The following is a 288358-nucleotide window of genomic DNA, read 5'->3' as shown; positions in this document are numbered from 1 at the left end:
TTACCAGGTGCCAGGATGGCAGAGCGGTCTAAGGCGTTGGGTTCAGGTCGCAGTCTCCCCAGGAGGCGTGGGTTCGAATCCCACCTCAGACAGAGCCCATTGAAAGTACCAAGCAAGAACAAAGCAAATACAGTAAAGAGAGCATTACCAGGTGCCAGGTTGGCAGAGCGGTCTAAGGCGTTGCGTTCAGGTCGCAGTCTCCCCAGGATGCATGGGTTCGAATCCCACCTCAGACAGAGCCCATTGAAAAGAGAGCATTACCAGGTGCCAGGATGGCAGAGCGGTCTAAGGCGTTGGGTTCAGGTCGCAGTCTCCCCAGGAGGCGTGGGTTCGAATCCCAACTCAGACAGAGCCCATTGAAAGTACCAAGCAAGAACAAAGCAAACACAGTCAAGAGAGCATTACCAGGTGCCAGGATGGCAGAGCGGTCTAAGGCGTTGCGTTCAGGTCCCAGTCTCCCCAGGAGGCATGGGTTCGAATCCCACCTCAGACAGAGCCCATTGAAAGTACCATGCAAGAACAAAGCAAACACATTCAAGAGAGTATTACCAGGTGCCAGGATGGCAGAGCGGTCTAAGGTGTTGCGTTCAGGTCGCAGTCTCCCCAGGAGGCGTGGGTTCGAATCCCACCTCAGACAGAGCCCATTGAAAGTACCAAGCAAGAAAAAAGCAAACACAGTATAGAGAGCATTACCAGCTGCCAGGATGGCAGAGCGGTCTTAGGCGTTGCGTTCAGGTCGCAGTAACCCCAGGAGGCGTGGGTTCGAATCCACCTCAGACAGAGCCCATTAAAATTACCAAGCAAGAACAAAATAAACACAGTCATAAGAGCATTACCAGGTGCCAGGATGGCAGTGCGGTCTAAGGCGTTGCGTTCAGGTCGCAGTTTCCCCAGGAGGCGTGGGTTCGAATCCCGCCTCAGACAGAACCCATTGAAAGTACTAAAAAAGAACAAAGCAAACACAGTCAAGAGAGCATTACCAGGTGCCAGGATGGCAGAGCGGTCTAAGGTGTTGCGTTCAGGTCGCAGTCTCCCCAGGAGGCGTGGGTTCGAATCCCACCTCAGACAGAGCCCATTGAAAGTACCAAGCAAGAAAAAAGCAAACACAGTCAAGAGAGCATTACCAGGTGCCAGGATGGCAGAGCGGTCTAAGGCGTTGCGTTCAGGTCGCAGTCACCCCAGGAGGCGTGGGTTCGAATCCCACCTCAGACAGAGCCCATTGAAAGTACCAAGCAAGAACAAAGCAAACACAGTCAAGAGAGCATTACCAGTTGCCAGGATGGCAGAGCGGTCAAAGGCGTTGCGTTCAGGTCGCAGTCTCCCCAGGAGGCATGGGTTCGAATCCCACCTCAGACAGAACCCATTGAAAAGAGAGCATTACCAGGTGCCAGGATGGCAGAGCGGTCTAAGGCGTTGCGTTCAGGTCGCAGTCACCCCAGGAGGCGTGGGTTCGAATCCCACCTCAGACAGAGCCCATTGAAAGTACACAGCAAGAACAAAGCAAACACAGTCAAGAGAGCATTACCAGCTGCCAGGATGGCAGAGCGGTCTAAGGCTTTGCGTTCAGGTCGCAGTCTCCCCAGGAGACATGGGTTCGAATCCCACCTCAGACAGAGCCCATTGAAAAGAGAGCATTACCAGGTGCCAGGATAGCAGAGCGGTCTAAGGCGTTGCATTCAGGTCGCAGTAACCCCAGGAGGCGTGGGTTCGAATCCCACCTCAGACAGAGCCCATTGAAAGTACCAAGCAAGAACAAAGCAAACACATTCAAGAGAGCATTACCAGGTGCCAGGATGGCAGAGCGGTCTAAGGCGTTGCGTTCAGGTCGCAGTCTCCCCAGGAGGCATGGGTTCGAATCCCGCCTCAGACAGTGCCCATTGAAAGTACCAAGCAAGAACAAAGCAAACACAGTCAAGAGAGCATTACCAGGTGCCAGGATGGCAGTGTGTTCTAAGGCGTTGCGTTCAGGTCGCAGTCACCCCAGGAGGCGTGGGTTCGAATCCCACCTCAGACAGAGCCCATTGAAAGTACCAAGCAAGAACAAAGCAAACACAGTCAAGAGAGCATTACCAGTTGCCAGGATGGCAGAGCGGTCTAAGGCGTTGCTTTCAGGTCGCAGTCTCCCCAGGAGGTGTGGGTTCGAATCCCACCTCAGACAGAGCCCATTGAAAGTACCAAGCAAGAACAAAGCAAACACAGTCAAGAGAGCATTACCAGGTGCCAGGATGGCAGAGCGGTCTAAGGCGTTGCGTTCAGGTCCCAGTCTCCCCAGGAGGCATGGGTTCGAATCCCACCTCAGACAGAGCCCATTGAAAGTACCAAGCAAGAACAAAGCAAACACATTCAAGAGAGTATTACCAGGTGCCAGGATGGCAGAGCGGTCTAAGGTGTTGCGTTCAGGTCGCAGTCTCCCCAGGAGGCGTGGGTTCGAATCCCACCTCAGACAGAGCCCATTGAAAGTACCAAGCAAGAAAAAAGCAAACACAGTATAGAGAGCATTACCAGCTGCCAGGATGGCAGAGCGGTCTTAGGCGTTGCGTTCAGGTCGCAGTAACCCCAGGAGGCGTGGGTTCGAATCCCACCTCAGACAGAGCCCATTAAAATTACCAAGCAAGAACAAAATAAACACAGTCATAAGAGCATTACCAGGTGCCAGGATGGCAGTGCGGTCTAAGGCGTTGCGTTCAGGTCGCAGTTTCCCCAGGAGGCGTGGGTTCGAATCCCGCCTCAGACAGAACCCATTGAAAGTACTAAAAAAGAACAAAGCAAACACAGTCAAGAGAGCATTACCAGGTGCCAGGATGGCAGAGCGGTCTAAGGTGTTGCGTTCAGGTCGCAGTCTCCCCAGGAGGCGTGGGTTCGAATCCCACCTCAGACAGAGCCCATTGAAAGTACCAAGCAAGAAAAAAGCAAACACAGTCAAGAGAGCATTACCAGGTGCCAGGATGGCAGTGTGTTCTAAGGCGTTGCGTTCAGGTCGCAGTCACCCCAGGAGGCGTGGGTTCGAATCCCACCTCAGACAGAGCCCATTGAAAGTACCAAGCAAGAACAAATCAAACACAGTCAAGAGAGCATTACCAGTTGCCAGGATGGCAGAGCGGTCTCAGGCGTTGCGTTCAGGTCGCAGTCTCCCCAGGAGGCATGGGTTCCAATCCCACCTCAGACAGTACCCATTGAAAAGAGAGCATTACCAGGTGCCAGGATGGCAGAGCGGTCTAAGGCGTTGCGTTCAGGTCGCAGTCACCCCAGGAGGCGTGGGTTCGAATCCCACCTCAGACAGAGCCCATTGAAAGTACACAGCAAGAACAAAGCAAACACAGTCAAGAGAGCATTACCAGCTGCCAGGATGGCAGAGCGGTCTAAGGCTTTGCGTTCAGGTCGCAGTCTCCCCAGGAGGCATGGGTTCGAATCCCACCTCAGACAGAGCCCATTGAAAAGAGAGCATTACCAGGTGCCAGGATAGCAGAGCGGTCTAAGGCGTTGCATTAAGGTCGCAGTAACCCCAGGAGGCGTGGGTTCGAATCCCACCTCAGACAGAGCCCATTGAAAGTACCAAGCAAGAACAAAGCAAACACATTCAAGAGAGCATTACCAGGTGCCAGGATGGCAGAGCGGTCTAAGGCATTGCGTTCAGGTCGCAGTCTCCCCAGGAGGCATGGGTTCGAATCCCGCCTCAGACAGTGCCCATTGAAAGTACCAAGCAAGAACAAAGCAAACACAGTCAAGAGAGCATTACCAGGTGCCAGGATGGCAGTGTGTTCTAAGGCGTTGCGTTCAGGTCGCAGTCACCCCAGGAGGCGTGGGTTCGAATCCCACCTCAGACAGAGCCCATTGAAAGTACCAAGCAAAAACAAAGCAAACACAGTCAAGAGAGCATTACCAGTTGCCAGGATGGCAGAGCGGTCTAAGGCGTTGCGTTCAGGTTGCAGTCTCCCCAGGTGGCGTGGGTTCGAATCCCACCTAAGACAGTGCCCCTTGAAAGTACCAAGCAAGAACAAAGCAAACACATTCAAGAGAGTATTACCAGGTGCCAGGATGGCAGAGCGGTCTAAGGTGTTGCGTTCAGGTCGCAGTCTCCCCAGGAGGCGTGGGTTCGAATCCCACCTCAGACAGTGCCCATTGAAAGTACCAAGCAAGAACAAAGCAAACACAGTCAAGAGAGCATTACCAGGTGCCAGGATGGCAGTGTGTTCTAAGGCGTTGCGTTCAGGTCGCAGTCTCCCCAGGAGGCGTGGGTTCGAATCCCACCTCAGACAGAGCCCATTGAAAGTACCAAGCAAGAAAAAAGCAAACACAGTCAAGAGAGCATTACCAGGTGCCAGGATGGCAGAGCGGTCTAAGGCGTTGCGTTCAGGTCGCAGTCTCCCCAGGAGGCATGGGTTCGAATCCCAACTCAGACAGAGCCCATTGAAAGTACCAAGCAAGAACAAAGCAAACACAGTCAAGAGAGCATTACCAGGTGCCAGGATGGCAGAGCGGTCTAAGGCGTTGCGTTCAGGTCCCAGTCTCCCCAGGAGGCGAGGGTTCGAATCCCACCTCAGACAGAGCCCATTGAAAGTACCAAGCAAGAACAAAGCAAACACATTCAAGAGAGTATTACCAGGTGCCAGGATGGCAGAGCGGTCTAAGGTGTTGCGTTCAGGTCGCAGTCTCCCCAGGAGGCGTGGGTTCGAATCCCACCTCAGACAGAGCCCATTGAAAGCACCAAGCAAGAAAAAAGCAAACACAGTCAAGAGAGCATTACCAGGTGCCAGGATGGCTGAGCGGTCTAAGGCGTTGCGTTCAGGTCGCAGTCTCCCCAGGAGGCATGGGTTCGAATCCCACCTCAGACAGAGCCCATTGAAAAGAGAGCATTACCAGGTGCCAGGATGGCAGAGCGGTCTAAGGCGTTGGGTTCAGGTCGCAGTCTCCCCAGGAGGCGTGGGTTCGAATCCCAACTCAGACAAAGCCCATTGAAAGTACCAAGCAAGAACAAAGCAAACACAGTCAAGAGAGCATTACCAGGTGCCAGGATGGCAGAGCGGTCTAAGGCGTTGCGTTCAGGTCCCAGTCTCCCCAGGAGGCGTGGGTTCGAATCCCACCTCAGACAGAGCCCATATAAAGTACCAAGCAAGAACAAAGCAAACACATTCAAGAGAGTATTACCAGGTGCCAGGATGGCAGAGCGGTCTAAGGTGTTGCGTTCAGGTCGCAGTCTCCCCAGGAGGCGTGGGTTCGAATCCCACCTCAGACAGAGCCCATTGAAAGTACCAAGCAAGAAAAAAGCAAACACAGTCAAGAGAGCATTACCAGGTGCCAGGATGGCAGAGCGGTCTAAGGCGTTGCGTTCAGGTCGCAGTCTCCCCAGGAGGCATGGGTTCGAATCCCACCTCAGACAGAGCCCATTGAAAATAGAGCTTACCAGGTGCCAGGATGGCAGAGCGGTCTAAGGCGTTGGGTTCAGGTCGCAGTCTCCCCAGGAGGCGTGGGTTCGAATCCCACCTCAGACAGAGCCCATTGAAAGTACCAAGCAAGAACAAAGCAAATACAGTAAAGAGAGCATTACCAGGTGCCAGGATGGCAGAGCGGTCTAAGGCGTTGCGTTCAGGTCGCAGTCTCCCCAGGAGGCATGGGTTCGAATCCCACCTCAGACAGAGCCCATTGAAAAGAGAGCATTACCAGGTGCCAGGATGGCAGAGCGGTCTAAGGCGTTGTGTTCAGGTCGCAGTCTCCCCAGGAGGCGTGGGTTCGAATCCCAACTCAGACAGAGCCCATTGAAAGTACCAAGCAAGAACAAAGCAAACACAGTCAAGAGAGCATTAACAGGTGCCAGGATGGCAGAGCGGTCTAAGGCGTTGCGTTCAGGTCCCAGTCTCCCCAGGAGGCATGGGTTCGAATCCCACCTCAGACAGAGCCCATTGAAAGTACCAAGCAAGAACAAAGCAAACACATTCAAGAGAGTATTACCAGGTGCCAGGATGGCAGAGCGGTCTAAGGTGTTGCGTTCAGGTCGCAGTCTCCCCAGGAGGCGTGGGTTCGAATCCCACCTCAGACAGAGCCCATTGAAAGTACCAAGCAAGAAAAAAGCAAACACAGTATAGAGAGCATTACCAGCTGCCAGGATGGCAGAGCGGTCTTAGGCGTTGCGTTCAGGTCGCAGTAACCCCAGGAGGCGTGGGTTCGAATCCACCTCAGACAGAGACCATTAAAATTACCAAGCAAGAACAAAATAAACACAGTCATAAGAGCATTACCAGGTGCCAGGATGGCAGTGCGGTCTAAGGCGTTGCGTTCAGGTCGCAGTTTCCCCAGGAGGCGTGGGTTCGAATCCCGCCTCAGACAGAACCCATTGAAAGTACTAAAAAAGAACAAAGCAAACACAGTCAAGAGAGCATTACCAGGTGCCAGGATGGCAGAGCGGTCTAAGGTGTTGCGTTCAGGTCGCAGTCTCCCCAGGAGGCGTGGGTTCGAATCCCACCTCAGACAGAGCCCATTGAAAGTACCAAGCAAGAAAAAAGCAAACACAGTCAAGAGAGCATTACCAGGTGCCAGGATGGCAGTGTGTTCTAAGGCGTTGCGTTCAGGTCGCAGTCACCCCAGGAGGCGTGGGTTCGAATCCCACCTCAGACAGAGCCCATTGAAAGTACCAAGCAAGAACAAAGCAAACACAGTCAAGAGAGCATTACCAGTTGCCAGGATGGCAGAGCGGTCTAAGGCGTTGCGTTCAGGTCGCAGTCTCCCCAGGAGGCATGGGTTCGAATCCCACCTCAGACAACCCATTGAAAAGAGAGCATTACCAGGTGCCAGGATGGCAGAGCGGTCTAAGGCGTTGCGTTCAGGTCGCAGTCACCCCAGGAGGCGTGGGTTCGAATCCCACCTCAGACAGAGCCCATTGAAAGTACACAGCAAGAACAAAGCAAACACAGTCAAGAGAGCATTACCAGCTGCCAGGATGGCAGAGCGGTCTAAGGCTTTGCGTTCAGGTCGCAGTCTCCCCAGGAGGCATGGGTTCGAATCCCACCTCAGACAGAGCCCATTGAAAAGAGAGCATTACCAGGTGCCAGGATAGCAGAGCGGTCTAAGGCGTTGCATTCAGGTCGCAGTAACCCCAGGAGGCGTGGGTTCGAATCCCACCTCAGACAGAGCCCATTGAAAGTACCAAGCAAGAACAAAGCAAACACATTCAAGAGAGCATTACCAGGTGCCAGGATGGCAGAGCGGTCTAAGGTGTTGCGTTCAGGTCGCAGTCTCCCCAGGAGGCATGGGTTCGAATCCCGCCTCAGACAGTGCCCATTGAAAGTACCAAGCAAGAACAAAGCAAACACAGTCAAGAGAGCATTACCAGGTGCCAGGATGGCAGTGTGTTCTAAGGCGTTGCGTTCAGGTCGCAGTCACCCCAGGAGGCGTGGGTTCGAATCCCACCTCAGACAGAGCCCATTGAAAGTACCAAGCAAGAACAAAGCAAACACAGTCAAGAGAGCATTACCAGTTGCCAGGATGGCAGAGCGGTCTAAGGCGTTGCGTTCAGGTTGCAGTCTCCCCAGGTGGCGTGGGTTCGAATCCCACCTAAGACAGTGCCCCTTGAAAGTACCAAGCAAGAACAAAGCAAACACATTCAAGAGAGTATTACCAGGTGCCAGGATGGCAGAGCGGTCTAAGGTGTTGCGTTCAGGTCGCAGTCTCCCCAGGAGGCGTGGGTTCGAATCCCACCTCAGACAGTGCCCATTGAAAGTACCAAGCAAGAACAAAGCAAACACAGTCAAGAGAGCATTACCAGTTGCCAGGATGGCAGAGCGGTCTAAGGCGTTGCGTTCAGGTTGCAGTCTCCCCAGGTGGCGTGGGTTCGAATCCCACCTAAGACAGTGCCCCTTGAAAGTACCAAGCAAGAACAAAGCAAACACATTCAAGAGAGTATTACCAGGTGCCAGGATGGCAGAGCGGTCTAAGGTGTTGCGTTCAGGTCGCAGTCTCCCCAGGAGGCGTGGGTTCGAATCCCACCTCAGACAGTGCCCATTGAAAGTACCAAGCAAGAACAAAGCAAACACAGTCAAGAGAGCATTACCAGGTGCCAGGATGGCAGTGTGTTCTAAGGCGTTGCGTTCAGGTTGCAGTCTCCCCAGGAGGCGTGGGTTCGAATCCCACCTCAGACAGAGCCCATTGAAAGTACCAAGCAAGAAAAAAGCAAACACAGTCAAGAGAGCATTACCAGGTGCCAGGATGGCAGAGCGGTCTAAGGCGTTGCGTTCAGGTCGCAGTCTCCCCAGGAGGCATGGGTTCGAATCCCAACTCAGACAGAGCCCATTGAAAGTACCAAGCAAACACAGTCAAGAGAGCATTACCAGGTGCCAGGATGGCAGAGCGGTCTAAGGCGTTGCGTTCAGGTCCCAGTCTCCCCAGGAGGCGTGGGTTCGAATCCCACCTCAGACAGAGCCCATATAAAGTACCAAGCAAGAACAAAGCAAACACATTCAAGAGAGTATTACCAGGTGCCAGGATGGCAGAGCGGTCTAAGGTGTTGCGTTCAGGTCGCAGTCTCCCCAGGAGGCGTGGGTTCGAATCCCACCTCAGACAGAGCCCATTGAAAGTACCAAGCAAGAAAAAAGCAAACACAGTCAAGAGAGCATTACCAGGTGCCAGGATGGCAGAGCGGTCTAAGGCGTTGCGTTCAGGTCGCAGTCTCCCCAGGAGGCATGGGTTCGAATCCCACCTCAGACAGAGCCCATTGAAAATAGAGCTTACCAGGTGCCAGGATGGCAGAGCGGTCTAAGGCGTTGGGTTCAGGTCGCAGTCTCCCCAGGAGGCGTGGGTTCGAATCCCACCTCAGACAGAGCCCATTGAAAGTACCAAGCAAGAACAAAGCAAATACAGTAAAGAGAGCATTACCAGGTGCCAGGATGGCAGAGCGGTCTAAGGCGTTGCGTTCAGGGCGCAGTCTCCCCAGGAGGCATGGGTTCGAATCCCACCTCAGACAGAGCCCATTGAAAAGAGAGCATTACCAGGTGCCAGGATGGCAGAGCGGTCTAAGGCGTTGGGTTCAGGTCGCAGTCTCCCCAGGAGGCGTGGGTTCGAATCCCAACTCAGACAGAGCCCATTGAAAGTACCAAGCAAGAACAAAGCAAACACAGTCAAGAGAGCATTACCAGGTGCCAGGATGGCAGAGCGGTCTAAGGCGTTGCGTTCAGGTCCCAGTCTCCCCAGGAGGCATGGGTTCGAATCCCACCTCAGACAGAGCCCATTGAAAGTACCAAGCAAGAACAAAGCAAACACATTCAAGAGAGTATTACCAGGTGCCAGGATGGCAGAGCGGTCTAAGGTGTTGCGTTCAGGTCGCAGTCTCCCCAGGAGGCGTGGGTTCGAATCCCACCTCAGACAGAGCCCATTGAAAGTACCAAGCAAGAAAAAAACAAACACAGTATAGAGAGCATTACCAGCTGCCAGGATGGCAGAGCGGTCTTAGGCGTTGCGTTCAGGTCGCAGTAACCCCAGGAGGCGTGGGTTCGAATCCACCTCAGACAGAGCCCATTAAAATTACCAAGCAAGAACAAAATAAACACAGTCATAAGAGCATTACCAGGTGCCAGGATGGCAGTGCGGTCTAAGGCGTTGCGTTCAGGTCGCAATTTCCCCAGGAGGCGTGGGTTCGAATCCCGCCTCAGACAGAACCCATTGAAAGTACTAAAAAAGAACAAAGCAAACACAGTCAAGAGAGCATTACCAGGTGCCAGGATGGCAGAGCGGTCTAAGGTGTTGCGTTCAGGTCGCAGTCTCCCCAGGAGGCGTGGGTTCGAATCCCACCTCAGACAGAGCCCATTGAAAGTACCAAGCAAGAAAAAAGCAAACACAGTCAAGAGAGCATTACCAGGTGCCAGGATGGCAGTGTGTTCTAAGGCGTTGCGTTCAGGTCGCAGTCACCCCAGGAGGCGTGGGTTCGAATCCCACCTCAGACAGAGCCCATTGAAAGTACCAAGCAAGAACAAAGCAAACACAGTCAAGAGAGCATTACCAGTTGCCAGGATGGCAGAGCGGTCTAAGGCGTTGCGTTCAGGTCGCAGTCTCCCCAGGAGGCATGGGTTCGAATCCCACCTCAGACAGAACCCATTGAAAAGAGAGCATTACCAGGTGCCAGGATGGCAGAGCGGTCTAAGGCGTTGCGTTCAGGTCGCAGTCACCCCAGGAGGCGTGGGTTCGAATCCCACCTCAGACAGAGCCCATTGAAAGTACACAGCAAGAACAAAGCAAACACAGTCAAGAGAGCATTACCAGCTGCCAGGATGGCAGAGCGGTCTAAGGCTTTGCGTTCAGGTCGCAGTCTCCCCAGGAGGCATGGGTTCGAATCCCACCTCAGACAGAGCCCATTGAAAAGAGAGCATTACCAGGTGCCAGGATAGCAGAGCGGTCTAAGGCGTTGCATTCAGGTCGCAGTAACCCCAGGAGGCGTGGGTTCGAATCCCACCTCAGACAGAGCCCATTGAAAGTACCAAGCAAGAACAAAGCAAACACATTCAAGAGAGCATTACCAGGTGCCAGGATGGCAGAGCGGTCTAAGGCGTTGCGTTCAGGTTGCAGTCTCCCCAGGTGGCGTGGGTTCGAATCCCACCTAAGACAGTGCCCCTTGAAAGTACCAAGCAAGAACAAAGCAAACACATTCAAGAGAGTATTACCAGGTGCCAGGATGGCAGAGCGGTCTAAGGTGTTGCGTTCAGGTCGCAGTCTCCCCAGGAGGCATGGGTTCGAATCCCGCCTCAGACAGTGCCCATTGAAAGTACCAAGCAAGAACAAAGCAAACACAGTCAAGAGAGCATTACCAGGTGCCAGGATGGCAGTGTGTTCTAAGGCGTTGCGTTCAGGTCGCAGTCACCCCAGGAGGCGTGGGTTCGAATCCCACCTCAGACAGAGCCCATTGAAAGTACCAAGCAAGAACAAAGCAAACACAGTCAAGAGAGCATTACCAGTTGCCAGGATGGCAGAGCGGTCTAAGGCGTTGCGTTCAGGTTGCAGTCTCCCCAGGTGGCGTGGGTTCGAATCCCACCTAAGACAGTGCCCCTTGAAAGTACCAAGCAAGAACAAAGCAAACACATTCAAGAGAGTATTACCAGGTGCCAGGATGGCAGAGCGGTCTAAGGTGTTGCGTTCAGGTCGCAGTCTCCCCAGGAGGCGTGGGTTCGAATCCCACCTCAGACAGTGCCCATTGAAAGTACCAAGCAAGAACAAAGCAAACACAGTCAAGAGAGCATTACCAGGTGCCAGGATGGCAGTGTGTTCTAAGGCGTTGCGTTCAGGTTGCAGTCTCCCCAGGAGGCGTGGGTTCGAATCCCACCTCAGACAGAGCCCATTGAAAGTACCAAGCAAGAAAAAAGCAAACACAGTCAAGAGAGCATTACCAGGTGCCAGGATGGCAGAGCGGTCTAAGGCGTTGCGTTCAGGTCGCAGTCTCCCCAGGAGGCATGGGTTCGAATCCCAACTCAGACAGAGCCCATTGAAAGTACCAAGCAAGAACAAAGCAAACACAGTCAAGAGAGCATTACCAGGTGCCAGGATGGCAGAGCGGTCTAAGGCGTTGCGTTCAGGTCCCAGTCTCCCCAGGAGGCATGGGTTCGAATCCCACCTCAGACAGTGCCCATTGAAAGTACCAAGCAAGAACAAAGCAAACACATTCAAGAGAGTATTACCAGGTGCCAGGATGGCAGAGCGGTCTAAGGTGTTGCGTTCAGGTCGCAGTCTCCCCAGGAGGCGTGGGTTCGAATCCCACCTCAGACAGAGCCCATTGAAAGTACCAAGCAAGAAAAAAGCAAACACAGTCAAGAGAGCATTACCAGGTGCCAGGATGGCTGAGCGGTCTAAGGCGTTGCGTTCAGGTCGCAGTCTCCCCAGGAGGCATGGGTTCGAATCCCACCTCAGACAGAGCCCATTGAAAAGAGAGCATTACCAGGTGCCAGGATGGCAGAGCGGTCTAAGGCGTTGGGTTCAGGTCGCAGTCTCCCCAGGAGGCGTGGGTTCGAATCCCAACTCAGACAAAGCCCATTGAAAGTACCAAGCAAGAACAAAGCAAACACAGTCAAGAGAGCATTACCAGGTGCCAGGATGGCAGAGCGGTCTAAGGCGTTGCGTTCAGGTCCCAGTCTCCCCAGGAGGCGTGGGTTCGAATCCCACCTCAGACAGAGCCCATATAAAGTACCAAGCAAGAACAAAGCAAACACATTCAAGAGAGTATTACCAGGTGCCAGGATGGCAGAGCGGTCTAAGGTGTTGCGTTCAGGTCGCAGTCTCCCCAGGAGGCGTGGGTTCGAATCCCACCTCAGACAGAGCCCATTGAAAGTACCAAGCAAGAAAAAAGCAAACACAGTCAAGAGAGCATTACCAGGTGCCAGGATGGCAGAGCGGTCTAAGGCGTTGCGTTCAGGTCGCAGTCTCCCCAGGAGGCATGGGTTCGAATCCCACCTCAGACAGAGCCCATTGAAAATAGAGCTTACCAGGTGCCAGGATGGCAGAGCGGTCTAAGGCGTTGGGTTCAGGTCGCAGTCTCCCCAGGAGGCGTGGTTTCGAATCCCACCTCAGACAGAGCCCATTGAAAGTACCAAGCAAGAACAAAGCAAATACAGTAAAGAGAGCATTACCAGGTGCCAGGATGGCAGAGCGGTCTAAGGCGTTGCGTTCAGGTCGCAGTCTCCCCAGGAGGCATGGGTTCGAATCCCACCTCAGACAGAGCCCATTGAAAATAGAGCATTACCAGGTGCCAGGATGGCAGAGCGGTCTAAGGCGTTGGGTTCAGGTCGCAGTCTCCCCAGGAGGCGTGGGTTCGAATCCCACCTCAGACAGAGCCCATTGAAAGTACCAAGCAAGAAAAAAGCAAACACAGTCAAGAGAGCATTACCAGGTGCCAGGATGGCAGAGCGGTCTAAGGCGTTGCGTTCAGGTCGCAGTCTCCCCAGGAGGCATGGGTTCGAATCCCACCTCAGACAGAGCCCATTGAAAATAGAGCATTACCAGGTGCCAGGATGGCAGAGCGGTCTAAGGCGTTGGGTTCAGGTCGCAGTCTCCCCAGGAGGCGTGGGTTCGAATCCCACCTCAGACAGAGCCCATTGAAAGTACCAAGCAAGAACAAAGCAAACACAGTAAAGAGAGCATTACCAGGTGCCAGGATGGCAGAGCGGTCTAAGGCGTTGCGTTCAGGTCGCAGTCTCCCCAGGAGGCATGGGTTCGAATCCCACCTCAGACAGAGCCCATTGAAAAGAGAGCATTACCAGGTGCCAGGATGGCAGAGCGGTCTAAGGCGTTGGGTTCAGGTCGCAGTCTCCCCAGGAGGCGTGGGTTCGAATCCCACCTCAGACAGAGCCCATTGAAAGTACCAAGCAAGAACAAAGCAAACACAGTAAAGAGAGCATTACCAGGTGCCAGAATGGCAGAGCGGTCTAAGGCGTTGCGTTCAGGTTGCAGTCTCCCCAGGAGGCGTGGGTTCGAATCCCACCTCAGACAGAGCCCATTGAAAGTACCAAGCAAGAAAAAAGCAAACACAGTATAGAGAGCATTACCAGCTGCCAGGATGGCAGAGCGGTCTTAGGCGTTGCGTTCAGGTCGCAGTAACCCCAGGAGGCGTGGGTTCGAATCCCACCTCAGACAGAGCCCATTAAAATTACTAAGCAAGAACAAAATAAACACAGTCATAAGAGCATTACCAGGTGCCAGGATGGCAGTGCGGTCTAAGGCATTGCGTTCAGGTCGCAGTTTCCCCAGGAGGCGTGGGTTCGAATCCCGCCTCAGACAGAGCCCATTGAAAGTACCAAACAAGAACAAAGCAAACACAGTCAAGAGAGCATTACCAGCTGCCAGGATGGCAGAGCGGTCTAAGGCTTTGCGTTCAGGTCGCAGTCTCCCCAGGAGGCGGGGGTTTGAATCCCGCCTCAGACAGTGCCCATTGAAAGTACCAAGCAAGAACAAAGCAAACACAGTCAAGAGAGCATTACCAGGTGCCAGGATGGCAGTGTGTTCTAAGGCGTTGCGTTCAGGTCGCAGTCACCCCAGGAGGCGTGGGTTCGAATCCCACCTCAGACAGAGCCCATTGAAACTACCAAGCAAGAAAAAAGCAAACACAGTCAAGAGAGCATTACCAGTTGCCAGGATGACAGAGCGGTCTAAGGCGTTGCATTCAGGTCGCAGTCTCCCCAGGAGGCGTGGGTTCGAATCCCAACTCAGACAGAGCCCATTGAAAGTACCAAGCAAGAATAAAGCAAACACAGTCAAGAGAGCATTACCAGGTGCCAGGATGGCAGTGTGTTCTAAGGCGTTGCGTTCAGGTTGCAGTCTCCCCAGGAGGCGTGGGTTCGAATCCCACCTCAGACAGATCCCATTGAAAGTACCAAGCAAGAAAAAAGCAAACACAGTCAAGAGAGCATTACCAGGTGCCAGGATGGCAGAGCGGTCTAAGGCGTTGCGTTCAGTTCGCAGTCTCCCCAGGAGGCATGGGTTCGAATCCCAACTCAGACAGAGCCCATTGAAAGTACCAAGCAAGAACAAAGCAAACACAGTCAAGAGAGCATTACCAGGTGCCAGGATGGCAGAGCGGTCTAAGGCGTTGCGTTCAGGTCCCAGTCTCCCCAGGAGGCGTGGGTTCGAATCCCACCTCAGACAGAGCCCATATAAAGTACCAAGCAAGAACAAAGCAAACACATTCAAGAGAGTATTACCAGGTGCCAGGATGGCAGAGCGGTCTAAGGAGTTGCGTTCAGGTCGCAGTCTCCCCAGGAGGCGTGGGTTCGAATCCCACCTCAGACAGAGCCCATTGAAAGTACCAAGCAAGAAAAAAGCAAACACAGTCAAGAGAGCATTACCAGGTGCCAGGATGGCAGAGCGGTCTAAGGCGTTGCGTTCAGGTCGCAGTCTCCCCAGGAGGCATGGGTTCGAATCCCACCTCAGACAGAGCCCATTGAAAATAGAGCTTACCAGGTGCCAGGATGGCAGAGCGGTCTAAGGCGTTGGGTTCAGGTCGCAGTCTCCCCAGGAGGCGTGGGTTCGAATCCCACCTCAGACAGAGCCCATTGAAAGTACCAAGCAAGAACAAAGCAAATACAGTAAAGAGAGCATTACCAGGTGCCAGGATGGCAGAGCGGTCTAAGGCGTTGCGTTCAGGTCGCAGTCTCCCCAGGAGGCATGGGTTCGAATCCCACCTCAGACAGAGCCCATTGAAAAGAGAGCATTACCAGGTGCCAGGATGGCAGAGCGGTCTAAGGCGTTGGGTTCAGGTCGCAGTCTCCCCAGGAGGCGTGGGTTCGAATCCCAACTCAGACAGAGCCCATTGAAAGTACCAAGCAAGAACAAAGCAAACACAGTCAAGAGAGCATTACCAGGTGCCAGGATGGCAGAGCGGTCTAAGGCGTTGCGTTCAGGTCCCAGTCTCCCCAGGAGGCATGGGTTCGAATCCCACCTCAGACAGAGCCCATTGAAAGTACCAAGCAAGAACAAAGCAAACACATTCAAGAGAGTATTACCAGGTGCCAGGATGGCAGAGCGGTCTAAGGTGTTGCGTTCAGGTCGCAGTCTCCCCAGGAGGCGTGGGTTCGAATCCCACCTCAGACAGAGCCCATTGAAAGTACCAAGCAAGGAAAAAGCAAACACAGTATAGAGAGCATTACCAGCTGCCAGGATGGCAGAGCGGTCTTAGGCGTTGCGTTCAGGTCGCAGTAACCCCAGGAGGCGTGGGTTCGAATCCACCTCAGACAGAGCCCATTAAAATTACCAAGCAAGAACAAAATAAACACAGTCATAAGAGCATTACCAGGTGCCAGGATGGCAGTGCGGTCTAAGGCGTTGCGTTCAGGTCGCAGTTTCCCCAGGAGGCGTGGGTTCGAATCCCGCCTCAGACAGAACCCATTGAAAGTACTAAAAAAGAACAAAGCAAACACAGTCAAGAGAGCATTACCAGGTGCCAGGATGGCAGAGCGGTCTAAGGTGTTGCGTTCAGGTCGCAGTCTCCCCAGGAGGCGTGGGTTCGAATCCCACCTCAGACAGAGCCCATTGAAAGTACCAAGCAAGAAAAAAGCAAACACAGTCAAGAGAGCATTACCAGGTGCCAGGATGGCAGTGTGTTCTAAGGCGTTGCGTTCAGGTCGCAGTCACCCCAGGAGGCGTGGGTTCGAATCCCACCTCAGACAGAGCCCATTGAAAGTACCAAGCAAGAACAAAGCAAACACAGTCAAGAGAGCATTACCAGTTGCCAGGATGGCAGAGCGGTCTAAGGCGTTGCGTTCAGGTCGCAGTCTGCCCAGGAGGCATGGGTTCGAATCCCACCTCAGACAGAACCCATTGAAAAGAGAGCATTACCAGGTGCCAGGATGGCAGAGCGGTCTAAGGCGTTGCGTTCAGGTCGCAGTCACCCCAGGAGGCGTGGGTTCGAATCCCACCTCAGACAGAGCCCATTGAAAGTACACAGCAAGAACAAAGCAAACACAGTCAAGAGAGCATTACCAGCTGCCAGGATGGCAGAGCGGTCTAAGGCTTTGCGTTCAGGTCGCAGTCTCCCCAGGAGGCATGGGTTCGAATCCCACCTCAGACAGAGCCCATTGAAAAGAGAGCATTACCAGGTGCCAGGATAGCAGAGCGGTCTAAGGCGTTGCATTCAGGTCGCAGTAACCCCAGGAGGCGTGGGTTCGAATCCCACCTCAGACAGAGCCCATTGAAAGTACCAAGCAAGAACAAAGCAAACACATTCAAGAGAGCATTACCAGGTGCCAGGATGGCAGAGCGGTCTAAGGCGTTGCGTTCAGGTTGCAGTCTCCCCAGGTGGCGTGGGTTCGAATCCCACCTAAGACAGTGCCCCTTGAAAGTACCAAGCAAGAACAAAGCAAACACATTCAAGAGAGTATTACCAGGTGCCAGGATGGCAGAGCGGTCTAAGGTGTTGCGTTCAGGTCGCAGTCTCCCCAGGAGGCATGGGTTCGAATCCCGCCTCAGACAGTGCCCATTGAAAGTACCAAGCAAGAACAAAGCAAACACAGTCAAGAGAGCATTACCAGGTGCCAGGATGGCAGTGTGTTCTAAGGCGTTGCGTTCAGGTCGCAGTCACCCCAGGAGGCGTGGGTTCGAATCCCACCTCAGACAGAGCCCATTGAAAGTACCAAGCAAGAACAAAGCAAACACAGTCAAGAGAGCATTACCAGTTGCCAGGATGGCAGAGCGGTCTAAGGCGTTGCGTTCAGGTTGCAGTCTCCCCAGGTGGCGTGGGTTCGAATCCCACCTAAGACAGTGCCCCTTGAAAGTACCAAGCAAGAACAAAGCAAACACATTCAAGAGAGTATTACCAGGTGCCAGGATGGCAGAGCGGTCTAAGGTGTTGCGTTCAGGTCGCAGTCTCCCCAGGAGGCGTGGGTTCGAATCCCACCTCAGACAGTGCCCATTGAAAGTACCAAGCAAGAACAAAGCAAACACAGTCAAGAGAGCATTACCAGGTGCCAGGATGGCAGTGTGTTCTAAGGCGTTGCGTTCAGGTTGCAGTCTCCCCAGGAGGCGTGGGTTCGAATCCCACCTCAGACAGAGCCCATTGAAAGTACCAAGCAAGAAAAAAGCAAACACAGTCAAGAGAGCATTACCAGGTGCCAGGATGGCAGAGCGGTCTAAGGCGTTGCGTTCAGGTCGCAGTCTCCCCAGGAGGCATGGGTTCGAATCCCAACTCAGACAGAGCCCATTGAAAGTACCAAGCAAGAACAAAGCAAACACAGTCAAGAGAGCATTACCAGGTGCCAGGATGGCAGAGCGGTCTAAGGCGTTGCGTTCAGGTCCCAGTCTCCCCAGGAGGCATGGGTTCGAATCCCACCTCAGACAGTGCCCATTGAAAGTACCAAGCAAGAACAAAGCAAACACATTCAAGAGAGTATTACCAGGTGCCAGGATGGCAGAGCGGTCTAAGGTGTTGCGTTCAGGTCGCAGTCTCCCCAGGAGGCGTGGGTTCGAATCCCACCTCAGACAGAGCCCATTGAAAGTACCAAGCAAGAAAAAAGCAAACACAGTCAAGAGAGCATTACCAGGTGCCAGGATGGCAGAGCGGTCTAAGGCGTTGGGTTCAGGTCGCAGTCTCCCCAGGAGGCGTGGGTTCGAATCCCAACTCAGACAAAGCCCATTGAAAGTACCAAGCAAGAACAAAGCAAACACAGTCAAGAGAGCATTACCAGGTGCCAGGATGGCAGAGCGGTCTAAGGCGTTGCGTTCAGGTCCCAGTCTCCCCAGGAGGCGTGGGTTCGAATCCCACCTCAGACAGAGCCCATATAAAGTACCAAGCAAGAACAAAGCAAACACATTCAAGAGAGTATTACCAGGTGCCAGGATGGCAGAGCGGTCTAAGGCGTTGCGTTCAGGTTGCAGTCTCCCCAGGTGGCGTGGGTTCGAATCCCACCTAAGACAGTGCCCCTTGAAAGTACCAAGCAAGAACAAAGCAAACACATTCAAGAGAGTATTACCAGGTGCCAGGATGGCAGAGCGGTCTAAGGTGTTGCGTTCAGGTCGCAGTCTCCCCAGGAGGCGTGGGTTCGAATCCCACCTCAGACAGTGCCCATTGAAAAGAGAGCATTACCAGGTGCCAGGATAGCAGAGCGGTCTAAGGCGTTGCATTCAGGTCGCAGTAACCCCAGGAGGCGTGGGTTCGAATCCCACCTCAGACAGAGCCCATTGAAAGTACCAAGCAAGAACAAAGCAAACACATTCAAGAGAGCATTACCAGGTGCCAGGATGGCAGAGCGGTCTAAGGCGTTGCGTTCAGGTTGCAGTCTCCCCAGGTGGCGTGGGTTCGAATCCCACCTAAGACAGTGCCCCTTGAAAGTACCAAGCAAGAACAAAGCAAACACATTCAAGAGAGTATTACCAGGTGCCAGGATGGCAGAGCGGTCTAAGGTGTTGCGTTCAGGTCGCAGTCTCCCCAGGAGGCATGGGTTCGAATCCCGCCTCAGACAGTGCCCATTGAAAGTACCAAGCAAGAACAAAGCAAACACAGTCAAGAGAGCATTACCAGGTGCCAGGATGGCAGTGTGTTCTAAGGCGTTGCGTTCAGGTCGCAGTCACCCCAGGAGGCGTGGGTTCGAATCCCACCTCAGACAGAGCCCATTGAAAGTACCAAGCAAGAACAAAGCAAACACAGTCAAGAGAGCATTACCAGTTGCCAGGATGGCAGAGCGGTCTAAGGCGTTGCGTTCAGGTTGCAGTCTCCCCAGGTGGCGTGGGTTCGAATCCCACCTAAGACAGTGCCCCTTGAAAGTACCAAGCAAGAACAAAGCAAACACATTCAAGAGAGTATTACCAGGTGCCAGGATGGCAGAGCGGTCTAAGGTGTTGCGTTCAGGTCGCAGTCTCCCCAGGAGGCGTGGGTTCGAATCCCACCTCAGACAGTGCCCATTGAAAGTACCAAGCAAGAACAAAGCAAACACAGTCAAGAGAGCATTACCAGGTGCCAGGATGGCAGTGTGTTCTAAGGCGTTGCGTTCAGGTTGCAGTCTCCCCAGGAGGCGTGGGTTCGAATCCCACCTCAGACAGAGCCCATTGAAAGTACCAAGCAAGAAAAAAGCAAACACAGTCAAGAGAGCATTACCAGGTGCCAGGATGGCAGAGCGGTCTAAGGCGTTGCGTTCAGGTCGCAGTCTCCCCAGGAGGCATGGGTTCGAATCCCAACTCAGACAGAGCCCATTGAAAGTACCAAGCAAGAACAAAGCAAACACAGTCAAGAGAGCATTACCAGGTGCCAGGATGGCAGAGCGGTCTAAGGCGTTGCGTTCAGGTCCCAGTCTCCCCAGGAGGCATGGGTTCGAATCCCACCTCAGACAGTGCCCATTGAAAGTACCAAGCAAGAACAAAGCAAACACATTCAAGAGAGTATTACCAGGTGCCAGGATGGCAGAGCGGTCTAAGGTGTTGCGTTCAGGTCGCAGTCTCCCCAGGAGGCGTGGGTTCGAATCCCACCTCAGACAGAGCCCATTGAAAGTACCAAGCAAGAAAAAAGCAAACACAGTCAAGAGAGCATTACCAGGTGCCAGGATGGCTGAGCGGTCTAAGGCGTTGCGTTCAGGTCGCAGTCTCCCCAGGAGGCATGGGTTCGAATCCCACCTCAGACAGAGCCCATTGAAAAGAGAGCATTACCAGGTGCCAGGATGGCAGAGCGGTCTAAGGCGTTGGGTTCAGGTCGCAGTCTCCCCAGGAGGCGTGGGTTCGAATCCCAACTCAGACAAAGCCCATTGAAAGTACCAAGCAAGAACAAAGCAAACACAGTCAAGAGAGCATTACCAGGTGCCAGGATGGCAGAGCGGTCTAAGGCGTTGCGTTCAGGTCCCAGTCTCCCCAGGAGGCGTGGGTTCGAATCCCACCTCAGACAGAGCCCATATAAAGTACCAAGCAAGAACAAAGCAAACACATTCAAGAGAGTATTACCAGGTGCCAGGATGGCAGAGCGGTCTAAGGTGTTGCGTTCAGGTCGCAGTCTCCCCAGGAGGCGTGGGTTCGAATCCCACCTCAGACAGAGCCCATTGAAAGTACCAAGCAAGAAAAAAGCAAACACAGTCAAGAGAGCATTACCAGGTGCCAGGATGGCAGAGCGGTCTAAGGCGTTGCGTTCAGGTCGCAGTCTCCCCAGGAGGCATGGGTTCGAATCCCACCTCAGACAGAGCCCATTGAAAATAGAGCTTACCAGGTGCCAGGATGGCAGAGCGGTCTAAGGCGTTGGGTTCAGGTCGCAGTCTCCCCAGGAGGCGTGGTTTCGAATCCCACCTCAGACAGAGCCCATTGAAAGTACCAAGCAAGAACAAAGCAAATACAGTAAAGAGAGCATTACCAGGTGCCAGGATGGCAGAGCGGTCTAAGGCGTTGCGTTCAGGTCGCAGTCTCCCCAGGAGGCATGGGTTCGAATCCCACCTCAGACAGAGCCCATTGAAAATAGAGCATTACCAGGTGCCAGGATGGCAGAGCGGTCTAAGGCGTTGGGTTCAGGTCGCAGTCTCCCCAGGAGGCGTGGGTTCGAATCCCACCTCAGACAGAGCCCATTGAAAGTACCAAGCAAGAAAAAAGCAAACACAGTCAAGAGAGCATTACCAGGTGCCAGGATGGCAGAGCGGTCTAAGGCGTTGCGTTCAGGTTGCAGTCTCCCCAGGTGGCGTGGGTTCGAATCCCACCTAAGACAGTGCCCCTTGAAAGTACCAAGCAAGAACAAAGCAAACACATTCAAGAGAGTATTACCAGGTGCCAGGATGGCAGAGCGGTCTAAGGTGTTGCGTTCAGGTCGCAGTCTCCCCAGGAGGCATGGGTTCGAATCCCGCCTCAGACAGTGCCCATTGAAAGTACCAAGCAAGAACAAAGCAAACACAGTCAAGAGAGCATTACCAGGTGCCAGGATGGCAGTGTGTTCTAAGGCGTTGCGTTCAGGTCGCAGTCACCCCAGGAGGCGTGGGTTCGAATCCCACCTCAGACAGAGCCCATTGAAAGTACCAAGCAAGAACAAAGCAAGCACAGTCAAGAGAGCATTACCAGTTGCCAGGATGGCAGAGCGGTCTAAGGCGTTGCGTTCAGGTTGCAGTCTCCCCAGGTGGCGTGGGTTCGAATCCCACCTAAGACAGTGCCCCTTGAAAGTACCAAGCAAGAACAAAGCAAACACATTCAAGAGAGTATTACCAGGTGCCAGGATGGCAGAGCGGTCTAAGGTGTTGCGTTCAGGTCGCAGTCTCCCCAGGAGGCGTGGGTTCGAATCCCACCTCAGACAGTGCCCATTGAAAGTACCAAGCAAGAACAAAGCAAACACAGTCAAGAGAGCATTACCAGGTGCCAGGATGGCAGTGTGTTCTAAGGCGTTGCGTTCAGGTTGCAGTCTCCCCAGGAGGCGTGGGTTCGAATCCCACCTCAGACAGAGCCCATTGAAAGTACCAAGCAAGAAAAAAGCAAACACAGTCAAGAGAGCATTACCAGGTGCCAGGATGGCAGAGCGGTCTAAGGCGTTGCGTTCAGGTCGCAGTCTCCCCAGGAGGCATGGGTTCGAATCCCAACTCAGACAGAGCCCATTGAAAGTACCAAGCAAGAACAAAGCAAACACAGTCAAGAGAGCATTACCAGGTGCCAGGATGGCAGAGCGGTCTAAGGCGTTGCGTTCAGGTCCCAGTCTCCCCAGGAGGCATGGGTTCGAATCCCACCTCAGACAGTGCCCATTGAAAGTACCAAGCAAGAACAAAGCAAACACATTCAAGAGAGTATTACCAGGTGCCAGGATGGCAGAGCGGTCTAAGGTGTTGCGTTCAGGTCGCAGTCTCCCCAGGAGGCGTGGGTTCGAATCCCACCTCAGACAGAGCCCATTGAAAGTACCAAGCAAGAAAAAAGCAAACACAGTCAAGAGAGCATTACCAGGTGCCAGGATGGCAGAGCGGTCTAAGGCGTTGGGTTCAGGTCGCAGTCTCCCCAGGAGGCGTGGGTTCGAATCCCAACTCAGACAAAGCCCATTGAAAGTACCAAGCAAGAACAAAGCAAACACAGTCAAGAGAGCATTACCAGGTGCCAGGATGGCAGAGCGGTCTAAGGCGTTGCGTTCAGGTCCCAGTCTCCCCAGGAGGCGTGGGTTCGAATCCCACCTCAGACAGAGCCCATATAAAGTACCAAGCAAGAACAAAGCAAACACATTCAAGAGAGTATTACCAGGTGCCAGGATGGCAGAGCGGTCTAAGGTGTTGCGTTCAGGTCGCAGTCTCCCCAGGAGGCGTGGGTTCGAATCCCACCTCAGACAGAGCCCATTGAAAGTACCAAGCAAGAAAAAAGCAAACACAGTCAAGAGAGCATTACCAGGTGCCAGGATGGCAGAGCGGTCTAAGGCGTTGCGTTCAGGTCGCAGTCTCCCCAGGAGGCATGGGTTCGAATCCCACCTCAGACAGAGCCCATTGAAAATAGAGCTTACCAGGTGCCAGGATGGCAGAGCGGTCTAAGGCGTTGGGTTCAGGTCGCAGTCTCCCCAGGAGGCGTGGTTTCGAATCCCACCTCAGACAGAGCCCATTGAAAGTACCAAGCAAGAACAAAGCAAATACAGTAAAGAGAGCATTACCAGGTGCCAGGATGGCAGAGCGGTCTAAGGCGTTGCGTTCAGGTCGCAGTCTCCCCAGGAGGCATGGGTTCGAATCCCACCTCAGACAGAGCCCATTGAAAATAGAGCATTACCAGGTGCCAGGATGGCAGAGCGGTCTAAGGCGTTGGGTTCAGGTCGCAGTCTCCCCAGGAGGCGTGGGTTCGAATCCCACCTCAGACAGAGCCCATTGAAAGTACCAAGCAAGAAAAAAGCAAACACAGTCAAGAGAGCATTACCAGGTGCCAGGATGGCAGAGCGGTCTAAGGCGTTGCGTTCAGGTCGCAGTCTCCCCAGGAGGCATGGGTTCGAATCCCACCTCAGACAGAGCCCATTGAAAATAGAGCATTACCAGGTGCCAGGATGGCAGAGCGGTCTAAGGCGTTGGGTTCAGGTCGCAGTCTCCCCAGGAGGCGTGGGTTCGAATCCCACCTCAGACAGAGCCCATTGAAAGTACCAAGCAAGAACAAAGCAAACACAGTAAAGAGAGCATTACCAGGTGCCAGGATGGCAGAGCGGTCTAAGGCGTTGCGTTCAGGTCGCAGTCTCCCCAGGAGGCATGGGTTCGAATCCCACCTCAGACAGAGCCCATTGAAAAGAGAGCATTACCAGGTGCCAGGATGGCAGAGCGGTCTAAGGCGTTGGGTTCAGGTCGCAGTCTCCCCAGGAGGCGTGGGTTCGAATCCCACCTCAGACAGAGCCCATTGAAAGTACCAAGCAAGAACAAAGCAAACACAGTAAAGAGAGCATTACCAGGTGCCAGAATGGCAGAGCGGTCTAAGGCGTTGCGTTCAGGTTGCAGTCTCCCCAGGAGGCGTGGGTTCGAATCCCACCTCAGACAGAGCCCATTGAAAGTACCAAGCAAGAAAAAAGCAAACACAGTATAGAGAGCATTACCAGCTGCCAGGATGGCAGAGCGGTCTTAGGCGTTGCGTTCAGGTCGCAGTAACCCCAGGAGGCGTGGGTTCGAATCCCACCTCAGACAGAGCCCATTAAAATTACTAAGCAAGAACAAAATAAACACAGTCATAAGAGCATTACCAGGTGCCAGGATGGCAGTGCGGTCTAAGGCATTGCGTTCAGGTCGCAGTTTCCCCAGGAGGCGTGGGTTCGAATCCCGCCTCAGACAGAGCCCATTGAAAGTACCAAACAAGAACAAAGCAAACACAGTCAAGAGAGCATTACCAGCTGCCAGGATGGCAGAGCGGTCTAAGGCTTTGCGTTCAGGTCGCAGTCTCCCCAGGAGGCGGGGGTTTGAATCCCGCCTCAGACAGTGCCCATTGAAAGTACCAAGCAAGAACAAAGCAAACACAGTCAAGAGAGCATTACCAGGTGCCAGGATGGCAGTGTGTTCTAAGGCGTTGCGTTCAGGTCGCAGTCACCCCAGGAGGCGTGGGTTCGAATCCCACCTCAGACAGAGCCCATTGAAACTACCAAGCAAGAAAAAAGCAAACACAGTCAAGAGAGCATTACCAGTTGCCAGGATGACAGAGCGGTCTAAGGCGTTGCATTCAGGTCGCAGTCTCCCCAGGAGGCGTGGGTTCGAATCCCAACTCAGACAGAGCCCATTGAAAGTACCAAGCAAGAATAAAGCAAACACAGTCAAGAGAGCATTACCAGGTGCCAGGATGGCAGTGTGTTCTAAGGCGTTGCGTTCAGGTTGCAGTCTCCCCAGGAGGCGTGGGTTCGAATCCCACCTCAGACAGATCCCATTGAAAGTACCAAGCAAGAAAAAAGCAAACACAGTCAAGAGAGCATTACCAGGTGCCAGGATGGCAGAGCGGTCTAAGGCGTTGCGTTCAGTTCGCAGTCTCCCCAGGAGGCATGGGTTCGAATCCCAACTCAGACAGAGCCCATTGAAAGTACCAAGCAAGAACAAAGCAAACACAGTCAAGAGAGCATTACCAGGTGCCAGGATGGCAGAGCGGTCTAAGGCGTTGCGTTCAGGTCCCAGTCTCCCCAGGAGGCGTGGGTTCGAATCCCACCTCAGACAGAGCCCATATAAAGTACCAAGCAAGAACAAAGCAAACACATTCAAGAGAGTATTACCAGGTGCCAGGATGGCAGAGCGGTCTAAGGAGTTGCGTTCAGGTCGCAGTCTCCCCAGGAGGCGTGGGTTCGAATCCCACCTCAGACAGAGCCCATTGAAAGTACCAAGCAAGAAAAAAGCAAACACAGTCAAGAGAGCATTACCAGGTGCCAGGATGGCAGAGCGGTCTAAGGCGTTGCGTTCAGGTCGCAGTCTCCCCAGGAGGCATGGGTTCGAATCCCACCTCAGACAGAGCCCATTGAAAATAGAGCTTACCAGGTGCCAGGATGGCAGAGCGGTCTAAGGCGTTGGGTTCAGGTCGCAGTCTCCCCAGGAGGCGTGGGTTCGAATCCCACCTCAGACAGAGCCCATTGAAAGTACCAAGCAAGAACAAAGCAAATACAGTAAAGAGAGCATTACCAGGTGCCAGGATGGCAGAGCGGTCTAAGGCGTTGCGTTCAGGTCGCAGTCTCCCCAGGAGGCATGGGTTCGAATCCCACCTCAGACAGAGCCCATTGAAAAGAGAGCATTACCAGGTGCCAGGATGGCAGAGCGGTCTAAGGCGTTGGGTTCAGGTCGCAGTCTCCCCAGGAGGCGTGGGTTCGAATCCCAACTCAGACAGAGCCCATTGAAAGTACCAAGCAAGAACAAAGCAAACACAGTCAAGAGAGCATTACCAGGTGCCAGGATGGCAGAGCGGTCTAAGGCGTTGCGTTCAGGTCCCAGTCTCCCCAGGAGGCATGGGTTCGAATCCCACCTCAGACAGAGCCCATTGAAAGTACCAAGCAAGAACAAAGCAAACACATTCAAGAGAGTATTACCAGGTGCCAGGATGGCAGAGCGGTCTAAGGTGTTGCGTTCAGGTCGCAGTCTCCCCAGGAGGCGTGGGTTCGAATCCCACCTCAGACAGAGCCCATTGAAAGTACCAAGCAAGGAAAAAGCAAACACAGTATAGAGAGCATTACCAGCTGCCAGGATGGCAGAGCGGTCTTAGGCGTTGCGTTCAGGTCGCAGTAACCCCAGGAGGCGTGGGTTCGAATCCACCTCAGACAGAGCCCATTAAAATTACCAAGCAAGAACAAAATAAACACAGTCATAAGAGCATTACCAGGTGCCAGGATGGCAGTGCGGTCTAAGGCGTTGCGTTCAGGTCGCAGTTTCCCCAGGAGGCGTGGGTTCGAATCCCGCCTCAGACAGAACCCATTGAAAGTACTAAAAAAGAACAAAGCAAACACAGTCAAGAGAGCATTACCAGGTGCCAGGATGGCAGAGCGGTCTAAGGTGTTGCGTTCAGGTCGCAGTCTCCCCAGGAGGCGTGGGTTCGAATCCCACCTCAGACAGAGCCCATTGAAAGTACCAAGCAAGAAAAAAGCAAACACAGTCAAGAGAGCATTACCAGGTGCCAGGATGGCAGTGTGTTCTAAGGCGTTGCGTTCAGGTCGCAGTCACCCCAGGAGGCGTGGGTTCGAATCCCACCTCAGACAGAGCCCATTGAAAGTACCAAGCAAGAACAAAGCAAACACAGTCAAGAGAGCATTACCAGTTGCCAGGATGGCAGAGCGGTCTAAGGCGTTGCGTTCAGGTCGCAGTCTGCCCAGGAGGCATGGGTTCGAATCCCACCTCAGACAGAACCCATTGAAAAGAGAGCATTACCAGGTGCCAGGATGGCAGAGCGGTCTAAGGCGTTGCGTTCAGGTCGCAGTCACCCCAGGAGGCGTGGGTTCGAATCCCACCTCAGACAGAGCCCATTGAAAGTACACAGCAAGAACAAAGCAAACACAGTCAAGAGAGCATTACCAGCTGCCAGGATGGCAGAGCGGTCTAAGGCTTTGCGTTCAGGTCGCAGTCTCCCCAGGAGGCATGGGTTCGAATCCCACCTCAGACAGAGCCCATTGAAAAGAGAGCATTACCAGGTGCCAGGATAGCAGAGCGGTCTAAGGCGTTGCATTCAGGTCGCAGTAACCCCAGGAGGCGTGGGTTCGAATCCCACCTCAGACAGAGCCCATTGAAAGTACCAAGCAAGAACAAAGCAAACACATTCAAGAGAGCATTACCAGGTGCCAGGATGGCAGAGCGGTCTAAGGCGTTGCGTTCAGGTTGCAGTCTCCCCAGGTGGCGTGGGTTCGAATCCCACCTAAGACAGTGCCCCTTGAAAGTACCAAGCAAGAACAAAGCAAACACATTCAAGAGAGTATTACCAGGTGCCAGGATGGCAGAGCGGTCTAAGGTGTTGCGTTCAGGTCGCAGTCTCCCCAGGAGGCATGGGTTCGAATGCCGCCTCAGACAGTGCCCATTGAAAGTACCAAGCAAGAACAAAGCAAACACAGTCAAGAGAGCATTACCAGGTGCCAGGATGGCAGTGTGTTCTAAGGCGTTGCGTTCAGGTCGCAGTCACCCCAGGAGGCGTGGGTTCGAATCCCACCTCAGACAGAGCCCATTGAAAGTACCAAGCAAGAACAAAGCAAACACAGTCAAGAGAGCATTACCAGTTGCCAGGATGGCAGAGCGGTCTAAGGCGTTGCGTTCAGGTTGCAGTCTCCCCAGGTGGCGTGGGTTCGAATCCCACCTAAGACAGTGCCCCTTGAAAGTACCAAGCAAGAACAAAGCAAACACATTCAAGAGAGTATTACCAGGTGCCAGGATGGCAGAGCGGTCTAAGGTGTTGCGTTCAGGTCGCAGTCTCCCCAGGAGGCGTGGGTTCGAATCCCACCTCAGACAGTGCCCATTGAAAGTACCAAGCAAGAACAAAGCAAACACAGTCAAGAGAGCATTACCAGGTGCCAGGATGGCAGTGTGTTCTAAGGCGTTGCGTTCAGGTTGCAGTCTCCCCAGGAGGCGTGGGTTCGAATCCCACCTCAGACAGAGCCCATTGAAAGTACCAAGCAAGAAAAAAGCAAACACAGTCAAGAGAGCATTACCAGGTGCCAGGATGGCAGAGCGGTCTAAGGCGTTGCGTTCAGGTCGCAGTCTCCCCAGGAGGCATGGGTTCGAATCCCAACTCAGACAGAGCCCATTGAAAGTACCAAGCAAGAACAAAGCAAACACAGTCAAGAGAGCATTACCAGGTGCCAGGATGGCAGAGCGGTCTAAGGCGTTGCGTTCAGGTCCCAGTCTCCCCAGGAGGCATGGGTTCGAATCCCACCTCAGACAGTGCCCATTGAAAGTACCAAGCAAGAACAAAGCAAACACATTCAAGAGAGTATTACCAGGTGCCAGGATGGCAGAGCGGTCTAAGGTGTTGCGTTCAGGTCGCAGTCTCCCCAGGAGGCGTGGGTTCGAATCCCACCTCAGACAGAGCCCATTGAAAGTACCAAGCAAGAAAAAAGCAAACACAGTCAAGAGAGCATTACCAGGTGCCAGGATGGCAGAGCGGTCTAAGGCGTTGGGTTCAGGTCGCAGTCTCCCCAGGAGGCGTGGGTTCGAATCCCAACTCAGACAAAGCCCATTGAAAGTACCAAGCAAGAACAAAGCAAACACAGTCAAGAGAGCATTACCAGGTGCCAGGATGGCAGAGCGGTCTAAGGCGTTGCGTTCAGGTCCCAGTCTCCCCAGGAGGCGTGGGTTCGAATCCCACCTCAGACAGAGCCCATATAAAGTACCAAGCAAGAACAAAGCAAACACATTCAAGAGAGTATTACCAGGTGCCAGGATGGCAGAGCGGTCTAAGGCGTTGCGTTCAGGTTGCAGTCTCCCCAGGTGGCGTGGGTTCGAATCCCACCTAAGACAGTGCCCCTTGAAAGTACCAAGCAAGAACAAAGCAAACACATTCAAGAGAGTATTACCAGGTGCCAGGATGGCAGAGCGGTCTAAGGTGTTGCGTTCAGGTCGCAGTCTCCCCAGGAGGCGTGGGTTCGAATCCCACCTCAGACAGTGCCCATTGAAAAGAGAGCATTACCAGGTGCCAGGATAGCAGAGCGGTCTAAGGCGTTGCATTCAGGTCGCAGTAACCCCAGGAGGCGTGGGTTCGAATCCCACCTCAGACAGAGCCCATTGAAAGTACCAAGCAAGAACAAAGCAAACACATTCAAGAGAGCATTACCAGGTGCCAGGATGGCAGAGCGGTCTAAGGCGTTGCGTTCAGGTTGCAGTCTCCCCAGGTGGCGTGGGTTCGAATCCCACCTAAGACAGTGCCCCTTGAAAGTACCAAGCAAGAACAAAGCAAACACATTCAAGAGAGTATTACCAGGTGCCAGGATGGCAGAGCGGTCTAAGGTGTTGCGTTCAGGTCGCAGTCTCCCCAGGAGGCATGGGTTCGAATCCCGCCTCAGACAGTGCCCATTGAAAGTACCAAGCAAGAACAAAGCAAACACAGTCAAGAGAGCATTACCAGGTGCCAGGATGGCAGTGTGTTCTAAGGCGTTGCGTTCAGGTCGCAGTCACCCCAGGAGGCGTGGGTTCGAATCCCACCTCAGACAGAGCCCATTGAAAGTACCAAGCAAGAACAAAGCAAACACAGTCAAGAGAGCATTACCAGTTGCCAGGATGGCAGAGCGGTCTAAGGCGTTGCGTTCAGGTTGCAGTCTCCCCAGGTGGCGTGGGTTCGAATCCCACCTAAGACAGTGCCCCTTGAAAGTACCAAGCAAGAACAAAGCAAACACATTCAAGAGAGTATTACCAGGTGCCAGGATGGCAGAGCGGTCTAAGGTGTTGCGTTCAGGTCGCAGTCTCCCCAGGAGGCGTGGGTTCGAATCCCACCTCAGACAGTGCCCATTGAAAGTACCAAGCAAGAACAAAGCAAACACAGTCAAGAGAGCATTACCAGGTGCCAGGATGGCAGTGTGTTCTAAGGCGTTGCGTTCAGGTTGCAGTCTCCCCAGGAGGCGTGGGTTCGAATCCCACCTCAGACAGAGCCCATTGAAAGTACCAAGCAAGAAAAAAGCAAACACAGTCAAGAGAGCATTACCAGGTGCCAGGATGGCAGAGCGGTCTAAGGCGTTGCGTTCAGGTCGCAGTCTCCCCAGGAGGCATGGGTTCGAATCCCAACTCAGACAGAGCCCATTGAAAGTACCAAGCAAGAACAAAGCAAACACAGTCAAGAGAGCATTACCAGGTGCCAGGATGGCAGAGCGGTCTAAGGCGTTGCGTTCAGGTCCCAGTCTCCCCAGGAGGCATGGGTTCGAATCCCACCTCAGACAGTGCCCATTGAAAGTACCAAGCAAGAACAAAGCAAACACATTCAAGAGAGTATTACCAGGTGCCAGGATGGCAGAGCGGTCTAAGGTGTTGCGTTCAGGTCGCAGTCTCCCCAGGAGGCGTGGGTTCGAATCCCACCTCAGACAGAGCCCATTGAAAGTACCAAGCAAGAAAAAAGCAAACACAGTCAAGAGAGCATTACCAGGTGCCAGGATGGCTGAGCGGTCTAAGGCGTTGCGTTCAGGTCGCAGTCTCCCCAGGAGGCATGGGTTCGAATCCCACCTCAGACAGAGCCCATTGAAAAGAGAGCATTACCAGGTGCCAGGATGGCAGAGCGGTCTAAGGCGTTGGGTTCAGGTCGCAGTCTCCCCAGGAGGCGTGGGTTCGAATCCCAACTCAGACAAAGCCCATTGAAAGTACCAAGCAAGAACAAAGCAAACACAGTCAAGAGAGCATTACCAGGTGCCAGGATGGCAGAGCGGTCTAAGGCGTTGCGTTCAGGTCCCAGTCTCCCCAGGAGGCGTGGGTTCGAATCCCACCTCAGACAGAGCCCATATAAAGTACCAAGCAAGAACAAAGCAAACACATTCAAGAGAGTATTACCAGGTGCCAGGATGGCAGAGCGGTCTAAGGTGTTGCGTTCAGGTCGCAGTCTCCCCAGGAGGCGTGGGTTCGAATCCCACCTCAGACAGAGCCCATTGAAAGTACCAAGCAAGAAAAAAGCAAACACAGTCAAGAGAGCATTACCAGGTGCCAGGATGGCAGAGCGGTCTAAGGCGTTGCGTTCAGGTCGCAGTCTCCCCAGGAGGCATGGGTTCGAATCCCACCTCAGACAGAGCCCATTGAAAATAGAGCTTACCAGGTGCCAGGATGGCAGAGCGGTCTAAGGCGTTGGGTTCAGGTCGCAGTCTCCCCAGGAGGCGTGGTTTCGAATCCCACCTCAGACAGAGCCCATTGAAAGTACCAAGCAAGAACAAAGCAAATACAGTAAAGAGAGCATTACCAGGTGCCAGGATGGCAGAGCGGTCTAAGGCGTTGCGTTCAGGTCGCAGTCTCCCCAGGAGGCATGGGTTCGAATCCCACCTCAGACAGAGCCCATTGAAAATAGAGCATTACCAGGTGCCAGGATGGCAGAGCGGTCTAAGGCGTTGGGTTCAGGTCGCAGTCTCCCCAGGAGGCGTGGGTTCGAATCCCACCTCAGACAGAGCCCATTGAAAGTACCAAGCAAGAAAAAAGCAAACACAGTCAAGAGAGCATTACCAGGTGCCAGGATGGCAGAGCGGTCTAAGGTGTTGCGTTCAGGTCGCAGTCTCCCCAGGAGGCATGGGTTCGAATCCCGCCTCAGACAGTGCCCATTGAAAGTACCAAGCAAGAACAAAGCAAACACAGTCAAGAGAGCATTACCAGGTGCCAGGATGGCAGTGTGTTCTAAGGCGTTGCGTTCAGGTCGCAGTCACCCCAGGAGGCGTGGGTTCGAATCCCACCTCAGACAGAGCCCATTGAAAGTACCAAGCAAGAACAAAGCAAACACAGTCAAGAGAGCATTACCAGTTGCCAGGATGGCAGAGCGGTCTAAGGCGTTGCGTTCAGGTTGCAGTCTCCCCAGGTGGCGTGGGTTCGAATCCCACCTAAGACAGTGCCCCTTGAAAGTACCAAGCAAGAACAAAGCAAACACATTCAAGAGAGTATTACCAGGTGCCAGGATGGCAGAGCGGTCTAAGGTGTTGCGTTCAGGTCGCAGTCTCCCCAGGAGGCGTGGGTTCGAATCCCACCTCAGACAGTGCCCATTGAAAGTACCAAGCAAGAACAAAGCAAACACAGTCAAGAGAGCATTACCAGGTGCCAGGATGGCAGTGTGTTCTAAGGCGTTGCGTTCAGGTTGCAGTCTCCCCAGGAGGCGTGGGTTCGAATCCCACCTCAGACAGAGCCCATTGAAAGTACCAAGCAAGAAAAAAGCAAACACAGTCAAGAGAGCATTACCAGGTGCCAGGATGGCAGAGCGGTCTAAGGCGTTGCGTTCAGGTCGCAGTCTCCCCAGGAGGCATGGGTTCGAATCCCAACTCAGACAGAGCCCATTGAAAGTACCAAGCAAGAACAAAGCAAACACAGTCAAGAGAGCATTACCAGGTGCCAGGATGGCAGAGCGGTCTAAGGCGTTGCGTTCAGGTCCCAGTCTCCCCAGGAGGCATGGGTTCGAATCCCACCTCAGACAGTGCCCATTGAAAGTACCAAGCAAGAACAAAGCAAACACATTCAAGAGAGTATTACCAGGTGCCAGGATGGCAGAGCGGTCTAAGGTGTTGCGTTCAGGTCGCAGTCTCCCCAGGAGGCGTGGGTTCGAATCCCACCTCAGACAGAGCCCATTGAAAGTACCAAGCAAGAAAAAAGCAAACACAGTCAAGAGAGCATTACCAGGTGCCAGGATGGCAGAGCGGTCTAAGGCGTTGGGTTCAGGTCGCAGTCTCCCCAGGAGGCGTGGGTTCGAATCCCAACTCAGACAAAGCCCATTGAAAGTACCAAGCAAGAACAAAGCAAACACAGTCAAGAGAGCATTACCAGGTGCCAGGATGGCAGAGCGGTCTAAGGCGTTGCGTTCAGGTCCCAGTCTCCCCAGGAGGCGTGGGTTCGAATCCCACCTCAGACAGAGCCCATATAAAGTACCAAGCAAGAACAAAGCAAACACATTCAAGAGAGTATTACCAGGTGCCAGGATGGCAGAGCGGTCTAAGGTGTTGCGTTCAGGTCGCAGTCTCCCCAGGAGGCGTGGGTTCGAATCCCACCTCAGACAGAGCCCATTGAAAGTACCAAGCAAGAAAAAAGCAAACACAGTCAAGAGAGCATTACCAGGTGCCAGGATGGCAGAGCGGTCTAAGGCGTTGCGTTCAGGTCGCAGTCTCCCCAGGAGGCATGGGTTCGAATCCCACCTCAGACAGAGCCCATTGAAAATAGAGCTTACCAGGTGCCAGGATGGCAGAGCGGTCTAAGGCGTTGGGTTCAGGTCGCAGTCTCCCCAGGAGGCGTGGTTTCGAATCCCACCTCAGACAGAGCCCATTGAAAGTACCAAGCAAGAACAAAGCAAATACAGTAAAGAGAGCATTACCAGGTGCCAGGATGGCAGAGCGGTCTAAGGCGTTGCGTTCAGGTCGCAGTCTCCCCAGGAGGCATGGGTTCGAATCCCACCTCAGACAGAGCCCATTGAAAATAGAGCATTACCAGGTGCCAGGATGGCAGAGCGGTCTAAGGCGTTGGGTTCAGGTCGCAGTCTCCCCAGGAGGCGTGGGTTCGAATCCCACCTCAGACAGAGCCCATTGAAAGTACCAAGCAAGAAAAAAGCAAACACAGTCAAGAGAGCATTACCAGGTGCCAGGATGGCAGAGCGGTCTAAGGCGTTGCGTTCAGGTCGCAGTCTCCCCAGGAGGCATGGGTTCGAATCCCACCTCAGACAGAGCCCATTGAAAATAGAGCATTACCAGGTGCCAGGATGGCAGAGCGGTCTAAGGCGTTGGGTTCAGGTCGCAGTCTCCCCAGGAGGCGTGGGTTCGAATCCCACCTCAGACAGAGCCCATTGAAAGTACCAAGCAAGAACAAAGCAAACACAGTAAAGAGAGCATTACCAGGTGCCAGGATGGCAGAGCGGTCTAAGGCGTTGCGTTCAGGTCGCAGTCTCCCCAGGAGGCATGGGTTCGAATCCCACCTCAGACAGAGCCCATTGAAAAGAGAGCATTACCAGGTGCCAGGATGGCAGAGCGGTCTAAGGCGTTGGGTTCAGGTCGCAGTCTCCCCAGGAGGCGTGGGTTCGAATCCCACCTCAGACAGAGCCCATTGAAAGTACCAAGCAAGAACAAAGCAAACACAGTAAAGAGAGCATTACCAGGTGCCAGAATGGCAGAGCGGTCTAAGGCGTTGCGTTCAGGTTGCAGTCTCCCCAGGAGGCGTGGGTTCGAATCCCACCTCAGACAGAGCCCATTGAAAGTACCAAGCAAGAAAAAAGCAAACACAGTATAGAGAGCATTACCAGCTGCCAGGATGGCAGAGCGGTCTTAGGCGTTGCGTTCAGGTCGCAGTAACCCCAGGAGGCGTGGGTTCGAATCCCACCTCAGACAGAGCCCATTAAAATTACTAAGCAAGAACAAAATAAACACAGTCATAAGAGCATTACCAGGTGCCAGGATGGCAGTGCGGTCTAAGGCATTGCGTTCAGGTCGCAGTTTCCCCAGGAGGCGTGGGTTCGAATCCCGCCTCAGACAGAGCCCATTGAAAGTACCAAACAAGAACAAAGCAAACACAGTCAAGAGAGCATTACCAGCTGCCAGGATGGCAGAGCGGTCTAAGGCTTTGCGTTCAGGTCGCAGTCTCCCCAGGAGGCGGGGGTTTGAATCCCGCCTCAGACAGTGCCCATTGAAAGTACCAAGCAAGAACAAAGCAAACACAGTCAAGAGAGCATTACCAGGTGCCAGGATGGCAGTGTGTTCTAAGGCGTTGCGTTCAGGTCGCAGTCACCCCAGGAGGCGTGGGTTCGAATCCCACCTCAGACAGAGCCCATTGAAACTACCAAGCAAGAAAAAAGCAAACACAGTCAAGAGAGCATTACCAGTTGCCAGGATGACAGAGCGGTCTAAGGCGTTGCATTCAGGTCGCAGTCTCCCCAGGAGGCGTGGGTTCGAATCCCAACTCAGACAGAGCCCATTGAAAGTACCAAGCAAGAATAAAGCAAACACAGTCAAGAGAGCATTACCAGGTGCCAGGATGGCAGTGTGTTCTAAGGCGTTGCGTTCAGGTTGCAGTCTCCCCAGGAGGCGTGGGTTCGAATCCCACCTCAGACAGATCCCATTGAAAGTACCAAGCAAGAAAAAAGCAAACACAGTCAAGAGAGCATTACCAGGTGCCAGGATGGCAGAGCGGTCTAAGGCGTTGCGTTCAGTTCGCAGTCTCCCCAGGAGGCATGGGTTCGAATCCCAACTCAGACAGAGCCCATTGAAAGTACCAAGCAAGAACAAAGCAAACACAGTCAAGAGAGCATTACCAGGTGCCAGGATGGCAGAGCGGTCTAAGGCGTTGCGTTCAGGTCCCAGTCTCCCCAGGAGGCGTGGGTTCGAATCCCACCTCAGACAGAGCCCATATAAAGTACCAAGCAAGAACAAAGCAAACACATTCAAGAGAGTATTACCAGGTGCCAGGATGGCAGAGCGGTCTAAGGTGTTGCGTTCAGGTCGCAGTCTCCCCAGGAGGCGTGGGTTCGAATCCCACCTCAGACAGAGCCCATTGAAAGTACCAAGCAAGAAAAAAGCAAACACAGTCAAGAGAGCATTACCAGGTGCCAGGATGGCAGAGCGGTCTAAGGCGTTGCGTTCAGGTCGCAGTCTCCCCAGGAGGCATGGGTTCGAATCCCACCTCAGACAGAGCCCATTGAAAATAGAGCTTACCAGGTGCCAGGATGGCAGAGCGGTCTAAGGCGTTGGGTTCAGGTCGCAGTCTCCCCAGGAGGCGTGGGTTCGAATCCCACCTCAGACAGAGCCCATTGAAAGTACCAAGCAAGAACAAAGCAAATACAGTAAAGAGAGCATTACCAGGTGCCAGGATGGCAGAGCGGTCTAAGGCGTTGCGTTCAGGTCGCAGTCTCCCCAGGAGGCATGGGTTCGAATCCCACCTCAGACAGAGCCCATTGAAAAGAGAGCATTACCAGGTGCCAGGATGGCAGAGCGGTCTAAGGCGTTGGGTTCAGGTCGCAGTCTCCCCAGGAGGCGTGGGTTCGAATCCCAACTCAGACAGAGCCCATTGAAAGTACCAAGCAAGAACAAAGCAAACACAGTCAAGAGAGCATTACCAGGTGCCAGGATGGCAGAGCGGTCTAAGGCGTTGCGTTCAGGTCCCAGTCTCCCCAGGAGGCATGGGTTCGAATCCCACCTCAGACAGAGCCCATTGAAAGTACCAAGCAAGAACAAAGCAAACACATTCAAGAGAGTATTACCAGGTGCCAGGATGGCAGAGCGGTCTAAGGTGTTGCGTTCAGGTCGCAGTCTCCCCAGGAGGCGTGGGTTCGAATCCCACCTCAGACAGAGCCCATTGAAAGTACCAAGCAAGGAAAAAGCAAACACAGTATAGAGAGCATTACCAGCTGCCAGGATGGCAGAGCGGTCTTAGGCGTTGCGTTCAGGTCGCAGTAACCCCAGGAGGCGTGGGTTCGAATCCACCTCAGACAGAGCCCATTAAAATTACCAAGCAAGAACAAAATAAACACAGTCATAAGAGCATTACCAGGTGCCAGGATGGCAGTGCGGTCTAAGGCGTTGCGTTCAGGTCGCAGTTTCCCCAGGAGGCGTGGGTTCGAATCCCGCCTCAGACAGAACCCATTGAAAGTACTAAAAAAGAACAAAGCAAACACAGTCAAGAGAGCATTACCAGGTGCCAGGATGGCAGAGCGGTCTAAGGTGTTGCGTTCAGGTCGCAGTCTCCCCAGGAGGCGTGGGTTCGAATCCCACCTCAGACAGAGCCCATTGAAAGTACCAAGCAAGAAAAAAGCAAACACAGTCAAGAGAGCATTACCAGGTGCCAGGATGGCAGTGTGTTCTAAGGCGTTGCGTTCAGGTCGCAGTCACCCCAGGAGGCGTGGGTTCGAATCCCACCTCAGACAGAGCCCATTGAAAGTACCAAGCAAGAACAAAGCAAACACAGTCAAGAGAGCATTACCAGTTGCCAGGATGGCAGAGCGGTCTAAGGCGTTGCGTTCAGGTCGCAGTCTGCCCAGGAGGCATGGGTTCGAATCCCACCTCAGACAGAACCCATTGAAAAGAGAGCATTACCAGGTGCCAGGATGGCAGAGCGGTCTAAGGCGTTGCGTTCAGGTCGCAGTCACCCCAGGAGGCGTGGGTTCGAATCCCACCTCAGACAGAGCCCATTGAAAGTACACAGCAAGAACAAAGCAAACACAGTCAAGAGAGCATTACCAGCTGCCAGGATGGCAGAGCGGTCTAAGGCTTTGCGTTCAGGTCGCAGTCTCCCCAGGAGGCATGGGTTCGAATCCCACCTCAGACAGAGGCCATTGAAAAGAGAGCATTACCAGGTGCCAGGATAGCAGAGCGGTCTAAGGCGTTGCATTCAGGTCGCAGTAACCCCAGGAGGCGTGGGTTCGAATCCCACCTCAGACAGAGCCCATTGAAAGTACCAAGCAAGAACAAAGCAAACACATTCAAGAGAGCATTACCAGGTGCCAGGATGGCAGAGCGGTCTAAGGCGTTGCGTTCAGGTTGCAGTCTCCCCAGGTGGCGTGGGTTCGAATCCCACCTAAGACAGTGCCCCTTGAAAGTACCAAGCAAGAACAAAGCAAACACATTCAAGAGAGTATTACCAGGTGCCAGGATGGCAGAGCGGTCTAAGGTGTTGCGTTCAGGTCGCAGTCTCCCCAGGAGGCATGGGTTCGAATCCCGCCTCAGACAGTGCCCATTGAAAGTACCAAGCAAGAACAAAGCAAACACAGTCAAGAGAGCATTACCAGGTGCCAGGATGGCAGTGTGTTCTAAGGCGTTGCGTTCAGGTCGCAGCCACCCCAGGAGGCGTGGGTTCGAATCCCACCTCAGACAGAGCCCATTGAAAGTACCAAGCAAGAACAAAGCAAACACAGTCAAGAGAGCATTACCAGTTGCCAGGATGGCAGAGCGGTCTAAGGCGTTGCGTTCAGGTTGCAGTCTCCCCAGGTGGCGTGGGTTCGAATCCCACCTAAGACAGTGCCCCTTGAAAGTACCAAGCAAGAACAAAGCAAACACATTCAAGAGAGTATTACCAGGTGCCAGGATGGCAGAGCGGTCTAAGGTGTTGCGTTCAGGTCGCAGTCTCCCCAGGAGGCGTGGGTTCGAATCCCACCTCAGACAGTGCCCATTGAAAGTACCAAGCAAGAACAAAGCAAACACAGTCAAGAGAGCATTACCAGGTGCCAGGATGGCAGTGTGTTCTAAGGCGTTGCGTTCAGGTTGCAGTCTCCCCAGGAGGCGTGGGTTCGAATCCCACCTCAGACAGAGCCCATTGAAAGTACCAAGCAAGAAAAAAGCAAACACAGTCAAGAGAGCATTACCAGGTGCCAGGATGGCAGAGCGGTCTAAGGCGTTGCGTTCAGGTCGCAGTCTCCCCAGGAGGCATGGGTTCGAATCCCAACTCAGACAGAGCCCATTGAAAGTACCAAGCAAGAACAAAGCAAACACAGTCAAGAGAGCATTACCAGGTGCCAGGATGGCAGAGCGGTCTAAGGCGTTGCGTTCAGGTCCCAGTCTCCCCAGGAGGCATGGGTTCGAATCCCACCTCAGACAGTGCCCATTGAAAGTACCAAGCAAGAACAAAGCAAACACATTCAAGAGAGTATTACCAGGTGCCAGGATGGCAGAGCGGTCTAAGGTGTTGCGTTCAGGTCGCAGTCTCCCCAGGAGGCGTGGGTTCGAATCCCACCTCAGACAGAGCCCATTGAAAGTACCAAGCAAGAAAAAAGCAAACACAGTCAAGAGAGCATTACCAGGTGCCAGGATGGCTGAGCGGTCTAAGGCGTTGCGTTCAGGTCGCAGTCTCCCCAGGAGGCATGGGTTCGAATCCCACCTCAGACAGAGCCCATTGAAAAGAGAGCATTACCAGGTGCCAGGATGGCAGAGCGGTCTAAGGCGTTGGGTTCAGGTCGCAGTCTCCCCAGGAGGCGTGGGTTCGAATCCCAACTCAGACAAAGCCCATTGAAAGTACCAAGCAAGAACAAAGCAAACACAGTCAAGAGAGCATTACCAGGTGCCAGGATGGCAGAGCGGTCTAAGGCGTTGCGTTCAGGTCCCAGTCTCCCCAGGAGGCGTGGGTTCGAATCCCACCTCAGACAGAGCCCATATAAAGTACCAAGCAAGAACAAAGCAAACACATTCAAGAGAGTATTACCAGGTGCCAGGATGGCAGAGCGGTCTAAGGTGTTGCGTTCAGGTCGCAGTCTCCCCAGGAGGCGTGGGTTCGAATCCCACCTCAGACAGAGCCCATTGAAAGTACCAAGCAAGAAAAAAGCAAACACAGTCAAGAGAGCATTACCAGGTGCCAGGATGGCAGAGCGGTCTAAGGCGTTGCGTTCAGGTCGCAGTCTCCCCAGGAGGCATGGGTTCGAATCCCACCTCAGACAGAGCCCATTGAAAATAGAGCTTACCAGGTGCCAGGATGGCAGAGCGGTCTAAGGCGTTGGGTTCAGGTCGCAGTCTCCCCAGGAGGCGTGGTTTCGAATCCCACCTCAGACAGAGCCCATTGAAAGTACCAAGCAAGAACAAAGCAAATACAGTAAAGAGAGCATTACCAGGTGCCAGGATGGCAGAGCGGTCTAAGGCGTTGCGTTCAGGTCGCAGTCTCCCCAGGAGGCATGGGTTCGAATCCCACCTCAGACAGAGCCCATTGAAAATAGAGCATTACCAGGTGCCAGGATGGCAGAGCGGTCTAAGGCGTTGGGTTCAGGTCGCAGTCTCCCCAGGAGGCGTGGGTTCGAATCCCACCTCAGACAGAGCCCATTGAAAGTACCAAGCAAGAAAAAAGCAAACACAGTCAAGAGAGCATTACCAGGTGCCAGGATGGCAGAGCGGTCTAAGGCGTTGCGTTCAGGTCGCAGTCTCCCCAGGAGGCATGGGTTCGAATCCCACCTCAGACAGAGCCCATTGAAAATAGAGCATTACCAGGTGCCAGAATGGCAGAGCGGTCTAAGGCGTTGGGTTCAGGTCGCAGTCTCCCCAGGAGGCGTGGGTTCGAATCCCACCTCAGACAGAGCCCATTGAAAGTACCAAGCAAGAACAAAGCAAACACAGTAAAGAGAGCATTACCAGGTGCCAGGATGGCAGAGCGGTCTAAGGCGTTGCGTTCAGGTCGCAGTCTCCCCAGGAGGCATGGGTTCGAATCCCACCTCAGACAGAGCCCATTGAAAAGAGAGCATTACCAGGTGCCAGGATGGCAGAGCGGTCTAAGGCGTTGGGTTCAGGTCGCAGTCTCCCCAGGAGGCGTGGGTTCGAATCCCACCTCAGACAGAGCCCATTGAAAGTACCAAGCAAGAACAAAGCAAACACAGTAAAGAGAGCATTACCAGGTGCCAGAATGGCAGAGCGGTCTAAGGCGTTGCGTTCAGGTTGCAGTCTCCCCAGGAGGCGTGGGTTCGAATCCCACCTCAGACAGAGCCCATTGAAAGTACCAAGCAAGAAAAAAGCAAACACAGTATAGAGAGCATTACCAGCTGCCAGGATGGCAGAGCGGTCTTAGGCGTTGCGTTCAGGTCGCAGTAACCCCAGGAGGCGTGGGTTCGAATCCCACCTCAGACAGAGCCCATTAAAATTACTAAGCAAGAACAAAATAAACACAGTCATAAGAGCATTACCAGGTGCCAGGATGGCAGTGCGGTCTAAGGCATTGCGTTCAGGTCGCAGTTTCCCCAGGAGGCGTGGGTTCGAATCCCGCCTCAGACAGAGCCCATTGAAAGTACCAAACAAGAACAAAGCAAACACAGTCAAGAGAGCATTACCAGCTGCCAGGATGGCAGAGCGGTCTAAGGCTTTGCGTTCAGGTCGCAGTCTCCCCAGGAGGCGGGGGTTTGAATCCCGCCTCAGACAGTGCCCATTGAAAGTACCAAGCAAGAACAAAGCAAACACAGTCAAGAGAGCATTACCAGGTGCCAGGATGGCAGTGTGTTCTAAGGCGTTGCGTTCAGGTCGCAGTCACCCCAGGAGGCGTGGGTTCGAATCCCACCTCAGACAGAGCCCATTGAAACTACCAAGCAAGAAAAAAGCAAACACAGTCAAGAGAGCATTACCAGTTGCCAGGATGACAGAGCGGTCTAAGGCGTTGCATTCAGGTCGCAGTCTCCCCAGGAGGCGTGGGTTCGAATCCCAACTCAGACAGAGCCCATTGAAAGTACCAAGCAAGAATAAAGCAAACACAGTCAAGAGAGCATTACCAGTTGCCAGGATGGCAGAGCGGTCTGAGGCGTTGCGTTCAGGACGCAGTCTCCCCAGCAGGCGTGGGTTCGATTCCCACCTCAGACAGAGCCCATTGAAAGTACCAAGCAAGAACAAAGCAAACACAGTCAAGAGAGAATTACCAGTTGCCAGGATGGCAGAGCGGTCTGAGGCGTTGCGTTCAGGTCGCAGTCTCCCCAGGAGGTCTAAAGCGTTGCGTTCAGGTCGCAGTCTCCCCAGGAGGCGTGGGTTTGAATCCCACCCCAGACAGAGCCAATTAAAAGTACCAAGCAAGAACAAAGCAAACACAATCAAGAGAGCATTACCAGGTGCCAGGATGGCAGAGCGGTCTAAGGCGTTGCGTTCAGGTCGCAGTCTCGCCGGGAGGTGTGGGTTCGAATCCCACCTCCAACAGAGTCCATCGAAAGTACCAAGCAAGAAAAAAGCAAACACAGTCAAGAGAGCATTACCAGTTCCCAGGATGGCAGAGCGGTCTAAGGCCTTGCGTTCAGGTCGCAGTCTCCCCAGGAGGCGCGGGTTCGAAAGCCGCCTCAGACAAAGCCCATTGAAAGTACCAAGCAAGAACAAAATAAACACAGTCATAAGAGCATTACGAGGTGCCAGGATGGCAGAGCGGTCCAATAACAAAGCAAACACAGTCAAGAGAGCATTACCAGCTGCCAGGTTGGCAGAGCGGTCTAAGGCTTTGCATTCAGGTCGCAGTCACCCCAGGAGGCGTGGGTTCGAATCCCACCTCAGACAGAGCCCATTGAAAGTACCAAGCATTAACAAAGCAAACACAGTCAAGATAGCATTACGAGCTGCAAGGATGGCAGAGCGGTCTAAGGCGTTGCGTTCAGGTCGCAGTCACCCCAGGAGGCATGGGTTCGAATCCCACCTCAGACAGAGCCCATTTAAAGTACCAAGCAAAAACAAAGCAAACACAGTCAAGATAGCATTACAAGGTGCCAGGATGGCAGAGCGGTCTAAGGCGTTGCGTTCAGGTCGCAGTCTCCCCAGGAGGCGTGGGTTCAAAGCCCACCTCAGACAGAGCCCATTGAAAGTACCAAGCAAGAACAAAGCGAACACAGTAAAGAGAGCATTACCAGTTGCCAGGATGGCAGAGCGGTCTAAGGCGTTGCGTTCAGGTCGCAGTCTCCCCAGGAGGCGTGGGTTCGAATCCCACCTCAGACAGAGCCCATTGAAAGTACCAAGCAAGAACAAAGCAAACGCAGTCAAGAGAGCATTACCAGTTCCCAAGATGGCAGAGCGGTCTAAGGCGTTCCGTTCAGGTCGCAGTCTCCCCAGGAAGCGTGGGTTCGAATCCCACCTCAGACAGAGCCCATTGAAAGTACCAAGCAAGAACAAAGCAAACACAGTCAAGAGAGCATTACCAGTTGCCAGGATGGCAGAGCGGTCGAAGGCGTTGCGTTCAGGTCACAGTCTCCCCAGGCGGCGTGGGTTCAAATCCCACCTCAGACAGAGCCCATTGAAAGTACCAAGCAAGAAAAAAGCAAACACAGTCAAGAGAGCATTACCAGCTGCCAGGATGGCAGAGCGGTCTAAAGCGTTGCGTTCAGGTCGCAGTCTCCCCGGAGGCGTGGTTTCGAATCCCGCCTCAGACAGAGCCCATTGAAAGTACCAAGCAAGAACAAAGCAAACACAGTCAAGAGAGAATTACCAGTTGCCAGGATGGCAGAGCGGTCTAAGGCGTTGCGTTCAGGTCGCAGTCTCCCCGGGAGGTGTGGGTTCGAATCCCACCTCCAACAGAGCCCATCGAAAGTACCAAGCAAGAAAAAAGCAAACACAGTCAAGAGAGCATTACCAGCTGCCAGGATGGCAGAGCGGTCTAAAGCGTTGCGTTCAGGTCGCAGTCTCCCCGGAGGCGTGGTTTCGAATCCCGCCTCAGACAGAGCCCATTGAAAGTACCAAGGAAGAACAAAGCAAACACAGTCAAGAGAGCATTACCAGGTGCCAGGATGGCAGAGCGGTCTAAGGCGTTGCGTTCAGGTCCCAGTCTCCCCAGGAGGCATGGGTTCGAATCCCACCTCAGACAGTGCCCATTGAAAGTACCAAGCAAGAACAAAGCAAACACATTCAAGAGAGTATTACCAGGTGCCAGGATGGCAGAGCGGTCTAAGGTGTTGCGTTCAGGTCGCAGTCTCCCCAGGAGGCGTGGGTTCGAATCCCACCTCAGACAGAGCCCATTGAAAGTACCAAGCAAGAAAAAAGCAAACACAGTCAAGAGAGCATTACCAGGTGCCAGGATGGCTGAGCGGTCTAAGGCGTTGCGTTCAGGTCGCAGTCTCCCCAGGAGGCATGGGTTCGAATCCCACCTCAGACAGAGCCCATTGAAAAGAGAGCATTACCAGGTGCCAGGATGGCAGAGCGGTCTAAGGCGTTGGGTTCAGGTCGCAGTCTCCCCAGGAGGCGTGGGTTCGAATCCCAACTCAGACAAAGCCCATTGAAAGTACCAAGCAAGAACAAAGCAAACACAGTCAAGAGAGCATTACCAGGTGCCAGGATGGCAGAGCGGTCTAAGGCGTTGCGTTCAGGTCCCAGTCTCCCCAGGAGGCGTGGGTTCGAATCCCACCTCAGACAGAGCCCATATAAAGTACCAAGCAAGAACAAAGCAAACACATTCAAGAGAGTATTACCAGGTGCCAGGATGGCAGAGCGGTCTAAGGTGTTGCGTTCAGGTCGCAGTCTCCCCAGGAGGCGTGGGTTCGAATCCCACCTCAGACAGAGCCCATTGAAAGTACCAAGCAAGAAAAAAGCAAACACAGTCAAGAGAGCATTACCAGGTGCCAGGATGGCAGAGCGGTCTAAGGCGTTGCGTTCAGGTCGCAGTCTCCCCAGGAGGCATGGGTTCGAATCCCACCTCAGACAGAGCCCATTGAAAATAGAGCTTACCAGGTGCCAGGATGGCAGAGCGGTCTAAGGCGTTGGGTTCAGGTCGCAGTCTCCCCAGGAGGCGTGGTTTCGAATCCCACCTCAGACAGAGCCCATTGAAAGTACCAAGCAAGAACAAAGCAAATACAGTAAAGAGAGCATTACCAGGTGCCAGGATGGCAGAGCGGTCTAAGGCGTTGCGTTCAGGTCGCAGTCTCCCCAGGAGGCATGGGTTCGAATCCCACCTCAGACAGAGCCCATTGAAAATAGAGCATTACCAGGTGCCAGGATGGCAGAGCGGTCTAAGGCGTTGGGTTCAGGTCGCAGTCTCCCCAGGAGGCGTGGGTTCGAATCCCACCTCAGACAGAGCCCATTGAAAGTACCAAGCAAGAAAAAAGCAAACACAGTCAAGAGAGCATTACCAGGTGCCAGGATGGCAGAGCGGTCTAAGGCGTTGCGTTCAGGTCGCAGTCTCCCCAGGAGGCATGGGTTCGAATCCCACCTCAGACAGAGCCCATTGAAAATAGAGCATTACCAGGTGCCAGAATGGCAGAGCGGTCTAAGGCGTTGGGTTCAGGTCGCAGTCTCCCCAGGAGGCGTGGGTTCGAATCCCACCTCAGACAGAGCCCATTGAAAGTACCAAGCAAGAACAAAGCAAACACAGTAAAGAGAGCATTACCAGGTGCCAGGATGGCAGAGCGGTCTAAGGCGTTGCGTTCAGGTCGCAGTCTCCCCAGGAGGCATGGGTTCGAATCCCACCTCAGACAGAGCCCATTGAAAAGAGAGCATTACCAGGTGCCAGGATGGCAGAGCGGTCTAAGGCGTTGGGTTCAGGTCGCAGTCTCCCCAGGAGGCGTGGGTTCGAATCCCACCTCAGACAGAGCCCATTGAAAGTACCAAGCAAGAACAAAGCAAACACAGTAAAGAGAGCATTACCAGGTGCCAGAATGGCAGAGCGGTCTAAGGCGTTGCGTTCAGGTTGCAGTCTCCCCAGGAGGCGTGGGTTCGAATCCCACCTCAGACAGAGCCCATTGAAAGTACCAAGCAAGAAAAAAGCAAACACAGTATAGAGAGCATTACCAGCTGCCAGGATGGCAGAGCGGTCTTAGGCGTTGCGTTCAGGTCGCAGTAACCCCAGGAGGCGTGGGTTCGAATCCCACCTCAGACAGAGCCCATTAAAATTACTAAGCAAGAACAAAATAAACACAGTCATAAGAGCATTACCAGGTGCCAGGATGGCAGTGCGGTCTAAGGCATTGCGTTCAGGTCGCAGTTTCCCCAGGAGGCGTGGGTTCGAATCCCGCCTCAGACAGAGCCCATTGAAAGTACCAAACAAGAACAAAGCAAACACAGTCAAGAGAGCATTACCAGCTGCCAGGATGGCAGAGCGGTCTGAGGCGTTGCGTTCAGGTCGCAGTCTCCCCAGGAGGCGGGGGTTTGAATCCCGCCTCAGACAGTGCCCATTGAAAGTACCAAGCAAGAACAAAGCAAACACAGTCAAGAGAGCATTACCAGGTGCCAGGATGGCAGTGTGTTCTAAGGCGTTGCGTTCAGGTCGCAGTCACCCCAGGAGGCGTGGGTTCGAATCCCACCTCAGACAGAGCCCATTGAAACTACCAAGCAAGAAAAAAGCAAACACAGTCAAGAGAGCATTACCAGTTGCCAGGATGACAGAGCGGTCTAAGGCGTTGCATTCAGGTCGCAGTCTCCCCAGGAGGCGTGGGTTCGAATCCCAACTCAGACAGAGCCCATTGAAAGTACCAAGCAAGAATAAAGCAAACACAGTCAAGAGAGCATTACCAGTTGCCAGGATGGCAGAGCGGTCTGAGGCGTTGCGTTCAGGACGCAGTCTCCCCAGCAGGCGTGGGTTCGATTCCCACCTCAGACAGAGCCCATTGAAAGTACCAAGCAAGAACAAAGCAAACACAGTCAAGAGAGAATTACCAGTTGCCAGGATGGCAGAGCGGTCTGAGGCGTTGCGTTCAGGTCGCAGTCTCCCCAGGAGGTCTAAAGCGTTGCGTTCAGGTCGCAGTCTCGCCGGGAGGTGTGGGTTCGAATCCCACCTCCAACAGAGTCCATCGAAAGTACCAAGCAAGAAAAAAGCAAACACAGTCAAGAGAGCATTACCAGTTCCCAGGATGGCAGAGCGGTCTAAGGCCTTGCGTTCAGGTCGCAGTCTCCCCAGGAGGCGCGGGTTCGAAAGCCGCCTCAGACAAAGCCCATTGAAAGTACCAAGCAAGAACAAAATAAACACAGTCATAAGAGCATTACGAGGTGCCAGGATGGCAGAGCGGTCCAATAACAAAGCAAACACAGTCAAGAGAGCATTACCAGCTGCCAGGTTGGCAGAGCGGTCTAAGGCTTTGCATTCAGGTCGCAGTCACCCCAGGAGGCGTGGGTTCGAATCCCACCTCAGACAGAGCCCATTGAAAGTACCAAGCATTAACAAAGCAAACACAGTCAAGATAGCATTACGAGCTGCAAGGATGGCAGAGCGGTCTAAGGCGTTGCGTTCAGGTCGCAGTCACCCCAGGAGGCATGGGTTCGAATCCCACCTCAGACAGAGCCCATTTAAAGTACCAAGCAAAAACAAAGCAAACACAGTCAAGATAGCATTACAAGGTGCCAGGATGGCAGAGCGGTCTAAGGCGTTGCGTTCAGGTCGCAGTCTCCCCAGGAGGCGTGGGTTCAAAGCCCACCTCAGACAGAGCCCATTGAAAGTACCAAGCAAGAACAAAGCGAACACAGTAAAGAGAGCATTACCAGTTGCCAGGATGGCAGAGCGGTCTAAGGCGTTGCGTTCAGGTCGCAGTCTCCCCAGGAGGCGTGGGTTCGAATCCCACCTCAGACAGAGCCCATTGAAAGTACCAAGCAAGAACAAAGCAAACGCAGTCAAGAGAGCATTACCAGTTCCCAAGATGGCAGAGCGGTCTAAGGCGTTCCGTTCAGGTCGCAGTCTCCCCAGGAAGCGTGGGTTCGAATCCCACCTCAGACAGAGCCCATTGAAAGTACCAAGCAAGAACAAAGCAAACACAGTCAAGAGAGCATTACCAGTTGCCAGGATGGCAGAGCGGTCGAAGGCGTTGCGTTCAGGTCACAGTCTCCCCAGGCGGCGTGGGTTCAAATCCCACCTCAGACAGAGCCCATTGAAAGTACCAAGCAAGAAAAAAGCAAACACAGTCAAGAGAGCATTACCAGCTGCCAGGATGGCAGAGCGGTCTAAAGCGTTGCGTTCAGGTCGCAGTCTCCCCGGAGGCGTGGTTTCGAATCCCGCCTCAGACAGAGCCCATTGAAAGTACCAAGCAAGAACAAAGCAAACACAGTCAAGAGAGAATTACCAGTTGCCAGGATGGCAGAGCGGTCTAAGGCGTTGCGTTCAGGTCGCAGTCTCCCCGGGAGGTGTGGGTTCGAATCCCACCTCCAACAGAGCCCATCGAAAGCACCAAGCAAGAAAAAAGCAAACACAGTCAAGAGAGCATTACCAGCTGCCAGGATGGCAGAGCGGTCTAAAGCGTTGCGTTCAGGTCGCAGTCTCCCCGGAGGCGTGGTTTCGAATCCCGCCTCAGACAGAGCCCATTGAAAGTACCAAGGAAGAACAAAGCGAACACAGTCAAGAGAGAATTACCAGTTGCCAGGATGGCAGAGCGGTCTAAGGCGTTGCGTTCAGGTCGCAGTCTCCCCGGGAGGTGTGGGTTCGAATCCCACCTCCAACAGAGCCCATCGAAAGTACCAAGCAAGAAAAAAGCAAACACAGTCAAGAGAGCATTACCAGTTCCCAGGATGGAAGAGCGGTCTAAGGCCTTGCGTTCAGGTCGCAGTCTCCCCAGGAGGCGCGGGTTCGAAAGCCGCCTCAGACAAAGCCCATTGAAAGTACCAAGCAAGAACAAAATAAACACAGTCATAAGAGCTTTACGAGGTGCCAGGATGGCAGAGTGGTCCAATAACAAAGCAAACACAGTCAAGAGAGCATTACCAGCTGCCAGGATGGCAGAGCGGTCTAAGGCTTTGCGTTCAGGTCGCAGTCACCCCAGGAGGCGTGGGTTCGAATCCCACCTCAGACAGAGCCCATTGAAAGTACCAAGCAAGAAAAAAGCAAACACAGTCAAGAGAGCATTACCAGCTGCCAGGATGGCAGAGCGGTCTAAAGCGTTGCGTTCAGGTCGCAGTCTCCCCAGGAGGCGTGGGTTCGAATCCCACCTCAGACAGAGCCCATTGAAAGTACCAAGCAAGAAAAAAGCAAACACAGTCAAGAGAGCATTACCAGCTGCCAGGATGGCAGAGCGGTCTAAAGCGTTGCGTTCAGGTCGCAGTCTCCCCGGAGGCGTGGTTTCGAATCCCGCCTCAGACAGAGCCCATTGAAAGTACCAAGCAAGAACAAAGCAAACACAGTCAAGAGAGAATTACCAGTTGCCAGGATGGCAGAGCGGTCTGAGGCGTTGCGTTCAGGTCGCAGTCTCCCCAGCAGGCGTGGGTTTGAATCCCACCTCAGACAGAGCCCATTGAAAGTACCAAGCAAGAACAAAGCAAACACAGTCAAGAGAGCATTACCAGTTGCCAGGATGGCAGAGCGGTCGAAGGCGTTGCGTTCAGGTCACAGTCTCCCCAGGCGGCGTGGGTTCGAATCCCACCTCAGACAGAGCCCATTGAAAGTACCAAGCAAGAAAAAAGCAAACACAGTCAAGAGAGCATTACCAGCTGCCAGGATGGCAGAGCGGTCTAAAGCGTTGCGTTCAGGTCGCAGTCTCCCCGGAGGCGTGGTTTCGAATCCCGCCTCAGACAGAGCCCATTGAAAGTACCAAGCAAGAACAAAGCAAACACAGTCAAGAGAGAATTACCAGTTGCCAGGATGGCAGAGCGGTCTAAGGCGTTGCGTTCAGGTCGCAGTCTCCCCGGGAGGTGTGGGTTCGAATCCCACCTCCAACAGAGCCCATCGAAAGTACCAAGCAAGAAAAAAGCAAACACAGTCAAGAGAGCATTACCAGCTGCCAGGATGGCAGAGCGGTCTAAAGCGTTGCGTTCAGGTCGCAGTCTCCCCGGAGGCGTGGTTTCGAATCCCGCCTCAGACAGAGCCCATTGAAAGTACCAAGCAAGAACAAAGCAAACACAGTCAAGAGAGAATTACCAGTTGCCAGGATGGCAGAGCGGTCTAAGGCGTTGCGTTCAGGTCGCAGTCTCCCCGGGAGGTGTGGGTTCGAATCCCACCTCCAACAGAGCCCATCGAAAGTACCAAGCAAGAAAAAAGCAAACACAGTCAAGAGAGCATTACCAGTTCCCAGGATGGCAGAGCGGTCTAAGGCCTTGCGTTCAGGTCGCAGTCTCCCCAGGAGGCGCGGGTTCGAAAGTCGCCTCAGACAAAGCCCATTGAAAGTACCAAGCAAGAACAAAATAAACACAGTCATAAGAGCATTACGAGGTGCCAGGATGGCAGAGTGGTCCAATAACAAAGCAAACACAGTCAAGAGAGCATTACCAGCTGCCAGGATGGCAGAGCGGTCTAAGGCTTTGCGTTCAGGTCGCAGTCACCCCAGGAGGCGTGGGTTCGAATCCCACCTCAGACAGAGCCCATTGAAAGTACCAAGCAAGAACAAAGCAAACACATTCAAGAGAGCATTACCAGGTGCCAGGATGGCAGAGCGGTCTAAGTCGTTGCGTTCAGGTTGCAGTCTCCCCAGGAGGCGTGGGTTCGAATCCCACCTCAGACAGAGCCCATTGAAAGTACCAAGCAAGAAAAAAGCAAACACAGTCAAGAGAGCATTACCAGTTGCCAGGATGGCAGAGCGGTCGAAGGCGTTGCGTTCAGGTCACAGTCTCCCCAGGCGGCGTGGGTTCGAATCCCACCTCAGACAGAGCCCATTGAAAGTACCAAGCAAGAACAAAGCAAACACAGTCAAGAGAGCATTACCAGCTGCCAGGATGGCAGAGCGGTCTAAAGCGTTGCGTTCAGGTCGCAGTCTCCCCGGAGGCGTGGTTTCGAATCCCGCCTCAGACAGAGCCCATTGAAAGTACCAAGCAAGAACATAGCAAACACAGTCAAGAGAGAATTACCAGTTGCCAGGATGGCAGAGCGGTCTGAGGCGTTGCGTTCAGGTCGCAGTCTCCCCAGCAGGCGTGGGTTTGAATCCCACCTCAGACAGAGCCCATTGAAAGTACCAAGCAATATCCATTTGTTGTTAAATACAAGCCAAAAATCAATAGCCATAAGCTAAAAATCAGCAAACAATTAAAAATTTGTAAAAAATTATAAATCAATAAAAAAATTAATTCTAGTAGAAAATCAGTAGAAAATTTCATTCCCTCCTCATGGCCTCAGGTCCCTGAGGCCATCTTCACATACTCACATCCCGGACTCCCGGAGGGCCACAGCCGTCCCCGCCTCCTGGGGGTCCTTCTGAGGGATCATCATGTATTGGCCACCCGGAGGGAGTGGCCCCAACGTGCGTTCAATTGTCTTCACAGTTAATGATCTGATACATGGAATACAGCCACATCCGCATAACACCATAATAGCGGCAAACACAGCGATAGAAATCAGTACTGATGCAATCAAGCTTTTATATTTACCAAAGACACTTAACCAGTCAGACTACCAACTGGTGTCCACACCTGAGTGCTCCTTCATTTTGTAACTTAGCGTGCGCAGACCCTCCAATGCCTTGGTAAGGCGACCCTCAGGAGACGTATTGTTGGGAATCAGTGTACAACACTGATCCCCAAAAATACAAATTACAAAATGTCTTATCTTCAAACTTCTTTCAAGCATCCAGTCTCCTGGCTTCACTAGTTAAGTGCCACAAACACATCTACAGTAGACACCAGAAAAACAACAGAACAGCAACAGTCTCATGCTGAGTCACAGGCCCAAATATTCATCTTCAAACGAGGTTTAAAAGTGGACGGAGAGACGACTCGCATAACATTCAATGGAAAGTCACAGTGCTTGTCGTTTTTACAAACAGTTTTACTAATTTCCATACACTGTGTAAGGACTGGCTGCTTTTCCAGCCGAGGCCGGAAAAGCAGCGAGGATGGAACTCCTTAAACGCGGGCACGGGAGATGAGGTAATTAACAGAGGGTTTATTAACAAAGCGAAACTGAATGAACAAAGGGAGCAGAACGAGCAAAGGCTAACAAAAGGCGCTGGAGGGAAAATCCGCTCCAGGAGAAAGAAGGTAACGAGAACAAAAAACGCTTGCACAAACAAGGAAGACAGAGCGTAACATAAAGAGAACAAGCGAAGGGATCCGTAACACAATGGGCAAGAGGCGTAGTCGATTGGCGAGGCGAGGGTCATAACAAACGAGCAACAAGAATACTATGAGCGAACTACACAGACGTGGAAACGTGGTCGTGAGCAAAATGGAAGGAATAATCCGACGCCGACTCCTCAGCGTCGGAGGCATAAATAGACAGGGTAATCAGGGCTTGACGTGATACAGGTGCGTGGCCGGTGGGCGTGACTCTCCGGCCGTGACAGCATGGCATGACAAGAATGCCGGGAGGCACGCCCACGGACCAGCTGACAAAACAAAACAAACACACGTGGCATGACGGGAAACGGATCATGACACACTGTGTCCACTGCCACACATCCGACCGTCTTTCCTCTTGGGCCCACAGTGAAACAAGGTAAGCAGAACCTTTTCAAATTCTGCACATTGGCAACGCTACATTATAAGAGGAAGGAGGAGCGGAACGGCGTAAAAGTAAAAGTGTAACAGTGTGGACGTTAGTAGAGTATAATCTGGGATTTACCTGCTAGAATAGTTTGGAACTATTCGTGGTTACGATACGATTAAAATCTGGGATTTACCTATCAGGACACGGGTTAAAATCTGGGATTTACGTGTCAGTATGGAAGCGGTGTGAGTGTGAAGGCTAAATTTCTTCTGCATAAAAGTGGTTGGGACACGCACGGGTGGATTTCAGGATGGCAAAGGAGAGGACGTGTGATAGTGGTCTCGGGTTTCGGGTGTGGCACTTCAGACGAACGGACTGAAGTCTGGTCGGAGATTAAGAATAAATTAAAACAATGAAACATAAAAAAAGCGAAGAAAGACATGAAGTAGAAATGAAATAAGAAAAAATAAAGAAAGAAACGAGTATGTGTAGAAAAGAAAAGGAATATGAAAAGAAAGATGGAGAATGTGTAGAAAAGAGAAAGGAACAATTAATGTTCCATAGAAAGGCGGATGATGAAACAGGACCAGTATTGAGAATGACAGAGTTTGGTGATTGAAGAAGGTGTGACTTGAACAAATGAATAAGGATAAGAATTAGGTTCTGCTGTAAGGATGAATTGAAGAAAGACATATTTTATGTTTCATACTTCAGTTGATGATCTTTCTATTGTTGGAATTTAGTTTTAAATCAATGTTGGAATTTAATTTTAAATCAATGTATACTCAAATTAGCAATCTGACTCCAATTTGTGACCTTACCCAACTCTCACTCATCCAACAATATGCGCGCTCGTTCTGCAATAGAAAGGTATCAGGAAGCCGGCATTTTCACGCACGAGTGGATTTATTCCTAATACACAGATTATTATTGATTACATGTGCACCTGGGTCTCGGGTCCCTCTCAATACAACTCTGTACGCCTCTCTTGCCACCAGCAGACGTACTCTACATCCGAGTTGCCCAGTAACGATTCATACTATACAATATGCAAATGGCACAGCAACAAAGGCATCCTGGCATGATTCTATTGGCTATGTGTATCCTGCAGTTAACTTTAGCTTGCTCTTATTGGTCTTTCTTCCCCCGCCGAATCCCGTGGCTCCTCCTGCGTGTGATCTTTTGATGGCTGCTCCTTCATCCACTGCCCCCCTAGTCATCTCATCTCGCTCAGCACCGTCTGCTTCTAAAACATTCCATTCTTGCACATTCCTGCACACCACACACCGTTCCGCTCCACCAGTCACACACAGGATGCAGCAACATCTAATGATCTACACCAAGCTCAAATTCCTGTATTCCTTTAATAGTCAAATGTATGAAATCCTTTAAGTGTAACCGAAGTTTGGACCATGCTAATGACAAGACCCTCAGGAGATGACTGCAGGAAGATTGGATCAAGGCTGCAACAATAGGAGGTGTGAACGAGAACCCTCTGAAACAATGGACTTTCATGCCGGGACAACAAAAGTCATGCTGGCGGCTCCTATCAGTCTACCCTTTGCTCTGTGTTTAGATCATGACTGCCATGATTACATTATCCTTTACATACAAGACAGTCCTCTCACAGTGTGGTATTTTGTAAGATAAGCTGAAGATCATAATAACCTCAAGTAACCTTATATAATCAGTTTGTGGTATTTCTAATCATGTTTTTATACACCAATTGTATTAATGATTGCACACGCACACACACTTACATTTTTGCTCTAGAGTTAAGTTTCGTTTTGAGTTTGTCTAATCTAGCCTTCGTTGTGAGGTAAGTTTCTGTTTCCTTAAGTTTCGTTATGAGTCTGCTTCAAGCTCTAATAAAAGAGGAGGCAGCGGGCGGAAGGCCAGTTGGTGTGCGGAGCTGAACTGAGCAAGTCGCCTGTCTGCTCTCTGCCTCTCTCCCGCTCGCGACCGGTAAAAATGAACAACCTTGCCTGGTTCCTTCTGGCCTTGGCCATTTCAGTAAGCTCTCCCAAAAGGCGTCAGGGCATTTAAACCTGACATATTTGTACAGACGAGTGACAATGCGCTGAAGATGAGTTTTCCTCTCTCACACCTCGAGGGTAAAACACAGGAGTCTGTCTAAGTGTGGATGTCTGGCTTGCCCGACAAATATAAATGCAGACCTCAAGCGCTAGAATTTGAAGAAATGTGCATGGCTGATTTTGCAGCAACGTGCAGAATTGTCTACGGCAAACAAAGAACAGGTAAAAATGTTTTTCCGCTGCTGAACGACATGGGCTTTGTGCAGAAAAGAACAGGAAAACGCACTATCAAATACTGCAATTTCTCACAGAATAAAAAACATAAAGAATTTTACTGTGCCTTCCTCAAGCTGTACCTGCCTCACCGTGCTGACTGCCAGTTGAAATCTCCACGTTTTCCAATGTACCAAATGTCTTACGATCACACCTGTGTACAGTTGCCGTATGCTGAATATGCAGAGCCTGTGTTTGAAATTGTCAACAGAAGCAGAGACAGGTACGAGAAACACAAGAAAGACATTGACAATGCCATCCAGGAGGTGGAGGAAAGTGGACTTGTCATCAATGAGTGGTGTCACCTGGGTTCTGAAAGTGAGTTGCAACGACTCGAATGCATCGAGGAACTCCAAGCGAGAGATGATCCCAATGACGTGGAGGAAATTGTCCCAGACTACGACAGGTCAGACGCACCACAAATGTCAATTGCGACAGAAACCACTGCCATTGATCCAACATTGTTATGCAATATGTATCGGAGCCTGAACCAAAGCAAGCGTGCGTTTTCTTCATGGTAAGGGAATGGTGCATAAAACGCATGTGTGGATTGAAGCCGCATCAGTTTCTTTTCTACATCAATGGTTGTGCTGGCACTGGTAAGTCACATTTAATAAAATGTATCCACGTAGAGGCGATGAAAAATACTGCGCAGACTCCCGCGACTGGCTGAGGAAGCAGACATTTCCAAGCAAACTGTTATTCTCGCAGCTTTTACAGGCACAGCAGCTTTCAACATTTCCGGGACAACCTTGCACTGCCTGCTGAAACTGCAGAGAAGTCTGAAACCCCCGTATCACGGCCTGTGCAATAAACTGGACGAAGTCAGAGCGGAGCTGTCGATTGCCGAAATACTTATCATCGACGAGATTTCCATGGTGTCGAAAGACCTCTTTGCATATGCGAACGCTAGATTGAAACAAATCAAAGGGATCGATTTACCTTTTGGTGGCATGTCTGCGCTTGTTGTTGGAGATTTCTATCAGCTGCCTCTAGTGAGACAGTCGAAACCTTTGTGTATATATGATCCCTCTAGACTCAACCACTGGCGTGAAGACTTCCAAATGATCTCACTGACTGAAATCATAAGGCAGAAAGATGACGTCGCTTTTGCCGAGCTGCTGAATCGACTCTGTGTAAAGGAAAGTCCGATGAACTGTCAGGACTCGACACAGCTTAGCTCGCTACCACTTACACTCCTCCGAAAAAGTGTCCGATGGACGTACTGCACGTTTACGCCACCAATAAACAGGTAGATGCTCATAATTTCAAGATGCTGAGTCTGCTTCACGCGGACATTGTAAAAATTGATGTGGCATGGGGTACGTAGCTCTAGTAGAGTGTCTTCTCTCTGTGGTCTGCATATTCTGTGTATGGATAAGAGAAGGATTAATGCTAATCAAGAAATAACTGCTGCTCTTGCTGAGACGACATAGGCTTCTTTAGACGGTGTGATGCCCCTCCTTCAGGTGATGCCGACGGTAGATGGCGCAAACAACCTGGTCATCATCCATCACAACACAGAAGGACTGTCTTGTCATGCGCAGGATATCACGTCTCACCACGAACTGCATTTTACTGATATTTTGTGCTTGACAGGAACACATATCCAGGGATCGGCGGCTGCAGTAAATTCTTCCGTGTAAGGCTACACAATGTTTCACCGGAATCGAGGCGTTTCTTATTCAAACTGTCCACACTTGGCAACAAAACTTGGTGGTGGCGTAGGTATTTGTGTGGAAAATCACATCACGGCCCAGGAAAAGAAATACATTCAGGGTGTGACCGATCTTGAATTTGTTGTGATGAAACTTGAAGCTCTCATCAATATGTAGATTGCTGCTGTTTACAGACCTCCAGGACACAGTCTGCACACATTTCTGCGTTACCTGTAAAGTTGGTTGCAGTACCTTGCAGTGATGGACCATCATCAGATTCTGGTATGTGGATATTTCAATGAAGATGTGCTACTGTAACCAAGTTAAAGATACTCAAATATTTTCAACTAAATGTTATTCAATTTCTAATAAGTTGTTTGTTGTATTATAATTTTTGGGGGGAATGTGCTTGTTATAATAGCCCATGAAATAAATTAGGTACAGGTAATTAGGTAGTTTGTGTTATAATTTTGTGTATTTAGTTTTGTTATTAAAATGAGCGGATCACATCCGAGAGAGAGAGAGAGAGCGCGAGAGATAGAGAGAGAGAGTGAGTGAGGGAGGTACGACAACGACGGCGGCTGCGGCGGCGATAAGAGAACGAAGGCAGACGAGTGTACAAAAAGTAGACTGTTAGAGTTGGTTAACGAAAGTGTTCAAACCGGACTCTTTTAGAAACCATTAACAGTGATAGAGTTGGTCAGTTTGAGTGGACTACTCGACGTAAAACCTACGTGCTTGGAATTATTAGCCGTTAGCCCAGCGGCTAATGAGTGCGCATGGATTTAGCTCTGCAGTTGGCAACAAGCTAACGGATTAAGGAAGGCCTGCGTGGCTGAGGACGTGGACGACGACGACCAGGACCCCGGGCGGTCAACACTGAGTTGTGGACTGAGAGGACCGGGCCAACATCGCATCGTGGACGTGGAATATAATTTTTGCCTTTCCTTTTTTCTTGCCTGTGGGACCATAGGAGTGAACCTGCTTCATTGGGAGGTATCATTGTTTATTTTCTGCCTTTGGGGTGAAGGAGCCATTTTGTTTTAGGCTACTACGCACACAAGCATCGATCTGGCCAGCAACGTTACTTGACATTGGGGAACGTGACTTTGGTGATTGCCTGCTGTGAGGTAAAGTGACTGGGCCCTTAGATTAATGTTGTGTAGGTGGACTTTTTGTGTTTAACCTCGTACTGTATACTAGGCATTCATTTGTGTAACACACCAACTTGAGAGAACAATTTTCTTCCTTGCCTTATTTAATTTCTATAAGTAAATGTTTTTGTTTTCTATATAAGCACGTGTGTTTATTGCCTACTTGAAAGATTGGGTTATAAATTAGCGTGCTTTTTGAGGTCCAATAATTGTGTAAGGTTATTGTCCTCTGAAGAGAGATTGGAAGCGGGGCACCGATTATCAGCCATTTAAGAAAGCAAATTGCAAGTTACTACTTTTCAACAATTCAGTAAATAGATGCACATACGATAAACTATTGAGTGATAGTTATAAAACAAAAGAACCTAGGTTAGCCACCTCTCAGTATAGTCACCCCGGCTAGAGAGGCGCTACACTATCATCCTCATACAAGCCCATTCTTGAACCGTTTCTCTCCAGTTTGGTGAAGCCATGGAAAACAACTTTCAGACGGCTTCGAAGAAATTCTCGTCCACCATCCCGTGTCTCAGGAGGGGGAAGCAGTGCACCATCAACACTGTTTATAGTGGAGATGGGGTGCTGCTGACCTCGACTCAGGACGCTGTGAGTCGGTGGGGAGAATACTTCGAAGACCTCCTCAAATCCACTGACACGCCTTCCATTGCGGAAGCAGAGCTTGGGGACTCAGAGGTGGACTCACCCATCCCTGGGCCTGAAGTAACCGAGGTGGTTAAGGAGCTCCTCTGTGGCAAGGCCCCGGGGGTGGATGAGATCCGCCTGGAGTTCCTAAAGGCTCTGGATGTTGTGGGGCTGTCATGGTTGACACGCCTCTACAACATCCCGTGGACATTGGGGACAGTGCCTCTGGATTGGCCGACCGGGGTGGTGGTCCCCCTCTTTAAGAAGGGGGACTGGAGGGTGTGTTCCAACTACAGAGGAATTACACTCTTCAGCCTCCCTGGTAAGGTCTACTCAGGGGTACTGGTGAGAAGGGTCCGTCGGGAGGTCCAATCTGAGATCCAGGAGGAACAATGTGGTTTTCGTCCTGGCCGCGGAACAGTGGACCAGCTCTACACTCTCAACAGGTTCCGTGAGGGTGCATGGGAGGTCGCCCAACCAGTCTACATGTGTTTTGTGGACTTGGAGAAGGCATTCGACCATGTCCCTCTGGGAATTCTGTGGCGTGTGTTTTGGGAATACGGTAAAGGATAATGTAATCATGGCAGTCAATCTAAACAGAACAAAGGGTAGACTGCTAGGAGCCACTTTTGTGATCCCGGCATGGAAGTCCATTGTTTCAGAGGGGTCTCGTTCACACCTCCTTTGTTGCAGCCTTGATCCAATCTTCCTGCATTCCTCTCCTGAGGGTCTTGTCATTAGCATGGTCCAAACTTCGGTTACACTTAAAGGATTTCATACATTTGACTATTAAAGGAATATAAGAGTTTGATCTTAACATAGTTCATTAGATGTTGCTGCATCCAGTGTATGAAAATGTGATACTGTAAAATGCTGAGAGTGTGACTGGTGGAGCGAAACTGGTTGCGGGGGTTGGGCAAGAATGGAATGTTTTAGAAGCAGACGGTCTGGGATTCTGGGATTTACGTGTCTGTGTGGAAGCTGTGTGAATGTGAAGGCTAAAAGGTTCTGCGTAAAAATGGTTGGGACTCGCACGAGTGGATTTTAAGATGGCGAAGGAGAGGAAGTATGATAGTGGTCTCGGATCTCGGGTGTGGCACGGAGATTAAGAATAAATTAATAAAAATGAAACGTAAAAAAAAAAGAGAAGAAAGACATGAAGTAGAGATGAAATAAGAAAAAGAAAGAAAGAAACAGAGTATGTGTAGAAAAGAAAAGCAATGTGAAAAGGAAGATGGAGAATGTGTAGAAAAGAGAAAGGAACAATTAATGTTCCATAGAAAGGAAGATGATGAAACAGGCATTATTGAGAATGACAGAGTTTGGTGAGTGAAGAAGGTGTGACTTGAACAAATGAATAAGGATAAGAATTAGGTTCTGCTGTAAGGATGAATTGAAGAAATAAATATTTTATGTTTCATACTTGAGTTGATGGTCTTTCTATTAAGGTAACTGTAATTAGTAACTGGAATGAAATGCACAAATGGAAATGACACGGAAAACAAACAAAAAAAAAGTGAAAAAGCTTTGCATTGAGAAAAAGAGGAGGCAGTGGACACAGTGTATGGAAATTAGTAAAACTGTTTGTAAAAACGACAAGCACTGTGACTTTCCATTGAATGTTATGTGAGTCGCCTCTCTGTCCACTTTTAAACCTCGCTTGAGGATGAATATTCGGGCCTTTGATTCAGCATGAGACTGTTGCTGTTCTGTTGTTTTTCTGGTATCTACTGTGCATTTGTTTATGTGAGTTAATTTGAGTTATATACAGAGAGTTGCAGTGTATTTTATTTCATTGTATTTAGGACTGAGACGTTGTAAAACATTGTTTGGGAGGCCTTGCAGAATACCTCAAATTTGAGAACAAATGGGAAATAGATGATGAAGCAACTTTAGCTGACTACATGTGAAAAGTGTTAGAAAAACAAAAGACAGGCATGAATTTAGAGGGGGAAGGATCTTTTTGTCTCCCAGCAGGGCGCTAGACTAGTGGAGCCAGGGGACTGGATGCTTGAAAGAAGTTTGAAGATAAGACATTTGTAATTAACCAAGGGGGGAGCACCGGCGGGAGGCATGTAAACATTTCAGACACAGGAGGAGAGACAGACATCAATGGCAGTCATTTGCTGATTGAAGAGGCAGATATGCCTTTTGTTGCTGTGGCACTCAGTCCTTTTGTTTCGGAGGTGTGTCACAGCACACCTCCTTTGATGTTGCAGGAATGGAATCCAGTCTTCAGGCGTTCGCTCTCTGGGGGTCTTCTCATGTGGTCGAGCATGGGTCGCACTGTGGAGCAATTCTTTTGCAGTGCTAGTGGAGTAAGGTACGGGATAAAATATATACATATTCAACCTAACAATAAATACAAATTAGCAGGGAATTAGAACACAAGTTAGACACTGAAACGTGCAGGGGACGCCCGGGGAACTGCAGGGCAGCGACAATCTTATTAAAATTTAAATTTTTAAGCAAAGGGATTATGGTTTTGGGATAAGTTTTAAGTGAAGTATTTTATGAACATGTTGAAAGAAAATCTTTGGAACGGGGAATATATAGCAATTGGAGATTGGTTTACCAAATATAAAGTGGGACTAAATAGTTGTGTAGATGATTTATTAACTGATGTGTATTAAATGTGACAAAGGTGGAAGACAGATGTTTTATGACGGTACGACGCGAACCCTGACATGACAATTTTAAAGGACATGACAGCATTCCATAAATACCAGACTGCTAACATCCGCATCTATGAGCTGTTTGATGTCACAGGTGCAGTTTTGTCAGCTACGTCCAGGAGAAAAGACATCACGGGGAGTCAATGGGAAAATCAAGAGACCCACAGTTGTAAATTTTGGCATACGCTGGCTAAATTGAGGCAAAATTATGGATCTGCCAGCACAAACATCAGTGGAATCAAGGCGGACGCGCCAAGGGAGGGGTCTCTGTGTGGAATTGGAAAGTATCTTTTTGGTGAATAAAAGTGTGAAAGAAAATGTGTTTGGATGCATATGTGGTTTGAGTGAATGTTTAAGGGACGGGCCTCAGGAAAGAAACACAGAAAATTGATTGAGGACACCGGCGAGCCCTTACAGTACTTAGGATGCAGTGGGTGGACAGGCCTGATCAACCTGAATCCCTATTGCACTCCCAAGTATTGATTTTCAAATTGTTATTGGAGAAAGATTGGAGTAATTAAATTCAAACATCAAGTGAATGGTTGATTGACGTTATTACACAAAATTTATGCAAAACTGAAAGTCTGGAAGGAAGATAATTTGCCCCTTCTCACTGGCAAGTGCCACTCCTCCAGTTCTCTCCACAGGTTTGCAGTGACATGTGACCTGTGTGTCCAGAAGGCCGGAGAACGCTTCAAATAGCGCCTCACCACGCCCATCCCGGAGGTTCTCCTCAACAAGGAGGGAGATATTATTATTCACATTGGATGCGCGACTAGATAACATACACCCAGTCCAGGATAGGGCAAAATTTTGTTTATTGTTTAGACTTTTCCATAATATACAGCGGTGGCTCTGTTTTTATGGAAAGTTACTCACTTAACGCAAGGGTAGGTTCGTTGTAGAGGGGATAAAATTTACTTAACAGGAACTGTCCTCACTTGAGGCCAGACCTGCTGACCAGCATGATGGTCACCAGCTAAATGGGGACACCTCAGGTGAGATTGGCCGTGCCGTGCATCAGATATTTCTGGGCCCGTTGGGGCCGATGTTGCTGTGTCTTTCAGGTGGGGAAGGGGGAGACAGGCCTGGTCTATGTGGCCAGGGCGAGACGTGAATAGAGTGAGACTTCCGGCAGTGACCCATCCAATAATGTCGGCAATACACAGCTGTTCCAGTTGGCCGTCCACAAGGGCGTGCCCCTTCCAGTGGCAGACATCAGGCGAAATAGTCCATCAATGAAAAATGCTAATCGGCCTAAGTAGAACACATTTTGTACATAATTTTGCACGACATCAGAAAAGGAAAATATGGGATTGGATTAAGGAGCGTGACTAAAAATTGTTGTATTTGCAGGTTTAGGAGGCCAAGAGAGATAAAAATATTAAAAAGAGGAAGCAGCTAAGGCCACGGACGCATGCGGCTCCCATTGGACCTGCTCCTTCCACTTCTGCTGCTTCTGGGCAAGGTTCGGGTGACGCAGTGCCACAGCAGACTGGCTGACCATAGCAGGCCGGTCAACGAAGTCGGGACCGCGGTAACAGAAGTAGGGGTGGTTATAGATAGGGGTTGTGAGTGGGGTGTGCTCTTGCTGCGGGGTGTGGGGTCACTGGGTGATGAGCTGTCCATGCCGAGCCACTTTCTGGAATGTGCCATGCTCTGGTCCGGTGCCATATCTGTCACAAAGAGCTCCACCAGCGCAGGGGGCGCCACGTTACCCACTCCCAATGCACTCTTGACACAAACCCGCTGGTACCCCATTCCATGACAGGGGGCCACGGAGCTTCAGCGTGCGAGGACTAGCAGGTCCCAGCATTCCGGGGACGGTGGATGGGCAAGTTTTCGATGGTGCTGGAAATTGGGGCGAGCTATGGGCTCCTTCCGCAACTCCCAGTGAGCCATGTGGACTCTCGGGATTGCCTGAGTCACTGCCATTGACTGAACGAACACTGGAATTCGAGTGGCGTTTCCGGATGGGATTGTGCATATCCTTCGGAGGGAGCATATGTGGTGCTCTCCTCCATTCCAGTGGCTGAACTGAAATATCTGAGGGCAGCTCTGAAACCTGGTTCTCCATCCTCCCGCGGTGGGTATGCCCTGTTCCTGCTCTGGTCTGAGTGGTGTAGCAACCTCCACCCATTCAATTCACCAATTGACATTACATTGTACATGTGGTCACACATGGTTTGGTTTAGCAAAATGCAGTCATCTAAATTTAGTTAGGAGTAGATCTTCCATTAGGATTATATATTTGTTATGTCTACCGGCGTTGCCTCGCACGTGTGCCTTGTCCCTGAGCAGAGGAAATGGTATGAATTGGTCACTTTCACCGAGCCACAAATCACATTGAATATTGATGCGCGCCATCATACTAAAGGTTGAGGCCCCATAGTTGTTGAATACTTCACGTCACTATTCAGCACCCACTACAAATTGTTTGGTTTTGGGAACATCACTAAATTTCAAAATTTCCCGAGAAGGGTCGCTAGGAAGAGGTAATTCTGTGTGAGTCTCTGCTAGAGGAGTTGTGGACCCAGGGCCAGACTGATTTGGGGCTCGGCTCCGCAATTGTTTTTACTGTCTCTACCCCCTCCCCCAGTTGACAGAATCAGTGTGGGCTCGGCCTGGAGGTGGATTGAAGCATTTGGGAGACAATAGGAGGTGAAGACTGCAGCGGTCTTGGAGCTGTCTATGTCTTGGAGAGCACCTATTCTTCCCGTTTAAAAAAAAAAAAAAGGTTTAATTTGGTATTTGCGTTATTATAGTTTTGGGATTTTTTATTTTAAGTGCGAATGGTTACTATTTCATTTGGGTTGCTTTAAAAATTTGTCAAAAATAAAAAAAAATAAAAGACAGTCAAAATTGGAGCGTTAGCTCGAGGCTTAATTTGTAATCTCTAAACACAGTTAGATATTTGAACTCAGTGAACTCAGCATCACTGGAGTCGGACACCACTCCGTACGTCTCCCTCCGGGTGCTTTCCCGGAGGTGGACTCAATCTCGCTGGAAAGGACAGTTTAGAGTTCTGGCTAGAACCTCACACGCCATCCAAATGGAAACTAAAGGACAAAAGTGGTACCATAACTCATAGTTGCGCCCGGCCCCAGAATTTGTGCCTGCCAAGGTTGAGCTTAAAGGTTGACCGCCCGGACGGGCAGGTCAAGAGAGGGAATGTGTAGATGGCAAGAATTTGATCAAAGTCGGACTCGAAAGTGTCTGAACACAGACGACGACGATGCAAATGTTTAACTTTATTGACTATTTTGCTTACTGGCGTGTGCTTTGTGTGGACGATGTTGGCGTTTGAACATAGGATGCGGGATGACAGAAGTGATGGAGCGAAAGGAGCATGTAATGGAACGGTATGGTATGGAGCAGAGCGTAAGAAGCTGACACAGACACAACAACTACTGCTAAATCTGAAGAACAACCGACACAGGTGAACACTTGGGTGACAATTTTAATTGGACACACCCGTGGAATGATGGGGTAATGGAAAAGAAAAAGCCTATTTTTGACACCCAAGTTGCAAAACAAAATTTCACCTGCCTAAAGTTAAATGGGACTGGCCCTGGGATTGGAAATATCCAGGAGTCATGGTGTAATGAAAATGTGTCCTTGCCAGCAGGAATCCCTCTCGCTCGTGCTGATGTTTGGCTGTGGCGTGGAGAGAAAGTGCTGTACGATTGGCTTCCCACCAATGCCTCAGGTAATGCGCCCTGGTAACACTGATCATGCCAGTTAGTGTGACAGCCTAAGATCTGGCCAAAATGGTATGGGAAGGCGTTGGACAATGGAGAAGAATCCCCTTCCTTAACAGGAAGAGAAGGGACATGCAAAAATGGTTGAATGCAGGAGATTCCACATATATAGATGCAATTGGAGTTCCAAGAGGGATCCCTGACGAATATAAATTGGTGGATCAAATTGCGGCAGGATGGGAGAGTCTTTTCCTGTTCGTTACAGTAAACAAAAATGTGGACCGGATTGATTATGTCTACTATGATGTCCAACGATTGGCGAACTTCACCACCTCGGCACTCCAGGCAGTGCATGAGCAATTGGCTGCCACGTCTCTTCTGGCATTCCAAAATAGAATAAGCTTAGATATGGTGTTGGCTGAAAGAGGAGGAGTGTGTGGTATTTTGGGGGATCAGTGTTGTACTCTGATTCCCAACAATACGTCTCCTGAGGGTCGCCTTACCAAGGCATTGGAGGGTGTGCGCACGCGAAGTAACAAAATGAAGGAGCACTCAGGTGTGGACACCAGTTGGTATTCTGACTGGTTAAACATCTTTGGTAAATATAAAAGCTTGATTGCGTCAGTACTGATTTCTGTTGCTGTGTTTGCCGCTATTATGGTGTTATGCGGATGTTGCTGTATTCCATGTATCAGATCATTAACTGTTAAGACAATAGAACGCACATTGGGGCCACTCCCTACGGGTGGCAAGTACATGATGATCCCTCAAAAGGACCCCCAGGAGGCGGAGACAGCCGTGGCCCTCCGGGAGTCCAGGATGTGAGTATGGGAAGATGGCCTCAGGGACCTGAAGCCATGAGGAGGGAATGAAATTTTCTACAGATTCTTATTCTTTTACTAATTGTTTGAGGAGTTTTAGTTTTATGGCAAGTTGTCTAGCTCGTGTGCAACAATAAAATAAGGTGTTCAAGTGATGACCTCAGGTGTCTGAGGTCATGAGAGGGATTAAAGGATAATGTAATCATGGCAGTCAATCTAAACAGAACAAAGGGTAGACTGCTAGGAGCCACTTTTGTGATCCCGGCAAGGAAGTCCATTGTTTCAGAGGGTTCTCGTTCACACCTCCTTTGTTGCAGCCTTGATCCAATCTTCCTGCATTCCTCTCCTGACGGTCTTGTCATTAGCATGGTCCAAACTTCGGTTACACTTAAAGGATTTCATACATTTGACTATTAAAGGAATATAAGAGTTTGAGCTTAACATAGTTCATTAGATGTTGCTGCATCCAGTGTATGAAAATGTGATACTGTAAAATGCTGAGAGTGTGACTGGTGGAGCGAAACTGGTTGCGGGGGTTGGGCAAGAATGGAATGTTTTAGAAGCAGACGGTGCTGAGCGAGACGAGATGACTCCGGGAGCAGTGGATGAAGGAGCGGCCATCCGGGGATCGCACGCAGGAGGAGCCACGGGATTCGGCGGGAGAAGAAAGACCAATAAGAGCAAGCTAAAGTTAACTGCAGGATACGCATAGCCAATAGAATCATGCCAGGATGCTTTTGTCTGTGTGTCATTTACATATTGTATAGTCACTACTGGGGAACTCGGAAAAAGTAGAGTAGAGTTCTGTGGATGGCAGGAGCGGTGTAGAGTTGTATTGAGAGGGATCCGAGACCCAGGCGATTATGTAATAAATCTGTGTATTGGGAATAAATCCACTCGTGCGTGAAAATGCCGGCTTCCTGATACCTTTCTATTGCAGAAGGAGCGCGCATATTGTTGGATGAGTGAGAGTTGGGTAAGGTCGCAAATTGGAGTCAGATTACTAATTTGAGGTTACATTGGTTTAAAATTAAATTCTAACATTAATTTAGAGCTAAATTCCAACAATAGGTGGTGATTTACATTGGAAATGTTTGTTTTAGCTGTTATAAAAGTTTGTTTTTTTAGTGCTGCAAATGCATTCTCAGCTCGCGCTGTACACATTTGCTATGTGAGGCATTATCTCATAAGGGAAATACTGGACAATCAAATTAATGACTTTCAGGCTTCATGATGTCTTTTTACACTATATATAGGTTGAAATTTACATTGGAAACGTGTGGTTTAGCTGTTCATGAAGTCTGGTTATTTAAGTGCTGCAAATGCATTTTCTGCTGGCGCTGTACACTTTTCCGAAGTGTTGCTTTATCTCATTAAGGAAACACTGGACAATGAAATTAATGACTGTCCAGGCTTGAGGATGTCTTTTTACACTATATATTGGTGGAAATTTACATTGGAAACGTTTGGTTTAGCTGTTATAAAAGTTTGGTTTTTTAGTGCTGCAAATGCATTCTCAGCTCGCGCTGTACACATTTGCTACGTGAGGCATTATCTCATTAAGGAAACACTGGACAATGAAATTAATGACTGCCCAGGCTTCAGGATGTCTTTTTACACTCTATATAGGTTGAAATTTACATTGGAAACTTTTAGTTTAGCTGTTAATTAAGTTTGGTTGTTTAAGTGCGCAAATGCATTTTCTTCTGGCGCTGTACACTTTTCCGAAGTGTTGCTTTATCTCATTAAGGAAACACTGGACAATGAAATTAATGACTGTCCAGGCTTCAGGATGTCTTTTTACACTTTATATAGGTGGAAATTTACATTGGAAACGTGTGGTTTAGCTGTTAATGAAGTTTGGTTGTTTAGTGCTGCAAATGCATTCTCAGCTCGCACTGTACACATTTGCTATGTGAGGCATTATCTCATAAGGGAAATACTGAACAATCAAATTAATGACTGCCCAGGCTTCAGGATGTCTTTTTACACTATATATAGGTGGAAATTTACATTGGAAACGTTTAGTTTAGCTGTTAATGAAGTTTGGTTGTTTAGTGCTTAAAGTGAAATATGGTTTATTAATGTTGTTTTACCACATAAATGCTGCATAATAACCATTTTATACCTATATACACGCGTTAGTAGATGTCTGTGTTTATGTGTTATGAGAATTTGCGCAGGCTGTGTCTATGTGTTGTGAGAATTTGCACAGGCTGCATCTATGTGTTATGAGAATTTGCACAGGCTACATCTATGTGTTATGAGAATTTGCACAGGTTGTATCTATGTGTTATGAGAACGGGAATAATTGGAAAGAATTCGTACAGGGCCTAAGCACCAGGAATGTCTGACTCATGTGAAAAGATACAGTCGATAACGAAAAGGGAGTGAGGATTGGCAAAGGCCAAAGTTGTGCGAAGGGCCATGCGAACCATCAAAGCGCACTCGAACGGGAGGGGATGGGGTGCGATATTGGCTATAAGAATGTGACGAAGGCAAAACGAAAGTAGAGTCGGCTGAGGGTTTTACGCGCGGACGCCCAGCATCGTATTTTTTGCTCGCATTACTGAGGACGCCGGGGCTCTCCGTCCTTCCAGCACACGGTAATGAGATTTATGTCTTGCATGTAATCTATGAGCTGAAATACAATTGTTGCTTGCTTGCTTGCTTGTACACTTTATACTGTGGGTTAAATAAAATGTGCCGCTTGTTTCACGCAGTGAAGTGTTTGTTGTCCATGTAAGTCGCCGACGATCCGCGATCCTGAAGTTAATAATAAGTCATAGCAATTGATCATGAGTTGTGACTATTATATTATTTGATACTGTAATTGATTGTAAGCAGTGTCTACTCAAGGGCTCACGCTTGTCTGATTGGAAATAACAGACAGCTTAACCCATTGTAGCCTGGCGATTGGGTATCAGTCTCGCTACTAGTCACTCTTATTGATGCTGTAATTGATCATAAGCAGTATCAGAATTGTTTCAAAACATTTTTGGCGTTGTCGGCAGGATCTCGGGAAAACTGCGACTTGGACATGGCTTGTTGTTTGAGTAAGAGTAAAACTTTGGATGAACCCGAGGGGGTTTTTGCTGACTGCGTCTCGGGAGTGCCGGGGTGGGACAGTCGTGAGTTTAGAGGACCCGAAGGGGGGTTTGCTGACTGCGTCTCGGGAGTGCCGGGGTGGGACAGTCGTGAGTTTAGAGGACCCGAAGGGGGGTTTGCTGACTGCGTCTCGGGAGTGCCGGGGTGGGACAGTCGTGCTGACTGCGTCTCGGGAGTGCCGGGGTGGGACAGTCGTGCTGACTGCGTCTCGGGAGTGCCGGGGTGGGACAGTCGTGAGTTTAGAGGACCCGAAGGGGGGTTTGCTGACTGCGTCTCGGGAGTGCCGGGGTGGGACAGTCGTGAGTTTAGAGGACCCGAAGGGGGGTTTGCTGACTGCGTCTCGGGAGTGCCGGGGTGGGACAGTCGTGAGTTTAGAGGACCCGAAGGGGGGTTTGCTGACTGCGTCTCGGGAGTGCCGGGGTGGGACAGTCGTGCTGACTGCGTCTCGGGAGTGCCGGGGTGGGACAGTCGTGCTGACTGCGTCTCGGGAGTGCCGGGGTGGGACAGTCGTGAGTTTAGAGGACTCGAAGGGGGGTTTGTTGACTGCGTCTCGGGAGTGCCGGGGTGGGACAGTCATGAGTTTAGAGAAATTGGGAAATTGTTGACGCGGAATGGGGGACGCCCTGGTCCGTGGGTTAACATGCCAGTGGGGGCCAGCCCGACGTCAGTTAAGGATTTACTGACTCAGGTGGTGGTCTGTAAAAGAGCGCCTTTGGGGGGTGTGCGGAAGATGATGTGGATTTGTGCAGAAGCATGGCGGGAGAAGAATAAGGCGTTAGACGCTGCTCTCCTCGCTGGTGCGCGTAAAGATCAAGAAATTCTAATGCAGAACAATAAGATCGAAGAACTAGAGAAGGAAATATCTAGATTAAATTCTGTGTTGGAAAAAACAATTGTGCATATTTCCAAGAAAGCACGAGCTAACCAGCGGAAAACTGATCGCCGCGTTGAAACGCAACAAATACGGGCGTTTACGAGAGATCTTGCGGGCGAATGGGAGCCGGAGGGCTGGGAAGGAGATATATGGGGGGATGGTGACGTTGAAGTAACAGCCCCTGCCACCGGGCAGTCCCTCTATCCAAAATTATCACATTTGCAAATAAAACCGATAGCACGCAGGCGTGAAGAGCAAAATGTGGTATTGCCTATTGTGGATGTCGAGCGGGATGCTAATGGGGTTGTCGTAGTGGACGCTGAAGGAAACCCCATTGTGCGGAGACAGGAGTTTCCTCAACCCGCACCGCGAGTAACTGTAACTAAGGAAGATTATTCACAGGACGAAATCACACAAATTTCCACCAAATATAAACAGCGTGGTGGGGAGCCCACTGACTCATGGATCAGACGTCTGTACGAGGAAGGTGCAGATGCAATTGGGCTGGATCAGGGGGACAGACGCGCTATGTGGAGAGCGTTAATAGACGCGGGAGTCCCTCATTCGGAGATTGATGGACAATCAAACGAGTTTTTGATGGCCAGGTGCAGACAAAGAGGACTTAAAGTTAATTGTTTGCGCTTTGAAGAACGATCCGGTCGTTCTGAACTTGCAGAATTGGCAGGACTGCTTAAAGATATGATGAAACCAGCTGTGCCCTCTGCCCCTCCCGTGGAGGGGAACAGAGAGGAATGTTTGGAAAGCAGCAGTGAGGATGAAAGGTATGTTGCAGCCGTTCGAAGAGGAAAAAACAAAGGCAAGAGGTCTCAAGTCTTTGATCTCTTAGGATAGGATGAAGGTCAAGCCTTTGTTGCCAGCCAGTCAAAATTGTCAGAACGATGGAGTGTCGGTGATATTCGACCCCATGTAAAGCTAGCAATTTATTGGAATAATTCGGTTCAATGTGTTTTGGCACTGGTTGACAAAGGGGCGGAGGCCTCGTTGATTCAAGGAAATCCCAACAAAATGAAGGGCACCCTAGTCCCGGTACAAGGAATAGGGGGACAAATTATAAATGGAAAGGCAGTAACTTTGCCTTTGAAAATTGGACACATGCCAATTCGGAAATATGAAGTGGTGGTTACACCCATCGCAGAATGGATAATTGGAATGGACATACTGGCTGGAATGACCTTGCACCTGAAAGGGCAGTAAAATCGCCCAGTTGGTAATAAAACCGTGCAATATGACAACAGTTCAGGAAATTCCTAAACCAGTGATAAGATCTGGACGAGGCTCAGGGGGCTTTGGCTCAACCGACAGGGCCGGAGCTAAGGTTTAGGTAAAACAAAACTCAGGGCCCCCCCGGGCTGCTGAGATAATTGCACAAGGAGACGACGCTACAGTGAGCGTCTTATTTGAAGGAGAAGAAAAATGTGTTATTTACGTGAAAACTAATCTGTGCCTTTCAATTGTAGGAACTAACTGTGTTCATTACAGCCGGTGTGGATGACGTGGTGGGAGTTGTTTGTGGGACGGGCCGGCAACGGATCAAGACGCCGTGGCCGCTATCGAAGTCCGGTACGGTGGTGATGTCGGCTGCTTGGTCATCCTCTTCCTTGTCCTTGGTGCCATGGTCCAACTCTCCTGGGAGCAAACGACCGGACGCCTTCTGTACCCCCGAATGCAGGGCCCGCTGTCATGGAATCTGACCGGCAGTGAGAGGGTCAAGGGGGTCAACGTGACCCAGGATGGAGTGACGTGTCCGGGGGGCGGGCTGTGTGCGGTGGCCAACCTCACCGCTGATGCAGTATTCTGGAGTCCTGGAAAAGAATCAACCCAATGGCTGTTTCGTAATGGAACTAGAATCTGGATCAAGTCCAGGGTGGAGCTGTGCGCAGTGAAACCAGGTACGATGGAAGGAGATGTCAAGAGCTTTTGGTTCAGAGCAGAGTGTGATCCGACCCGTCAAGGAAAGAACTGGACCAAATGACTCATCCCAGAGAAGGGGAGAGGCGTTAGTAAAGCGACCCCCCCCCCACACACACATTACAAACACCCAGCTGGTACCTATAATTGATACATGTACACCCTTGGCACAATCAGCAATAACTACGAAAATGTATTGGAAAGTTGTATTCCCTGTTTTTCCCACGTGTGTTCGAAAGAAGAGAGAGTGTTAACACGACACCTTATTGGGGGGAACCGGAACGTTATTGGGGGTATCTAACACCATTGATAATGAAGTGACACGCTATAAATTAGCTGGGACCGGACAGGGAACTCATGATGCCCTACTAAAAGTAGGAATGTGGCTTCCTAATTCAATAGTGGGACAAAACGAAAATGCTAAACTGTGGCAAAATGTATTTAAATGGGAATTAAATATGTGGAACGCCACTAGTGAAGTGTTAACCAATGTAACTAAACAGCTAAACTGGACCACATGTAGCATACAAAACCTACATGCGCAGACGCAAAAAGAGCGTTTCGTACGAGTAATGACTACAGGAAATTACCAGGAGTGGCGTAGTGTCTGGAATATATCCTCTGAGTTGTGATGAACCCAAACACAAACCAGACCTTTAATACCGATCTTTGCGAAAACACTGATAAAGGACTAGCTTGTAAATTGCATCATGAATTTGTTAATCCTTGCTTAACCAACGTAAACTTCACCTTGTGCGATTGGTCGAGGGAACCTAGTAGGGACATTTTGTGGCAGGTGGGGCCGCATACCTCAGTGGGGAAACGGGACGTATTGGTTGACAAATTACACAGTTGCTAGCCGGTTTACGGCTGTACAATGGGAAGTGCTACGCACACCATGGCAAATCTCTTTGGAGCGTTTCAAATGCGCATTGGAACGATCCACTGAGGTAAAGAAATTGATAAAGTCACATGCGTCCAATGTTTCCCAACTGATGGTATCGACATTGCATGCTGCTAAAATCATTCAGCAACAGTCTGCTCATCATTGGTGGGACATATTTTCAGGCTTGTCACAAACTGCTAGGGCAACGTTGCTTCCACCAATGATTTTGGTTTTAATAGCTATCGCTTTGACTACGCTATGCAATATTGGAATTTGTGTTTATGTTCGACGAATTCGATTAGAAGTAGAAAAAGAAATATATCATTGCATGGAACCATGAGAATAAAAATTGAAACTGTCAATTCTTGGTATAACCGTTATGTGTGTGAACTAACTTTAAATTTAGAAGAAGAAGGGCATATCTTTGAATGTGTCCGCCGGATTGGAAATGAATATACCAGGCGAGAAATCCATTGTACCACGCGCATAAACATGTTGACTCATGTGGTGGTAAATGTTTTACAGGATCATTGGTTTTGCTTTGCTCACTCATAAAATGTACCATGGTTTCAGTGGATATTGGATAATTGGGAACAACACGTTAACGGGTTAATAAATTAGTGGAACCTGTTTGCATCAATTGGTGGTAAAACACCAGGAGTGGAATGAAGTGAAATGTGGTTTATTAATGTTGTTTTACCACATAAATGCTGCATAATAACCATTTTATACCTATATACACGCGTTAGTAGATGTCTGTGTTTATGTGTTGTGAGAATTTGCACAGGCTGCATCTATGTGTTATGAGAATTTGCACAGGCTACATCTATGTGTTATGAGAATTTGCACAGGTTGTATCTACGTGTTCTGAGAACGGGAATAATTGGAAAGAATTCGTACAGGGCCTAAGCACCAGGAATGTCTGACTCATGTGAAAAGGTACAGTCGATAACGAAAAGGGAGTGAGGATTGGCAGAGGCCAAAGTTGTGCGAAGGGCCATGCGAACCATCAAAGCGCACTCGAACGGGAGGGGTTGGGATGAAATATTGGCTATAAGAATGTGACGGAGGCAAAACGAAAGTAGAGTCGGCTGAGGGTTCTACGCGCGGACGCCCAGCATCGTATTTTTTGCTCGCATTACTGAGGACGCCGGGGCTCTCCGTCCTTCCAGCACACGGTAATGAGATTTATGTCTTGCATGTAATCTATGAGCTGAAATACAATTGTTGCTTGCTTGCTTGCTTGTACACTTTATACTGTGGGTTAAATAAAATGTGCCGCTTGTTTAACGCAGTGAAGTGTTTGTTGTCCATGTAAGTCGCCGACGATCCGCGATCCTGAAGTTAATAATAAGTCATAGCAATTGATCATGAGTTGTGACTATTATATTATTTGATACTGTAATTGATTGTAAGCAGTGTCTACTCAAGGGCTCACGCTTGTCTGATTGGACATAACAGACAGCTTAACCCATTGTAGCCTGGCGATTGGGCATCAGTCTCGCTACTAGTCACTCTTATTGATGCTGTAATTGATCATAAGCAGTATCAGAATTGTTTTCAAAACAGTGCTGCAAATGCATTTTCTGCTGGCGCTGTACACTTTTCCGAAGTGTTGGTTTATCTCATTAAGGAAACACTGGACAATGAAATTAATGACTGTCCAGGCTTCAGGATGTCTTTTTACACTATATATAGGTGGAAATCTACATTGGAAACGTTTGGTTTAGCTGTTATAAAAGTTTGTTTTTTTAGTGCTGCAAATGCATTCTCAGCTCGCGCTGTACACATTTGCTATGTGAGGCATTATCTCAGAAGGGAAATACTGGACAATCAAATTAATGACTGCTCAGGCTTCAGGATGTCTTTTTACACTATATATAGGTTGAAATTTACATTGGAAACGTTTAGTTTAGATTTTAATTAAGTTTTGGTTGTTTAAGTGCGCAAATGCATTTTCTGCTGGTGCTGTACAATTTTCCGAAGTGCAGCTTTATCTCATTAAGGAAACACTGGCCAATGAAATTAATGACTGCCCAGGCTTCAGGATGTCTTTTTACACTATATAGAGGTTGAAATTTACATTGGAAACGTTTGGTTTAGCTGTTATAAAAGTTTGGTTGTTTAGTGCTGCAAATGCATTTTCTGCTGGCGCTATACACTTTTTCTTAGTGTTGCAATATCTCTTGAAGGAAATACTGGACAATTAAATTAATGACTTTCCAGGCTTTAGGCTGTCTTTTTACACTATATATAGGTGGAAATTTACATTGGAAACGTTTGGTTTAGCTGTTATAAAAGTTTGTTTTTTTAGTGCTGCAAATGCATTCTCAGCTCGCGCTGTACACATTTGCTACGTGAGGCATTATCTCATAAGGGAAATACTGGACAATCAAATTAATGACTGCCCAGGCTTCAGGATGTCTTTTTACACTATATATAGGTGGAAATTTACATTGGAAACGTTTAGTTTCGCTGTGAATGAAGTTTGGTTGTTTAGTGCTGCAAATGCATTTTCTGCTGGCGCTGTACACTTTTCCTCAGTGTTGCTTTATCTCATTAAGGAAACACTGGACAATGAAATTAATGACTGTCCAGGCTTGAGGATGTCTTTTTACACTATATATTGGTGGAAATTTACATTGGAAACGTTTGGTTTTGCTGTTATAAAAGTTTGGTTTTTTAGTGCTGCAAATGCATTCTCAGCTCGCGCTGTACACATTTGCTACGTGAGGCATTATCTCATAAGGGAAATACTGGATTATCAAATTAATGACTGCCCAGGCTTCAGGATGTCTTTTTACACTATATAGAGGTTGAAATTTACATTGGAAACGTGTGGTTTAGCTGTTAATGAAGTTTGGTTGTTTAAGTGCTGCAAATGCATTTTCTGCTGGCGCTGTACACTTTTCCGAAGTGTTCCTTTATCTCATTAAGGAAACACTGGACAATGAAATTAATGACTGCCCAGGCTTCAGGATGTCTTTTTACACTATATATAGGTGGAAATTTACATTGGAAACGTGTGGTTTAGCTGTTAATGAAGTTTGGTTGTTTAGTGCTGCAAATGCATTCTCAGCTCGCGCTGTACACATTTGCTACGTGAGGCATTATCTCATAAGGGAAATACTGGACAATCAAATTAATGACTGCCCAGGCTTCAGGATGTCTTTTTACACTATATATAGGTGGAAATTTACATTGGAAACGTTTAGTTTCGCTGTGAATGAAGTTTGGTTGTTTAGTGCTGCAAATGCATTTTCTGCTGGCGCTGTACACTTTTCCTCAGTGTTGCTTTATCTCATTAAGGAAACACTGGACAATGAAATTAATGACTGTCCAGGCTTGAGGATGTCTTTTTACACTATATATTGGTGGAAATTTACATTGGAAACGTTTGGTTTTGCTGTTATAAAAGTTTGGTTTTTTAGTGCTGCAAATGCATTCTCAGCTCGCGCTGTACACATTTGCTACGTGAGGCATTATCTCATAAGGGAAATACTGGATTATCAAATTAATGACTGCCCAGGCTTCAGGATGTCTTTTTACACTATATAGAGGTTGAAATTTACATTGGAAACGTGTGGTTTAGCTGTTAATGAAGTTTGGTTGTTTAAGTGCTGCAAATGCATTTTCTGCTGGCGCTGTACACTTTTCCGAAGTGTTCCTTTATCTCATTAAGGAAACACTGGACAATGAAATTAATGACTGCCCAGGCTTCAGGATGTCTTTTTACACTATATATAGGTGGAAATTTACATTGGAAACGTGTGGTTTAGCTGTTAATGAAGTTTGGTTGTTTAGTGCTGCAAATGCATTCTCAGCTCGCGCTGTACACATTTGCTATGTGAGGCATTATCTCATAAGGAAAATACTGGACAATCAAATTAATGACTGCCCAGGCTTCAGGGTGTCTTTTTACACTATATAGAGGTTGAAATTAACATTGGAAACGTGTGGTTTAGCTGTTAATGAAGTTTGGTTGTTTAAGTGCTGCAAATGCATTTTCTGCTGGCACTGTACACTTTTCCAAAGTGTTGCTTTATCTCATTAAGGAAACACTGGACAATGAAATTAATGACTGTCCAGGCTTCAGGATGTCTTTTTACACTATATATAGGTGGAAATTTACATTGGAAACGTTTGGTTTAGCTGTTATAACAGGTTAGTTTTTTAGTGCTGCAAATGCATTCTCAGCTCGCGCTGTACACATTTGCTATGTGAGGCATTATCTCATAACGGAAATACTGGACAATCAAATTAATGACTGCCCAGGCTTCAGGATTTCTTTTTACACTATATATAGGTGGAAATTTACATTGGAAACGTTTCGTTTAGCTGTTAATGAAGTTTGGTTGTTTAGTGCTGCAAATGCATTTTCTGCTGGCGCTGTACACTTTTCCGAAGTGTTGCTTTATCTCATTAAGGAAACACTGGACAATGAAATTAATGACTGTCCAGGCTTCAGGATGTCTTTTTACAATATATATAGGTTGAAATTTACATTGTAAACGTTTAGTTGAGCTGTTAATTAAGTTTGGTTGTTTAAGTGCGCAAATGCATTTTCTGCTAGCGCCGTACACTTTTCGAAGTGTTGCTTTATCTCATTAAGGAAACACTGGATAATGAAATTAATGACTGTCCAGGATTCAGGATTTCTTTTTACACTATATATAGGTGAAAATCTACATTGGAAACGTTTGGTTTAGCTGTTAATGAAGTTTGGTTGTTTAGTGCTGCAAATGCATTTTCTGCTGGCGCTGTACACTTTTCCGAAGTGTTGCTTTATCTCATTAAGGAAACACTGGACAATGAAATTAATGACTGTCCAGGCTTCAGGATGTCTTTTTACAATATATATAGGTTGAAATTTACATTGTAAACGTTTAGTTGAGCTGTTAATTAAGTTTGGTTGTTTAAGTGCGCAAATGCATTTTCTGCTAGCGCCGTACACTTTTCGAAGTGTTGCTTTATCTCATTAAGGAAACACTGGATAATGAAATTAATGACTGTCCAGGATTCAGGATTTCTTTTTACACTATATATAGGTGAAAATCTACATTGGAAACGTTTGGTTTAGCTGTTAATGAAGTTTGGTTGTTTAGTGCTGCAAATGCATTTTCTGCTGGCGCTGTACACTTTTCCGAAGTGTTGCTTTATCTCATTAAGGAAACACTGGACAATGCAATTAATGACTGTCCAGGCTTCAGGATGTCTTTTTACACTATATATAGGTTGAAATTTACATTGGAAACGTTTAGTTTAGATTTTAATTAAGTTTTGGTTGTTTAAGTGCGCAAATGCATTTTCTGCTGGTGCTGTACAATTTTCCGAAGTGTTGCTTTATCTCATTAAGAAAACACTGGCCAATGAAATTAATGACTGTCCAGGCTTCAGAATGTCTTTTTACACTATATATAGGTGAAAATTTACATTGGAAACATTTGGTTTAGCTGTTATAAAAGTTTAGTTTTTTAGTTCTGCAATGCATTCTCAGCTCGCGCTGTACACATTTGCTATGTGAGGCATTATCTTATAAGGGAAATACTGGACAATCAAATTAATGACTTTCCAGGCTTCAGGATGTCTTATTACACAATATAAATATGGAAATTTACATTGGAAACGTTTGGTTTAGCTGTTAATGAAGTTTGGTTGTTTAGTGCTGCAAATGCATTTTCTGCTGGCGCTGTACACTTTTTCTTAGTGTTGCAATATCTCTTGAAGGAAATACTGGACAATTAAATTAATGACTTTCCAGGCTTTAGGCTGTCTTTTTACACTATATATAGGTGGAAATTTACATTGGAAACGTTTAGTTTCGCTGTGAATGAAGTTTGGTTGTTTAGTGCTGCAAATGCATTTTCTGCTGGCGCTGTACACTTTTCCTCAGTGTTGCTTTATCTCTTTAAGGAAACACTGGACAATGGAATTAATGACTGTCCAGGCTTCAGGATGTCTTTTTACACTATATATAGGTGGAAATTTACATTGGAAACGTTTGGTTTAGCTGTTATAAAAGTTTGGTTTTTTAGTGCTGCAAATGCATTCTCAGCTTGCGCTGTACACATTTGCTACGTGAGGCATTATCTCATAAAGGAAATACTGGACAATCAAATTAATGACTGCCCAGGCTTCAGGATGTCTTTTTACACTATATAGAGGTTGAAATTTACATTGGAAACGTGTGGTTTAGCTGTTAATGAAGTTTGGTTGTTTAAGTGCTGCAAATGCATTTTCTGCTGGCGCTGTACACTTTTCCGAAGTGTTCCTTTATCTCATTAAGGAAACACTGGACAATGAAATTAATGACTGCCCAGGCTTGAGGATGTCTTTTTACACTATATATTGGTGGAAATTTACATTGGAAACGTTTGGTTTAGCTGTTATAAAAGTTTGGTTTTTTAGTGCTGCAAATGCATTCTCAGCTCGCGCTGTACACATTTGCTACGTGAGGCATTATCTCATAAGGGAAATACTGGACAATCAAATTAATGACTGCTCAGGCTTCAGGATGTCTTTTTACACTATATAGAGGTTGAAATTTACATTGGAAACGTGTGGTTTAGCTGTTAATGAAGTTTGGTTGTTTAAGTGCTGCAAATGCATTTTCTGCTGGCGCTGTACACTTTTCCGAAGTGTTCCTTTATCTCATTAAGGAAACACTGGACAATGAAATTAATGACTGCCCAGGCTTCAGGATGTTTTTTTACACTATATATAGGTTGAAATTTACATTGGAAACGTTTAGTTTAGCTGTTAATTAAGTTTGGTTGTTTAAGTGCGCAAATGCATTTTCTTCTGGCGCTGTACACTTTTCCGAAGTGTTGCTTTATCTCATTAAGGAAACACTGGACAATGAAATTAATGACTGTCCAGGCTTCAGGATGTCTTTTTACACTATATATAGGTGGAAATTTACATTGGAAACGTGTGGTTTAGCTGTTAATGAAGTTTGGTTGTTTAGTGCTGCAAATGCATTCTCAGCTCGCACTGTACACATTTGCTATGGGAGGCATTATCTCATAAGGGAAATACTGAACAATCAAATTAATGACTGCCCAGGCTTCAGGATGTCTTTTTACACTATATATAGGTGGAAATTTACATTGGAAACGTTTAGTTTAGCTGTTAATGAAGTTTGGTTGTTTAGTGCTGCAAATGCATTTTCTGCTGGCGTTGTACACTTTTCCGAAGTGTTGCTTTATCTCATTAAGGAAACACTGGACAATGAAATTAATGACTGTCCAGGCTCAGGATGTCTTTTTACACTATATATAGGTAGAAATATACATTGGAAACGTTTAGTTTAGCTGTTAATGAAGTTTGGTTGTTTAGTGCTGCAAATGCATTTTCAGCTCGCGCTGTACACTTTTCCTAAGTGTTGCTTTATCACATAAGGGAAATATTGGACAATCAAATTAATGACTTCCCAGGCTTTAGGCTGTCTTTTTACACTATATATAGGTGGAAATCTACATTGGAAACGTTTGGTTTAGCTGTTATAAAAGTTTGGTTTTTTAGTGCTGCAAATGCATTCTCAGCTCGCGCTGTACACATTTGCTACGTCAGGCATTATCTCATAAGGGAAACACTGGACAATCAAATTAATGACTTTCCAGGCTTCAGGATGCCTTTTTACACGGTATAAAGGTTGAATTCTACATTGGAAACGTTTGGTTTAGCTGTTAATGAAGTTTCGTTTTTTTTTAGTGCTGCAAATTCATTGTCTGCTGGCGCTGTACACTTTTTCTTAGTGTTGCCGTATCTCATGAAGGAAATACTGGACAATGAAATTAATGACTGTCCAGGCTTCAGGATGTCTTGTTACACTATATATAGGTGGAAATTTACATTGGAAACGTTTGGTTTAGTTGTTATAAAAGTTCGTTTTTTTAGTGCTGCAAATGCATTCTCAGCTCGCGCTGTACACATTTGCTATGTGAGGCATTATCTCATAAGGGAAATATTGGACAATCAAATTAATGACTGCCCAGGCTTCAGGATGTCTTTTTACACTATATATAGGTTGAAATTTACATTGGAAACGTTTAGTTTAGCTGTTAATGAAGTTTCGTTTTTTTAGTGCTGCAAATTCATTGTCTGCTGGCGCTGTACACTTTTTCTAAGTGTTGCAATATCTCATTAAGGAAATACTGGACAATCAAATTAATGACTTTCCAGGCTTCAGGATGCCTTTTTACACTATATATAGGTGGAAATTTACATTGGAAACGTTTGGTTTAGCTGTTATAAAAGTTTGTTTTTTTAGTGCTGCAAATGCATTTACAGCTCTCGCTGAACACATTTGCTATGTGAGGCATTATCTCATAAGGGAAATACTGGACAATCAAATTAATAACTTTCTCGGCTTCAGGGTGTCTCTTTACACTCTATATACGTGGAAAATTACATTGGAAAGAGAGAGAGAAAAAACGTCGCCACCGCCGGGGGAATGGCACCGACCAACACACGGATCCGAGCTCCGCGACCCGCAGAAACCCCCCCCCCCCAAAAAAAAAGCCGTCGCAGGTTCAGACGTCCTCGTCACCACTTTTGTTGTATCCTCTACTATTATTTCGGGTAAGGATGAAGGAAGGCTCAGGTGTAGACGGATGACTTTTTAATCGCAACGGAGCAGAGCAGGATGACATGAAGAGCTCTCATTCACATTGTCAACACACGCACTGCGTGATGACGTCACGCATAACCACGGGATTCAACACAGACCAAAAATACATAACATCTTCAAACGCGGACACGGGAGATGGAGTGCTTAACAGGAAATTTATTATTACAAAAATACTTAAAGAACAATAGGGCGCGGAGCCGACAAAGTCCAACATAAATCGCTGGAGGAAAAATCCGCTCCAGGAAGAAAACAACAACGGGAACGAAAAACGCTTGCCAATGCAAGGGAAAAGAACATGAAACGAAATCGCTTGCCGCGAAAGGGCAAGGGGAAACAAATGAACCGAGCAAAGGAATCCGACAAGTACAAGGCGTGAGGCGTAGTCAATGGGCGAAGCAATGGTCATAACAAATGGGAATCGAGAAAACGAGGAATCAATACAAAACACAGACGTGGTACGTGGCGTGAGCAATGGGAAGGAATAATCCGACGCTGAGGAGTCAGCGTCGGTGGTTTAAATACACAAGGAATCAAGGCTTAACATGAAACAGCTGTGTGGTCGGTGGGTGTGTCTCTGCGGCCGTGAAAACATGACATGACGAGAGTGCCGGGAGGCACGCCCACGCGCCAGCAGAGAAAACATAAACAAAGGCACGTGGCATGACGGGAACGGATCATGACAGTACCCCCCCCCTAACGGACGCCTCCTGGCGGACTACCGGGCTTGCCCGGGTGACTGATGTGAAAAGTCTCAATAAGAGTGGGGTCCATGATCCAGGAGCGGGGATCCACTGGCGCTCCTCCGGTCCGTAGCCTTCCCAGTCGACCAGGTACTGCACACCCCTGCCCCTGCGCCTAGAGTCCAGAATCTCCCGCACCGTGTACACCGGGCCTCCCTCGATGATTCTCGGCGGTGGTGGTGGGGCGGATGGAGGAAGCAGTGGGCATGAGGAAACGGGTTTGATGAGGGACACGTGGAAGACGGGGTGGACCTTCATGGTTGCGGGGAGGAGCTTGAGCTTGACCGCCACCGGGTTGATGATGGCCTCGACCTCGAACGGCCCCAGGAAGCGTGGGCCCAGCTTGCATGAGGAGCCTGCGAGATTGAGATCGCGGGTTGAGAGCCATACCTTGTCGCCTGGGTGGTAGGTCGGGGCCGGTCGGCGACGGCGATCAGCAATCTGCCGGTTGCGTTCGGCGATGTGGGACAAGGCCGCTCGGGCCTCCCGCCAGACGTGGTGGGCGCGCTTGAGGTGCAGCTGGACGGAGGGTACCTCGACCATCCCCTCCTGGGATGGGAAGAGCGGCGGCTGGTAGCCGTAGGCCGCCATGAAGGGCGACTGTCCCGTGGCCGACGACAACCGCGTATTGTGGGCGTATTCCACCCAGGACAAGTGGTCAGACCAAGACGACGGGCGGTCGCCGCACACGCACCGTAGGGTGGCCTCTAGGTCCTGGTTGGCCCTCTCGGACTGGCCGTTCGACTGGGGGTGGTATCCGGACAGGCTTGACGTGGCCCCCAGCGCACGGCAGAAAAGCTTCCACACCCGCGAGACGAATTGCGGATCTCGGTCCGACACTAGGTCGGCAGGAATCCCGTGAAGCCTGAACACATGCAACATAAGCAGTTTAGCAGTCTCAAGAGCAGATGGGAGTTTCGGCAGGGCGACAAAATGAGCAGACTTGGAGAAACGATCGACGATGGTGAGAATGACAGAGTTGCCCCTTGAGGCGGGCAGACCGGTCACAAAGTCCAGGGCGATGTGTGACCACGGTCGGGTAGGAATGGGTAACGGGTGAAGTAACCCCGCCGGCGGCTGATGCGACGCCTTGCTCGTCGCGCAGGCGGGGCAGGCTTTGACATAGTCTTGGACATCTTTCTTTAAGTCGGGCCACCAGAAGCGTTGGGCGACGAGGCTGAGGGTGCGGCGAATTCCGGGGTGACAGGCCACCCGTGAGGAGTGTCCCCACTTCAGCACCTCCGCGCGGAACTGGGCCGGCACGAACAGCCGGCCCGCTGGGCACCCGGACGGTTCGCCCTCGTCCTCCTGTGCCCGCTGAATGCGCTGCTCGATCTCCCAGCGCAGGGATCCCAGCAGGCGGTGGTCAGGGACGACGCTGTCCGGCTCAGGCTACTCCTCTACGGAATCGTGGACTCTGGACAGGGCATCGGACTTGACGTTCTGGGAGCCGGGTCGGTAGGTCAAAACGTAGTCATAGCGGCTGAGAAGCAGGGCCACCGTGCCAGGCGTGGGCTGAGTCTATTGACGGATCGTATGTACGACAGGTTCTTGTGGTCGGTGTACACGGTGAACGGATAAGCTGCGCCCTCCAGCCAGTGCCGCCATTCCTGGAGGGCGAGAACGACGGCCAGGAGCTCCCGGTTCCCCACGTCGTAGTTGGCCTCTGCAGGGGTGAGGCGGCGAGAGAAGAAGGCGCAGGGATGGAGCTTCTGGTCGACCGGGGAACGCTGGGACAGCACCGCCCCCACTCCCGAATCAGAAGCGTCCACTTCTACGATGAAGGGGAGATCGGTATAAACATGGCGTAACACGGGGGGGTTAGTGAAAGCCCTTTTGAGGGCCGAAAACTCCTTCTCTGCCTCCCGATCCCATGCGAAGCGTATCTTGGTGGATGTGAGGCGAGTGAGGGGTAGCGCTCGGCGACTATAGTCCTGAATGAAACGTCGGTAAAAGTTCGCAAACCCGAGAAATCGCTATAACTGTTTGCGGTTTATGGGTGTCGGCCAATCCACCACGGCGCTTATCTTGGCTGGGTCGGCCTTAAGATGTCCCTCCTCTACTATGAAACCCAAAAATTGGACCGAGCGTGCGTGAAACTCGCACTTCTCCGCTTTAACATATAGGGGATTCTGGAGAAGGCGCTGCAGAATGGCCCGAACGTGCTGCTGGTGCTCCTCGATGGAGCGCGAGAAAATCAGTATATCGTCGAGGTATACAAAGCACGAGATGTTTAGCATATCGCGGAGCACGTCGTTAATCAGATTTTGGAACACCGCGGGAGCGTTAGTCAACCCAAAAGGCATGACCCGGTACTCGAAATGCCCTATGGGGGTCTTGAACGCGGTCTTCCACTCGTCCCCCTCCCGAATGCGCACTAGGTGATAGGCACTGCGCAGATCTAATTTGGTGAAAACGGTGGCGGACTGCAACGGGGCGAAAGCGGAGTCGAGCAGCGGAAGAGGGTAACGGTTCTTGACAGTGATGTCGTTTAACCCCTTGTAGTCTACCCATGGACGTAACGTCTTATCTTTCTTCGGCACAAAGAAGAACCCCGAACCTACCGGAGATTTGGACGGCCTAATCAGCCCCGCCGCGAGGGACTCGGAGATATACTCCTTCATGGCTGCTTGCTCCGGCTGAGACAGCTTGTATAGGCGCGCCGACGGGAGGGGCGCGCCGGGCACCAAATCTATGGCGCAATCGTACGGATGGTGGGGAGGCAAGGACTGAGCCCTGTCCTTACTGAAAACCCCCCTGAGGTCGTGGTAGACCCGGGGCACATTATTTAGACAGATCACCTCGGGGGTTGAGGAACGGGGACTCGGCCCCTCCTCCTCCGCGCGTAAACAATGGGCGTGACAGTGGGAACTCCAGTTGTCGATCGACAACCTGTCCCAATCTATTACGGGCTGGTGGCACCGTAACCAGGGAAGACCCAGAACGATAGGCGCAGCTCTGGAAAGCATAACAAAAAACGCCCGTCTCTCAACATGGTTGCCTAATAGTCTTAGCGTGAGAGGTGGGGTCACCTGCCTGATCTCTGCCAGGAGCCGTCCGTCGAGGTCACAAACCCTCTTGGGCTTCGCGAGAGTGTCGACCGCGCAGCCTAGCTTGGCGACCAACCCGGGGTCAATAAAACAGTCGTCGGCGCCGGAGTCCACTAAGGACTGGATGCTGATCCGGGCGATCGGACCGATTACCTCTCCACTCAGCTCAAGTCTCTTAGCCCCCTCGGCTCCCAGGTCCCCAAGATCAGCAGGCGGGTCGTCGACGACCTCCTCGCGAGAGGAGGGAGGCTCGGGTGGAACGGCGGGTGACTTACAGAGTTCGTTGGGAGTTGCTTGAGGGCACCCGCGTGGAGGACGTGCCGGGCAGGAGGACACGCGGTGGCCAGATGCGCCACAGTAGAAGCAGGCCCCTGAACGCAGGCGTCTCTTGCGTTCCGTCGAATCCAGCCGGCCCCCTCCCAGCTGCATCGGCTCGTCGGCAGGGCGGAAGGTGGCGACCGGCTGACGCGCTGACTCGGTGCGTGGCTGCTCCGCTCCCCTTTCCCGGCGCCTCTCTCGCAGGCGATTGTCCAGGCGGATTGCCAGGGTGATGAGCTCCTCCAGGGAAGAGGCGTCCTCGCGAACGGCGAGCTCGTCCTTCAGGACCGTACTGAGTCCGCGGCGGAGCAAAGTCCGTAGGCACAGTCATTAAATCCGCTCTCCGCCGCGCAAATGTGGAAAGCGATTGAGTAGTCGGCCACGGATCGGCTGCCCTGAGTGCAGTCGAGGAGTTCCCCCCCCCGCTGCCTTCCCCTGAACCGGGTGGTGGAACACCCGCTGGAATTCCTCCAGGAACGAGGGAAAGGAGGAACGAAGGTCGGAACGGGTGTTGCTCACGGCCACGGCCCAGGCGCTGGCTTGGCCGGTCAACAGGCTCATCATGAAGGCCACCTTGGCGCTGTCGTGAGCATAGGTAAGTGGTTGCTGATCGAAGATCAGACGGCACTGGTGAATGAATTGCGCGCAGGTGCCGGGCTCCCCTCCGTAGCGAGGGGGATGCGGTAAATTTGGCTCCCGTCCGTAAAAAGCGGTTAGGGAGGCTCCGGTCGCGGGAGCCGTCGGTTCGGGGGTCCCGACGGTCCGCGGCAGGAGACTGCCAAGGTGGGCGTCGAGAGTCTCCAGGCGGTGGGCCAGCAAGTTCCGCCGACAGCTGTCCCACCATCTGTCCTTGACTGGCCAAGGCTCTGTGAACTCTCGCCGCGTCTGCAGAGTCCATGTTGGTCGGATTATTCTGTAAGGGGCTGCTTTTCCAGCCGCGACTGGAAAAGCAGCGATGATGGAACTCTTCAAACGCGGACACGGGAGATGGAGTGCTTAACAGGAAATTTATTATTACAAAAATACTTAAAGAACAAAAGGGCGCGGAGCCGACAAACTCCAACATAAATCGCTGGAGGAAAAATCCTCTCCAGGAAGAAAACAACAACGGGAACGAAAAACGGTTGCCAATGCAAGGGAAAAGAACATGAAACGAAATCGCTTGCCGCGAAAGGGCAAGGGGAAACAAATGAACCGAGCAAAGGAATCCGACAAGTACAAGGCGTGAGGCGTAGTCAATGGGCGAAGCAATGGTCATAACAAATGGGAATCGAGAAAACGAGGAATCAATACAAAACACAGACGTGGTACGTGGCGTGAGCAATTGGAAGGAATAATCCGACGCTGAGGAGTCAGCGTCGGTGGTTTAAATACACAAGGAATCAAGGCTTAACATGAAACAGCTGTGTGGCCGGTGGGCGTGTCTCTGCGGCCGTGAAAACATGACATGACGAGAGTGCCGGGAGGCACGCCCACGCGCCATCTGAGAAAACATAAACAAAGGCACGTGGCATGACGGGAACGGATCATGACAGTACACAATTGTTATGTAAAGCATTATCTCATAAGGGAAATACTGGACAATCAAATTAATGACTGTCCAGGCATCAGAATGTATTTTTACACTATATATAGGTCGAAATATACTTTGGAAACGTTTGATTTAGCTGTTATCGAAGTTTGGTTGTTTAAGTGCTGAAAATGCATTTTCAGCTCGCGCAGTACACATTTGCTAAGTGAGGCATTATCTCACTAAGGAAATACTGGACAATGAAATTAATGACTGTCCTGGCTTCAGGATGTCTTTTTACACTATATAAGATGGAAAATTACATTGGAAACGTTATGTTTAGCTGTTAATGAAGTTTCGTTTTTTTTAGTGCTGCAAATGCATTCTCAGCTCGCGCTGTACATATTTGCTATGTGAGGCATTATCTCATAAGGGAAATACTGGACAATCAAATTAATGACTGTCCAGGCTTCAGGATGTCTTTTTACACTTTATAAAGATGGAAATTTACACTGGAAACGTTTGGTTTAGCAATTAATGAAGTTTCGTTTTTTTATTGTGAAAATGCATTTTCAGCTCGCGCTGTACACATTTCCTAAGTGAGGCATTATCTCATAAGGGAAATACTGGACAATCAAATTAATGACTGTCCAGGCTTCAGGATGTCTTTTTACACTTTATAAAGGTGGAAATTTACATTGGAAACGTTTGGTTTAGCTGTCATAAAAGTTTGGTTTTTAGTGCTGCAAATGCATTCTCAGGTCGCGCTGTACACATTTGCTATGCGAGGCATTATCTCATAAGGGAAATACTGGACAATCAAATTAATAACTTTCTCGGCTTCAGGATGTCTTTTTACACTCTATATAGGTGGAAATTTACATTGGAAACGTTTGGTTTAGCTGCTCATGAAGATTCGTTTTTTTAGTGCTGCAAATACATTTTCAGCTCGCGCTGTACACATTTCCCAAGTGAGGCAATATCTCATAAGGGAAATATTGGACAATCAAATTAATGACTTTCCAGGCTTCAGGATGTCTTTTTACACTATATAAAGGTGGAAATTTACATTGGAAACGTTTGGTTTAGCTGTTAATGAAGTTTCGTTTTTTTAGTGCTGCAAATGCATTTTCAGCTCGCGCTGTACACATTTGCTAAGTGAGGCATTATCTCATTAGGGAAATACTGGACAATCAAATTAATGACTGCCCAGTCTTCAGGATGTCTTTTTACACTATATAATGGTGGAAATTTACACTGGAAACGTTTGGTTTAGCTATTAATAAAGTTTCGTTTTTGTTATTGCTGCAAATGCATTTTCAGCTCGCGCTGTACACATTTCCTCAGTGAGGCATTATCTCATAAGGGAAATACTGGACAATCAAATGACTTACTGTCCAGGCTTCAGGATGTCTTTTTACACTATATAAAGGTGGAAATTTACATTGGAAACGTTTGGTTTAGCTGTTGTAAAATTTTGGTTTTTAGTGCTGCAAATGCATTCTCAGGTCGCCCTGTACACATTTGCTATGTGAGGTATTATCTCCTCAGGGAAATACTGGACAATCAAATTAATGACTGTACAGGCTTCAGGATGTCTTTTTACACTATATATAGGTGGAAATTTACATTGGAAACGTTTGGTTTAGCTGTTAATGAAGTTTGGTTGTTTAGTGCTGCAAATGCATTTTCAGCTCACGCTGTATACATTTGCTAAGTGAGGCATTATCTCCTCAGGGAAATACTGGACAATCAAATTAATGACTGTACAGGCTTCAGGATGTCTTTTTACACTATGTAAAGGTGGAAATTTACACTGGAAACGTTTGGTTTAGCTATTAATGAAGTTTCGTTTTTTTATTGTTGCAAATGCATTTTCAGTACGCGCTGTACACATTTGCTGTGAGGCATTATCTCATAAGGTAAATACTGGACAATCAAATTAATGACTGTCCAGGCTTCAGGATGTCTTTTTACACTATATAAAGGTGGAAATTTACATTGGAAACGTTTAGTTTAGCTGGTCTAAAAGTTTGGTTTTTTAGTGCTGCAAATGCATTCTCAGCTGGCGCTGTACACATTTGCTATGTGAGATAGTATCTCATAAGGGAAATACTGGACAATCAAATTAATGACTTTCCAGGCTTCAGGATGTCTTTTTACACTATATATAGGTGGAAATTTACATTGGAAACGTTTGGTTTAGCTGTTAATGAAGTTTGGCTGTTTAGTTCTGCAAATGCATTTTCAGCTTGCTCTGTACACATTTGCTAAGTAAGGCATTATCTCATAAGGGAAATACTAGACAATCAAATTAATGACTGTCCAGGCATCAGGTTGTCTTTTTACACTATATAAAGGTGGAAATTTATACTTGAAACGTTTGGTCTAGCTGTTCTCTAAGTTTTGGTTTTTTTAGTGCTGCAAATGCATTTTCAGCTCACGCTGTGCACTTTTTCTCCACGAAAAAATGTTTTGTTGGACTATACTAAATAAAAAAGAAATTGTTTTAGTACAGCTAAATTTATTAGTTTTTCCCAATTTAAGTTTATGATGTGGTTGAAAATATCATGGGGCCGCACGGTGGCCCGACTGGTTAGAACGATGGCCTCACAATAAAGAGGTCGTGGGTTTGATTCTGGCTCTGGCCTTCCTGGGTGGAGTTTGCATGTTCTCCCCGTACCTGCGTGGGTTTCCTCCGGGTACTCCGGTTTCTTCCCACATTCCCAAAACATGCATGGCAGGTTGATTGGACACTTTAAATTGCCCCTAGGTATGAGTGTGGGTGCGGATGGTTGTTCGTCTATGTGTGCCATGCGATTGGCTGGACATCAATTCAGGGTGTACCTCGCCTACTGCCCGAAGACAGCTGGGATAGGCTCTAGCGACCCTAGTGAGGAGAAGCGGTACAGATAATGGATGGATGAAAGTATCATTTTTAATTTAATGTAAATGTATATATGCATCCATCCATCCATTTTCTGTACCGCTTCTCCTCACTCGGGTCGCAGAGGGTGCTGGAGCCTATCCCAGCTATCTTCGGGCAGTAGACGGGGGACACCCTGTACTGGTTGCCAGCCAATAGCAGATATTTATATATATATTTATATATACAGTGAAACCCCGCGACTTCGCGGTTCACCTTTCGCGGGTTCAGTGCTTCGCGGGTCTAAAAAAAAAAATACTTTTTTGCCCGGGCACGATCGGGGTTCTCCATTCGCTCCGCTCCGCGGGGGCATTGTAGTTTCGCCGAGCGGCATGACGGGGCGCTGGAGCGGTTAGACGGCCGGCGTGCGCCGAACAAGAGCGTGGGCGAAGAGGAGACTGGGCGAAGAACAGCACGTTCCCCTGGGCACGATCGGGGGCAACGTTTCGCTCCGTTCGGGACCGTACGAGAGCTCCGGAGGAGACTGGCCGACGTGCGTGGCAGTTAAGCCGCAGAGGAGCACCTTCCGCCCGGGCACGAGCGGGACGACATTTTGCTCCGTTCGGGACCGTACGAGAGCTCTGGAGGAGGCCGGCCGGCGTGCATGACAGTTACGCCGAATAGGAGCACCTTCCCCGGGCACGGGCGGTGTCAAGCGGCCCCTAAGTTTAACCGAATGGAAGCTCCGGAGGAGGAGGGCATGATCGCGTCACAGTTAAGCTGAAGAGGAGCACCTTCCCCGGGCACGGGCGGTGTCAAGCGGCCCCTAAGTTTAACCGAATGGAAGCTCTGGAGGAGGAGGGTGGGCGTGTGTCACAGTTAAGCCGAAGAGGAGCACCTCTTCCGCCCGGGCACGAGCGGAGCGCGAGGCTGTCAGTTATGAATGAATAAATAAATAAATGAAGAATGTCACCTTTCATTTCACAGGGCACACCGGACGGCGTACCAGCAGGTAAAAGTCGAAGTAGTTAAATAAATACAAAAAGAAGTAATTGAATAAATACAAAAATAATGGCTGGGGAATACAAAAATAATAAGTTTTAATAATAATTTGTTTTTTTTTGTGATAACATGAATTTCACTCTCTCTCTCTCTACCCGTATTCTATATGGTGTACTGTATACAGGAGGGTATACTGTATACCTGGATAGGTTTTTTTTAAGCATTTTTGAAGGGGCGCCGCTACTTCGCGGATTTTCAGTTTTCGCGGGTGGTCTCGGTCCTGAACCTGGGGTCAAGGGCAGTGGCAATCTTCAGCCAGGCGAGGATGGTGCTGTTCTTCCTCTGAGTTAGGTCTGGGGTAAATAACTTCTTGAACCGCAAAACATGGATTGGATCATCATCTGAAGGCTCCATAACTTTGAACAAGTGACAGTTGGCAGGCAATACTACTGAACAGGAGACACACAGCTCCCCTCTCAGCAGTTCTGTCACATATCTGAAAAAGGAAACAGGTGATTATTTTCTTATTTATGTCTGTTTTAATTTATACAGAACACAGAAAAACAACACTCGTGTCACCACTTTACTGTTGAGCAAACACGCACATACACAAAACTCAGTTCAGTCGTCAAAGACATAAGAGAAAAAGAAAAAAATGTTATGACACGCACGCATGCGCACACATGCAAGCACACGGCAGAAAAGGACACAAAGAAGGAAAGAACTTACTTGCACGGTTCAAGTAGTTCTTCTAGGTTTTGCAATTTGGACAGCTCCTGTTCAGTCAGCATGGCATCCTTACGCTTATGTTGCGCCAGCGTAGTTGATAGAGGAGATTTGTTTCTCCGGATCGGCTTAACCATCTCGAGGGTGGAATTCCATCTTGTTGGAACGTCCTGCGCCAGCGATTCTTGCTTATGTCCATGTGCAACTTGCTGTTCGTTTAACTCCTGGGCGTTTGATGGACTGTGCTTGAAGTGGCCGACAATCTTTCGACACTTGGCCAAAACACTTTCAAATCCGCTGTCGTTAAGGCAAACTGTCACAGTTAGTTGCAGACTGTGGGCTGTGCAGGGCAGGTGTTGAAATGGGAGTAGTCTCGCGGCGGCAACCATATTACGGGCACGATCAGTGCAAAGAGTGGTTAACTTCTTCTTTATTTCCAATTTGTTTGCAATATCCACAAAATGGTCAGCGCATGCCTCAGCGTAGTTTCACTGCTCCGTTTTACTCACAGCGAGCGCAAATGAGTGCAGAGTCCATTCTTTGCCCAATAAAATGCGCTGTGACCCCCAAGTAATTATCATTGTTCACAATAGTCCAGTGATCACCCGTGACAGCAATATTCGCTGCTTTTTTAAGCATGTTCTTTCGCCGAGCCCTCTCATCCTCATACAAAGCGTGTATTCGTGAAACTACGGTTCCCCTTGAAGGTAAATTATACAGGTTATCTCCCGATGCTGCTCGAATGATCTCTCGTAGTCCGTCGTCTACAACTATGATAATTGGGCGGCAGTTTTTTGCTATCCACATAACCAAGGTATCGGTTACCTTCTCACATACAGCTTTAGTTATGCGTCCACGAGCACCACACTCAAGCAGCGTCGCTTGGCGAGGCCCCGTGTTGCTTCAGCAGGGTGTTTTGCTCGAAGATGAAACGACAAAGAGGAACAACTTCTGTGATATTTAAATTCAGCTTTACACAGTGAGCAAACTACTGTAGATTTATCCAACGAGCCGTCAAGCAACTTTTTAAAGTAAAACTTTCCACCTAAAAGCCCGTCTTTTTGCATCTTTGCGTCAGGGATTCTCCTTGAAGTTTGGCTGCACCACGTGAACAGAGGTAAAAGGTCAGCCGCCACCGGAAGTAAATAAGATGCATTAACGGCGGCATATTTTTTTAACGCGTTGTATTATTTTTTTTTTAATCTCGAACGTTAACGCGCTAATTTTGACAGCACTAATATATATATATATATATATATATATATATATATATATATATATATATATGCGTTTAGATTTCTCTCTCTCTCTCTCTCTTTCCCTCCCTCCCTCCCTCCCTCTACATACATACATACATACATACATATATACATATATACATATATATATATATATATACATATATACATATATATACATATATATATATATATATATACATATATATATATATATATATATATATATATATATATATATATATATTAGAATTAGAAATCCCTTTATTGTCATTGTACTCAAGAGTGCAACGAGATTAGAGAGCTCCCTTCTCCAGTGCAATACAACAATAATAAGGACAAATATATAAATTAGATAAATAAGAGAGTGCAATGGAAAATAATACTGAATAGGGTATATAAAAACACATCACGATGCTGTTCTGCAAGGTAAGGGTGGTCTCGTGTGTGTGTGAGAGTTCAGAATAGAGATGGCACTCGGAAAGAAACTGTTTCTCAGTCTATTGGTCCTCGATTTGATGCATCTATAGCGCCTGCCAGAGGGCATCAGGTCGAACAGGTGGGAGTTTGGGTGGGCATTGTCTTTGACGATGTTGAGAGCCCTGCTGAGGCACCGGGCGGTGTAGATGTCCGACAGTGAGGGGAGAGGGCAGCCAATAATCCTTTGCGCTGTTTTGACTGTCCTCTGGAGCCTCACTCTGTCCGCCTCAGTGCAGCCGCTGTACCAGGTGGAGACACAGTACGTCAACAGGCTCTCGATGGATGAGTGGTAGAAGGCCAGCAGCAGCTTCCTGTCCAGGTTGAATTTCCTGAGGACTCTCAGGAAGTGCAGACGCTGGTGGACCTTCTTTACCACTGCTGTGGTGTTGTGAGTCCAAGAAAGGTCATCGGAGATCTGTACTCCCCGGAACTTGAACGTGTGGACCCTCTCCACACACACGCCTTCGATGCAGAGGGGGGGCGGTACCGTCCTCCTGAAGTCGACGACGATCTCCTTTGTTTTTGCAATGTTGAGTTGCAGTCTGTTGTCCTCGCACCAAGCCGTCAGCCTCTTTACCTCCTCTCTGTAGGCTGTCTCGTCACCTTCCGAGATCAGACCGACCACTGTCGTGTCGTCAGCAAACTTGATGATGGTGTTGTTGCCGTGGGCTGGGCTGCAGTCGTAGGTGTAGAGGGCGTATAGGAGAGGGCTCAGCACGCATCCTTGAGGGGAACCGGTGCTCAGCGTGCGGGTGGAGGACGTGTAGGGGCCGAGCAAAACAGTCTGGGGTCTGTTGGTCAGAAAGTCCAACATGCAGAGCAGTGTCGATGGCGTCCTCAGTGGATCTGTTAGCCCGGTATGCAAACTGGTAGGGGTCCAGAGTGGGAGGAAGGCAGTCCCTGATGTGCATGAGAACCAGCCTCTCGAAGCACTTCATGATGACTGGTGTGAGAGCAACAGGACGGTAGTCATTCAGGTGGACGGCGGGTGACTTTTTGGGGACAGGAATAATGGTGGAAGTTTTCAAGCAGGAGGGGGTGACTGCTTGAGCCAGGGAGCGGTTGAAGATCCTGCAGAAAACATGTGACAGTTGGTGGGCACATGCTCTGAGGACCTTGCCTGGTATTCCGTCGGGTCCAGTAGCTTTCCTGGGGTTAACAGCCAGGAGCGCGCGCCTCACATCGTGTTCCTCGACGGTGAGTGGGGGGGAGTTGGAGCATGAAGTGCAGGGGTGTGACGGTTGGGGCGAGTCAAAGCGAGCGAAGAAGCAGTTAAGCTCCTCTGCCAGCGATGCACTCGGGTCTACAGAGGTCGTGCTGCTGCCACGGAAGTTGGTGATGCTCCGTACACCCTGCCACACCTCCCGTGGTCTGTTGCTGGCAAGGTGGGCCTCCAGCCTCCCCTTGTAGATTGCCTTGGCTAGCTTGATGCCTTTGCTCAGGTAGGCACGAGCCACCTTGTACTGGGCTTTGTCGCCCGACCTGAAGGCAGCGTCACGGGCCTTGAGGAGAGAGCGGACCCTGCTGGACATCCAGGGCTTCGCATTTGGGAAGGTCCGTATGGTCCTGTGTAGGGACACAGTTTCCATGCAGAACTTGATGTAGTCCATCAAGGTCCTGATGATCAAAGAGGTCCCAGTTGGTGTCTTGAAAGCAGTGCTGTAATTCATTCATGGCGTCATCACGCCAGGTTTTCACAGTCTTTGTGGTGGGCCTGAATCTGCGCCTGAGAGGGGTGTACGCAGGTGCGAGCTGCAAGGACAGGTGGTCTGACTGGCCGAGGGGGGCGAGTGGGAGGGCCCTGTATGCGTGCTTGATGTTCGAGTACACATGGTCGAGAGTGTTGTCTACCCTCGTTGGGCACTTGACATGCTGGTGAAACTCTGCGAGTACAGTCTTTAAATTGGCCTTATTAAAGTCTCCCGCTACTATGTGAACGCCATCAGGGTGGGCCCGCTGATGTTTATTGATGACGCACGCGAGCAGCGAGAGCGCCGTGCTAGTGCTAGCGTCGGGAGGGATGTAAACAGCTGTGACGATCACTACCGTTAGCTCCCTCGGGAGAAAATAAGGCCGGCATTTAACGGACATGAACTCGATGTCGGGGGAAGAATGCTTCTCGACGATCGTGCTATCGCCGCACCAGTTCTCATGCACGTAAGCACAGAGCCCCCGCCCCTTCTCTTACCGGTGGCCCTCGTCCAATCCGCGCGATGTAGCGAGCGCCCAGTCAGCTGGATGCTAGCGTCGGGGACGTCGGCGTGCAGCCAGGATTCCGTGACGACGATCACACTGCGGTCTCGCACATAGCGGTTTCCCAGGATTTGTAATCCCAGATCGTTGATTTTATGGACCACGGATCTGGTGTTGGTGAGGTAGAGACTCGGCAGTGGTTGCCTGTGGGGCCGCCGTCGCAGCCGTAGCAAGACACCGGACCTGCAGCCCCGCTTCTGCTTCCTCTCTCTGCGTCGCCTGCGCCGCCTCCCGGTCCCGATGACAAGCCACGGTGAGCCGGGCGGCCTCGCCAGTTCGTCCGGAATTTAGCGATCATAGCAAAATTCCTCTGTGATGGTTATTTCGCATCGATATCCAATGTCCACGATGTCATGGCGGGTATATCGATGCTGTGCCTCAGTTGGTGCCAATAAGAGCAAGCAAACACTAATAAAAAGCAATAAGGAGCACTGGGAGGGAGAGCTGTTAGCCGCTGCGTCCATGCGCGGCGCCATCTTGGATTATATGTATATATATTTATATATATATAACGATCCATCCATCCATTTTCTTTACTGCTTCTCCTCACTAGGGTCGCGGAGGGTGCTGGAGCCTATCCCAGCTATCTTCGGGCAGTAGGCAGGGGACACCCTGAACTGAACGCAGATATATATATATATATACAGTAATACCCCGGTTATTGCGGTTAATGGGGGCCGAGACCACCCGCGAAAACTGAAAATCCGCGAAGTAGCGGCGCACCTTAAAAAAAATAAATAAAATAAAATACTTATATATACTTCGCACTTATATATATATATATATATACATATATATATATATATATATATATATATATATATATATATATATATATATATATATATATATATATATATATATATATATAGGTGCGAAGTAGTGGCGCACCTTCAAAAATGCTTAAAAAAAAAATATATATATATATATATATATATATACATATATATATATATATATATATATATGGGTAGAGAGAGAGAGAGTGAAATTCATGTTATAACAAAAAAAAAAAAAATTATTATTAAAACTTATTTTTTATTCCCCAGCCATTATTTTCGTATTTATTCAATTACTTCTTTTTGTATTTATTTAATTACTTCGACTTTTACCTGCTGGTACGCCGTCCGGTGTGCCCTGTGAATGTTATGATGTTGAGCAGGACTCTCCAAACGCAGACACGGGAAAAAAGGTGGTGATACAAAGATATTTATGATAATCACAATATAGTCAGTGTAATCAGCGCATCTCGCAGCAGCTGACGGCATGGCGCGAGACGATCGCTGGAGGAACGCCCACACAGCTGAAAAAACAAAAACACACGCGGCATGACAGGCACGGATCATGACAGTGAAATGAAAGGTGGCATTCTTCATTTATTTATTTATTCATTCATAACTGACAGCCTCACGCTACGCTCGTGCCCGGGCAGAAGAGGTGCTCCTATTCGGCTTAACTGTGACACACGCCCGCCCTCCTCCTCCTGAGCTTCCATTCGGTTAAACTTAGGGGCCGCTTGGAACCGCCCATGCCCGGGGAAGGTGCTCCTCTACGGCTTAACTGCCACGCACGCCGGCCGGAGCTCTGGTACGGTCCGAACTGCGCGAAACGTCGCCACCAATCGTGTCCGGGGGAACGTGCTCTTCTTCGTCCACTCTCTTCTTCGTCCACTCTCCTCTTCGGCGCACGCCGGCCGTCTAACCGCTCCAGCGCCCCTTCGTGCCGCTCGGCGAAACTACAATGCCCCCGAATATTTTTTAGACCCGCGAAGCACTGAAGCCGCGAAAGGTGAACCGCGAAGTAGCGGGGTATTACTGTATATATATATATATATATATATATATAAATATATATATATATAAATATATATATATATATATATATATACATAAAACTTAACTTATTAATCACAAACAATTCCATGATTAATCACGATTAATCACATTTTTCAACTACAATTTTTTGCGAAGCTTGTAACAGATATTTACTTGAATAATATCTTGAAATTGATGCAAAATCACCCAATAGGAAGTATATTTAATTCAAAGACTGTTCTAATAGCTTTCTTTGATTCTTGAATACGATCGAAATGGAGACATCTTTACAGCCATTTTTCTTTGAAACATTTCTCACAACTGCCCACAAGCGCCACACTCCAGCAGTGTTGGTTTGCAAGGCCCAGTGGTCACTTGAACACGATGTTTTTTTCTGAGGCGTGCGAAGGATGTACAGCTAATATTTCGCAATATTTGCAAAGTATGCTAATTAGTTTTTAAGTCAATCAAACTGAGGTAATTGAGTTAAACAGCTAATTGAGTTAAAATATTTAACTGAGTTAAAACATTTTGGATTAATCACCTGTATACAGTGAACCCCCGGTTATCGCGGTTAATGGGGACCGAGACCACCCGCGAAAACTGAAAATCCGCGAAGTAGCGTCGCACCTTCAAAAAAAAAAAAAAAAAAAAAAAAAACACTGTGTGTATATATATATACTTCGCACCTATATATATATTTATATATATATATCTATATATATACACTGGTAGAGAGAGAGAGAGTGAAATTCATGTTATAACAAAAAACTAATATTATTAAAACTTATTTTTTTATTCCCCAGCCATTATTTTTGTATTTATTCAATTACTTCTTTTTGTATTTATTTAATTACTTTGACTTTTACCTGCTGGTACGCCGTCCGGTGTGCCCTGTGAATGTTATGATCCTCCAGCAGAACTGGAGGATTGAACAGGACTCTCCAAACGCAGACACGGGAAAAAAGGTGGTGATACGAAGATAGTGTAGCGACTTTGTAAATAATTCAAGGGTTCTGTGTTTTCCTCTTTTCTGTGGAGGCTGTGAAGGCAGCAGGGGAGTGAACGTTATGTTGTTGTCGTTGTGTTGCTCTGTCTCTGATCGGCGTGGTTGCGGCCAACAGCAGCCGTTTTTGGCTTAATAATAAAAGCGTTCGCTGATGGACAAATTGGCCTGATTTATTATACAACGTTACAATATTTATTATAATCACAATATAGTCAGTGTAATCAGCGCGTCTCGCAGCAGCTGATGGCATGGCGCGAGATGATCGCTGGAGGAACGCCCACACAGCTGAAAAAACAAAAACACACGCGGCATGACAGGCACGGATCATGACAGTGAAATGAAAGGTGGCATTCTTCATTTATTTATTTATTCATTCAAAACTGACAGCCTCGCTCTCCGCCGTTGCCCGGGCGGAAGGTGCTCCTATTCGGCTTAACTACCACACACGCCGGCCGGTCTCCTTCAGAGCTCACGCACGGTCCCGAACGAAGCCAAATGTCGCCGCGCGAGTGCCCGGGCGGAAGTTGTTTATCTTCGGCTTGACAGCCACACACGCCGGCCGGTCTCCTTCGGAGCTCACGCACGGTCCCGAACGAAGCCAAATGTCGCCGCGCGAGTGCCCGGGCGGAAGTTGTTTATCTTCGGCTTGACAGCCACACACGCCGGCCGGTCTCCTTCGGAGCTCACGCACGGTCCCGAACGAAGCCAAATGTCGCCGCGCGAGTGCCCGGGCGGAAGTTGTTTATCTTCGGCTTGACAGCCACACACGCCGGTCGGTCTCCTTCGGAGCTCACGCACGGTGTCCGATCGTGTCCGTCGCCACTAATCGTGTCCGGGGGAACCTGCTCTTCTTCGGCCACTCTCTTCTTCGGCCACTCTCCTCTTCGGCGCACGCCGGCCGTCTAACCGCTTCAGCGCCCCCTTGTGCCGCTCGGCGAAACTACAATGCTCCCGAATATTTTTTAGACCCGCGAAGCACTGAACCCGCGAAAGGTGAACCGCGAAGTAGCGGGGGTTCACTGTATATATTAGGGCTGGGCGATAAACCGAAAATTTACAGTTACCGAAATGTATTACAATGACCGACATCATTTTGCCCATGTCTGTAAATTCGGTGTCTAAAAAAAAGAAAAGAAAAAGAAGTCTTTTCTGTCTGCGGCGATGTTCATGCCCCTTTAAGACGGCTACAGCGCGTGTCGTCACGTGACTCCACCCTTCTGAACAAGAGTGTAAACAAGACGCGTTCGTAGCTGGCGATTCAAATTCAGAAGCGGCTGACACGGCTGAAGACGAAGTAACGTTAGTTGAAATTGTTCCTCTCGCGCTTGTCCCGAAAAGAAATTCGACATCTGTCGTTTGGAAATGTTTTGGGTTCCATAAAGACGATGTTTAAGCAAAAGAACATGAACTACAAAGTGCATCGTAAGCACCAAAACAGCGCGTCCAACCTTTACTTTTTCACCACCCACAACACAACCATGCTGTTGACTTGGAGCTTGTGCTAAAAGTTCAAAGTGAGGAGCAAGTTTGGACAAGTAACAACAGCCCATAACGGAGGCGACACCATACGAGAGAACGTCTCAGAGGTGGACGCGATAGCCGAGCACATAGCTCTAAAGATATAGCTCCTCTAGTTACAGTGGAGCGCAGAGGATTGAAACGCCTCATGAAAGTAGCCGACAAGAGGTACAAAAATATTTGTTGCAAACCATACTTCCCGATATGGACAACATCGGGACGGGAGCGGAGACATGTCAAGCATTTTTGCATCCACATCCGACTTGTGGTCGAGTCGCAACATGCATCCCTGTTTGAGCCTGAATGTGCAGTACATAGACGACAAGTGACAACCGCGCACCAGCGTACTCGAGACGGCATTTTCCTGATGAAGCACACTTGTTTATTTGGCACTGGCATTCCATTGACATTTTTTTCCTTCTATTTAGCATTTTGTTTACAGGTGACTAGCTCCTTTGCACATGGCAGTATTTATATTGTTTACAAATTGTTTACCTTTACACAAATCTAGGCCTTTGCAAATGGCATTACAGGATCTCGGCACAATCTATTTGCAGAAAAAGATTTTGTGAGAGGTACCCTTTTTCTCCTGTTCTTTGTGACATTGTTCAAATCATGCAAAGCAAGCTATTTGGAATGTTTATACGAATGTTTTTGTACTTTTATTTTTCACTGAAAGTAATGTGTACCAGCTGGTCAATAAAAAACAGTCAATATGCATTTCCTGCATTTATTTAGATTTTGGTCCTTAGGGGGAATTTATCGTGCATTTATCGTTATCGAGGTAAAATTGCCCAATTTACCGCTGTCAGGTTCGCCAATTTGACATATAGTGTTCGTGCGCTAAAAGGAGAGACAAACAGCTCTTGTGGAGACAGAAAGGTTAAACAAAGTTTATTTGACAACTTTATCTCCCCTCCCGTTCCTCGATGCTTTTCACACATTCCCTTTTATAACATCGGGGAATCAGATTACACTCAAGGGTGGTACAGTTCGTCTTCTCAAAAGCTGGTTCAGTCCGGTTTATCATTGGGGTGTCGCCATGGATCGCAGCTGACTTTGACGTCAACATCCTTTATCAGGACCCAGTTGCTTGCTTCAGACTTCGATGCCAACTTATCAGGGCTCTTCTGGATGTTGTTTACTTCTGAAGAAGTGCCACCGCCCCGCCAATTGCAGACACCTCCCTGCAGTAGAGGTGTCTCCCTGTATCACCCCGTCACACTGCAAACACTCAGCATAGTTCACTATATTAAACTGCAACATGTTATATGCACTACATATTAAAATAAGCTGCATCACGGCAAATGTATAATAACCTCTTAATATTATTCTAACATTCCCTCCTGTTTATTCTACATTTGCCCCAAAAAATTATCATCAATGGAACTTCCAAGGATTTAATTCCATCAAATCATTAGCTTGATAGCAAATGTAGACCCCTTTATCATTCTTTATTTATTTATTAATTTTTTTATTTTTTATTTTTATTTTTATTTTTTTTTATTTTTTATTTGAGCGTTTTGGATTAACGAATAGTATCTCCCAGGTAAATTCAGTCGTCGTCATCAACTTGGTCATCAGTGTCTCCTCCATCACCAGCACTTCTGTAATCAATCAAAGGATATATTTCCCGTAGTTTGGAATTTGTTGGAGCGAGAGCTGTTGAGATAAGTCGGACAATCAAAACGCGAATGCAGGGAATACAACAACATCCACACAGTACAAGGATTGAGGTGAACATTGTTATAGAAATCATTACCGAAAATACCAAATTTTTATATTTACCAAACGTTTTGTTCCACCACTCATCCCATGCAGAGGTACTCACACCTGAGTGTTCCTTCAGCTTTCGGTTCAGGGCGCGCAAGCCTGTAATGGCTCTTGTGAGGGACCCTTCCGGAGAAGTGTTGTTAGGAATGAAAGTGCAACACTGATCCCCAATCACGGCGCAAACCCCTCCTCTCTCTGCCAACAGCATGTCCACAGCGATGCGGTTTTGAAATGCCATGAGTGATGTTGCTGCCAATTGTTCTTTAATAGCTATAAATCCTTCTTCAGTGAAGTTCCCCAATCTTTGCACGTTATAGTGTATGTAGTTTATTCGATCCACATTCTTATTCGGTGTAATCCAAAGGAGAATGGACTCGAACCCCGCTGCGATTTGATTTACCAACTTATACTCATCTGGTACGCCCCTTGGTTGGCCAATTGCATCCAAATAGGTCATATCACCATCCCTCCAGGAAGCACTTCGTCTTTTCCTGGCGTAATAATAGGGGGATTCGTGGGCTTCAACTGCTCTTTGAATGTCCCCTGCTGTGGATGGAAAAATAGACACTGGTAAGAGAAGTGACACCAATGCACAAGTTCCAACTGCGTCCTTTAATGAATCAAATAATTTAGTACCCCCACACCACCACCACACATCGCTGCGTGGCAGTAGTGTACCTGATTGGAGCAGAGTTGTTTTGCACCACGCTGATGATAAGCCTCCCACTCTATTTTGTGTTCCTGTAAGATTAACACAAGTAAAGTTAGCCACTGCCACATCGGTCGAAAAGATAGGCTTATCTTTCGTTGCTTTCGTAGCCGGGTAGACATCATTCCAAGCAATGCAATCCGCATTAGGCGTCAATTTTGTCATTACTTCTAAAAGGCATGTCGATGGAAGAGCTGCTGGAATTACTCGTAGCAATGGTCTCGGGCCCATACATGAAACACAGCTAGAATTTGCAGTCTTAGCAGCTGATTCCATTAATAGTAGCCAATTATTTCCTAATTGGGTAACTCCTGTAACAGCCAAAAAGTGATCATCTACAGAGAGTTTTCCTTTAAATTTTAGCACCATTTTAGATCGTTTTTTCATCGAAGTTTTGGTCTCTATATTTTTTATAGGGGTAGCCTCAACGGGATTCTCTAAAATGGTAGATACACAAATTACAATAGTATGATAAGGATCTACCCCTTGAGAATATGGGCTTAAATCTAATTCTTCACACGGATTATTGTCGCATCCCCAATTTGTCGAGTTAATAGTTAACTGAATTCCTATCGCTACGTGTGTTAATGAAAGTTTCTTCCGCAAAGTTTTTGCACATTTTTCAGTCGTCCAGTCAGACCAGTCTTGTCCCGTTTCTGCTACCAGTCCATCCCATCTTCTAGTTCTCACAGTTAAGTACCATGTGTACCGGCGTCCATAACTTTGCGCACTATACGCATGTTGTCCTACTTTGAAAACGGATGCTTCACTCAATTTAACTTCAGACCATGGTATAATAGCAGTTGTCACCTTGTTAGTCGGCAAACAAATCATTGTTGCTGAGTCAGCAATGCTGTTGCTCCTAGCGCATGATGTAAAGTCCATCTTATCAGGTAACCTAAGATTTTTAGTTGAATGTCCATTATTATTATTTATCGGTGTATATGTTGGTGTATACAAAGCTTTCACTGCAACCAAGGCTGCACAACACAAAATCTCAAACTTTATCCACGCGAAAGTCATATCGGCCGAGAGACCCCTAATAGGGTAGGGTGGCTTATAGTTCTTCACTGGCCTAAAATGTTTTCAGATCCTATTGATCTGCCCCCACCTAGTCACCAGGCTTGCCTACCTTCCCCTTGTCGGGTGTCTCGGTTGAGATGACCTTCTTACAATGCGCAAGGTGGATCCAGGTGTTTCGTGCTGCAATTTTTACTGCAGTTGGTGTGGTCAGCAGAACTTGGTGAGGGCCTTCCCACTTCGGAGAGTTCCAGTGTTTCCTTTTTAGGCTCCTGATCAGAACCCAGTCTCCCGGAACGACCTGTTCGTCCTGTTGAAGAGAAGTACACTCGCTTGCTGGCAATATCAATTCATTTCTTTTCTCTAAAGTTTTCCTCATGTAATCGGCTAGGTTGGCCTCATTATCAATTTCCCACTGTGTGGAAAAATAAGGTACCCTATATGGTCTGCCAAAAAGAACTTCATAAGGTGTTAGTCCTGTGGAACTTGTAATATTGATATGCAATTTTACAAGATCTATACATTGAGTCCATGGACGTTTAGTTTCTTCCATACATTTTTTCAGTCTATTTTTTATCGTTCCATTCATTCTTTCCACCAGGCCTGCACTTTGAGGGTGGTATGAACAATGGTGTTTTAAATCTATGTGAAACATTTGCCCTATTTTATTGATGATTGTATTCACGAAGTGTGTTCCATTATCACTATAGATTATTTCTGGTATACCATACCTTGGTATTATATCTTTACATAATGATTTTGCAACTGTCAGTGCATCTTGTTGTTTTGCTGGAAAAATTTCTACCCATTTTGAGTATGCATCAATAATAACAAGACAATATTTCTTCCCCTCGCTTTTACTCAATTCAATAAAATCCATATGGATTCGTTGGAAAGGGTATGTTGCTTGAGGAAACTGTCCTCTTTTTGGGCGCATGTTTCCCTGAGAATTGTGTCGAGCACAGATCATACAGGTTCTACAAAATCTTTTTGAGAAAAAATTAAAGCCATATGTTGTATAGAATTGGTTTATCTGTCTTACCATCCCTCCCGTTGATACATGTGATACACCATGTGTCAAAATAGCAGCCCATCGAAAAAGATTTCTTGGAAGAATCGGCTTCTTTTCTGAACTGATATATATACCATTAGCTAAAGTAGCTCCTCTGTCTAACCATAATTTTTGCTCCTGTATAGGACTTTGTTGCTGCATGTCTATAAGGATGTGGTCTCGCAGGACGTTATCTGGCGGCGCACACTCGGCCACACCTATGAGTGGCTTGGTGGCTGCTTTTTTCGCTGCCTTATCTGCGAACGCGTTTCCTAAAGTAATTTCATTAGTGCCCACAGTGTGTGCGGAACACTTACATATTGCAATTTGGCTTGGTAATTGAACAGCATATAACAATTTGGATAGGAGTTCAGCATGTGTTACGGGTTTTCCAACGGATGTTATCATTCCTCTATTTTTCCAATATTGCGCAAATACATGACATGTTGAAAAAGCATATTGACTGTCAGTATAAATTGTTACTGCTTTACCAGTCATTAACTTACATGCCTCAGTTAGGGCTACCAACTCAGCAGCTTGGGCTGAATAATGAGAAGGAAGTGGTTCTGATTTTAACACCGTGTCTATTGTGACCACCGCATAACCAGTTTGTGTTTTCCCGAATTCATTTTTCCTAGATGACCCGTCAACGAAAAGAATAATTCCGTTCTGTAAGGGTTGATCTTTTAGATCAGCCCTGCACTTAGTCGTTTGCTCAGCCAGTTCCTGACAATCATGTTGTACACCATCATCAGGGAGTGGCATTAAAGTTGCTGGATTTAAACCTGTGCATCTTTCTAATGTGAGGTGCGGTTGTGATAACAAAACAGCCATACAGGATAAGTGTCGTGCTGGTGATAAGAATACCATGTTTGTCTGCAGTAGCAGTGCAGATACTGCATGTGGGACTTTTAAGGTCAATGGATGAAAAAGCACGACTGCTGAGCTGCTCTCTACAGCTAGTGACGCTGCCACAACAGCTCTTACGCAATGAGGAAGCGCACGTGTCACATTGTCTAACTTTGAAGAATAATACGCCACAGGTCTTAGTTTATCACCATGTTGTTGAGCCAATAATGATGTCATGTAGTCACCCTTGCAATCCACCATCTGGACGAAAGGCTTAGAATAATCTGGCAAGGCCAAGGCCGTACTAGACACTAAGGCCTGCTTGATATCACAGAATGCCCGCTCTGATTCTGTGGACCACCGCAAAGGTGAAGACACTTTTAAACTATCTTCATATATCAATTTGGAAAGTGGTGCAACTATTTCTGCATAATTTGGAATCCACGTTCTACAATAATTCGTTAGTCCCAAAAATGACATCATCTGTTTTTTAGTTAAAGGTTTAGGAGCGTGCAAGACAGCTATTTTCCTGTCTTCTAAAATTGTTCTTCCTTTTTTACTTAAATTATGACCCAAATATTTAACCTCTTCTTTCCACAACTGTAATTTGTTTTTATTTACCTTGTGTCCTTCCTTCGCTAAATGACACAATAAAGCAACAGTGTCTCTTTTACTATTTTGTATGTTTGTTGAAGCTAATAAAATGTCATCCACATATAACAAGACTTGGCTTCCGCATGGCGGTTCAAATGTAGACATACTAGCTGTCATAATTTGGGAATAAATTGTAGGGCTTTCACAGTACCCTTGTGGTAATCTGGTAAATGTATATTTTTTCCCTTTATGTGTAAACGCAAACCAGTACTGACTATCTTCATGAACAGGGACTGAGAAAAATGCGTTGCTCACGTCGATTACTGTAAAGACCGCTGCGTCTGGTCTTAATGAATTTAATAAAGTATGTGGATCAGGGACACAGGGTGCCCTATGTACTACGGCGGAATTTACTGCTTGTAGGTCTTGGACCATTCTCCAGCCTACAGAAGGCGGAGCCTTTTTTACTGGAAAAATAGGTGTATTACATGGAGAATCTGGACACTCAATTATTACTCCTGCACTAATCAATGATTCAATCACTGGTTGTATTCCCGCCAACGCATCTGGTTTTAATGGATATTGTTTAATACAAGGTCGATATTCTGTTTTTGGTTTAATTTGTACGGGTTGCGCGCTTCTAATAAGTCCTACGTCTGACGGTAATGTTGCCCATAGGAAATCTGGTACTTCCTTTAAACTGTCTTCCTCTTCCTTCGTCAAGAGATAAGAACCTCCTTTTTGTCATATTCGGTGAAGGAAACGACTCGCATCGGCCTGCACTTCCCAAAACAATGCTTTTCTTGTCATCCTTTCCATCTCACTATGCTCCACACCTTGCACTTTATTATCTGGTTTCCAATCATCTGCATGTCTACCTCTTTGAACAAACGATCCTAATTCTCTCCATCTTAATTCAAAGGGTTTAAATAAAGATATGTGTGGTGTTATTCCCTTGTATAAATGATTTAAAGTATGAGGCAGTCTAACTCCTGCACCTGCAGTCCCCAGTTTATCAGTATACAAATAATCAATTACTATTTTTTCGGGTGTGTTTTTGTATAATTCAGTCTCATAGTTAAGATCTGGGCCTGGAGTCTGTTTATACCACATTGTTACGTGGAGGGCGTTTTTATCCATTTCATCCTGCGGTTTTTTCATAAAATGTTTAGCTTCTCGAAGTAATTTTTCCCCAGTACGAAATGGCGGTTTGTTCGTCATGTGTAGCAAATAATAAAAATGCGGTTCTCCAAGGCCTTTTATCACATGCAAATCTGATTTTGTTATTTCATATTTTCTTTTTACCACCATATTTCCCCCAACTGTCGGTACTAACGCTAACCCCAATCTACACATCCCATCTCTTCCCAGCAAATTTACTGGACAATTTGCTTTATAGCTTTATTCCCGGTCGATTCGGGTGATATAGGAAGTGGCGGATATAAGGATGATTGGAGGGATTTTTTATTTTTTACAACCCCTACGGGACCTGTTTCGTTATCTTCTTTTCTTTGAAACATAATTTCATCCTCTTCCCATTTTCCTTTATCTGCGTTTTCTTTTTTGGTTTTGTTATTCTTATCTATTTTTCGTCTCAGTGCCATTGTCATCCAAAATTCTGTATCTTCATATCCATCTTTATCCATCTTTTTTACATTATTTTTTCGTTTTATTTTTATCTTATCTTGTAAATCGACTATTTTGTGTGTATTAAGCTGACCAGTGAATTCATATTTTGTTATCCATGAGTTTAAATGTTTTACTTTATCCGGACATATAAATTTCCAGTCCTTACACGTTAATTGTTGTTTCGGATCGTTTTTGTTAGCTTTTTTACTGTTTGATTTCCCCATGTTGCAAGACAGTGGTTCACCTAGGGTGACTAACCTGTCCTCCAGTCCCTGAACAGGCTGACAATTACTCTGTTTTAGGTAATTCCCAAGCTTCTGCTTCCCAGACAGTTGTCAGTTAAATTTCCTGTTCCAAAATGAGGTTGCAAGCCTCCATGCACCCTTTTACATTCACACTATTTTTCCCTTTTTATTTATTTTTTTTCCCCTCGTCTTTTTTCCCCTTATTTCTCTTTTTTCCCCTTTCAAACGCGCGTGGAGGATACACCCCTGTTATCCTCTATCAGTGTTATAGACTATCTCTGTCTCTTCACGTAACATTGACTAGTATTCTTACGGTTTTACACAGTTTTAAAGACTTACTCTGTCTAGTCCCCACAATATCCCCACGGAATTTAACTACTTACTTGCAGAGGAGTCCGCCCTCCTGTTAACGCAGAATTTAACTACGTACCCCTTCAAATGCCCACATTTATCACACTCGTTCATCACATTCGGACTTCACACACTCACCCAAGATGAGCTGAACGTCTCTCTCCGCAGCCGCCCTTCAACTTTCAGCATCCAGTAGCAAAGTCGAGGACCAGGTCCAAAAAAATAATAAAAAAAGATAAACAAAAAACAAAAAAAAAGAAAAGAAATCCTGGAAAAAAATAAAAAATAAATCCTTGTTGTGGCCACGATTGTCCTCGGTCGTCGGCTTCGCCCCTGGACGCCTCCAGTATGTTGGGTCCACGGCTCTGAAGGACCAATTGTATGTCAGGTTCGCCAATTTGACATATAGTGTTCGTGCGCTAAAAGGAGAGACAAACAGCTCTTGTGGAGACAGAAAGGTTAAACAAAGTTTATTTGACAACTTTATCTCCCCTCCCGTTCCTCGATGCTTTTCACACATTCCCTTTTATAACATCGGGGAATCAGATTACACTCAAGGGTGGTACAGTTCGTCTTCTCAAAAGCTGGTTCAGTCCGGTTTATCATTGGGGTGTCGCCATGGATCGCAGCTGACTTTGACGTCAACATCCTTTATCAGGACCCAGTTGCTTGCTTCAGACTTCGATGCCAACTTATCAGGGCTCTTCTGGATGTTGTTTACTTCTGAAGAAGTGCCACCGCCCCGCCAATTGCAGACACCTCCCTGCAGTAGAGGTGTCTCCCTGTATCACCCCGTCACACTGCAAACACTCAGCATAGTTCACTATATTAAACTGCAACATGTTATATGCACTACATATTAAAATAAGCTGCATCACGGCAAATGTATAATAACCTCTTAATATTATTCTAACAACCGCGATATTGATTTTAGGTCATATCGCCCAGCTCTAATATATATATGTATATATATATATATATATATGTAAAATAAATTTTATTTGGAAGCAACTTTCAGGACACTCAAGGACGTTGTACAGAGTAATATACGAAAGTAAAAACACAAATAGGGGTAGAAAGACCAACACGTAAAACAAGCATGATAAAATACAATAAAGTGGTTGAGGGACATATCTGGAATTGGAGAGAGTAATTAAGGCGGAACAGATTGGCTTTGAGTTTAGTTTTAAAAAGGGAGGGTGGTGCAATTACAGAGGTCAGGTGGAGAGAGTTCCAGAGCTGGGGAGCAGAATCGCTGAAGGCTCCCTCCCCCATGGTGGCAGGCAAGGGGTGGAGTGGGGAGGAAGAAGACCGGAGAGCGCAGGATGGAGTGGCAATATGGACGAGGTCTGAAAGGTAGGGAGGGGCGAGGTTGTGAAGGGATTTGAAAGTCATGTGTCATGTCATTATCCACACCGCTTATCCGGTACAGGGTCACGGGAGGGTGCTGGAGCCTATCCCAGCTGACTACGGGCGAAAGGCGCACTACACCCTGAACTGGTCGCCAGCCATAGATTTGAAAGTATATTTAAGAATTTTGAAAATGATTCGTTGATTGACTGGAAGCCAGTGGATCTGCTAAGGATGGGGGGGTGATGTGATAGGTGGAAGGTGATTGGAATCCATTGCACATCCTTGAGGCACCCTAAAGCTCCCGTATGTCTGTCATTGAGTCTTGAATTTTTACTTAGTGAACTGAATTTGAGCATATGCAGTATTGAATTTTTGGTGAGGAGCACTTTTTTTTTGAGGAATTAAAAACGCATTTTAAAGTCCTACATTCAAGTTTATTGGGATATAGTTCTTAACAAAAAAATTCAGATTGAAAAATTCAGATTCAAATTAAAACTATACAATTTATGTAATTCAAATTCAGTTTTTCAATTCAATAATTCAGTTTTCAATTCAAAACTTTCAGGTTTCAATTCAAATATTAAAGTTAAGCAATTCACATTCAAATAACCAATATTCAGATTCAGTTTCAAGTGGGACAAATATCAGCCCATAGTCCAGCAATTAATCCAAACTCTGTGTCAAATTAAGTGATGATTGTACTGCCTTTATTATTTTAGAGGAGGAGTAATACCTGCTGCTGTCAAGTTCCTGGGAGTACAGATCTCCGACGACCTGTCTTGGACTCACAACACCACAGCAGTGGTAAAGAAGGTCCACCAGCGTCTGCACTTCCTGAGAGTCCTCAGGAAATTCAACCTGGACAGGAAGCTGCTGCTAGCCTTCTACCACTCGTCCATCGAGAGCCTGTTGACGTACTGTGTCTCCACCTGGTACAGCGGCTGCACTGAGGCGGACAGAGTGAGGCTCCAGAGGACAGTCAAAACAGCGCAAAGGATTATTGGCTGCCCTCTCCCCTCACTGTCGGACATCTACACCGCCCGGTGCCTCAGAAGGGCTCTCAACATCGTCAAAGACAATACCCACCCAAACTCACACCTGTTCGACCTGTTGCCCTCTGGCAGGCGCTACAGATGCATCAAATCGAGGACCAATAGACTGAGAAACAGTTTCTTTCCGAGAGCCATCTCCATTCTGAACTCTCACACACACACGAGAACACCCTTACCTTGCAGAACAGCATTGTGATGTGTTTTTATATACCCTATTCAGTACTAAATTCCATTGCACTCTCTTATTTATTTATCTAATTTATATATTTGTCTGTATTATTGTTGTATTGCACTGGAGAGGGGAGCCCTCTAATCTCGTTGCACACTTGAGTACAATGACAATAAAGGGATTTCTAATTTCTAATTTCTAAATTAATCAAAATTTCAATTGTGATTTAGATTTATTAATTGTGAAAATGTTCTAATTGTGGGAAAAATATTTCAGATTAAGGAAGAGTTCAAACAAATTACATATGTTTAATTTGAAAGAACCTGGCAGACCAAGCTGGAACTTTACACCCCAGAATTGAAGAAGATACTTGGAAAAAATGGCGGAGTTACCGGCACTAAAATAAGACCTATGCTCAGTTCACACAGTCATGTAAGAGGGTTGTGTTTTATTACTGCAAATAGAATTTGCATCAAATTATTTTGGATAAATCCATCATAAGCATTAACAGAATAAAAAAATAAAAGATCTGTCAGAGCTTATCATGGATATCTTGCTATTTTTTAATTTAAAGTTGAGATGCACTTTTTGGGATGTAAGCAATGCATATGTGAGCTTTTATTTATATAACCCACTTAATCATCTTGTGTCTTTTTAAATAGCAAAATGTTGAAGCTGGAAGGGAGGGCATAATCCATTCCTTGATGAAATTCCTCGGACAGTCTGCAGAGGGACTCATCACGGACTACCAGGTAAATTACAACAGTATTCCGTTTTTAAAGCTACAATTAACTCATAGACTGTGCAGCAAACATTTTATTTGTCACAATATTCAAATAAATTAATTGCTGCCAAACCTGCTCTGGCCAAAGGGTTGGCATTTGGCAAAGGTTACTTTCGGGAAATTGACGAAATAAATCAGAAGGTCCAAAGTTTCGATTTTGAGATTTCTACAAAAATCATATCCTTGAGGTTTCTATTTTAATTTCCATTTTCATTGCCCTTTCTATTTATTTTTTTATTCTCATATATGCTGTTATAAACATGTAATGCAGATTGCAAATACTGTCACATATCACTGGTGTCCGGCTGAAACATGTTATGTCATAATTTGAGTAATTTCATGTTTTTCTAGATCTAATCTATTGGTAAATCCACACGAGTGGGTGTTACTTGTAAATATTACTGACCAATCTCAAATGTTGAAAATGGTTTGCTCTCTTTGGATGATGCAGTGTTAATGATTGCACAAACGTGCCATTGGAAGTCTCCTGGAAGGTGAAGATTTTGGAGCTTCTTGGCTACTGCCTGAAGAGAGCGATATTCAGAACTATAAAAAGCTAACATAAATTTGGGACATTATGCACCTAACCTGTCATGACCCGTGTCGGTCATGGCAGGGTTTTGTTATTATTTTGTCACCGTCCATGCCATGCCTTTGTTGTTGTTTTGATTTCGGTCAGCTGAGTAGGGGCGTGTCCCCTCAGCACTCCGTCCCTACCAGCCACGCACCTGTTCCCCGTTAGCCTCGCACACCTGACTCCCATCTGCTCCCATAATTCTGGACTATTTAACCACCCCGTGCCGACAACTCAGCGTCGGAACATTACTCCATACCAGGACTGTCACGGCCGCTGCCTGATCTCGTTTTCGCTCCCGCTGCTCCGTTACGGACTGTCACGACCGCTCTCTGATCTCGTTCATGCTCTTGTTCGCGCCCCCGCTCTCGCTCCCGCTCTCGTCCCCTAGCATTTGTCCCTGTCCTTGTTCCTCACTCTTTCCATCCGGTTTAGCCACATTAAGTTTGCCTTTGTTATTTTGCACCCTGCCACGTTGTTTGTCATTATTTTGGTTCCTTAATAAATTCCCTTAAGTTACACCTTTTCCTGCTTCCTCGCATTTTGGGTCCTCCCCCTCCTCGCCGACCGCCGATCCCGACATAACCATGGATGTATATGCTCTTACAGGAAGTCAGCAGAGAACAAGCAAAAGAGGACCAGGCCAAGCAAGTCCTGAAGCTTTATGTTTTCCAAGCAAGTGAGGGACAGGAAGACACATTCCATGCCTCTGTTTCCATTGTTGCTTAAGAAAATGAGGTTGTGGAAATGTTGCCAGTCTCCTGCTCATGGGAATTAACTATGCGCTGAACTTACTAAATTTGCGGTACCCGTTTGAGGTGCATCAGAAGCTCTTTCTTGAGATAGATGGCCTGAAACTTGCACTTGAAGTCCATTCCCTGACTCTCCATTGAATGTTAGGCAAGCCCCCTCTCTGTCCACTTTTAAAACGTTTTGAAGACACATTTTTATTCTTTAGCTTTCGACTCAAAATGTGACTGTCGTTGTTCTTCTTGTATCTAATGTATATGTGTTTTAATTTGTGTTCTAATTTCCTGCTAATTTATACTACACCATATGAAAAACTTCAGCTCCAGCTATTATAATTGCAAGTTATTTGTACATTCTTTGTACAATACTGTGCGCAAATGCAAATGCTTGGCCTTTTATCACAAAAAAATGTCCGAAGAGCAAGATCATAATTCCTCCTCTAATATAAAACCTTCCCGAAGAACGAACCTTATAATTCTAACTTGCTAGATTTAGTCCAGTGCACGATTCATACATTCTAACTCGACTCGCTACAGTCAGTAAAGCACGATTTATAGTATGCATAACGTTAAATTCTTACATTGTTTATGCGACGAGGATATTATCCCGTAAGGAGTTACACTGACGCTGTACTGCTTCTTTTTGCATTTCTCTGTTCACGTCGTCCCTCCCGCATTTTGCCCAAAGTCAGACGGGATAGGCGGCAGCGCCTCCCCGCAAGCCAGTACAAGATAGGCGGTGTGGAAGATAAAGATAACACGTCCCTCCGTTTGGATCGGGTAATTGTGTTTTCTTTGGAGCTTTTGGTTCGTGTGCACTGTGCAACACAGTCTGAGCGCAAATGCAAATGCTCGGCCTTTTATAAATAAATAAAAAAATCCGAAGAGCAAGACCATCCTCGTCTAATATAAAACCTTCCCGATGAACGAACCTTATAAAACTTGCCCGACGTCACAGCAAAACAATTTCTGCAACAATTTCATATTCCATTTGTAAAAAGACAGCGGTAAGATTTAGTCCAGTGTACGATCAGTTTAATCAAACTTGGTTTAGCCAGTCAGTAAAACACTCTTTATTGTGTAGCAATGTGTGAGAATATGTAAATAGTTTGTGTATTTTTAATCATGTTTTTATACACTATTTGTATCAGTAATAATTGCACACACACACACAGACACGCACATTATTGCTTCAGCACACACGCGCACAACTGGCACACCCACACGCTTGTTTAAGTTTCAATTTCCATAAGTTTCGTTTTCCTCTGAATAAAAGATCAAGCGGGTGGTCGGAGAGGTGAGAGAGAGTGCGGGAGATTGAACTGGCAAGACGCCTACTTCACCTCCTGACTTCTCCTCCCATCCGCGAATGGTAAAAGACAAAACTTTCCCTGGTTATTTCTCTGGTTCTCTGCATTTAATTCAGTCTAATGAAGGCGTCAGGACCTTTTAAACCTGACACAACGTTAGTAACGTTAAATTCTTACCTAGTTTATGAGACGAGTGCTGTACTTGACTATTTTTTGTGATTTATTATTATTATTATTGTTTTAATGCTTTATTGAGCAAATTGCACCTATGACAGTTGTTATTACCACAGAAGTCATCTCAAATGGTTGCAAACTCTGAGGGTGACTTTGAACCGGAAGTCCCGCCTCAAACGTCATCTGATTGACAGCGGAATCCTGGAGCCAGAGAAGAGAAAAGAATCAGACACGAAGTTGTAGAAGCGAAAAAAAATAAACATCAAATCTCCACGTTCTCGCAACGAGGCTGACTGTTGGGGTCAGGAGAAGTGACCGGGTGATGGGGAGCCCCGTATTTTGGTCTTGATTGGCCTCGGTAAGAGGGTAACTCACTTGATGTTGACGAGGGAACCTATGCCGCTATGCTATATATATGCCGCCCTGAGAAAACTACGGCCCGGGGGCCACATGCGGCCCGTTAAACGTTTTAATCCGGCCCGCCGAATTTGAAAAAAATTAAATAGACCTTGTTAATGTTTTATTTTCAAAATAGTGTGGTTTTTCAAAGACATATATATTGTTGTAATGCTTTTGTTCACTTTCATTTAAAATTAAATGGGGTTTTTTTCTCAGATGAGATGAGGTGAGCAAAACACTCCATCCATCTGCTCCTGGTCCAGCCCCTCTGTCAAATTTTAAAACCCATTGTGGCCGGCCAATAAAAAAGTTTGCCCACCCCTTCTATATACTATAAGCTATGTTAATGTCGTCAGGCCATTATAGAGTATTTCTTCGGACATTTTGAAGGAGAAATAATACTCAACGTTTTATTTTTTTTATGATGTTTGAGGTATTCTGACTGAAATACAGTTAAATTGAGGTCATTTCCATTACCTGTAAATGTAAATTAGAATGTAACTTACTATTGCAGCCAGATACATATAAAATGTCATTTAATTTGCACTGTTTTGATCGCCACTGTTTTGCTCATTGAATAACAAATGAAAAGATGAATCATACACAGTGTTTGTAAAGATAATTGTCAATGTTTTATTAAATGAAATTCCAATGTAAAATTGTGTAAAATTGTGTTATATAATGGTTCTACAACATACATTTCATACAGACAAGTAGAGCTTTATCTCATGAAATGTGTTGAAAAAAAACTGTAACATTTGAACATTGTTTTGCATTACAACATCCGTGTTTACTGGTCATAAATTATTAATTTATTAAGTTTAATATACACTACACGAGCTGGGTAGTCGCCACCCCTCAACCACCATAACAAGTTCGCTAACCCTTTAAGTCGAACGAGGTAGCTAACATATCGGGTTCAATTTGTGCCAAAAAAATGCTGTTGTGCCTTGTGTGTCTGTATATGTCGTCATGACGTGTCATTTGACACAGCCATGTGTCGAGATTAGATGTCAATGTAACTGTCTATGTTAGATGTCAATGTATGTGTCTGTTAGATCTCAACGTGTCGATGTTAGATGTCAATGTGAATGTTTGTTAGATGTCGATGTGTGTAAGGTGTCTATGTAAATGTTGGTTAGATGTCAATGTGTTTATGTTATAGATGTCTATGTAAATGTTTATGATGGATGTCGATGTGTCTGTTAGATGTCAGTGTTTGTTAGATGTGATTGTAATGGTTTATGTTAGACGTCAATGTAAGTGTCAGTGTTAGATGCCCATGCATGTTTGTTAGATGTCGATATATGTGTCATTGTTACATTTCAATATAAATGTTAGTGCAAGTTTCCAGTCCTCCAGCCACGTGACATCGTGCGCGTCAAAGTGATAACTCGTACATTTCACGGAGGAAAAAAAACAGACACCATTGGTAGCTTTGACCGGGAAAAAAAAAAATATTTTTTTTTTTCGAACACCTCATGTCTCTTTCAGCGCAAGAATAAACATGACACGACCAAAATAAAATATACCAACACAGGCAAATATTTAAGGAGCACTCAAGAGAGACACTTCAACTCATTTAATCCCACCTATTTTTACTATTTTTACAAACCCTTCAATTCTAGCGCCCACAGAATATTGTGCTATAATGCTATAAAAATATGGAGCCTTTACCTGACAGCGTTAGAATATAACTAAATTCTCATTGCTCACGAAAAACGGAGAAAAAGAGCTTCTTGTAAAAACACATTTCAAGCACAACCTTGACTTGACTTCAACAGTTCTATTTTTCCTTTTGTGACAGCTCAGACATCAAAATAATGCTTTCCTTCTATAAAATAATAACAGCATGACAAAAGGTGCTGAAATGAACTATATACAGAAGTGCGTGAGTGACAGTGTGCATGTGTTTTTGCAACGTGTGTGTACATTACCGCGCCTGACCCCTTGCCCACCCCCGCCATACAAATTACACAATTTGTTGGGTATGTGGTATACACTAAAACAATTGCCTTGGAGCAAGTGAACACTACACGTCTCACACTGTATACATGCTGTAGCATGGCTTTTTTTGCAGTGGGTGTCAAATATTTTACTTTGTTTTCAGAGTGCTTACAGACCTCTTGGTTTTGCCTCAAAATAATTGTCTGCAAAGTAGTCTGTGCCATCCGCATCAGTGATGTGCAGGAGCAGCTTGTTGGTAATAAACAGCTGCAGGAAGTCCGCTGTTTGCCGCAGCATCCAGTGGTTCAGCGCTCGCTGTGAATGTCTTGTCTGGCAGCCCGAACCATCCCCAAACATTTCGAGATGCACGCCCAGTAAATTCCAGAAATATAAACATGGACAAACTTGACATTCTTCCAGATTCTGTCTCTTTGCATTGTTTAGAAGTTACTCCTCCAACTTTTCCACTTCTTTGATCCTCCCCATTGTCTGAAAAAGAAGTGTATATTTTGATTTGAAATAATGACCTTAACATACCAATACATTTGATTAGCATCTGAACTGGATTATTTTGAAACAACATTTGGGTTGGACATCTGGGATTCGTTGTGTATATTCAGAGTAATCCTTTTCTTGTATATAGCTAAAGCAATAGTCGCTGGCCTTGAAAATGGGTACAAGACTTGACCGAATTAAGATGCCATAAGGTCTAATTAGCCCCTTCTCTACCACAGCTGATTGAGGCCATTAGTAACAGATTTGAGAAGACCACTTTTAAAGATATGAAGCCAGAGCTCGGCACCTGACCCATTTTTATTATTTATTACAATTTTAATGTATTATTGAGCAAATGACACAATATGTGAGTAGTGATTAACATAGAAGTCATGTCAAAATAGTGCAAATTCTGAGGTCGACTTCAAATCAGACAGGCGGAGACGAGCGCCAGAGAAGAGATGAGAATCAGAAGCGATGTTGAAGAAGCTAATAACAAAAAAAACAAAAAAACACATCAAATCTCCATGTAGTAGCAATGGGGATGGCTCATGGGTTCAGGAGAATGAGCGGGAGATGGGGTGTATGAGGTGCCGTTGGGGACAAAAGTCAGGAATCAATTCACACTTCTGAAATGCACTCTTACACACCAGTGAAAGGCGCTCAGGCACAATTGTGAAATTATTGTTATTCATAAATACAACTGAAACATGCTCATGCCCATACACAAGTGAAATGCTTTCATACAAACACCCACACTGTTGAAAATGCTGTCATGAACACAAGATCGCTTACAAATACTAAAATGTAAAAATTAATCATTTATTTAGCAGGGATGCATGGTGGGCGACTTGTTAGCACGATGGTCTCACAATGCAGAGGTCGCGGGATTGATTCCGGCTTTACTGTTTGGAGTTTGCATGTTTCCCACACGCCTGCGTGGGTTCTCCGGTTTCCTCCCACATTCCAAACACATGCATGGTAGGTTGTTTGGACACCCTAAATTGGTGTGAGTGTGAGCGCGGATGGTTGTTTGTCTTTGTGCGACCTGCGATTGGCTGGCAACCAGTTCAGGGTGTACCCCACCTACTGCCCCAAGATAGCTGGGATAGGCTCCAGCACCCCCCGCAACCCTTATGAGGAGAAGCCGTACAGATAATGGATGGTGGGATGGCATTTATAATGGACGGCCGCCACGGTGGGCGACTTGTGAGCACGATGGTCTCACAATGCAGAGGTTGTGGGATCGATTCCGGCTCCGGCCTTCCTGTGTAGAGTTTGCATGTTCTCCCAAGCCTGTGTAGTTTTCTATGAGTTCTCCAGTTTCCTCGCACATTGCAAAAACATGCATCCATTTACTCTGATGCCAATGTTCTCTGTACCTTATGGCAGATTTTTCTCTTTGCCGAAGACTTTTAGCACTTGTAGAGCGAGGTCTTGTGCCACAGTCGTCAACTGCACCCTAAAATCAGATCATTTTGTATTTTAGACATTACACACTACACAGTTAAAGATGGTCCAAAAAAGAAAAATGGATTAATGTATTTCAACTTACATAATACTCTTTAAAGAGCTGACCAGCTCATTCCCAGAGGTACGTATTGGGGCGTATTGGTCGTCTTTACAGAAGACTCCAGGAGGTAACTCAGGTTTGACCTTCAGCCACAACAGAGTGTTGGGTGTGAGTGCTTCCAAGTCGTTGAGGTCGGAAGATGTCCTTGTGATAGGCCTGCTGTTTATAACTGCTTCAGCCTCACCAAGCAAGGTATATTTAGACTTTCTTCATCCGAAATTTGTTCTTTAACAGTGACATTCAGGATTTTGCTCACAGAACAAATAAGTCCCTCCCAGCTTCCTCCGTGGTGGGAACCTGCTGGGGGATTGCTATGCCACTGAATACCTTTTTGCAGCAAGTGTTTCTCGATTTACTTAGTGTTCCATTCTTTGATTGATTTCTTCATTTCACTGTCAGGTGATCTAAAGTTGGTTCCGTTATCAGAATACATCTCTCTCACTTGTCCTCTTCTGGCAAGAAATCTTCGGATTGCGTTGAGACAAGCATCTGTGTCACGTGAAGATGCAATTTCCAGATGTACGGCTCATACAGCGAGACATGTAAAAATCACGCCGTATCTCTTTACTTCCTCTTCCCCTACTTACTTAGAATGGACCAAAATAATCAACGCCAATTCTCTTGAAAGGCGGATCGTCAGGTAGCACTCTTCTGATTACTCTAGCAGCTCCAGGTATCCAAAACTGTTGATGCAGATTAGCCAAAATGTGGTTCCTTCCAGCGTGAGCTGTAATCTCATGAATGTATCTCAGGACTTGCTTTGTGTTATGTGAATCCTTGGGCAAGATGGCTTGCTGTTTTGCTGTTTCAGGCATGGCTGCGTGGCTTAACTGTCCACCAACCCTCATGAGACCATCTTGAAGTACTATATTCAACTTGTAAAGTGGGCTACTTTTCTTCACCCTTTTTTGTTTTTCAAATATGGCTAAATCTTCTTTGAAACTTTGCCTTTGACAGTATTTCACAAGTTCTCTTTCTGCTTTATCCAAGTCGTCGCAGGTCAAATACTTTCCTTTGACAGTTCTCTTGAATAAATTCATCTTGCCTTCTTCACCTAATGTGATTAACTCCTTTCTTTTTTCCTTTAATTCTGTCAGTAAGTCTTTCAGCTTTAGAAACCAGGCTACGTCCTGCTTCAATGCTGTCCAAGACGAATAATGGTTCATCCACTGGTCCAGAGAATCTTTGTGCTCCAGTGACTGAATTACATGCACTTGAGTCACTCTTTTGACCTCCAGGTCATTAATATCCAGGAGTCCAGGATCCAGATTTTTCGGCCAGTGGTCTTGTGATCCGCGCAAGAAGCTAGTTCCCGAAAGCCAGTAGTCATTTTTCAAAAATGCCTTTACAGTTTGTCCTTTTGCTACGTAATGAGCTGGATTTAGAGCGGTGTTGATATATCGCCACTGTGATGACGGAGAATGCTCCAGGATCGCTGCCACCCTATTTGCGACAAACGTCTTGAATCTGGTGGTATCACTGTTCAAAGATAAAGATGAAGATAAAGATGTCCTTTATTAGTCCCACAATTGGGAAATTTGAGGTGTTACAGCAGCAAAGATATAGATCACACAGAGTCGGTGGCGTAATGTAGCCGTTAATGTATAACATTAGCAGCAGACATTCATGAAAAGCATGCAAATATACACAGTATAAACGTATATAAGTGTAAGGAAACACTCCTAATGCCGTCCATTATACAGAGGGGGAAACGCTGTAATGATAAAAACTACTGAATGATTGAAAATACTACGATGACAAAAATATTGCATTGATAAAAGTACTGTAATGGTAAGAGTACTGAAATGATAGAAAAGTACTGCAATGATAGAAAATACTGCAATGATAAAAGTACTGTAATGGTAAAAAGTAATGCAATGATAAAAGTACTGTAATACTAAAAGTACTGCAACGATAGAAAAATACTGCAATGATAAAAGTACTGTCATAGTAAAAGTACTGCAATGATAGGAAATATTGCAATGATAAAAGTACTGCAATGATAAAAGTCCTGTAATAGTGAACGTCCTGCAATGGTAGAAATACTGCAGTGATAGAAGTACTGTAATAAGAATACTGTAATGGTAAACAAAATACATCATTGGTCAATATTTAAGTACACCATTGGCTGAAAGTACAGTAGTCGTGTATATTGCATCCTAGGACTGGACAATTGCACTAATGCCTTCCCGTTTGTAGGCCTGACCCAATGTTCTTGTTAAAAAGTCTGACAGCAGTCGGCAGGAAGGAGCGGCGCAATCTCTCTTTGGTACAGCGAGGGTGTAACAGTCTATCACTGAAGGAGCTGTGGAGTGTTCTCAGAGTTTCATTGAGTGGGTGGGCTGGGTTGTCCAGCATTGATGACAGTTTTGCCGTCATCCTCCTGCCCCCCACTGAGTCCACAGAGTCCAGGGAGCAGCCCAGGACAGAGCTGGCCCTCCTCACTAGTTTGTCCAGTCTCTTTTTGTCCCGGCCCGAGATGCCTCCTGCCCAGGAGACCACTCCATAGAAGATGACTGATGAAACCACTGAGTCATAGAAGTTCCTGAGGAGTGTTCCCCAAACGCCAAAGGACCTCAGCCTCCTGTGTAGGAAGAGTCTGCTCTGACCCTTCCTATAGAGAGCGTCTGTGTTGTCGCTCCAGTCCAGTTTATTATTCAGATGAACACCCAGGTACTTGTAAGTTGAGGCCCTCGCAACGTCTGTTTCCTGGATATTCACTGGTGCAGGTGGAGAGTGCCGACGCTTGCGGAAATCCACCACCAGCTCTTTGGATTTCCCAGCGTTGATTTGGAGGCGGTTCTGCTGAAACCAGTCCACGAACCCCTGCGTAACCCCTCTGCACTCCCGATCGTCACCGTCAGTGATGAGGCCGACAATCGCAGAGTCATCAGAGAACTTCTGCAGGTGACAGGTTGTGGAATTGTATTTGTAGTCCGAGGTGTAGAGGGTGAACAGGAAGGGAGCCAGAACAGTTCCCTGCGGCGCTCCCGTGCTGCAGAGGAGCACGTCAGACACACAGTCCTGTATCCTCACGTACTGTGGCCGGTTTGTGAGGTAGTCGTGGATCCATGTGATGAGGTGGTGGGCCACTCCCGCCTGCTCCAGCTTGTCTCCCAATAAGGCGGGTTGGATGGTGTTGAAAGCACTCGAGAAATCAAGAACATGATCCTCACCGTGCCCCCCGCCTTCTCCAGGTGGGAGAGTGAAGTGTGGAGCAGGTAGATGATGGCATCATCCACACTGATGCCAGGCTGGTATGCGAACTGGAGTGGGTCCATTGAGGAGCTGACCAGGGGGCGCAGATGGACGAGGACCAGTCTCTCCAGGGTGTTCATCAGATGAGACGTCAGCGCCACTGGTCTGAAGTTGTTGAGCTCCTTCGGATGGGGTGTCTTTGGAACCTGAACCAGGCAGGATGTTTTCCACAGCTGGGGGACTCTGCCCAGCTTCAGGCTCAGGTTGAACATGTGCTGGACGATTCCACACAGCCTGGTCTGCGCAGGATTTGAGGAGCTGGGAGCTAATCCCATCTGGGCCTGCTGCCTTCCTCGCCTTCATCTTCCTCAGCTGGTTCTTCACCTGAGATGTTGTGAGGAACAAGGCTGAGCAGGAGGAAGTGGTGGTTGTCTGATGAGGCTGGGAATTGGAGCCTGTCGAGAGAGAGAGGGGAGAGAGAGAGGGGGAGAGAGGGTCTCGTTCGCAGTGGCAGGAGGGGTTCGTGGGGGCTGAGCAGGGGAGCCTGAGCGGGGTCAGGCATTTGATCAAACCTATTGAAAAATAGGTTCAACTCATTTGCCCACTGAAGCCCCCCCCCTTCTGGGTCTTACCTGGTTGTCCGTGGCCTGAGATGGTCTTCAGGCCCCTCCAGACATCCCTGGCATTGTTCTGCTGCAGTTGTTCCTCCATCCGCATCCTGTCGGACTTTTTCCCCTCTCGGATCCTCCTTCTTAGCTGACGCTGCACTCTCTTCAGCTCGTCCTTGTCGCCTGACACAAAAGCCCTCTTTTTCTCCTTCAGGAGAGCTTTAATGTCTGGTGTGATCCAGGGTTTGTTGTTGGAGAAACATCTTACAGTCCTGGTGGGAATGGTGTTCTCCATTCAGAAGTTAATATAGTCTGTAATTGTGTCTGTTAGACCATTAATGTCCTCACCGTAAGCTTCGCTGAATACCTCCCACACAGTTGTGTTGAAACAGTCCTTTAAGGCCTCCTCGGCTTCTCCGGACCATCGCTGAACTGTGCGTGTCACAGCTGGCTGCCTGCGGACCAGAGTTTTGTACACAGGCAGGAGAGCAACCAAGTTGTGGTCAGCTTTGCCCAGCGGGGGGAGGGGCAGTGATGTGTACGCCTCCTTGGTTTTGGCATAGAAAAGGTCCAATATTTATTGTCTCTGGTGTGGCAGGTTACATATTGTGCTGTGTTTGTAGCCTGCTCACAGCTGCAGTCAGTACGTCACAGGCTGTCTCACTGTTAGCAGAGGGTGGCACGTACACCGCCACCGCGATCACATGACTGAACTCTCGCGCTAAATAGAACGGACGCATGCTAACAGCTATCATCTCAATGTCCCGACTGCAAAGTTGATCCTTAACAGTTATATGCCCAGGGTTACACCATCTATCATTAACAAACACAGCCAGCCCTCCCCCTTTCCTCTTACCGCTCTCCAGTGTCCTGTCCGCGCGTAGTATTTGGAAGCCGTCCAATTCCACGACGGCGTCCGGCGTTAGCTCTGTTAGCCACGACTCCGTCAACACCAGCAAGCTAGCCTCCCGGACAATCCTCTCGTGGCGGGTTAGCGCTGTTGTATAATAATAATAAAAACACAGCAGACCTACCAATCTCTTCGTTCACTTGTCTCAAAGCCTGGTCACATTCTTTGGGGGGGGTATTTTTTTTTGTCTCTTTAGTGGTAGCTGGCTATGTTGTAAGGCTTGGGATGTCCACAGACGGCAACCATAATTTTCTTTCCATTTTTCCTGTCACATGTGGAGCGTGATTCGGACCCAGATGCAGACAGGAGACAAAAATGGCGACATAAAAGTCTTTATATACAAAAATTCTAAAGAAAAACAAGCAGGGCTGGATTCAGACCACATGGAAGAAAGCTGACATCCTCACTCGCGCAAAGCTTGACATAATGACAATGTGTCGCGAAAGTAACTCAATCTTAAATACCCTAAAGCATGAAGCCAATATGAGATAATAAAAGTTCATAGCATAAAAGCACCATGGCAAATCATAAAAGGACCATAGCAACTGCGTTACAACTGATAAATTGATAGATATGTCACAACAGTACCACACCCCGCCCCTCGCCCCCCGCTTCAAGGGGCACCACCTGGTCCCAGTAACTAAAGGAAAGAATAAAATAGCAAGAAAACATGTCAAAATACAAAACACTAAATAAACATAAGTAAACCATAATAATAAGTTAAAGTAACTCAACAAACACTAGGAAACCATCTTGACTTGAACTACATCAGCATTCAAACAACAGGTAGTCTTGACAAATACAATGAGCCAACAATGACTTTAAGGAAACAGGAAACTAAATACAAATGGACCAGACAAAGAGGAAAAACTGAACAAGACAAATTGTATAGGGGTATGATTAGGTAACAAGGGATTAGATTGACTAGGACTAAGACCGCAAACAACAGCAGTTAGATGTGACAAAGACAAGGAACCAACAAAAACAGAAAAAAGCTAAGAAAGAAAAACAAACAGATGAGACAACGTGGAACTGGGCAAGGCACAAAGAGTTAGAGGGAGTTAATTGGGTAACACAAAGGATCGGGCAATCTTGCACAGGTGGACACGATAATCTAATGAGACAGACACACACAACAGAACACAAGGAAACCATGAAACTAAATTATAAATCAAAAGCAAAACTATAGACCGATCACGGAAGGGCAGACTAGAGGGTCTTGGTCGGTCCAGTCCTGTGTGCGATTTGGGAGCCAGAAGAGAGGGTTTTGGCGGGTCCAGTCTGGTGGGCGACCCGGAGGCCAGAGGAGAATGTCTTGGCGGGTCCATTACGGTGGGTGACCTGGGGGCCAGACGAGAGGTTCTTGAGGCAGCCAGTCCAATGGCCATCCCATCCCGGAGGACGGACAAGAGGGTCTTGGCGAGGCCAATCCAGTGGCTGTCCTGGAGGCCAGACGAGAAGTGAGGGCGGCCGCAGTGACTGCGCCGACGGAGCTAAGTCAGAGGGCAGCCGCAGGGCTTGTGTCACCAGAGCAGAGTCAGAGGGTGGCAGCATGGATTGTGTTGCTAGAAGAGATCCGGAGGACGGCCGCAGGGTTTGCACCATAGGAGCAGAGTCAGAGGGTGGCTGCAGGGCTGGCACTGCTGGGGCAAAGTCGGAGGGCGGCCGCAGGACTGGTCCCGCCGGAGCACAGCCGGAGGATGGCCACAGGGTTTGCGCAGCCGGAGGAAGTTTGGAGGACGGCCGCGGAGCTTGCAGCACCGGAGTAAGGTCGGAGGGTGGCCACAGAGCTTGCGCCGCTGGAGGAAGGTTGGAGGGCGGCCCCAGAGCAGAGTCAGAGGGTGGCTGCAGGGATTGCGTCGCTGGAGCAGGGTTGCATTCTGGTGAAGCCGAGGAGCCAGCTGCGACCGAGATGCCGGTGCGGGGCTCTGCCTCATCAGCTTGCACCAGAGAGGTTGGGAAAGAGACACGAGGGGCCGCAAATAATGGATCTGAGGAAGATAAACTGGAACAAAAGGGGTAAACGGGACTATGTGAAGAAGGTGACGAGAAAGACAGTGAGTAAAGTGACTTGGGTATAGGTTCGGAATGACGCAACTTAGAAAACGTGGCATTCAGGGAGGAACAAGAATGGCGCCTCTGTTGGCCACCCCGCGGAGACCCTGTGTAAATGGCCAATGGGGGACCCAAGTAAGGGTCAGAAGGGAAGGGTTCAGGGGTGGACACTAAGGGTACAGGTTTGGAGTGACACAATTTTAAAAAAGCGAGATTACGAGAAAAACCTTTGCTTGGGCGCCTACGTTGGCTACCCCGCGGAGGTCCCAGGTAAATGGCCAAGCGGGCACCCACATAAGGTCTGAAGGGAAGGGATCATCAATCGAAAAATGTGACAAAAACTGACTAGGGCTTGAATAATGACTGAGAAAGGGAAAACCAAAATCAGTGTCAAAAATCTGAATCAGAATCAGAAAGATGGTTAACTAATTTGTTACCATCTTCACAATCTGAATGAAAATCAGTCTAAAAACAAATTATCGGGCACTTTATGATTATTGGAACATAAAAAAGAACTACAAGTAGATGCCACAGGTGAGAGAGTAGTGGAGGAGAAGACAGCATACACAAAAGGTGTGAGAGTGGTCGGCAGGCTGAGGGAGGTAGCCGGCAGGACTGGGGCTTGTGACGGCCTTTGAGACCCATTGAAGAGGAGCGACAAGTGATTCTCTGGGAAAAGGCGAAGCCGAAGCCAGTGAGACGATTGCTCCTTGATTGAAGATCGAAGCATGTCTTTGGCTTGAAGGATTCTGTCTCAGTCTGCTGGATCCAAGACTGATCAGTAGGTACTGTCACGTGTGGAGCAGGATTCGGAACCAGAAGCAGACTGGAGACAAAAGTGGCGACATAAAAGTCTTTATGTATAAAAATTCCAAGGAAAAACAAGCAGGGCTGGATTCAGAACACATGGAAGAAAGCTGACATCCTCACTCGAAGAAAGCTTGACGTACTGACGATGTGTCATTGAGTAACTCAATCTTCTTCTCATTAAATGTTTCCATTTTTTGTGACAGCATTAGAAAAAAGCAAAATTTGGTCAAAATTCCCATTCCTGCCAAAAAAACCTGAGAAAATTAGCTTTTTGTGAAAACAAACATTTCAAGCACAACCTTGACTTTAACCCTGCCTCTCTTTTGTGACAGCTCAAAACGTCTAAATAATGCTTTCCTTCTATAATATAACAAAAACAGTACGACAAAAATGTTTTTGATAAAACAACAGTTGATTTGCACGTAAAAAAAAAATATTGAACCACTGAAATAATGTACAAAAGTGCGCGACAGGATGTGCATGTGTTTTTGTGTATGTACGTGCGTGCGTTTGTGTGTGTGTACACCCCCGCCTGCCCTCCCAATACAAATTACTCTTAATTTTTGCATGTACTATACACTAAAAGTAAGCAAGTACTCAGCAAGGGAACACTACACGTCACACCACATCCGTGTTTCGCTGCGTTTGCAGACCTGGCATTTTTGCTGTGGCGTGGCTTTTTTGCCATGGGTGTCAAATATTTTACTTTATGTGAACAGAGTGGCAAAGACCGCTGGGTTTTGCCTCAAAATAATTGACTGCAAAGTGGTCTGTGCCATACGTGATGTGCTGGAGCAGCTCATTGGTAATAAATAGCTGAAGGAATTCCACTGTTCAGTGGTCCAGTGCTCGCAGAGAAAGTGATATCTTTTGGCTGGCATCCCCATCACTTCGAGATGCACGCCCTTTAAATTACAGAAATATAAACAAAATAAATGTGAGATTTTTTATTGCTGCAGTATGTATACTTTTATTCAACCTTTCTTTGCACCAACAATGTGAGGAGGTCTTCGGCTGCTGAATTCACAATAAGTAATTTATAGAAATATGTACAATTACCCCTCATTTACTTTTACAGTTGCTTTTATTTCCACATCTCTCTCTCTCTCTTTTTCACCGTCTCTCCTTTCTGCCTCTTTTACACACATGCGCGTACACAAACACATGCATGCATACTGCTTAGTAACATTTATCTCTTCAACTCACTGAGGAAAATAAAATGTGCACCAGCAGTTTTAGTGAGTTGGGTCCGGCTGCAGCCGGGGTGTTCCTGTTAGGACACAAGAACTCCCACTGGGCATTCCTGTCAGCGTTTATTTGTATTTCAAAAGAATCGACAATAATCTTGACCTGGTGTTTAATTTGACTGGTACCAAACATTATGAACTTTGGCTTTTTCAAGCTCAAGGACAATTTATTTGCATCAAACCACTTTTTTAACAAATGTAATTGATTTTTCACAGTAATCCGAAGCTGCTCGAGATTTTCTCCAGAGCAACATGCTGTTGTAAAATAAGCAAATGGGATTTTTTTACGTGCTTTAGAGCAACATCAGATATAATTAACATATAGTATAAATAATTTGGAACCAAGCACAGACACTTGGTGAACCCCGTGAGTTATTTTCAACAGGTTCGATTTTACATTGTTTAATTGCACATACTGATATCTATCATCTAGGTAACTTTTTATCCATTTATATGGTAAACATCTTATACCATATTTCTCTCATTTATCCATTAATATATTATGCTCTATGTTGTCAAAAGCTTTTTTAAGTCAATGAAAATCCCGAGAGTAAATTAATTTTTATCTATACTAGTAGCAATATCTTCGACAAGTTACATTACTGCCATAGAGGTAGATCTTTTTTCTATGAATCCGGCTTGATTCTCAATTAAAAGATTACCATGGAAATACAGCCATAGGGCGTAGCATCAGTTGTGGGTGCTATTTCTGTATTTAACACACACACTAGGCGCGCAGCACTATGAGGCACTTGCTAGCTCGTGCAGGCTAGCTCGCGCAGGCAAGCTCTCTTTCGAAGTAAGGCATCTTTGTCAATGGTAGAACCATTGACGCCAGAAGAGCTCTCAAGTCAACATAGTTAATGTCAGGGGAGGGATGTCACTAGCCACCACACTCCTTAGAGCAGGGGTGCTCATTACGTCGATCGCGATCTACCAGTCGATCGCAAAGGTAGTATGGGTAGATCGCATGACATTCAAAAATAGACATCAGCTTATCATTATCCATCATTTGATTGATACAGGGCACCCAGTCAGATGACACCTGATTTTTTTGTGACACACAGGTCACCACGCATGCGCAAACAACGGTGCTAAGTGCAACACAACTAAAAAGCTAGCGAGTTGGTTACCTCCAATTTTAAGACCTTGTTTTATTCTCTGGAACTCAAGGGGGGTATAAACATGAGTGGGGGTGCTGGACAAAGTATGACGACAAACACGTATCACTTTTATACGGAATGGGAGGAGTCGTTTTTCACGACTACATTTTCGAATTGCGTTTGCCTCATCTCATTTTGACACTGCAAGCCGACTTTGAGCTGAAGTCCAGAGCTCATGGACAGTTCTGGAACTTACTCACAGAGGTAAAGTATCCCAACATGAGGAAATGTGCTACCTGCTTTGCTGCATTATTCGGGTCCACTTATTTATGTGAGTCAGCCTTTTCTCACATGAACATCATTAAGTCCAAGTACCGCTCAACCATGATTGACGATCATTTGGAAGTGTGCTTGAGGCTGTCTGTCAGCAGCTACTGTCCGGACTATGCATCTCTGGCCGATTCAATTCAGTGCAAGTCATCAGAGTAAACTCAGGCAATGACAAAAAAAAGTGCATAGTTAATTGTGTTGTGCAAGATTGGCTCATGGGTTCTGCAAGGTACATCAACATACAATGTACAAAAAATCCTCAATATATTTATAAATACATTTGCATTTTTATAGTAGGTAGATCATTTTGCCTTGGTCATTTTACAAGTAGCTCACATGCTAAAAAAGTGTGAGGACCCCTGCCTTAGAGTCACGGTTTTAAGTCAAAACCAAAACTATCACTGAACAGCATACAGGCAAACAATGAAACAAAGAAATACAAATTAACACATCTCAGCCATTCATATCCCAAAAAGAAATACAAATAACACAGTAAGAATACTGAGGCATTCTGGGAGCCTATCAGCCTCAGCCAATCAGATGGCTGGATAGAGAGATGTCGTGAGTGCTGTGCTTTGGGCAGTGTTTTTTTTTTCAGTCTGTCTAAACCTGTGATGTTTCTTGCTTGCAATAACATGAATGATAAGACAGACTACGGCATCGTGGACAGCTGCCCTTTTTTCTAGCTTTCTATCGCACGTACATACTGGTCTGTTCTAATTGATTGTGTGAAACCATCACCAAATGAGGTATTCACAGAATTTAGTCGTTACAGTCTGCAGACAGTAGTCTCAGATTTCAACCAGCCGGGTGTGCTAATATGCACTCTGAAATGCTCAATGGGGCATCAGGCCCTTTGCTCGAGTGAATAGTGTGTGTACAGATCTATGGGTCTCAGTCTGTACACGAGGTGCGTCGCAGTAGAGGGCGCCTCGTCTGTTTTGGGGAAGATTTGGGAAGTGCGCCTTATGGTCGTGAACATATGCTTTTTGATAAAGTTGTCGAGTCTGTTTGAGAAAAGCTTTTCTTGAATTTTTGAGAACTGTGGCAACAATGATATTGGTCTGTACTTTGCGAGTTGATGTTTACCTCCACTTTTATATATCAGAATAACTTTTCCTGTTATCATTTTCATTGGGAAAATACCAGTTTTGAAGGACAGGTTACAAATGCATGTGAATGGTTTCTTCTATAATGTTTTTTATTAAATCAAGCCTATATGACAATAAAAGAACAGAGCATAAAATGACCATTGCAAAGCATAAAAGGACCAAAGCAACTGCGTAGCAACTGATACATCAAGATGTAGGATGTCCCTGAGCTGATTGGCCGCGATGCGGTGTGCAAATAATTTTTTTTAACCGTGTTGAAAGGTCGAATAGATGGATTTTCAGTGCACGCCGCCCCGCGCGCAACCGCGGCCGCTGACTTTAATTCAATCGCACCGGCAGAAACGCCCAATATGGATTTAGTATGAACCGAGCATGAGATGATGTTTTTTGCACTGCAACACGCTTCAACACACAGTTGGAACTAAAAGTTTAAATATATAACCTAAAACAAAATTAGGTTTGCAACAGAGATAGCTTTTCTTGGCACCAATGCAAATCACAATAGACAATGTAAAATAATACTGACCACTTTGGTCTGCTTTCAACCAATCGCAATCTTCTCCCAGGAAAAAAATCCTTACAGTCAAAAATGCTTCAAACTGCTTATATATACATACTTTGTACTGTATATTCCCTCGGCTTTCATATTCTTCAGTTTCCATTATAACCGTAGAATTGAATAACGACAGACAAAGATAGGAAGATTAACATAAGGGGGGGCCTCTCCAAACAGCTTCCAACCCAGCGCAGGCATGGCTGACTTGGTTCCGGGCATTGCAAATGTGTTTATTAATAGTTTTGAAGGATACATTTTTGTGTCGATACATTTTTGTGTTTGAGACAGCCGAGTTGCATTTTTTTTTGTATTTTTTCCCCCAGCGTTAGTTAAGATAATCAGAATCAAAATCTGACTGTGAAAAACTCGTGATCTGATTGGCTATCACAACGGTCTATCAATTGTAAAAGCCCCATTGAGGCACAGAACGGACGCCCGCTCGAATGTATCAGAAGGCCTCGGACGATTAGAGGATGCTACTGGTATTGCATAATCTGCCTGGCAACACGAGCTAGCTGAATTCTGACTGGATAAAAACTTTCACCTAAAAATAAAAAACAAGGATATACTATGACTGTGTGAAGAATATGATCATGATTTATTGATTATGTTAGGCCATCAGAGAAGGCCTTGAAGGCTTTGAGGGCCCACCACTGGGTGTGCAGTTTCATGAGTTTTCTTGGGATGTCAAAATGATTGGGGTAATGGGCGGTAATAAATTTTTGTAATCGATCGAGAAAGTATTGGATGCATTTAACGCATGTGCAGAATGATTCGCGCATGGATCTCATAATCCCACTGAGTGATCTCAGACATTGCGATTCAAGGTTGTCAAAGCTGCATTTTTTTCAAGGATCGCCCCACGCTGATGAATCAGTGGCATATTACAGTAAACAGGTCACACTAACCAGCTTCGAACTAGATTAAAAAAAAAAAAAGTGCGTCGCGTCTACGTCAAGCTGTCACTCCCTTAAGTATTTGCGGCCGCAGCAGCATTGACTTTATTTGTACTCTATGTAAATCCGTGCACAGCAGCAGCAACGCGCTGCATGGTGCTGATCTCATCTTCTGTGATGACAAATAAACGCCCCCACAAACAAGTTGTGTTTTCACGGAGGAGGAGTTAAATGCTGAAATGAAATGCAGTGTCCTTCAATGAACACTTGACTTTTGACCAAAGTTTGATTAGAACTGCAAGAGCGAGCAGCTATGAACAGAAATGTAGTATTGCAATCAATACGTATCTAGACATAAAATAAGATGATGGCTACATTAGCAATTTAGCAGGTGCTCAAATTATACATTTTAATAAATGTTAATACAATTATTTAATTGATATTTAGATGTAATCTGTTGTTTATGTACAAAGAACATGTAAATTACTACAACATTACTAAATACTAAATAAAATGCATTTTCATCGACAGAATTACACAAATTCTAATTTACAATTGATGGCAAGTAGTGCAGTAGGTCTTGCCCTACTAGATAGATAAACGACCGCCTCCTCACAAAACGTCTTTCCTGTCATTTCATTTTTACAAGAATAGCTTTTATTGTTTTTAATTGTATAAATTGCATTTTCTGTCATGTACATTGCAAAGAAAATCGCAAGTAAAATCAAAATCGCAATATAATTGTCTCCTAAAATCGTTCTTCCCTAGCGAACACATGCATGTGTAAATGTAAACATGAAAGAAAAGCAGGATACAGATGGACCAATAAATACCTTGTTAGTGATTTGCGCTCATGGAGAGAAGGAATTCCAGTTCCACCCCAGCTATTCAAATTTAAATTACCCTCTCAACGCCAAGCATGTGTTTGTTATGTACGTATAAAATATGGCGTATTTTGGAGAGAGTTCTAGTTGTGATTACTACGGTAAATTTTTTTAGCTGTGATCCATCCATCCATGCATTATCTGAGCATCTTCTCCTCACAAGGGTCGCGGGCGTTTTGGAGCCTGTAATTCGATTAAAATTTTGGTGTCGTTTGATATCCCATATTTAGACAATCCAATAATTCTTTGGGGCGTTTTGCATGTTTCAACATCCTGAAGCTCAAAACACAATTCCGAGTTTAACCCACTAGAAGGAAACGTAAACATTTTTTTTTTTTTTGCCAGTAAGGGGCGCTACTGCTGCAATTATTATACAATTAAAAAATACATTCTTAGATGTCTTCAGCCTGGACTCTTCTCATGAAATTTGTGAAATTTTGAGAATATATATGTCAAGTTATAGCAGCTTGTGTTGTCACTCCGATTCATGCGGATTTGAGTCATCATGGCTAGATTCACAATTTTAGGTATGAAGCATGATCCTCCTCCGGAGGATTGTCTGACAAAATTTTAGTAGGATCTGGTCAACACACTTGACGCAGTATATTAAAACGTAAAAGATGACATATCTTGTCATCACAAGATGGAGCTATACAGATACCAAAATCTATTCACATGACAATTAACATTAAAAATCTGAATTTCTCATTTTGGGGGGGGGCATATACGGAGGACTGAAGCATTTTTAGTGAAACCATAACCCCCTAACACTAATAATGGAGAAAAAAAAAAAGTAAATATGAGACGCAAAAGTTTATGCCCCACCACTTTTATTTATTTCCGTGCCGTCTACAAAAGGGCTTAAAACTTATGATTATTTGGTCCCACTGGATTAATTATCGACACTTTGGGTAACTCAAAGGCAGACATCAATTTGTAGACGTTTTGTCTGATTTTTGTGGTTTTATGATTATGATTGAATTCTGACATGAAATTTTCAATTCCATGTTTTCCATTTAGTAAAGCTGTTGATATTTTTTACTGTGCTGCTGCCAATCTTGGCCAGACAATGGTTCAACAATTGTTCCTGTTTAAATATTGCATGAATAAAAATAATAATTTTTAAAAATGGACAAGTTATAGGTCACATTAATGGTGATTTACCAATGTTTATTAGACTCGCTACACCCATTGTCAATTGATATTAGTAACCAAAGCAAAGCTGCATCTCTGGGCATAAATGGTGAATGGGTAAAATTCCATGTGTAGACTGCTTCGCATGTACATTTTTCTTTTGCAATTTTTTTAAACACATTAAAACCCTTTAAGGAGTCAGAATGAAAGGGCACACAAAAAGTGCTGCACCTCTACTGGCCGTTTTCTCCTTTTATCGCCAGCAGGATTTGAACTGTGTCCCTCTGGCTCCAAAGCACAAGTGCTACAAGATGAACTATTGCCACCCTACAGAAATAATCTAGACAACTTTTTCACATTACTATTCTGTGGCCTGTTGTTACATTTGACTCAATCCATCCATCTAATTTTATAACCTGTTCAGAGTTAATGGGGCTGTACCTTATCACATCTGAAGACACCCTGGATAGGTGCCCAATAAATCAGAGCTGGAAAGCTGCATTCACAAATAAAATAGTGAAAGTAGTAATACATGTTATGCTTTGGGTCTGAGGGGGGAAGCCAGAGTGCCCGGGTGAAAAGATATGCAAGCAGATGGTGGACTATGCATAGGCAGAACACATTCCAATGCTTTCTACACCCCTTGTGGTTGTTGGTGAGTATATTCTCTGAATTTCTGTTGAAGTGTCTGTGAGGCTCTTTGTGTGTCCGATTACAGATTTTCTGAAAAAAATAATAGCTAATAGAATGTAGTCCCTCTATTGGCCGGCTTTCTTGTCCTTCTGGAAACTGAAACTTGTCCGACGGCTGAGTTTCCTCTGCTTCTGGGCAAAATAATCAGCCCGTGTGGTGCTGGCCCGTGACTCAAGGATGTAGTTCACCTGTTGATAAATAGCATTTAATGAAAATGAAATTATTCACTCCACAAAAATTCATAAGGCGACACAATTGGGTGTGTTCACACACTGCAGAAAAAAAAAAACTTTTGTTCAATTGCTCTATTTCATCAAGTTTAAACGCCGTCTGCATGTATACCGCACACCAAACAAGCAGACCAAGAATTGGAAGAGGTGGCTTGCAAGCAAACAAGCAAAAATAAATGCTAGATGGACCAAAGACATGGACATAGTTAAAATAACCACAAAAGCATAGGCTAACCACAAACACTTTAATACAGTTAAATGGATCACCTGGCTGGTATGATACATTTTTCACTAACTAGCTAGTTTATGTATTTTTTTTTATCATGAAAATGCTAATAGCTTGCATTTTTCATTATATCAATTTGTTCAGGGGAAAAAAAATGCTCACTGGAAATGAGCAACATGGCCATCCTCACCTCCCAACCCTCCATGTCTTGTTGGGAATCACGGGAGGGACCAGACTATTTGTTCATTCAAAATCATTGAAAACATCGCTAAAAATGTAAAATAACAGCGTCATTCCGTCCCAAAATGTATGTGAACAACTTTACCGAGGGCCAACTTCAATCTCTGAAAATATGACAAAATTAGATTAGCCTTTTCATGGCTGACATAAGAGAGCAAGATGAGTAGTATGCATGCATTTTAGGTGCAGTTTCTGTCACATCTGTTTCTGTCATAAGTCATCAAGATACTCAAACACAATGCGTTCCGAGGCTTTTCGTAAGGTGAATTGTTCATAAGTCTTTATATATTTATTTTAAATCTATAAGGTTTGGCTTGACCTACTTTTCTCCCAAAGACCATGTCTATGAAGTACTCTTTCATCCGTAAAAGAGGGGCTTTCATTGGCCAAACTCCGCTAAGATGTCAGCCTCATTGCTGGAAGTCCAGTGCTCCAAATGTTCCCAAGTCCAACTTGGAAATTTCGACAAGCCGGGGGCTTGTCTTGGAGCTATTTATCCAGGGATGTTGTTAATATTTGTCAACTGTGGGCATGTCAAGCCCTTTGAGACATTTCTGCGATTTAGGGCTATATTAATAAATTTGACTTGACTTGACTATCCAAAACTGCCAAACATGAGCTGGCCGACTCGCAACGCAACGGAAGCATCGAAGCAGAACAAGAGAGTCCCTCAAGCACTGGCGGAGCTAGAAGGGGAAGCCGCAGGGGCACTAGAGCCCGGAAATATGCTTTTGGACCCCTCAGGTGCCATGCTGAATATTTATTATATATTAATATATTTACTTTTAGATAGTTTCAGATTTTTTTCTGGGAGTTTTTGTTTCCATATCTCCCCCCGTCCTCCCATCGGAAACATATAATGAATGTTTATCAGCGTTTTCTAAAGATTTCTGTGGGGGTTGGGAAAAAATAAATGAATAAATAATTGTTTTGCACCCTCTCCAAAGACTCCAGGAAGGGTGGGTACTCTGAACTGCTGTTAAGTACACAGGCACAAAAAGCCTGGACCAATCGCCCACCCGAGGGAAGGAGGCTACACTCTTGTCCACCAAGGTGAACCCCAATGTATCCACATCTGCTTGGTGCCTCTCCCCTTGTGCAAATTCAGAGTGGGAGAGTGTCTAGCCCCTCTGAAGAGGACTTGTACCAGAGCCCAGGCCATGTATCAAAGTGAGCCCGACTTTATCAAGTCAGAACTTCTCAACCTCGCACACTAGCTCAGTCTCCTTCCCGGCCAGAGAGGTGACTTTCCACGTCCATAGAGCCAGATTCTGTAGCCCAGCATCAGACCGCTAACATCGCGGCCACCCAGACATTTGTCAGTCAATACTCACCTTTAGAACGATTTCATTGACTGTAGCAGAATCTGACTCAAAGTAGAGAGGTTTGTAGTCATGGTTGCTCATATAAGTGATCTTGAATATGGCATGGTCTGTAATTGGCAAAGAAAGAAAGCTTAGTAGGTAAAAAAAACAAAAAAAAAACATCACTTGAGAAATTCAGTAAATGCTGAAACATTCCACTGGTGAGCTGTATGACATGAGATGTTTTGCTGTCCATAATCTGGTTTTCGGCTCGTAAAAATCATAACTAACCACTGGGACTTTCGAACCTACACTGCTAGTGTGGTGCTTGTGGGCAGAACTAAATAAACTATAAGTTTTGACTATTGTTTCTAAAGAAAATGCCTGTAAAGATTGTATTCAAGGATCAAAGAAAGCTATTAGAACAGTGTTTGAATTACTTTATATCAACTTCATGTGTGGGTGTGTCTGTGTGCGTGTGTGTGCGTGCGTGTGCATATACATGTGTATATGTAAATGTATACATGTATATGCAGCCCTGCAGCAGATGTCTACAAATTTATTTTTCATCATAGTGGAAGCTCCACCTACTGGATTAAAAGAAGAAAATATTTCATTCTTTGATGTTTTTCTCCAAACAGGTTGACAAAATTTACCTCATATTTGGTCGTAAGAGTCTTTAGGCCTTCATGGTGTCAAAATATGAAATTTGTGATTTTTCGCAAAAAGCTGTGGGCGAGGAAGTGCACAATTCGGCAAATAAAAGAAAACTGAGTTTGACGGACTAAACAAGCACAAAAACTCAGGAAACCTTGGCTGTGAGGGCCCAGTTGTTTGCAGCTCTAGTTTTTTAATATTGTGTCAATTTGAAAAGAAGAAAGAAAACAGGAAGCATGTCAACTCAGCCTACTTCTTTTCCAAAGAAAATATGTTAAATCCTCCTTAATCCTGCTTTTTACGATGACAGAAACTCATATCCGTCGGTTCATTTCATTATGTAGATATTTGGGCATGATTATTGATGGATACTGTAAAATGATAGGTGAAGTGTCAACCTTGTTGATGGGAAAAAAAACATTTGTCAACTGTAAACAAAGGGATCAGTAGTGTATCGTTACGCTACATTATATTTTTGCATTATCCATTGCTCTTGCTCTCTCTCACTGTTTAAATGTGTTTATATTATTTTAATTGTCTGATGAAAGACCTTAAAACACTCAAGTGAGATAAATGCTACAACAACATGCATAGGGAATATTTATATATCCATCCATCCATTATCGTTTATCCTCACAAGGGTTGCTGAAGCCTATCCCAGCTGTCTTTGGGCAGGAGGCGGGGAAAACCATGGTCTGGTTGCCAGCCAATCACAGGTATTTATAAAGGTTATTTGTATATTGCGCTTTTCACTTTTTGAGGGAATGGTCTGGAACACAACTCTGGCAATGGAGGTGGGATTACTGTACTACTACACAATGCACTTACTGGGACTTCTTTCTTCGACAAGGTCACAGGCACAAAGATGGTCTGAATCAATAGAAATTGGTTTCTGTCGAATCCAGAACTTGGTGCTGGCCTTCTGATTGGTGACAGGGTCAATCTCTACCTTTTCTCCTGAAATCCCTGTAAGCAAAGTCAACAATTGTCATTTAATTTTTTCAATTTTGTTTTTCTTCTCCTACAATCCAAGCTGTGAGTACTTACAATGAATGAAGCCTTTATTGCAATACACAGTTACATTTTACCTTATGGACTTACTATTGACATACCACTGTCAAATTCAGGCTCGATAAGATACGTATGGATACTGTAAAAATTGTATCAGATAGTCAATTTGGGTCTCAAAAGACTCAACAGATATCGTATAGATAAAATAAACCAAGGATAATCATGGAGTTAAACGGTACAGACTTTTTTTATCATGTATCCAGAAGCACTGAAACCTTTTGATAAAATAGAAAATCAGCACCCTGAAGTACTTTACACAAATCAGAACTAGGAAAAATAAGGAACAAAAATTATTTTCAAGCATGCAAAATCCCCAAAACATAAAATTATTAACTCATCCACTGCGAGCCATTTTCAAAATAGCCTGACAGATTTTTCAAGACCCACAGATTATTGTGCCACATGATTAAATTAAATTCCCAAAGGGAAGAATACGTTATTCTTCTTCAAGGAACAGAATGTTTGTAATCAACAGTAGAACATAAATTGCTTTCCCTAAGTATATTCCCCAAAACTGGAGAATACAAGTAAAACAGTGGCTTTGGCCCGAATAGTTTTTTTCTTTACAAATACAATCTATAAAAAGGCATAAACAATATTACAGAATGGGTTTTGATATTAAAAAAAAATGTATTTACCAATATACAAGCACAGTGATTAAATCCGACTCATTGGATGGCACGTCATTCATGAGCTTCCAATGTTAAGTGGCTTTTTAAAATAGGGACTATCATCCTCGTCATTTATCCAAGAGCTCTGAAGTACTTTGTCATGATCACGACACACACACTCTGCTTACTACTGTGAGACATACGCTAAGAATACTATACTAAGGGTGCAACTAACGATTCTCAGTTGTTTTGTTGATTTATCAATAAATCTGATTTCAATCTAATCCGATTTTAATTTCCATCCCCATATGTGAATTTCCTCCCAACATCATAGACATTTTGATACTGCCTCCTACATTCATAAAGATTTTGCCTAAGGCTGCATCAAAGGTTCTTAATTGGGATGATTTTTGGAGTAGATGGGGGGCCCACACACAAGTCTCTCTCCTTTTATACCCATAGCAGCCCCATGATGCATAAGAATTTCTTGCGGCAATCAATGCATGGTCCCAAAACACTTAAAAAAATTACGTCCAGTCAAAACTTCTTCATTTCCTTTTGGCTTTTCCCTTCAGGGTTCGCCACAGCAAATCAGTATATATATGTATATATATATATACATATATATATATATGTGTATATATATGTATATATATATATATATATACGTGTATATATACATATATGCAGTTCAGACTGAGCCCCCCCCAGCTGTGGAAAACATCCTGCCTGGTTCCGGTTACAAAGACCCCCCATCCGATGGAGCTCAACAACTGCGCTGACGTCTCATCTAATGAAGACCCTGGAGAGACTGGTCCTCGTCGATCTGCGCCTCCTGGTGAGCTCTTCAATGGACCCATTCCAGTTCGCATACCAACCTGGCATCAGTGTGGATGATGCCATCATCTACCTGCTCCACACTTCACCCTCCCACCTGGAGAAGGCGGGGAGCACTGGGAGGATCATGTTCTTTGATTTCTCCAGTGCATTCAATACCATCAAGCCCCCCCGATAGGCCAGAGGTATTCAATTAAAAGTCATAGAGGTCCACGACTAAAATTTCTTCCAATTAAAAGGTCCGTACCAAAGTCCAACATCCCAATAAAGGGATTTCTATTCTATTCTATTCTATTAAACTTCCCTATGTAAAGCCCTTTGAGACTGTCTGTGATTAAGGGCTATACAAATAAAATTGACTTGACTTGACTTAATGTCGAGCCTATGTTTACATTTTTAGTTTCAATATTTAGTCATTTTCAACGGAACGCACTTATATACTAAATATTTAGCAATGTTCCCATTAAACACCTTTGCCAGTCAAACAAATATAAGGTGTTTATTTCACATTTAAGAAAATGTGGCTCCAGGAGCTTAAGGGTGCCACTTCCAGAAAAAAAACAGTAAAATATCTCCTGCAGAAATATATCAAGTGCTAAGCATTGAGTTAAAATCTTTTACCTTTTTTTTCTTAAATCAAAGAGTTATCAGCCTAAAAAAAAACGGAAAGACTAATCATCCAAGTAAAACAGGTCAACATGTTCAGTACACAATCAATAAAAATGTCTGTCCTCATGAAAAACTAATTCAAAATGAGCTTTGACACCACCTTTTCTGTTGAATATTTTTTAACTTCTCTTAATGAGAAAAATGAGTTTGTGACTGCCCTGCCACTGACTTAAATCTGGGTTGGAACGGAGTCAGGGCCATTGGAATTTGGTAGATTATTTCACACATCTGGGCTTTGTGTTTACCTTTATAAATAATGTTTGTGCAACCGCATTTAAGCACTCCTTCACAACTTCCTTTTTTATGTTTCCCCAAAATCCATGATACTTTTAGTGAACATTCGCTTGCATGCCGCTGGGTTGTAAATGAAAATGTAAAAATCTGTTATACTGCACTCGAAGTTTGATGTTTTTACGTGCGCTCACCTCAAACATCAGCGTATAACTTTGCACAAAAGGGCGGTGCTTTGTTTTGTAGTGGCGCTTCGCCATGTTGCGACGGTTTCGGAGCATATGATGCACACTGGTTTTGAATCGGCTCCGTCCATCCATTTAAAACAACACGCATCGACCTTGCTAACTTTTTAGCAAGGCATACTGTCAGCAGCACTCTCTTCCGGTCAGCTGCGCAATTGGCAGTGGATCGTAAACAAAAGATTTGATTGGCTCAAATCAGTGACGCCTTTTCCGTATTAACTAAAATTGCAGCGCCAACGTTTGTGAATGCGCTCTGAAAAAAATTCGTCGTAGAGCGGTCATGGGTCCGGTCCGAACCACCGCGCGGTCCGGATCCGTTTGGTGATGGCTGCTATAGGCAGACAAGCTGGAGCACGCGGGAGTGGCCCACCACCTCATAACTTGGATCCACACCTACTTCACAAACCGGCCACTGTACCTAAGAACACAGGACTGTGTGTCTGACGTTCTCCTCTGCAGCACAGGGGCGCCGCAGGGAAGTGTTCTGGCTCCCTTCCTGTTCACCCTCTACACCTCGGACTACAAATACAATATCCCCCTACCTGTCACCTGCAGAAGTTCTCTGATGACTGCGATTGTTGGCCTCATCACTGATGGAGACGATCGGGAGTACAGAGAACTTACTAAGGGTTTTGTGGATTGGTGTCAACAGAACCGCCTCTAAATAAACGTTGGGAAATCCAAGGAGCTGGTGGTGGATTTCTGCCGATATAGGCATTCTCCACCTGTACCAGTGAATAGTCCGGGAACAGACGTTGAGAGGGTCTCAACTTACAAGTACCTGGGTGTTCATCTGAACAATAAACTGGACTGGAGCGACAATACAAATGCTTACTAGAGGAAGGGTCAGAGAAGACTTCCTACTCACGAGGCTGAGGTCCTTTGCCATTCAGGGGACACTCCTCAGGAACTTCTATGACTCGGTGGTTTAATCGGTAATTTTCTATGGAGTGGTCTCCAGGGTAGGCGGCATCTCGGGTCGGGAGAAAAAGAGGCTGGACAAACTGGTGAGGAGGGCCAGCTTTGTCCTGAGCTCCTCCCACGACTCTCTGGACTCAGTGGGGGGCAGGAGGATGATGGCGAAACTGTCATCAATGCTGGACAACCCAGCCCACCCCCTCAATGACACTGAGTGCACTTCACAGCTCCTTCAGTGATAGACTGCTACATCCTCGCTGTGCGAAGGAGAGATTTTGCCGCTCCTTCCTGGAGGCTGCTGTCACATTGTTTAACAAGAACATTGGGTCTCGTCTACAAAAGGGCAGGCATTAGTCCAATTGTGCTGTCCTAGGATGCAACACACACTACTACTGTACTTTTATCCAATGGTGTACTTATATTGACCAATGGTGTATTTTGTTTACCATTGCAGTATTCTTATCATTTCAGTACTTTTATCATTGCAGTATTTTTATTATTGCAGAATTTTTATCATTGCAGTATTTTTTTAATCATTGCAGTATTTTTTATTAATACAGCATTTTTATGTATTTCCCCTTTGTACCATGGACAGACATCAGGAGTGTTTCCTTACACTTGTATATGTGGTGAGATGTAAGTGTGTATATACATGGGGATTTGTGTCTACAGTAATCCCTTGTTTATCGCGGGGGATACGTTACAAAAATAACCCGCAATAGGTGAAATCTGCGAAGTAGTCAGTTTTAATTTTTTTAAAAATATTTTACAATGCATTTGATATGATACATTGTTGTGGATTGTTTGTGTGTGTAGATGGGAAGTTGTGGTCCTGCAGTGCCACCTTGTGGCATTGCTACGTTAGTTTTAAGCGTGTTATTTCTTATCTTTTTTTTGTTATTCTATTTCCGGGTTGCTTCACTTTGAGACGTGTGCTCATATGTTGACAGAGGAGTGGTAAAAAAGCCATCTATATTAACACTCACTAGGTATAGAGCATTAATTTGATTTGTTTTGGGAAAGAATTGTCATTATGATTTTTTGTTATTTTACATTGTCCGTAGCTCAGAATCTCGAGGCAAAATGGCTGACTGTTAACTCGTGCCCTTGGAGAGCGGAATGAGGTACGGTAGTGTATAAAATGTTAAATATACTAAAAAAAAAAATATTAATTGGATGGCTAATTGAAACGGTGTAATTTGATTCATTTGTATTTCTTCATTCCTTTGTATTAAGTTGATAGGACCTGCAAGAGCCAGTTCTTATTATGCTATGTTTCATTTTATGTTAGAATTAGAATTAGAAATCCCTTTATTGTCATTGTACTCAAGAGTGCAACGAGATTAGAGAGCTCCCCTCTCCAGTGCAATACAACAATAATACAGACAAATATATAAATTAGATAAATAAGAGAGTGCAATGGAAAATAATACTGAATAGGGTATATAAAAACACATCACGATGCTGTTCTGCAAGGTAAGGGTGGTCTCGTGTGTGTGTGTGAGAGTTCAGAATAGAGATGGCTCTCGGTAAGAAACTGTTTCTCAGTCTATTGGTCCTCGATTTGATGCATCTATAGTGCCTGCCAGAGGGCATCAGGTCGAACAGGTGGGAGTTTGGGTGGGCATTGTCTTTGACGATGTTGAGAGCCCTGCTGAGGCACCGGGCGGTGTAGATGTCCGACAGTGAGGGGAGAGGGCAGCCAATAATCCTTTGCGCTGTTTTGACTGTCCTCTGGAGCCTCACTCTGTCCGCCTCAGTGCAGCCGCTGTACCAGGTGGAGACACAGTACGTCAACAGGCTCTCGATGGACGAGTGGTAGAAGGCCCGCAGCAGCTTCCTGTCCAAGTTGAATTTCCTGAGGACTCTCAGGAAGTGCAGACGCTGGTGGACCTTTTTTACCACTGCTGTGGTGTTGTTGTTACAAAGATTAATGTTTAACGCTTATAGGTAAACTATGGTTTTTAGAATTTACTGTGTTGTAAATAATGGTGTAGTCAATTTGATTATTCTGATTTGTGATTGACTGCGCATGTGTGTGTGGCAAGATCCCCCCTGTGCATACAGAGGAAGAGTAGACTATGTCCTGGTAGTCGTGGAAGCAAAACAGCTTTTGACCGCTCAGTGTACTGGATTGTGAAACTTTTAATACAAGAAGACGAAAGAGTTCCTTTGGGTCCGCGTGATTACTTGAATTAAAGTGAAAGCTGAGGATAAAATGATGTGCCGCTCCGGACGAGTCAGAACTACCTTCGACTGCCCGCACTGATTAACGAAGCTTATGAGAAAAGTGAATTCCTGCCGTTACAGGAGCATTGTGTACAGATGATTGATATGTGAATTATTTCTGAAACTACTATTACAATTTGTGTTTTTCGGTGGTTTTGCATTTTTCAGGGTGCAGAATGCTGAACATGCTTGTTCCGAGATAAAATATTATCTACACCCGTTTGCGTCCTTATTCGAAATCCAATGGGCCGCTACACATAGCACAATGGCACTGTAAAAAAAATCCGCGAAGCAGCGAAGCCACGATAGGTGAAGCGCGATATTGCGAGGGATTATTGTATACATATATACTGTGCATTTTCGCATAGGTTTGCTTTTTCTTAATGTCTGCTGCTTATGTTATACATTAACGGCTACATTACGCTGCCTCTGTGTGATCTATATCTTTGCTGCTGTGACTGCAAATTTCCCCATTGTGGGACTAATAAAGGACATCTTTATCTTTTATCTTTATCTTGAAGGAGTTGCAGGTGTGCGCAGGTCCTCCGATCGGCAAGTGCTGGGAAGCTCTGTCAGGAGTTGTTGTTGACGCCGCGTCAGAGGACACGCGGGATGGTAGCGGAGCCGAAGCTTCCCTGGAGAGTGAAAATTGGTAGCAAGCAGGGCTCTCAAACGCGCCACCACGGAGTACAGCCATGTGTTCGCGATTGAGCAGAGGACGAAGCGTGTTTTAGCTCTCTTTTTATCTTTGTCAGCTGGCCACCGCGCCGCTTCCGCAATCATGATGGGAGCGCGTAGACACGGAAGACTCCGCCGGGATGTCACCGGGCAACGTCTCACCCCAAATATGCTCGCAGCTGAATCGCCAACGTCGCACTGTAGGTTCAGCAGAGACTGGCGATCATATACCATCCGCGAGTCCATGAGCAATGCAGAAATCACCAGAAATAAGAAAAAAATCGGATCTATAAAGAGGGTCGCTGAGAACACGAGCGCAATGTACGCCATCTTGATCAAAGGTAAAAGATTGTGAAAGAGTTCACATTTGAGCCAAAATATTGTGTACAAAAAATATGGAAAGATTTGAAATTAAATCAAAGGAAAATGCATATATAGTAACAACGTCCTGGAAAGAGCTTAACATGTCAAAGTTAGTATGGTTTGAATCATTCAAAAAAATGTATAAAGTAGAATGAAAAAAGTTCTGGCATTTGTTTTTATTTAAAAAAAATATAGAGGTCGGGATAAACTCAACAGTTTCAAATTGGAATGGTTTTAAGCAGTCAAAAAAAATTATAAAAATGTCTAAATTCTGAGCTTTGATTTTTGAAAAATTATTTTGACGGAAGGGTGATAAGCTCAAAAATTTGAAGTCAGAACAGTCTGGAAGAAATTTGTAAAGTAGGAGAGAAAAAAAATTATAAATTTTTGGCTTTTATTTGGAAAGAAATATTGCAGATTGGACAAGCCGAACATCTAAAATTTTGAGCAATTTAAATTGGTAATTAATGTAGGAATTAGAGGGGGGAAAAATTCATTTTATTTTTGAAATTTTGAAAACTCAAATCGCTCCATCTTAAAACTATTCAGTTTGCCTCTCCTGCAAAATAAAAGCCCAAAATGTTTATTTCTTTGCTTAGTTTTTTTCCCCTCTAAATTCTACATTTTCTTGACTGACTTGACTCCAACTTTAAACTGTTCTACTGTTTATCCACAGTTTTTTTTTTTTATTTTTCAAATTTTTCCTCAAATTTCAAAAGTTTTTTAATCATTCAGATCGTTCCAACTTTAAACAGCTTATCCAGACTAAATTTTTTTTTCCCACTGTAACTTCTATATTTGGTGACTGAGTCAAAACTTTCTAAATTTACACTGTTAAACGGATACTTGACATTTTTATTTTCAAAACAAATAAAAATGCCAAATTTCTTTTTCCTGTATTTTTTTATACATTCAAACTGTTCCAAATTTAAACGCTTCAGCTTATCCATATGACATTTCTTTCCCCAAAATTTCAAAGTAAAAGCCAAACAATTCATTGAAACCGTTCCAACTTTAAACTACTGTCTCTACTGCATTTTCTTTTTCAACTTTTCAAAAAAGCAAAACATTTTGTTTTCCTTCCTTTAATTTCTGCTTTTTGACCATTTCAAACATTCCATTTTTTTTTTCAAATTTTCAATTACATTCTGCTCATCTTATCATTACAGAAAATTATCTTAAAATGTTCTAAACAAGACCAATTTCTTTCTAATTTCTACACTTTGGTTAATCCAAATCGCTCCAACTTAAAATTGTTCATCATATCCTCACCACTATTTTTCTTTTTCTAAATTTTAATATAATAATATTTTAATATACTTTAAATTGTGCATCTTATTCCGATCACAGATTTTTTCTCAGAATTTTCAAATAAAAGCCCAAATTTGCAAAAGTTTTTTTTTTTTCATGCACTAATTGCTGCCTAGAGCAGTGCTGTTAATTTTTACTCCACCGCAGGGGTTACTCTTAGCTGTGTAAGGAACATTCCTGCCTGGCTGCTGGCAGCCTCCTGAGATTTAACAAAACTTTAACGTAGCTAGATATCAGAAAACTACAATCTGCATTCATGCTTTTGTCCGCTTCAGTCTGTGTAAGTGAAGACGCAACAGGCACGTTTTTTTTTTTTTTTTTGAGGGGGGTTATTTTGTGGAGGTGATTAAAGTTTTTGCCCATATATGAGCTCACGTTTGACCCAAAAGATTGTGTACAACGCGTTTGTATTTTCACAGTTAGAATCAGACAAGCGTAGTAATGTGGATTTGAATTTTGGTGGCGATTGGTCGCCGTTCTAGACAAAAATAAGTTAACCTCCAAAAGGGAGCGTGCCAATTTGTCGTAAATCTCATCCCAAAAAAGCACTTAAATCACAAGATTCTCTAAGGTTGGTGAATTTTAGTGGTAATGTCATTTTTACATGCATACGTATTATATAAGTGCCAATGTTCAGCCCGTCCAGCTGTCTTTACACTGTTGAGCTCATCACAAATTAAAAACTTGTAAATATTAACCTCATTCATATATACAGTCCAAGAGTATTAGAATGGCATTTCCTTGGTTTTTGTTGGCTCCTAAAGACATTTGATTTTAGGCATTTATATCAAGATGTGTTAAACAACTCAGGACAGAGTACCTTTTGATAGAGGCCACCCACATTTTAAATGAGCTGAAGTATTGGAAGATGTGACTGATGGGTGTTTTTTTTAGATTGATTACTTAAATATTAATTAGTGCTTGGTTTGGGCTTTAGGCTGCACCTGTGAAAACTGAATTTGCTGTATGTACAGACCAGAGAACTACCTATGAAAGAAATTGCAAACCATTTTGAATTAAATCAATCAGAGCTATTGTACAAACATCGGGCATAGCCAATACAACAATTTGGAACATCCAAAAGAGAAAGACAATACTAGTGTACTGAGCAACAGATATCAAACAGGTTGGCCAAGGGTATGTATGAACAGCAATTGATGAGTGCTGTGAAGAAACAGCCAAAAACAACAGGTAGTGACATCACTGCCACATCCACAGAGCAGGGGTAAAGGTGTCACAATCCATTGTTCGGATGTTAACCATTCACGACACAAGACTGCATTTTTCATTTGAAATGATTTTCCAGGCTTTTACTGCAGCACATTTAAGGTGTTTCTGGGAGTATCTCCCGTCAGTCTCTTCTTAAGAAGTGAAATGCATGCTCTATTGAGTTACAGTCCGGTGCCTGACTTTAACAGGCCAGGACCAAGACAATTTAAGAGTAGAAAGCAGATTAGATCTTTGTCCTCAATCTCACAGAAACAGCTTTCAGTGTCTTTCTGGCATTCATCAGTTCATCTGAGAATATGCAGGCTGCTGGTAGTTACTATTAGTGTAGCAAGCACTAAGCATTATATATTTCGCTGATCTTTATGTTTGCTTAACAAATACCGTTTTCACAGGTGAAAATCAAAGCACCTCATTTTTACTCTGAAAAGTATTTCGGCCTTCATGATTTTGAAAGACAAAATTTGTAATTTTTCGTAAAAATGCACAGCTAGCCAATAAAACAACACTGACTTTGACGGACTAAAACTCATGAAACTGTACACATATCAGGCCTGGCAGTCATCAATATTTTATTCATTGACTGTGCAAGTTTTCAAGTTTTTAAAGGCGGCTCGCTCGAACGCCTTAGTAATTTAAAAAAATAAAAAAAATAATCAAAAAAGGAAAAGCAGGCCCAGTTCTACGTTTCATCTAGAACAACAAATATTTGGTAGTGTATGTAACGGGCCAATTCATACAAGCCATATGGAGCCATATGACAAACTTAACAGGAAGTCTGCAATTTTGAATTTAATTCAAAGGGTATTGTCGCCTTGACTACTAAAGCCGCTGTATCATGACAGAAATGATGATTACTTCTAAAGATTTCACACATCGATATTAGTCAAAGCCTGAACACACCTACAAACTTATTTTTCAGCGTAGTGGTAGCGCCATCTACTGGCTAAGGAAATAAATATTTCATTCTTTGATGTTTTTCTCCTAACAGGTTAACAACATCTACCTCATTTCGCTCAGAAAAGTATTCATGATGTCAAAATATACAATTTGTGATTCTTTGCGAAAAGTTTGGGGCGTGGCAACGTATAGTTGGCCAATAAATTGATTTTGACGGAAACTGCGCACATATCAGGCGCGGCAAAGTCAATGTTTTATTAATTGACTGTGTTGGTTTTAAAATATGGCTCGTTAGCGACCCCAAGAAATAGAAGAAAGAAAAAAAATAAAAATAAAAATAGCAGACCCAGTTGCGCGTTTCATATAGAACTACAAAAATTTGATGGTGTATGTATTAGGCCAATTCATACAAAAAAAGTCTCTTGGAGACATATGATAAACTTAACAGGAAGTCTGCAATTTTGAATTTAATTCAAAGGGTGTTGACAGAAAGAGATTTTTGGCCTTCATCATATTGCAACACAGTTTGTGAAATTTTACGCAAAGCTGTTGCCTTGGCAACTCTACAACACTATTGCAACAATTTTAGACTTGACAGCAGCATTGATATTTTGATCTGTTACAGTGTGATTTAAAAAAAGGCTTGATAATACCATTACACCATTTTAGCAAAGCAGCCCTGGTTGTACATTTCAACAAGCTCGACCAAATGTTGGAGGGACATGTAACAGCCCAGGATCTCATAAAAATAAAAAAATCAATTCAAGAAATTCAAAAGGAAGTTGTCATTTGTAAATGTCCTTTCAAAAAGTTGGCTTTAGGGATTATATGTGATCAAAACAGGTTTTAATTCTCAAAATATGGCATTTCCAATGTGCCAGTATCCCAATGTGCCAGTACCTCAACATTGCCAGGGGTGCGAGGGCCCTTTAAAGCTGCTTGCAGCTCTAATTAATTTTGTGTTTTTAAAAAGAATTTCAAAATGGCATTCATAGCCTTTTTGTGAAGGTCAAAATTGAGCTCAGGTGCAGTTTCCACTGATGACCCTAGAGAGGTTTCCACACCTTAACTGACTTCCGCGTTGAGTTTCAGGTGGCATGTTAACTCCCAGTCAACACGTAAAAACATTTAAAATAAAAAAAAAACTCAAAGCTGTATTGGCTGGAGGAGCACTCTCCTCATCTCTAAAAGTATTTTTTTAATGTTACTAAGAACTCAAAAACTACTAGCACCAACTATAGAATATACAATTGCACAACCCCAGATTATTACATATTTATTGAATGAGGTAATTTTTCAGTCAGATGGCATCCAGGTAGCTCATCTATTGACATCAGAAACTGCCATCTCATCTCAGATCCCACCTGTGGTGAATGCAGATGATCAGACAAGATTTGGAAAGGCACACAAAGTCCCACAGTTGATATTGCATGTCAGGGCAGAAACCAATCATGGAGTCAAAAGAACTGCCTGGAGACATTTGAGAAAGGACTGTCTCTAGGCACAGATTTTGGAAAGTGAACAATAAGGAAATGGGCCTCCAATATATGTATTTGTTTGTCCAATAAGCCTGGCGCCACCAGGCCTGAATGGTTAAATGGCTAGATTGAACCCTGAAGTTCTCGCGAGAGACAAAGTTGTCTGTTCTGATGGCATAAACCGTCACCTCATTTGCTGGTAATGTCAGATGTCATGTTAAGAGCAAACCAGGAAACGGTTTTACTTGGCCAAAACCACCTCTACAGTGAAGCATGGTGGTGGAAGCAAGTGGCATTCTGTGGGGATATTTTCAGTAACAGGAACTGGCAGAGGAGTTAGAATTGAGGGAAATATGAATGCATCCATGGATTAAAAAAACAATAACTGCTCCAGGGTGTTCTCAGCTGGCGGTGACGAGTCATTGTTCAATAGCACATCAACGCTGATAACACAGCCAAGATATTAAAAGAGGGGTTTCAGTGTCAGTGTCGTTAAGTCGGCTTGCAAGAGTCCAGACCTGAATTTGGTTCAACATCTGTTGAGAGATCTAATAAAGACTCTGCACAGAAAGTCCCCATCAAACTAGCTGGAGCTTGAGAGGTGAATCAAAAAGTAATGGGCATAATGTAGCATCATATTAAAAAATACCCTATTTCACGACCATATGACAAACTAAGCCTGGGCGATAAACCGAAAATTTACCGTTTCCAAAATGTATTACAAAAACCAACATCATTTTGCCCATGTCGATAAATTCGGTGTTTATAAAAAAAATATATATATATATTTTCTGTCTGCGGCTATGTTCATTCCCCTTTAAAACGGCTACAGCGCGTGTAGTCACGTGACTCCACCCATCTGAATAAGAAGGAAAACTGACGACGCGGTAGTAGCTGGCGATTCAAATCAAGAAGCGACTGACACGGCTGAAGACGAAGTAAGGTGAGTTGAAGTTGTTCCTGGTGCACTTGTCCTGAAAAGAAATTCAACATCTGTCGTTTGGAAATGTTTTTGGTTCCATAAAGGCGATGTTTGAGCAAAAGAACACAAACTACAAAGTGTGTCATCAGCACCCATAACAGCGCGTCCAACCTTTTCTTTTTCACCACCTACAACAGAACCATATTGTTGACTTGGAACTTGTGCTAAAAGCTCAAAGTGAGAAGCAAGGTTCGATAAGTGACAACAACACATAACGGAGGCGACACCATACGAGAGAATAGAGCTGTGACCATAATTCGATATCGATATATATCGCGATAGTTGGGTGAGTGATATCAATAGAAAATGGTATCGATAAATTATCGATAAAAAAAAACAAAAACAAAACCCATCCCCGCCCAACTCGTCACAAACTCCCTCCCATTGAAGAAATACAACCTGAGGCTTACGCATGCGTCGCTGAGCTAGCGTGACTCAAAACAAACAAAAAAACTGTTGTGCACTAGTGGACACGGGTTCTTCGGAGACTCTGGTGAGGCCTGATGTTGTGTGGAAAGTAACAGCTGTCTCTCCCACCATTGTGAAATTGCAGACTGTTACTTGTGAGTGGGCACCGATGGTGGGGGAGGCAGTGGTGACTCTGGAACTAGGAAAGGAGAGGGTTCGCTGTCCAGTGTGGGTAGCAGACCTTAGATATCCTTCAAACGCTGGGCTGTATATTTGACAACGAAAGGGGAACGCTTACCGTTCCAGATGGTTAAGCGACCGTCAGTGCAGGGCTATTCCTCAACCCATTCCATTACGGTGCTACCCACAGTGACAACAGCACAACCTGATCTGTCTTGCCTGATGGACCATCTTCACCAAATTCCATGCCTATGACCGCGGCGTCCCCGTTAGCCATCACACAGATGGACAATGGGGAGAAGAATTTGGCGGTGAAGGATGTTTGGTTGAAAAACAGTGAAGAAGCGACTTCTGATGAACAGTTTATTTGAGTTTATATACGGTTTTTCATTGTCAGAGGAAGATGTGGGCCGCAGATCTCATAGAGCACCACATTGATACGGGAGCAGCATGGCCCATTAGGATGACACCCCGGCGCCTCCCCCTAGCCAAGCAGGCAGCAGCAGACAAGGCCCTTCTGGCGATGCGAAAGGCGGGTCTCATCGAGCCTTCCACTAGCTCTTGGGCTTCTCCCGTTGTAATGGTCCCAAAAAAGGCATAGCCTGACCTCCGGTTTCGTGTGGATTTCAGATCCCTCAACAAGATGACGAGAAAGGATCCCTACCCCCTTCCGCATATCGATGAGGCTGTGGACATTGTGTCGGGGTCGTCATGGTTCTCCTTGCTGGACCCCCGCAGTGGATACTGGCAGGTTCCTCTTGCCCCAGATGCCAAACCAAAGACAGCGTTCATCGCCAATGGGAGTTTTTAGCGGTTTGGTCTTTATTATGCCCCCGCTACGTTTGAGAGTCGAATGGACAACATGCTCACTGGCATTCCACACCAAGTGTGTGTGGTGTACTTGGACGACATCCTTGTGCATGGCGCATCATTTGGGGCAGCTTTCAGTTCCCTCAGGAAAGTTTTGGAGAGGGTGGCGACAGCAGTATTAAAATTGCACCTGCAGAAGTGCCATTTCATGAGATGGTAGGTCTCGTTCCTGGGTCATAGACTGGGGCAGGGCGGTGTTCAGCACAAAGGATGATAAAGTCCAAGCGGTCAAGGACTGGCCAAACCCTACCTCTGTGTGGGAACTGTAGAGAGTGGTGGCATATCACAGCAGGATATTCAACCGTGCTGAACGCCGCTATTGTGTCACCAGGGGAGACTTACTCGCTGTGATCAGTGCCGTCCGACACTTCAAATATTACCTTGGGGGCCTTCATTTCACAGTCAGAACTGATCCCTCTGCCTTTCAGTGGTTGATGACCTTCAAGGAGGCGCAGGGCCAGCTGGCGACATGGATTGAAGAACTGCTGGCCTATGACTTCACTGTGGTTCACAGACGCAGGACTTAACATGGGAATGCAGACGCATTTTCCTGCAGACCCTGCTCTACAGATGGGTGTCACTATTGTGATAAAAGGGAAATAAGAGAAGGCCAACAGCTGCAGTTGGCGGTGAAATGTGCAGCATGAAGACCGGCTCCTGATTGTGGATCGACCGCGTGGGAGAACAAACAGGAGGAAGAGAGTGACATCAGTCCAGTACGTGCTTCGGTGTCCGAGCAACGCAGACCTTCATGGCAGGAGATTGGCATGTGCTCACGTGCCACAAAGGCATTCTGGTCGATGATTGACACCTTGCGGCTGCAAAATGGAGTGCAACAAAGAGAATGGAAGAAACCAGCCACTGGGGAGACACGGTGGCAAGTGATGGTACCAAAACTCATTCGTGAGAGAGTCCGTAGAGCAGTGTATGGAGGTCCAGGATCAGGGTACTTCGGTGTCGGGAAGACAGTCCGCCAACTACAACAGGGATTTTCCTGGGGCCAACAACGGTGAGAGGTAGAGGACCACTGCCGCCGTTGTGATGGTTGCACCGCAAAGAAAGGTCCCCCGAACAGATCCATCGCTCAACTCCAGCAATGTCCAGTGGGGGCCCCAACGATAGGGTGGGGATTGATATGCTTGGGCCGTTTCCGTGCACAGAGAGAGGGAACCGCTACATACCCCACCGCCATGGACTATTTTATTAAGTGGCCTGACGCCTACTGCTTGCCGGACCAGGAAGCGGAAACCATAGCCGATACACTTGTGGGGAGAATATTCAGCAGGTTTGGGACAGCTGAAGTGATTCACTCAGACAAGGGCAGGAATTTTGAGTCGCGTTTGTTCGCAGCTATGTGTGATAAGCTGGGCTCACACAAGACCAGTACCACGCCACTTCATCCTGAGAGTGATGGACTAGTTGCTTGGTAGAGAGATCTGGACACCAGCTGAAATGATGGTGGGCAAAACACCGGACTCTCCGGCGGATCCTCTAGGAACTAAATATGCCAGGAAAATCTAGGACCGCCTAGAATCCGCCCATGACTTTGCCAGATCCCAGCTGAGGAGTGCTTGCATAAAGCATAAGAGGTACTACGATTGGTGGACCGAAGGGCGACACTTCATAGAAGTGGAATTGATCTGGGTGTACAGTCCACAGAGAAAGAAGGGCAGCTGTCCAAAGCTGGACAGCGACTGGGGTAGTTTAACGAATTGGGCTGTCTGTTCTTGTGTTGACATTTGTGTTTCTCTGAGTTGTGTCCGATTTCTGTTAATGCATTGCGTGACTCACTGGACGGGAGGTGTGTGTGTGAGAGTAAGAGTGTCGGAGAGAGATAGTGTGAGAGAGAGAGAGAGAGAGAGGGAGAGGGAGAGGGAAAGGAAAAGGGAGAGGGCGAGGGGTAGGGGTAGGGGGAGAGGGAGAGGGAGGGGGGCGGGGAGGTGTAAAGGGAGAGGGAGAGGGGGAGAGAGAGCTTGTGATCCATTGAAAATGATGGAGAAAGTTACCCGGTGTTGTGATCGGTTACGGCCAACAGAGCCGTTTTTGTAAGAATAAAAAGTTGAGAACTGAATGGAAGTCTGACGTGTGTCTTTTAAAGATGCTTCACATACAATGACAGCTTGAGGGACTTATATTTATCTGATAAACTCAAAATTAGTTGATCACTTCTAATTAACTCCGCTAAAGATTCTATGCTTTATAACGAAGTGGTGACAGGCAACAGACCTGTCGTGTACCTCTTTTCAAGGGAAAACTTTCTGACATTATGGCATTAACACATACTCTACAGGAAGGCATACATAACACATCAAACCGTTTAATAAAGCTTCTATCAAAACCCATCTCTGCCTGCTCAGCGTCAAGTTGGAGAAGCATTGATGGTTGCAGATTCTCAGGCTGTTGACCTTAAATTAGGGGTACGTCTAATATCGTTTACATCTAACCTCCCAGGTATGAATCCCGTCTGTTCAGGTTAACAAGTTTATTAATAACCTTCTGAAGTCTCCTTGCAAGAATAAAACTGAATATTATTTAATTACGATTATTATTATTTAATACTATTTGGGCTAAAGTAGTACATAGCGTAGGATCTTTTCCATCCTTATGTATGACCAAAATTATTGCCTTTGCCCATGTTTTTGGAACCATGTAAAAGTGGAATAAGCTCTTCGTAGAAGCATTTATAGAATTCACAGGGAAAGCCGTCTACGCCTTATTATTCTCAAGCTTTCCCAATGTAAATTTAATTTCCTCTATAGTAATAGACTCCACTAAAGTTTGAGCTTCACTCTCATTTAATTTGGTAAGATTAATATGATGTTGGCAGTGTTTAATATAATTTACTTTGTCAGGTATGGGTACAGAACAGTGTTGTCTTTGGCAGGCATTTTAGATTTAGTCTTAGTCATTTGGACAAAAATGCTTATTAGTTTTCGTCACATTTAGTCATTCCTATTCGTGATAGTTTTAGTCGACGAAAACTGGAAAAGGTTTCAGTCAAGTTTTAGTTGACGAAAACTCAAAAAGGTTTTAGTCTAGTTTTAGTCGACGGAAACACCAAAAAGGTTTTAGACTAGTTTTCGTACATTTATTTGACAAAAACTTAAATTCCCTTATCTGCTGTTCTAATCTTATTTGAAAGTGAAATAATTTTGACCCTTAAAATGGGCTTCGCTACATCCCATAAAAAAGAGGGGGAAATTACACCATCATCATTAGAGTCTTGGAAAAAAATGAATTTGTCCTCTATATATCACACAGCATCAGCGTTATTTAACAATGACACATTTAACCGCCACAATTTTAAGGCCTTATCAATGTCAGGACATAACAACTGGCCCATGGTCTGAGAGTTTGAGGTTCAATGTAGCAATCCTCCACCCTGTGAGCATCCTGTTTAGAAATGCAAAAAAAAAATCTATTCTGGAGTGGCTTTTATGAACCCTTGAAAAATTAGTGTCATCTCTAAGCCGTGAATTTTGCATGCACCATATATCCACTCAAGTATTGTATAATGTTAATAGTATTAGCTGTAGCATTTAATGTCAATCATTAATATTAGCAGGTTCATATTTGCAACAGGTGTTAAACATTTATTAAACAAAAAGCATTGATCAAATGAAACTAGAAGTACCGTGCACAGTAAAGACCCGTGATTGTGTTGACTGGTTATCATTTTTCTGACATATTATATTCAGATATTACAGAGATTACAGGTGTCTAATTCTATAGATTTTATGAGTTGCAGTCACACTGGCAACACACACATTATTTTCATGAACTTCAGTCACTCTAGACACAACAAATACGATATAGGACATTGGCCAAATAGACCGTAGCGATACAGACAACTAATTGGGCAATGGAGGGGTCACTAGGGCGGCATGGAAGAAACACATTGTGAAAGACAACATTTTGGGATCAGATCAGAGAGCACACACACACTTGCACACAGACCACATTGTTGGAGAAAGTCGACCCTGGGGATAAGCCATGGAACCAGACGGGGATCAACTTCCAAAAGATAACCAACCTCGGGATGACCTGCCCTTGGACGTGGCCCCGTGCGAGGGGAGGGGAGCGTGGAAGACTGATTTCAACCTACAAGACTTTTAGCAGAAAAAACAATCTCTCTCTCTTCCATGTGAGGATAAGAAAAAGCCGCCCAGACATCTGTCTTTACTATTTCCTGAACTCCAGAGAATTTAAGAAACTATTAGAACAGAACTTGGATCAGTTGTTGAGTCTTTTTTTGACATCTTGTTCCTTGAATATAAAAAACGAACATGCATTGAATACATTTAGTTAACTAAGGGTTTATTACCTAATAATTTGCAACTATTTGGCGGCTAATTCCAACACCACCAATCCCAATTCTTGTAGTCTATTAATCAATGCCCTTGATTTAGATGTCAGAGTCTTGCTATCAAATGGAAATGTGCCCATGTAATTATTCAGCACTCAGTTGAAGTCCCCTCCTAATATTATAGTTCCTCTTGAGTTTCCCGCTAAAATTTGGGCAATCTCTCCGAAAAAAACGTGGCACATCATCATTAGGGGCATACACAATCATAACCGTCAAAAAAAACAAAACAATTCTATCACAACTACCCAACCTTCTTTTTTTATTCTAAAGCACTTTTTCTGAAACAAAGTTCAAGGAATTGTGACAGAGTATAAGTACTCCTCTCTTCTTATAACTTTCAAATGATGCGCTAAATATCTGTCCCGCCCATTCTCTGTTCAATTTGGGATGTTCTTGCTTCATTTATATGCGTTTCCTGTAGTAGTCCAATTGAACAATTCAGTCGGCTCAACTGAATCACAATCTTCTTCCTTTTAATAACTTGGTTGAGACCATTATTATTGTAACTAATAATTTTCAGTCATCGCCTAAATTAAAGTGAAATTTATAACTGAACCCTTTCTCAAATGCTTCAACATAACGATTTCAAATTAAGGGAGAGGTCAACTAAACTAAACTTAAGGTCAACTTGCAGAGAAACAGAAAATTAAAACAACACCCCAAAAAAATTAGAACACAAATGAAATTCCTAAAACACAGCGCGTCGCCACCCCTTTGATACAGATCAAGAACATGCAGTTGGAAAATGGGCAGGGAGACGTGTATCCCTGGGAAAAACACTAATTGTGTGCGCAACAATACACATTGACACCAAAGCCCTGCAGCTTCAAATGCCTTCCTCAGAAAAATAAAGACACACACTTTCAATTCACACTGCAACCAATAATAATACTTTCAAAACATTAAGCCAGCAAACAATATCATCAATTGTCAATTTTACTCCACCATCTTCCCCAAATCCAATAAGGATGAAGAGGGACCTTGCTTCTCGATTAAATGTCCCTCAAATCGCTCCACAGAGTTTAGGATGCCGCCAATTCCCTTGGGGCGCAGCAACAATTCATTCCCCTCACGTCTGCCCTGTGTTTGCCATCTGTGTTGCAGCAACTCCCTCTCCAGAACATCGCGTTCCTCCACCACAAAGTTCACCCCCAGAGCTCTCAGTGTAGATTGAGCCTCCACAAGAGATGGGAAGACCTTCATCCCAGTGTCCAGGAATACTTTAAGTTGAGGTGGGTATGGTGATTGGGATCGGATATATTCCTTAAGCTTCTTGATGACATTGCGCACTTGCTTCCTTTTTCTTTGCACCTCCGGAGAATAATCTTGGTCAAAATAAACTTTCTTCCCCCCAAACTCTACATCCTGCTGCTTCCATGCCTGTTGAAGCACCACTTGCTTCACACTGAAGTCCCAAAAACGAACTATCACGGATGATGGTGGTGCGGTTACCTTCGGTTTTACTGCCAAAGCTCTGTGAGCCATTTCGATCAGAATATCTAAGTCGGGCAGCACAAGAGCTCTATTGAGAAAGTCAGTGATTAATGATATCTCTTTTTCTTCTGAACTCTCTACAATACCATACATTTTGATGTTCGTTCTGCGCACTCTATTTTCCAGCTCATCTTTTTTCACAGTTACGATTGCCTCTTCTCAGCAAGTAAGCTAGCGCTCTTTCATGACGTATTCCCCGGTGTTCTGTGCTACTCACTCGGTTTTCCGTCGTGGTCAGTCTCTTCTCCAGTATCTCAATTCTCTTAATTTCTCAGATCGAAGCCTCCATGTGCGCCTGGGAGTCTATAACGTCCCTTTGTGCACTTCTTATCGAAACTTACGCAGCTCCGCTAGCATTATCATTCCGCTCCCGTTGTCCGACTGAGCCAAGCTAGCTTCCAGTGTTAGCTGCTTCTGGGTCATCTATGTATCGTCACTTTTTCCCAGTTTAGGGTCTTTTCTTGTCGACTTTTGGCTTGACATTCTTGTGGTCTATTCCCAGCAATTCCTACCACGAACGAGTAGTTAAATGAATTAGCAGGCACTGAAAAGTTTCATTTGGTCGGAGCAATCAATCCAGCAGTATTTACCCGGGCATAACGGAAGCGGAAGTCGAGTGGCCGTTGATTTTAAGAGTTATTCTATAATATTTTTGTGGATATGAAATATGAGGCATTCACCCATAAATTTATTTGGGTTAAAAGTCAACGACCCTCTGAATGAAATTTTAACTACGATGTGGCCCGTGCCAAAAAAAGAGTTGGCCACCCCAGGGATAGAGCGACTCATGGGATCGATTTTTTTAAATTCAATAAATTAAATTTAAACTAATTTATTAAAAACATTTGATGTCGTCCTTATGGAGTGGTGTGTGTAGAATTCTTAGAAAAGAAATGAATTCATAAATTGTATTGCACCGTTAGGATTTACCGAATGCTGTTTGACTAAAGTCCAAATTCTTCAAGAACTAAATCAACATTTTCAGACATCACGTACATAGCAAATATTTCAATCTATCGTTGAACAACTTACTGAAACTTACTAATATTAAACAAATTGGTTCAATTAAATACAAAATTACACTTGATAAAATAAACATATTCCCTTTATACACCCTCGCTGTACCAAAGAGAGATTTCGCCGCTCCTTCCTGCCAACTGCTGTCAGACTTTTTAACAAGAACATTGGGTCAGGCCTACAAATGGGAGGGCATTAGTGCAATTGTGCAGTCCTAGGATGCAATATTAACTACTCCTGTACTTTCAGCCAAGGGTGTACTTAAATATTGACCAATGATGTATTTTGTTTACCATTACAGTATTCTTATTACAATACTTCTATCACTGTAGTATTTCTACCACTGCAGGATGTTCACTACTACAGTACTTTTATCATTGCAGTACTTTTATCATTGCAGTATTTTTCTATCATTGCGGTACTTTTACTATTACAGTACTTTTACCATTGCAGTACTTTTACCATTGCAGTACTTTCATCATTGCAGTATTTTTCTATCGTTGCAGTACTTTTACTATTACAGTACTTTTACCATTGCAGTATTTTCTATCATGCAGTACTTTTCTATCATTTCAGTACTCTTACCATTACAGTACTTTTATCATTGCAATATTTTTATGATTGCAGTATTTTCAATCATTCAGTAGTTTTTATCATTACAGCGTTTCCCCCTCCGTATAATGGACAAACATTAGGAGTGTTTCCTTACACTTAGATACGTTTATACTGTGTATATTTGCATGCTTTTTCTGAATGTCTGCTGCTAATGTTATACATTAACGGCTACATTACGCCGCCGACTCTGTGTGATCTATATCTTTGCTGCTGTAACACCTCAAATTTCCCCATTGTGGGACTAATAAAGGACATCTTATCTTATCTTATCTTATCTTTATACAGATCAGCCAGCAGGACAGAATTCATACCGAGTTGAACGTCTGTTGTGAAACGTAGTTTGTGTATAATATTAATCTTGAATGACTTATAGTGATGGCTGCTCAGCATATCTTGGACTGAAGTGATGTCAATTGGTGGGTCTTCCTCTGAGCTCTCCTCACCTCTGGAACCTGGAGATTAAAATGACAGATTAGATAGATAATAGATGCATAAAATAAAATTAGCTAAATAAAATAGATAAAATATAATAGATCAGCTAGATTTCCCATGGGCTCGCCAACTTTGGGGCCAAGTGAGCTGGGCAGCGGCAAGAAGCAGGGACACTTGGCGCTCCGATCCCCGGCTACAGAAATTAGCACTTGGAAATGGAACGTTACCTCTCAGGAGCCTGAGCTGGTGTGTGAGACAGAGAAGTTCCGGCTAGATATAGTCTGGTTCATCTCCACGCAGCTTGGATTCCTGTACCAGTCCTCTTGAGAGGGGTTGGACACTCTACCACGCTGGTGTTGCTCAAGGTGAGAGATGTCGAGCAGGTGTGGGCATAGTTATTGCCCCCGGGCTTGGCCCATGTACATTGGGGTTCACCCTGATGGACGAGAGGATAGCCTCCCTCTGCCTTAAGGAGGGGGGGCACGGGTCTTGACTGCTGTTTGTGCTTATGAACCAAATAGCAGTACAGAGTACCCACACTTTTTTGAGTCCTTGGAGGGTGTGCTGAAGAGCACTCCCCCTGAAAACTCCTTTGTTCTGCTGGGGGACTTCAATGCTCACGTGGTAATGACAGTGAGAACTGGAAGGGCGTGATTGAGAGGAACTGCCCCTGTTACTGGACTTCTGTGCTCGTCGTGGATGGTCCATAACAAACACTATGTTCAAACATAAAAGTGTCCACATGTGCACTTGGCACCAGGACACCTGAGGCCGCAGTTCAATGATCGACTGATCAACTGGTGGTGTGTTGGCAGCGATGGTGGGGGAATATGCCGGACCGACCCAGAAGACCCAAAAGTATTGTGAGGGTTTGCTGTCAACGTCTGGCAGAATCCCCTGTCAGAAAGTAAGAGTTTCAACTCCGACAGAACTTTGCCCACCTTCCGGGGGAGACGGGACTTTTAGTCCAAGTGGACCATGTTTTGTGCCTCCATTGTTGATGCAACCAATCAGAGCTGTGGCCGTAAGATGGTCGGTGCCTGTCGTGGCGGCAATCCCCGAACCCGCTGGTGGAGACCAGTGGCAAGGGATACTGTCAGGTTGAAGAAAGAGTCCTATCGGGCCATTTTAGCCTGTGGGATTCCAGAGTCAGCTGAACCGGCTGGCCAAGCGGAATGCAGCTTTAGCCGTTGGTGAACAAAAAACAAACTCAGATGTGGGAGGTGTTTGTGAGGCCATGGAAAACAACTTCCGGAGGAAATTCTTGTCCACCATCCAGCATCTTAGGAGAGGGAAGATGTGCACTATTAACACTGTCTATAGAGGAGCTGGGGTGCTGCTGAACTCGACTCGGGACGTTGCCAGTCGGTGGGGAGAATACTTCGAAGACCACCTCAATTCCAGTGACACGCATTCCATTGAGGAAGCAGGGCCTGAATACTCCGAGGTGGACTCACCTATCAATGGGGTTAAAGTAACGGAGGTGGTTAACAAGCTCCTCGGTGGCAAGGCCCTGGGGCTGAATGAGATCCGCCCGGAGTTCTTAAAGGCTCTGGATGTTGTGGGGCTCTCATGGTTGACACGCCTCTACAACATTGCGTGGACATCGGGGACAGTGCCTCTGGATTGGCAGACCGGGGTGGTGGTCCCCCTATTTAAGAAGAGGGGTCAGAGGGTGTGTTCCAAGTATAGAGGAGTCACACTCCTCACTCTCCCTGACAAGGTCTACTCAGGGGTACTGGAGAGGAGGGTCCATCGGGAGGTCGAATCTCAGATTCAGGAGGAGCGGTTTTCGTCCCGGCCGTGGAACAGTGGACCAGCTCAACACTCTCGGCAGGGTCCTTTAGGGAGCATGGGAGTTCGCCCAACCAGTTACATGTGTTTTGTGGACTTGGAGAAGGCGTTTTACAGTGTTCCTCTGGGAGTTTTCTGCTTCGGGAATATGGGTTGCCGAGCCCACTAATACGGGCTGTTCGGTCCCTGTACCGCCGATGTCAGAGTTTGGTCCACATTGCCGGTGGTAAGTCAGATTCGTTTCCATTGAGGGTGGGACCCACCAAGGCTTGCCTTTGTCACCGATTCTGTTCATAACTTTTATGGACAGAATTTGTAGGCGCAGCTAAGGCAATGAGGTGGTCCGGTTTGGTGGCCTCAGGATTGCATTTCTGCATTTTATTGATGATGTGGTAATGTTGGCTTCTTCAAGCAGTGATCTCCAACTCTCACTGGAACGGTTGGCAGCCGAGTGTGAAGTGGTTGGGATGAAGATCAGCAACTCAAAATTTGAGACCATGGTTCACAGTCATAAAATAAGAGATCCTGCCCCAAGTGGAGGAGTTAAAGTATTTTGGGGTCTTGTTCACAAGTGAGGGGAGGATAGAGCGTGAGGTCGACAAGCGGATCGGTGCAACGTCTGTTGTGATGCGGACCCTGTATCGGTTTGTCGCAGGGAAGAAGGAGCTGAGCCAAAAGGCGAAGCTATCAATTTACCAGTCAATTTACGTTCCCACCCTCACCTTTGGTCACGAGCTGTGGGCCCGACCGGGAGGGACACCGACCAACTGACAGGGATGGAGGGAGGGAGGGGGCTATACCGACCAACCCGCCGGCTAAGCGGAGCGATGGACGGACAGATCGATAAATGGATAATAGATATTTGTTGTATTTTCTGTCAGTTCATATGAGTCTCAACTATCCTCACATTTTGAATGGTATAATTAGGTCATAATGGTAATAAAGTAAGAAAGAAGCAGGAAAGACTTACTGTTTTCTCTGACAAGGCAGAACTCAAGAGTGCTCTGGCTTTCAAGTGTGGAATCGAGGTCTACTGCCACATTTGGGTCTGTTTGCTTCTCCAAACGATACAGAGGCCCTATTTTAAGATGACAATTAAACTTGATTATTGATTGCCCAGTGAAAACATAACGATTTGGTTTTGTCACCAGACTAAAATTTTGACTTGAGTGCTATACCTGCAAAGGTACAACACTTAGGCAGTACCAAGCAATTTAAAACATCATAGCAGTGTTTTGTATATAATCTTAATTTAATTTATTTAAATTATTTTTTTTAATTTAATAAAATAAAATGTTAAAACTAAGTTTGATGTGTCTTGACTACTCGTGTATTATTAGTCGAGTGTGCATATTTATTTATTTATTTTTTTTATAAAAAGGTTCAGTAGCACTACCTGAAACTAATGAAACAGACCTTTACATTTCACGTGTTTTAATAAAAGTATAACAGTTGGAGGCATATTAAATACATCGAATAAAAATATTTTGGAACAATATGCTAAACTTAAACCTAAAAGAAAATCCGAAATTTATGGAGGTCACATTTTATAGAAATCCTCCTAAAGATCTTATCCAGGTGTCTTGAAACGGTGGGTGTTTCTTCTTAAAATGTTCAAGATTAAGTAATAGCAAAGTTCTTTAATCGCATGCTGTTCCCAATTCCCAATGTAGGGCGGCCATGGCTTGGTGGTAAGCGTTAGTCGTCCATTAATCAGAAAGTCCATTGTTCAATTCCCGCTCTGTGCAAGTCATGTGCCGTTGTGTCCTTCACTCACCTTGCCTTCAGTTCCATTCATACTGGTGTATGGCTGGTGTGAATATTTGGTGGTGGTCGGCGGTGCACCCTGCAACTACACTCCGGTCAGCCTGCCCAAGGGCTATATAACCTAGTACGCTATTGTCAATGTGTGAGTGCATGAATAATAAATCCAGTGTGAGGACCTTGAGCGTTCGTATGTCCAGAAAAGCTCTATCCAAATCTGATCTTCTTCTTTTGCTTCTTTTCGTTTCGGCTTTTTCCTTCAGGTGTCGCCACAGCGAATCAGTTGCCTCCATCTAACCCCGTCCTCTGCATCCACTGCTCTCACCCCAACTACTTTTATGTCCTCTTTAACTACATCCATAAACTTCCTCTTTGGTTTTCCTCTAGACCTCTTGCCTGGCACTTGGAAACTCAGCATCCTTCTGCCAATATACTCACTATCTCTTCTCTGGACATGTTCAAACCAGTGGTGCAAAAAGTATGTATGCGGCATATGCGGCGCATAGGGGCGCCACGCTAGAGGGGGCGCCAAAGCGATGGGAGGAAAATAATTTTTGAGTGGCCATTTTATGTATTAAACAGCTGTTTGTTCACAGATATTGTTTGATCTAATCACTTATACTAATAGAAGCACGTCACTGATAGGCGCCCCTCTGCTCCGTGAATGTCACCAGCGTCCCCCGCCCCCGCCCTCCTTCTGCACGCCATGCGCACACGCACAGAGTCCAGTGCGCACGCACTCGAGTATGTGAGCGGCGAGTGTTTACAATTCAAACATCTGATGATGCTAAAGATGGAGAAGCAAAATAGAAAGTGCTCAGGGGGACAAAACCAAAAAAGAAAGAGGGAGAGGGAGAAAGATTATGCAGGCATGAAAACCAACTTTTCAAAGTGGTTAAAAGACAGTAGGTAAATTGTAATGTGTCAGCAGAGAAAGAGGCACATATGGCTCAATGAAACGTTCAATAAACGTTTCATTTATATTTGACTGATTCATTTATAGCAGACAATTTCATTTTAGGTCAAATTTTTACCTGATATGTTTCAGTGTGTCACATGATGGTGTCTTGTGACCCGTCTTTATCAGCTGATGTTCCATGAGGACGTGACTTACCTGTCAAAAATATGACAGGCAAGTCACGCCCCCTGCTGTCCGTTCACTCCTTCAAGATACTGCTCCAGGTGGTAGAGAGGATGAAGGCTCCCTCGTCCCTGTTCATGGTTTTTGTGCCTCGCTTGCGGATCTCAATGGCCTCCCTGATCCAGCGCTGGTGTTTGTTCTCTTCGGTGCGGATGACCCTGGCCTTCTCCCAGTCCATGATGTTGTTTTCCCTTTTGCAGTGGTCGGTGATGGCTGATTTGTAATGTTCCTGTTGTGCTTGTTCTTTTATTGCTCTTGTTTGTCTTGTTGCCGTCTTCTTCTCGCACTCTGTCTTGTGTTCTTTCTTTCTTATGTTTAAACTCCTTCCTGTCTCTCCAATGTATGTTTTATTGCATGATTTGCATGGAATTTCATAAATGGAGTTGCATTTGTTTTCTGGGTGTATTCTGTCTTTTGGGTGTACCAGTATTTGGCGGAGGGTTGTGTGTGGTTTGACCGGTGTGTTGATATTGTATTTTTTCATTGCTCTTTGGATACGTTCCGTAATTCCTCTTACGTACGGCAACATTACCATTCCTCTGTGCTCGTTTGATTGTTTGTTTTTTCTTCCTCACCTGTGTGTTATTTTTGTTTTTGACCTGACCTGCCCTTTTTGTGATGGCGCACTGTGGATACTGACAACTTTTTAGTGCGTGTTCTATATGTTTTTCCTCCTGTGTTCCGTCCTCCGGGTCAGTGATTATTGTGGTGAGTTCATGTAGTGTTCTGACAACTGAGAACTTATGAATGGTGGGGTGCTCTGATGTCCAAATGAGGTAATGGTCGTGTGTGTGGGCTTTCTGTGTACTTTTATTTTGATGTCTCCGTTATCTGTGTGATATATATTCAAGTCCAGAAATGCTATGGATTGGTCCGTTTCCTCTTCGTGTGTAAATATGATGCTGCCTGTGGTGTCTATGGAGTGGAGGTGGTTGGTAATGTGTTGTGTGTCCTAGTTTGATTTTTTCCAGAATGTCATCCACGCAGCGTTTCAATAGAGGTGGTTTGAATTAGTCCGGTGCTGTTAAAAGTGCCTTTTGTTCTAGGTCCTTCATGAAAAATACACACAGGATGGCTGAGAGTGGGTCTCCCATGGCGAAGCCTTCTTTCTGCCGGTATATGGTGTTCCTGAATCTGAAGTATGTTGATGTGGCGATGAAATTGAGTAGTTGAGTGATGTCCTGTACTGTTTGATTTCTGCATTTTTTGAGTGTCTTGTTCGCTTTCAACCTGTCCTGTACTCTTTGGATGGTAGCTTGTGTGGGTGTTTTGGTGAACAATGAAATGACGTTGTGAGAAATGAACATTTCGTCCTTTTGTACTTTTATGTTGGTGAGTTCTGTGGCGAGTTGGTGTGAGTTCTTGCAGTGTTGGTCTGTGAGTCCCAGTAGTGGTTTTCTTATTTCTGTGAGTGCTTTTGACAGATTATATGTAACCGATCCTATGCTGTCTACTATGGGAGGAAGGGGTGTGTCTGGTTTATGGATTTTTGGGGTGCCATAGATTCTGGGGATGATGTTTGCTGTGGGTACCAGGTGGTTGTATGACTGCCTATCACTTTTATTTTCATTGAGGAATGGTTTGGGTAGTGCTTTGAGTTTATTTCTCTTGTCTTCTGTTGGGTCTTTCTTTAATTCTTCGTAGGCGTCGTCGTGTCATTTTTTTGACAGGTAAGTCACGCCATGGAACATCAGCTGATAAAGATGGGTCACAAGACACCATCGTGTGACACTCTGAAGAAGGCGAAAGACTCGCCAAACATGTTGGGTAAAAATTTAACCAAAAACAAAATTGTCTGCTTTAAATGAATCAGTCAAATATAAATAATAAGAAGACAAAATGAACTTATTACAAAAATTAAGATTTTCAATTAAAATGTGACCTTCCCCCAAAAATATAACATACATATAATATATATATACGTATAAAAAATTACATTTATTATAATAATTATCATAATTATTTTTTTAAAAATGGGGGGGGGCGCCTTTAATGTGTCTGCGTACCCCCCCAGAAAGTCGGTAGTTGCACCCCTGATTGAAACCATTTCTTTTTGGCCTCTCTGACTTATCTCCAAAGCCCCTAACAGGTGCTGTCCCTCTGATGTACTCATTCCTGATCTTATCCATCTTGGTCACTCCCAAAGAGAACCAGGTTGCGATGTATATTGCGGTATTGAAACTAGAAAAATGTTCACCAGATGAGTCAAACAGCTCTGTTTGGGAAGAATTTGGTGAACTCACCATGACACCATTGGATTCATATAATAATTCAGATATTCAACGTTGCATTTCCCACTTCAATGTAAACAGCAGCAAAATATTAAACAGATTTGAAACAAAAAAAATAAAAGAGCAGGTGCACTAGTCCCTCCTTTACAAAAACAGAAGAAAATAAAAAACCTCAAAAGCGGCAACAGTTATAAACATATTTAAACTAAAATATAAAATATTAAGCAATTAAAAAGGTTTATTACTGTAGCAAAGTTGTAAATAAATTAGAAGAAAAATATTAAAAATAAATGAGAAGGTGCAAAATCTTGTTTGCAAAAAGCGACTTTTGAGTTCAAACATCTAATTAAGTGGATAGTCAGATGGATGCATGGGGCTAATGTCCCGCGTTTTAACCGCATAATGTGCTACTTTCAATAGCTCATCTTCAACGTGTACCTTCTGTTTATTAAACAGCTCTGGGATGGCCACTTGACAGACATACATGCGCCACGACATTTTATACCTTTAGTCGAGCGTGTGTATCATTTCTTTAAAACCCTCTTTCTGACGGTGTTGAGTTGCTTGCACTGTCTCTTTCGCCACATGAAAAGTTATTGCATTTGTGATTTGTCAATGCTGTTTGGACTTTTTATCATAAGGTGTTATAATGGCAAAGGCGTCTGTCATTGTTTTTTTTGAGTTGATGGTTTCACCTCGGGTCGCACTAATGAGTTTGAACTGGTTGTACGGGGGCTTGTAAAAGCGATTCAAATGTTCGGACAGGTCTGTTGTATTACCTCGGGTTGCAGCAACAACAGCGAGGAACTGTCGGCAGAGGGTTTTTTTGTGTGCTGTTAAATTCCTTTTACCACCGTTTTAATGAGTAACCTCCGCAGGGTGTCCAGGCTCTCCCTTAGAGATAGGGTGAGAAGCTCAGTCATCCCAGAGGGACTTAGAGTCGAACCGCTGCTTGTCCACATTGAGGAAAGCCAGATGAGGTGGTTCGGGCATCTGATAAGAAGGACCCATGGAATGCATTGTTGTGAATGTTTTTAATTATATGAATGAATGAGCTCAGGGCGGCACAGTGGACAATTGCTTAGCACGATGGCCTCACAGTTGGTGCATGGTAAGATTCCAGCTCCTGCCTTCCTGTATGGAGTTTGCATGTTCTCTCCGTGCCTGCGTGGGTTTTCTCCGGGTACTCCCGTTTCCTCCCACAATCCAAAGACAGGCATGATCAGTTGACTGAACATTCTAAATTGTCCGTTGTGTGAGTGTGAGCACGGGTGGTAGTAAGTCTCTGAGTGCCCTGCGATTGGCTGCTAACCGGTTCAGGGTGTACCCTCTCTACAGCCCGAAGGTGCACTTCCGATTTTCTGACCCAACTGTCCAAATTTGTATTGCATAGCCACACATTTGCAGACTGTGCCCAATTCATGTTTTTTGTTGTTTCCACAAAAATAAAACAAAACAAAAAACAACAACAAGAAAAACGGTCATGTGCTTCCTTTTCAACTTTGAGCAAAGGCCCCATCAAAGATGTTTGCACCCCCCAGCTGTTAATATAGAGGACTGTAGTTTGGCAGGCTTGGCACTGCCCATGCGCCATTGACATCAGGGGATTCAAAGTCCGGTCCTCGAGGGCCACTTTCCCGCATGTTTTAAAAGTTTCCACCTGCAACACACCTGATTCAAATAATCATGTTATGAGAAAGTTCTGCAGGAGCCCGATTACAATCCTGACCATTTGAATCAGGTGTGTTGCAGGGGGAAACCTCTAGAACATACAGGAAAGCGGCCCTCGAGGACCAGAGTTTGCTTCACAAAGTGCTGAGTGTGGTAAAAACGTTTACTTAATCACAATCAACCCAGACATCCTCATCACCAAACACACCTGGATTAATGACTTTGACCAATAGACCCCAGACTGTGATGCTCGGCCCCTACACATCCTCCACCAGAACGCCGAGTACCGATTCTCCTCAAGGATGCGTGCTGAGCCCTTTCCTGTACGCGCTCTACACCTATGACTGCAGACCGGCAAACGGAAACAATACAATCGTTAAATTTGCTGGCGATACGACTGTGGTCGGTCTGATCTCAAAAGTAGATGAGACAGTTTACAGGGAGGAGGTCTAGACACTATCAGCTTGGTATGAGGACAATAGACTACAGCTGAACACCGCAAAAACCAAGGAAATCGTCATTGACTTCAGGAGGAACAAGACTGCGACCCCCCCCCCCCCCACCCTCCCTCTACATCAAAATCGAGTGTGCTGGAGAGGGTCCACATATTCAAGTTCATGGGATTACTGATCTCTGATGACCTCTCTTGGACACACAACACCACAGGAGTGATAAAGAAGGTCCATCAGCATCTGCACTTCATGAGGGTCCTTAGCAGAGCTCACAAGATCATCAAAGACAATACTCAACCGAGCTCACGCCTCTTCGACCTGTTGCCCTCTGCAGGCGTTACAAGGTGCATCAAGACAAAGACTAACAGACTAAAAAGAAAAGTTTCTTCCTGAGAGACATCACCATGCTGAACTCTCGCACACAACTACGCTTACCTTTTAGAACTGCAACATAATGTGTTTTATTCATTTCATTTGTTATTTATTTTCTATTCCGAGTAAATTATTTGATTATTTAATTTTTAATTCATTTAATTGAGATATTTAATAAAATTATTGTTACGTTGCACTGGAGCGGGGTTGTACACTGAGTACAATGACAAAAGGGCATTCTGATTCTGAGGAAGGATTAATTAAGAACATAAATACAAACAATGTCGGAAAAACAAGAACAAAGTAAAAAAGTTTCATAATTGCTGGTTGTAGTTCATCTGGTTTCATTACCTGATCCTTTCTGTGAGCCCTTCCTCTTCTTGAGTGCTTTCTGAAGAATTTCCTTCATGGTTACTTTCAGACTGTCCACGGGGATTAAAGAAAAACCTTGAGCAGCATTACTAAAATGGACAAGCAAGGCAAGATATATTATTAGAACTTCTGTACTTTCTCTCAGCAAGTAGGACAGAGATGAATAATAAAATAAATGTGATTTATGGCATTCCCAATACAATAAAACGAGATTAAACAGTGGTACCTTGATTTTGAAGTACAATTTGTTCCGTGACCACAGTCATACTTACGGAGAGACGAATATTTATAGTTATTTTTTACGTTGTTTAAAAGTTGAGTTTACAAAGTTTTATGGAATTTTCATCCATGTCAATTTATAGGCAAATACATATATATATATATATACATACATATATACATACATATATACATATATATATACATATATATATACATATACATATATACATACATATACATAAATACATATACATATACATAAATACATATACATATATATACATATATACATATACACATATATATATAAATATACACATATATATACACATATATACATATACATATACATATACAAATATATATATACATATACATATACAAATATATATATACATATACATATACATACATATATATACATATACATACACATATGTATATATATATACCTTCCGGTTCCGGCGCCGCGCGAGTGGCTGCCTGTTTACAGCAGCGTGGCTCACTATTGAGCCTTTTTCGTGTGTTTTTTCCCTTTACCCTTTTTTATTTTATTTTTACCTCACCTCAGCAATGGACATCCAACTTGCAGTGGTTTAACTGCTGTTGGGGGCTGTTTTTTGCGCGATCGTGTCCGGAGACGAAACTCGGAGCTACGGATCGATCGTGTACACAAGAGATCAGCTGTTAGCACTCCGTGCTAACCCCGCGTGGGCTCCCGGAGCGAGACCCGATATCCCCCGCGAGCTGAGGAGGAAGCGGGGATGTCGTGCGGGGGCTAAACGCCAGGCAAGGAGGAGACGATATCACCCCGTCCTCCCGTCCGTTATTATGGGGAATGTTCGATCCCTCCCCAACAAAATGGACGAGCTAACAGCGCTAACCCGGCACGAGAGGATTGTCCGGGAGGCTAGCTTGCTGGTGCTCACGGAGTCGTGGCTAACAGAGCTAACGCCGGACGCCGTCGTGGAATTGGACGGCTTCCAAATACTACGCGCGGACAGGACACTGGAGAGCGGTAAGAGAAAAGGGGGAGGGCTGGCTGTGTTTGTTAATGATAGATGGTGTAACCCTGGGCACATAACTGTTAAGGATCAACTTTGCAGTCGGGACATTGAGCTGATAGCTGTTAGCATGCGTCCGGTCTATTTACCGCGAGAGTTCAGTCATGTGATCGCGGTGGCGGCGTACGTGCCACCCTCTGCTAACGGTGAGGCAGCCTGTGATGTACTGAATGCAGCTGTGAGCAGGCTACAAACACAGCACCCAAATGCCTTGTTCCTTATCTCTGGTGACTTCAATCATGCTTCTCCTTCCTCCTCTCTGCCTTCATTCACACAATATGTAACCTGCCACACCAGAGACAATAAAATATTGGACCTCTTCTATGCCAACACCAAGGAGGCGTACACGTCACTGCCCCTCCCCCCGCTGGGCAAAGCTGACCACAACTTGGTTGCTCTCCTGCCTGTGTACAAACCTCTCGTCCGCAGGCAGCCAGCTGTGACACGCACAGTTCAGCGATGGTCCTGAGAAGCCGAGGAGGCCTTGAAGGACTGTTTCAACACAACTGTGTGGGAGGTATTCAGCGAAGCTCACGGTGAGGACATTAATGGTCTAACAGACACAGTTACAGACTATATTAACTTCTGCATGGAGAACACCATTCCCACCAGGACTGTAAGATGTTTCTCCAACAACAAACCCTGGATCACACCGGACATGAAAGCTCTCCTGAAGGAGAAAAAGAGGGCTTTTGTTTCAGGCGACAAGGACGAGCTGAAGAGAGTGCAGAGTCAGCTGAGAAGGAGGATCCGAGAGGGGAAAAAGTCCTACAGGATGCGGATGGAAGAACAACTGCAGCGGAACAATGCCAGGGATGTCTGGAGGGGCCTGAAGACCATCTCAGGCCACGGACAACCAGGTAAGACCCACAAGGGGGGGGGGCTTCAGTGGGCAAATGAGTTGAACCTATTTTTCAATAGGTTTGATCAAATGTCTGACCCCGCTCAGGCTTCCCTGATGCAGACCCCACCCACCCCTCCTGCCACTGCGAACAAGACCCTCTCTCCCCCTCTCTCGCCCCTCTCTCTCTCCACAGGTTCCAGTTCCCAGCCTCATCAGACAACCACCACTTCCTCCTGCTCAGCTTTGTTCCTCACAACATCTCAGGTGAAGAACCAGCTGAGGAAGATGAAGGCGAGGAAGGCGGCAGGCCCAGATGGGATCAGCTCCCAGCTCCTCAAATCTTGCGCAGACCAGCTGTGTGGAATCGTCCAGCACATGTTCAACCTGAGCTTGAAGCTGGGCAGAGTCCCCCAGCTGTGGAAAACATCCTGCCTGGTTCCGGTTCCAAAGACACCCCATCCGAAGGAGCTCAACAACTTCAGACCAGTGGCGCTGACGTCTCATCTGATGAAGACCCTGGAGAGACTGGTCCTCGTCCATCTGCGCCCCCTGGTCAGCTCCTCAATGGACCCACTCCAGTTTGCATACCAGCCTGGCATCAGTGTGGATGATGCCATCATCTACCTGCTCCACACTTCACTCTTCCACCTGGAGAAGGCGGGGGGCACGGTGAGGATCATGTTCTTTGATTTCTCAAGTGCTTTCAACACCATCCAGCCCGCCTTATTGGGAGACAAGCTGGAGCAGGCGGGAGTGGCCCACCACCTCATCACATGGATTCACGACTACCTCACAAACCGGCCACAGTACGTGAGAACACAAGACTGGGTGTCTGACGTGCTCCTCTGCAGCACGGGAGCGCCGCAGGGAACTGTGCTGGCTCCCTTCCTGTTCACCCTCTACACCTCGGACTACAAATACAATTCCACAACCTGTCACCTGCAGAAGTTCTCTGATGACTCTGCGATTGTCGGCCTCATCACTGACGATGACGATCGGGAGTACAGAGGGGTTACGCAGGGGTTCGTGGACTGGTGTCAGCAGAACCGCCTCCAAATCAACGCTGGGAAATCCAAAGAGCTGGTGGTGGATTTCCGCAAGCGTCGGCACTCTCCACCTGCACCAGTGAATATCCAGGGAACAGACGTTGAGAGGGTCTCAACTTACAAGTACCTGGGTGTTCATCTGAACAATAAACTGGACTGGAGCGACAACACAGATGCTCTCTATAGGAAGGGTCAGAGCAGACTCTTCCTACTCAGGAGGCTGAGGTCCTTTGGCGTTCGGGGAACACTCCTCAGGAACTTCTATGACTCGGTGGTTTCACCGGTCATCTTCTATGGAGTGGTCTCCTGGGCAGGAGGCATCTCGGGCCGGGACAAAAAGAGACTGAACAAACTAGTGTGGAGGGCCAGCTCTGTCCTGGGCTGCTCCCTGGACTCTGTGGACTCAGTGGGGGGCAGGAGGATGACGGCAAAACTGTCATCAATGCTGGACAAACCAGCCCACCCACTCAATGACACTCTGAGAACACTTTACAGCTCCTTCAGTGACAGACTTTTACACCCTCGCTGTACCAAAGAGAGATTTCGCCGCTCCTTCCTGCCGACTGCTGTCAGACTTTTTAACAAGAACATCGGGTCAGGCCTACAAACAGGAGGGCATTAGTGCAATTGTGCAGTCCTAGGATGCAATATTAACTACTACTGTACTTTCAGCCAAGGGTGTACTTAAACATCGACCAATGATGTATTTTGTTTACCATTACAGTATTCTTATTACAATACTTCTATCACTGTAGTATTTCCACCACTGCAGGATGTTCACTATTACAGTACTTTTATCATTGCAGTACTTTTATAATTACTGTATTTCCTATCATTGCGGTACTTTTACTATTACAATACTTTCATCATTGCAGTATTTTTCTATGGTTGCAGTACTTTTACTATTACAGTACTTTTATCATTGCAGTATATTTTATCATTGCAGTACTTTCCTGTCATTTCAGTACTCTCACCATTACAGTACTTTTATCATTGTAATATCTTTATCGTTGCAGTAATTTCAATCATTCAGTAGTTTTTATCATTACAGTGTTTCCCCCTCTGTATAATGGACAGGCATTAGGAGTGTTTCCTTACACTAGATACGTTTATACTGTGTATATTTGCATGCTTTTTATGAATGTCTGCTGCTAATGTTATACATTAACGGCTACATTACGCCGCCGACTCTGTGTGATCTATATCTTTGCTGCTGTAACACTTCAAATTTCCCCATTGTGGGACTAATAAAGGACATCTTTATCTTTATCTTTATATATATATATAGACATATATGTCTATATATATATATACACAGTAATACCCCGGTTATCGCGGTTAATGGGGACCGAGACCACCCACGAAAACTGAAAATCCGCGATGTAGCGGCGCACCTTCAAAAAAATAAATAAATAAATAAATAAAATACTTATATATATACTTCGCACCTATATATATACAGTAAACCCCCGGTTATCGCGGTTCATCGGGACCGAGACCACCCGCGAAAACTGAAAATCCGCGAAGTAGCGGCGCACCTTCAAAAATGCTTAAAAATATATACATATATATATATATGGGTAGCGAGAGAGAGAGTGAAATTCATGTTATAACAAAAAAAAAAAAAAATTATTATTAAAACATTTTTTTATTCCCCAGCCATTATTTTTGTATTTATTCAATTACTTATTTTTGTATTTATTTAATTACTTCGACTTTTACCAGCTGGTACGCCGTCCGGTGTGCCCTGTGAATGTTATGTATATTGAGCAGGACTCTCCAAACGCAGACACGGGAAAAAAGGTGGTGATACAAAGATATTTATTATAATCACAATATAGTCAGTGTAATCAGCGCGTCTCGCAGCAGCTGACGGCATGGCGCGAGACGATCGCTGGAGGAACGCCCACACAGCTGAAAAAACAAAAACACACGCGGCATGACAGGCACGGATCATGACAGTGAAATGAAAGGAGGCATTCTTCATTTATTTATTTATTCATTCATAACTGACAGACTCACGCTCCGCTCGTGCCCGGGCGGAAGAGGTGCTCCTATTCGGCTTAACTGTGACACACGCCCGCCCTCCTCCTCCTGAGCTTCCATTCGGTTAAACTTAGGGGCCGCTTGGAACCGCCCTTGCCCGGGGAAGGTGCTCCTCTTCGGCTTACTGTGACGCGAGCATGCCCTCCTCCTCCGGAGCTTCCATTCGGTTAAACTTAGGGGCCGCTTGGAACCGCCCGTGCCCGGGGAAGGTGCTCCTCTTCGGCTTACTGTGACGCGAGCATGCCCTCCTCCTCCGGAGCTTCTATTCGGTTAAATTTAGGGGCCGCTTGGAACCGCCCGTGCCCGGGGAAGGTGCTCCTCTTCGGCTTACTGTGACGCGAGCAAGCCCTCCTCCTCCGGGGCTTCCATTCGGTTAAACTTAGGGGCCGCTTGGAACCGCCCGTGCCCGGGGAAGGTGCTCCTCTTCGGCTTACTGTGACGCGAGCATGCCCTCCTCCTCCGGAACTTCCATTCGGTTAAACTTAGGGGCCGCTTGGAACCGCCCGTGCCCGGGGAAGGTGCTCCTCTACGGCTTAACTGCCACGCACGCCGGCCGGAGCTCTGGTACGGTCCGAACCGTGCGAAATGTCGCCACCAATCGTGTCCGGGGGAATGTGCTCTTCTTCATCCACTCTCTTCTTCGACCACTCTCCTCTTTGGCGCACGCCGGCCGTCTAACCGCTCCAGCGCCCCCTCGTGCCGCTCGGCGAAACTACAATGCCCCCGAATATTTTTTAGACCCGCGAAGCACTGAACCCGCGAAAGGTGAACCGCGAAGTCGCGGGGTATTACTGTATACACAAAGACTGTGAAAACCTGGCGTGATGACGCCATGAGTGAATTGCAGGAATGCTTTCAAGACACCATCTGGGACCTCTTTGATCATCAGGACCTTGATGTTTACACGCAATGTGTACTGAAGTTCTGCATGGAAACTGTGTCCCTAAACAGGATCATACGGACCTTCCCAAATGCGAAGCCCTGGATGACCAGCCAGGTTCGCTTTCTCCTCAAGGCCCGTGACGCTGCCTTCAGGTCAGGTGACAACGCCCTGTACAGGGTGGCTCGTACTGACCTGAGCAAAGGCATTAAGCTAGCCAAGGCGGCCTACAAGAGGAGGCTGGAGTCTCACCTTGCCAGCAACAGATCACGGGAGGTGTGGCAGGGTCTACGGAGCATCACCAACTGCCGAGGCAGCAGCATGACTTCTGTAGACCCGAGTGCATCGCTGGCAGAGGAGCTTAACTGCTTCTTCGCTCGCTTTGACTCACCCCAACCGTCACACCCCCGCACTTCATGCCTCAACTCCCCCCCACTCACCGTAGAGGAACACGATGTGAGGCGCGCGCTCCTGGCTATTAACCCCAGGAAAGCTACTGGGCCCGACGGAATACCAGGCAAGGTCCTCAGAGCATGTGCCCACCAACTGTCGCATGTTTTCTGCAGGATCTTCAACCGCTCCCTGGCTCAAGCAGTCATCCCCTCCTGCTTGAAAACTTCCACCATTATTCCGGTCCCCAAAAAGTCACCCGCAGTCCTCCTGAATGACTACCGTCCTCTTGCTATCACGCCAGTCACCATGAAGTGCTTCGAGAGACTGGTTCTCCAGCACATCAGGGACTGCCCTCCTCCCACCTTGGACCCCTACCAGTTTGCATACCAGGCTAACAGATCCAACGAGGACGCCATCGACACTGCTCTGCATGTTGTGCTGGGCCACCTGGAACAACAGCAGACCTATGCCAGGATGCTCTTTGTGGACTACAGCTCGGCATTCAACACAATCGTCCCGGACATCCTTGTCGCCAAACTGGACATTCTTGGCCTCCCTGCTGTAAGATGGGCTGAGGATCACATTAATCTTAAGTAACTTTATGTAATCAGTTGGTGTATTTCTAATCATGTTTTTATACACTACTTGTATCATTAATGTTTGCACACACACACACACACACACACACACCCCTTTTTGCTTTAGCACACGCACACACACACACACACACACGCCCACACACTTACATTTTTGCTTTAGTTTCTATTTCCTTGCTTTCATTGTGAGTTATGGCTTCCCGTTTCCTGGAGACAGACCCCATTGTAAGTTTTGAATCAAGCTCTAATAAAAGCAGAGGTGGCAGGGAGGGGGGCTCAGAGAGAGGGTGTGCGCAGAGCTGAACGGAGCAAGACGCCGGTCTGCTCTTGGCCTCTCTCCCGGCCGGCCGTTAAAAATGAACAACCATGCCGGCTTTTCCTGGCAATCAGCCACCTTTAGTAAGTTATTTCAGTCTCTTAACGGCGTCAGGGCATTTAAACCTGACATTTATCTGGTGCCGAGCTCCCGGAAATCACATCTGGACGTTGCGACGGTCGCGGGACCTCGGACACCGCAGAAACTGGCGCCATCGCTTCCCCATTGAGGAAGCGGGTGTCCGAACTCCTGCTTCGGCCAGCCGCCCGGAGACGATTCCCTATCGCACCAGCCTGATCCAGGGGAGACCAGGTATTGTGTTTCAAATTATTTCGTAACACCATTTTAAAATGTTAAAATGTTAAAACAATTAGAAGGGGAGTGAAAGAGTGAGTTAGACCAGCGTGCGCGGGGGCGGGGCCTCCACCGTTTGACAGTACGGTTAAATAGACTGGATCGTGCTAGTCCAAGGAGTTATATAAATAGAATCGGTAGCGAATTAGGCCATAACTCATTGCGAAACTGGGTTTCTCTGGAAACTGGGTTTCCCCTGCGGATAGCACGGTCGTGTAATATAACGGTTCTGCGGTCCGTCTAAAACCGGATTGCGTTATTTAAGGAGTTACAAATGGAATTTGGACGTAACTCGTTTAGAAACAGGGTTTCTCGTTACGGATAACGCGGTAGTGTAAAAGAACGTCCTGCGGTACGTCTAAACCGGATCGTGTTATTTAGGGAGTTATAAAAGAAATTAGGTCGTAACTTGTTCAAACCTATAACACGGTAGTGTAAATTAAACGTTTCTCGGTACGTCGAAAACCTCGAGGAAGTCTACTCACAATTTCACATTAAATTTAGGAAATTATAAAATAATAAGGCATTATTTTCGGTGGTTTTTATTATTTTTATTTGTATTTCTTTGGTAAACAAACTGCTCGTTTGACTGAGAAGTGATCTGTGTGTGTGAATGGCGTGCTGCGCAGCTGTGTGAGAGAGAGAGAGAGAGAGAAAAAGAAAAAAAGGAAAAGGTTAGGGGTTGAGTGTGAAAGATTGTGGGTGTGTGAGTAAAAATAACGGACTTCAGACAACAATGGAAAATGGGTCGAAATGTGGCCAAAGTGTAGAAAGCAAATTCAGATGTGAAGTTTATGAACGGGTATGACTCGGATTGTTGCCAATTTCTGGAGAAGTGGGTGAAGAAATATGACTTTAAGCCACGCCTGAAGGATCGGGTTTCGAAGCAGTGAGAAGAGAATTGGCGGAAAAAGAAAGCTGAAGATAAGAAAAGGAAAAACACAACATCAGTGGGCGTGCAATACACATTTTGTGTGTGAATGTTTGCGAAAACCGTATGTAAAGTGAGTGAATGGTGTGATTGGGGATTACAAATACCATTTGGTATTTTATCCCATGTAATACAGTAGGGTTATAAACAGCAGACTGTTGTGGATGTAATAGACAAGAATTCTCCACCTGAAAAGGTTGAAGTGAGAATTACCACAACAGGAAATTTGACTTGCTGTCCTACTGATAAGAAACCAGTTTTTAGAACACCCTAGGTGTTGACAAACTGGACCAAATTTTCTAAAATGGGGATATTAGGTAGTAAAATAAAACCCAGGGATACTTTGCAGTGTAGAGATTCGAAGTTGATCGAAAAACAGGATTCTGATAAAACTCAGGATTTAGACACATGGATAACTGAACATGGCTTTAATGGTCAGTTAAATACACAAAAAATAGCCACATTTGCAGAAATTAATCATAAGAAAGACAAAGAAAGACCCCAAAAAGATGACGAAAAATGGCTTTGAGGAAACAGAACATTGGATGAGAGTAGCCTCAAAAAGAGAAGAGGGATACAGGAAACAAAAAAAGAATGAAAACAAAATGAGCAAAGGAAAGGAATGTGCAAAGTCAGATAGAGCAAATTACACTGAAATGGGAAGAGTAAAACAAAAGGATGATGAGACTTTTGAGCAATACAAAGTGAGAATGACAGCTGTGTTTAAAAATCACAGCGGGCTACAGGAAAATGGTAATGTATTGCCATTTCAACAGCAGTTGAGGAATGCTTTACGTGCAGGCTCAAGAGAGGTAATTCATAAGTGGGTAAATAAACATTACATTTGCCTGCCAACAGGTACTCTGGAGGAGTATGTAAATTACACCCTCCATGCTGAGAAGAGAGAAAATAAAAAGAAACAGAGGTCAATAGACACCTTTTGTCAAAATAAAGGACAGGAGGTCTTTTATCAAGGTGGAAGGGGCAGAGGTAGCTTTAGAGGACAAATGGGCAGACGACAGAGAGGAGGAAGAATAGGAAGAGGAGCAAACAGGCGAAATACATCAGGCTGCTGGTGTTGTGGTAAAGAAGGACATATAGCAAGAGATTGCCCTGAGAGAAAGAAACCATCAGCATGACTAGGATAGGAAGCATCTAAACAGGATTTAGAGGCTGATCAAGAAACAGATGAGTTTCTAGATGAAGGGGTCCTCCGAAATTTAGAAGAGATATTGGCCTTTGATGAAATAACTGAGCTGAAATAACCGTATTGGTAAATGGGTCACCAATTACCTTTTTTATGTGACACTGGTGCATGTAGGATTGCTTGTAATAAATCAATTCCAAATGATAGAGCAACCGAGAAAGGTGTCATAGTCAGATTTGCAAGTGGAAAACTGTATAGAGTAACAGAATTAGAACCTGTGTGGTTGAGGGACCCAGAAAGACACTGAGTTGGTTGCATGAACTGAACTTAGTTTTACTTTTACTGAACAATGAGAGCCCAAGTTGTGGGGATGTGATTAATTTACATAAAAAGATTAGTGATGGCACAATTTATACCTACATGATCCAACAGACAAGGTATATCATTCTGATGATGGTTTTTACTTAATTGTGTCTCCTTCAGGAAGAGAGAAGTAGGTGTTATGAAATCTTAACAATTGAATGAAGCTCTTGAAAGTGAGCATGAGAAACCTTAGCAAGAGCATAGGTGTTTCCTGATTTTGTAGTTTTTGATTTGACACATTGATAGTTTTGAGTGGTTTTGGTAAGGCTACAGTGAATTTGGAAATTAAGAAAAAAAAAAGGAGTGAGGAAAATTTGACAGAAGGCAATGGGTAGGTGTAATCGTAAATCATGAGCGTGCTGTAACAAAGAGTTAACAGCTCTGTGAAGAGGTCCCAAGTACGGGGAGGAAGTATAGAAGTGTGTAATTATTGTCGGGCATGAATTGCAAATTACACAGAAATCACACGACCATTGCTGGACATGATTTATTACAAGCCAATGACATTCGCGGAAGAGAAAAAAAATTGTTTGAACACTTGAGGCTGACAAAGCTTTTGAACTTGTCAAGCATGAACTCATTGATTATGCTGTAGTAGCAGTACCAACTTGATATTTAATTGCTAAATTGAGTCATGGGAATTCCCATGTCTCAACAGGGGGGGTGATTGATATCCATAGTACAGCAAGGACAACAAACCTTTTTAAAATTTTTGTAGGTCATGTCTAGTGTGTAGTAAACATAAAGTTCAAGGGAACATGAGACTGTGGTGGATTTTTTTTTTGTTGTTGATGTGTGGGTCTGGCTCGGCTTCCCTCCGGATGGGTCGCCGAGCAGGGCGGAGTTGGTGATGGAAAAAACTTCTCTGACAGCCATTTTGGTTAGAAAGGGATTTTGTTCTCATCACGTGCTGATGTCGGGGGAAGTCTCCCCAAGGAGAATGGGGAGGGGAGGGTCTCTCCCTCTCGAGCCTCCCAGATGCGACTCCTCGGCGCCAGACCACTTTTCTGTAAACACCTTCCTTGGGACGTCGGTGACCCCTGTAAATCCCTGACCGTTCGTAAATAATGTTGAGGCCCGATGCCTCTCAAGACTGTAACTTATGTATTAGGGAGGTCCAACACAAGACTTGGTATTCCTAAAAGCAACAATATCGTCGTGGCCATAAAATAACTTGTGTATGTTAGACCTTGTGAAGATACACTACAAGACCAAAGGGAGATTGTACCGACAAAGCATCTTAACGCACTACCAAATTATATGAGCCATTTGAGCAAACAGTGACTGCAAAAAATGACTTCATTAGCCTGTCTTACTGCAGTAACCAGGGCAAAGTGAATCCATTTGCATATTAGTCACAACAATTGGATCCTGTGGCGAGAGCCACGTCAGAGTGTGATCAAGCAGTCTTCACGGCTTCTTTAAGGACTCAAAAAATGTTGTTTTTTTTCCCACCACATTCACATTGCACGGCGACCTAATTGTCACAGGGACACATTACACTGATAAGGTGCGGTGCGCTCAGCCCAGCGTCACTTTTTCCCCGCACCAGTAGAAGGCGCCACACGACTGCGGAGGCCGCGTCCAGATTGCCACCAGACCGCGACCTGACCTTATGGACACTTTTCTCCCGACTGGAGAGACACGGACACTTTTCTCCCGATTGGAGAGATTCAGGCTTGTAAGACACAAACCAGGTGCACATTCCAGACTAATAAGAAGTAAAAGTGTTTGAGAACGAAGGTCACAGGCTGAAATCACACTGACTTTTATGCGATGGGAGAATTAGCAGTGTGGTACAAACTAGATAACTTGTAAGAGAGAAATTGTTAGAATAAGCAGGAAGAGCGTAGGCGGGTGTGAGATAGTCAAAGTTTGGGGTTTCCCATCCTGTATAAGCTGTAGGGTTACAATGTGGACTGATAGTCAAGATAAATGTTCATGTGTTCTGAAAACATTGGACAAACAGGGGCTTTAAAACCATAACAGGAAAAGAAAAGTTGTGCATAAAGCAAAATTGTAAATGCAAAATTCACTGAACAGAAAATGACACGATTACAATTGAAAACTGCCTCGCTGACAATGCAGCGAAGGCTGCAGCCCACGGCATGACCTCAAAGTCGACACTGCATTACGATAAGGGAAAATGAACACACACAGCAAATCAACTTGACAATTTGATATCACGACAGGAAAAATGCACCACTGATTGTGTTAATATTCCGCATGTTGTGCGCGGATATCGCGAGAACCTGCGTGACTCTGTTTATGGTAGCGTGTTCGCCTGGGCGAGGAGTAGGCGAGTGAATTAAAGCAGTTGGAAACTTAATAACGTCGTGTTTTTTTGGCCATTTACATGGTAGCAAAGGATGGTTTCCAACTATAGAGTACCGCCGAAATTGGACGAAGCCAGACCATACGAGTGCTGGAAAAATGAAGTTAGCATTTGGAGACTTGTTACGGACTTGGAAAAAAAGAAGCAGGCACTTGCGGTGGCGCTGGGTCTCGAAGGAAGAGCCCGAGAGACTGCTTTGGAAATATCCGCGGAGGATCTAACTCAAGAAAATGGTATGGAAACACTTCTCGCTAAGTTGGACACGGTGTTCTTGAGAGAAGAAAAAGAGCGCTCATGAAGCGTATTCGTATTTTGACTCTATAGCAAAAGACAGTGCGGCGTCCATGGCGGACTATATAATAGACTTCGAGCAAAGATACAACCGGATGAAAAAGTACAACATGGCCCTGCCTGACGCTGTGTTAGCGTTTAAACTACCGGATACAGCGTGTCTCGAGGAGAAGAATAGACAGCTTGCACTTATGGCGTGCACGGACTTGACATTTTGCATCGATGAAATCTGCGCTGAAAAGGATTTTCGGAGGGAAAATCACCGGCGCAATTAACGGCAGTGAGATGAAGGGCACCGCTTTTTTCACGGATCAAAAGCAAAGAGTATCCGAAATATTCAGAAGAAGCAACGTCTCGTCACAGAGTGGAAAGCGGCCGCCACAGCAAGGTACAAATCCACTCGACAAAGCTGGCAAGCGAACAAAATGTGCTATTTGTCAAAGCACGTATCATTGGGCGAAGGATTGTCCTCATCGGAGGAATGAAGTCAAGTTGACGGAAAGTGATGGTGTGGAGTGTAACATCACACTGTTTACCAAGATTGTGACCAACTCTGAGATATTTCTGGCTGAATCACTGGGATCGGCCATAATTGACACTGCATGCACCCGTACTGTTTGTGGTGAGAAGTGGCTGGATTGTTACCTTAAAGAACTGAACCAAAGTCAAGTGAACAAACTGCAGCAAACACAATCTCCAAGCTGCAGGCCTTTTAGATTTAGAGATGAGCAAGTGGTGCACTCCAATAGAAAAGTAAAGATCCCAGCCAAGATTGGACAAACAAAATGTCACATTGAAACAGAAGTTGTTCCTGCTGATATTCCTTCATTGTTGAGCAAAATGTCTTTAAAGAAAGCAGGGACTGTTTTAGACATGGAGAATGACAGAGTTGTCATGTTTAAGCAACAAGTGCCTCTTGAGTTCACCAGTTCCGGACACTACTGTGCGGACATAAGAGATGGAAATACAAAGGTGAGCAGCAATGAAGGTGAAGTACTTGTTGTCACAACAGGGATGTCTTCTAGAGAAAAACGCAAAGTGCTCCTGAAGCTTCACAAGCAGATTGGTCATGCCTCTGCAGACCGGCTGCAGAGGCTTATTCAAAGCTCTGGAAATACTGACAAAGACTGCCTGATCATTCTGGAGGACATCATTCGTGACTGTGAGATATGTCAGAAACACCGCAGGACCAAGCCCAAACCGGCAGTTGGCTTGCCCTTAGCCTCCGAATACAATGAGACAGTGGCAATGGATCTACATGAGCTGGAATCTGGTGTGTGGTACCTCCACATCATCGATCACTTCACACGATTTAGCGCTGGAAACATCGTGAGGTCTAAGAAACCTTCGGATATAGTCAGCTCCTTCATTCATTCGTGGATACATATTCACGGTGCCCCCAAGCGGATCTTCACGGACAACGGTGGAGAGTTCAATAATGAAGAGATTAGAGACATGGCGGAGAAATTCAACATTGAGACGAAAACTACAGAGGGGTACAGTTCCTGGAGCAACGGTTTGTTGGAAAGACACAATATAACTCTGACTGAGACACTTTTGAAAGTAAAAAAGGAAAATGGGTGTGGCTGGCAAACTGCTTTAGACTGGGCTCTTATGGCCAAAAACAGTCTGGTCAATGTGCATGGTTATAGTCCACACCAGCTTGTGTTTGGACACAGTCCCAATCTTCCGTCTGTCTTAATTGATAAACCACCTGCTCTAGAGAGTATGAATATGAGTACTAGAGTAGGGCAACACTTAAGAGCATTACATGCTGATAGAAAAGCTTTCACGGAGGTGGAATGCTCTGAAAGAATTAGGAGGGCGTTACGTAAGCAGCTCAGACCTACAGATGAAATGTATGAAACAGGTGACAAAGTGTATTATAAGCGACAGGATAGTTCAGAGTGGAAGGGTCCTGCTGTAGTTATAGGTCAGGATGGAGCCGTTGTGTTCGTAAGACATGGCGGAATTCTTGTCAGAGTACATCAATCCAGGCTAAGTAAATTAAATGCACACAATGAGCATGAACCTGCACTTCGCAGTGTTCCCAACAATGGTATAGAAAATAAAATACGGTTCAGACTGATGTATTAGAGAATTCAGATGATGAACAAAGTCTTCATGGAGGAGAACAAATGACTGAAAACACAGAAATAAATTATAAAGACACGAACAGACAGACTGATGAGATGGGCCCAGAAACGGAGAGAGATCAGCTCAAGTCCAAAATTGGACAGATTTTGTGAGTTGCTAAACAAACAAGACCTGATGTTATGTTTGACACATGCATCCTGGCATCGAACATTAAAAATGCTACTGCTCAGTCCATACATGAAACCAACAAGATGATATGGAAACTTAAGTCAGAGAAAGTCACACTTAAGTTTCAGTATTTGGGCAAAAATGATGATTTGAGTTTGACCGTCTTCAGTGATGCTTCGTTGGGGAATCTTCCAGATGGAGGCACACAGGGTGGAGCTTTAATAGCTCTCACGGGTAAATTTGGAAAATTCTCCCCTTTGTTTTGGCAATCTAAGAAAATCAGACGTGTAGTGAGGAGTACACTGGCAGGAGAAACATTGGCTATGTCAGATGGTATTGATAATGCCATGTTCTTGGCTACACTCTATTCTGAGCTTTCCACTGGAAAAGCTGACCTGAATACTCTTCCTCTCATCTGTGTCACTGATAACCATTCCTTGTTTGATTCTCTCAAATCCACAAAACAGGTCACAGAAAAGAGACTTAGGTTAGAAATAAGCAGTATCAAAGAACTGCTTCAGGTAAACAAAATCAAAGAAGTGCAATAGTCAGATGCAAAGTCACAACTTGCTGACTGCTTAACAAAAAAAGGTGCTTCTCTCCTGATGCTTCTTAAAGCCCTAGAGGAAGGCGTATGGGTGCAGGTATGTTATACATGTTATGTGAATTTTTTCCTTGAATTTGTGTTCTGTTAAATGCATTTTATAAATGTTCAGGATTGCTGCCACTTTTCCTATTTTTTTTTTTTAGTTTAAAGAAAGAGGGAGATTGTTAACATCCCGCATGTTGTGCGCGGATATCGCGAGAACCTGCGTGACTCTGTTTATGGTGGCGTGTTCGCCTGGGCGAGGAGTAGGCGGGTGAATTAAAGAAGTTGGAAACTTAATAACGTGTTTTTTTGGCCATTTACAGATTGAACGCACACATCGGGATAACAAAGGTGCAAACATTGCTGAGGACAGGATCAGCAAATTGGCAGATGGCTAATCCTGGCTGCCTAATTCATTGGTTGAAAGAGTAACAAGAGTGACACATGAGCGTAGTCATGTGTCAAGAGGGGTAAAGTAGGATATGAAATTATTCCCACATACAGACTTTCTTTAACTGATTTTTTTTTGTAGACAATATGTTATTTGTTAGAGATGCAATATTGCTTGGTTGTAATTGTTTTCAAAAATGGGTGTTAGAATAATATTTAGAGGTTATTATACATTTGCCATGACGCAGCATTATTTCAATACATGGTGCGCATGACATGTTGCAAATTAGTGGAGTGGACTATGCTTGAGTGTTTACAGTCAGAGTGGAGGTACAGGAGGACATCTCTACTGCAGAGAGGTGTCTGCAATTGGCAGGGCGGTGGCACTTCTTCAGAAGTGAGGATGAAGTAAACAACATCGTGAGGAGCCCTGATAAGTTGGCATCGAAGTCTGAAGCAAGCAACATCGTGCTGGGTCCTGATAAAAGATGTTGACGTCAAAGTCAGCTGCGACCCATGGCGGCACGCCAATGATAAACCGGACTAAACCAGCTTTTGAGAAGACGAACTGTACCACCCTTGAATGTAATCTGATTTCTCGAAGTGTAATCTGATTCCTCAATGTTATAAAAGGGAATGTGTGAAAAACATCGAGGAACAGAAGGGAGATGAAGTTGCCAAATAAACTTTATTAACCTCTCTGTATCCACTTGAGCTTAGTGCCTCTCTTCTTTCAGCTATGAACCCTATATGTCAAATTGGCGAACCTGACAATGGGTTAAGTTGTTTCCAACAACATATGCTGATGCTAAAACAGTTGTAAAAGTATTGTGTAATCGAATTATCCCAACATTAGGAAATTCAAGAGTGATTTAAAGTGAAAATGATGCATTTTGTGAATGATGTAACAAGTTGGACAGTTGCTGCAAATTGACTCAAAGTGTCATTGTGCATACAGTCTGCAGGACTTGTGGAATGCACTAATGGAACTGTTAAGGCCAGGCTTATGAAGACAATGAGAGAAACAAAAAGACAATGGCCCGACTGTGTTTCAATCATAGCAATGAGGATATTGCCAGCCGAAGGAAGGACACTATCCCCTATCGACTCCCACATTTACCAGAACCACCAGCGACTGGCACATTGGTCCCAGTCCACATGAAAAACATATTTGACCGAAAAAGATGCAAAGACACAATTACTGGCCAGTGTGTTCTGACCCACAGACAGACCGGGTCCGTGTGGGAGACCAACTCTTCTTCAAGGTGTTGAAACGACCTCGTTGGGACAGTGAACGCTGAGACGGCCCTCGCCAGGTGATGGCAGTGACCCCGACGGCAGCAAAGGTCGCGGGGCGTGGCGGCTGGATCCACCAGTCGCAGTGCAAGCTTCTTCGGTTTCCTGCTCAAAGGCCTAGCGACGGAAGTCCCTCCAGAGTCACAGTCTCAGACCACACGTACATTAGAACCACACAACCAGCCACAGATACGAATGTTTGAAGCCACAGAGCAAAAAGATTATATATTTTTTGGAAATTAATGACGTACATAAAGAAATTTCAGCCCTGATTGGGGAGAACATTGCTGCACTTACATTTTTAATGAAAATGAGACAATTATTGATGTTATGGCCACTATGAAGAATTTGAAAGACACAATTTATTGGGATAATTATAGTTTTCATTTTGTTATGTGTAGTCTGTTCATGTTGCATTATTTTTATGACAAAGACGATGGTTAATCGTATGTTTGTTGCCCAAATGTACCATTACAACCTGATTGATGTTGAGAATGACGAACTCAAACTGGACACTGAAACCAAAAAACACATGGACCTTTATGCCCCTGCCCCGACACACATACACGCCACACATGAAGATCCGGGAGGCAAGGACGGCTGTCCCCTCCTACAACGAGGCAAGGGGCCTCCGCCAAGCCTCCCCAGAGACAAGCTCTGCGTGGAGAGTTTTGTTATTTTTCAATAAGTATATTGAAATGTTTATTTATATGTTTTATTCCCAAGTGGTCATCAGACCATGAGGTTCTCATTCCACGCGGAAGGGAGGAGGGGAAATTTTTCCTAATGAGGGTTTTCGCCCCTCCACTGATCAAACTGTTGTATGATTTCATTGTGATGATCTGTTTAAAAGCCGTAAGGTCATGATTTATTTTAAGTTTAGAAATCCACAACGAGATAAATGTAAGATGGGCTGAGGATCACATTAATCTCAAATAACTTTATGTAATCAGTTTGTGTATTTCAAATCATGTTTTTATCCACTACTTGTATCATTGTTTGCACACACACACACACTTACATTTTTGCTTTAGAATTAGAATTAGAAATCCCTTTATTGTCATTGTACTCAAGAGTGCAACGAGATTAGAGAGCTCCCCTCTCCAGTGCAATACAACAATAATACAGACAAATACATAAATTAGATAAATAAGAGAGTGCAATGGAAAATAATACTGAATAGGGTATATAAAAACACATCACGATGCTGTTCTGCATGGTAAGGGTGGTCTCGTGTGTGTGTGTGTGAGAGTTCAGAATAGAGATGGCTCTCGGAAGAAACTGTTTCTCAGTCTATTGGTCCTCGATTTGATGCATCTGTAGCGCCTGCCAGAGGGCATCAGGTCGAACAGGTGGGAGTATAGGTGGGTATTGTCTTTGACGATGTTGAGAGCCCTGCTGAGGCACCGGGCAGCCACCCGCACACACACACACACACACTTACATTTTTGCTTTAGTTTCTATTTCATTGCTTTCATTGTGAGTTATGGCTTCCTGTTTCCTGGAGACAGACCCACATTGTAAGTTTTGAGTCAAGCTCTAATAAAAGCAGAGGTGGCAGGGAGGGTGGCTCAGAGAGAGGGTGTGCGCAGAGCTGAACGGAGCAAGACGCCGGTCTGCTCTTGGCCTCTCTCCCGGCCGGCCGGTAAAAATGAACAACCATGCCTGGTGATCAGCCACCTATAGTAAGTTATTTCAGTCTCTTAACGGCGTCAGGGCATTTAAACCTGACATTTATCTGGTGCCGAGCTCCTGGAAATCACACCTGCCCTCACACGCATCTGGATTAAGGACTTTCTGACCAACAGACCCCAGACTGTGTTGCTCGGCCCCTACACGTCCTCCACCCGTACGCTGAGCACCGGTTCCCCTCAAGGATGCGCGCTGAGCCCTCTCCTATACGCCCTCTACACCTACGACTGCAGCCCGGCTTACGGTAACAACACCATCGTCAAGTTTGCTGACGATACGACAGTGGTCGGTCTGATCTCGGAAGGTGATGAGACGGCTTGGTGCGAGGAACGCAGACTGCAACTCAACATTGCAAAAACAAAGGAGATCGTCATCGACTTCAGGAGCAACAAGACGGTGCCGCCCCCCCTCGGCGTGTGTGTGGAGAGGGTCCACACGTTCAAGTTCCTGGGAGTACAGATCTCCGATGACCTTTCTTGGACACACAACACCACAGCAGTGGTAAAGAAGGTCCACCAGCGCCTGCACTTCCTGAGAGTCCTCAGGAAATTCAACCTGGACAGGAAGCTGCTGCTGGCCTTCTACCACTCATCCATCGAGAGCCTGTTGACGTACTGTGTCTCCACCTGGTACAGCGGCTGCACTGAGGCGGACAGAGTGAGGCTCCAGAGGACAGTCAAAACAGCGCAAAGGATTATTGGCTGCCCTCTCCCCTCACTGTCGGACATCTACACTGCCCGGTGCCTCAGCAGGGCTCTCAACATCGTCAAAGACAATGCCCACCCAAACTCCCACCTGTTCGACCTGATGCCCTCTGGCAGGCGCTACAGATGCATCAAATCGAGGACCAATAGACTGAGAAACAGTTTCTTTCCGAGAGCCATCTCTATTCTGAACTCTCACACACACACACGAGACCACCCTTACCTTGCAGAACAGCATCGTGATGTGTTTTTATATACCCTATTCAGTATTATTTTCCATTGCACTCTCTTATTTATCTAATTTATATATTTGTCTGTATTATTGTTGTATTGCACTGCAGAGGGGAGCTCTCTAATCTCGTTGCACTCTTGAGTACAATGACAATAAAGGGATTTCTAATTCTAATTCTAATATATATATATATTTTTTTTAAGCATTTTTGAAGGTGCGCCGCTACTTCGCGGATTTTCAGTGTTCGCGGGTGGTCTCGGTCCCCATTAACCGCGATAACCGGGGGTTCACTGTATACACACACACACGCACAAGCGCGCACACACACGCACGCACGCGCGCACACACGCACGCACACGCACAGGCACAGATACACCCACGTGCACGCATACACACACATAAAGTAATGCATTTATTCTATCACTTACATTCTGACAAACAGTGATTGTCGTGAACCAAGGCCAGGTGAGGTGTACTTCTCCACCAATGCCAGAGTGCTGAAACCAAACTTGTGGATTGGCTCATTGGAGTCCAGAGGAGGGAAGTCCGTGTCCACCTCACCATCATCTTCCGCAATGTGAAGACAATAAGCATTCACATTCTCACTGTCGACAGAGTGAAAATTTGTAAAAATAGAATCCATTTGCTAAATGTTAAAATGTTAATTAAAATGTTTGCACATACTTGAGTTTGGGCTCTCGTCCCTCACTTGTGTATTGCCAACAGATTAGCCCAATGAGATCATGAACGCGGGCATTAGCAATGGTCACTACAGCCATGGGATGAAGTTTCTCTTGACCCACTTGCATTGAGAGGTAGACATCTATCTTTTTTGTTGCTGTTGTGCCAATATGGCCCTTTAAGAAGGTTATGTATTTTATAGAGCACAGAAAATACATTCATATTAACAGAATTGCCTTTTGCTTGTAACACGCAGCACAAAACTGGGGAAGTTCATAACTAATCTAATTTCACAAAGTTTATTGAATTTGTAGCCACTTCACTACCAAGTAGAATACTAGAGCTCCACTTATCATTCTGGAAGTGGTTAAGATTTAACTTAAAATACCAATCAGCTTATTCAAAACAGTACAGTCGGATCATTACTTTCAAAAAAGGTTTCAGAACTCACCTTGCCATCAAATTTGGAGTATTCATTGAAGGGGTTGTTGAGCTGCTGTGGACACTGTTCCAGTCGAAATGAAAGCGTAGATTTCACACAAGTCGACCGCATTCTATTTTTGAAGTCATGTTTTACAAAAAAGGACCCCAGATCCTCCACTGAACAGGAAGTAAAACAAAAACAAGACACGTTTAACACAATGCAAATAAATAAGGATGGCAATAAGTTAATCTTGTTCAAAATTATTAGGACATTTACACTGAACACATTTTAATCTTGCACTATTGCATTAGGTTAATTAATAACCTGGTGTTATTACTGTATTTTTTCAAGTCACTCCAAATCATTATGCACACCAGAGCGGGGCAATATGGCTGAAAACCATATGCAATACAAGTATGACAGATCGGTCGATATCGATATAGAGTAATACCCCGCTACTTCGCGGTTCACCTTTCGCAGCTTCAGTGCTTCGCGGGTCTAAAAAATATTCGGGGGCATTGTAGTTTCGCCAAGCGGCACGAGGGGGCGCTGGAGCGGTTAGACGGCCGGCGTGCGCCGAAGAGGAGAGTGGACGAAGAAGAGAGTGGACGAAGAAGAGCACGTTCCCCCGGACACGATTGGTGGCGACGTTTCGCGCGGTTCGGACCGTACCAGAGCTCCGGCCGGCGTGCGTGGCAGTTAAGCCGTAGAGGACCACCTTCCCCGGCACGGGCGGTTCCAAGCGGCCCCTAAGTTTAACCGAATGGAAGCTCCGGAGGAGGAGGGCATGCTCGCGTCACAGTAAGCCGAAGAGGAGCACCTTCCCCGGGCACGGGCGGTTACAAGCGGCCCCTAAGTTTAACCGAATGGAAGCTCTGGAGGAGGAGAGCGGGCGTGTGTCACAGTTAAGCCGAATAGGAGCACCTCTTCCGCCCGGACACGAGCGTAGCGTGAGGCTGTCAGTTATGAATGAATAAATAAATAAAAGAATGCCACCTTTCATTTCACTGTCATGATCCGTGCCTGTCATGCCGCGTGTGTTTTTGTTTTTTCAGCTGTGTGGGCGTTCCTCCAGCGATCGTCTCGCGCCATGCCGTCAGCTGCTGCGAGATGCGCTGATTACACTGACTATATTGTGATTATAATAAATATCTTTGTATCACCACCTTTTTTCCCTTGTCTGCGTTTGGAGAGTCCTGCTCAATCCTCCAGCTCTGCTGGAGGATCATAACATTCACAGGGCACACCGGACGGCGTACCAGCAGGTAAAAGCCGAAGTAATTAAATAAATACAAAAAGAAGTAATTGAATAAATACGAAAATAATGGCTGAGGAATAAAAAATAAGTTTTAATAATAATTTTTTTTTTTTTTGTTAGAACATGAATTTCACTCTCTCTCTCTCTACCCATATATATATATATATATATATATATATATATATATATTTTTTTTTTTTTAAGCATTTTTGAAGGTGCGCCACTACTTCGCACCTATATATATATATATATATATATATGTATATATATATCTCTATATATATAGGTGCAAAGTATATATAAGTATTTTATTTTATTTATTTATTTTTGAAGGTGCGCCGCTACTTCGCGGATTTTCAGTTTTCGCGGGTGGTCTCGGTCCCCATTAACCGCGATAACCGGGGTATTACTGTATATTGATATTTTTTTTGTATTGAAAATAAAGGATTATGGGTTGAATCCAGATTAGTTTTATTTTAAAATGTAACATTCAACCTTGAAAATGAGGACAATATAAGTGTGTTCAGTATAGATTAAATACACTCATTTAAACAAAATTTAAAAGTACTTTGTAAACAACTGTGATGAATATCTTCTCACATCAACAATGCAAATAAATGTTAAATATTGATCAGAGTTTAGCATAAACTTGTAATTGTGAAATGTTCCCCCTGCCTGATCCAAGCCTCATTCTCCCCGCAGCTCCAGCTGTTGTGAAATGCGCTAAATATATAAAATTGTATTGTATTGAATATCCTGGATTTTTCATATATATTACTTGACTTCAATTAAAAATCATACAAATATTAGGTCTCTGGTTAGCACATTTATTTTATTTATATGCCATTTAGCCAACAATATAATAAGGTAAATAATGTAAAATGTTCTTTATTCACATTGTCAGAGTCATTGAATATATATTATCAAAACCGAGGAAAAAACTTGGCTTCCGCAGTCTGTCTTATGATACAACAGGAGCTAAGCGTTTGCGTTTTTTTCCAACTGAAGGTGCAACAATGTTGTGTTTGACTGGCTGCAAGATTGTATAAATATAATGTATTGATATGAAGTCAAATGCTTCATAATTATACAAGTCCATATTTTTCCTCCGTATAATACAATGATTCCCAAAGCCACGGAACACTGACGCAACGTCTTGAGTGATAGGCACACAGGACACCGATGGATGATACTAGCAAAAGTAGCAGTAAATGTATTTAAATTAATTTATTTATTTAATAACCCAAAACATACAAACAACAGACATCACGTGACATCAACAGCAAGCGCGCAGACCACTGCACGTCTCCATACAATCTTGCAGCGAGTGGCGACCGAAAATCAGAGCAGCAGCGCGACAGAGCTTAAGCCTAACGCCTTTCCTTTTTGTCAATTTTGGCCCATTTCTGCACATATACAGCGGTCATACTTGTGCACCCGGATACAAGGGGATTCATCCAATTGACTTCAAACCTCGGCTGGACCATCTTAAAGACCTTGGAAAAACACTAGGGAAAAAAAAAGAATCATGATGGGGGAGGGGCATCAAAGTTTGCGTTTAATATTTCCTACGCCATAGAGGTTCCCCGCACATGCTTGAAAAAAAAAAAAAACTTCACATGTATATCGAGTCGCGACGTAAAGGAATCTATGTATTAATATTCTGTTTTACATATGGCGCCACCAGTGGCAACCAGTGTTGTTTTCGTCAACGATGACAGAACTATTTAGTTAACACCCCGTTTTTTTTTCATAACGATAATCAGACAATGACGAGCTAAACATAACTCTTCCGACGAAAATATGACACAACATACATGAATTTTCAGTGACAAGACAGGATGAAATTATTAGGGTGTGGTCCGTCAGACGTTCAAAATTTCTGACATCGCTTCCTATTGTACATGTAATCTGTCTTTCAAAAAATTACAACGCTGGTGCGACCTATCCTCGTTTGGGCACGCCCACCACTGGGACAGCACGCAGAGCGCACGCGTCGCACACAGCAACTAGAGACGGTAAGGCAGAGGGAGATGCCAGCCGAGCTCCACCCTCCGCATCAGCGCAAGAGTCTTTTTGGAGAGATGCGCCTTCCTAAAAGTTAATCAAGCTCGGTAGGCTACTTAGTTCTGATAACAGCAAGCTGTTACAAATAAAGAAGACATATGTTTGATAGAGTTTGTACTTGTACTGTATTAGAACAAGTCTACTATATAGGTATGTCATACACTCATTTTCCTTTTGCGTTTTTGCTTATCTTTTTGTTTGTTTTTTGTCTTTAATCATTTAGTAAGTTTACATTTTGAGTTTGATCTGTTTTTGTCAGCGAATAAGATTGTTTTTGTGTTAATTGGAAATTATAAATAAAGTGTTAAAAAAAAAGTATCAACTCCCATTCCAGCAGACCTTTACCCATCTCTCGAGGTAGGGGGCAACCATTGAGTACAAGTGGACCATGTTCTGTGCCTCCATTGTTGTGGCAGCCAACCTGAGCTGTGGCCGCAAGGTGGTCAGTGAATGTTGTAGTGGTAGGCCTTGAACTTGTTGGTGGACACCAGAAATGAGGGATGCCGTCAAGCTGAAGGATTTCTATCGGGGCTTGATGGCCTGTGGGACTCGATCGGCAGCTGATGGGTACTGGCTGGCCAAACAGAATGCAGCCTTGGTGGTCACTGAGGCAAAAACACGGGCGTGGGAGGGGTTTGGCGAGGGAACCATCAGTACACGAACAACATTTTATATAGTGGGAATGGGGTGCTGCTGACCTCAAAATGGGATGATGTGAATTGGTGGGGAGAGTACTTTGAAAATCTCCTCAATTCCATGACATGCCTTCCAAGCAAGTAATCAGAGACTGGGGTCTCTAAGGCAGGCTTTCCTATCACTTGGGTTGAGGTAACCCTGGTGGTTAAAAAGCTTCTTGGTGGCGAGGCTTTGGGGGAAGATGATGTCTGCCCAGAGTAACGACTCTGGATATAGTGGGGTGTCCTGGTTGACAGGCCACTACTCTGTAACATAGCATGGACATCGAGGACAGTGCTTCGGGATTGGTACACTGGGGTGGTGGTCTCCCTTTCTAAAACAGGGGAAAGGATGATGTGTTTCAAACAGATGACGATGACAAAAATATTTCAAACGCCCCTTTTTTTCATGACGCTCACGATACAATGACGAGTTAAACATGGCTCTTTGATGGCTAAAACATGTGACGTACATGAATGTTCAGTGAGGAGATGAGACAGGACGAAATGGTTAGCGTGTGGTCCGTCAGACGTTAAAAATTTCTGACATCCTTTCCTATTGTACATGTAACCTGTCTTTCAAAAAATTGCAATGCTGGTGCAACCTATCCTCGTTTGGGCATGCACGCCGGGTGCACTCCCCATTGTGCACAACGGCACAACAAAACACGAACACGGCTGCGGTCATTCGTCTCGGCTCACACACGCTGACACGCTTTCCTTTGACGGACCATTGCGACAGTGACACTCGGTAGGCTATTCCGTCCTGATAACAGCAAGCGGTTACAAGTAAAGACACATTGTTTGAGAGAGTTTGTACTTGTGGCACTATATTAGAACAAGTCTACTCGGAGTCTATGTTGTTAAAACATTTTTATTTTGTTTATGCTGCTTTAAGTGAAATAAAGCCACAACAGTTGCCAAATAAAATGTTTTGGTTCTTGGCTCGTTTTGGAGCAATGAACGTTGATTCCACTGTTACCAGTTTTATCCATTTCAGAATCAGAATCTGAATTTATTGTCATTGTAAATTTTGAGTTGCAAATATAATAATTGTATTAAATATATCAATTAAAGATTAAACAATTAAATAATAAATATGAAATAAAATTAATAGAAATAAGTTTGAAAAATGTTGCAGTTCGACAAGGCAAAGGTAGTTGTGTGCGAGAGTTCAGCATGGAAATGGCTCTTGGGTAGAAAGTGTTTTTCAGTCTGTTAGTCTTTGTTTTGATGGACATTTAGCGCCTCCCAGAGGACAAAAAGTCGAAGAGGTGTGAGCTCGGCTGAGTAATTTCCTTAATGATCTTGTGAGCTTTGCTGAGGCACCGGGTAGTGTAGATGTCCGAGAGGGAGGGGAGAGGGCAGGCAATAAGCCTCTGCGCTATTTTGACTGTCCTCTGGAGCCTCAATCTGTCTGCCTGTCTGTCTGTCGATGGACGAGTGGTAGGGCCAGCTGCAGCTTGCTGTACAGGTTGTATTTCCTGAGGACCCTCAGCAAGTGTAGAAGCTGATGAACCTTCTTCACCACTGACCCGCTCCACACCCTCACCTTTGATGTAGAGGGGGGCGGTACAGTGTTGTTCCTCCTGATGTCGATGACAATCTCCTTGGTTTTTGCAGTGTTTAGCTGAAGATTGTTGTCCTCACACCAAGCCGTTAGTCTCTGGACTGTCGTATCGTCAGCAAATTTGACGATTGTGTTGTTTCCGTGGGCCGGCCTACAGTCATAGGTGTAGAAAGTGTCCAGGAAATGGCTCAGCATGCATCCCAGAGTAACACCAATGCTCAGCATTTGGGTGGAGGATGTGTAGGGGCCAAGTGTCACAGGCTGGGGTCTGTTGGTCAAAAAGTCCTTAATCCAGTTGCGTGTAAGGGCGGGGAGGCCTAGAATGTCCAGTTTGTTGATGAAGATGCCAAGCTGTAGTCCATAAAGAGCATCCTGGCATAGCACAACATGCCGAACAGTGTCGATGGCGACCTCAGTGGATCTGTTAGCCCAATAAGCAAACTGGTAGGGGTCCAGTGTGGGAGGAAGGAAGTCTGATATGCTGAAGAACCAAGTCTCTGAAAGCACATCACGATGACTAGTATGAGAGCAACAGGGCGGTAGTCATTGAGGTGGGATGTGGGTGACTTTCTGGGGACAGAAATGATGGTGGAAGTTTTCAAGCCTGAGGGGATGACTGCTTGAGCCAGGGAGAGGTTGAAGATCCTGCAAAAAACATGGGACAGCTGGTGGGCACATGCTCAGAGGACTTTTCCTGGAGTTTCGTCGTCCAGGGGTTTACTGCCAGGAGCACATGCCTCACATTGTGGGGGTGTATTGGGGTATGGCGTGCAAGGGTGTGGCAGTATGTTTTCTGCCCTCGTTGGACACTTTACATGCTGCTGGAACTTTTGGCGTACAGTCTTTAAATTGGTCTTATTAAAGTCGCCAGCTACTAAATGAATGCCATTAGGATGGGCCCGCTGTTGTTTGTTAATGACGCTCGCGAGTAGCGAGAGCGCAGTGTTAGCGTTAGCATCAGGGGGGATGTAAACAGCAGTGACCATCACTACTGTTAGCTCCCTCAGGAGAAAATAAGGCAGACAACGGACAAGTACTCAATGTTGGGGGAGGAGTGCATCTCTACGATCAAGCTTTTATTGCACCAGTCCTCGTGCACCTGTTTTGAGTTTTCGTCAACTAAAACCATTTTGAGTTTTCGGCGACTAAAACTATCACAAATAGGAATGACTAAAAGCTTCTGTAACATATTTCAGATGATCCTATCTTCTCGAAAATGTTCATATTTGTTGATCGTCAAGCACTGCACACAGCTCCAAATGTATCTTTCATTGTAGTGGTAGCGCCACCCACTGTTAAAGGCAAATACATCTTAATTTCTTTAATGTTTTTCTCCGAGCAGTACAACATGTACTTTATATTATGTCTAGGCCTTCATTACAGTGGCCGAGAAAGGTCACAACAATTTCAAAAGCCACAACACAACAACATTGAATTTCAGCACTATTGCAAAAGCCACAACACAACGGAAGTGCTGAGGCAGCAGGAGTGACAGAATAATTAAATTATTTATTATATTTGCACTAGAGAGGGGAGCTCTCCAATCTCGTTGTACACTAAATACAATGACAATAAAGGGCATTCTGATTCTGAAACTCCCGCGGGATGGGAAAAGACGCAAAGCACGAATAGAAATGTTAAACCTTAACAATTGGAATGTAAACCTTAACAATTGTAACGTAAATCTTAACAATTGCAACGTAAACCTTACGTCCACACAATCGTATCCATAGAATATTAATAATATTATAACAAATTGGACGGGAGGAGTGTGTGAGAAGGAAAGAAGCAGATGGAGAAGTGAGTGAGATATGTGCGAAATGATGAGGGAACAGGTTGCTCGGAGTTGGCATCAGCATCGTGTGCTGTAACCATCCATCCATCCATTATCCGCCGCTTATCCGGGGTCAGGTCGCGGGGGCAGCAGCTTCAGCGGGGAAGCCCAGACTTCCCGCTCCCCAGCCACATCTTCCAGCTCTGCCGGAGGGATGCCCAGGCGTTCCCAGGCCAGCCGGGAGACATAGTCTCTCCAGCGTGCCCTGGGTCGTCCTCTGGGCCTCCTGCCGGTGGGACATGCCCGGAACACCTCCCTGGGAGGCATCCAGGAGGCATCCTAAACAGATGCCCGAGCCACCTCATCTGGCACCTCTCTACGTGGGGGAGCAGCGGCTCGACACTGAGTCCCTCCCGGATGGCCGAGCTTCTCACCCTATCTCTAAGGGAGAGCCCAGACACCCTGCGGAGGAAACTCATTTCGGCCGCTTGTATCCGAGATCTTGTTCTTTCGGTCACGACCCACAACTCGTGACCATAGGTGAGGGCAGGAACGTAGATCGACCGGTAAATCGAGAGCTTCGCCTTTTGGCTCAGCTCCCTCTTCACCACAACAGACCGATACAGCGTCCGCATCACAGCGGAGGCTGCACCGATCCGCCTGTCGATCTCTCGCTCCATCCTCCCCTCACTCGTAAATAAGACCCCAAGATACTTAAACTCCTCCACTTGGGACAGGATCTCCTCCCCGACCTGGAGAGGGCACTCCACCCTTTTCCGACTGAGAACCATGGTCTCAGATTTGGAGGTGCTGATCTTCATCCCAACCGCTTCACACTCGGCTGTGAACCGCTCCAGTGAGAGTTGGAGATCACGGCCTGAGGAAGCCAACAGTACCACATCATCTGCGAAAAGCAGAGATGAAATACTGAGGTCACCAAACCGGATCCCCTCATCGCCCCAACTGCGCCTAGAAGTTTTGTCCATAAAAATTATGAACAGAATCGGTGACAAAGGGCAGCCTTGGCGGAGTTCAACCCTCACTGGAAACGAATCCGACTTACTGCCGGCAATGCGGACCAAACTCTGACATTGGTGGTACAGGGACCCAACTGCCCGTATCAAGGGGCTTGGTACCCCGTACTCCCGAAGCACGCTCCACAGAACTCCCCGTGGGACACGGTTGAACGCCTTCTCCAAGTCCACAAAACACATGTAGACTGGTTGGGCGAACTCCCATGCACCCTCAAGGACCCTGTGCTGTAACAAAAAAGATAACTAAATGAACGTATGACGTGTCTTTTGAAGATGCTACAATAGTTTGAAAAGCTACTGTAGCTTTTACTGTGTAAAAGCAGCTATCCTTTTAAAAACAAGTGTGCAATATTTAGACTCCTAAACGTTGCACTGTTTATACACGAGAGAAGAGTGTTTTGTCATTAGTATTTTTATTTGTAAGTTTTAAAGGATTAATTAAAATAAGTACATAACAGTGTGCAATGCTGACCTGTTTAAATGTTTTGACTGGCTCCTTGAAGATTGTTTACATTAAATTATTTATGGTTTGAATTGCCTTGTTTGATTTTAATGATGCTGCCAAAAAATAAATAATAGACACGCTATTCTCCATTCTGTGTTATTATTCTGGATATGCAACTTTAGTATAGTACAATCTTACCATACCGTGAACCCCAATGTATTGTTTGGTTCAGAAACTAAAAGACTAACAATCGTAGCATTTTAATGCATCTTAATGTGTAAAATACAAAAAACGCAAATCGAATCGTAATCACAATATTGGTCAGAAAAATCGCAATTAGGTTTTTTTCAAAATCGTGCAGCCCAAGTACACTGTCACACTTAATACTGGGAATGTAACCCTTCTATACTAACGGATGAGAGATTTACTTTTAAAGAACATTTAAATTGTTCTTTGCTACTAATTCTGCTTCCACTGTTGATGCATCACAATCGTGGGAAAACTCAAAAGCCTTTTCTAGTTATATCCTACACACCCACCAAAAAGCGTAGGCAAGATGAGCAAAAAAAAAAAAAAAAATTACTAGAATCCAAACTGAAACATGCAGAGAAAGGATGCAGTGGAAAACCGTCCCTGCGTAATATTAAGGAGGTTTCTGCACTTCGCTGTGCCTTAGATTACTTATTAACAAGGGAAGCACAGAACCAAATAAGGGTTGCAAAAAACAGAAGTTCTATCAAAGGGGTGATAAAGCTGGAAAATATATGGCTAAGAAAAACGCGGATTCCCAAACTATTTGTTCAATTAAGGACGACCAAGGAAATCATTTTTTTGATACCCTGAGAATTAAATAATGCTTTTCAAGACTTCTACAGAAATGTTTTTACATCAGAACAACAACCAGACTCAGTTGAAAATATGGACAATTATCTGGTGAGCAGAAGGCCGCTCTAGATCCCCCGATATTGAAGAAAGCGGTACTGGATGCGATTAACGTGTTACAGTCTGGGAGGTCGGCTGGCCCAGATGGGCTCGGTGTGGAATTCTATAACAAATTTCATATTAATTGACCCCCTACTGGACATGTTTAATGATTCGCTGGTCAAAGGTAAATTACTATGGAGTAAGATCGCTGTAAAAAGGCAAATGCGTAATTAAACGATCAAATGTATCAATCGTACCCGTAATTATTTCCCTGTGAGTATAAATCAGAGTTGTGAGGGTTTGAATTTATCATCTGAAGCATATAAAACAGTGACATTTCATACCATTTCTGGCAATACACTATTATCACAGGTTTGCTCCATGGGACAGATTCATAGTTTGCTGTTATTGTGCGCAACACACTATACTGTAATTGTAAATATGTAATATTCATACCACAAAAAAACAACATGTAAGGACAATGACACTCAATTCCTAAAATGTTAGTTTATAAATGTTAAAGAAATTTAAGTTTGTTATATTATCAAGTTTCAATATGCTTACAGGTCAGAAGGTCACAAGTGAACATGTACCTCTTTGCGGTTCAGAATTAGCAGAAGTGTTTGCGCTGGCAGCATAACAGGAAACCGGTCAGCTCAAATTTAGCAGAAGTGTGAACCAAAAGATGTCGCGTAAACTGAAACTGTTAGATGGGTGTGATAAAGTCAGTGTTCAAGTTTTCCAATCTGTATGAGTTGCATATTCAAATTGCTTGTCTGTGATGCAATAAAACCACACGGGAGCAGGAAGCTTTAGCTTTTTCTCTGGCCCTACTCACTGAGAGGTCCGAAGGACTGCTCCGCGCGAGTGACAAAGACAATCTTGGCTGGTAGATTAATTTGTTCAGGCTTGTTTTTACAGAAACATCCCTGACAATAAACCTCAATCCTCAATTGAGTCACTACTGTTCAGTTTAAACAAGCTCACAGTACAGTAATCCCTCGTTTATCGCGGGGGATATGTCCCAAAAATAACCCGCGATAGGCGAAATCCGCAAAGTGGTCAGCTTCATTTTTTTTCATTATTTTACAATGCATTTGAAATGATACTTTGTTGTCGTTTGTTTGTACGTGTAGATGGGAAGTTGTGGTCCTGCAGTGCTACCTTGTGGCATTGCTGCATTCGTTTTAAGCTTTGTTCTTTTTTTTGTTATACAACTTCTGGGTTGCTTCACTTTGAGACATGTGCACATATGTTGACAGAGGAGCAATAAAAAAGCCATCTTAGTGCTGTCAAGCGATTCAAATATTTAATCATAATCGATCGCATTTTTTCATAGTTAACTTGCAGTTAATCGCACATTTTATTCATTGTAAAAAAGAAACCTTTATTTTTTGTCCCAATATTTTATTGAATTGTAATACCTTTAATATATGAGAATTTTTTTTTTTTTTAATGCAAATTCTTTTTTTTTTTATTGAATAAATTGGATTCGACTCACACAAACAAGGTCACACAAAACAGCATCTCATCAGCCTTTTTAAGGGATCAAATTAGAGTAATATATGAAATATAAAATGCCAACAAAGTGCAAAGGAAATGGGTCAAAATAATGGGCTGTCCCACTGAGGTAGTTGTGGGTACTGAGAGAAGTCCAGTCATCATCAGTGAGCGCGACTGCTTCTGCCTTCTCCGCTTCCTGCAAGTCTTGAATGCGGGTTGCAATGGTGTATCTCGAGGACAAATAGTAAGTGCAGTCGTTGGACGCAATGCGAAGTATTTCAACCAGACCTTCATCCCCCACGATGGTAACACGCAGTGGCCACCCACTTAGCTATGGCTTCGGCGAGTCTCTTTTTAGTTGATCCATCCATCGGTTTCTGTCGCAAATTATCCATGGATGCCAGGGTTTGACAAAGGGCTGGAGAATTGGCATCAGCGGTGTGCCTGGCTATCAAATGGTATTTTAAACTGGACGTGCTGCGATGGGAGTTCAGTTCATGATGGCAATATACACAAATGACTTTGCTCTTATCAATGACACCATTAGGTAACTTTTTTTTTTTTAAATGTGCCGTTCAGAATTGAATTTGTGTAATTTTTACCGCTGGCTATGATGCTTTTAGTTCTATAAACCGGAGAAAATCTGCACAGCAAGCCCATGCAGCCGTGTCCTAAATTTTTTTTTTTTACGGTCTCGCAAGATGCTAAGGTGTTGGAGTTTTTCCAGCTTCAGCGCTACGTCATAGGACAACATTCTTTGTTAGGCCAAGAAAAAAAAATTGACGGCGTTAAAAGGGGGTTGGATTAATCCCATTAATAACGCGTTTTTCTGACACCTCTAATGTATAGAGAGCAAAGAATTGACATTGTGATTTTTTGTTATTTTACATTGTCCGTAGCTCAGAATCTCGATGTGTATCCCTATCTAAGGTAAGATAGCTGACTGTGGAACTGTTAACTAGCTCCCTAGGAGAGCGGAATGAGGTACGGTAGTGTATAAAATGTTAAATATATTAAAAAATGTAAATTATTAGTTGGATGGCTAATTGAAATGGTGTCATTTGATTCATTTATATTTCTTCATTCCTTTCTATTGAGTTGATAGGAGCTGTAAGAGCCAGTTCTTATTGTGCTATATTTTATTTTATGTTAGGAATTAACAAAGATTCATGTTTAGTGCTTATAGGTAAACTATGGGACTTGGAATTTTGAAGTTACTGTGTTGTAAATAATGATGTAGTTAATTTGATAATTCTGATTTGTGACTGCGCATGCGCGTGCGGCGAGATCCCCCCGTGCATACAGAGGAAAAGTAGACGATGTGCTTGTCGCGTTCTTCAAAATAAACTACAAGCATGTCGGTGGCTTTTACTTGTCTCTGCTACACATCACATACAAAGCAACAGCGCATGCGCAATAGATCCTGTCCGTTCCGTAACCAAAGATCAGTTGTAGACTAGATGAATCAGTCCCATGTACAGTATTGTCGATCACAAAACAATACAATACAGTGCTGGTAGTCGTGGAAGCGAAACGGCTTTTGACCGTTCCCGTAGCGTTCTCGTAGTTCAAGTAGATGTTATTCATTCGTTGCACTGAACGACAATGCTGGGTCCGTGTGAGTACTTGAATGAAAGTAAAAGCTGGGGATAAAATGATGTGTCGCTACGGGCGAGTCAGAACGACCTTTGACTGCCCGCACTGATTAAAGAAGCTTACGAGAAAAGCAAATTTCTGGAGTTACAGGAGCGTTGTGTATACATGATTGATATGTGAATTATTTGTGAAACTACTATTACAATTTGTGTTTTTCTGTTGTTCTGTAGTTTTCACGGTGCAGAATGCTTAACATGCTTGTTCAGAGATAAAAGATTATCGACACCCATTTGAAACTATCTGCGTCCTTATTCAAAATCCAAGGGGCCGCTACACAGAGCACAATACCACTGTAAAAAAATCTACAAAGCAGCGAAGCCGCGATAGGTGAAGCGAGGGATTACTGTATAGCAAAGTAACACTGTGATATGTCTACAAGACATGTTTTGCATCTTTATCTTTTGAATGAAGAACTACAATGTCCTATTTTGTGTTCTGTGGGACTACTTGAATCAATCAAAAACGGAGTGACTAATTTAGCGAGTGATTAACGGTATCCATACAATACAGAACATTTTTGTCGACGTGAAACAGCCACGTACGTAACAATGCTGACAGTAAAACACGTCATTAAATATCAATCTCTAGCCGTAAGCCTGTGAGTTCAAAGCTAATATTTAAAAGCAATATTATGTAATAAATTATAATTAATAAATTGGATATACACATAGATGCTCTACCTGAGCTATTGCAACTTGCAATGGGCCGAATCGCTGACTGTTGGGGCCAGAATGAATGCATTATTTGACACCATTGTTGCCTTACTGGGCAGCGCAGTATGGAGGGTGCCCTCTGGAGACGAGGGATGGTGGTGTAACCTGTGAACCTTTAAGTTTCATGATTATTGCACCTGTGCGGTGCAGTGTGGGACTTGGAAGACAGCGGAACAGTATTTGACCAGATCCCAACTAAAACAAACTATTATACTGATTAATTTTTTTGTAGTTTGGAATGGAGGACGAGGACGAATAATTTTGAGTCAAGCACATGTGACAAACAAATGCACGTTAATCTTGTTTACATTAAATTGACAACTTGGATCGCCAATTCGTTCAATTGTGACTGCATTTTTAACCCCGCACAAGTGGCTTATTTTGAGACAACGGAAGGCCACTATGCTGACGGGCATTTTGATTTCTCTCTTTACGCATGCGTGGGTAGCAGAATCGCTGCTCGACTGGCTTCCCTTGAGACCTGCCTGTGGCCTGCGTGTCGTCATCCCAATTTGCATGTTGTGCAGATTCGTAGTCGTAGAAACGTGAGTTGTATTCACAAAACATTTCACCCTCATAATTTTGATTCATACTAACAAAAAAATAAATTCAAACCCTCACAACTCTGATTCGTATTCACAGGGGAATAATCCGGGTACGAATCTCACATTTGCTGATACGGATTGTTTAATTATGCATTTGCCTTTTTGACAGCGATCTTTCTCCATACATTACCACAATCATTGAGAGAAGCAAATATCACACTGACTTTAAAGGCTCCTGAAGAATGCACATCGAATAGACCAATTTCACTGTTTTCGCTATACTTGCTGCCCCTAGGTTCCATCCCACAAAAACATGAAATTTCCTTCTATTGCTATGCAGATGAGAGTCAGATCTATATCCTGCTGTGCAAAAAAGACGCTCTCTCCTTGAGACCACTTTTGTCCTTCCTAGAGGAAATCAAAATCAGGATGTCACTTAATTTCCTGAATGTCAATGAAAATAAGACAGAGGTTATGGGTGTTCGGTCCCTTTGGCCTAGGGCTGGGCGATATGACCTAAAATCGATATTGCGATAAATTGGGCAATTTTACCTCAGTAACGATAACTGTGCGATAAATTCCCCCTGAGGACCAAAATCAAAATAAATGCAAGAAATGCATATTAACTGCCTTTTTATTGACCAACTGGTACACATTACTTTCAATGAAAAATAAAAGTACAAAAATCATTTGAATAAATTAAAACTAGCTTGCTTTGCATGACTTGAACAATGTCACAAAGAACAGGAGAAAAAGGGTACCTCTCACAAAATCTTTTTCTGCAAATATATTGTGCCAAGATGCTGTAATGCCATTTGCATAGGCCTAAATTTGTGTAAAGGTATCTTGTAAACAATATAAATAATGCCATGTGCAAAGGAGCTAGTCGCCTGTAAACAAAATGCTAAATAAAATGAAAAAAATGTCAATGGAATGCCAATGCCAAATAAACAAGTGTGCATCATCGGGAAAATGTGCCGTCTCGAGTACTCTGGTGCGCTGTCGCCACTTGTCGTCTATGTACTGCACATTCAGGCTCAAACAGGGATCCATGTTGCGACTCGACCACAAGTCGGATGTGAATGCAAAATGCTCGACATGTCTCCGCTCCCGTCCGGATGTTGTCCATATAAGGAAGTGCTGTTTGCGACAAATATTTTCGTACCTCTTGTCGGCTACGTTCATGAGGCGTTTAAATCCTGTGCGCTCCACTGTAACTAGAGGAGCTCTATCTTTAGCTATGTGCTCAGCTATCGCGTCCACCTCTGAGACGTTGTCTCGTATGGTGTCGCCTCCATTATGGGCTGTTTTAGCACAAGCTCCAAGTCAACAGCATGGTTGTGTTGTGGATGGTGAAAAACAAAAGGTTGGACGCGCTGTTTCAGGTGCTTACGACGCACTTTGCAGTTCATGTTCTTTTGCTCAAACATCGTCTTTATGGAACCCAAAACATTTCCAAACGACAGATGTCAAATTTCTTTTCAGGACAAGCGCGACAAGAACAATTCCAACTGACGTTACTTCGTCTGCAGCCGTGTCAGCCGCTTCAGGATTTGAATCTTCTGTTTACATTCTTCTACAGCGCATGAGTCATGCGCTCTAGCCGTCTTAAAGAGGCATGAACATCGCCGCAGACAGACACCGAATTTACCGACAAGGGCAAAATTATGTCGGTCACTAGAATACATTTCGGTAACTGTAAATTTTTGGTTTATCGCCCAGCCCTACTTTGGCCCTTCTACTCTCAACCCTGTTGACTTCGGTCCCCTGACGCCAACAGTCTCAAACTTGGGTTTTAAACTGGACAGTGATTTTAAATCAGATCAGCAAATCAGTGCTGTTGTTTGATCCAGCTTCTTTCATCTTAAGGAGCTGGCTAAAGTGAAGTCCTTTCTTTCCCAACAGCACTTAGAAACAGTAATCCATGCATTTGTTACATCTAGGCTAAATTACTGTCATGCAATTTACTTCGGAGTCAGCCAGTCCTCGCTCAAGCGCCACTAACTGGTCCAAAATGCTGCTGCTCGCCTTTTAACTGGGGCTCGGAAGACGGATCACATAACCCCAATCTAAGTCTGTCTTCACTGGCTCCAAGTTCACTTTAGAGTTCACTTTAAGATACTTCTGTTTGTCTTCAAGCCATTAAATGGCCTCATCCCAGCGTAACTCTCCGAGCTCCTCTACCCCTATGCACCTGTCCGCTGCCTCAGGTCTGCGGACCACATGCTGCTGGAGGTGCTGAGGACTAAGCGCAGCCTCAGGAGGGATTGTGCCTTTTCTGTTGCCGTTCCTGCCCTTTGGAATGAGCTTCCATTAAATGTTAGGCAAGCCCCCGCTCAGTCCAATTCTAAAATCTGTTTAAGACATTTTTATTCTTTAGCTTTCGACTCAATATGAGTGTCGCTGTTCTGCTGTTGTACATGTTTTCATGTGTTTTAATTTGTCTACTAATTACCCGCTAATTTACATGACGGCATATAGAAAGCCCTTTGTTACAGCTTCAACTGTTTTGAAATGCGCTATATAAATAAAATTGTATTGTATTTTATTGTCTTGTCGTGATACCGGCACATTGGATTTGCAATTTTTGGAAAATTAATTATGTCAGATATATAGCTATCTTGACCAAATACAATCCCTATAAAAGGTCAAAGATGTCATAGAAAATTGAAAAAGGCCTACTTCCTTTTGAGTTTCTTAGACTTTTTTCGATCCTAGCCCGTTATATGTGCTTCCAACCAGAGCTGCTTCACAAAAAAAAATCTTAATGGTGTTATCGAGCCATTTTCATTTTTTAAATCACACAATAAACAAATGAAATATCAAAACTGCTGCCAGGCCAGAAGTTGTTGCATCAGTGTAGGCCAATAGAAGTTGCCAAGCCTACAGCTTTGCGTAAAATTTCCCAAACTGTGTGTTACAATATGATGGATTAAAAATTTCAGAACCAGAAAGACATTATCGTCATACTCAGTCTACAACGAGATTGGAGAGCTTAAAGGAAGTAAGTAGATGTGTTCAGGTCTGAATTTATATCAAATCTGAGAAATTTTAAAAAGTAATTATCATTTCAGTTAATACAGCAGCTTTTGTTGTCAAGGCGACACAAACTTTAAAGTAAATTAAAAATGGGGGACTTCCTTCTAAGTTTATCATAGGGCTCCAAGAGACTTTTTTGTAGGAATTGGCCTTTTACATATAACACCAAATTTTCATAGTTATAGATAAAATGTATGATTCGTGTCGATTTTTTTCAAAATTCTAGAGACCTGTTTGGAGAAAAACATCAAAGCATGAAGTACTTATTTCCTTTAGCCAGTAAGTGGTGCTACCAATACAATGAAAAATAAGTTTCTAATACCAGATGTGAGAATTGTTCGCGGGAAATTATTGCGTAGTCAAACCTAGAGCAGCTTTTGTTGTCAAAGCCACGTCAATGTTTAAAGTGAATCCAACCATCCATACCGTCAATACAGATCAGTACTGCTTTTTTTGTAATCTCTAGGGGGCGCTAGCGAGCCAGTTTTTAAAATTTGCACCAGAAATTAATAAAATAATGATCATTTTGCCAGGCTTGATGTGTGTGCCCAGTTTCTGTTCATATTTAGAACCTCAAAATAAGCGTTTTATTGGCAAACTGTGCGAAGCCACGGCCACAGCTTTTCACAGAAAATTTCGTATTGTGACAACCTGAACGCCTGTCACGGGAGAATCACAACAAATGTGGTGGAGTGACCCTCGCCATGACAAGTAGGAAATTCTGAGACAATGGACACGGACAACAAGTGGCAAGAGTCTGGCCATGGGAGATGAAACGCCAGTGATCTGGTCGGATCTCTGAAGCTTCCTACATCCCCGGACCTTTTATTGAGAATCACAGGTTATATCACAATATTATGATCAATACAGAAATCGATACAGAAATCGATACAGGTTTATACAACAGTATCAAAGGTATGTTTATTATCAAAGGTATGCGTATTCTGGTCACAGCTGTTGTTTATCCTGCCCACATCCGCACTCCTTTCATGTTTATTTAGAGTGGAGTTTGTTCGGTTGGCTTGACCTGGGTGCAGGTGGCTATGTTCTGTTCCCAGAATTGTTAATGTGTGAACCAAGATTAGTAACAAAACCTATACCATATAGTTAATGTTGTACAGTGTGGTATTAAATTTACCTCTGCATTACATGTGTTAACATAATCGTTCCTATAATATTCTTCACATTTCCCCCCTTTTAACATATGTAATGTAACATGACATCAAACACACACCACCTCATGTACGACTTTCAGTGTAGTTATCATAAATCTTACACTACTTCGAATTCATAGCTGGCGAGCTCATAGTCAGCAGCGGCGGACTGCGACACACCGCTAATGGCTTCGGGTGTCCTCTCGTCTCCGTCGTGTGAGTTAGCCTATCTTGCCAACTCACGCTCGATGTCTTGGCCGGCTGCCGTGCTGAGAACGCGCATTCACCTTTCAAAGCGTGTTCACGGTCTCTTGATTGTGGTCACTCGCTCGCTGTGGTCTCACCGACCAATGCCTCACTTAAACGTATCCGTGGCGACTCACTCAACTGCTCCGTACTCGCAAAAATGTCTCTCGAAAGTTCAACTCGCCGCGCGCGTAGTAATATATTGTGCACTGTACACTCTGGCGTGACATACACAAAACACAATCACGGTAAACAGCCGCAAAACAAACTAGTGCCTATTTAAACAGGTGAATTAAAGGCAGTAAACGAAATACGGGAAATTAAAATATACAAACTCCCACATATTAAACAAACATGCCCTCTTAATCCCTCACAAATCGCAGACCCTTCAGTACTACTATGATGTTTGCAGATGAGAAGGTGGATAAGAAGCAGGAGGCGTGGAGGTTTGCCCTGGAAAGGAGGGAAATGAAGATTTAGCCGTAGAAAGACGGAGTATCTGTGTGAAAACAAGAGTGACCCAAGAGGAAGAGGGAGAAGAGACCAAGAAGGTGGGGGAGTTTAAGTATCTAGGGTCAACAGTCCAGAGCAATGGAGAGTGTGGAAAAGAATTGTAGAAGCGTGTGCAGGCTGGCTGGAACGAGTGGAGAAAAGTATCGGGCGTGATGTGCGATAGAAGAGTTTCAGCTATAATGAAAGGAAAGATTTATAGAAATATTGTGAGACCAGCAATGGTTTCTGGTCTGGAGACAGTGCCACTGAAGAAAAGACAGGAGGCAGAGCTACGACGTGGCAGAGATGAAGATACTGAGGTTCTCTTTGGGAGTGACCAAGATGGATAGGATCAGGTATGAGAACATCAGGGAGAAAGCGCATGTTAAGGGGCTTTGGAGATAAAGTCAGAGAGGCCAGACAGATGGTTTGGACATGTCCAGAGAAGAAATAGTGAGTATATTGGCAGAAGGATGCTGAGTTTCCAAGTGCCAGGCAAGAGGTCCAGAGGAAGACCAAAGAGATTCATGGATGTAGTTAAGGAGGACATGAAAGTAGTTGGGGTGAGAGCAGAGGATGCAGAGGACAGGGTTCAATGGAGACAACTGATTCGATGTGGCGACCCCTGATGGGAAAAGCAGAAAGGAAAAGAAGACGACTCTTCCGAGCAAATATGAGGTAGATCTTGTTAACTTGTTTGGAGAAAAACATCAAAGCATGAAGTACTTATTTCCTTTAGCCAGTAGGTGGTGCTACCAATACAATGAAAAATAAGTTTCTAATACCAGATGTGAGAATTGTTCGTGGGAAATTATTGCGTAGTCAAACCTAGAGCAGCTTTTGTTGTTGTTAGGTTGAATGTATATAAGTTATCCCATATTTTACTCCATTAGTATTGCAAAGGAAATGTTTCCATAGTGTGACCGAGGGTTGAACCATACAGATGAGAAGACTTCAAGAGAAGCAGATGCGTGAAGATTAGATCAACGTCTGCAACATCAAAGGAGGTGTGCCCGAGACACACCTTTGAAACAAAAGGACTGTGACTTTAGTGCGAGAGCACTAAAAGGCATATCTGCCTTTTAGATCAGTGAATGACTGCCATTGATGTCTGTCTTTCCTCTCGTGTCTGAAATGTTTCATGTTCGCTGGTTCTTCTTCTTCCCCCTTAATTCCTTCGTCTTTAGTGCAAAATACATTGTATAGTTAGGGACTTCCCCAATAAAAGAGAGGGTACGACAGAGTGGGTTTCAGAGCGGATGGAGAGTTGTAAATGAGCACACTCTGTTCGTTCTCCTCGCGAGTAAAAAAGATCAACTCGTCTTCTTTCCATTCATTTTGCCTATGTTCAGTGAATGCTTAGGTGATTGAACCTGACAGTTGTCAAAGCCACGTCAATGTTTAAAGTGAATCCAACCATCCATACCGTCAATACAGATCAGTACTGCTTTTTTTGTAATTTCTAGAGGGCGCTAGCGAGCCAGTTTTTAAAATTTGCACCAGAAATTAATAAAATAATGATCATTTTGCCAGGCCTGATGTGTGTGCCAAGTTTCTGTTCATATTTAGAACCTCAAAATAAGCGTTTTATTGGCAAACTGTGCGAAGCCACGGCCACAGCTTTTCACAGAAAATTTCGTATTGTGACAACCTGAACGCCTGTCACGGGAGAATCACAACAAATGTGGTGGAGTGACTTCTCTTTTCTGCCCCCTCTTCCACTGCTTGGGAATTAGGTGATGGGGACATGCTTTGAAGATTACGGCACTGACGAACCGGGAAGGGACCTGTTCTGCCGAAGTCGTCTTCATGCAGCGCCTCTTCTGATTTCCTTATATTTCAGCACTTCGTTGAACTACTTGTTGGCCTGTTTACTATTTCTGCTCTTTCTTTTCTGTTCCCAATTCCCCGACTTGGGAATTAGGTGATGGTGATTCACTTGGAAGTTGCTGTTCTGAATTTACACCAACTGACCGGTACAAGATCGAAGGCTCATCCTCGGATATGCTGCCATGGATATTACGGCCCTGGATGAGGACCCACTCCACTGAAGTCATCTTCCTGCAGCACTTCATTCAATTAACTCTCACATTATCTCATCTATTATTGCATAGCATCATTGTATGTGTCAAATGTTGCCCAGTTGGCATCCATTGCAGCCTGGTCATCCTGGAAGGGGGATTCCCCCATCTGTGGTCCCTTCTCAAGGTTTCTCACTTTTCCCCTAATGAGGTTTTTTGAGTTTTTCCTTGCCCTCCTGGGGGTTAAGATCGGGGATGTCGATTGTGGTTATGTAAAGCCCTTTGAGACTGTCTGTGATTAAGGGCTATACAAATAAAATTGACTTGACTTGACAATAGACACGGACAACAAGTGGCAAGAGTCTGGCCAAGAGAGATGAAACACCAGTGATCTGGTCGGATCTCTGAAGGTTCCTACATCCCCGGACCTTTTATTGAGAATCACAGGTTATATCACAATATTATGATCAATACAGAAATCGATACAGGTTTATACAACAGTATCAAAGGTATGTTTATTATCAAAGGTATGCGTATTCTGGTCACAGCTGTTGTTTATCCTGCCCACATCCGCACTCCTTTCATGTTTATTTAGAGTGGAGTTTGTTCGGTTGGCTTGACCTTGGTGCAGGTGGCTATGTTCTGTTCCCAGAATTGTTAATGTGTGAACCAAGATTAGTAACAAAACCTATACCATATAGTTAATGTTCTGCAGTGTGATATTAAATTTATCTCTGCATTACATGTGTTAACATAATTGTTCCTATAATATTCTTCACATTTCCCCCCTTTTAACATATGTAATGTAACATGACATCAAACACACACCACCTCATGTACGATTTTCAGTGTAGTTATCATAAATCTTACACTACTTCGAATTCATAGCTGGCGAGCTCATAGTCAGCCAGCAGCATCTCAAACTCCTCCTGCAGGCTGACTTTCAAAGACAATCAAAGATCTTAAGCATCACATGTCTGAGGCAGGGTATACAACAGCAACCTACCACAGCTAGTAACACGACACCGATACAAATTGACACCATCACAGGTATAAGAATGTCCTTTCACTGCCCGAACATGTTACCAAACCACCCTAACACAGGATTGTCAGCACCAGAATGAGTGTGCATAGTCTCATACAACATTTGGAGTGCCTGGAGAGTTTTCGTTACCGATCCATCGGGGGCCGTATTGTGAGGGATGAACATACAACACTGGTCATGGAAAACCGAACAAACCCCACCAGCCTCAGCCAGCAGCATGTCCAATGCCATACGATTTTGGAATGCTGTCAGAGAGGTTGCGTCGAGCTGTTCAGCAAGTGCCATTCCCAGGGCGTGTGTGTAATTAGTGAGAGTTAGGACATTATAATGTATATAATACAATACAAAACAGTCATCTGAGCAAATATGAGTTAGATCTTGTTAACCTGCTTGGAGAAAAACAACCAAAATAACTTGTTTATGCTTTAAACAGTAGATGGTACGACCACTATGATGACAAATAAGTTGGTAGATGTCTTCAGGGCTAGACTATCCTCATATGTGAAAAATTTCAAGATAGGATCATCTGAGTTCTGATAAAGATAAAGATGTCCTTTAATAGTCCCACAATGGGGAAATTTGAAGTGTTACAGCAACAAAGATATAGATCACACAGAGGCGGCGGCGTAATGTAGCCATTAATGTATAACATTAGCAGACATTCAGAAAAAGCATGCGAATATACACAGTATATACATACATACACAAATCCCCATGTATATACACTTACATTTCACAACATATACAAGTGTAAGGAAACACTCCTAATGTCTGTCCATGGTACAGAGGGGAAATAAATAAAAATGCTGCAATGATTTAAAAAAAAAGCTGCAATGATAGAAAATACTGCAATGATAAAAAAAATACTGCAATGATGAAAATACTGTAATGGTAAAAGTACTGCAATGATAGAAAATACTGCAATGATAAAAACAATACTGCAATAATAGAAGTACTGTAATGGTATAAGTACTGCAATGATAAGAATACTGCAATGGTAAACAAAATACAGCATTGGTCAATATTTAAGTACACCATTGGATAAAGTACAGTGATAGTGTGTATTGCATCCTAGGACAGCACAATTGCACTAATGCCCGCCCGTTTGTAGGCCTGACCCAATGTTCTTGTTAAAAAGAATGACAGCAGCCGGCAGGAAGGAGCGGCGAAATCACTCCTTCACACGACGAAGGTGTAACTGTCTATCACTGAAGGAGCTGTGGAGTGCTCCAAGAGTGTTATTGAGTCGGTGAGCTGGTTGATACAGGAGCTTTTTTTGCCATGGAGAATAATCAGACTTTGGGGCACCCTAATGGGCACCCTAATGGCCACGGACATCGCCAAAAAGACAAAAAATTCGGCATAGAGCAAGACCAACAACTTGAGGCTTTAGTTGAATTTGTTCAACAGGCTCCATGCAGTACGTTCAAATGGAAAGAAATAAAACCACCAGGTGGCGCTATATGGATAAAATAAAATAACATATGTCAGGTTGCGACTCTTTACATACAGTTGAAGTTTGGGGCTTTTTAGGAGCATGTGAAGGGGAGTTAAGCATTCTGTCCATTGTGGCGAAGGAAATATTAAATACAAACTTTGAAGCCCCACATGCAGTATTTCGGAAACTAAAAATTCTTGTCCCAGTGTTAGTCCCAGGTCTAAAGATGGTACAGCCGAAATTTTAAGTCAATCACATGAACCCTCTAGAATCAGGGGGCAAAATAATGACCCCTGTAAATGTACAAAAATGGGCCAAAATTGGACATTCAAAAATTCATAACTCACTTCCTATAAACTTTAGACTGCCTGCAATGGACCTTTTTGTACTTCTTGGGGTGCTACACATGCCTCCAATTTTTTGTAAGCTTAGGGATTTATTTTGCCACTCTAGGTGATCCTACAGAGCAATTTTGTTTGCGTCATTTAAGATGTTAAAATATCAAATTTTTCGCCAGGCCCGATAAGACTGCAAAGTTTGGTGAGTTTTCGTGCATGTTCAGGTGGTCAAAAATGCGATCAAACATGGAACATGGAAAAAAAAATAATTTAAAAAAAGAAGAAGAAGAATTTTGAGAAAAACAATACACACCTCGCAGAGGTCGGTGCTCGGTCCCTAAAAATAACTAAATAATAATAATTATAATAAGAAGAAGAAGAAGAAGAAAAAGAAGAAGAATTTCTAGAAAAACAATAGGGACCTCGCAGCAGTCGCTGCTCAGGCCCTAATAATAATAATAATTCCAAGAAAAATTAATGGGGACGTCGCAGCGGTCGCTGCTGCAGCATGAATAATAATAATAATAATTATTTTTATTATTTCCCGTAACAATCATTCAAATTGCACGAGAAAACCTGTAGTGACTGAATAATGGTTATCTTACCTTACAATTTACATCACCAGTTATTATTGTCATTCGTAAATAACATTTAATGGCAAAATTATGTCTTCACAGTAATTTATTTAAATGAGGAAACACTTGAGGACATTCTTTCAAACTACAATAAAAACACTTGAGAAACAGTTAAACGTTAAGTTAAAGATGCCACTTTCAAGAAAGGGTGAGAAACATTACCTGATTGAGCGGATGATCTTTCTTTCCACTGAATATTTTTACATTTGATTTGGTTTTGACGCTCCTTCCTCAGTCTTTCAAGTCTTTGGGCTGACACAAGGAGTACATATGCAAAAACTTTAGTTAGACTCAAAATGACCAAAAAAAAGTCTGTGCTAAAAACATGTATTGTTTAAATAACTGAAACGTGCTTCAAACACAATGAACCTTAAAGGGGATGTCAAGTCAAAAATGTTCTTTTACATAATACAGTGCTTTGCCCGATTGAACTTTTTGTCCTTTTGCCACATTTAAGGTTCGAAACACAGAAATAAAATTGGATGTTTAGGGGGGTAAAGAATCAACAACATTTGGGACATAATTGTGAAGAGGAACAAAATATGTAATACTTTTATTTCAGATTAAAAGAAAAAAATATATTATTATAAATTATTTGTGGAAGTGGAGGGAGTGGGGGGGTTCGCGTACGGGTGGAGGTGGGGTTTGCAACAGTGGACATGACACTATCGAGGTTAATCTGGGACAGGGTACGGATATCAAACTCAGAAAGTTAATACTGTAATACCCCGGTTATCGCGGTTAATGGGGACCGAAACCACCCGCGAAAACTGAAAATCCGCAAAGTAGCGGCGCACCTTCAAAAATGCTGAAAAAAAACTATACAGGTATACTACAGTATACCCCCCTGTATACAGTACACCATATAGAATACGGGTAGAGAGAGAGAGAGAGAGAGAGAGAGAGAGAGAGAGAGAGAGAGTGAAATTCATGTTATAACAAAAAAAAACAAATTAATATTAAAACTTATTATTTTTTTATTCCCCAGCCATTATTTTTGTATTTATTCAATTACTTCTTTTTGTATTTATTTAATTACTTCGACTTTTACCTGCTGGTACGCCGCCCGGTGTGCCCTGTGAAATGAATGGTGGAATTCTTCATTTATTTATTTATTCATTCATAACTGACAGCCTTGCGCTCCGCTCGTGCCCGGGCGGAAGAGGTGCTCCTCTTCAGCTTAATTGTCACGCACGCCGGACCTGCTCCCCTGAAGCGTGTCTCCGTTCGGATGAACTCGGTTTCATTTCGCCCCGCTCCTGCCCCGGGCGGAAGGTGCTCCTCTTCGGCTTAATTGTCACGCACGCCGGCCGGCCTCCTCCGGAGCTCTCGTACGGTCCCGAACGGAGCGAAATGTCGCCCCGCTCGTGCCCGGGCGGAAGGTGCTCCTCTTCGGCTTAACTGCCACGCACGCCGGCCGGCCTCCTCCGGAGCTCTCGTATGGTCCCGAACGGAGCGAAATCTCGCCCCGCTCGTTCAGGGCGGAAGGTGCTCCTCTTCGGCTTAACTGCCACGCACGCCGGCCGGCCTCCTCCGGAGCTCTCGTATGGTCCAGAACGGAGCGAAATGTCGCCCCGCTCGTGCCTGGGCGGAAGGTGCTCCTCTTCGGCTTAACTGCCACGCACGCCGGCTGGAGCTCTGGTACGGTCCAAACCGCGCGAAACGTCGCCCCCGATCGTGCCTGGGGGAACGTACTCTTCTTTGTCCACTCTCCTCTTCGGCCATGCTCTTCTTCGGCGCACGCCGGCCGTCTAACCGCTCCAGCGCCCCGTCGTGCCGCTCGGCGAAACTACAATGCCCCCGCGGAGCGGAGCGAATGGAGAGCCCCGATCGTGCCCGGCCAAAAAAGTTTTTAATTTTTGAATATTTTTTAGACCCGCGAAGCACTGAACCCGCGAAAGGTGAACCGCGACGTAGGAGGTATTACAGTAACCAATGGGGATGAGGTGGTGGCCGTCATATACTTTGACCAGCTAGGAACAGTTTGGGAAAATACAGACCAAATGTAATTTTAGTTGATGTAAGTATTCATGTTGATACTGTTTTTAGTCAAGTCAAGTTTTAGTCGACTAAGACAGAACATTTTTAGGCTTACTTTAGTCGAAATAAAACAATATAGTATAAGTCCCTTGATTAGAAACGGTACTTCATGCCTGCTAGATTATTGTAATGCATTATATTTTAGAGTGAGACAGTCCTCTCTTAAGTAACTCTAGCTGTTTCAAAATGCTGCTGCTCGCCTCCTAACCGGAGCTCACAAAAGGGACCACATAACCCCAGTTATGGCCTCTCTTCACTGGCACCCAGTGCATTTTCAGTTACTTTCAAGACACTTCTATTTGTCTTCAAATCTTAAAAGGGCCTCACCCCAGTGTACCCCTCTGAGCTCCTACACTCCTACGCAGCTAGCCGAAGCCCTAAGTCTGCGGACCAGGCGCAAATGGAGGGAGCTTCAGAGGGGATCGAGCCTTTTCTGATCCCTTGTTCCCTCAGGGATGTTAGGGGAGCATTTTTCTTCTTTGGCTTTTGACACAACATGAGACTGTCACTGTTCTGCTGTTTTCTGGCGTCTGCTGAATATGTGTTAATCTAATTAATTTGTGTTTTAAGTTATAATTTTGCTGTCTTTGTTGATATATTATTGCTATTTTATGTTATATTGTATGTAAAGTGCTTTGTTACAGCTCCAGCTGTTGTGAAATTTGCTGTACAAATAAAGTTGTATTGTATTTCATTAAGTATTTCACAATTGTATTCATGGCTATAATTGACGACTAACCTTAATAAAACGAAGACATCACATTTACACAAATCATTCAAATTAATCCTTCAAATAATAACTCAATGACAAAAGTATTATTGTAGTATATTTACATTGCACTCACATTATAACTAGGGCTGAACAATTTTAGGAAAAACCTGTATTACTATTTTTATGACAGCGGGGGGGGGGTGCTAATATTGAATATTGACCATCAGGAAGACTAGTCTCCGATTCAAGAGGAGCAATATGGCTTTCATCCTGGTCGTGGAACAGGGGACAAGCTCTACACCAGGGGTAGGGAACTCCGGTTCCTCGAGAGCCATATTCTGCCTGTTTTAGTTCTTTTCTTGCAAAACGTCCACAGGCAGATTGGCCCAGCGTCTCCAGTGATACAGACTGAGTAACGGCCTGTCGAGGTGAAGAGGGAGTTGAGCCATAAGGTGAAGCTCTGGATCCGGTTGATCTGAGTTCCTACCCTCATCTACGGTCACGAGCTGTAGGTTGTGACTTGAAAAAAAAAACATACAGGCGGCCAGAATGAGTTTCCTTTGCAGTGTCCACGCTCTCCCTGAGAGACAGGGTGAGAAGCTCGATCATCTGGGAGGGTTTCAGAGTAGAGCCACTACTTCTCAACATTGAGAGGAGCCAGAGGACGTGGGGAGGGCATCTGATTCGAATGCCTCATGGACACTTGCCCGGTGAGGCGTTTCTGGCACGTTCCACTCGGTAGATTTTTCTGCTTAATTCAAATTCCACAAACGCAATACAGGTATTAATCAGAATACTGTGTTTCGACCCATGAAGGTACATAGAACATATTGTAAAGAAAATATTTGACTTGACGTCCTGTTTTAATTGGACTATCCCTCTCATCTTACCAGCAGCCCCGGGTTTCTCACGGCTATCTTGTAGGAGCCCTAATGAAACAGCCACATCATCAATTCTTAAACCCGTTTCAATGGATGCAACTTTCTGATGGGAAACACACATCTTGACCGCATTTTCACCAATTTTACCACAAGAATCAGTAGAGCACACAGTAAGCATTGAGTCTACCTTTGACCTCTCCAGCCCCAAATCAATTAAATCATCAAAAAAAACATGCCCACTCCCTAAAAAAAAATACAATAAAAAAAAAAGTTAATTAAAATTCATTACACAACACCACCATAAGCTGCGACTACATGCGCAAGTCAGGTCGAAAGGGTTTTCATTGCAATAATTTCCCCAAAACACGACTATTGCTTGTTTGTCTGTGCGAGATCTTCAGTTTGAGTGAAGACTGGCAAGACTGGCTGCCTGCCGCTGCTCACCGGTAACTGAAAAGTTTTTATGTGTATTTATCCCAAATCGTCCAAACCTTAATCGTTGTTTTATCCACCTTTTTCTTTTTTAAAAACATTTTTGCTAGTGCTGCTCCTGTGTCCTTCTGTGCTCGCTAGCCAGCACCACTCATCACTACGCTACTAGTTGGATACTCACACAACTCTATCGATTCACCTGTCTCCTAGGGACCGGATGTGGGCTGCCTGTCTTGACTTTCTGCTTGCTCTGCACTTTTCGGGACACTTAACTTATGATTCCTTCACCCGATGGCTGAACGTCTTCGGTATACAGCTGACAAACTGCGCTGGATCCACCGCCATCATCAACCAGTGCCTCCGCTCCAGCCAACCGGAAATCTTTACCAGGACATCGCCCTTCTGTGCCGGCAATGCATCCGTCGCGGACCCCACAGAAACATTCATCAAGGTATCATTTCCACAGCAATAAAAGCCCATTGGTCCGTCGATCATAGTTCCCCCAGAAACTCCAGCAGGGTTGCAGATCAACGTGCATTAGATTGCCTGACTAGCTCAACTAATGCTACTGTAAAGCATGACAAAGCAGTATGTATATCCACACGCGCGCACACACACACACACACCCGCGCGCACCCCCCCACACACGCACACACACACACACACACCCACGCACACACACACGCATATGTACATACATACATATTGAGTAGTTTTTATAAACAATGGCTTGACTGCTGTAGAATCTGACCAACAGACCCCAGACTGTGTTGCTCGGCCCCTACACGTCCTCCACCCGCATGCTGAGCACCGGTTCCCCTCAAGGATGCGTGCTGAGCCCTGTCCTGTACGCCCTCTACACCTACGACTGCAGCCCGGCCCACGGCAACAACACCATCGTCAAGTTTGCTGACGACACGACAGTGGTCGGTCTGATCTCGGAAGGTGACGAGACAGCCTACAGAGAGGAGGTAAAGAGACTGACAGCTTGGTGCAAGGACAACAGACTGCACCTTAACACTGCAAAAACAAAGGAGATTGTCGTCGACTTCAGGAGGAACAAGACGGTGCCGCCCCCCCTCTGCATCGAAGGCGTGTGTGTGGAGAGGGTCCACACGTTCAAGTTCCTGGGAGTACAGATCTCCGACGACCTTTCTTGGACTCACAACACCACAGCAGTGGTAAAGAAGGTCCGCCAGCGTCTGCACTTTCTGAGAGTCCTCAGGAAATTCAACCTGGACAGGAAGCTGCTGCTGGCCTTCTACCACTCGTCCATCGAGAGCCTGCTGACGTACTGTGTCTCCACCTGGTACAGCGGCTGCACTGAGGCGGACAGAGTGAGGCTCCAGAGGACAGTCAAAACAGCGCAAAGGATTATTGGCTGCCCTCTCCCCTCACTATCGGACATCTACACCGCCCGGTGCCTCAGAAGGGCTCTCAACATCGTCAAAGACAATACCCACCCAAACTCACACCTGTTCGACCTGATGCCCTCTGGCAGGCGCTACAGATGCATCAAATCGAGGACCAATAGACTGAGAAACAGTTTCTTTCCGAGAGCCATCTCCATTCTGAACTCTCACACACACACGAGAACACCCTTACCTTGCAGAACAGCATTGTGATGTGTTTTTATATGCACTATTCAGTACTAAATTCCATTGCACTCACTTATTTATTTATCTAATTTATATATTTGTCTGTATTATTGTTGTATTGCACTGGAGAGGGGAGCCCTCTAATCTCGTTGCACACTTGAGTACAATGACAATAAACGGATTTCTAAAGTTATGGATGTCTATCAGAATAATTGCCAGGACATTGAAAAATGTACAGCACAAAGTTGACAAATACTATCAGGGGGCAGTAACTTTCTAATTATCATCAGTGGTACTACTCACCTCACTGATCATTTGACATTTATTCAGTGTAATGAAAATGCATGCATTGCCCTTGTGCAACCATCAATAGCACACAATTTGGTTTGCATCTTAATGTAGTCCCTGCAAAGCGCCAGTAGTACGATGGAAATATTTTCTCACAGGCTTGTCTGGGATTATTCATTCATTCATTGAAAATAAAAGATAATTTTCAGATGCATGCTCTGTCTGATAGCACATATTTATAGCATCTGACCTAGCAGTTTTTGAAAATTTGTCAAGGCAGGAGCCCCAGAGCAGTTCCTATTTTTGTAGTAGTCTACTTTTTGCATACTTCAATTGGAATCACTTCAAGGGACTACACACGGTCAATAACCGTTTAAAATATGTCCAGATTGGTCACACAAACCCTTCTAATAGTGCAAAACAGGATATCTGTGTGTCCATGCGCGCATTAGTGCAAGGAAGCCTTCGCAAAACCCTGCCCTGCTAATCAGGTGACCCCCAAAGATAGACCAACCTGTGTTGGAGCGTCGACGGATTCCAAAGTCCCAGCTGGAGGTGATGTCCATAGACTGTGAGAGGTCATAAGTGTGACTGTCTGTGATGGTGCCAAACCCCTCATTTAAGGAACCCAACATTGCTGACTCGTAACTGCTGCCATGTACTTGAGCCAGATGACATTTCTCCAAATCCACATCCTGGTCAATAAGCACCATTTCACACATTCCTGTATCATCACTGGTCACATGTGACTGCCTGATGTGGGCCAGAATAATAGCTGGATTGTCCAAGAATGCCATTTCTTCCCCTTTCTGAAAACGGAGAGAGAAATGAAATTAGTTTTTCTTCCCGAATTCACCAGAAGTTAATGTCACTGGTTCCCTTTCAATTAAATGAGATGGTAGAACGTGTTGGTAGCAGTCATATTCACCATCCCAATATTTTCAGCAATGGGCCTCTACTCCAAAAGAAGCAAATACAGTTTGATGGTAATTCATCAATTATTCAGGAAGCAATTCAACTACATCTTTCCCCAATAAGTACGGCTGTAATTACAGTACATTCAGGACTAAAACTTTTTCACAAGCCTTGCAGCTTTTAATGTGACGTGGTTTACTTATTAATTTTTACATCTAACCAATGAAAGTCCGCGCTCATACTGAAAATTCATTAGCCATTTACAGTTGGACGGCGCCCACATGAAGGCTTTTTATACTTTTATATAACGGCCATTGTATCACGCAGCATCTCTGCCAACAGTCTGCAACATATGCCGCGCACACGACCAAAATTCATCTGCTCGTCTGCTAAATGCAACAACTATGGGTTCGTGCACCATTGGCGCTCTTCTCATTGAAACACTTTTCCTTCTCAGTGTCCATCATCTAGAGCAGAATTATGAGGGTACTGTAGATGTGGCGGAATAAACAGTATGGGTTGTAGCCAACCTGTTAGTCCGGTTAGCAGAACAGTCAGCCCTTTAGCTAGTCCCATTCAACTCGGTCTACTGGCTCCCGCAATTTAGTTATAGGAGACACCATTACCCGTAACATTAAGCTAGAAAATCCTGCCACAGAAATGTGTATTGTGGGGCCAGAGCACCCAACATTGAAGCTAACTTTAGGGAGCTGGCACGCAAGAGTTCTAGACAATAGACAGCAGAGCAAACAACGTAGCTATTTGGATATAGTGATACAAGTCGGCTCCAATGATACTTGGATGAGGCAATCCGAGATCACAAAGAAGAATATACCAAAGACTGGTGATTCAGACAAGTAATTTGATCAATAGAAATCACTAATGCCACAATTTGATTAAAAGTACAAGGCGCTTTCTTTTGGCGAATGTGGTAAGACGTTAGCTTTGACCTGCATTATGCTACTGTACCAAATAACTTGACAATAACAAGAATACATTGGGGTTCAGGGTATGGTAAGATAATGCAATAAAGAGACATATCCAGAATAATATAACAGAATGGACAATAACAGTCTATTATTTATTTTTTGGCAGCGTCGTTAAAATTGAACAAGTCCATGCGGACCATAAATAACTAAAAAAAATTAGTTTGTCATATTATCAAGTTTCAAACTATGCTTTCAGGTCAATTGAAGGTCACAAGTGAACATGCTCCTATTTGCGGTTTAGAATTAGCAGAAGTGTCTGCGCTGGCAGCAGAACAGGAAACCGCTCAGCTCAAACTTAGCAGAAGTGTCAACCAAAGATGTCTTGTAAGCTGAAACTGTTAGAATAAGCAGGAAGAGCGTGGGCAAGTGTGATAAAGTCAATGTTCAAGTTTTCCATTCTATATGAGTTGCATATTCAAATTGCTTATGCTGTGATGCATATAAAAACCAGACGGGAGCAGGAAGCTTTCAGCTTCTCCTCTGAGTCGTTCAGAGGGCTGCTCCTCGCGAGTGACAAAGACAATCGTGGCTGGTTGATTCAGGCTTGTTTGAAACATCCCTGACAAAAACTTAACATAAACAATCTTCAACTATCAATTGTAAATGTTTAAAAAGGTCAACATTGCAGAGTTATGCACTTATTCTAAGTAAACGAACATTTAAAACTTACATTTAAAATACTCATGACGAAACGCTTTTCTTTCATGTATCAACAGTACAAAACTTTGAAGTCTAAATATTGCACACTTTTTTTAAAAGGATTGCTGCCTTTTCACAGGAGATTTAACGGGATCAAGTACTAATATGATAAAGACAATTCTTCACACAAGTCTTACTTAAACTATCCTTAATTGCACACATTTTAGCAACAGGAACAAAAAAATGCTTCTGCAAGATAGAAATCAGAATATAAAGTGTAAAAAGTCGTGCATCTGTAATGGTGCAAAACCCTTAGTTTTTGGGGGCTAGAAAAAGCAGCATATCCATCATTGTTGGTATCAGACATGCACAATGACAAGTTACAGTGTTGTCATTAATGCTGAAGACGCTCTGAGAGGGAGCATGCCCATGGTACGCACAAATACCTCAGAGATAGTTTTCCGATGCGAATTTTTTTCGTAACGTGAATGCTACTGTTAGCAATGTTAGCTTAGCACGTGAATGGCCGTGAGTTGTTGCCTCCCTTTCCTCTATTTATTTCTAACCTGTTTGACAGGCTTCAAATCGGTGGTAGTGTTTTAAACATTGAAATAAGTTGGTCGTGTTGCCTCTGGATCTGACGCTTTTTTTGATGCGGTTCATTTTTGTCTAATCTGCCATACGTCCAAATAATAGACGTGTCGCCATTCTTTAGCACGAGCTTCTCCCTCTCCGCATCTATAGCGGTAGAAGTTACTTCCATTACATCCACTTCGGTACACGGCACTTCGGACTATCCCGTCCGTGTTAGCCAACAACACCGATTGGCCAGCGCCATCAAGACCAAAGCATCGACAACTCTGGTTGGCTAAATCATCAATCACTCAAACGCCAAAGGTTGGGGGAAAGAGAATAACTATACAAAACCTCAATGTCTTGCGGCATTGTGTGATCACGTACTGTTAAAGTTAATGTGTCTGCACCACTGCTGGTTGAGTTGTCACAAAAGCTGCCCTCAACCCTGAGGGACTGCGTGACTGCCAATGGCATGCAAATAACTCCGTTTTGCTCCCGCTCCCCTTTTCAAAGCTGACTTTTTCAAAACACACATTAGCATACATGCTATCTTATATTTAAGGGTATGTCTTGACATACCTGCGCCTAACAATACAGTGTGCTCTATGTATGTTTTAAATCCAGAAATGGGACCTGCAACTGAGATTGTGTCCTTTAATACAGTGCCCCCTTTGGTGGTGAAAACACAGTACACTTATAAATTCCCATAGAACTGTTGTAACATTAAAATTAGGGCTGTGACGATAATTCAATATCGATATGTATCGGGATAGTTGGGTGATTGATAAATAGAAAATAGTATTGATAAATTATCGATAAAGAAATAAAAACAACAAAGCAGATTTGACCTATCACGGCCCAACTCATCACAAACTCCGTCCCATTTAGGAAATACAAACTGAGGCTTACGCATGCGCCGCTGAGCTAGCGTGACTCAAAACAAACAAACAAAAAAAACGGGTGGGGAAAGGTCGACTTACCGCCCTACTTCAGGAAACGGCCCGGAGCTCCATAACACGAGACCTCCGGGGAAGCGAGGCGGGCGTACGTACGTACGTAGCAGTTAAGCCGCAAGCACCCTCCGCGGACACGCACTGGACGAAACGGCCCGAAGCTCCAGCACACGAGACCTCCGGAGAAGCGCGGCCAGCGTATGTAGCAGTTAAGCCGCTAACAAGCACCCTCCCTGGACACGCATCACAAGGGAACCCAGCATGCGTTTGACTTTTTTTCTAGCTCTTTTTGAAGGTTAAATGTTACATTTTAAAATAAAACAAATTGGAATTCAGCCCTTTTCCCTTTTTTATTTTCAAAAGTAAAAAAAAAAAAAATTAACAGCATCATCTCCTGGAACAAAGCAAATCGAACACAAATCAGGAGCACCCTTTAGTGGAGCAAAATGGAACACCGATGGAAGTAAAGGTCCAGTTAACACAAAATGACACACAATCTCATTCACCAACTACTCTACAGGTGCCTGGAGACCGTTTGATCATTATGAGTAGACAAACTGAGATTACAGCGGCTTTAATGAACCAACAGCATTTAATGACTCTTCCACCAAGAGACATTGCAATATTTGATGGTGATTCTTTGCACTACAGAACCTTCAAAGCATTTGAGCAAGGAGTGTAAAGTAGTGATGGGAAAATGAAGCTGCAAATTCGCTTCATGAACCATTTGTTGAATTTTGGAGTCCTGTAGATGGCACTGTTGGTTTAAATAAAGGGTTTAAAATGGCTAGCCAGTGTGCTTTCATCCAAATGTTGAACAGAGAGTGTCATCTGCTGGAGTCCAAAAATACAACAACGGTTTCATAAAGGAGATTTGAAGCTTCATTTACCCATCACTAGTGTAAAGTAAAGCATCCCCAGCAGTTTGTATTATTTAGAGCAATACACCCGAGGTCAACTTCAGGAACTTGTACGTCAGCACATGGCTTCAGATTGTGGTTATGCTGTGGCCAAGGCTTTGCTGCAGGATCATTTTGGAAATCCTTACAAAACGGCCACTGCATACATTAGTAAAGCTCTGTCATGGCAAACAATAAAAGCAGATGACACAAAGGCACTTCACAGCTACTCCCTATTTCTATGCGGATGCTGCAACATCATGGCAGAGCTGGAGTATGTGCACGAACTGGACATGCCAGGAAGCATGAGGGCAACCTCGGCAAAGTTGCCCTATAAATTCAGAGAACGCTGGCGTGGCAAGGCTCATGACATCATGAATCCACAGGATACAGAGCTGGATTGGTTGACATGGTACAATTTAAAGAGCTGCACGGAAGAATTCTTTTAGACCCCTTCTTGGGAGATCTGCATGACTATAGCCCTAACTCAACATTAATAAGTCAAGGCAAGTCAAATCCGGGCAGTAGAGTGAAGAGGAACGTGGTGGCCAGTACGGTGACTGAGAAAGATACTCACAAGGTTAAGCAGCCACACTCCGTCAAAGACTATGAAAATGGCTGTTGTGTTTGCTGCTCAATGGAACATTTGCTGGAAAATTGTAAGCAGTTCGTAAGAAAAACACATGGACAAAGTGTTTTTATTGAAGAAAAGAGGATTATGTTTTGGCTGCCTTCGTCATGGACATATTAGCCGTGACTGTAGTGCAAGATTGAAATGTGACATTTTCAAGCAAAACCACCCCACAGTGTTGCACATAAATCGACAGGCAAATGCTCCTGAACCATAGTTGGAAACATCAGAACCTATTCCCATTTCTCACACAATTTGTGGACAAACAGGGGCCGGCAATTGTCGCACCATGCTGTCAGTGCTTCCCATTAAAGTAAAAGCTGCCAATGATGATTATGTGATCTTAACATATGCATACATGGATCCGGGCAGCGCCAGAACATTTTACTCTGAACAGCGGACGCATCGCTTGAACCTCCCTGGAAAGAAAAATCAAGTCCCGCTGCGAACAATGGGTCAAACAAAGATGAGTCCTGCCTTTTGACTGTTCAATCTCAAGGTGGCCAGCCTGGAAAGCTCAGAGTTCCATCCCCTCCCAGAAGTCATTACACAAAAACAAATGCCAGTCACTACAGACGATATGGTAACATCTCAAGACCTCTTTAAATGGCCATATTTGTCAAATGCACAGATGCCATACATTCAAGCCAAGGTTAAGCTGTTGATTGGAATCAATGCACCCAAGCTATTGGGTGCATTGCGAAGTTATTAACAGTCAAGGAAATGTTCCGTATCCTGTCAAAACTGAGTTTGGCTGGGTGGTTAATGGCCCACTGGATGGGAATAGTAGGATTGAAGCTTCCACTACATCTGTAAATAGGGATGTAACGATTCACTCAAGTCCCGATTCGATTCTCGATTTTCAGTTCCCGAATTCGATTTGAGTCAATATTTTATATATATATTTTTTTTAAATTGCTGCCACACTTGTCTATATGCGCACGTGTGATGCTGCAGCGATCCACAAACAAAATGCGTATTGATGTTTCGCGCGTCTAAATGTTTCATGCATTTTAAATGGAGCCAAAAACTTCACACTATGCAGAGTTGCACTATTATTATGAAACTACCTATAAATACTAAAAGAAATACATTTTTCTATATAGAAGGGACTGAAATCATATGAATAAGGAAACGCACCATGCTAAAGAAAACTAAAATCATCACTTAAATAGATTTTTTATTTTGTTTTTATTTAACCTGAATACAAAACGTTTTGCTTATCTAGTATGCGTAATATATGAACATTCAAAATGTTGTATGTGCCTAAAAAAAGGGGGAGTTTGAGAGAGAAATCTTGACCGTGATGCATATCAAAAAACACGGAAATAACATTGCTCAGCAAAACACAATTGTCAAACCATTTTTCCCAATATTTTAAGCACTGTAAATAGTATATTCTAACGACCCCTGTGTGTTATGTTTTATTGTTGTGTGTTGCCATCAATGGCCTGTGAAAAATGCGTCATGTTGTACTTGGGGTGCTGAAATTTCCTACTTTAAAAACGCAACACACAGAGAGTGGTCGCAGGTTAGCACTTATGCTCTCTGTTTTAATGTCAATCACGCGTAAATCAAAAGTATGTTTTGGTTTTTAATACACATGAGTTCACAGACTAATGCCACCACAATCCACAGTAGACGCTACATTATGTTAGCGTACCACAACAGGACATCGCGAGCGACGTTCCATCAGACGCACACGGTAGCCTGTGCATGCTAACTACAGCTGGCAATGTCAGAAATTATGTTGTTGTAAATTAAAACGGGCGTCAGCCGCAATGTTTTTCCTTTATAAATGCTCGTTTATCACTGCTGTGTTGCTATGAAACAGAGGTTTACATCATATTAAGTAGTGTGCAGTTTGTTTACAGCACAGACTTGAGACAACGGCGTTGGGAATCAATTGTTTTGTTTTTTATGTCAATGCATTTTTTGAGGAGATTATATCGATATTAAATCGATTTTTGATTAATCTTTACATCCCTATCTGTAAATAGAATTGGTGTCAGAAGGCTGGAGGAGCTGCTGATGAACCAGTATAGTCATGATATCTCTGAGAGCACATGGAAAAACAGAAAATGTCAAGAGAAGACCAACAGATTCTAAACATAATGGAAACATCTGCCAAGTTATAGAATGAGATGGGCGTCAAAGCTCTGGCCTCATGCAATGCAGATCCTACAGAGCGAGAATTGGAAGTACAGCGAATGAAGAAAGGAGTTGATGGAGGCCAATGAACAGAAGGACCATAAGATTGAGGAACTAAAACAGTCATTGATGAGGTACATGAAAGATCAGGACATGGTGATGTCAGTTCAAGGAAAAATAGGAAAATCCTACTGATAATGCATGTGTAGCATCTAATGCAGATGGTTCAGCTACATACTTGTTGTCAAACCATTTGTCTATAGACACAAATTAATATACAGATTATGAAGTGCAAAGGAAGAACGCAGATGAACTGGAGATACTCAATGGCCCGTGTGAGGATGGTTCTCCCTCATCCATATCTTCTGATCCTGACCAAGTCACAAAGTCTGTCAGCCATGATTCTGTAGAAAGGAGCAAAAATGAACACTCATGAAGACATCATTCAAACGGACGAGACGCCACCACTGAGTCCCACAGCAGACTCACACTCATCACCACAGAGGATGACAGCTTCGGGTTCAAAAGGTCCCGCTCATCTCTTGGGAAGGGCTTCTTCAAGCTGCGTGGAGAATGGAAGACCAGATGTTCCCAGAATCTTGCTGAGACTGAACACCAAGGCACAGATTTGGCCAGGCTACCACAGAGTTCGGCTAACAGTGACAGCACTCATACACTTCATCACTTCAGAGGGCAAGAAAAAGTCTAGAAGAATTAAGAAACTATTTGGCAAGCCTAAACAAATCCAGTCTGCAACATTTAATTTAGATGACAACCCGCCAGTTGGAGATTGTAGGAGGGGCGGAGTGCGAGCGATACAGGATTGGTCCCGTGATTTCCATCCAGCAAGTCAACAATGACGAGGACGCTCGCATTGCACGCTGGTCAACAGAACAGGTGTGGGAATGGCTACAAGAGCAAAGCCTTGGTCTTTATGTGAACATTGTACTTGTGTGGATCTCCTCAGGACAGGCTTCCCAATTGGACCTGGAGAGGGAGCGGAGCATTGAACACCCACTCCACCGTAAGAAGCAGCAGCTGGCTCAGCAGGCTGTTGGCTTAGAGGAAAATAACAATATTTCCCCTGCAGAGATTTCCCAGTGGACCAACTACAGCAGGCATCACCAAATGGCAGACCGCGGTCCGGATCCGGACCGACAGATGGTTCGGACCGGACCCATGGCCAATCTATGATGAATTTTTTTCAGGGCGCATTCACAAACGTTGACGCTGCAATTCTAGTTAATACGGAAAAGGCGTCACTGATTTGAGCCAATCAAATCTTTTGTTTACGATCCACTGCCAATTGCGCAGCAAACCGGAAGAGAGTGCTGCTGACTGTATGCCTTGCTAAAGAGTTAGCAAGGTCAATGCGTGTTGTTTTAAATGAATGGACGGAGAAATTTAGTTTCGTTCTGGCTGCAGCCGATTCAAAACCAGTGTGCATCATATGCTCCAAAACCGTCGCAACATTGTGAAGCGCCACTACGAAACAAAGCACCGCCCTTTTGTGCAGTTATCCGCTGAAGTATGAGGTGAGCGCAGGCAAAAACATCAAACTTCGAGTGCAGTATAACAGATTTTTACATTTTCGTTTACAGCCCAGCGGCATGCAAACGAATGTTCACTAAAAGTATCATGGATTTTGGGGAAACATAAAAAACATTCAGTGATGGGGAAGTTGTGAAGGAGTGCTTAAATGCGGATGAACAAACATTATTTAAAGGAAAACACAAAGCGCAGATGTTTGAAATAATCTACCAAATCCCAATGGCCCTGACTCCGTTCCAACCCAGATTTAAGTCACTGGCAGGGCAGTCACTCATTAAGAGAAGTTAAAAAAATATTCAAAAGAAAAGTTGGTGTCAAAGCTCATTTTGAATTAGTTTTTCATGAGGACAGCCATTTTTATTGATTGTGTACTGAACATGTTGACCTGTTTTACTTGGATAATTAGGCTTTCCGTTTTTTTTTAAGGATGTTAACTCTTTGATTTAAGAAAACAAAGGTAAAAGATGTTAACTCAATGCTTAGCACTTGATATATTTCTGCCGGAGATATTTTACTGTTTTTTTTCTGGAAGTGGTCCCCTTAAGTTCCTGGAGCCACATTATCTTGAATGTGAAATAAACGCCTTATATTTGTTTGATTGGCAAAGGTGTTTAATGGGAACATTGCTAAATATTTAGTATATAAGTGTGCTCTGTTGAAAATGACTAAATATTGAAACTATATAAAAATGTGAACATAGGCTAGACAGGGGAAGTTGGACTTTGGTTCGGACCTTCTAATTGGAAGAAATTTTAGTCATGGACCTCTGTGACTTTTAATTGAATACCTCTGAACTACAGGGTCATAAAGTGGCTGCGCTCTGCCCACCTGGCTGGATACGCTCCCAACCTGAGAGGCAACAGGCTGGATGGGGGTTTAACAGTGCTAGAGCCAAGGTTTAGCATGGAGACCATGGTACTGAAATAGAACATTTACTCGCCACCTAACAAGACTCTGCTGTGTCGCCACTTGGCCACACATTTCAACCTGCTCATTGGTTCGGAGGCCCAGCAGCTCAAACAGGAGTGTCTGGGAAGGCTAGACTGAACTCTGCTGACTGCAACCACCAGGATCAAGGCAAGGAAACTGTCATTTGGTACTGGACATTCTCGGCCTCCCTGCCCTCACACGCATCTGGATTAAGGACTTTCTGACCAACAGACCCCAGACTGTGTTGCTCGGCCCCTACACGTCCTCCACCCGAACGCTGAGCACCGGTTCCCCTCAAAGATGCGTGCTGAGCCCTCTCCTATACGCCCTCTAGACCTATGACGGCAGCGCAGCCCACGTTAACACCACCGTCATCAAATTTGCTGACGATACGACAGTGGTCGGTCTGATCTCGAAAAGTGACGAGACAGCCTACAGGGAGGAGGTCCAGAGACTAACGGTCAGGTTCAATCACCTAAGTATTCACTGAACATAGGCAAAATGAATGGAAGGAAGACAAGAGTTGATCTTTTACTCGCGAGGAGAACGAACGGAGGTGTGCTCAGTTACATCTCCAACTTCGTTCTGGCGCACACTCCGCTGAGCCCTCTATTTTATTAGGGAAGTCCCTAACAATACAATGTATTTGCACTATGGGATGAAGGGGGGAGCACCAGCAGGAACATGTAAACATCTCAGACACAAGAGGAAAGACAGACATCAATGGCAGTCATCCACTGATTGAAAAGGCAGATATGCCCTTTTAGTGCTCTGGTACTAAAGTCTCAGTCCTTTTGTTTCAGAGGTGTGTCTCGGCACCTCATTTGATGTTGCAGACGTTGATCCAGTCTTCAGGCATCCGCTTCTCTGTGAAGTCTTCTCATCCCATATGGTCAAACATAGGTCACGCTGTGGAACAATTCTTTTGCAATACTAATAGAGTAAAATATGGGATAAAATATATCTTCAACCTAACATTTCCCTCCTGTTTATCACATATTTACTCAAATTCTCACATCACCATACGTCAGTCACTTCAGTGAGATTTTTTGACTGTAAGATCATATTTATGAAAAGAAATACATTTACACTCAGAGGCAATGTTAATTATTCGCAGTTCCCAGGGTCTGGAAACAATTCAGGTTGGTCATAAACCATATAATTATTTTCATCATTGCCATTACCTTCTTGATCAGGGCCAAGCAAATGATACATTCGAGCCATCCGGTTCTCCATGGGCGATTTTGCTGTGATTATCAATCTGTTAATCAGAGAACGCATACACGAATACAACAGCATCCTCACAAGGTCAAGAATGCTGCAAAAACTGCGATTGATACCAAATTGAGGACACTAGGGCTCTGTATTGTGCAAAGGCATTCATCCAGGAACTTCACATGGTGGCGTCAAGACCAGTTGTCCTTTCATTTTACCATTAAGAGTCCTGAGACCTCTATGGCCCTGGTTAGACTACCACCCACCGCTGTGTTGTTGGGAATAAATGTGCAACATTGTTCCCCGAACATAGCACAAACACCACCTCTCTCATCCAACAATACAGCCATCCTGTTCCGGAATGCCATAAGGGATTGGCTGGCTGATAGCCGTTCATGCACAGTTTCAAACCCACTTTGCGTCCAATTACCTAATTTTTGCACGTTGTGATGATGCAGTTGACCTGTCTGCGTTCTTCGTTCTTAGTTCCAGGACTCAAATCCTGTTACTTGATCTGTTAATTTACAATTACTTACTTACACTAAGGAGAACACCGATGGCTTCCATGTATGTTGAATCATTTTTGGCCATGATGCTCTGCTTTCTCTTTTTAACGTCTCCGATGTCCTGTCATGACATTGGAGAGTTCACACAGTTTATACACAAACAATATAAAACATACCATTTAATCAAGTACATTTTGAGAAATGGCACTCTCCAGAAACTACCAATAATTTATAAGCAGGGCCTAGTTATGAAAAACACATACAGATATGCACTAAGTCTAAAAACCTGTTTCATTCTTGGGTGATTTATCAAATGATCTATCATATCCACACCACCACCAGATTTCCCCTCTTGATAGTGGATTGAAGTTTATTTCAACCACTATCAAAACCAGACACAGTGGTGGTGAAAAAATTCCTAACCGCTTAGCTCTGTCAGCAACATTAATGCAATTTAAATTTTCAACTATTATAGAAAACATGTTCATCTACATCAACTCTAGTCACAGGATACACGCTGACCCGATCCATCCATGTATTATCAAGATAAGCATTAATATAATATCAATTAACACAATTCCGTTTGCTTATTTTGGATATCTCGTTGTCCAATTGCTATCTTTTCATGAAAGTATATACTTTCTCCTGTAACTTTGTTCTGTGGACCAATAGTTGCCCACTTGAGTATTACTTAGAGAGTTCCAACTCAAATCAAAGCTATAAACATGTCGTCCAAGCTCCACAAATATGTCTCATAACTTTTTTTTTTTTTTTCAATTATCTGCTTGGTGTCATGATCCGCGTCGGGCATGACAGCCTTTTGTTATTGTTTCGTATGCATGCGGTTTTTGTTATTGTTTTTGTTGTTATTTTCTCCCCTCCTTCCTGCCATGTGCCTTGTCCTGTTTGTTTTGATCAGCTGAGCAGGGGCGTTTCCCCTCAGCACCTCGCCCTCACCAGCCACGCACCTGCTCCTCATCAACGATCACACACCTGCTCCCCATCTGCTCCCCTGATTACCGGACTACTTATGCCTTCCATGCTCTCAACCCAGTGTCGGGTCATTACCGCAACTTACGTACTGCCACGACCACGTTTTGTGCACGTTCATGTTCTCGTTCCTGCTCTGATTCTCGTTCCTGCTCTGATTCTCATTCCTGCTCTGATTCTCGTTCCTGCTCTGATTCACGCCCCCGCTCTCGTTCATGCCCTTTATCCTTGTCCCAGTTAGTCGTGTTCACTTTGCCCTGGTTGTTTTGTATCCTGCCCCGTTGTTTGTCCATGTTCGATCCCTTCAATAAATTCCCTTCACGCTACTCACCTCTCTGCCTCCTCGCCTTTTGGGTCCACCTCCTCCTCGCCGTAAGGCGAACCCTGACAGAATGACCCGACCAAAAAAGAAGGACCCAGCGAGGAGCTCGCGGCGGCGTCACGGACACCGCCGCACAGACAACCGCCCTCATCAGCCTGCCGACCAGCCCCTTACCTCGCCTTCGTTTTACGGTAACGCCCTCGACTTCTTACCCGTCATTCCTCCCCACCTTATCATAGATCCCGATTATGACGACAATTTTGACCGCAAGGCCGATTCACCTCCTCACGCATTTTTTGATTATGAGTTAACAGAATGTTTTGAGCACTATGCCCCTCACGTGGGGGTCGACTCGGGTCACGACCACGATTTTGAGCACCATGCCCCCTCACCCACTGACTTCCTGCTAATTGCCGACCCCATCGATGATTCCGAGCACTATGCCCCGCACATTTTGGTTGACTCGGATCACGAGGACGATGCCGAGTACATCTACGCCCTGTTAGACGCCCAGCGCAACCCGGGCTCAGTTAGGACCAGTTCCCTTCCTTCCTCCGAGCAATTCCTGACACCCTTTTCGTTCGAGTTCTTCGAGACCTCCTCTCACTCTACCTCGCGCGCCTCACGCCCCAAGTTACGTAAGCCACATTCACGCCGCGCACCTCGTCCACCGTCGGTCCCCACGCCTTGTCACGTCCCCCTTGCGTCTCACGGCTCACGATCACCAGCACCAGTAGTCACGGTCCCTCGTGTTCCCCGTTCCCCTGATTCCCTATGGCGGCATGCTGATAGGGATCAGGGCCCCAGGTTCGGCTGTGTCCGGATCGACTGCTGCGCCCGGCCCGATGTCGCCCCCACGCCAGCAGCAGTGACCAACGCAGCCCACACTGCGCAGACCATGCCGCCTCCACGTCAGCCGCAGCCTCCACAGTCCCGTTCCGGCTCCCCGAAAGCGGCCGAGCACCGTTCCGGCTCCCCGAAAGCGGCCGAGCCCCGTTCCGGCTCCCCGCCAGCTGCTGAGCCCAGTCCCGGCTCCCCGCCAGCTGCTGAGCCCACTCTCGGCTCCACGCCAGCTGCTGAGCCCTGTACGGGCTCCCCGCCAGTTGCAGAGCCCTGTCCCGGCTCCCCGCCAGCTGCTGACCCCTGTCCCGGTTCCCCGCCAGCTGATGAGCCGTGTCCCGACTCCCCGCCAGCCGCTGAGCCCCGTACCGGCTCCCCGTCGGCGGCCGAATCCCGTCCCGGCGCCTCGCTTGCGACCCCAGCTCCCGATCCAGCGGAGCACGTTGTGCGTCCGTCCCCAGTTCAAGTTCGGGCAGAGCACATTGTGCGTCCGTCCCCAGTTCAAGTTCAGGCGGAGCACGTTGTGCGTCCGTCCCAGGTTCACGTTCAGGCGGAGCACGTTGTGCGTCCGTCCCAGGTTCACGTTCAGGCGGAGCACGTCGTGCGTCCGTCCCAGGTTCACGTTCAGGCGGAGCACGTTGTGCGTCCGTCCCAAGTCCATGTTCAGGGGGAGCACACCCTGCTCCCGACCCAAGTTCACGTTCAGGCGGAGCACGCGGTGCGTCCGTCCCAAGCTCACGTTCAGGCGGAGCACGTTGTGCGTCCGTCCCAAGTCCATGTTCCAGTGGGGCACGCCTTGCTTCCGCCCCAAGCTCACGTTTCGGCCGAACACGGCCCGCAGCCGTCACCCCCGGTCCCTGCATCCGTGGTGCACGACGAGCAGCCGCCTGCCGTATCTGCCTCAGCTGCGCCTGACGAAGCGCCGCCGCTCCCGGTTCCGGTGCCCGCGATGGACGACGGTCCGCCGCCGCGTCACGCCTCAGCCTCGGCGACGCACGACGACCCACCATCGCGCCCCGCTCTGGCCTCGGCAGCATCCGACGACCCGTCGCCACTGCTCGCCTTGGTCCCGGCAGCGCTCGACGACCCACGGTCGCTCCTGGTTCCTGCCTCGGCGGTGGACGACGACCCACCGCCGCTTCACGCTCCTGTCTCGGCGGGGTTCGACGACCAGCCGCCGCTTCACGTTCCTGACTCGGCCGGGCTCGACGACCAGCCGACGCTCCACGTTCCTGTCTCGGCGACGCTCGACGACCAGCCGCCGCCCCATGTCCCTGTCTCGGCGACGCTCGACGAACAGCCGCCGCTCCACGTTCCTGTCTCGGCGACGTTCGACAACCAGCCGCCGCGCCACGTTCCTGTCTCAGCAAGGCTCGACGACCAGCCGCCGCCCCACGTTCCGGTCTCGGCGGAGCTCGACGACCAGCCGCCGCTCCACGTTCCGGTCTCGGCGGTGTTCGACGACCAGCCGCCGCTCCACGTTCCGGTCTCGGCGACGCTCGATGACCAGCCGCCGCTCCACGTTCCCGTCGCGGCGGGGCTCGTCGACCAGCCGCCGCCCCACGTTCCGGCCTCGGCGGGGTTCGACGACCAGCCGCCGCCCCACGTTCCGGCCTCGGCGACACTCGACGACTCGCCCCCGCTCCGCGTTCCGGTCCCGGCTGCATCTGGTTCGTCACCCCTCCAAGCTCCTGCCTCTGCTGCTCCCGGGGTCCCCCCGTCGCTTCTCGTCTCAGCCCCGTCAGCCAACGCCATGCGGCGTTCGGGTCCCCCCGGACGCCCGCCTGAAGGGCCACGACTGGACTTATTGGTCTGGCCACCTGCACGCCCGCCGGAATGGCCACTGCGGTTCTTGCAGGGCTGGCCACCCGGACGGCCGCCCGAAGGACCACGAAAGGACTCGCTGGTCTGGCCTCCCGGACATCCGCCAGACCGGCCTCGTATCGGGGTGGTGGTCCCACCTCCCGACCCCTTCCGCCCACCCGCGTTTTTGGACATGGGGTTACTTTTGTTTATTTGTTTTTGGGACGTCTGGAATCCGTCCCTTGAGGGGGGGGTACTGTCATGATCCGCGTCGGGCATGACAGCCTTTTGTTATTGTTTCGTATGCATGCGGTTTTTGTTATTGTTTTTGTTGTTATTTTCTCCCCTCCTTCCTGCCATGTGCCTTGTCCTGTTTGTTTTGATCAGCTGAGCAGGGGCGTTTCCCCTCAGCACCTCGCCCTCACCAGCCACGCACCTGCTCCTCATCAACGATCACACACCTGCTCCCCATCTGCTCCCCTGATTACCGGACTACTTATGCCTTCCATGCTCTCAACCCAGTGTCGGGCCATTACCGCAACTTACGTACTGCCACGACCACGTTTTGTGCACGTTCATGTTCTCGTTCCTGCTCTGATTCTCGTTCCTGCTCTGATTCTCGTTCCTGCTCTGATTCTCGTTCCTGCTCTGATTCACGCCCCCGCTCTCGTTCATGCCCTTTATCCTTGTCCCAGTTAGTCGTGTTCACTTTGCCCTGGTTGTTTTGTATCCTGCCCCGTTGTTTCCATGTTCGATCCCTTCAATAAATTCCCTTCACGCTACTCACCTCTCTGCCTCCTCGCCTTTTGGGTCCACCTCCTCCTCGCCGTAAGGCGAACCCTGACACTTGGTGTTTGCAAATCCATTTTGATTAGTAATTTGGGACTCTTACTGTTGGTATTCTACTATAGTCACATCATAGTTTGCTTATGTAACTCTGGATCGTTCCCACATATGACACAACAACAAAAATATCAGAATAACATTGTATACATCCAACATAGAACAGCTGCTTTTAACCACTTCAGGGTCATTTTGTCTGAAATATCCCCTCTACTTAGTCTGGTGTCTTATGAAATAAGACCACCCTATCATCAGACTTCCGCTCATCTCCTTTGTAGGAGATTCCAACCAAAATTACCTTTTTACGTGTCAAATGTACCAATGTTGACTCTTCTACCATCTTTACAGCTGTGAGAGCTGTCAATAAAACTTAACATGGCATCCCCCTTGGGTAATTACAATTGTCTTATCTTCAAACTTCTTTCAAGCATCCAGTCTCCTGGCTTCACTAGTTTAGTGCCCTGCTGGGAGACAGGAAGATCCCTATCACTCTAAATTTGCGCCTGTCTTTTGTTTTCCTAACACTTTTCACATATGGTCAGCTAAAGTTGCTTCAACATCTATTTCCCATTTGTTCTTAAATTTGAGGTATTCTGCAAGGCCTACCAAACAATGTTTTACAACGTCTCAGTCCTAAATACAATGAAATAAAATACAATGCAACTCTCTGTAGATAACTCAAATTAACTCACATAAACACATATACAGTAGATACCAGAAAAACAACAGAACAGCAACAGTCTCATGTTGAATCAAAGGCCCAAATATTCATCTTCAAATGAGGTTTAAAAGTGGACAGAGAGGCGACTTGCATAACATTCAATGGAAAGTCACAGTACTTGTCGTTTTTACAAACAGTTTTACTAATTTCCATACACTGTGTCCACTTCCTCCCTGTTTTCTCAATGCAAAGCTTTTTCACCTTTTTTTTTTTCGTTCATTCTTTTCACCAATCCAGAGCTTTGAGGGTGGTAAACACAATTATCCTTTAAATCAATGTGAAACATCATTCCTATCTCTTTCACAAGTTAGTTAACAAAATGGGTACCATTATCACTGTTAATTATTTTCAGGAATACCATATCTTGGAATGATATCCTTACAAAGTACTTTTGCCACTGTCAATGCATCTGGATTTGTTGGTTAGAAAGAGTTCTAACAATTTCGAATTCACATCTATGATGACCAAACATTTATTTTCTTTTTTTTTTTTTTTTACTTTGGTTTAGTTCAAATGAGTCCATATGAATAATTTGAAATGGATATTGTGGTGTAGGAAAGCGTCCTCTGCGTGGACTCAAATTACCTTGTGCATTGTGTTTCGCACACGTTAAACATGCCCTACAAAATGTTCCGAATAAGCATTAAAGCCGTAAGCCGTATAATAACGTAATATCTGATGCACCATTTCCCCTGTTGAGACATGTGTTATCCCATGACTCAATATAGCAGCCCATTTGTAAAGATTATTGTTTGGTCATACACAGATCACGTAGCGATGTTACGCCATTTTCCTCCAAAGCCTTTGCCTAACTTTGGGACTTTGTTGTCGCTCGTTTCATCATGTGTCGTTATCCAAATTTGTGTTATCTTCTAGTACTAACGTATGTGTCTGGCCCGCGACTGCCGCTTTAGCCATTTTGTCTGCAAATGCATTCCTGAGGGACACACTGTCCGTGCGCGATGTATGTGCCGCACATTTTAAAATGACTATATGTGTAAATAGTAACACAATTTACTCTCTTTAGTTCACACGCTTTTGTTAAAGTTACTAATTTTGCTGCATGAGCTGAGTTTTTCAGTGTCATTTGTTACAACTACAGTATTTTATTTATTTATTTTATTTATTTCTCACAGATGAGCCATCTACAAATAGTACTTCTCTGTTTTCTGAAGGCGAATCTTTTTGATGCCTTTACTTTTGGTTACTTTTTTCTACTAACTCCTAATAATCTAGTTTTGTACCATCCTCCTGACATAATAACGACATAGCCGAGTTTAATGTTGTACATCTCTCTATAATCAGATGTGGTTACGATAACAATGTATTCATACACTATAAATGTCCCGCTGGTGACAAAAACGTCATGTTCATCTGCAAAAGCAATGCAGAAACCGCACGTGGTACTCTCAAAACCAGTGGATGGAACAAAACTATGGTTGCACTTGTTTCTGCAATTTCCAGATTGTGGGACTAATAAAAGACCATCTTTATCTTAATCTTACAGCAGTAATTTCCGCAGAATTTGGAACTCAGATTTTGCAATAATTTGTTAAGCTTAAACATCTTAATTTTATTTTATTTCCTATTTTTTATAACTTTGTGACTCATTTTACTTCAACCAGGTGTACCTCAAAGTGAACAAGTACACAATGTTATTTGTTGTCTCTAATTTATTCTCTGCTTTAATGTAAATACTGGCCCTTCTTATCAAATTACCATCTCATTTCCTGTGTCATTTCTATCTGTGAATTTCATTCCAATTACTGGTATAACTTAATAGAAAGATCATCAACTGAAGTATGAAACATAAAATATTTATTTCTTCAATTCATCCTTACAGCAGAACCTAATTCTTATCCTTATTCATTTGTTCAAGTCACACCTTCTTCAATCACCAAACTCTCTCTCTGACTTCCTCCCCCTACTTGGGAACAAGCATCTAACTTCAAAGAGCTGTGAACTCTTTGTTACAGCACACTCATGATTTACGATTACACCTATACCCATTTTAGCTCTACTTCATCAATCCTTTTAGCACAATTGCAACCACTTTTATCACTCTTCCTAACATTTTGACACACAAACACACAAATGTATACACGGGCCCACAAAATGACACACACACAGTTCTCAACACTGAACAGCTACAAACAATAATAACATGTTATTAATAACAGCAACACAATCTATCTTTATCTTTGGCCAATAATAAGTCCTTCAATTCAACTAATCTTTTTCTGTAAATTAATCACATCCCCACAACTTGGGCTCTTATTTTTCTGTAAAAGTAAAACTAATTTCAATTCATGCAACCAGCTCAGTGATCCAAATGTTTCCTCAATAGGATCTCATCACTCAAAAGTAGGCCTTCGTTAGTTACTAATCATTGATTCCATTTTAGCTTTTTGTCTCTTGACTCCCTCCTTTCTTTTTGAGGCTACTCTCATCCAATATTCTGTTTCCTCAAAGCCATTTTTCTTCATCTTTTTGGGGTCTTTCTTTATCTTTCCTATGATAGATTCCTGCAATGCGGCTATTTTTTTTTGTGTATTTAACTGACCATTAAAGCCATGTTCAGCTATCCATTTGTCTAAATACTGAATTTTATCAGGATCCTGTTTTTCGATGAACTTCCAATCTTTACACTGCAGCATATCCCTGGGTTTTGTTTTATTACCTAATATCCCCATTTTAGAAAATTTGGACCAGTTTGTCAACACCTAGGGTGTTCTAAAACTGGTTTCTCATCAGTAGGACAGCAACTCAAATTACCTGTTGTGGTAATTCTCACTTCAACCTTTTCAGGTGGAGAATTCTTGTCTATTACATCCACAACAGTCTGCTGTTTATAATCCTACTGTATTACATGGGATAAAATACCAAGTGGTATTTGTAATCCCCAATCACACCATTCACTCACTCACTTCACACAGGGTTTTACATACGGTTTGCGCAAACATTCACACACGGAATTTAAGTGTACACAGGACACCGCCGTCCTACTTTCTCCACGGAATTTAAGTGTACACAGGACTCCGCCGTCCACGGAATTTCTCGGACTCCGCCGTCCTTCATATACAGTGAACCCCCGGTTATCGCGGTTAATGGGGACCGAGACCACCCGCGAAAACTGAAAATCCGCGAAGTAGCGTCGCACCTTCAAAAAAAAAAAAAAACAAAAAAAAAAACACAGTGAATATATATATATATACACTTCGCACCTATATATATATATATATATATATATATATATATATATATATATATATATATATATATATATATATATATATATATATATATATAGGTGCAAAGTAGCGGCACACCTTCAAAAATGCTTAAAAAAAAGAAATACACTGGTAGAGAGAGAGAGAGTGAAATTCATGTTATAACAAAAAAACTAATTATTATTAAAACTTATTATTTTTTTATTCCCCAGCCATTATTTTTGTATTTATTCAATTACTTCTTTTTGTATTTATTTAATTACTTCGACTTTTACCTGCTGGTACGCCGTCCGGTGTGCCCTGTGAATGTTATGATCCTCCAGCAGAACTGGAGGATTGAACAGGACTCTCCAAACGCAGACCCGGGAAAAAAGGTGGCGATACAAAGATATTTATTATAATCACAATATAGTCAGTGTAATCAGCGCGTCTCGCAGCAGCTGACGGCATGGCGCGAGACGATCGCTGGAGGAACGCCCACACAGCTGAAAAAACAAAAACACACGCGGCATGACAGGCACGGATCATGACAGTGAAATGAAAGGTGGCATTCTTCATTTATTTATTTATTCATTTATTCATTCATAACTGACAGCCTCGCGCTCCGCCGGTACCCGGGCGGAAGGTGCTCCTATTCGGCTTAACTACCACGCACGCCGGCCGGTCTCCTTCGGAGCTCACGCACGGTCCCGAACGAAGCAAAATGTCGCCGCGCGAGTGCCCGGGCGGAAGTTGTTTCTCTTCGGCTTGACAGCCACACACGCCGGCCGGTCTCCTTCGGAGCTCACGCACGGTCCCGAACGAAGCAAAATGTCGCCGCGCGAGTGCCCGGGCGGAAGTTGTTTCTCTTCGGCTTGACAGCCACACACGCCGGCCGGTCTCCTTCGGAGCTCACGCACGGTCCCGAACGAAGCAAAATGTCGCCGCGCGAGTGCCCGGGCGGAAGTTGTTTCTCTTCGGCTTAACTGCCACGCACGCCGGCCGCAGCTCGGGTACGGTCCGAACCGTGCGAAACGTCGCCCCCGATCGTGTCCGTCGCCACCAATCGTGTCCGGGGTAACCTGCTCTTCTTCGTCCACTCTCCTCTTCGGCGCACGCCGGCCGTCTAACCGCTCCAGCGCCCCGTCGTGCCGCTCGGCGAAACTACAATGCCCCCGAATATTTTTTAGACCCGCGAAGCACTGAACCCGCGAAAGGTGAACCGCGAAGTAGCGGGGGTTCACTGTACCTGCCATTGACTTAGTATTCACAGGTAATTTTTTTTTCATTTTTCACTCCACTATCCTTCATGGACCTGCCATCGACTAGTATGCACAGGATTTCTAACTCTATACACAAATTCTTTCTCTTTTCTCTATCTTTCTTTCTTTCTCTTTTCTTATTTCATCTCTACTTCATGTCTTTCTTCACTTTTTTTTTTTAATGTTTTATTTTTATTTATTTATTCTTAACACTCATTTATTTATTCTTAACACTTATTTATTCTTAACGCGCAATGACCTCCAGTCACTCACTTCCCCCCTAAAAAAAAATGATCTCACTACTGTTGTCTTCCCTCCATTGGATCGCCGTCAACCGTCAGATCCCGGCTGGTGGGGTGAGGTCCAGTCCTGGAAAAGGATTTTTAGGCTCTCTCTAGTGAGCCTGCCATGGCCATGGTCTTTCTGGAGTTCACCACACCCGCTGGAATCCTTAGGTATCTTGGCTTCCCGCTTGAAGGACCAAAATAATGTCAGGTTCAATCACCTAAGCATTCACTGAACATAGGCTAAATGAATGGAAGGAAGACAAGAGTTGATCTTTTACTCGCGAGGAGAACGAACGGAGGTGTGCTCAGTTACATCTCCAACTTCGTTCTGGCGCACACTCCGCTGAGCCCTCTATTTTATTAGGGAAGTCCCTAACAATACAATGTATTTGCACTAAGGGATGAAGGGGGGAGCACCAGCAGGAACATGTAAACATCTCAGACACAAGAGGAAAGACAGACATCAATGGCAGTCATCCACTGATTGAAAAGGCAGATATGCCCTTTTAGTGCTCTGGTACTAAAGTCTCAATCCTTTTGTTTCAGAGGTGTGTCTCGGCACCTCATTTGATGTTGCAGACGTTGATCCAGTCTTCAGGCATCCGCTTCTCTGTGAAGTCTTCTCATCCCATATGGTCAAACATAGGTCACGCTGTGGAACAATTCTTTTGCAATACTAATAGAGTAAAATATGGGATAAAATATATCTTCAACCTAACACTAACGGCTTGGCGTGAGGACAACAGACTGCAACTCAACATTGCAAAAACAAAGGAGATCGTCATCGACTTTAGGAGGAACAAGACTGTGCCCCCCCAACCCCCTACATCAGAGGTGAATGAGTGGAGAGGATCCACACATTCAAGTTCCTGGGAGTACGGATCTCCGATGAACTCTTCTGGACACACAACACCACAGCAGTGGTAAAGAAGGTCCACCAGCGTCTGCATTTCCTGATGGTCCTCAGGAAATTTAACCTGGACAAGAAGCTGCTGCTGGCCTTCTACCACTCGTCCATCGAGAGCCTGCTGACCGACTGTGTCTCCACCTGGTACAGCGGCTGCACTGAGGCAGACCAAGTGAGGCTCCAGAGGACAGTCAAAACGGCGCAGAGAATTCTATGCTGCCCACTCCCCTCCCTGTCGGACATCTACAGAACTCACACCTGTTCGACCTGTTGCACTCTGGCAGGCGCTACAGGTGCATCAAATGCAAGACGAATAGACCGAAAAACAGTTTAATTCCAGGAGCCATCTCCATTCTGAACTCTCACACACGCACACAACCACCCTTACCTTGCAGAACAGCGACGTAATGTGTTTTTATTTATCCAATTCCGTATTATTTACCATCTCATTATTTATTATTTTATTTATCTAATTTATATATTTAATTAAATTATTGTTGTATTGCACTGGAGAGGGGAGCTCTCTAATCTTGTAGCACACTGTACAATGACAATAAAGGGATTTCTGATTCCTGATATTTTCACGACCATAAGGCACACTTTAAAGTCCCAAATCTTCCCCAAAACAAACAAGACGCCATGTACTGCGACACGCCTTGTGTAATGACTGAGACCCATAAATCTGTACAGATGCTATTCACTCGAGCAACGGGCCTGATGCCCCATTGAGCATTTCAGAGTGCTTGTTAGCAAGCCCTGCTGGTTGAAGTCTGAGACTACTGTGTGCATACTGTGATACTGCGTGTTTTTTGGCCGTGGAAATATGGTATTTTTGGCAGTCAGGGGAAGAAAAGACATGAGGAGAATTAGGAGTATGTGTGTCCCATGGATGAGGAGATGCCAAAGGGACGAAGTCATCAAAAAGGCTTTGAGCTCCAGATATACAAGGATGACCTCGATGACTTGGGCGTCTTGGAAGTTAGTGCAGATGCTCATGGTCTCATGACGGGCGTGAAATTGAGACCAAAATCCAATATAGTTGAAAGACCAATTTCCAAATTATGTTTAGTGTGGGCGGCACGGTGGCCGACTGGTTAGCACAATGGCCTCACAGTGAGAGACAGCATCGGTCGTGGGTTCAATACCGGTTCAATCCTGTGTGGAGTTTGCATGTTCTCCCCGTGCCTGCGTGGGTTTCCTCGGGGTACTCCGGTTTCCTCCCACATTCCAAAAATATGCATCGCAGGCTGATTGGACACTCGAAATTGCCCCTAGGTATGAGTGTGAGCGCGGATGGTTGTTCGTCAATGTGCGCCCTGCGATTGGCTGGCAACCAATTCAGGGTGTCCCCCGCCTACTGCCCGAAGATAGCTGGGATAGGCACCAGCGCCCCCCGCAACCCTAGTGAGGAGAAGCGGTGTAGATAATGGATGGATGGATGGATGTTAAGTGTGTGGGATCTAATTTATTCAAAATGCTCTAAAAATTGCAAGTCCCTCTTTTCTTTTTTGAAACATTTGTGGGAATTGCCATATTTGTGAACCATGCCAATTAGGTGTCAGCATGTAGACGCCAAATATGTGTCAAACGTGTACATGCGTCATCGTTCGCGGTTAACCGCTTCCCGATTGCCCGGGGCAAGTGAAATTTGGCCACGGGCAAGGTCAAATTATGGGCAACTTACCCGACCGGGCAAGCATTTTTTAAAGCAGCCAAATATCTTTAATTTCGACGAAAACCTATGATATTCCGGCCGAAAATTGACAGCCGGAAGTTTTCTTACCTTCTGCGCATCTTTCTGCGCATGTTTACAAGTGGCAACGAGTTCGTTCAAATTCGAACATTTCAGATTCCTCTGACATGACTAAAATAGCTCGCATACAGTAATATCCCGCTCCTTCGCGGTTCACCTTTCGCGGGTTCAGTGCTTCGCGGGTCTAAAAAATATTCGGGGGCATTGTAGTTTCGCAGAGCGGCACGAGGGGGCGCTGGAGCGGTTAGACGGCCGGCGTGCGCCTAAGAGGAGAGTGGACGAAGAAGAGAGTGGACGGAGAAGAGCACGTTCCGGCACTATCGGGGGCGAGTTTCGCACGGTTCGGACCGTACCAGAGCTCCGGCCGGCGTGCGTGGCAGTTAAGCCGAAGAGGAACAACTTCCGCCCGGGCACTAGCGGGCGACATTTCGCTCCGTGCGAGAGCTCCGGAGGAGACCGGCCGGCGTGCGTGGCAGTTAAGCCGAAGAGGAACAACTTCCGCCCGGGCACTAGCGGGGCGACATTTCGCTCCGTGCGAGAGCTCCGGAGGAGACCGGCCGGCATGCGTGGCAGTTAAGCCGAAGAGGAACAACTTCCGCCCGGGCACTAGCAGGGCGACATTTCGCTCCGGGCAAGAGCTCCGGAGGAGACCGGCCGGCGTGCGTGGCAGTTAAGCCGAAGAGGAACAACTTCCGCCCGGGCACTAGCGGGGCGACATTTCGCTCCGTGCGAGAGCTCCGGAGGAGACCGGCCGGCGTGCGTGGCAGTTAAGCCGAAGAGGAACAACTTCCGCCCGGGCACTAGCGGGGCGACATTTCGCTCCGTGCGAGAGCTCCGGAGGAGACGGGCCGGCGTGCGTGGTAGTTAAGCCGAAGAGGAACATCTTCCGCCCGGGCATGAGGGAAGCGCGAGGCTGTCAGTTATGAATGAATAAATGAATAAATAAAAAAATGAAAAATGCCACCTTTCATTTCACAGGGCACACCGGACGGCGTACCAGCAGGTAAAAGTCGAAGTAAATAAATAAGTACAAAAAGAGGTAATTGAATAAATACAAAAATAATGGCTGGGGAATAAAAAAATAAGTTTTAATAATATTTTTTTTTTGTTATAACATGAATTTCACTCTCTCTACCCGTATATATATATATATATATATATATATATATATATATATATATATATATATATATATATATATATATATATATATATATATATATATATATATATATATATATATATATATATATATAGGTGCGAAGTATATATAAGTATTTTATTTTATTTATTTTTTTTTTAAGGTGCGCCGCTACTTCGCGGATTTTCAGTTTTCGCGGGTGGTCTCGGTCCCCATTAACCGCGATAACCGGGGTATTACTGTATTTTTAAGTAGACAATTCAGTTGTGAGTAAGGAATAAAAAATTAATAATATTGCATCTGGTCCAGTTCTACCTGCCAGCTCCTTACGGACATATGCTTCATTGACTGTTTCTTAATGCCTGCAACGTCTGCAACATAGAACTCATGAAGGAATAACATAATCCTGGGTCAGCAGACACCGAATTAATGTGTTAATACATGATACATTTTTATATAAGCAACCCTTATGATTGTAACGTATTTTAATTCTTTCTAGGCAGGAACTGTCCGAACAAAACATTCATGCAATTTGTAATTAGACACTTTGTCACACAAAAAGTCACTCAGGGCAAGGTAATTTAATCTTCGGGCAAGAGAAAAAAAAATTGTCACTTGCCCAAGTTGGGCAAGTAATTTGGTCACTCGGGCAAGGCAAATTTTAGTGGCACTTGCCCTATGGGCAAGCAGTTTTTAAAGTTAACTTCGAACCCTGTGCGTTACTTTTGGTGAGCATTGTGTGGCGCTGTCATGGACCGTATAAAAGGAAAGAGAAAGAAAGAACGGACAGGGATTGAGTAAAATGGCATACAAGTTTTGACCGCTTTGACGCAGTTTGTCGACTCTTTGGATTGTTTAGAGTGGTTTTAAGATGGAAGATTGATGAATAAACAACACCTTGTAGCAAACCACTAATGGACTCTCTGATCAATGACACAGCCAAGCAACAACAGATAACAAATCTCCAGCGTGTCAGACCTAGCCATTCCAAACAAACAAGCAATCAATACTTCACTAGCCCACTAGTAGAGTGGCTAGTACAACTGTTGTATTTAATAATTTAGAACAGCAGACTTTGTAAAAATACTGTTATAATTTTGAGATTTGTTGAATGAAATTTGAAATAAACGCTCATAGTTGATGACTTGAAAATTATAGTGACTCACATTTGCATCAATTATTCATGAAAATTCAAGTATATTTTGCATAATCATTTGGAACACAGTGGAGATGTCTTCAGGTCAGGACTCTTTAAATATGTGAAGTTTGGGATTTTTTTAATGGAATATGTGCAAGGGATTTATTTCCTCCTTTGTGGCAAATAAAATATTAAACGCAAACTTTGATAAACTCAAAAGAATTCTCTCTATTTGTTGTCCCTGTTCTTAAAACGGTACAGCCGAAGTTTGAAATCAACCGGATGAATCCTCTAGGATCAGGCTGCAAAAGTTTGACCCCTGGAAATGTGCTAAAATGGCCCTACTTTAGAGATTAAAAACATTTAAAACACTCAATTCCAGTTTATTATGGCCGTAATGGACTTTTTTGTGCGTCTCGAGGAGCTACATGTGCCAGCCAATTTTGGTTGGCCTAAATCAAATGTACCCGGATTATTTTTTTATTTTCCCACTCTAGGAGGCCCTAAAAAGCCATTTTGTTGGATTTATGATGACTTTAAAGACCAAGTGTGAAGTAAGCTTTGAAAACGGAAAATATAATCTATTTGTATCACAAATAAAGTACAGTGAAACCCGCTACTTCGCGGTTCACCTTTCGCGGGTTCAGTGCTTCGCGGGTCTAAAAAATATTCAAAAATTAAAAACTTTTTTGCCCGGGCACAATCGGGGCTCTCCTTTCGCTCCGCTCCGCGGGGGCATTGTAGTTTCGCCGAGCGGCACGACGGGGCGCTGGAGCGGTTAGACGGCCGGCGTGAGCCGAAGAAGAGCGTGGGCGAAGAGGAGACTGGACGGAGAAGAGCACGTTCCCCCGGGCACGATCGGGGGCGACGTTTCGCGTGGTTCGGACCGTACCAGAGCTCCGGCCGGCGTGTGTGGCAATTAAGCCAAAGAGGAGCACCTTCCGCCCGGGCACGAGCGGGGAGACATTTCGCTCCGTTCGGGACCGTACGAGAGCTCCGGCCGGCGTGCGTGGCAGTTAAGCCGAAGAGGAGCACCTTCCGCCCGGGCACGAGCGGGGCGACATTGCGCTCCGTTCGGGACCGTACGAGAGCTCCGGAGGAGGCCGGCCGGCGTGCGTGGCAATTACGCTGAAGAGGAGCACCTTCCGCTCGGGGCACGAGCGGGGCGAAATGAAACCGAGTTCAACCGAACGGAGACACGCTTCGGGGGAGCAGGTCCAGCGTGCGTGACAATTAAGCCGAAGAGGAGCACCTCTTCCGCCCGGACACGAGCGGAGCGCGAGGCTGTCAGTTATGAATGAATAAATAAATAAATGAAGAATGCCACCTTTCATTTCACAGAGCGCACCGGACGGCGTACCAGCAGGTAAAAGTCGAAGTAATTAAATAAATACAAAAAGAAGTAATTGAATAAATACAAAAATAATGGCTGGGGAATAAAAAAAATAACAAGTTTTAATAATAATTGGGGGTTTTTTTGTTATAACATGAATTTCACTCTCTCTCTCTCTCTCTCTCTCTACCCGTATTCTATATGGTGTACTGTATACAGGGGGGTATACTGTATACCTGTATGGGTTTTTTTAAGCATTTTTTAAGGGGCGCCGCTACTTCGCGGATTTTCAGTCTTCGCGGGTGGTCTCTGTCCCCATTAACCGCGATAACCGGGGTTTCACTGTACCGTATTTTTCGGACTACTTTTTTCCTCGATTTGGAACCATGCGTAATACAACACTGCAGCTTTTCTGTGGATTTTTCTTTCAGAGGGGCACTCCATAGTTCAGAAAATATGCTATATAAATATAGATTTTTGTTTCTCTCTTGGGTCTGTTCTGTTTTAATTACCAAAATTGTTGCCGTGTTAAAAGGCACTGCTTTAAGAATATTTTTATGTACCTTTATGTGCATTCACAGTACAAAATTGTTCTGTACATGCAGTAAACAACTACTTTTTTTTCCAACATAGAAAACAGCGGCTTATAGCCTAGTGCGACTTCTATATCTTTTTTTTTTTTTTCCCAAAAAAGAGTTGCTACGGCTTATATTACACATAATACAAATAATAAAACATCAACATTTTTTGTTCTACAACAACAAGGACCTCGCAGTGGTCGCAGCTCGGGCCCTATTAATAATAATAATAACAATAATAGTTTATACAAAAACAATCAGGACCTCGCGGCACTGCTGTGCATCATGCATTATGGTAATGCGGCAGCAGCGAGCGTGTAAAAGATGTGCTCTCAAAGTCCTTACTTTGTTACGTATATGTTTATGATGTAATACTTTGTCACATGCATGCTTATGATGTGCCGCCCCTTTCATCCCTTTTATCCTTTGTAGCCTCAGAATAAAATCTTCACTTCTTACACACTGTCAGACGAGACAGGTTGTGTGTAGTTATTCCTCTGTCAATACAGAAATTCTGGTTTGCTGATCCTGAAAATAGTTGGACGCGATACTACTGCTGCGTAGTACCACTCTGCCAACAGGTTATGGGCCCAGGATCCGACTGAAGCCAGGACAAAATCAGGAATTTTTGGACTCTACCACCAGAAAGAAGCCGCGACGTACTGCGAGTCTGGTGAGCATAACTGCGACTAAGCCAATGGCTAATGCAATGAACCGGCGGCCGACTGAAACGGGTAGCCGCTGGAGTAAACTCGTTTTTGACGGGGATGAGAAAAACTATGAACTGTGGGAGACAAAGTTTTTCGGTCATTTAAAACTACAAGGGCTCAAAGACGCGGTTCTGTACAATCCTGCTGAAAATGAGACAGATGATGAAGATGATGAGCCGTCCGTCTTTGAAGCGAAAAATGCCAAAGCATATGCAGAGCTGATACAATTTTTGGATGACAACAGTTTATCACTGGTAATGCATGATGCAGCAGATGATGGACGAAAGGCACTGCAAATATTGAGGAAGCATTATGCGGGTACTGGCAAGCATTCTTAGCCTCTACAAAGCGTTGACCACGCTCAGAAAATCTAACAGTGAAAGTGTCAGTGAATACATCATACGGGCAGAAGCCGTCATCACAGCACTTCGAAAAGTTGGTCAGATATTGTATGACGAATTGCTCATCGCAATGGTATTAAATGGGCTGCCTGAATCATTTGAACCATTCAACGTCCACATAACTCAAATTGAAGAAGCAATGACTTTTGCTGACTTCAAGACGAGACTACGAAAAACAACAAAAATCTAAAAAGACAAGAATCAGAGGACGACCAAGTACGAAAAGAGAAAGTGCCAAAATTGAGTGTTTTAAATGTGGCCGTAAAGGACATAAAGCTAAAGAAGGTCAACGTAAGCAGTGGTGCAGTTTGTGCAAGAGCGCCACGCACCGCGACTCAAACTGCAGGCATAAACGACGGTCGGACAACGCACGAAAAGTTACAGACGACAAGGATTACGCATTCCACCTGAATGACATCGACACAGATATCCAGCCGGTGCGCAGCATCAACAAAACAGGTCTGATGGTCGACACGGGCGCCACTTCACACATCATAACCGATCTGGGGAAGTTCAAAGCGTTCAATGACAGCTTTCAAGCCGAGACACACTGCGTGGAATTGGCTGATGGCACAAGATGCAAAGGAGTAGCAGAACACAGGGGAGACGCGGAGGTCTGCCTGATGGACAACAACGGAGAACGACACAAGGTGACACTGCGACAGGCGTTATTTGTTTCATCTTTTCCGCAAGATATCTTCTCTGTACAGGCTGCTACATCCAGTGGTGCGACAGTCATCTTCAAGAAAGGACATAATGTTCTACGACACAAGGATGGGACACAATTCAATATTCACAAATACGACAGGATGTATTATTTAAACACCGTGAATGGAGAAAATGATGACCAATGCAAAAGGTGTTGTGACATGCAGACATGGCATGAGATCATGGGTCACTGCAATTATGATGATATTCAAAGGCTGCAAGAGGTTGCTGATGGCATGGTGATTTAGGGTAAAATTGACAAAGCAACATTACAATGTGATGTGTGCACTCAGGGAAGGTTTATTCAAACTAGAAATAGAGAACCTGATGCCAGAGCTAAAAATGTACTTGACATGATCCACACAGACATAGCCGGACCAATTGATCCTGAATCAATTGACGGACATTGTTTTGCATTGTCATTTACTGACGATTATTCCAGTGCGATATTTGTGTATTTCATGAAACACAAGAGTGACACAGTACCAGCAACTGAGAAATTCTTGCCAGATTCGGCCCCATATGGCAAAATCAAATGCATCAGATCTGACAATGGGACAGAGTTTCTAAGTAAAAACTATCAAAATTTGCTGACTAAAAATAGCATCAAGCATGAAACATCGGCACCATATTCGCCACATCAAAATGGCACAGCTGAACGTAATTGGTGCACATTATTTGACATGGCGAGATGCATGCTAATTGAGAGTGGATTACCTAAGATGTTATGGACCTATGCAGTCCAGACAGCAGCTATTGTGAGAAACAGATGTTTCAACAATAGAATAAAACAGACAGTTTATGAAATGCTAACGGGGAAACGACCTCACCTCTCCAGGATGCAAAAGTTTGGTTCTAAATGTTTTGCTTATATACAGAACAGAAAGAAACTGGACTCCAAGTGTGAGGAGGGAATATTTGTTGGGTATGACAAAAATAGCCCTGCCTATCTGGTGTTCTATCCAGACAGGGAAAAAGTGCAAAAACACAGATTAGTGAAGTTTGTAGCAAAAGCTGTAGCAGAGCAAGAAACACAAACTTTCACTAGTGATGATGACGATCTGGTACAGAACAAACCAAGGGCAAACCAATCGGGACCAACCATAAGTGTGAGCCCAAATGTCACTTAGGGTCATGAACCCAAAATGACACCTGATGTGGACAACCAGTCACAAAACGATGAAACAGAACAAAAAGAAATGGCACCTGAAGTGAGTTACCAAACACAGACTGATGAAACTCAACAAAGACGATATCCTTCCAGAGAGAGAAAGAAACCAAAATATTGGTATGAATATGTAAGTGGTGAAGAATTTGATGATCAGACTTTCACCAGTGTTGACTACTGTTACCGGTTAATGTGTAACATACCTGTAACATACAGCGAAGCCATAACCTCATCCAATGCAAAACAATGGCGTGATGCAATGGATAGTGAGATGCAGTCGCTAAAAGAAAACAACACGTTTACCCTGACTAACTTACCTAGAGGTAAGAACGCAGTGGGAGGTCGATGGGTGTATGCGCTGAAAAGCAATACGGAAGGATGTGAGAATTACAAAGCACGTTATGTTGCAAAGGGATATAGTCAAAAGATGGGTGTAGATTATGATGAGACTTTTTCACCCACCGCGAACATGACTAGCATTAGAGTGCTAATGCAAATAGCAGTACAAGATAACCTGATTCTACATCAGATGGATGTCAAAACAGCATACTTGAATGCACCAATTGACTGTGAAATTTACATGGAACAGCCAGAAGGCTATGAAGTCAAATCAAGCACTGGAGAGAAATTGGTATGCAAGTTACAAAAGTCACTTTACGGACTAAAACAATCCGTAAGAAATTGGAATAAAATGCTGCATGAATATTTGTACAAAAACAAATTTGTGCAAAACCCAGCTGACCATTGTGTTTATACAAAAGTGAACAATAATGACAAATTGATCATGATAATATGGGTTGATGACTTGATTATTGCCGCAAGCAATGAAAAAGTGTTAATGAACGTGAAAGAAATGATGACAGCAAAATTCAAGATGAAAGACTTAGGAAAGCTGAACCACTACCTAGGTATTGATTTCAAACAAAATGACAAGTGTATAAAAATGACACAGGGAAAATGTTGAAAAACTACTGGAAAGATTCAACATGCACGACTGTAAACCAAGAATGACACCATGTGAACAGAAACTTGACTATACTGGGAACACAGAAGAGATCTGTGACGTCAATAAGTACAGAGGGGCTGTGGGTATCTTAATTTATTTAACTACGTGCACAAGACCTGATTTGAGTTTTGTTGTAAGTTATCCCAATATTTAGCTACGCCAACAGAAGAACAATGGTCTACAGTAAAACACGTCTTAAGGTACTTAAAGTGTACAACTGGCAAGGAACTTTGCTTCACTAAATGTGATGAAAAACTTGGATTACAAGCATACAGTGATGCTGATTGGGCAGCTGACACAAGTGATAGACGAAGCACAACAGGTTACTGTATTAGCTTGAACAAAAATGGCCCTGTTGTTTCATGGAAGACGAAGAAACAACATACCATTGCATTATCCACATGTGAGGCAGAGTATATGGCTCTAGCTGCCACAATGCAAGAATGTTTGTACATAGTACAGTTGTTGGGCCATATTGACAAATATCAATATGAGCGACCAATTATCTTTGAGGATAATCAAGGCACCATAGCACTGGCGAAAAACCCTGTAAAAAGGCAAAGGTGCAAACATGTTGACATAAAGTACCACTTTATCAGGTCAACTGTTAATGACGGGAAAATCAAGTTTGGAATACTGTCCAACCGACCACATGGTGGCAGATGTCTTGACAAAACCAGCAACAAAAGTTAAGTTGAATACATTTGCCAAGTTCATATTTTGGAACTAACAGGTATGTTCAAATACAATGTTTAGAGTGGTCAAAATAATAATGTGAGAGCAAGTGGGGGTGTTAAAGATGTGCTCTCAAAGTCCTTACTTTGTAACGTATACGTTTATGATGTAATACTTTGTCACATGCATGCGTATGATGTGCCGCCCCTTTCATCCTTTGTAGCCTCAGAATAAAATTTTCACTTCTTCCACACTGTCAGACGAGACAGGTTGTGTGTAGTTATTCCTCTGTCAATAGAGAAATTCTGGTTTGCTGATCCTGAAAATAGTTGGACGCGATACTACTGCTGCGTAGTACCACTCTGCCGTTGGCCACCTTCAAAATAAAAGCTCACAAACTCATGCATGCACGTCAGTGGTTTGGATTTAAAATGTTATTAAACAACTTCTCTGGTGACAGGCAACCATTTCAAAATAACAAGCTAAAGAAATCAGAAAGTTTGCCCTTTAACCCTGATTTAAAAAACAATCATTAAAAATCCAGTTTTCGTTATCCCACAACCAGACGAGTGCTAGGGCACACGAGGGCACCCCAGGTATCCAACCAGAGTACCTTCATTAAAATCTGATGTGGAATTTCAGAATAAAATTGTTTTTTTAAATCAGGTGTAAGGGTAAAAAATTGGATTTCTTCTGCCTTTTATTCATCAGATTTTATTAAAAGTATTTAGTTTGGATATCTGGGGTGTCCTTGTGTGCTTCACCACTGGTCTGGTTGCGGGACGACAACTGCATTTTTAATGATTATTTAAAATCAGGTGTTGTGGGATGATGAAAATTGACTTTTTTTTTTAATCAGTTGAAGTGTCAGTCATTGATGCACAGTTAACAGGCTGGCCTGACTGCAGTGCAGCAGTCGCTGCTCAGGCCCTCATAGATAAAGCTGCAAGCATCAATAAAGGGCGCTCACAACCCTGGCCAAAATGGGGTACTGGCAACCATGATTGGCCATCCGATGTGGAAAAGTTGAAATTAAGTCCTACTCTGTTCCTCGATTTATGTGAACATCGACAAGGAGCTCATCCTGGTGATGGGCATGACAAATCGTTGAAGTGAACTGAATCAATCATTAGAATCAGGACATCAAAAATATAGTTCGAAGATTCGTTCACCGATTCGTTATTCACCCAGCCTCAACACACACACAAACAAAAGTGATCACTTCATTTACGTTAATATAACGTACGTACGTTACGTTAAATAAAAGATTCGTTATTTTTTAACAAATCGTTCGCGAACAAGACAACACGAGATTATGCTGTCAATCGAGGCGGTATAACGTGCTACTGCTTTCTTTTTCTTTTCAAGGAACTTCGTCTACTTTGTGACCAGGCGTAGTTTTAAAAAACTCTTATACTAAGCAGGTGTACATTGTAACAACGACTGAGATTAACAATTTAAAAATAGATACGATAAATGCACCAATTCGTCTTGTTATAAGTAAACATAGCTGTTGATAGTTACCTGGTTTGATCCCGTTCCACTGTTTCGGCAGTCACAGAAAATCATTTAAACATTGTGAATCAAATCATATCATAGCATATGTTCTGGTTGCATCTGAAGTATAATTTATGCTACACTGGTATGTATATATGAACAACACGGTTTGCCGTTGGTGAGTTAGCCTTTTCTCCTGCTTTGCCACTTTTGGCGCACCACTGCCGCTTTCGTTTCCGGGTGTGGATAAGAGGACACTCTAGGCCCAAATCTCGTTTCTTCATCTGTATCGTCTTCAAAACTCAATCTTCTGTTTACAAGACAGCGCCACCCGAGAAATACCCTCTTCGGATTCGCGATTTGGAATTTGAATTTTCTTTTCCTATTCTATCGGAACAAGATAACCCGGAAGTACTTGGATAACAGGGCTTGTTTTTTTTGTTTTTTTTTAAACTTTATAACTTTATTTAGTAAATATTGTTGACAACTCGAGCTACGAAGAGGGGATCTGGTCGGAGGAGGGGTACTCTTTTACGTGGGCACTGTCAAACAGTAAGAAATGTCACAAAGGAAGTGGTGGTGGGATACATTTGTAAAATAAAAGCAAACACACTCTTCAACCAACTTTTAAGGCGCGCATGAACGGTGCTAGTAAACTACTACAGTCAGGCCAACCTCCACTCGCAAAGACGAAGTCAAGCCAGCCGACACTGTTATTTTTAATACTGTGCATCACGGTGCGTTACGGTAATGCGCCGAAAGCGCGTGCTGTTGGCCACCTTTAAAATAAAAGCTCACAAACTAATGTATGCACGTCAGTAGTTCGGATTTAAAATAATGTTATTAAACTTCTCTGTTCACCCAGGGGGAATGCAAACTGTCTCAGAATTTCACCAAGAAATGTTCTGAATTGAGATAGAAAGAGAAATTTATGTTAACTGTGCATCAATGGCTGACTGACATTACAACTGATTTAAAAAAAATAATTTAAAATTAAATTTTCTTAATCCCGCAACCAGACCGGTGCTGGGGCACACTAGGCCACCCCGGGCGTCTAACCAAAGTACTTTTATTAAAATCTGATGTGGCATTTCAAAATAAAAGGCGAAAGAAATATCAATGTTTGACCATTACATCCATATTAGAAAAATCATTAAAAATTAAGTTTTTGTGATCCCGCAACCAGACTGGTGCTGGAATACACTAGGCCACTCCAGGCGTCCAACCAAAGTACTTTCATTATAATCTGATGTGGCATTTAAAAATAAAAGGCCAAATAAATCTCAAGTCAATTTTATTTATATAGCCCTTAATCACAGACAGTCTAAAAAATGTAGCCATAAGGGGGCACAATTCAGTGTCTTCTTATGCCGGTCCCAAGCCTGGATAAATACAAAGGGTTGTGTCAGGAAGGGCACACGACGTAAAACTTTGGCCAAATCAAACATGCAAATCAAATATATGATTTAGATATTGGATCGGTCAAGGCCCGGGTTAACAACAACCGCCACTGGTGCTGCTGACCTACAGGGCGCTGGTGGCAATTGAACTATTGTTGGTCGAACTGAACTTTTTCCGAGTTGCCCAGTAGTGACTATACAATATGTAAATGACACAAAGACAAAAGCATCCTGGCATGATTCTATTGGCTATGTGTATCCTGCAGTTAACTTTAGCTTGCTCTTATTGGTCTTTCTTCTCCCGCCGAATCCCGTGGCTCCTCCTGCGTGCGATCCCCCGATGGCCGCACCTTCATCCACTGCTCCCGGAGTCATCTCGTCTCGCTCAGCACCGTCTGCTTCTAAAACATTCCATTCTTGCCCAACCCCCGCAACCAGTTTCGCTCCACCAGTCACACTCTCAGCATTTTACAGTATCACATTTTCATACACTGGATGCAGCAACATCTAATGAACTATGTTAAGCTCAAACTCTTATATTCCTTTAATAGTCAAATGTATGAAATCCTTTAAGTGTAACCGAAGTTTGGACCATGCTAATGACAAGACCGTCAGGAGAGGAATGCAGGAAGATTGGATCAAGGCTGCAACAAAGGAGGTGTGAACGAGAACCCTCTGAAACAATGGACTTCCATGCCGGGATCACAATAGTGGCTCCTAGCAGTCTACCCTTTGTTCTGTTTAGATTGACTGCCATGATTACATTATCCTTTAATCCCTCTCATGACCTCAGACACCTGAGGTCATCACTTGAACACCATATTTTATTGTTGCACACGAGCTAGACAACTTGCCATAAAACTAAAACTCCTCAAACAATTATTAAAAGAATAATAATCTGTAGAAAATTTCATTCCCTCCTCAAGGCTTCAGGTCCCTGAGGCCATCTTCCCATACTCACATCCTGGACTCCCGGAGGGCCACGGCTGTCTCCGCCTCCTGGGGGTCCTTTTGAGGGATCATCATGTACTGGCCACCCGTAGGGAGTGGCCCCAATGTGCGTTCTATTGTCTTAACAGTTAATGAACTGATACATGGAATACAGCAACATCCGCATAACACCATAATAGCGGCAAACACAGCAACAGAAATCAGTACTGACGCAATCAAGCTTTTATATTTACCAAAGATGTTCAACCAGTCAGAATACCAACTGGTGTCCACACCTGAGTGCTCCTTCATTTTGTTACTTAGCGTGCGCACACCCTCCAATGCCTTGGTAAGGCGACCCTCAGGAGACGTATTGTTGGGAATCAGAGTACAACACTGATCCCCAAAAATACCACACACTCCTCCTCTTTCAGCCAACACCATATCTAAGCTTATTCTATTTTGGAATGCCAGAAGAGACGTGGCAGCCAATTGCTCATGCACTGCCTGGAGTGCCGAGGTGGTGAAGTTCGCCAATCGTTGGACATCATAGTGGACATAATCAATCCGGTCCACATTTTTGTTTACTGTAACGAACAGGAAAAGACTCTCCCATCCTGCCGCAATTTGATCCACCAATTTATATTCGTCAGGGATCCCTCTTGGAACTCCAATTGCATCTATATATGTGGAATCTCCTGCATTCAACCATTTTTGCATGTCCCTTCTCTTCCTGTTAAGGAAGGGGATTCTTCTCCGTTGTCCAACGCCTTCCCATACCATTTTGGCCAGATCTAAGGCTGTCACACTAACTGGCATGATCAGCGTTACCAGGGCGCACTTACCTGAGGCATTGGTGGGAAGCCTATCGTACAGCACTTTCGCTCCACACCACAGCCAAACATCAGCACAAGCGAGAGGGATTCCTGCTGGCAAGGACACATTTTCATTACACCATGACTCCTGGATATTTCCAATCCTAGGGCCAGTCCCATTTAACTTTAGGCAGCTGAAATTTTGTTTTGCAACTTGGGTGTCAAAAATAGGCTTTTTCTTTTCGATTACCAAATCATCCCACGGGTGTGTCCAATTAAAAATTGTCACCCAAGTGTTCACCTGTGTCGGTTGTTTACATTTCAGACTTAGCATTAGTTGTTGTGTCTGTGTCAGCTTCTTACCACCAGCTCGCTCTGCTCCATACCATACCGTTCCATCACCCGTTCTCCTTTCGCTCCATCACTTCTGTCATCCTGCATCCTATGTTCAAACGCCAACATCGTCCACACAAAGCACACGCCAGCAAGCAAAATAGTAAATAAAGTTAAACATTTGCATCGTCGTCGTCTTTGTTCAGACACTTTCGAGTCCGACTTTGATCCAATTCTTGCCATCTACACATTCCCTCTCTTGACCTGGGCGGTCAACCTTTAAGCTCACCATTGGCAGGCACAAAGTCTGGGGCCCGGCGCAACTGTGAGTAATTGCATCACTTTTGTCCTTTAGTTTCCAATTGGACGCGTGTGAGGTTCTAGCCAGAACTCTAAACTGTCCTTTCCAGCGAGATTGAGTCCACCTCCGGGAAAGCACCCGGAGGGAGACGTACGGAGTGGTGTCCGACTCCAGTGATGCTGAGTTCACTGAGTTCAAATATCTAACTGTGTTAAGAGATTACAAATTAAGCCTCGAGCTAACGTTACAATTTTGACTGTCTTTTTTTTTTTTATTATTATTGACAAATTTTTAAAGCAACCCAAATGAAATAGTAACCATTCGCACTTAAAATAAAAAATCCCAAAACTATAATAACGCAAATTCCAAATTAAACCTCTTTTTTTTTTTTTTTAAACGGGAAAAATAGGTGCTCTCCAAGACATAGACAGCTCCAAGACCGCTGCAGTCTTCACCTCCTATTGTCTCCCAAATGCTTCAATCCACCTCCAGGCCGAGCCCACACTGATTCTGTCAACTGGGGGAGGGGGTAGAGACATTAAAAACAATTGTGGAGCCGAGCCCCAAATCAGTCTGGCCCTGGGTCCACAACTCCTCTAGCAGAGACTCACACAGAATTACCTCTTCCGGGCGACCCTTCTCGGGTAATTTTGAAATTTAGTGATGTTCCCAAAACCGAACAATTTGTAGTGGGTGCTGAATAGTGACGCGGAGTATTCAACAACTATGGGGCCTCGACCTTTAGTATGATGGCGCCCATCAATATTCAATGTGATTTATGGCTCGGTGAAAGTGACCAATTTATACCATTTCCTCTGCTCAGGGACAAGGCACACGTGCGAGGCAACGCCGGTAGACATAACAAATATATAATCCTAATGGAAGATCTACTCCTAACTAAATTTAAATGACTGCATTTTGATAAATCAAACCATGTGTGACCACATGTACAATGTAATGTCAATTGGTGAATTGAATGGGTGGAGGTTGCTACACCACTCAGACCAGAGCAGGAACAGGGCATACCCACCGCGGGAGGATGGAGAACCAGGTTTCAGAGCTGTCCTCAGATATTTCAGTTCGGTCACTGGAATGGAGGAGAGCACCACATATGCTCCCTCCGAAGGATATGCACAGTCAAGTTCAGTCCCATCCGGAAATGCCACTCGAATTCCAGTGTTCGTTCAGTCAATGGCAGTGACTCAGGCAATCTCGAGAGTCCACATGGCTCACTGGGAGTTGCGGAAGGAGCCCATAGCTCGCCCCAATATCCAGCACCATCGAAAACTTGTCCATCCACCGTCCCCGGAATGCTGGGACCTGCTAGTCCTCGCACGCTGAAGCTCCGTGGCCCCCTGTCATGGAATGGGGTACCAGCGGGTTTGTGTCAAGAGTGCGTTGGGAGTGGGTAACGGTGGCGCCCCCTGCGCTGGTGGAGCTCTTTGTTACAGATATGGCACCGGACCAGAGGATGTCACATTCCAGAAAGTGGCTCGGCATGGACAGCTCATCACCCAGTGACCCCACACCCCGCAGCAAGCGCACACCCCACTCACAACCCCTGTCTATAACCACCCCTACCTCTGTTACCGCGGTCCCGACTTCGTTGACCGGTCTGCTATGGTCAGTGTTGGAATTTAGCTTTATATCAATGTTAGAATTTAATTTTAACCCAATGTAAACTCAAATTAGTAATCTGATTCCAATTTGCGACCTTACCCAACTCTCACTCATCCAACAATACGCGCGCTCGTTCTGCAATAGAAAGGTATCAGGAAGCCGGCATTTTCACGCACAAGTGGATTCATTCCCAATACTCAGATTTTCTACATGGCACCTGGGTCTCGGGTCCCTCTCAATACAACTCTACACCTCTCTTGCCACCAGCGAATGTACTACCCGAGTTGCCCAGTACTGATTCATACTATACAATATGCAAATGGCACAGAGACAAAGGCATCCTGGCATGATTCTATTGGCTATGTGTATCCTGCAGTTAAATTTAGCTTGCTCTTATTGGTCTTTCTTCTCCCGCCGAATCCCGTGGCGACTCCTCCTGGTTGTGCTTTGTTCATCTCGGCTTTCCCCTCCTTCTGGTGATCCTGCAACATTCCATCTTTGCACAACCCCCGCAACCCCCATTCTGTTGCTTATGCTCCCACACACACAGTTTCACCCCCACACACACTCTCAGCATTTTACAGTATCACATTTTCATACACTGGATGCAGCAACATCTAATGAACTATGTGCAGCTCAAACTCTTATATTCCTTTAATAGTCAAATGTATGAAATCCTTTTAGTGTAACCGAAGTTTGGACCATGCTAATGACAAGACCCTCAGGAGAGGAATGCAGGAAGATTAGATCAAGGCTGCAACAAAGGTGTGAACGAGATCCCTCTGAAACAATCATTATGCTGGTCAGCAGGTCTGGCCTCGGCCTCAAGTGAGGACAGTTCCTGTTAAGTAAATTTTATCCCCTCTACAACGAACCTACCCTTGCGTTAAGTGAGTAACTTTCCATAAAAACAGCGCCACCGCTGTATATTATGGAAAAGTCTAAACAATATAACAAAATTTTGCCCTATCCTGGACTGGGTGTATGTTATCTCGTCGCGCATCCAATGTGAATAATCATAAAACCTGTGGGGCACATGAGCAGGCTAAAGCAACAACTATATCTTAATCTGTTCCGTGGACCATAAATTAGAATATCTTATATCTCCCTCCTTGATGAGGAGAACCTCCGGGATGGGCGTGGTGAGGCGCTATTTGAAGCGTTCTCCGGCCGTCTAGTCACACAGGTCACATGTCACTTCAAACCTGTGGAGAGAACTGGAGGAGTGGCACTTGCCAGTGAGAAGGGGCAAATTACCTCCATTCTGAAACTTTCAGTTTTGCATAAATTTAGTGTAATAACGTCAATCACCATTCACTTGATGTTTGAATTTAATTACTCCAATCTTTCTCCAATAACAATTTGAAAATCAATACTTGGGAGTGCAATAGGGATTCAGGTTGATCAGGCCTGTCCACCCACTGCATCCCAAGTACTGTAAGGGCTCGCCAGTGTCCTCAATCAATTTTCTGTGTTTCTTTCCTGAGGCCCGTCCCTTAAACATTCACTCAAACCACATGCATACAAACACTTTTTCTTTCACACTTTCATTCACCAAAAAGATACTTTCCAATTCCGCACAGAGACCCCTCCCTTGGCGCGTCCGCCTTGATTCCACTGAGATTTGTGCTGGCAGATCCATAATTTTGCCTCAATTTAGCCAGCATATGCCAAAATTTACAACTGTGGGTCTCTTGATTTTCCCATTCACTCCCCATGATGTCTTTTCTCCTGGACGTAGCTGACGAAACTGCACCTGTGACATCAAACTGCTCATAGATGCGGATGTTAGCAGTCTGGTATTTATGGAATGCTGTCATGTCCTTTAAAATTGTCATGTCAGGGTTCACGTCGTACCGTCATAAAACATCTGTCTTCCACCTTTGTCACATTTAATACACATCAGTTAATAAATCATCTACAAAAATATTTAGTCCCACTTTATATTTGGTACACCAATCTCCAATTGCTAGATATTCCCCGTTCCAAAGATTTTCTTTCAACATGTTCATAAAATACTTCACTTAAAACTTATCCCAAAACCCTAATCCCTTTGCTTAAAAATTTAAATTTTAAAAAGATTGTCGCTGCCCTGCTGTTCCCCAGGCGTCCCCTGCACGTTTCAGTGTCGAACTTGTGTTCTAATTCCCTGCTAATTTTTATTTATTGTTAGGTTGAACATCTATATTTTATCCCGTACCTTACTCCACTAGCACTGCAAAAGAATTGCTCCACAGTGCGACCCATGCTCGGCCACATGAGAAGACCCCCAGAGAGCGAACGCCTGAAGCCTGGATTCCATTGCTGCAACATCAAAGGAGGTGTGCTGTGACACAACACACCTCTGAAACAAAAGGACTGTGCTTTAGCATATCTGCCTTTTCAATCAGTTAACGACTGCCATCGATGTCTGCCTCTTGTGTCTGAAATGTTTACATGTTCCTGCCGGTGCTCCCCCCTATTCGTCTGGGCCGTACCACGGGTCAGCTTGGTAATACTAACCCCTTGGATTCGGCTGTGGCCACGGGCGGGGCTGCTGCGGTCCCCCTTGGTGTGGTGGCCCTGCTTGCTGGTTCTGCTGTTCCCCCCTGGTGGTGGGTTGCCATGACAATCTCGTGCCCAGTGGTCAGAGGACCCGCAGTTGAAGCAAGTCCCTGGAGCGAACCCATTCCGCCCCCGGCCTGGGGGGGCGCCACAACCACGCCCTCTGTATCTACCACGGAACCCTTAACCTTGGCGCCGTCCAGCCCCCACTGGAGTTTGATACATCTGTTTTTGTTTCACCTTTTCTTGTTTTGCCTCACCATGCAACTTTGCCAACTGTAGTTTACCCAAACTAGTCGCCAGAGCGTCAGATTCCTTTTGATCTTTATTTGCTTTGTCCATGTCGATGCGGCACTGGTATATAAAATGCCTCTTACATCTCGGTTCCGGACAAACCAAAATGTCCGGATCAATTCTCAAACTCGCCTGCACCTCATTCACATTCTCTTCCTCTTTTATCGCCCCCAGCGCAGTGGCAACAATTGCCAATTGGTGAATGCCCCGTCTCTCTTTCTCCAATTCCTTCACTTCCTTTTTAAGTTTATGACGCTGTTGCCATCCGGCTTGGCTCTGATCTCCCTTCATATCTCGAATATCTGACAACATTCTGCTTTCCTTTTTCTGTAACTGCCGCGCTAACTTCAACATGTCCCATGTTCCGGGCTCTCCGCGAAACAATTAATCCTTTTTTAATTTCAAAAACAACTTCTGACTCCGTTCTTTTTTTTCTTAATTTTCTTACTTTCTATTCCACTAATCAACTGTGATTCCAGTTTAGCGTAATGACCATTAATCTCCGACCAGACTTCATTCCGTTCGTCTGACGTGCCACACCCGAGATAACTATCATACTTCCTCTCCTCCGCCATCTTAAAATCAAAATCCACTCGCGCATGTCCCAAACACACTTTTTACGCAGAACAAATTTAGCCTTCACATCCACACAGACACATAAATCCCAGATTTTAAACCGTGTCCTGATAAGTAAATCCCAGATTTTATACCGTATCGTAACCACTAATATTTCCAAACTATTCTAGTAGGTAAATCCCAGATTTTACACCCTATTCATGTCCACATTATTACACTTTCACTTTTGCGCCACTAACTATACTATTACACTTAACCACTAATATTTCCAAACTATTCTAGTAGGTAAATCCCAGATTTTACACCCTACTTTTGTCTAAACTGTTACACTTGTCAGGGTTGAGGAAGGTGAGGACCCAAACGCAAGGAAGCAAGGCAGGGGTAACTTAAAGGGCATTTAATTAACAGAAAAGTAAGGCAAACAGGGAACTTGGAAAAACTAGACAACGACAGGAAACTAATGACCAGGATAGGCAACAGGGACAGGCAACAGGGACAGGCAACAGGGACAAGCGACAGGGACAAGCGACATTGAAAATGACAATGAACCAACAAGAACTGAAAGCAACCAGGGAACTAAATACACACAAATTGACGAGACAACGAGGAGCACCTGGACAAGACATGGAGGGTTGGCAGGACCGGATTGGTTAACACTAGGGCTTGGGTAAACGAGCACAGGTGGACACAATAGACAAGACGAGACAAGACACATGAACAAGGCCAAAACATGAAACCAAATACTAAACCATGACAGTACCCCCCCCTTAAGGGACGGATCCCAGACGTCCCAAACACAAACAAAAGAAAATTGTCCAAAATCAGGGTGGGCGGAAGGGGGCCAGGAGGCGGGACCACAGTCCGCAATCAACGCTGGTCAGGCGGGCGTCCGGGAGGCCAGACAAGCCAGTCTAGCCGTGGCCCTTCAGGCGGGCGTCCGGGAGGCCAGACCAACGAGTCTAGCCGTGGCCCTTCAGGCGGGCGTCCGGGAGGCCAGACCAGGGAGTCTAGCCGTGGCCATTCAGGCGGGCGTCCGGGAGGACATTGCAGCCGCATGGAGTGTCGCGCCGAGGGCAAGACGAAAGGCGGCTGCGGGTCGGGTGGCGCCGAGGCAGAGACGAGACGCGGCGGCGGGTCGTCGGGCGGCGCCGAGGCAGAGACGAGAAGCGGCGGCGGGTCGCGGGGCGCAGCCGAGGCAGGAGCTTGGAGCAGTGGCGAGGCGGGTGCAGCCGAGGCAGGAACTTGGAGCGGCGGCTGGTCGTCGAGCGTCGCTGAGACAGGGACGTGGGACGCCGCCGAGACGGCGACGAGACACGGTGGATCGCCGGACGCTGCCGGAGCAGGGACGAGACGCGGCGGTGGGTCGTCGGCCATCGTTGAGTCAGGCACTTGGAGCGGCGGCCGGTCGTCGAGCCCCGCCGAGACAGGAACGTGGAGCGGCGGCTGGTCGTCGAACCCCGCCGAGACAGGAACGTGGAGCGGCGGCCGGTTGTCGAGCCCCGCCGAGACAGGAACGTGGAGCGGCGGCCGGTCGTCGAACCCCGCCGAGACAGGAACGTGGAGCGGCGGCCGGTCGTCGAACCCCGCCGAGACAGGAACGTGGAGCGGCGGCTGGTCGTCGAAACCCGCCGAGACAGGAACGTGGAGCGGCGGCCGGTCGCCGAACCCCGCCGAGACAGGAACGTGGAGCGGCGGCCGGTCATCGAACGCCGCCGAGACTGGAACGTGGAGCGGCGGCTGGTCGTCGAACCCCGCCGAGACAGGCACCGGGAGCGGCGGCGCTTCGTCGGGCGCCGCTGTGGCAGAGACGAGAAGCGACGGCGGGTCGTCGTCCACCGCCCAGGCAGGAAACTGGAGCGCCGGCGGATCGTCGAGTCCCGCCGAAAAAGGAGCTTGGGGCGACGGCAGATCGTCGAGCACCGCCGAGACAGCGACAGGAAGCGACGGTGTGTCCTCGGGCGCCGCCGGGACAGGGAAGTGGGGTGGCGGCGGGCCGTCTGGCACCACCGAGGCAGGGATTTGGAGCGGCGGCGGGCCGGGCGCACCAGAGGCCGGGACTTGGAGCGGCGGCGGGCCGGGCGCAGCGGGGACAGGGACTGGTGGCGGACGCAGAACGTGCTCCGCCGGAACAGGGACTTGTGGCGGACGCGTGGCGTGCTCCGCCGGAACAGGGACTGGTGGCGGACGCAGGGCGTGCTCCGCCGGAACAGGGACTTGTGGCGGACGCAGGGCGTGCTCTGCCGGAACAGGGACTTGTGGCGGACGCAGGGCGTGCTCCGCCGGAACAGGGACTTGTGGCAGACGCAGGGCGTGCCCCGCCGGAACAGGGACTTGTGGCGGACGCAGGATGTGCTCCGCCGGAACAGGGAATTGTGGCGGACGCAGGGCGTGCTCCGCCGGAACAGGGACTGGTGGCGGACGCAGGACGTGCTCCGCCGGAACAGGGACTGGTGGCGGACGCAGGACGTGCTCCGCCGGAACAGGGACTTGTGGCGGACGCAGGGCGTGCTCCGCCGGACCAGGGACTTGTGGCGGACGCAGGGCGTGCTCCGCCGGACCAGGGACTTGTGGCGGACGCAGGGCGTGCTCCGCCGGAACAGGGACTTGTGGCGGACGCAGGGCGTGCCCCGCCGGAACAGGGACTTGTGGCGGTCGCAGGATGTGCTCCGCCGGAACAGGGACTTATGGCGGACGCAGGGCGTGCTCCGCCGGAACAGGGACTGGTGGCGGACGCAGGCCGTGCTCCGCCGGAACAGGGACTGGTGGCGGACGCAGGACGTGCTCCGCCGGAACAGGGACTTGTGGCGGACGCAGGGCGTGCTCCGCCGGACCAGGGACTTGTGGCGGACGCAGGGCGTGCTCCGCCGGACCAGGGACTTGTGGCGGACGCAGGGCGTGCTCCGCCGGAACAGGGACTGGTGGCGGACGCAGAACGTGCTCCGCCGGAATAGGGACTTGTGGCGGACGCAGGACGTGCTCCGCCAGAACAGGGACTTGTGGCGGACGCAGAACGTGCTCCGCCAGAACAGGGACTTGTGGCGGACGCGTGGCGTGCTCTGCCGGAACAGGGACTGGTGGCGGACGCAGGGCGTGCTCCGCCGGAACAGGGACTTGTGGCGGACGCAGGACGTGCTCTGCCGGAACAGGGACTTGTGGCGGACGCAGGACGTGCTCCGCCGGAACAAGGACTTGAAGCGCTGGCGAGGCGCCGGAACGGGGGTCAGCAGCTCTCGGGAGGCCAGAACGGGCCCCAGCAGCTCGGGGGGAACCGGGACGGGGCTTATCAGCTGGCGGGGAGCCGGAACGGGACTCATCCGCTGGCGGGGAGCCGGAACGGGGCTCATCCGCCGGCGGGGAGCCGGAACGGGGCTCAGCCGCTGGCGGGGAGCCGGGACGGGGCTCATCAGCTGTCGAGGAGCCGGGACGAGGCTCAGCAGCTGGGGAGGAGCCGGAACAGGGTTCAGCAGCTGGCGGTGAGCCCGAGTGGGACTCTGGAGGCTGCGTGGTTTGCTGCAGCTGGCGAGGAGCCGGGCCGGGACGCTGCAGCTGGCGAGGAGCCGGGACGGGACGCTGCAGCTGGCGAGGAGCCGGGACAGGAGGCTGCAGCTGGCGAGGAGCCGGGACGGGAGGCTGCAGCTGGCGAGGAGCCGGGACGGGAGGCTGCAGCTGGCGAGGAGCCGGGACGGGAGGCTGCAGCTTGCGAGCAGCTGGGTCGGGAGGCTGCAGCTCGCGAGGAGCCGGGTCGGGGACCTGATCCCTATCAGCCTGCCGCCATAGGGATTCAGGGGAATGGGAGACGCGAAGGACACGAGGGACCGGGACTACAGGGGCTGGTGAACGTGAGCTATGAGACGCAAGGGGGACGTGACAAGGTGCGGAAACCGACAGTGGACGAGGTAAACGACGTGGCCGTGATTTACGTGACTTTCGTGATTTAGGGCGAGGGGAACGACGCGAGATAACGTGGGAGGTGGTCTCAAAAGGGTCAAAAGAAAAAGGGGACAGAAATTGTTCGGGGGGAGGAAAGTGACTGGACCTAACAGAAACCGGGTCGCGCTGGGCATCTAAAAGGTTGTATATATATTCAAAATCATACTCATGATCCGAGTCAACTAAAACGTGAGGGGGTGAAATAGCAGGGTGCTCAAAATCATCTTCAAAATCAGAATCGATGATAAGGTGGGGAGGTTCGACAGGTGGGTAGTCATTATCGTGATCGTGGAACGAAGGGGGAAAAACAGACATAGAACGAAAAAAGGAACCTACGTGAAGGGGGCGGGGTTGGTCGGCAGGCTGAGGGGGGTACCAGCTTGAGCGGCGACGGCGAACTCGTCGCCGTGAGCTTCCTGCTGGGTCCAGTACGGGTTGGTTCATTCTGTCAGGGTTGAGGAAGGTGAGGACCCAAACGCAAGGAAGCAAGGCAGGAGTAACTTAAAGGGCATTTAATTAACACAAAAGTAAGGCAAACAGGGAACTTGGAAAAACTAGACAACGACAGGAAACTAATGACCGGGACAGGCAACAGGGACAGGCAACAGGGACAAGCGACAGGGACAAGCGACAGTGAAAATGACAATGAACCAACAAGAACTGAAAGCAACCAGGGAACTAAATACACAGAAATTGACGAGACAACGAGGAGCACCTGGACAAGACATGGAGGGTTGGAAGGACCGGATTGGTTAACACTAGGGCTTGGGTAAACGAGCACAGGTGGACACAATAGACAAGACGAGACAAGACACATGAACAAGGCCAAAACATGAAACCAAATACTAAACCAAAAATAACAAATACAAATCATGACAACACTTTTACTTTACTTTTGCGCCATTAATTATACTCGTAGGTAAATCCAAGATTTTACACCCTACTTTTGTCTAAACTATTACACTTTTACTTTACTTCGTTCCGCTCCTCCTTCCTCTTATAATTTAGCGTTGCCAATGTGCAGAATTTGAAAAGGTTCTGCTTACCTTGTGTCACTGTGGGCCCAAGAGGAAAGACGATCGGATGTGTGGCTCCTTTATCTTTTATCCTTTCTCAGGTCGTCACCTGGTGTTTTCTTCTGAAGTCCCGGACTTCTCTTTTACCTCCCTTGCATCACGTCGGGGTCACCATAAATTGTTGGAATTTAGCTTTAAATCAATGTTAGAATTTAATCTTAAACCAATGTAAACTCAAATTAGTAATCTGACTCCAATTTGCGACTTTACCCAACTCTCACTCATCCAACAATATGCGCGCTCGTTCTGCAATAGAAAGGTATCAGGAAGCCGGCATTTTCACGCACGAGTGGATTTATTCCCAATACACAGCCTACATATTCGCCTGGGTCTCGGATCCCTCTCAATACAACTCTACCCCTCTTTTGCCATCAACAGAACCGAACTGAACTTTTTCCGAGTTGCCCAGTAGTGACTATACAATATGTAAATGACACAAAGACAAAAGCATCCTGGCATGATTCTATTGGCTATGTGTATCCTGCAGTTAACTTTAGCTTGCTCTTATTGGTCTTTCTTCTCCCGCCGAATCCCGTGGCTCCTCCTGCGTGCGATCCCCCGATGGCCGCTCCTTTATCCACTGCTCCCGGAGTCATCTCGTCTCGCTCAGCACCGTCTGCTTCTAAAACATTCCATTCTTGCACAACCCCCGCAACCAGTTTCGCTCCACCAGTCACACTCTCAGCATTTTACAGTATCACATTTTCATACACTGGATGCAGCAACATCTAATGAACTATGTTAAGCTCAAACTCTTATATTCCTTTAATAGTCAAATGTATGAAATCCTTTAAGTGTAACCGAAGTTTGGACCATGCTAATGCCAAGACCCTCAGGAGAGGAATGCAGGAAGATTGGATCAAGGCTGCAACAAAGGAGGTGTGAACGAGACCCCTCTGAAACAATGGACTTCCATGCCGGGATCACAAAAGTGGCTCCTAGCAGTCTAACCTTTGTTCTGTTTAGATTGTCTGCCATGATTACATTATCCTTTAGGAGCAAAGCTTGAAGTTTAGGAGCAGGGTTCAAGTTGTTCTGTCATATTATAGATAGGAAGAGAAATGGAGTAGGAGTTATTGTGAAAGAGGACTTTGTTAGGAACATCCTGGAAGTAAAAAGAGTCAGATAGAGTGATGAGCCTGAAGCAAGGAATCAAAGGTTTGATGATCAACGTTGTTAGTGGGTATGCACCACAGGTAGGTTGTGAGCTGGAGGAGAAGGAGAACTTTTGGTTGGACCTTGATGAAATGATTGAGAGCATCCCTAGAAATGAGAGACTTGTCATTGGTGCAGACTTCAATGGACATGTTGGGGCAGGAAACAGTGGTGATGAGGAGGTGATTGGCAGGTTTGTTATCCAAGAGAGGAACGCAGAAGGACAGATGGTGGTTGACTTGTCAAAAAGGATGGAAATGGTTGCTGTGAATACTTTCTTCCAAAAGAGGCAGGAACATAGGGTGACCTACAAGAGTGGAGGTAGGCGTACACAGGTAGACTACATCTTGTGTAGATGGTGTGATCTGAAGGAGATCAGCAACTGCAAAGTAGTGGTAAGTGAGTGTGCTGCCTGGTGGTGAAAACGACAAAGAGGGCAAAGGCAGAGCAGAGGACAACATGGTGGAAGTTGAAAGGGGAAGTATGACCTTCAAGAAGGAGTTGAGAGCTGTGCTATCACAACAACTCCTCGCGTTGACACTCCGATTTGCTTTACGAGGAAATCCAAGGGAGCCAGAATGGACTCCAGGTCTCTCCGACTTCTCTTTTGCCTGTCTTCGTCTAGTCCCAGAGCATATTTGTCCTCGTCCTCATCGTCATCCTCGACGTCAATGGGCCCCGGCAGGTTGTACAACCGCGAGACTCTGCCTCAACATGAGCGCTTTCTGAGAGCATCAACCACTTACAAACCCGATGTGGACCAAAAGAGGTCTCGCCTGCTGGACTCGTCCAGAGACTACAACAGCCCCAACTGCCGCAGCAGCAGCAGCAGCACCCAGAAGTCGCTCAAACCTTCCACCCAATCTTATGAGCGTCCGTGGGCCGAATCATCCGTCGACAGCAGGACTAAACTGACTGATGTGGAGGGGAGGTTTGGCCGTTCCAGTCTGTTGCAGCACTGATGATGGAGACGATAACCGGGCCAAACTTACAAACAGCGACAGGGGACTCTACTTAAACGCATCCGGCACCTCGTTTGCACGATCCACCTACTCCAGTAGTGGCTCTCACAATGCAAAGGTGTGAAAAAGAAACACAGTGAGTCGTCATGGAACTCGAGGCATTTTCGGTCGCGCTCTTCACCTTCCTGCTCAAAGACATCATTGTCGAGCAGAGACGCGGTGACACCAAATGAGCCAGCTGTGTCGGGGCTGTGCGATCGAATGACGAGAATCCAGGAACTGACGTCTTCATTGTATCAGACAGACCATCTGAGTTTCACATACACCCAGGGTGCCCGACCCAAAGACTCGGCCTACTCGTATTGCTCGTCCACCGTGGAGCGAGAAAGCTCACTGGGCGGTCACGTGGCCTCCACCTCCTCCACAAAAGGCTTCTCCACACCACGTGACTACTACACCAGACCCTCGGCGTGGTTCTTGAACGCCTCATTCAGCTATGCATTCAAGAACAGCCTTCCTCACGTAGGCGGGAAGCCCCATTCCCTCCAAGACCCGCACACGAAGGTGGCGACCCCCAATGGTGTACCTCCACGCGCCACCTCTTATACCGCCTCTTCTTATCCCCGCACCAACCAAGACTCGCCATCCTCCAGTAGCTCATCCAGCGTCCGCTCGTTTGATGATGACAGTCTGTCTTTGTCTCTCCCCGATTTGGGAGAATAAAGACTGCGGCGTGGCTGGATCCAGAGTGCCGATGCAGAGAGAGCCTGAAGTGTCGAGCAGCGAGGCAGCCAGTGCATTTTGAATGTCCAGATATTATGCAGACTAGAGAAGAAAAGCAGGTTAAATAAAAACAAAATTAAAAATCAATTTAACCCTATAATGCCTGACCCCAGAAATAATGGCCAGAAAATTCAGATTTTGTTTGTATACAGTGAAACCCCGCTACTTCGCGGTTCACCTTTCGCGGGTTCAGTGCTTTGCGGGTCTAAAAAATATTCGGGGGCATTGTAGTTTCGCCGAGCGGCACAAGGGGGCGCTGAAGCGGTTAGACGGCCGGCGTGCGCCGAAGAGGAGAGTGGACGAAGAAGAGAGTAGACGAAGAAGAGCAGGTTCCCCCGGACACGATTGGTGGCGACGTTTCGCGCGGTTCGGACCGTATCAGAGCTCCGGCCGGCGTGCGTGGCAGTTAAGCCGTAGATGAGCACCTTCCCCGGGCACGGGCGGTGCCAAGCGGGCCCTAAGTTTAACCGAATGGAAGCTCCCGAGGAGGAGGGCATGCTCGCGTCACAGTAAGCCGAAGAGGAGCACCTTCCCCGGGCACGGGCGGTTCCAAGCGGCCCCTAAGTTTAACCGAATGGAAGCTCCCGAGGCGGAGGACATGCTCGCGTCACAGTAAGCCGAAGAGGAGCACCTTCCCCGGGCACGGGCGGTTCCAAGCGGCCCCTAAGTTTAACCGAATGGAAGCTCCCGAGGAGGAGGGCATGCTCGTGTCACAGTAAGCCGAAGAGGAGCACCTTCCCCGGGCACGGGCGGTTCCAAGCGGCCCCTAAGTTTAACCGAATGGAAGCTCCCGAGGAGGAGGGCATGCTCGCGTCACAGTAAGCCGAAGAGGAGCACCTTTCCCGGGCACGGGCGGTTCCAAGCGGCCCCTAAGTTTAACCGAATGGAAGCTCCCGAGGAGGAGGGCATGCTCGCGTCACAGTAAGCCGAAGAGGAGCACCTTCCCCGGGCACGGGCGGTTCCAAGCGGCCCCTAAGTTTAACCGAATGGAAGCTCCCGAGGAGGAGGGCATGCTCGCGTCACAATAAGCCGAAGAGGAGCACCTTCCCCGGGCACGGGCGGTTCCAAGCGGCCCCTAAGTTTAACCGAATGGAAGCTCCCGAGGAGGAGGGCATGCTCGCGTCACAGTAAGCCGAAGAGGAGCACCTTCCGCCCGGGCACCGGCGGAGCGCGAGGCTGTCAGTTATGAATGAATAAATGAATAAATAAATAAATAAATAAATGAAGTATGCCACCTTTCATTTCACTGTCATGATCCGTGCCTGTCATGCCGCGTGTGTTTTTGTTTTTTCAGCTGTGTGGGCGTTCCTCCAGCGATCGTCTCGCGCCATGCCGTCAGCTGCTGCGAGACGCGCTGATTACACTGACTATATTGTGATTATAATAAATATCTTTGTATCACCACCTTTTTTCCCGTGTCTGCGTTTGGAGAGTCCTGTTCAATCCTCCAGCTCTGCTGGATCATAACATTCACAGGGCACACCGGACGGCGTACCAGCAGGTAAAAGTCGAAGTAATTAAATAAATACAAAAAGAAGTAATTGAATAAATACAAAAATAATGGCTGGGGAATAAAAAAATAAGTTTTAATAATAATTCTTTTTTGTTATAACATGAATTTCACTCTCTCTCTCTACCAGTATATATATATATATATATATATATATATATATATATATATACATATATATATATATATATATATATATACATATATATATATATATATATATTTTTTTTTTTTTTTAAGCATTTTTGAAGGTGTGCCGCTACTTCGCACCTATATATATATATATATATATATATATATATATATATATATATATATATATAGGTGCGAAGTATATATATACGTTTTTTTTTCTGCCTTTTTTTTTTTTTTTTTTTTTTTTTTGAAGGTGCGACGCTACTTCGCGGATTTTCAGTTTTCGCGGGTGGTCTCGGTCCCCATTAACCGCGATAACCGGGGGTTCACTGTATATGATTTCATATTTGTATCACAAATGATACTGCGGGCATTTTGTGCCATTCTGATGTTCAAATTATAGTGTCATGGTCCGTTTTTGTCATGTCATGTTTGTGTTTGTTTTTGCCCAGCTGGAGTGGGGGCGTCTCCTTCCAGCGCTTCGTTCCGGGTCATGTCGTCATGGCTGGAGAGACGCGCCCACCAGCCACGCACCTGTCACTCGTCATGCCCTTGATTGCGCGACTATTTAAGGACTTCATGCCGACAACTCAGTGTCGGAAGATTACCCTTGCTCATGATCCCTAGCTGTGAGTTGTTAGACGTCTCGTTGTTGCTTTCTGTGATTCATGTCTGTATTCTTTTGGAAGTGTTTTTCTTTTTTATTGATTATCTCGGTTGTGCTCGTTCGTAAATTGGCTTTCCTTGTCCTTCAGTGACAAGCGATTTTTGTTCCTTGCCTTTTGGAATTCGTTTTTCGTTCCTGTCGATATTTTCCTGGTGTGTTTTTCCACCAGCGTCCTTTTCTTGCATTTTGTCTGTCTCGCGTATAAACTATATTGTTTTTTGTAAAACTAAATATCTTTGTTAAATTCATTTTTTGTGTCTCCGCCTTAAAGAGTCCTGACCGTTTTTCAGAGGTTCTGGAAGAACCCAAACATATTCAAAACTATTCGTATTTTAGTTTGGAAAGCTTCCACTTTTAACTAACTCTTTTGTTTTATTATGAAATGTAGTAACCATGAAAGAAATGTGGACTTTTCAACAACAAAGTTGGGCTCTTATGTCAAACGTCAACCTTAGTTTTCCTTTTATTATGGACAATAGTAACCATGACAACAGCAGTACAGACAAAAATTATAATCAGCCTTGTTAGGGTTGGCGGGTGGAGGTCCAGCCGTGGCCATTCAGGCGGGCGTCCGGGAGGCCAGACCAGCGAGTCCAGCCTTGGCCATTCAGGCGGGCGTCCGGGAGGCCAGACCAGCGAGTCCCCCCGTGGCCATTCAGGCGGGCGTCCGGGAGGCCAGAACAGCGAGTCCAGCCGTGGCCATTCAGGCGGGCGTCCGGGAGGCCAAGGCAGCCGCATGGAGTGCACCGCTGAGGCAGAGACGAGAGGCGGCGGCGGGTCATCGGGCGCCGCAGAGGCAGAGACGAGACGCGGCGGCGGGTCATCGGGCGCCGGCGAGGCAGAGACGAGACGTGGCGGCGGGTCGTCGGGCGCCACCGAGGCCAAGACGAGAAGCGGCGGCGGGTCGTTGGGCGCGGCCGAGGCAGAGATGAGACGCGGCGGCGGGTCGTCGGGCGCCGCCAAGGCAGAGACGAGATGCGGCAGCGGTTTGTCGGGCGCCGCAGAGGCAGTGACTTGGAGTGGCGGCGGGTCGTCGGGTGCCGCCGAGGCAGAGACGAGAGGCGGCGGGCGGGGCGCAGCCGAGACAGGAACTTGAAGCGGCGGCAGGCCGGGCGCAGCCGAGACAGGGACTTGGAACGGTGGTGGGCCGGAGGCAGCAGAGGCCGGGACTTAGAGCGGCGGCGGAAGACCGGGCGCCGCCGAGACAGGGACCTGGAACGGCGGCGGGCCGGGCGCAGCCGAGGCCGGGACCTGGAGCGGCGGGCCGAGCGCCGCCGAGACAGGGACTTGGAGCGGCGGCGGACCGGGCGCAGCCGAGGCCAGGACCTGGAGTGGCGGCGGACCGGGCGCAGCCGGCGCCGGCACATGGGGCGACTCCGGAGATGCTCCGCCAGAACAGGAACTTGGGGCGGACGCAGGACTGGCTCGGCCGGAACAGGGACTTGGGACGGACGCAGGACGTGGTCCGCCGGAACAGGGACTTTGGGTGGACGCAGGACCTGCTCCGCCGGAACAGAGACTTGGGACGGACGCAGAACGTGCTCCGCCGGAACAGAGACTTGGGACGGACGCAGGACGTGCTCCGCCGGAACAGGGACTTGGGACGGACGCAGGACGTGTTCCCCGGGGACAAGGACTTGGGACGGACGCCGGACCTGCTCCGTCGGGACAGGGACTTGGGACGGACGCAGGACGTGCTCGGCCGGAACAGGGACTTGGGGCCGACGCAGGACGTGCTCCGCTGGAACATGAATTTGGGACGGACGCAGGACGTGCTCCGCCGGAACGTGGACTTGGGACGGACGCAGGACGAGCTCCGCCGGAACAGGGACCTGGGGCGGACGCAGGACGTGCTCCGCCGGAACAGGGAATTGGGGCGGACGCAGGACGTGCTCCGCCGGAACAATGACTTGGGACGGACGCAGGACATGCTCAGCCGGAACAGGGACTTGGGACGGACGCAGGACGTGCTCCGCTGGAACAGGGACTTAGGACGGACCCAGGACGTGCTCCGTCGGAACAGGGACTTGGGACGGACGCAGGAGGACCCGGACCGAGGCTCTAGAGCTGGCGAGGATCCGGAACTGAACTCAGGAGCTGGCGAGGAGCCGGAACGGATCTCTGGAGCTGGCGAGGAGCCGGAACGGGACTCGGAAGCTGGCGAGGAGCCGGAACTGGACTCGGGAACTGGCGAGGAGCCGGAACGGGACTCTGGAGCTGGTGAGTAGCTGGAAAGTAACTCTGGAGCTGGCGAGTAGCTGGAAAGTAACTCTGGAGCTGGCGAGGAGCCGGAACGGGACTCTGGGACTGGTGAGGAGCCGGAACGGGACTCTGGAGCTGGCGAGGAGCCGGAGCGGAACTCTGGAGCTGGGGAGGAGCTCACGAGGGACCGAGACGACAGCTGAACCTTGACTACGAGAATGTTGAGGAAGTGTGCGAGGTGCAGACATAGACGGTGGGCGAGGTGAACAAAGTGAGTCGGAAAAACGTGACTTGGGGGGTGAAAAGTGGTTGTTCTTACGGCCGGTGACAGATCTTTCACTTGGACGGGATTCGGGGTTGGACTCAAAAAACTCAAAAGAAAAAGGTGACAAAAATTGCTCAGGGGAAGGAAAATGACTGGGCCGAGCAAAGTCCGCGTCGCGTTGGGAGTCTAAATGGTTGTATATATGCTCAAAATCGTCTTCAAAATCAGAATCTACCAGAACGTGAGGGGGTGAAATGGCAGGGTGCTGTGAGTCGTAACGAGACGAAGAGGGAGAGACAAACGAGGAACGAAAAACAGAACCTACCAGAAGGGTACGGGGTTGGTCGGCTGGCTGAGGGGGATAGTAGTCCGAGCGGCGACGTCGATGATTCCGCCGTGAGCTTCCCGCTGGGTCCACGTTTGGTCGGTTCATTCTGTTAGGGTCGGCGGGTGGAGGTAGAGGAGAACCCAAAATGCAGGGAAGCCAGGCAAGGAAAACTTAAAGGGAATTTAATTAACGAAATAATAGGGCAAACAAACGTAACAAAGTGCAAAACAACGACGACTAACAAAACGCGGCTGGGCAGAACTAAACTGGACGAGGGCACAGGGACAGGAACCAGGGATAAGCGACTTTGACAATGAAAAATGAACAAATGAGCATGGACGATGAACAAGGGCAACAGTGACATCCAATAAAGGGCAATGAACCGACGCCGAGTAGTCAGCGCGGGGCGTTTAAGTAGCGAGGTAATCAAGGAGTCAACGAGTAACAGTTGCGTGGCTGGTGGGCGCGTCTCTCCAGCCAAAACAACACGACAGGACACGCGCTGGAAGGAAACGCCCCCACGCCAGTTGAGCAAACGTAAACAAAAACAAGACATGACGGAAACGGACCATGACAAGCCTAAATGTTTTCAAATTGCAACTGTGACACTATGCCACCTAATATACAAGTACCATCTTCTGGTTTTGAAGCTGTATTTGTACTTGTATTTGCACAGAGCAGACCATATATCCAGAAGATCCACACCACCCAAGAATGTGTTTAATGGTTCCATCATGGATGGGTTGGGATTGTTCTCACAACTTTTTTGAGCAATGGCCTCACTATCCATAATTTATCGTTCTTTGCATCTTCAGACACATGGAGGTTATCGTGAAAATGTGGCAATGTTAGCAATTTATTAAATCGATCTTGGCCCATCACATCAGCAACTCTGGGGTACTTCGTTTCCATTTCTCAATTGACTGACATTGGGCAGCGATACCAAACCCATGAACATGGACATGACAAAGACCTGCTCATTTTCTTGGGCATTTGTGTTGACTGACATTCCTCCTTTCTGGACACTGAACAAGTTTGTTTGATCTGCAACCGACTTTGTAATTTCTTCAGTAGCAAACCATTTCAAACACACGTATGATGCAAACTCAACCCTTTCTTCAATGGCATCATCAGCACATTCAAAAATTGAACATCTGGCGGGTAAATTATGCCTATCGCAATCGATACGCCTTCTTTTTCACTTTCTTTCTCTGCAGATGATTTTTTTTCCGTTTGGCTAGTATTACTGTTGGACCCCCTTTCTCCTGTGCTCATCTGATCACCTCTTTTGTCGAAGTGGGCAGTTGTATGTGTCTTTATCCTCCTCTCTTTACTTTTCATTTTGCTTCTTCCAAATCTTTTGGTTCTGTTTTTACCATTTTTTTTTACCATTTGGTGATGCAATCAGGCTCAGAAATTCTTGTTTCAAAATTTGATGCGTTTGGCAAAATAGGGTAAAGTGATGATTTTAATTTTCTTTCACTCTCTTTCACAGTGCATTTCTTTAATTTTATTCATATGATTTCAGTCACTTCTACATTAAAAAAATGGATTGGTGCTCAAGATGTGGTGTCCTGTTTATGGGTTGCCTTTTGGAGCCTCTGTTTCTCCCTATAGGGCTTGGGCGGATCCCTCTCGTCACCCTCCTGACCGGCGCACCTGCAGCTCGTACTCGCAATCAACCAGCAGATAAAAGCTCAGTGCAGCCAGGAGTCAGGCGCCAGATTATCCTGCGTCAACCGTGGTGCTCAGGCTCCCACCTGCGTTTATTCGATCTTGCTCGAGTTGAACTTCTGCCAACTGACTTAATTCCTTGTTTCTCTCGTGTGCGGTCTACAGTGCGTCCTGCCTGTCTGCCCAAGCCCCGCGTCATCACCTGGCACCCCCTGAAGCTGCATCGACATCTCCACGTCCTCTCACCTGGCCTGCCTTCCACTGGACCCCCAGCTTTAACTACCTTCTCCACAATAAACCCCTGATTCATGCCACTTCTGACTCCGTTTGCTCTTGAGTCCACTTTTCACCTCCACGGCTTCAACACAGCCGTAACAGAATAATCTGGCCCCAATGGACCCAGCAACTCTGGATCCCCTCAGAGAAGCGCTATCCCTTCAAGGTAGGCCGCTCAGTCGCCATGAAAAGATACTTCACGAACTTACAGAGAGCGCACAGGGTTTACACCATCAGCTCACGCACCTCTCCTCCTGGATTCCCCTCCTGCTCCCCCCATCACCCCCCCCATAAACACTTCCCCAGTGCCCTCGGCCTCCGGGTTGCCAGTTTACGAAAGCAAGGAACCTTTTGTTCCTACTCCTGAGCCATTCGCGGGGATCTCGGCTCCTGTAGTCAGTTTATATTGAATTGTTCTTTGGTTTTTGATCTACAACCAAACAGCTACCCCTCCGACCGAGCTAAAATAGCATTCATGGTTAATTTATTACGTGGCAGAGCAGCGAAATGAGCAACGACGCTCTGGGAGGCGTCGTCTCCAGTGATGTCCTCATTTAACAATTTTTGTTTAGAGTTAAGACAAGTTTTTGATCACCCAGTAAAGGGTCGGGAAGCGACTCGACGCCTGTTAGCATTGCGGCAGGGTTCGCATTCAGTGGCCGACTACTCCATTGATTTCCGCATACAGACGCTCCCCTACTTACGAACATTCAAGTTACGAAAAACGGTACATACGAACATACCTGCGCGTATGACCAAAAATGTTCAGAAAGAGATGCTGTAAATTAGATTTTGTATTGCGCGCCTTTTTCTGAGTAGTGCTTCTTTCTGCCGCTAATACCGACGCTTGGCGTTGTGAGAGCTCACTCAGCATCCACCTACCTGATGAAAAAAAAAAAAGAAAACTGTGTCAGGTTCGCCAATTTGACATATAGGGTTCATAGCTGAAAGAAGAGAGGCACACTGTCATGACCCGTGTCGGTCAGGTCAGTGTTTTTGTTATTGTTTTTGTCACTTTCCTGCCATGTGCACTTTTGTTTATGTTTGTCAGCTGAGTAGGGCGTTTCCCCTCAGCACTCTGTCTCACCAGCCACGCACCTGTTCCCCGTTATCATTAGCGCACCTGACTCCCATCTGCTTCCCTAATCATGGACTATTTGAACACCTCATCCCGACAGCTCTGTGTCGGAACACTCTCCTGCTACGCCCGTTACGGACTCTCTCGACCACCCTCCTTTTCTCTCTCGTTTTGCCTTGCCCCATGCTCTAGCCCCATGCTCTAGCCCCATGCTCTAGCCCCATGCTCTAGCCCCATGCTCTAGCCCCATGCTCTAGCCCCATGCTCTAGCCCCATGCTCTTGCCCCATGCTCTTGCCCCATGCTCATGCCCCATGCTCAAGCTCACGGTCCCTAGCGTTTGTCACGATCCTCGTCACTTGTCCTTTTCGTTCTGTTAGGTCACGTTTTGTCTGTCTTTGTTACTTTGCACCCTGCCACGTTAGTTTGTCCACGCCACGTTGTTTCCACGCCACGTTGTTTGTCCTCGTTGTTAAGTGTAATAAATTCCCTTTAAGTTTACCCGTTCCCTGCTTCCTCGCTTTCTGGGTCCACCTCCTCCTCGCCCACCGGCGAGCCTGACACACCCAGCTCAAGTGGATACAGAGAGGTCAATAAAGTTTATTTGGCAACTTCATCTCCCTTCTGTTCCTCGATGTTTTTCACACATTCCCTTTTATAACATCGAGGAATCAGATTACACTTCGAGAAATCAGATTACATTCAAGGGTGGTACAGTTCGTCTTCTCAAAAGCTGGTTTAGTCCGGTTTATCATTGGCGTGCCGCCATGGGTCGCAGCTGACTTTGACGTCAACATCTTTTATCAGGACCCAGCACGATGTTGCTTGCTTCAGACTTCGATGCCAACTTATCTATCAGGCTCCTCACGATGTTGTTTACTTCATCCTCACTTCTGAAGAAGTGCCACCGCCCTGCCAATTGCAGGCACCTCTCTGCAGTAGGTGTTCTCCTGTATCACCACTCAAACTGTAAACACTCAAGCATAGTCCACTCCACTAATTTGCAACATGATATGTGCACCATGTATTGAAATAAAGTTGCGTCATGGCAAATGTATAATAACCTCTAAATATTATTCTAACACTGTGCAATCGTTGTTAGATCGCTTCTTTCGGACAGTTTCTAGTAAATCCTCCAAGGAAGATACTCGTCAACCCTCATCTTCTTCTCCTCGACCCTCAACTTCTTCCTACATTGAAGTCACGGAGGAGGAAGTAACTTTTGAAACCCATTCCAGCGACAACGAAGACCCTTTCATGATATAAAATCCTCCTCTTCCTCCTGAAGTTACGGAGGAGGAAGTAACTTTTGAAGCCCATTCCAGCGGCGACGAAGACCCTTTCATGATATAAAATCCTCCTCTTCCTCCATCATCTCGTTAAGCATCGAGTACATCTTCCAAAAGTAAGTTAAACTTCATTTTATTTATCTTATTACGTACATGGACATACAGTGTGTGTGTGTGTGTGTCTCTCTCTCTCTCTCTCTCTCTAACATACGTAGTACAGTACTGTACATATTCTCTTATCTTTATGAAATTTTTTTTTTCAGTTCAAACCAATACAAGTTACTTATACAAGCCTTAAACATACTTATATAAACCTGTTTCTATATGCCCTATTCAGTACTGAATTCCATTGCACTGTCTTCTTTATTTATCTAATTTATATATTTGTCTGTATTATTGTTGTATTGCACTGGAGAGGGGAGCCCTCTAATCTCGTTGCACACTTGAGTACAATGACAATAAAGGGATTTCTATTCTATTCTATTCTATTCTTCAATATACCGTATTTTTGGACTCAAAAGACGCGCCGTGTCAAAGGGCGCAACACCTGTTGGGGGCGCTATTTCTGTATTTGTTACATAGATAGAACGCGCCGACTCATCGGGCGCTAACACAACCGACCAATCGAGCAGTCTCGCTGGCTGCTCAGTCGCGCTAGCGTGTTTTTAAAATGGCAGCGGGAGTTCAGTGGTACTTTATTTTAGCTTTTAACAACGTGCTGAAGTTGTCCTCATCCAAAAATGCACCAAGTCCTTGTCTTCTGTATCCAAGATAAACAACACGAGTCATTATCAGTCTGCCTCGCCATCTCGCTGCTTCGCCGTCTCGCTGCGGCGCAGCCCCTCAGATGGGATGCCGACACAATGCCGGTGTGAGCAAGTCACTTGTCAACAAACGATGTGCGGTCACGGTGTTACATCAAAACTAAAACTATCATCCCAAATCAACTGAAAAGCATAAAAGTGTAGGCCCAGCAAAATTCTGCCTCCCAGCCTACCATACATTACCTTAGTTTACATGCATGCACACTAAAACAGACGATAGCATGGCTAGCTGTTTTGAAAAAACGGCAACAGGAGCAAAACTGCGTTTGGTTGTATTTTATTTAACAAGGTACTCACATTAAGAGTTATCAGTCATCCACAAATCCTTCAAAATCATCGTCTTCCGTATCAGACAGAAATAGTTGGGCAAATTCTCCCTCAAACACGCCAGGTTCCCTCTCGTCATTGTCCGAGTCTGTGTCGCTGCTGAGCGTCTCCCCGGCTTTTGCGAAAGCTCTTGCAATAGAGCTAGCAGACACGTTCGTCCAAGCAGCTACAATCCACTCGCAAATTGTGGCATAACTTGCTCTTCGCTGTCTCCCAGCCTTTGTGAAGCTGTGTTCGCCCTCCGCCATCCATCGCTCCCACGCAGCACGCAACTTCACTTTGAACGCTCTGTTTATACTTAAGTCGAGTGGTTGGAGTTCCTTTGTCAAGCCTCCCGGGATGATGGCAAGCTCTGAGTTCATATGCGTGACTTGACTTTTCACAGCGGCTGTCAGATGGGCACGCATGGAGTCACAGACCAACAGCGACGATAGGGGCATCGCGCTGCTTTGCACTGGGGGCGTGCCTTTGTGTTGTTTTGTCTCCCCTCTCCCGCCTGTTGTCATTCACACCCATCTCCCCTCTCACGTCCGCCTGTTGTCCACACCCATCGATCCCCTCTCACGCCCCCCTGCTGTCGTAAGCCACACCCGCCTTCTCTCTATATAAGCGGTGTGCAGGCAGTTGATGTTCGCCGTCAGCCCAGCGGCGCACTTGGTCGACGCAATGGGCGCTCCACCTCAAAGGGCGCCCTGGCTTTTTTGGACGGCTTTCCGGACTTTAAAGTGCGCCTTATGGGTCCAAAAATACGGTACTTATATAGGCCTTAAACATAAATTATAATACAAAATATAGCGCTGAAGCAACTTAAGAACAAATTCAGCTAACGAACGACCGTTCGGAACGTATCTCGTTCGTAAGTTGGGGAGCGTCTGTATTGGCTAACGAGTGCGGCTGGAATGAGTCCGCATTCAGAGGATTTTTTGTTTATGGTCTGATGGAACATTTGAAAGATGAACTAGCTGTCCGGGACGAGCCCACTTCTCTCGAGGAGTTGATTGCATTAGCTATTAAAATAGATGACTGGCTGAGAGAGCGAAGTGAGGAAAAAATTGGGAAGGGCAGCAGATGGGCTCTCACCGTCTGTCTTCCCCCAGTTTCCTCCCATTCGGTGTCGTGCCCTCCGGCCCTGTCCACCGCTGGACAAGGGGAACCAATGCAGTTGGGAAGGACAAGACTGGATGCCCAGAATAGCCAGCGACGCGTCAAAAATTGCCTTTGCCTTTACTGCGGTGAACCCGGTCATTACCTTGCTTCCTGTCTTCTGCGGCCAAAATAAAAGGCTCACCAATGAAGGAGAGCACATTGGTGAGCCAGATTGCTTCCGCAACAGGCTATTTACCTCAGATGTCGGCCCCCTCCAGTGTATTATGGCAGAAAAAATCTTTTTCTGTATCCGTGCTTATCGACTCTGGAGCGGACGGCAATTTTATGGACTTGGCTCTTGCCAAACAGCTACAACTCCCTTGGGAACCACTCTCTGCCCCCCGCCGGGTGGTGGCCCTGGACGTACACTTGATCTCCCTTGCTTCCCACTAAACTATACCATTCACACTCATTATTTCTGGAAATCACACAAACTATTCAGCTGCACCTAATCAATTTGCCTCACACGCCCATAGTGCTCGGTTTTCCTTGGCTTCGTTTACACAACCCCACTATTGACTGGCGACGTCTTTCCTTTACCAGCTGCCATTCGCATTGTCTTCGGTCCGCTGACCTGGTTCCCAGTTCTCCCCCCCCCCGACTCCAACTCCACTAGATCTCTCCACGGTTCCCTCTGAATACCATGACCTCTCCCGCGTGTTCAGTAAAGATCTCACCCTCACATTACCTCCCCATCGCCCTTACAACTGCGTGATCGATCTTCTTCTAGAGGCTCCTCTACCCACCAGTAGGCTATACAATATCTCTCGTCCAGAAAGGGAATCCATGGAAACATGCATCCGTGACTCCCTCGCCTCCGGTCTCATTCGGCCCTCTTCCTCTCCCCTAGGAGCAGGTTTTTTCTTTGTTAAAAAGAAAGATTCTTTGCTTCGCCCATGTATCGACTTCAAGGGACTGAATGAAATCACTGTTAAAAATAAATCCCCACTCCCGCTCATTGATCCATCTTTTGAACCTCTCTGCGAGGCCCATGTGTTCTCCAAATTGGATCTTAGAAACGTGTTCCACCTAGTCCGCATCAAAGAGGGGCACAAGTGGAAAACAGCATTAAATACTCCGCTGGGACACTTCGAATATCTGGTCATTCCTTTTGGACTCACCAATGCCCCGGCTGTTTTCCAAACTCTCATGAATGGCATTTTAAGGGACATGCTCAACCGTTTTGTTTTTGTGTATTTGGACAATATCCTCATCTTCTCGCGTTCCCTTCATGAACACCGCCAGTATGTTCGTCTGGTCCTTCAACGCCTGCTTGACAACCGCCTTTTCGTTAAACCAGAAAAATGCGAGTTCCATGTCCCCTCTGTACACTTCCTGAGCTACATAATTGCAAAAGGTCAACTCCAACCCGACCCAGCCAAGATTCAAGCCGTAGTGGACTGGCCCATCCCATCCAACCGCAAAGAACTACAACGTTTCCTGGGATTTGCAAATTTCTACCGGAGATTCATTCGTAACTACAGCAAAGTAGCCAGCCCTCTCACAGCTCTCACCTCAACCTTGAGCCCTTTTCAGTAGACCCCTGCGGCGTCGCAAGCTTTTAGTCATCTCAAGGAGCTCTTCACCAATGCCCCAGTGCTCAAACATCCGGATCCGGCACTTCAATTCGTTGTGGAGGTTGATGCCTCGGACACAGGAGTGGGAGATGTCTTGTCCCACCGGGATCCAGGGACTCAAAAGGTTCACCCATGCGCCTATTTCTCTCGTCGCCTGTCCCCTGCAGAGAGAAATTATGACGTCGGAAAGCGAGAACTTTTGGCAGTAGTGTGGGCATTGCAGGAATGGAGGCACTGGCTAGAAGGTACCCAAGTTCCCTTCATTGTTTGGACTGATCACAAAAACCTTGCCTATCTTCACTCGGCCAAACGGCTAAACCCTCGTCAAGCCCGCTGGTCACTCTTCCTCAGTCGCTTTAACTTCACCCTTTCTTACCGGCCCGGATCTCGCAACACCAAACCGGATGCTCTTTCCCGACCCCATTCTCCTTCTCATAACTCTGACACTCCAGAACCCATTCTGCCTCGCTCATGTCTCGCTGGTGCTGCCTCCTGGGAGATAGAGCGGGTGGTGAATGAGGCCCAGCGGGACCAGCCCGATCTCCTAACCGGACCTCCTAACCGCCTCTACGTCCCTGACACAACACGGTCCCAAGTCCTTCAGTGGGGGCATTCTTCCAAACTTGCCTGCCACCCCGGTGTGTCTCGGACCCTGTGATTCATCCGAGATCATTTTTGGTGGCCCAACATGGCCCGCGATACAAGGGAATCTGTTTTAGCCTGCTCTGTTTGTGCCCATGGAAAAGCCTCTCACATCCCTCCGGCTGGGCTACTGCGTCCTCTTCCCATCCATACCCGCCCCTGGTCCCACATCGCCGTAGATTTTATTACGGGACTTCCTCCCTCCGATGGTAACATGGTTATACTCACCATGGTGGATCGTTTTTATAAATGCGTTCACTACGCGCCCCTTCCCAAACTACCCTCGGCTCTAGAAACGGCCAATCTCCTCCTAGTGAACCATGTGTTTAGGCTCCATGGCATTCCTTTAGATATAGTATCCGACAAAGGCCCCCAGTTCACATCTCAAGTTTGGAAGGCGGTGGGCGCAGCCGCCAGTCTATCCTCCGGTTACCATCCTCAAACGAATGGCCAGACAGAGCGAGCTAATCAAGATCTCGAGGCCGCTCTCCGCTGTGTGGTGTCTCGTAACCCTGTGTCCTGGAGTTCAGTCCTTCCCTGGATCGAGTACGCCCACAACTCACTCTCCCGTTCAGCAACAGGTATGTTGCCATTTATGCAGCTCGGACGCTAGGAGGCGTCCAGTGAGGGGGAGGTACTGTGGTGTCCTGTTTATGGGTTGCTTTTTGGAGCCTCTGTTTCTCCCTACAGGGCTTGGGCGGATCCCTCTTGTCACCCTCCTGATCACGCACTCGCCATCAACCAGCAGATAAAAGCTCAGTGCAGTCAGGAGTCAGGCGCCAGATTATCCTGCATCAACCGTGGTACTCAGGATCCTAACCTGCATTTATGCGATCGTGCTCGAGTTGAACTTCTGCCAACTGACTTAATTCCTTGTTTCTCTCGTGTGCTGTCTCCAGTGCGTCCTGCCTGTCTGCCCAAGCCCCGCGTCATCACCTGGCACCCCCTGAAGCTGCATCTCCACGTCCTCTCACCTGGCCTGCCTTCCACTGGTCCCCCAGCTTTAACTACCTTCTCCACAATAAACCCCTGATTTATGCCACTTCTGACTCCGTTTGCTCTTGGGTCCACATTTCACCTCCACGGCTTCAACACAGCCGTGACACAAGAGAGAAAGATGAGAGGGAAGCCGTTCATGTGAGGTTGGAGCGCGACATCCGATCCACCATCTTGGTCTTCTGGTATTTTGGTCCGCGGCAGGAAGAGAGATCCAGACGGCAGTGTCAGACTGCATTTCGGGGTCAACATCATCAAGGGATGTTGCTTTGTCGGGTATTGCTTTTCGTCCCGCGGGGTGCCTGATCACCCTCCCCAAGAGATGAGAGTTCAAGGGGGATGACTGTTTAGTCGCCGACGGCCTGACCATCAGCTGGCAGTACTGGGTTACATAGTTACCAGTAGCGAGAAAGCATGTTCCCGGCCAGACCGTATCGCGACCAGACTGTACAATGCACAAACCAAGATTAATGTCTACAGAGCTGTTGTGATTCCAACCCTTACCTACGGGTCGGAAAGCTGAACATCAGGACCTTGGAGATATTTCATCAGCTAAAGCTGCGGGCAATCCTGGGAATTGACTGGAAAGCATGCATCACCAACAACGACGTTCTAACCCGCGCCGGCCTCCCAAGCGTAGAAGCGATCATCTCAAAGAACCAGCTGCGGTTCTTTGGCCATTTATGTTGGAGGAAAGACTCCTCCCTCCCCAAACAGACGCTATTTTGTGAACTGGCTCATGGCTCTAGACTGGTAGGGGGCCCAAAGAGATGGCTGAAAGACCAGTTTAAACAGCTACTCCTAAAGAGTAAGATTCCCGTGGGCTCTGGCCGCGGACCGCGCAGAATGGAGAGGCACAATAGCTAGTGGTGTCATGAAATTTGAAGAAGCCTGGGCACGAGCAGCTGAAGAAAAGAGGCGACAAAGACACCAATGCCTCTTGCGACCCCGTCCACCTCCAACAATTCCGTGTCCAGACTGCCCTCAACTTTTCCACTCACACCTTGGACTCTACAGTCACCAACAGGCACACAGACAGAGATATTAAAAGGGAAACTAAACGAACAGATGAGGAGAACAGATCCTCGTTTCACGAGGCTGCCATGATGATGACGGTGCTCAAGAAAAGTGAAATATGTTTACAAGTATTTCTCTTAGTATTTATAGGTAATTTCATAATAATAGTGCAACTCGTCATAGTATAGTTTTTTGTTCCATTCAAAATGCATTAAACATTTATACGCTTGGACTAAACAATGCGTATTTCATTTGTAGATCGCTGCAGCATCACACGAGTGCATAGACTCATAGAGAGAAGGGTGGCAGAAATGAAATACATAAATAAAATATCGAATTGAAAT

At 46.1% G+C, this 288358-nt stretch overlaps 3 protein-coding genes, 1 long non-coding RNA gene and 2 pseudogenes across 8 annotated transcripts; 3 read left to right on the top strand and 3 right to left on the bottom strand.

The window, feature by feature from the left end:
• The first annotated feature begins 70185 nt into the window (after positions 1 to 70185).
• Positions 70186 to 71757, top strand: LOC148319673 (uncharacterized; annotated as a pseudogene).
• Positions 71758 to 99438: 27681 nt separating this feature from the next.
• LOC148319672 (uncharacterized) lies at positions 99439 to 107680 on the bottom strand. The gene is made up of 2 exons (XM_088281774.1): positions 106911 to 107680; positions 99439 to 102363 (listed from the first exon to the last, which is right to left on the bottom strand). The coding sequence occupies exon 2, from the start codon at positions 102054 to 102056 to the stop codon at positions 100107 to 100109; it is 1950 nt and encodes a 649-aa protein (XP_088137900.1). The 5' UTR covers positions 102057 to 102363; positions 106911 to 107680; the 3' UTR covers positions 99439 to 100106.
• Positions 107681 to 113984: 6304 nt separating this feature from the next.
• On the bottom strand, positions 113985 to 255756 carry mapkap1 (MAPK associated protein 1). Of its 5 annotated transcripts, XM_088280982.1 has the most exons (13): positions 255371 to 255756; positions 252483 to 252523; positions 220611 to 220905; positions 214308 to 214397; positions 189602 to 189750; positions 189154 to 189326; positions 188898 to 189074; positions 168453 to 168562; positions 161441 to 161548; positions 158556 to 158696; positions 136373 to 136510; positions 134918 to 135015; positions 130811 to 133075 (listed from the first exon to the last, which is right to left on the bottom strand). In XM_088280982.1, the coding sequence occupies exons 3-13, from the start codon at positions 220891 to 220893 to the stop codon at positions 132953 to 132955; spliced, it is 1590 nt and encodes a 529-aa protein (XP_088137108.1). In that variant the 5' UTR covers positions 220894 to 220905; positions 252483 to 252523; positions 255371 to 255756; the 3' UTR covers positions 130811 to 132952. The 5 variants fall into 5 exon arrangements, with proteins under 5 accessions (XP_088137110.1, XP_088137108.1, XP_088137107.1 ...); XM_088280984.1 differs by lacking the exons at positions 130811 to 133075; positions 252483 to 252523 and adding an exon at positions 113985 to 115772; XM_088280981.1 differs by lacking the exon at positions 252483 to 252523.
• LOC148319671 (uncharacterized) lies at positions 120579 to 121998 on the bottom strand. Its single transcript, XM_088280987.1, has 2 exons — positions 121506 to 121998; positions 120579 to 121429 (listed from the first exon to the last, which is right to left on the bottom strand). Exons 1-2 carry the CDS (start codon positions 121580 to 121582, stop codon positions 121138 to 121140), a joined length of 369 nt encoding a protein of 122 aa, XP_088137113.1. The 5' UTR covers positions 121583 to 121998; the 3' UTR covers positions 120579 to 121137.
• LOC148319670 (uncharacterized) lies at positions 200995 to 211457 on the top strand. The gene is made up of 3 exons (XR_015839713.1): positions 200995 to 201067; positions 203641 to 203737; positions 210405 to 211457. It is a non-coding gene; the product is annotated as an uncharacterized LOC148319670 (long non-coding RNA).
• A 15055-nt stretch (positions 255757 to 270811) lies between the features above and the next one.
• On the top strand, positions 270812 to 272084 carry LOC148319668 (uncharacterized; annotated as a pseudogene).
• The last annotated feature ends 16274 nt before the right edge of the window (positions 272085 to 288358 follow it).

This window comes from Idiotropiscis lumnitzeri, chromosome 18 (assembly GCF_059441095.1).
Source record: "Idiotropiscis lumnitzeri isolate Australia: NSW breed Sydney's pygmy pipehorse chromosome 18, RoL_Ilum_1.0, whole genome shotgun sequence".
Lineage (NCBI taxonomy): Eukaryota > Metazoa > Chordata > Actinopteri > Syngnathiformes > Syngnathidae > Idiotropiscis > Idiotropiscis lumnitzeri.
Note: the sequence above shows the minus strand (reverse complement) of the source record. Positions and strands in the feature narration are given on the sequence as shown.

Coding starts and splice junctions, on each gene's coding strand:
- LOC148319672 (XM_088281774.1), bottom strand. CDS start 102,056: ATGACTTTCGCGTGGATAAAGTTTGAGATTTTGTGTTGTGCAGCCTTG.
- LOC148319671 (XM_088280987.1), bottom strand. CDS start 121,582: ATGGTCCGGAGAAGCCGAGGAGGCCTTAAAGGACTGTTTCAACACAAC. Junction 121,430..121,505: donor GGTATTCAGCGAAGCTTACG/GTGAGGACATTA, acceptor CATTCCCACCAG/GACTGTAAGATGTTTCTCCA.
- mapkap1 (XM_088280981.1), bottom strand. CDS start 255,415: ATGATTTTCTGTGACTGCCGAAACAGTGGAACGGGATCAAACCAG. Junction 220,906..255,370: donor GTGGAACGGGATCAAACCAG/GTAACTATCAAC, acceptor CTCCGTTTTCAG/AAAGGGGAAGAAATGGCATT. Junction 189,075..189,153: donor GGACGAGAGCCCAAACTCAA/GTATGTGCAAAC, acceptor CTCTGTCGACAG/TGAGAATGTGAATGCTTATT.